The 249,643-nt window shown below is 39.7% G+C and overlaps 9 protein-coding genes across 40 annotated transcripts; 3 read left to right on the forward strand and 6 right to left on the reverse strand.

Moving 5' to 3' along the window:
- Positions 1–566: 566 nt before the first annotated feature.
- PSMA4 (proteasome 20S subunit alpha 4) lies at positions 567–6,515 on the reverse strand. 6 transcript variants are annotated; one of them, XM_087743075.1, is made up of 9 exons: positions 6,170–6,270; positions 5,911–5,951; positions 5,508–5,550; positions 4,543–4,705; positions 3,120–3,197; positions 2,799–2,887; positions 1,812–1,942; positions 1,474–1,597; positions 567–968 (listed from the first exon to the last, which is right to left on the reverse strand). In XM_087743075.1, exons 2-9 carry the CDS (start codon positions 5,911–5,913, stop codon positions 814–816), a joined length of 786 nt encoding a protein of 261 aa, XP_087599201.1. In that variant the 5' UTR covers positions 5,914–5,951; positions 6,170–6,270; the 3' UTR covers positions 567–813. The 6 variants fall into 6 exon arrangements, with proteins under 6 accessions (XP_087599201.1, XP_087599203.1, XP_087599205.1 ...); XM_087743077.1 differs by having other exon boundaries at positions 6,126–6,226; XM_087743079.1 differs by lacking the exon at positions 5,911–5,951 and having other exon boundaries at positions 6,170–6,515.
- HYKK (hydroxylysine kinase) lies at positions 4,657–13,924 on the reverse strand. The gene is made up of 8 exons (XM_087743067.1): positions 13,780–13,924; positions 11,396–11,748; positions 10,479–10,621; positions 7,890–8,073; positions 6,748–7,227; positions 5,911–5,951; positions 5,508–5,550; positions 4,657–4,705 (listed from the first exon to the last, which is right to left on the reverse strand). Exons 1-5 carry the CDS (start codon positions 13,782–13,784, stop codon positions 6,764–6,766), a joined length of 1,149 nt encoding a protein of 382 aa, XP_087599193.1. The 5' UTR covers positions 13,785–13,924; the 3' UTR covers positions 4,657–4,705; positions 5,508–5,550; positions 5,911–5,951; positions 6,748–6,763.
- Positions 13,925–14,419: 495 nt separating this feature from the next.
- Positions 14,420–42,429, reverse strand: IREB2 (iron responsive element binding protein 2). Of its 6 annotated transcripts, XR_015701210.1 has the most exons (23): positions 42,272–42,429; positions 40,764–40,853; positions 37,374–37,539; positions 36,148–36,285; positions 33,918–34,139; positions 32,162–32,231; positions 30,776–30,959; positions 30,125–30,264; positions 29,113–29,284; positions 27,641–27,741; positions 27,054–27,170; positions 25,696–25,855; positions 24,690–24,825; positions 23,878–23,962; positions 22,115–22,271; positions 21,708–21,832; positions 21,310–21,414; positions 20,893–21,035; positions 19,511–19,658; positions 19,299–19,421; positions 18,438–18,623; positions 17,429–17,779; positions 14,420–17,153 (listed from the first exon to the last, which is right to left on the reverse strand). XR_015701210.1 is itself a non-coding variant. In XM_087743052.1 (22 exons), the coding sequence occupies exons 1-22, from the start codon at positions 42,288–42,290 to the stop codon at positions 17,669–17,671; spliced, it is 2,898 nt and encodes a 965-aa protein (XP_087599178.1). In that variant the 5' UTR covers positions 42,291–42,429; the 3' UTR covers positions 14,420–17,668. The 6 variants fall into 6 exon arrangements, 5 of the variants coding, with proteins under 5 accessions (XP_087599178.1, XP_087599179.1, XP_087599180.1 ...); XM_087743052.1 differs by having other exon boundaries at positions 14,420–17,779; XM_087743053.1 differs by lacking the exon at positions 42,272–42,429 and adding an exon at positions 41,533–42,209 and having other exon boundaries at positions 14,420–17,779.
- A 21,159-nt stretch (positions 42,430–63,588) lies between these two features.
- On the reverse strand, positions 63,589–84,351 carry CRABP1 (cellular retinoic acid binding protein 1). Of its 2 annotated transcripts, none has more exons than XM_087743090.1 (4): positions 83,749–84,351; positions 76,624–76,802; positions 73,776–73,889; positions 63,589–63,845 (listed from the first exon to the last, which is right to left on the reverse strand). In XM_087743090.1, the coding sequence occupies exons 2-4, from the start codon at positions 76,789–76,791 to the stop codon at positions 63,795–63,797; spliced, it is 333 nt and encodes a 110-aa protein (XP_087599216.1). In that variant the 5' UTR covers positions 76,792–76,802; positions 83,749–84,351; the 3' UTR covers positions 63,589–63,794. The 2 variants fall into 2 exon arrangements, with proteins under 2 accessions (XP_087599216.1, XP_087599218.1); XM_087743092.1 differs by lacking the exon at positions 83,749–84,351 and adding an exon at positions 77,325–77,469.
- Positions 84,352–102,597: 18,246 nt separating this feature from the next.
- Positions 102,598–110,517, forward strand: SKIC8 (SKI8 subunit of superkiller complex). Of its 4 annotated transcripts, none has more exons than XM_087743070.1 (11): positions 102,598–102,734; positions 102,912–103,012; positions 103,105–103,132; positions 103,488–103,593; positions 104,500–104,672; positions 105,798–105,946; positions 106,304–106,397; positions 107,197–107,290; positions 107,955–108,047; positions 108,709–108,787; positions 110,228–110,517. In XM_087743070.1, exons 2-11 carry the CDS (start codon positions 103,001–103,003, stop codon positions 110,315–110,317), a joined length of 918 nt encoding a protein of 305 aa, XP_087599196.1. In that variant the 5' UTR covers positions 102,598–102,734; positions 102,912–103,000; the 3' UTR covers positions 110,318–110,517. The 4 variants fall into 4 exon arrangements, with proteins under 4 accessions (XP_087599196.1, XP_087599199.1, XP_087599198.1 ...); XM_087743073.1 differs by having other exon boundaries at positions 102,648–102,734; positions 102,969–103,012; XM_087743072.1 differs by having other exon boundaries at positions 102,655–102,739; positions 102,969–103,012.
- Positions 110,518–111,386: 869 nt separating this feature from the next.
- On the reverse strand, positions 111,387–117,336 carry DNAJA4 (DnaJ heat shock protein family (Hsp40) member A4). Of its 4 annotated transcripts, none has more exons than XM_087743063.1 (8): positions 117,199–117,336; positions 116,937–117,074; positions 115,047–115,227; positions 114,018–114,122; positions 113,042–113,269; positions 112,732–112,962; positions 112,090–112,190; positions 111,387–111,996 (listed from the first exon to the last, which is right to left on the reverse strand). In XM_087743063.1, exons 2-8 carry the CDS (start codon positions 117,066–117,068, stop codon positions 111,778–111,780), a joined length of 1,197 nt encoding a protein of 398 aa, XP_087599189.1. In that variant the 5' UTR covers positions 117,069–117,074; positions 117,199–117,336; the 3' UTR covers positions 111,387–111,777. The 4 variants fall into 4 exon arrangements, with proteins under 4 accessions (XP_087599189.1, XP_087599191.1, XP_087599190.1 ...); XM_087743065.1 differs by lacking the exons at positions 116,937–117,074; positions 117,199–117,336 and adding exons at positions 115,536–115,679; positions 116,231–116,930; XM_087743064.1 differs by lacking the exon at positions 117,199–117,336 and having other exon boundaries at positions 116,937–117,186.
- On the forward strand, positions 117,230–161,800 carry ACSBG1 (acyl-CoA synthetase bubblegum family member 1). Of its 6 annotated transcripts, none has more exons than XM_087743062.1 (14): positions 117,230–117,362; positions 134,213–134,295; positions 143,219–143,436; positions 144,109–144,197; positions 144,993–145,113; positions 147,021–147,101; positions 149,948–150,097; positions 152,215–152,391; positions 152,866–153,047; positions 154,109–154,342; positions 154,920–155,137; positions 157,720–157,859; positions 158,896–159,142; positions 159,824–161,800. In XM_087743062.1, exons 2-14 carry the CDS (start codon positions 134,283–134,285, stop codon positions 159,898–159,900), a joined length of 1,947 nt encoding a protein of 648 aa, XP_087599188.1. In that variant the 5' UTR covers positions 117,230–117,362; positions 134,213–134,282; the 3' UTR covers positions 159,901–161,800. The 6 variants fall into 6 exon arrangements, with proteins under 6 accessions (XP_087599188.1, XP_087599187.1, XP_087599185.1 ...); XM_087743061.1 differs by lacking the exon at positions 117,230–117,362 and adding an exon at positions 117,582–117,703; XM_087743059.1 differs by lacking the exon at positions 117,230–117,362 and adding an exon at positions 118,231–118,304.
- IDH3A (isocitrate dehydrogenase (NAD(+)) 3 catalytic subunit alpha) lies at positions 160,587–175,008 on the reverse strand. 2 transcript variants are annotated; one of them, XM_087743068.1, is made up of 11 exons: positions 174,880–175,008; positions 172,461–172,523; positions 170,555–170,638; positions 169,103–169,217; positions 168,348–168,535; positions 167,962–168,095; positions 167,184–167,286; positions 167,041–167,105; positions 164,763–164,847; positions 164,128–164,280; positions 160,587–162,227 (listed from the first exon to the last, which is right to left on the reverse strand). In XM_087743068.1, exons 1-11 carry the CDS (start codon positions 174,904–174,906, stop codon positions 162,144–162,146), a joined length of 1,101 nt encoding a protein of 366 aa, XP_087599194.1. In that variant the 5' UTR covers positions 174,907–175,008; the 3' UTR covers positions 160,587–162,143. The 2 variants fall into 2 exon arrangements, with proteins under 2 accessions (XP_087599194.1, XP_087599195.1); XM_087743069.1 differs by having other exon boundaries at positions 172,485–172,523; positions 174,880–175,006.
- On the forward strand, positions 172,544–228,782 carry CIB2 (calcium and integrin binding family member 2). Of its 9 annotated transcripts, none has more exons than XM_087743087.1 (11): positions 172,544–174,316; positions 179,731–179,816; positions 179,929–180,049; positions 180,671–180,876; positions 181,334–181,449; positions 182,549–182,744; positions 192,636–192,670; positions 209,090–209,201; positions 220,664–220,811; positions 220,908–221,103; positions 227,627–228,782. In XM_087743087.1, exons 6-11 carry the CDS (start codon positions 182,694–182,696, stop codon positions 227,646–227,648), a joined length of 564 nt encoding a protein of 187 aa, XP_087599213.1. In that variant the 5' UTR covers positions 172,544–174,316; positions 179,731–179,816; positions 179,929–180,049; positions 180,671–180,876; positions 181,334–181,449; positions 182,549–182,693; the 3' UTR covers positions 227,649–228,782. The 9 variants fall into 9 exon arrangements, with proteins under 9 accessions (XP_087599213.1, XP_087599209.1, XP_087599211.1 ...); XM_087743083.1 differs by lacking the exon at positions 172,544–174,316 and adding an exon at positions 175,120–179,022; XM_087743085.1 differs by lacking the exon at positions 172,544–174,316 and adding an exon at positions 175,120–178,703 and having other exon boundaries at positions 178,802–179,816.
- The last annotated feature ends 20,861 nt before the right edge of the window (positions 228,783–249,643 follow it).

Below are 249,643 nucleotides of genomic sequence, written 5' to 3' on the forward strand. Positions count from 1 at the left end.
GCAACACTGAACTAAAGAATATAAAACATTTCAATTCCCTTTGAGGATAAAATGTAAAATAGTCAACATGGCCTAAAAATCATGCACTATTTTATTTACCTATTTGCATTTTGACAAGATCGTTTAACATTTTCATATGGCCTTTGTAAAATGTCTTTCTAGTTTGTGTGAATATAGCTAGTGTTATATGATTAATTTTTTAGAAAACACATGCACTCATGAAAGGCTATGATAAACTGAACACATTTGCTACAGGGCATGTTTAAAACACTGCTGCTTGCAAGGACATCAGTTTGACATAGCCTGTTATAAAATAGGCCAAAATTAAAACTTGGCATGCCAGCACACTTTAATTCTGTATTTGTGAAATGATTTTTCAAACTCAAGAGCCCTTTTTCACTACTTTAAAAGGAAAACCCACACGTACACACAAAATTCTAACAATTCTAACACCATATTTGTTCTTTACCAACTAGCATATACCTTGTTTTAATGGTTTAAAGCAATTAAATCCCTCAAGATTGTGCATATCCAGGCATTACTGAGAAAATAAAGACACCCATCACTATTCTTCTTAAATTTTATTCCATAATAAAAAATAGAAGATGAAAGAAAGACAGTGTTCAAGAAAGCAATTATTGGTCAATGTAAGGAGCAGTAAACTAATTATCTGAATTATTATTAAGGACCTGGTTCATCAAAAGTAATTCTGGGTCCTCCATGGCGTATTTGTAGGCTTCTATGAAACAAAATTGAGATTATCTTTTACTGAAGCAGGTCCTATATTATCTACAGAACACTTGATTTCATATTCTATTTATCCTTCTCTTTTTGTTCTTTTTCCTTCTTTTCACGTTCAGCTTTTGCTTCCTCCTCCTCATGTTGTTTTATCAACTGTTCCACCTCCTTTTGCTTCAGAACCCTTATTACTGTCTTTCCGTTCTCTCTTGTCAGTGTTGCAATTTCAACTGAAACATATGGAACAGACAGCGGCGTTACATTTTGTCCTTCAGACAGAGCAATCATCAGAAGGTTAAGATTTGTGGTTACAACTGACAATGAAGCAGAAGGCTCTTGTCCTGCCTCTACAAAGCCTGACGGGCAAGCCAGGCAGCAGCAGTCCTCTTCTGCAGCAGCGTTAATACCTCAAGCAGCGTTAATACCTCAATACAAGCGCGTTAATACCTCTCCAGCGATTCTTCTACCAGACACATACCCATTTCTGCTGCTGCACCAATGCGGCCTACGATCCCTGAACTGTGGTCCAGCCCCTGGAGCTGACCAAGGTGGATCGTCCCCAACTAAGCTACTGCATGCCTCTTAGAAAGGTTAAGGCTGAGAGCTGCTGCATCTTCTAAAAACATTTTTCACATGACAACTAAAAATCCAATAAACCACATCTAGTGTACATACATTCACTATGTTTTCTTTTTTTAAGCAAAGGGTGTTATCCCATATTAGTGAACTGCTTACCTTTCTCTGCAGAGAGTTTGCTAACATCCATGGTTTTGTTTAGAACCTTAATGGCTAATGCGAGTGCAGTCTTTAAGGTCATTTCTCCTTCTCTGTAGTCTTGCTTTAGCATTGACACAGCTGCCTATAAATTTCACAGAAATAAAAATGGTATCTTTGGGCAACCAACCAAACAGTTGCTTTTTGCCAGATAATATCCATACATGAGTAACAGCAGTGTTTCTACAGTTACCCATTTCTGCTCTGCACTAGTAATCAACAACTCAGTTTAATTAGTACAGTGCAATTTACACTTTTTTTTTTTTACTTGACTTTTTAAGAAAAAAATCGGAACTTACAGCACTATTATTCCCAATGCATGTAGCTTTCCACCCTCCATAATTTCCACTAGGATCACTTTGATACAGCTGAAATCCATAATGCTTATCCCAGCCAATATACAGCAACGAAACACCAAAAGGACGTTTTCCTGTTGAAAAGAAGGCTATTAGCAATCTAAATTTAGTAACAAGATTGGTCATGAGTGACAATTATTTTCTTTGATTTCCTTTTTCAAATCTATTGCTGTGAACTGGGATTTAACAGACCGTTCTGTACTTCTGTTGCTTGAGATAAGCACGCCAGCATTTCTTTCCAAGTCATGGGGGGGGGGGGGGGGGGCAGCAGAGGTTTATTTGGTTTAACCCTAAGAGCAGCTCATTTCTGTCTCCACAAATTGTAATTTATCATCTCGGGACTTTAAATCAAAACTTAATGTAGCCTAGCTGTTAAAGCATATAACTTAACAGTGTCAAAAGCCAGGTACATAAAAGGACCATTCTTTCACACTACGTATATGTAAAATACCATAATCATCAGTTCATGTACTAAGGAACACTACTTACAACATCATTTTCTAACATGTCGCTTGATCCACAGAAATACTACTTTTTAACGGTACAATATTGATACCCCTACATAGAGCCTTATTTGTGAGTCATTGTGCCATTATGCTGGATGGGCCCAAAACGTTGAAAGGTTACATATCAAACAATTCCCTGCTGGTCTTTTGAAGGCATTCACTAAATCCAAGAGCACTCAAAGCATTCTATGCAAGGGGCTGGAATCTCAGCCACCATTTTCTCAATCACTAAAAGGTAGCACCTTCAGTAGCAAAACAGTAACCATGACTACCCATTCCTCTCAAATTTGGCTATTGTTTTTCTCGATATAACTTGTTACAGAAGAATTTAGTAGAACTATCCAGAGACTCAGATGCTTCAAATTATGTAACAGAATCATTCTTCAGACATTTAAAAGCACAACGGTTCATCACACTTCATTACCTCCAAACTGTGTATAAGCCTGCTTGATATCACACAGGGCTGTTACCAGTTGTTCACAAGGAATCGGCTCTTGATATTGTAACAAATACCTAATACGAAAGAGAAAAAAAAAGTTTTCAAAACTTGTTTTGCTGACAGTATCCTGTACCACATTTAACAAGAAACAAGTTCTTACGTTAGAGCCTCTTTGATCTAGCTGTTTTATTTCAAGCAATCTACTTCTGCTCTACTAAATGCACATTCATGTTGATTTAATACATGAACAGAATTCAATCTGACAGCACAGGCAAGTAAAACCATGTTAACTATCAGCAGACCTACCTCTGCGCAATCAGTCTCAGTTCATTTGTTAGGACATTGGCGTCCGAAGTTATTCCTGCAACACTGCAAGCCATATCCCTGCAATACAAGCATACAAATTAACTCAATTCCTCTCAATCTCCAACAAATAGTCACATCTTCACATAGCGGTTCAAGCACAACACCTACTGTTGGGCTTTTCTGATCAAAACTATGTAGCTGCCACACAAAACACGTTCATCAGCGCCTGCCTTTAGGGTACATCAAGATTATTATGTAACAATTTTGTAAGAGCAGAGGTGGACAGCAAGAAGTAAACGGGTTAGTTATATGTATGGTTCTGAGAAGAGGATCATGCCAAAGGTGATTAAGTCCCAGATATCTTCCCAAGAGCCATTAGCTACGTAGCAGTGCCTATCAGGAGGCCACCTGACACCAGAATATTGAAGGAGCCGTATAGATGTGACAGGCCTTCAGTGGAAGTTGCTGGCTGACACGCTGCATTTGTGTAACTGAAACTTAGCAATCTGGATTTGATCACAAGAAAAACAAGCGCTTCACGCCCTTGTTTCGTTAGCTCTAATTTAAGATCTCTTTTGCCCAATCTGATATTGCTACAAAGCTTTCACTACACAGAAAGGATTCAAGAAAAATAATCCAGGTTATTTTTTCCAAGTGAACTTCAGACTTTTTCAGAAGATGGAAGGGCTGGCCTAGGCGACTACTCCAGTGCACTGTTACACAGCCTCCTTGAAAATCCAGTACCTCCTACGGTTCTAGCTGCTTTCAAGAATGGGAAGCTGACGGGATGAAAACTATTTGTGTTTCGTGTGCACCTTCTGGCAATGATGAAGCACTACCTCCCTTATAGGCAAGAGAGCATAATCCGTAACGCTCTTTGCTCTGACACCACAAATTTAACTTCCAGAGAGCCAAAAAGGAAGTCGTAACAGGGAGAGGTATCATTTCTGCTACAGTTGTGGCAAAGAAACCTAAGGCATGTTTTACCTAATGATCTTGTTCTCTTTGAATCATTAAAGAAAAACAAAGACTTAGAAGAGGATGCTGAGCTGAAACAGCATGGTGATTTTTGCGTGCATTCTTTATTCTGCCCCCCCCAAATGGTATTTCGTAAAACTGAGAAATCCTAATTTTCTGAAGTGCTGCAATAACATTACCTTGTATGGGGAGGTACCAACAAAGAGGCTATTCCACCTAGAAAAGTCTCCTAGAGATTAAAAAAAACAAGTGATGCTTCTACTTTAGAAGGAGAACTACTGAAGCAAACAATGACAAAATAGTCACACCCGTTTAAAACACTGAACATAAAGAATACTAACACTTCAAATAAAATAAAACGAGGTTCAGTTCTAAAATGTCTGAATAACAGTAGTGTTTTGTTACTGATAACATCACTGGACATCTGATCATCATTTCAACTTACTCGTTAAGCTTGTATATTTTCTCCGAGAAAAACACTTCATCGAGAAGCTTGTGGATGTTGCGTCTCTCTGCTGCTAGCAAAACACCATCATTTGCTAGAATTCCCAAGCAAGTACCTGCATGTCCAATTGCTTCCATTGCATATTCAACCTGGTACAAGCGACCTAGGAAAGGATTTAAATTGTAGTAATATCAAAAAAGTAACACTGAACAAGTCCGAGTACGCAAGGTGACTTAAATTTGCAAGAATCTGACAGACGCTCATTGTACAACCTAGTCTTAGTACTCCAGTCTATTACCAGTTGATAGTGAATTAATTGGTTGAAAAGGAGGAAGGAGTCAGAGAAGGAAAATCCACAAATCTGATAAGGTAATAGAGGGCATTGCCAGTGTGGAAAAAAACCTCTTTTACAAAAGAAAAAAAAAATCCACATAACTCTCTGCTGCAGTAGAATGAGCCAAAATAGATTTTCAATAATCAAAGAAAATATTTGATACTATACTTTGAGTCCATCCCAACTAAGAAATAAGAAAGCATGGCTTGTACGTACTTGTTTCGGCATGTGTAAGAATAACAAGGAGAGGTGTGATTGTACCAGTGAGGTATTATGTGTTCTTGGGGGGAGGGGGGAACAGTAACAAAATCCATCCATACTCAAACAAAAGATGAATGGTGAAGATTAGCTCAAGTAATTTCAGAAATGTGGCAGGTGGTATTACTCACTAACGAGGCACAGTCTCATTATTGATTGAATTAGAATGAATTTGGATGTCTTCACTTCGGACCCTTGGTCTCCTTACAGAATTGGGCGCTACTTCTAGCAGCTATATATGGTTTTTGCAACTCGTATATGGATGGAAACATGCTATAAACAACCGACCTTTGTACGAGTAGTTTGTTATTTAGTTTTGAGAAGCTGGATAGAACAGTCAGAGTTTACTTGAAAGTGTGGGGTTAAAAAATACCTTCTGGAGAAAATATGGTAGTTCTGGAGTCATATCTTCGAGACTGTAAAAAGCAATAGCTCGTTAAATATCATCGTTCTCTTGTCAGAAAGCAACATTCTAAAATTAGCTCCGAGCCGCACGTAAAAATACCAACCGCTTAGCGACCTCGGTTTGGCACCACGGCGCGTCAGTAACGCCACCACCATGACACACGCGGGCCTGGCCCACGGACGCGGCTGTGCCCACGCCCCCGGCCCCGCAGGGGCTGACCACGGCCGCTCTGCAGCGTGACCGCCCGTCGCCGCGCCACACGCTGCAGCCGACCCGCCCGCGCCGCCGGCGGACCGGGCCGCGACTCGACGCGACCCGCGGCGCAGCAAAGCCCCGGGAGAGGCGGACCCGGCCCGCAGCTGCCACTCACCATCGTGCCGGGGACGCGCCGCGGGCGGGAAAGAAGCGGGCCTGCAAGACACCACAAGGCGCGTTAACCGGCACCCACCGCCCCGCCGCCCGCCGCGAGTCCCAGAGGGCGCTGCAGCCGCGCCCGGCCCAGCGCCCCCGCCGCGGCCGCACTGCAGAGTCATCCTCGCCGCGGCGGAAGGCGAGGGCCTCGCCGCCGCCCCCCGCAGCGCGTACCTGACGCCCCGCTCGCCCCAGCCCGCCCGCCCGCCCGCACTCACTGGCGGCACGCCGGAGAGGGCGAGCGAGTCCCGGCCGGCGGGGAAGAACCGGGCGCTACGGCCGCGCCCAAACCTTCACCGCTGCGTCGGAAATGGCCGCCGCGCCTGCGCGGTGCCGCCTGCCGGACTGGGGCGGGGCCGGGGCTCCCTTCCCCCTACCGCCACGGGCGGAGCTGGCGCTCCCGCCCGGAGGGCCAGCGCGCGCAGCGGCTCCCGCCGCCGTGACGGCCGCCCCAACGGTTCTCCGCGCGGCCGACGCAACGGCTACCCGGGCGGCGCTGGGGCCGGGCCCGGGCGCCCCGCACTAACGGCTCCCCCGCGCGGCCGCCGTAGCTGCCGCCCGCGCGGCGCAAGGGCTGGCCCAGCCCTCCCCCGCCCCGCCCCGCCCCCTTGGCGCTGTGAGGAGGGGCGCCGGCCCCGCTGAAGCGAGGGCAGCGACCAGCGCCTCTCGGGGGAGAGCCCGACCCTCGGCCCGGGTGGTGCCCCGCCCCTGCCGGCGCACACACGGCGGTGGACGCGCTCCAGCGCAGGCAGCGCCGCCTTTATTGCCACAGAGCCAGGTGTCAGCCTGCAAGTACCTCAGCAGCCATCCATCTACTCGGCAGGTGCGTGGTTCCTGTACGCTTTGGCAGTCTCAAACCACGTCTTCTCTACAGCTTCTTGGCCCACCTCAAACATTTTCATTAAGTGTTTCCATCCGGTTTTGGCTGTGATCATGAGGTACTCCTTATTCTCTGGGTACTGCAGAGCTGTGTGGGCTGCTATGACAAGGGACTGAGAAAACCTCCCGCTCACCAGGAGAAAGAGGGCACCTTTCTCCTCCTCTGTGAGTGGCAGGACACTTTCAAACCCTGCCAGAACATGCCCTCCGACGCTCAGAGGATCTGGGCTCTCAATCATCATGTACATGATAGCTATTGCAACTTCAAACACATAATACCCATAACTCATGTCGCTAAAATCCAGGATGCCAGACACTCTGTACTGAGGATTCTCCAGGGAAGCAGAACTGGATTCTACTAAAATATTGTGGTCATTAAGATCTCCATGATTGATACCTACACACAGAAGAAACATAAACAGTATTTAATAATTATTGAACAGCAGAATCTAACTTTTTTTCCCCATTTCTCAGCAAAACAGCTTTGAAAAGATGCATAGAGACTCAAACTAACACTCAACGACAAAACCGTACTAGTCCACCTCAGCATCAAGTGTTGCCTTTCACGGCCCTACTGCGTCCTAGGAACCTCCATTCCACTGACCTGTGACCAGACAGCAATTGATAAAGGGAGCCTTACGAGATCTTATTCTGGTCTGGTACTACCTGTGATATGCCACATGTTTTTCAAACACAGAACAGTAGTTTTCAAATTATCAAATTGTCAAATTACCATCAACGTGAGTTGAATTCCAAAAATATTATTAAATAGCTATTTGGGCCTTTATGAAAGGAAGTACTGTACTCCATGTGAAAATCATCACCTTAACTGGAAGCAAACTCATCAGAAAAATCAGGAACCAAACCTGACTCTGGATAGTGCATTCCTCCTGGCTTATTCTGTGCTGCGTTCTTTCAGCACAATATTTGCACACGTCTAGCTAGGGATAAAGGAGACTTACTGTTTTGCTTTTTTTTGCCTTCTCCACAGACCCAAACTCCTGTAAGAAATTTCAGTGTCTCAGTTCAACATAATTACAATGAGAATAAAATACTCACAGGCTCGAAAACTGCTTAGCTTGGGTATTACTTTCCCTTTAAACTGCTCAATAACTTGTTCCACAACTTCACGATATTTGTTCTGGCCCAAGGCATAAATGTACCGATCTAGAAGAGGAACATTTGCCAGGTTCCAAATGAACTGACCTCGATGCAGACTTTTTGCTGATGGATGATGGAATTTCTTTGGAAAAAGCACGAGATAAAATAGGCCGTAAGTAAAAAATCCTGGTTTTATGATTAAAGGGCTTGATTCAAAGCCCCTGTTAACTTTTAACAGGTTTCTAATGAGACTCACTGAAAAGCACCATGACTTTGACTATTGCTTTATATCAACAAGTAAAAGAATAACCTGAAGAATGATTAAGGCAAGCACCTTCATATCTACACACAACCTGAATGTTTTTTCCCCCATTCTTTAGGTACAAAGATTATATTAAGTCATTCACCACTTAAATACATTTAAAATTGATATTGACTTTCTGTAATGTGCCATTATGTAGCGACTTTGAGGCCCTGCCAAGGCCAGAATCCCATGCTGGCAGAGGCCGGATTGCGCAGCTGGTGCTACAGAAAGCTGTCAGAGCAGAAGAGACACAAAACCTGCCAGCGTGCTGGTAACAGGCACACTCTGTGCGTTTAAAGGTGGCAGCTTCTGGGAACGAGCCTTAGGATCAGCCGGTACATGAAAAATCCTGAGGACAGAAGTACTTTCTGGAGATACTGGACAGAGCTTTATTAGCTTTATTCTTATGAAAATTTGCCTTTGTACATCCAGGTACCCTAAATATTTTACACAACAAGGTCCCTAACCTCTCTTTCACTAGCAAATGAAAAAGGTGGTTTGGAAAGTGACATTCAGGGAGGAAAAGCACCTCTCCCGCTGCATACCACTCTTATCCTTGAATCCTCTAATGCTTATTAAGGTGGCTTGTGGGCCAGATTCTATCTGAGCATAGGGCAAATAAAAAAACCCTTCCCACTAGAGTAGCTGGCTTCCTCTTAAAAAGAAACCCATGCTTGTAATTAAGGCTCTTAAAGATAGCTAAATGATAGTCAAAACTGGAACCGTGTATGAAAAAGTCAGGAACAAGATCAAGCCTAAACCAAAAATCACAATGCAGGATCCCTAATGCTGTATAAAGCACCACATTGGTAGGAAGAATGTCATCTGGTAAGCAACCACTGCACTCTGCACAAATCAGATATCCCAGCAAGCTATAAATGGGTTACCAGGTGTGTGAAGGGTAATAAAAGGCATGAGCCCTTGTTCCTGTAAAGCCATAGACAGTCACTTCACTTATAAATAATAAACTTAACTGATTTCCATTTAGAGGATGTGAGGCACATCCAAGCAAAAGGAGACACCAACAGAGAAAGCGGTGGAATACTATTTTGTGCACAAAACAGAGCACGGCACATTGCTTTGCTATCAAGTTGACAAAGTAAATTAACTGGGTAGAAAAGACAGGCTACATTTTCTGGTCTGTCATCAGAAAACTTAATACTTTAGGTATTATTTTTAGTGTCAATGATACTTTGGAGTTTTGACAGTAATGATTGTAATTTTCTTTCTTTTAAATGACAAACCTTGGTAGATGCTAATCCATATGTTAAGGGCATAAAGAGCTTTTTCCATCAAAATTTGCTTTCTCATCAACTCTTCCCTCCTTGGCAGAACGAGTCACAGGCATATCTTGAGACTAGCTGGTCTATATGAATTGTTTTAATCGCATTATAGGAGCGTGACCACAGTGTTAGAAGGCAACAGTAAATTATCTTTCCCAATTGAAAAATGCTCTTGTAATTTCAGAATGTGGTTAGTAAAGCTGGCAATTCACATTTCATAATTGTCTGAAGCCAGTAGCCAGAACATGAGAAGGAAAGGTTAATGAAAGGCAATAAATAATGCAAGAGTTTTTTCATGTATCAAACTTAATTACTGGCTGATTTATCAGCTTTATTATCCTGTATAATTACTGAGTAAAGAAAGAACTTACTTTGCATTAAGATTATTTGACTTGAAGTGGTACAACTGAGAGAAGTGTCACAAATCTCTCTTCATTGGCACAGCTGGCATTGTAGAGAAGGAACCAACTGCTACCAATGTTAAATGGTCACAGTTCTAATGACCAGGAGGAGGAGAGCAAGTCAAAGTGAATTCAGAAGAATAGATCAGCCAGCTGTGCCTGATATGCACTACGCAAAAATGCCTTAAAACAAGCTTTACATGCTTCTAATTTGGGCAGCCTAGGGTTCACTCTCCTTATGCGCCAGGTTTGAAACACCAAACAGGTGAGTTTTGCAGAAGTAAAAAGAAATCCTTATCTCCCTGTTCACGGTACAAAACCGCATTGCAAAAGGATCGCCAATACCATGTCATAAGCACCAACCGGTCACGCTACTTAGGGAAATGCTTTAGTAACAGCCAGCTTGGAGACTGGCACCTGAAAGATGAGTTAAACTGACATCTGCATTCACCAACTTGAATTTTGCAGATCAGGAAAGCAGACAGGCAGCACAAGAAGAAATACAGAGGAGAAATTAATTGAGAAAGAAGTCTGTGAGGCTGGAGCAACAAAAACTCACCTCTGAGAGAGCTTTATCCAAACGGGCAGCTAGCTTACCGATCTCATAGAAAAGCTGAGTATTTGTAGCAATTTTTGCTACAGGCGTACCTGGCAGGTAAGTCAGCAGTCTGACCATGTACTTTTTGTTCCCAGGTCCAGTACCTAGCAAGCAGAGAGAGACGCAGTCGGTGGCTTCAATATACGCTAGTCAGTACTAGTTCACGCAAGAGGCAAAAAAGGTTTATCCCAGTGTAGAAGTCATTAGAATCAGATGTAGCTGATAAAACAGATTTCATTCAAAGATGTGATTTACCAGAATGTTGTACGATGTGCAAACCTTAACACACTCGCAATCTATGCTGGACTTCTAGTCCTTGTGCTTGGAACTGACTCTGCACACAGCAGGTTTCCTCCAGTGCCCGCAGACACCCACTTACACCGTTTTGCAGCAGAACAGAAGGTCTCAGGAATCCCAGCTTTGGTATGGAAGTTACAGTGAAAATAAAAGCAAAACGTCAACACACTTTTTCTTCCAAGTGCTATTAAAGCCATTTGTTCTGGCATCACAGATGCGCTAGAACTGTATTTTACACCATTCTGTGGGCAAATAATTCGTAACATCATTTAGTCAATGGGGCTTTTTTTCCCTTTTCTTGTGCATGGACAGGTCAGATCAATGTTTTCTCCAATTCATTATACTGAAGTTATTTCCCAAGTGTTTTCATAGTTAATTATTACTCTCTTTGACTTGCTTTGCTTCTGGTATTTTAACTTTGGACCGTTATGGCTGGACACACAGGTCGCCTGATAGATATCCCCTCGTGTTTAAAAAGAAGCCTAGAGTTTTACTTTAGTATATATGTGGCATGCCATATAGCAAGCTACTGCCAAGCTAAGGGTGACAGTAGGGCAGTAAAGGTGCTTGTAATTGCTCACCTCCTGACTCCAGGGACATTATGTTACCATCTTTTGTAAGGTAAGGAGTAGCTGAAGGAAAGCCTTCAGCGCTGAGAAACATCATGGCCTGGGTCTGCGCTTCAATGAGGTCAGGCTCCCGGCTGTCTTCCGAATTGGTGATTTTGAGGACATACTCATCAGCACCTTCAGCCGCGCCTTTGTTTCTTGAGACACGCACGTGGAAGTTCTGATCATCATAGCTGGGGAGTGGCCTGAGCCAAGACACCTTTAGTCCAAACACCCTGTCAACCAATTCAGTCGCTTCTTTTTCACCAAATGCTGGTTTGGTGAATGTCTGGGGCTGAGAGTCGTTTCCAGAAGACATCGTGTCTCTAGGAGAAAAAGAGAAGCTGCATGATCTTACCTGTATTCTGACATCAGAAGCAGTAATTACTGCATCAAAATGCATTCGGATGCTGGAGAGGAATCACCTGCATTTATTAAACGAGCAAAGAAAACCTACTAAGCCAGTCCAGGTTTCTTACATCATGGTTTCTTCTCAGCTACTTAGTCGGTAGCCCCCCCCCGCAAGAAAGACTTCTAGAGAGATGCACTCAATCTGTTCAGAACAAGTAGACGTGAAAAGCTTATTAACGAGGGGTATTCGTATTCGCCGATTTCCAGCAGCAGCCTAACCTGGTACGTTGCTAACGAGGAACGATTTCCTAAGGAACAGAGCTGCTGAATCCCTGCCCAGGAAGTTCTGAATTCACGTCTGCCAAAGACAAGAAATACTTTAGTAGACCTTAATGTTAAAGCAGACGTGAGCTTTCTGCCCGCCCACGGCATTCCTGCGTGAAGAAACGGAGAACCAACCTACAGACGCTGGCTCCGTCTCTCGCCCGCCCCGGGTCCCGGCCGCTGGCAGCGCCGCGCCGCGCCCCGGCCTCCCCCTGCCGCACGCAGCAACCCTTGGACCCGGGGGAGCGGCGCCCGCCCCTCTCCGGCCCGGGGGGCGCCCGTCTGCGGGGCCCTGCCCGCCAGCGCCCTTCTCGGCCGAAACACCGCACGGTGCCGGGCGCGGGTCCCTGGCGGGAGAGCGGGCCGGGCCCTGCCTCTGTCCCCCGCTGCCGGGGCCGCCGGCGCCCCGCTCCCGCCGCCGAGCCCTCCGAGCGGCTGCCCGCGCCCCGCGGCACCCGCCGCCCCCGGCACCTGCGCAGGAGCCTCCCCGGCGGGTCCCGAGCCTGGTGCGGCCCTCCCCTCCCGCGGGCGGCGGGGCCGGAGGCCTCCCTGCGGGGAAGGGGGCGGCGCGGCCCGGTTAGCGCTGGCTGGCGGCCGGCCCGGGCCCGCGGGAAGGGCGCCCCGGGCAGAGACCGGGCAAAGCCCCCCTGCTCGCCTGGTGGCTGCGCTCTAAGCAATGCGCCGCTTTACTGGTGTTTGTTTTCAGACAGCATGGGAGGCGAGGAAACATACAACTTCCTGGCAGAAAGGGAAAACACTTTAAAAAAAAGTGCTCCCACTACTATCAGTAGAAATAGAGATTTACATTTGAGTATTTTGTTTAAATCCTTTTATCAGCACACAAGACCAAAAACTTTATCAGCTGTTCGGACTGAAGGTCATTTACCTATTAACAAACCTGAGGCATCTTTCTCAGGACTTCCTTTAGACTGTACCAGAGTTCAGACTGGGAACGCTTGTCCAGCCCTGGAGAATTTTAGACTTAATCAAAATAATTACAAACCTCGGGCCCCCACACATACTAATTTTCAAGATCAATATATAAATCTCTTCTGAAATTCCTGATTTAAAAAAAAAAAAAAAAGTCATCTTTTGCAATAGTTGAGGTCCCACGATGATGAAATTAGGAATCTAAGGAAAAAAGGATTTAGGAAAGGCTAACTGAAGTTTAAAAAAAAAAAAAAAGAATCTTGGTTTTAAGGAAACGAGTTATTAAGAATCCTCTGTCCCAATATGTCAGTGTTATCTGTAACACTAAGGACATCAAATTGAAAACATTATTTTAATCCAATATGGAATCTAGAAAAGGGAAACTATTTCCCTGAGAAACAAATAGAAGTTCCTTGGATTTTTTCCCCCCAATTCCAGAACAGATGTTACTAAACAAAGGGATTGACCAAGTAATAAATATTTTTACCTACTTCACTCTCCCCCCTGCCAGCCCCCCAGAAATCACACAAGTAAGTTTTTTCAAGAATAAAAGAGCTCCAGAAAACATTTAGAGTTCCCTCTGCCAATTTCTGAGGCTGACTGAAGGTTTAGCTCACTGGAACAAAAGCTACGTAGCAGGAAAGCATTCTTGCTATGCTTATGACTTTAAGATACATAGCAGCTTACAGAAAAATCAGAATATACTCATTCTCTCTGCAAACAAAGTTACAACGCATTTTGCAGATCTGTACCTCATTAGTCTTGCCTTAGTTTCCAGACAGTAGCGCCAAGAGGTAAGACCTACAGACTTCCGTGCTTCTCCTGCCTGCCCAGTATTGCCTCTGTTGTGAGGCAACACACAGGACTAAGGTTGTACTTCAGCTCTCTTATCATTATCTGTAAGAAAGAAAAGACTTGAATAATTTAGCATCTCTGTCTTGGATACAAGTCTAATGCCTCTTCTGAAAGTGAGTCGTCAGAGGTGGGTCAGTGTCAGACACCCCCAAATCACTTTTGCAGATCTCGTCATAGCTGTGAGCTCTATGTGCCATAACTGTAAGGCTGGTCAACAGCTTGCTTTAATACAGGATTTGATCTAGATTCTAAATTAGACTTTTTCCTGAAGAAAAAAAAAATAGGTTCTTCAAAAAGCATTTGATATAGTTATAATATCCAGACTAATAGCTGGAGCTCAGCTAACGCAGAAAACCTCTTTCTACACCAACTAAATATGCTTTGGAAGCCCGCATGTGAGACACTCCTAAGGAGAAAACAAAACATGCGTAATTATACCCTTTTCCTTATTCACCCCTCCCTTTCATGCATACTTACAGTACCATTTTAAGTATATTCCATACTACCTATTCAAAATAAACAGTAACATACAAAAACTGTGATACAATTTTCTTTATTAAAAATAATTTACAGCATCAGTAACATTTTATGCACAATTGTCATCAATTGAACTTAAGATATATCTATACAATACTTGCTGAACTTAAAACTTACACTGTTCTGTTGGCTTTAAACAGCAGACATTGATTTGCAGTTGCTTAAATATGATTAATATACATAGTTTCTTGTCCTTATACTTAGGTGTAAAATGTATAAACATCAACACTACCCCAAAGCTTTGTAGTTTGGGAGGGGGAGGGAGGAAGAGGGGCGCTAGGAGAGAGAACATTCAGAAAAATCGGAACAGACTCTTCCCCTGAATCAAACCAGAGAGAATTCTAGGTTAAAGACATCTAACACACCAAGTCACTTCTTCAAAAAGGTACATTTCCTCCTATGCTTTAAGATACTAGAAAGAGGTCTAATTGAACGTTTTCTCTGTGTGATCACAGCAGTCCTCTGCCTGTACCGTATCCCACCACTGCCAGAAAGCAGACGTCACTCTCACCAATCTAAAGCTCATAGGATCCTAGCAGTGTGTCCAAAGTTAAATGTCCTCCCTCTGCCACTGGGTTCTTGAACTGGGCTTTACAACGTTCCCTGCTGCACGAAGGAGAGGGGACAGGCACGCTGCCGTGGATAATCGGGCGAGTGTTACCTTCACCAGCAGTTTGCTACCACATGAGCGGCAGGGGATGGGTACATAAGCAGCGCTGCTCCTCGCAGCACCCACTACACTTCAGGCGTTCGGATCTTAAGGGCAGGAGTCAGTCTGCACAACTCACAGAGATGCTGCTGGCTTCTGCAGATTTAGGGCTGGGCCCACCGCAGCAACAATAGCAGGAGCCTAAAGTTGAACAGCACCTGTGCCAAGGCACAGCCCAAAAGCTGTCTTTCACTGATTTTAAGACATAGGAGTGCAGCAGAATTAAAGTGGTTGCTATGGTAATGAAACCCATCACGTCTCTTAAGAGATGACAAGCTTTATTAGTGACAGCTTGCGGGTAAGTCCCATCCCTTGACATGGCACGTCGCAGTACTGGTTTACCTTGGCATGGCTTGGATCACTGGCTCCTTCTGAAGCAACAAGCATGTTACTGCCCTAGAGAGGGTGGGAGGCTGTGTTCCATTCAAGCATTAGCAGTTACACAAGTTCTAAATAGGCTTGTGGTTGTATTTCTATCGTCTGCAGGAGGCATCATTATGTGCCAGCACTAAATTCCTATTTGCTCCCCAATCATAAACATGCATTCTTTTGAACTAAATCAAGAATATACCTTTGAGCTGGGGAAAAAAAAAAAAAATCCTATTAGACACTGTTGTACAAGAAATAAGATCTGCTCAGTAACTCTGGATAAAATTAGCAAAAGTTTACCACAGAACAAACTCATTCAGCATTCAGTTGAATATAGTACTCAAAAATGCATGGATTTATCACCCCTATCAGTGGTAGGAGTCACCAGAATGGTTTTTATCTTGACTAAAAGAAAACCACAGCAAAACTAGTGAAATGTAAAAACAGATTATACAGAATTTTGAACTTTAGGGAACTTTGTCCAATAAAATCAAAAAGGTGTATCAAAGTTATGTAAGTGAATTCAAATTAATTTGGCATTTGAACTGTCAAAAATTAATATATTTTAATGATATAATTACACCAGGGTTTTTTAATTTTTTTTTTTTTAATGGAATGTCAGAAACATACTATTTAAATATTTAAATGGTGCATCTGTTAGTTTGCATGTCAACTAGCTTAGTGTCTGGTTATAAATTGAAAGCACACGTAGTAAAGCTAATATAGTCCTCTTGAAAGTTTTGATATTTAAGACAATGTTTATCAAGAGCAAAAAAAAAATCTTAAAGAAAATCTTGACAATTTATAGGCAAGTTATTGCAGTTTTGCTCTCCAAAAGAAATTAATTTCTATGTAAACTGGAAGTGGTATTATAAAGCTTTTCAAGATACAGGAGCACAGAAATAGCATCTTGAAGCTGAAGACTCGCACAGATTAGAAGCTATCAATGCTTAGGTAAGTGGTAAAACAAGCACTTTCGCAGAAACTGCACATCTTCTGCTAATATTAAATACAGAACAGGGTTTTTACTGTTGATGTGCTGACAATTAAATTTATGGGAGTTGCAATGGTGTAAGAGCCAGATTTGTTCTGTATTCTGGGATCTTCAGCAGGGGAATCTGATGCTTGTTTGGAAGAGCTGTAAACTAACAGCATAGTAGAAAGCATTAAAAGGCAGTATTGGCTACCTCGGCTATTTAACATTTGACAAGTAACTATAACTTATCAGACATAGGTCATATTTAAAGCAGAGGAATTTAAACAATCCTAATAAATGCTTTTTTAAATTTTAAAGGTTAAAATACTAAGGGGAGGTACTTTGTCTAATGATATCACAGACAGGACAGTAAAACCCGATGTCATAAATGACAAACTGCATCCCTTGAAGTAGATATAGCAAACTTCAACTGAAGGACACTGCAGCTCACCAAAAAGCTGGGGTGCTACACTTAACCTGCACGAACAAAATAACTGCGAGCATTTTTTTAAATGCAGAGCTGTCTTCTGTACTTCTAAGCACACAATATTTCATAGCATGAGCAGTTTTAAATCTGGATCCAGATGAAATACAATCCCATAATAAAGGTAAGAAAGCCATGATCTGTGATACAGGATACCATGGGCCTCATGTGGACTGCTTCTTGTTCAGCCCATAACCTAAAGAGCAAGAAATTCAAAACTGAATATCTGTTTTAAGCTCTGGATGCAAAAAAAAAAAAAAAAAAAAAAAAAATTCTGTTTGGCCTTTAACATTCCATACCATCTGCTACCCTTAAACCATCGAACAGCAGTACACAGATTTACAGGTGCAAAAACTGAGTGGAAACAACTGCAGAAAATCTTCTTACATAATAATCTTCAGCACAATCAGTTTCAGATTTCGCATAGTTTATTTACAAAATGGTCTGATAAAACATCCCCTCCATACTTACAGCTTTCTGCCACAATACACATGTTGATTTTAGCAATGTTTAATAGCACCATTAGAATATTATTTAAAATCAGGAAGGATCTCGTTGCAGTTACAATGATTCACAATCTTTTACATCCATGGACGAAGTAACTTTGAGCACACTAGGACTGTTTGCAGTTCCACAGTACAGATTCCTGGGTTCACACAAGGCATTTTCAGAATTACCAGTTATGCAAGGTACCCATATAGTCAGTAGCTACTATAAGAATCTTCGAGCCACAAAGTTTAGACTTCCACCAGATTTGTATAAAGTTATCTCCATATCGTTTTCAAACAAGGCAATCACGCTGAATACTTTTCCAGTGCTTGTCTTCAAAACAAAAGTAAGAAAGAGAGACCAATTAAGAGTTTTGCTTTCGCTTCCCCTTGCTTATTTCGCAGTTAACATTCTAGCCCCCAGTGTTGTTGAACACAAGCAAATTCAACCCACTTATCTGCCACTGCAGATCCCAGACACTGCTGGGAACAGAATGAAGGCTTATTTTCCTGCACAGTTTAAATCCAGCTGGAGCACACTATGTACCTATCAATAAGAGAGAAAGCGCCATTTCCCTAAGATGGCACAAAGCGTGTCATTATGGGCATACGGTTCCTTTACACAGAATGGAAAGCTGAAGCCTCTCTCAAATTGTCGCACCCTTGTCTTTAAGAGCCTGAACGAGAGACGAGACTCAATTCTACCCTAATACAGTGCCCATGGCGGGGGGGAACAATGCCCAAAAGAAAAATAAAGAATTTCAGGTTGCATAAAAAGTTGTGTAGAAGGACCATGTGTATATATATATACTTTGGGAAACTTGAACAGCCATGACAAACTTCAGGTAAGACTATAAGCTTACTTTCAAAGAGAATTAAGGTTTGTTTTGTTTTTTTTTTCCTGCTTTCAGTCATCAAAATTAACTTTTCTTTCTGTGCTTTCAATCATCAGTACATTCAACAGAGAAATTTAAAAAATATTGCAAAGATACCTTAATATCCAAAGTCATTCCGGGCGACAGCTCTGGAGGAAACAATATAGAAAATTGCTCTCTGCCAGTGAGACCCAAAGTACTTGGATTTTCCCCAGGAAGAAACTGAAGTGGAGCTATGCCAATTCCAATCAACTGACTTTTATGAACCTTCTCATAGCTTTCAGCTAGGACAGCTCTAACACCCTGCAAAAATACAAGTGATTCGCTATTTCAGTATAGCAGTCAGTTAGAGAGAAATGCAAAAGTAAGCTTCACATACGGACTATGTGCAAAATCTTGCTATTTGAACTGAAGAGTAAAGAGAGCGCTTTGTATGAGTCCTGTCAGTAAGGAGGCAGCATCTTTTAGCTTTACAGCTTCACAGCTAGATGAAAGCAAGTAAGCCAGAGTAGGCCCACAGGGTATGAAATGAAGTTTTATAACAGACAGTGACCATGCTGTAGTTAGCAGGCAGAAAATCCCAGACCAAATGTAGTTGCTTCCGTTATTCCACATGAACAAATGGCTGACTCAGAATATATTCTGAATATCAGTGGAAATTAGTCTCCAGTAGCGAGACACTTAATATTTCACAGAGACCAGAGGTCAGCACCAGATAGATGTCTAATTCATCTCACAGTCTGGACTCTAAGATGGTAAGTTACATAATTAGAAAATTCAGATTTATCCTTAGTGACTCTCTTCTATGAAGATTCTAGCAAAAAGACTATTGAGAAGTCTTTAAAAACAAAATGTGGTATTATATTCAAGATTGAGGACAGTTTCTAAACACATTCATGCCCAAAACTAAACAATGTTTTTTTAGGTATTTCCAGAAAAAACAAAAACACACCCCAAAACCAAACAAACCAGCAGTACCAGTAAAAAAGGCCCTTTTGCAGCCCAGTCTCTTGAGCTGCCCAGTCCATACTTCTTTCCTGCTAGAATAATTACAGGGGTGCCTTCTTTCTGGTATAACTCCGCTGCTTCAAACACATCTAGCTGTGGAATAACAAAGTGAAATAGTTTGAGTGAGTTCTAAATCCGCATCACAATTTCAGACAAATATATGCAAACAAATATATTTTTACCGTTTGTCCTGATGGGAAGTGAATTGTTTTAGGAGCTGGTTTTCCTATGAACTTATTCAGAAGCTTGATATTTGCAAAGGTACCTCTTGTCATCACAGCATCATTACCTCTTCGAGCTCCGTAAGAGTTGAATTCACGAGGTGTGAGCCTAGAATAAAAAGAATATTTAAAAGGAAATCAGTTATTTTAAAGATCATCTGGTTTAAAACAATATCATGTTTTTTATAATAATTATTGCAGCATCTCTAAGTTTTCAGTGCAAGATGTAAAGAACTATTCATCCAACAAATATAATTGTTATAAATCATGAACAAAATGTGTAAGTCGTTACTAGATTATTCACGAGGAAAGCTGCGATTTTAAATTCATTTTCTATGACTTCATTATAAAGTGCTATGAGCAGTATGGTACTTACAGAAGAATTATGGGGGGACTGTTCTAGGAAACAAACCTGTTTACTAATCTCCTCTTACCTCTGCCAGCATATTTATTAACAAGCATTGTACCAAAAGAGCTTTACTCGTAAATCAAACAACCATCCTGGGATTAAAGGCCTATTAATTCTTTCTTTTTTGTAATACTACTCACTCAGACTGAATGCAATAGTTCGAAAGAAGAGTCCACACCACAGGCTATGATTTTGTCACGCTTCACTGATACTGTACTGATAATAATACACCTTTGCAATATAATACAACAATATAATTTCCAAAATACTCCGCAGAGGTGTGACACTGAATAGCTCAGCACTGCATCGTGTTCTGCGTCTTTTCAGAATTTCATCAGAGGCGAAAGGCACCCACTACCGCTGCAGGATGCTCCCTGATGCAGAGGTAAGTTAGAGCACCGATCACATACATTTATAAAACCGGGCTTCATTTTTTTTAAACTATATATGTTTCTAGAGCTTCTGATCTGTTCTGTGGATCTATCTGACTGTTCTTGAGGCCCATGACAGTAACAGCAACTAACCTCTAACTGAGGTTAGTTAGTAACAGCAGCTAAACTCTAACTAACCTGTTAACTAACATTAACAGAAGATCAGTCACCTGATTTGTAAATTAGTGAGTTATTTTTGCTTTGGCATGCATTTGGCAGCAGACGTCCCTGTAACGACAGCTATGAGAATGAGTTCGTTAAGCGTATGTCTCAGCTGTTTGTTGTAACCTCAGACAGAGGCTGCAAGCAAGGTGATCACTGGGATTGCAAGACAGGGGATTACTTATAAACACCAGTAACAGTTACTATTCTGCTTATCCATGCAGAACCTCCACTTTATGCAGACAGGCATTTATAAAGGAAATGGCAGTGCTGAGCCATTATTTGGCATACGAAGCAGTCCTCTGATATAATTAGAGCTGCTCAATATGAAAAGTCCTTACCCTTTGCTGGTCAGATACTTAGCAGCAGCACTGCTCCTTGCAATGCTCCCAGCAGGGGATATGTGATCTGTAGTTACAGAATCTCCCAAGTAGAGCAAGACATGCGCGTTTTCAATCGGTTGTGGTGAAACCGGTTCTTTGGCCTAAAAGGGAAGAGGCGGGGAACAACAACAACAGAAGAATAAAACCCACATTTTTCTTCCAAGATCCTTAGAGACATAAAACATATCTGCAATATATGAAGGCACACTGATGTACAGGCGCCGCTCGTTCCAGAGATACAAAGAGTATTTAAAAGACTGAGAAATATTAGTGATAATCAACTTTGTTACTTAAACATCAAAGCTTTACTGCAATAGCTATTCCTTTACTTAAATGTAGTGCATATAATCTGGTGGATAGATCTAATGTACTTACGAGTTTATCAAAAAAGGAAGGACATCTGATATAAGTAGATTTTAAATCCCAGGGAAATAAAGTTGACTCAGGCGCCTCCAGTAAATTCCATCGTTTGTTTCCTTTCTACAAAAAAAGAAAGTGAACCAAAAAGAACGGAGACATTGGTTTACAATCTGTTTACATTCTGAAACCAAAGACTTACTGGTGATTTTCTTTTTAATTTCTATTATATACTACAAGTTACCTTACTGGATATTACTTAAGAATCACTTTTTAATACAAGCATCCATCTCAGTTAAGTCCTCCTTTACAGTAATGGAAATAACTGACAAACCAATCATATTCAACTGGAAGATATTATAAAGCTACAATGAAATGCAACCTTTAAGTTATGTAGAACAAAAGACCATTCTGACCTCCATTTTTTCTTTCAATTCCTTAAACATGGATGATATCACACACTCCTCCTCCACTGTGTGAAGTTCTCTTCGGGTGGGCCAAATATCTCGTAAGTAAATACTTTTGCCATTAAAGCCAGTGCCTGAGTAAGATTTTAAACAGAATAGTAACTTTGAAGAATAAAATATTAGACTTTACATACATATTTACATTCCAATATAAATATATTCAGGTCTTCAGAGATGGTACCAGATATGCAAAGAATTTTCTCAGTTAAGTGGATGCTTTGCTTGAGCTATGAGCAACACCAAATACGACTTCTTTCTCTTCAAGCATACTGGTTTTGTATGCTGAAATGCATGTGAAGAAACCTCTTCTACGTATACATTAGAGGCGGAAATAGAAGACGTAAGGAAATACTTACCCAAAGGCTCAGTTTCAAAGTCTATTCTAACAGTGCCTGCAATAGCATAAGCAACTACTAGTGGTGGAGAAGCAAGGTAGTTGGCACGGACACAGTCACAGAGACGTCCTTCAAAGTTCTTTGTTCCAGACAACACTCCACAGGCAATTACATCACCCTGAAAGGCAGACCCATATATATTTTTCTAGGACTTTGTGGTACTTCAACAGCTTGTGCTATTTTTTATTGACTAAGTCAGATGTGCTTCTAGCATTCCACTTCAAATATTTATTCTAACACTTCAATTTAAAGGCATTTTGTTCTCTCCTGCGACCCTTCCTCCTTCTCCTTTTTACTCTTGACCCTCTAATGTATTCTCCAGTCACTTCAGTCAATCCCTCTCCTGCCTTTTACTTCTTGTATTTTTCTTCTGCTTCACAGGAGAAGAATGCTGCAGCTGTTCAGACAGTGCTCGTTAAAAATCACTCAAGCATATAGCTCTTCAAAACCCTCCTCTTCATTTATGATACAAAATTGACACATTGCATCCTCCATAAGATTAGATCATAGAATCATTAAGGTTGGAAAAGACCCTTAAGATCATTGAGTCCAACCGTTAACCTATCACTGCCAAGTCCACCACTAAACCATGTCCCTAAGCACCACATCTACACGTCTTTTAAATACCTCCAGGGATGGGGACTCAACCACTTCCCTGGGCAGCCTGTTCCAGCGTCTGACTACCCTTTCGGTGAAGAAGTTTTTCCTAATATCCAACCTAAACTTCCCCTGGCGCAACTTGAGGCTGTTTCCTCTTGTCCTATCGCTTGTTACTAGGGAGAAGAGACCGACCCCCACCTCACTACAGCCTCCTTTCAGGTAGCTGTAGAGAGCAATAAGGTCTCCCCTCAGCCTCCTCTTCTCCAGACTAAACAACCCCAGCTCCCTCAGCCGCTCCTCATAAGACTTGTGCTCTAGACCCTGCACCAGCTTCGTTGCCCTCCTCTGGACACGCTCCAGCACCTCAATGTCCTTCTTGGAGTGAGGGGCCCAAAACTGAACACAGTACTCGAGGTGCGGCCTCACCAGTGCCGAGTACAGGGGCACTATCACCTCCCTGGTCCTGCTGGCCCCACTATTCTTGATACAGGCCAGGATGCCATTGGCCCTCTTGGCAACCTGAGCACTCTGCTGGCTCATGGTCAGGCGGCTGTCAACCAACACCCCCAGGTCCTTTTCCGCCAGGCAGCTCTCCAGCCACTCCTCCCCCAGCCTGTAGCGTTGCATGGCGTTGTTGTGACCCAAGCGCAAGACCCGGCACTTAGCCTTGTTGAATCTCATGCAGTTGGCCCTGGCCCATTGGTCCAGCCTGTCCAGGTCCCTCTGCAGAGCCTTCCTGCCCTCCAGCAGATCGACACTTCCACCCAGCTTGGTGTCATCTGCGAACTTACTGAGGGTGCACTCGATCCCCTCATCCAGATCATCAATGAAGATGTTGAACAGGACCGGCCCCAACACTGAGCCCTGGGGAACACCACTTGTGACCGGCCACCAACTGATCCTATGTATCTATCTTGTAATTTATATCTGTATGCTACAAATGCTATTTATTATGCTTATTTTACATAGCAATGAATTACCATGGTCTCCCTCTGACATGCACAAAAACATCATGCAAAGTCCAAACCAACAATAAAGTACATTTTGCATGGATTACTGTACTTCTTGATCGCTTAACTGGGCGACAACTATATTTCTGTATTCAACAAGCCTTAGAGCGTTACCTGCTTTATTGCATTCCTGATGGCTTCTGGCAAGGGGGCAGTGTTTCCAACACAGGTTGAACACCCATAACCGACAACCTCAAACCTACATAGGAAAAAAACAATCAAGTAGCACATTAAATGATCACAAGCAATTTATTAGCAAAACGGCTTTTTCTTTTATTAGCAATCACTAAGAAGATTTTTTTTTTTCCTTTGATTATTAGACTTTTTAGGAAGTGAACAGGAGATGCTACATCTCACTGATGCAAGCAGGAAGACAGAAGGTAACATTTTTGTAATCGATCAAGATAAGTCAAATCAAACATCTCAAGATGTTAGTTCCATAAATAATGGCAAAGCAAAGGCAGTAACATTCCTCACTCACAGAGCACAAGTGGGCACCGTTACAGAATTATGAACATAATCTAACTGTTATTGCTACAGAGCAATCAAAAACACGTTAAACAACCCACGACAGCAGCAACATTAAGAAAAGTCTAATACAGACTGTCCTGACAGATTTACATCCAGCTTCCACTTTTAAAATATATAAACAAGTGCATCCTGTCTTGTAAGACACTTACAATTCGTAGATCACTACCAAAAAAACAGAGCTCAGATGAGGTAGAGATCTACACACAGTAACTTGTAAGGTGGCAATAAAATGGAGTAAACTGCAACTTTAAGTCAGCAAGTAGTTAAAATGACAATCTAGTAAGTTAAGAGCTAGCCAGCCCAAAATGAAGAGCAACCATATACTTACCAACCTGTCGAAAACCCCTGTGTACTATTTTCCTAAAACGACAAATGAAGTAGGAGTCGCAACCTACCCAAGCTTACTGAGGTATGGTAATACGCCACTTGAACTGAGGTAATGTGTAACCATTCCACTGCCCGGCGATAAACTTGTTCTTATGTAGGGCTTAACCACTAGGCCAGCTTCAACAGCTTTTTTGGCCAGAAGTCCTGCCAAAAAAAAAAAAAAAAAAAGAGACAGCTTATGTTTTGTATCTCCCTTAAAATAACATCTCTATGATGCTACCTTAGTTAAATTAAGCATAAAAAAAACCCCAGACAACAAGTAGACCTTTAGCTTATTAAATTATGAAAGCAACTACTTGCTTGAATAAAGTTTCTTAACTCATAACAATACCATTCAGGTTTCTGTTCCTAGTCCTATAATGTAGATGCCCATTTTCTTTTCTATAAGAAAAGTCTCTTTCCCATGTTTTAGCTGACAGTGCAAATTCATTTATTCTTCTTCTGACACAGGCCACAGCCTCAAAGGGAAGCTTGCCTTGGCCATAGAGGACCTCAAAAGTAGAAAGCAAGGTCTGAGAGAGGATTAACTGTCCTGGGAAAACTGTATGCAGCTCGTGAAGGTACAGCACATACTCCTTAACCAGTGGCTAAAGCACAGAACAATTGTTCACCCATACGGATTTTCTTTCCGGACTCTGCAGCTGACTGCAGTACAGGCTACAGTCATCCAGGATGGAGTCAAAACTAAAGCCCACCTCCCGCATCAGCTGTGCTGCTATGTGCGTCCATCTGCAGAGAGCCCTAAAACTGGGTACTTGCTGAAATACTACCAAATGTAAATATTTTGTAATTACCATCATTCATACTGCTTTATGACACAAATTTTGAGATTGTATTATTAAAAACTGTCATTATATAATCTCCAGAACACACAACAAGTTTAAGGCTAAAAGTTTACAGTTTCAAACCTTTAGGTCAAGTCATTACAAAGAATCTACAAAAGTGAAGGTTAAAGGCCGCGTAAACATGGGAGCGCCATTAAGATCAAGTTAGTTGTCACTAGTCACAACATACCTGCAGCAAGCATGACAGATGGATTACAATTATTTGTACAGCTGATTACTGCAGCAATGACAATGCAGCCATGAGATAGCTTGTATTCATTTCCTTCATACTGAACAGGTACAATGTCATTCTGTTTCTCAACTGCAATCTGAAACCCTTTAACACCAGCCTAGATGACAAAAACACGTTAGCAGCTATTACAGTACAGAAAGTATGACATTAGAGCAAGACCAGGTGAACCCTCATTTTAAAATAATACTCAGCTGTCCCGTTAGGAACCCTTAAACAGATTTTAAAAGCAGCCCTCAGATCATGCCTCTCTCCATATTTACAGCGGTCTCATCCTTCTTTCTTCATAATTGCTTGAACTTCGCAACAATTGTGAACAAATGCTAGTCAAAAAGCATGGCTGATCCCACGCTCATTTCCTGCTATACATGAAAGAACAATCCCTTATAAGTACATGTCTAATTCTATACAATACTTGTTGCTGAATTAGAAGCATATCCAAGATTCTCACTGGAAGAGGATTATAACTAAGAGCAGACTAGGTCCATTAACATTTCACACCCTCCAGCTCTTCAGCGCTCAGTCACCCTCCAGAGGTCCTTTCAACATCAACCACTCTGTGATCCATGATCAGTTACGATTTCTCTCTCTAGCAGAACTGATCATTCTGTATCATACACCTCATTGCAAGCCAGAAATGCTAAAACCAACAGAAAGAATTTTTACAGAGTCTCTAAGTGTAAATGTTTCTAATATTCCTGCCAGTCCTCAACTTTAATGATAAACACTAAAAATGAAGATGCATTCCTGTATTAGCTGCATTCTTAGATACCTATGCGTATTCCTAACCAAAAATATCACCTTCGGAGTAAAAATGTTTCCTCTGTGAAGTCAAGTTAAGCTGCAAGGAAAAAAATCACTTGCTAAGTTAAGAACCCAGAACACTGATCATCTACAAATCTTGGAAGTCTTTCTGCACCTCCTTTAAGATATGATGAGTTTTCTTATGGTAATTCTGTTTTGGAAATTAAGTAAAATACAGCTGCTTAAAAAAAACCTCTGAAAATGAGAAAATGTTTCCTGAGCTTATGTTATTTATCACTTAACTTCAAAGTTTTTCCTCCCTAGCAATCTAAACTGTGAACATAAGGATTTTTAGAAGTTCACGTTCCTGACAAACACACCCGTGACTGATGAGTGACTATCCTTGGGACACTTGTCAAGCAAGAAAACAATATCATTGGATAAGCTGTTTATATAGCAATAAGGAGGGCTCAGCAGGTATGCAAGGAATAAGTAACGTTTATTCACGTAGATTATAGGAAGCACCTTTTGAAAAGTACATCAGTTGTACAAACCTTTTCATTTAAGCAGGCTTGGAAGTCGCTTTTCATGTTATTAACAGCCACTCTGTCTTGGGACCTCTTGGGGCCACTGACATATGGAATTATAGAACTTAGACTAATTTGCACTACCTAAAAAAAAAAAACAAAACACAAACCAATGAAAGAAAGAAAAAGCATGCATTATCAATCCCAGCCCAACATTAAGACATCCAGGACCTCTTTTGTTTAAAATCTGAATGTTCCAAGACATTAAAACTCTGGGCTTCTATTTTCAAGACCGCCCACTATGAAAGGCTATTCATCTTATTCACCGTGTTTTAACACTCCCCCTAACTTTTCTACCCTCCATAAGACTTACCTGATCACTCGGGAGTGGCAGGAATTCAGTATGTTAGTTGACCTGAACATTATTGTCCTTCCCTTCTTTCCCCCACGCCCTCTATATTTTGCAAACATAGTCTGCTTCTCAAAATTGTGAGTAAATAAATGCAAATGTTATTAAAGCAATGAAAATTACAGCGGGAGACAAAATTGTTAAATCAGCAGTAGTTATTTATTATGAGAGTCAAGCATAGAGAAACAAGTCATTTCAAGCATACCTGGGAATACTCAGGTTCTCTGGAAGAACTCTCATCACTTCTAAATAACTTCACAGCTTTAAGATACACTTCCATGACCTCGAGCTTGGCCTTGTCAAAACCTTAGGAAGGTTATTTCAAACATGAGAAAAGTCACATTAAAAAAATAAATAAAACAAAATACACAATTCTCAGAAATTAACAATGTTTCAAGCATATCAAATTTATCCTTGAACATGCAAAGTTTTTTTCAAGGCACACCACTTCCATACCCAAACCTCCTGGAGCTATTCAGGAATGATACATGAGTTAAAATACTTTTTCTTTCTTTATTTTTTTTTTTTTAAATTAGCTTAACTTTCCTTCTTGTATCAAGGAACAAAATAAGCTGTTCCAACTCTAGCAGTTGTAACTCTAATTAAATTTACAGATTTGTCCCTGACGTTCATAAAGCTTTTCTCTATTAAGATTTACTTGTTTAATACAGATCATGTGCTTAGTTGATAACAGCCAGTATTAGTCGCTACTGTTAGAAAATGTTTCATTTGCTCTGCGCTGACCAGACAAAACATGTTTGTTATTAAATTAAAAATGTTTAACTTGTATTTAAGTGACAGATTTCAGTGTCAGAAAGGCTTACTAATGTGAATGAGCTTTTTTTGATATGTTACCCTGTGGCTTTCTCTATTTGCAGTAGCTTGATAAGGAATTGACATCCTTCTAGCTTAGCTTGAAACATCAGCAAAATAATGCTCTTCAAAGGGAAGAAAAAATCATTGTGAAAAAATTCAGAAACATGTTGGGATTTGTTTTGCAGTTTCACTTATTTCTAGCAACCATCGTAGATTTTGATTTTGTAGGGAATCTACAGGTGGTTAAGGGATGCATTTCATACCGAGAAGACTCATATTCCATACGCTTTTCAAAATATAAGTGAGAATTTTCTTAATACTTTTCTTTTAAAGGTTTACCTATGCTTTCAAAAACAAGGACTCTGGATGTTGAAAAGTAACACGATCTCAGTAAATCAGGTGTTAGACAAACAAACCAGACTGGACACAAACCTCAAGGGCAAGTCACCTATCCACGTGCCAGTGTTGTGCACACAAGAACTACAGCCTCGCTCAAATACATGCCATACACAGAGACAAAACAGGCTACAAGAAAACATCTGTGCCAATAAAGCAGGGTAAGTAACTCAGGCCCAAATGGCACATACTAAGCATCCCACAAACCAGCCAACAGTAAACATATATGGTACATTTCCTGTGGCAGGTATTGCTCAGGTGCATGAGATTCTACACGACAAAAGTTGTAGCCAAGTGTATCCCAGGACACAGCCTGCTACTGTACAGCACAATTTTATGCATCAAACCCGAGTCAGAACTCTGCAGAAAATCAGTTTAAGAACTATGGAGTTTCAAGCAAAAAAAAGTATTGCCACATATCTAAAATACTATTACAACAAATTGCTATTTTAATTTCATCTTTACCTGTATGCTTTAAGTGCTTCAGTGTCACATTATCAACAGGGAAAAAGCTCAGAATAGCACCATATTCAGGACTCATATTTGCTATTGTGGTTCGGTCTGCTACAGACAGCTGGGAAACTCCACTCCCAAAAAACTCAACAAATTTTCCAGCGACATCAGCTTGCCTAAGATGCTGTTTAAAAGAACACGCAACACCAACAACATTTGTTATGTTAAGAGGTACAATGCAAGCAATGTTTGTTGCAACAATTCACAGTTGGCAAGTCATGAACATTTAAAACAAAAAGCTGAAACCTTAAGGCCCATGTCTGGAAAAAAAAAACCCCAACCAAAAAAACCCCAAAAAACCAAACCCAAGCCCCGTTAACATACTGGGTTCTAAAAATCTACACTGGAAGTTGACACAATAAACCGCACCTCCATCTGCAATTGAGTTCTTCAGATTCCTAATTCAGAACAGATACACGCTTCTTAAAGCATCATGCCAGAAAGAAGAAAGTATTTTCAAAGCAATCACAGCTCTTCAATGCTCTGACACTAGCTCTTCACCTACACTACAACAGTGACGGTTTGTGCCACCCTGGCAAAACCCTGTCTGCAGAAAATACATTCTTCAGTTATACCAGCTCACAACCATAGACAGGCCTTGCATCTTGCAGGAGTATTTTACAAGAAAAAGGGTATCCAGAAAAAGTTTGAGCTGGTGAAGAAGCCTACATGCTGTCAGCAGGAGAAAAATGGAAAACAGGGCTTCTTGCCCCTGCCGCCAACCCTACACACATTTTTTTAAATTATTTTTTAGTGAAAGAGGGCCTGTAAATAAACCACTATAGAGGAAAAAAACCACACTACTTTGGAGGACTATTAAACAAAAATGGTTAGAGATTATTTGTATCTTTCTGCACTGCCATGATTAAAGGTATACTAAAAATACTCCCAGCATTTAATTCAGTTCTCAAACAGCACTGATAGAACTTGCAACAAAATTTGCTTTGTTTGAAAACTTACTTACCTTTGTAATGCTCAGAACAATATCTATGGATGTAGCAAGCGGGCTGGCTGCACCCGTCAGTTCACACCCAACCACCTCAGGCAAAGTGAGAGTAACCGGCATCCCCAGCATCACTGCTTCTGTTTCAATCCCCCCAACACCTGGAAGCAGAGGATTAAGTTGCTTTTCATCAGTTCAAATAACCAACACTAAATATTTTGAGGTCCTAAAAATCTAATAAAACCCTTCCTATTAAGCCTAAAGGCTACAGCAAGAAATTTAGATGTTCTCTGTTAAATATTTGTACGTGAAAAATAAAATCAAGCAAGACTACTGCTGAAGTTAGACTTCACAATCAACCAGAAAAATGTATCTAAAATTAACTTTCCAAGAGAAAAGACACCTTCATACAAATTTTATACTGCATGTATAAACAGCACTTATTAGAGTATCAATTGGGTTTTGGCTATTTTCTCTTTAAATTACAAAAAGCAGTTTCTTGATGGAAAGAAGTGTCAGTTGAAATTACTTTTAGACAAAAATCATCCTGAAGAATAATTCAAGATGGAGTTTGTTATGCTTGAGAGAAATAACCAGAAGGAAGAAAGTATTTGTCAGTAATGCTTTAGTATGACTTTCAAAGCGCTATCAAGTTATTCTTAGGATACTTACCCCAGCCCAAGATACCCAAGCCATTTACCATGGTTGTATGAGAATCTGTGCCAACCACACTGTCCGGATATAGGAAATCTTTAACTTCAAAAACAACTCTTGACAAATATTCCAAGTTAACTTGGTGCGCCATTCCGGTCTCAGGTGGAATTATGGAAATATTCTTGAAAACCTTTGAACTCCACTGTAATTTTTCCAAAACGAGAAAAAGAGTTGCATTTTTTCAAAAGTATATTCAATTCTTAGAACGTAACTAAAATGACAAAACTAATATGCAATAAAACAGTACTTGCTATTTATGCAAGTGGCTTTTGCTCCCTTGTCAAACACTGCTACGTGATCCCCTTGGATTCTATACATTTTTAATCGTCAACAAACCCATTCATTCAATTCCTGCTGCAGGCTGAATCAATAATTCATGCCTACCTTTCAAAAGCAGGGCTGGATAAGCCTCTTACCTTCCAGCTCGCACAACTGATTTCAAGGACAGCAAAGACTAGTATTTAGACAACAGAACCTAAGCACTTGTATTTATAGCAGAATTTAGTTTAGGTTTTACACTCCTGGATGAGAGTGAAGACACAATTTAGAAAAGTGTCTCGGTACACACAAACTCAGGATGCTAGATTTAAAAAAGCTGATGTGGAAACTCGTAACAAGATTCAGCTTGGCAGCTTTCCTCTTTGATAATGTGAAAGCTAATTTGCAGCTTTCAGAAAGAAATCTCCTAGTCTGCTTATATGGAAAGATTTTTAGATCATTGCATCAGATTCTTAAACCATGTTAAATTAGTGGATGAAGATCAAATATCAACGTTGCAGATCCCTGGCTAGCAACAAAGAAGCCGATGTTCACCAAACAAGGCTTCCCTTAAAACCAAGTTTACCAGCACTGCTGCCTAGTTCCAGAGCAGCAATGTCTCAACACCTGCTTCTGTTCAACGCTTCCAACTTCAGTCAGACTGGTAACAGAATTATGGCTAAGTGAACCTTTTATCCAGAAACTCATTGTGACCTAAGGCACTGAACTCATTAAGAAGCATTAAAAAGACTAATGCGTCATAAATATCTACTTTGTCCACTGCCTTCACACTGATAAGAACCAAATCAAACAGTATAAACTTTTTCAAGTTAGGATTATGAAAAATTATCTCCCCTTTAAGCAACACCTAGATTTAGAACTTCTGCTGCCTAACAATTTTTAGATTTAAAGTCATAAACCGTGTTATCAGCTAATTTTCTGTTCCCATATTAAATTCAGATTTGAGAGTCTGACATTTCCAAATGATTACACTTAATTTATCACCTAAACCTGAACACCAGTAGACAAATGGAGCAAGCTCTTAAACCACAACACAATACAAAGCCCACAGGTACACAGACATACCTTAAAAAACTGAAGCCTCTCTCTATTTCTGCCAAATTCCATCTCTTGATTTTTCAATACTGTCTCAGGCCTAGGAAGATAAAGTTTACAAGCACTGTCATAATTTATTTCAAATTACAGAAGAACAAGTTTTTTTTGCTTGTTTGATGGAAGACTCATTTAAGCCTGCAGCAAAATTTGAAGTGGTTTATTAGAACAAAGATAATTCCTTCCTTGCAGCAAGCTTTCTGTGAACAGTGAAAACTCACTGATTTCATCTGTGCTGTGCTTGAGAACATGTTTATTCTAGCTGTAGTTTGCCTAAAGCATTTGATCTCAAAAATACTTGTTTTAGGAGATCTGTTCCCAGCATGTACTACAATACACAGCAGCTTTTTTTTTCCCCTAATCAGTAGTCTCACAGGCTGCACACCTCAAAACTCAGTCAGGGTAAAGAACCAAGATTTTCACTAGTTCAGGTAAAAACCACCCTCCACATTCAGTACTAGCCCTTTAGCAGCTGTGTAGAACATCAGGGCAATTGTAACTATCCTTCATTTCTGTATTTTTTGCCTCCAAGCCACAATTTTTTCTCCACAAGTACTCATCAGTACAGTCTCATAAAATGAACCATCTTTTCTTAAGAAGTGTTATCTATTAAGATGCTGATATTCATTACAAAGGAGTAATCCACAATTTAAGAGGAATAACCTCTGCTTTGAGAAAGTGAACAAGAAAGGAAACACGCTTGCTTTGCGCCTGGAAGGAAGTCCTCCGTTTTCTAGAGGTGTATTTTACATCGTGACCCTTCCCTTTCTCCTCTGCAGTGACAGAAGTTAGCAGCTATACTGCTTTGCAAAGCCCCGAGGGACAGTCATCATTCACACTGCAGCTTCATAAATACCACTGCTGTTTTGCTGCCAGAAACATCAATATTGCTGAAAACATCACTAATTCTGCATTCCTACACCTGTATGAGCAGGAAAATTTGCATTATCTATAAAATTACCACGGCAATCAGCATCATATCATTGTGGGATACAGATTTGATCAGCTTTTAAGTTCTATACCTGTCCATCACAGGAAGATAGGGATCTACAGCCTATCAGAGAAAAGAGGTGGCAGCTGAAAGGGGTAAATGGTCACATGCAATTGTCATAAACGGAATGGTACGCAACAATCTGTTAATAATACTGAAAATCTGGAAAAGGCAGATAGATGAGGTTCCCCTAGGCCATTACATACAGGCGGGATATACATTGAATTTCAACTCAATGACAGAGGGACTGTGAGATTCCGTAGAAGCTGGGGGATGACGTACAGGCTAGTTCTTAGTTCTTTTAAGAGCCAGAGACTTTTGAAAAGTTCTCACAGAAAAACTAAAATTTACTTTTAGAAATGAATCAATGCTTCACTAATTTATTTATTGAGGTTTACTTTGTAACACACAGAGGGTTACTCCTATGCTTTATTGTCCTTGTAAAGAAATGAGGGAAGTCTCAAAATTTAATTTAAAAATCACAGCCACGAGTCACACAGTTGGCCGTCTGCACTGTTTAGTAAAGCCCTTCTTGTCAAAAAATAAAAATTTATTGTAGACTAATTTAAATCTACTACATCAGACTTTCTTCTAGATGCTGAAACCCGTCTATGGCACATGTGAAGAAGAGTACAGAAGGATGTTTAGAAAAAAAAAATCACATCTCTCTGAACTGTGACAGGCAGTGCTTAACAACACAGAAGGGTGCAAATAATTAAAAAAAGGAAGCTTTCATACTCAGGCACCGGCTGAAGATGGAAAGGACAGAGGAGAGGCGTGTTCTCAATCTGCGCAGAAAATTGTCCTGAGTTGCGACTCGAATCTCCGGCGCTACACGGCCCCTTGCAGCCAGTTTGACCCCTGCAAGGTAGTTTCCGAGGCTGTGCTTTAAGCGGAGAAAGCTTTGCCATCGGCTTCTGTGAATCACCACCTCCAGGATTTGGAGCATTCTGTATTGCACTGTAATATTAAATAGAAGAATAATTTAGACATTAGGAATTTTGCTCTCTCTCTTTTTTTTTTTGCAATCCCTTCAGCAGATTATAAAATATTATCTGAAAAAAAGTTATTTTATACTACAACCTTGTTGCAAAGTAAACTACCACTGGATAAGCTTAATTAAGTAACGTAGTATGGTAATAACGAGTGAACAGAACTGGATTGTCTGAAAGAGTAACACCAGATAAACAACAACTTCAATTTATTCACAACAGACCAGAAATCTTTATAAACAATGTTGCAAAGGCTAAACTCAGGGTTTTAAACGTCGAAGGTGTGGGTAGAGCCTTATCCAGGCAGTGGACTTGCTGAACACGTTTCTTTTTTGAAGACAGTGCTGTACATGTTGTTAAATCCACAGAGCAGTGATTACAGACAAAGCTTTCTCAAGGAAAGAAATGTAACTTTATTATTTAATTAGGCTTTTTATACAAATTCTCAAAGGTTCGGATAAATTTTATACACTATTCAAGTCAGTCAGAAGTCAGAAACATAATACAGTCCATATAGCATGCTACCCTCTACTGAGTAAAGAAAGCTTGTGAAAAGTGAATGGCTTTTTATCTCTCAATATTTACCAAATCATGGATTTGTAATTAAAGCCACTGCTTTCTTCTGCTTTAGTAACACAGAAAGATACTTAGTTATCGAATTGCAGGATACTGCATGGCCTGGGAGGATACCTTGTCTAAACCCCAACTCAGTCCGGGAGCCTCTGAGCAGCAGGAGATGGAAGCTATATAAAAGCAGCACAAACCATCCTGTAGCAAAGGGTTTCTTATCACGGGGCAGCAGCTGCTGAGATCCCGTAAGCTTTCCAAAAGCGAAACTACAGAAGCCGGATTTATCATTACAAAGCAGCCTGTTGAGACCTCTTGCCAACACTTGGTCTTTCTGATAATTTTAGGCTAGCCTAATTGCAATCGAATCAGCTGTCCCTCCAGACACAAGAATGGACGGACCACAGAACTGAAACAACACGTGTGCAACACAACAAATGATTTGTAGCTTCTTGCTCTTCACTTTTCTAATACTAACCACCAAAATCCTGTATGTATTTGGAAGGTCTGCAGAAATGACTCATACACCCACATCCATTTGACCACAGGCTTTTTCCCCATGCACTTTTACAATTCCCAAAGAGCTTGAGCAATTTCCACAATTCCGCATGAGTTTGAAAGACTCCATGATGGAGGGGCAGGGGAGAAGGTGGAGGGGAGCTGCATTATTTACTTAGTGCATACTTCAGCAAACAGTGAATAAAATGCAAGTTTTTCCTCTTCTGCAGTATTATGTTTCTAGCAAAAGGCAGCCCCAGGCTGTTTTCATCACGTTACTGCCTGTCAGAGAAGGAAAACCAGGCTGTCAGTTCTCCAGTCCCAATACTCTTCCAGACTCCTACAAGTACACTTCTCTCTCTGCAAATACATGCAGCCTTTCTTAATCTGTGGTAAAATCCAGGCCCATTAAAAAAAAAAATCAATCGTAAGCTATGGGCTGAAATGACAGCCTTTCAATGTGTCCAGTAGGATTGCAAGCCATTTCTCTGGAGCCGTGACAAGGCAGTCAGGTTTAAAAACAAAAAAACAAAACTTTTGTTTAACATCAACAGTAAAACCAGGGCAAAGCAAAATTACAAACTCCCTCTGCCTCATTGTCTTAAGACATATTATTTTCTGGGAAGCATGACAGAGCAAGTCATTTCAGCAATCTCTTGCCCAGAATTTGGGCTGTCAGTCAGCTTCATCCATAACCCCTCACAACCATTCTTCCGCTCCTTCAAGAGTGTTACTTTATCTATTTTTATCCAGCCCTCTTTCAGATACCAGCAGGTCTAGTTTCAGGGATCCACACATGACAAATGATTTGATGGGATGGTACCAAGTCCCGAGTGAATCCATACTTCAGTATCAGACAAAAATGTATGGTTAAAAAAGAAAAAAAAAAAAAAGGTAAAGAGGTACATTACCATTTGCTGAAATCAATCTGCAGAGAATGGTCAACAGTGAGATCAGTTGGGCAGGCAGGGTTGACTTTTGCAGGATCTCCTCCAGCATTTCTCACAGCTTCCCTCATGGCAGCAAAATCCACCATTGCTGGAATTCCACTAACAGAAATAGAAAACAAAACAGCATAACAACATGGGAGATTAACTCACTAAAATATACAAGCTTCTTTTTAATTTTAACTTTACTTAAGTCTAGATCTACCTAAGTTCTATTTCAGATAATAAACCCCTACTATTCTCTAAATTTTAAAGAACTTGGAACATTTTTAAAAGTCAATGGAGTTCGTACTCATTCACAACAAGCAACAGCATGCTTGGAAATAGCATACCAAACAAGAACACAGGAACATCTCAAAGAAAAGAATTACGTTTCTCTTTTGTCTTGCTATGCTTCTGAAGTGCGATGATACTTTACTACAAAACTAATTTTTAGATACTGATTACCTTTACAATAGAACCTTGCTATGCAAACAATGCTCGTGCTATACATCTTAACAGAATGTTTATGTAACACAGTACTACAGAAATCTTCCTGACTTCACTTGCTAAGCGGAAGTTACCTCATTTTTATTATTAAGATCACCATTCCTTTTTTTAGTTTTCTCATTTCTTGATAAATATATAATTAATGAGTCAGCAAAACAGCTGAAATTTAATATTTGCTAATTGCTGAAGGACTGCCCTTTTAGCTATGCCATACTCCAATCACAAAGGAAGTTAATATCCTAAGAGACCTCTTTTTAAATATATTTATTATTTATGGATTCAATTGGATTACATATACCTGTGGAGTAAGCAATATTTAAACTTCAGTTATCTCAAGCAAGAATTCTACATATTTCAATGAACTGTCAGCCATCTGGCTACAGCCAAAATGTCACCACTTCCATTTGTGTTTTGGCTCTTATCCTGTGAAGGGTTCCTTGCAGGCCAACAGCTTCAGCCTCGCCAACCTGCGCTAAAACCAGGGTACCCTATGGAACAACTCGAACTCCTGTCCTTGCATTGCATGTAATCATCATGAGGAATCCACTGGATAGCAGAAGCGGTGCACAAGTTTCTGAAGAGATACTTCAGTATCAAAAGGCTAGGTGCAATTTATTTTCAAGCCAAAGAATTGTACATACAACTCAGTGAGTTTACACAGATTATTTCAGCGTTTCTGGCGCACACGTGCACAGACTTACGTAAAGTCTTGAAGAACAACTCTGGCAGGACAGAAGGGCACTTCGACATTATTCTGTTTTGTTTTCCAGTCTAAGATGTTCATAGCATCCGTTTCTTTCACTAAGAAGCCATCGTAGTTACGGATACTGGATTCAAACAACACTCGTATGGAATAAGGCAGAGTATCTAGGGTAAAGCAAAGTAACTGACTTAATTAGTGCAACACCTTCAGCTTACACAGTTTTTTAAAAATGACAACCTCACATTTCTAAAGAATTCCACTCTGCTAGGGATTGGAAGGATGAGAGCTATAGGAGCCTGCTTTTCCTGTTGCCTTTGGGTTTGAGCTTCATTACACAATATGGAAGAGTGAGTTGCATAATGTATATGTTGCCGAAGATGAGTTATCATACGGGATTTGAATGGAAGATACCAATGGCTTAACCGCACCGTGTTAAGACAGTGACATTTATGAAGGTATGCTATGCTGGCCTGAGAGGTGCAAGGAATCTACAGCTGGAATTACTGATCGGAGTGGGTGAAAAGCAACAACTAGAATATTCAAAAATATTTTAACTGTAAATTTCACCCTTTCATTACTTGAGGTACCAAGCCAAAAGCATCCAATGACAGAATATTTTTTCTTTCTTTTTAATAAACAGTGATATGAAGACCAGAAACTATTCTGCCATGTGCCCTAAAATTAAACACATTTCATAAAATATAAAGAAGAATGACATTTCGCTATACATGACTTCAGTTAGTTTGTTACTGATCTGGATTAAGCTATGGACTAGAAGCAGCTTTCTGGCACAAAAAAATAGGGAACTATTCACTGCAAACAAACAAACAAATCAAGATTAATTCACATTTCTCCCTAAATCCCATTATTTTCACCACCATTCAAGCAGGAAAGTGACTTTATAAGAACAGTGAGAAATATTTAAAAAGTTAGTTGGAAGAAGAGGGTGAAACAATTAAGTTCAGGCTTTAACAAAAAAGTTAGATTTGGTGGTCTCCACCTAATGCAGAGGTTTGTCCACAAACTATTCATATAGGATTTGATGACTCTGTTCTCATTGTGTGTCTTTCTCAGATATTAGCCATTGTTGTTTAATTAGATAAGTCACTCAAAATAAGAATGTCATCAAAAACAAGCGTAATCAGCTGTAATGCCACCACCCGCTTTATTTAAAAGCCAAGTTACCAGAAAATTGTTCTGCTTTTTCTTGGATTACAAATAATAGGCAGTGCATCCTTACAACGATAAATCTAACTGTCCAGTGGGCTCCTTAGCGGCCATCAGCCATGAACAAGCGCCTACTTCTCTCTATTAGGCACTAGCAAGCTCAAATCTGCAATATTGTGTGTAGTTTTGGGCCTCCCAGGATACAGGAGATCTCAAGAAGTGAGATCACATCCAGCAAAGGGCCTTCTAAGATGGTTATGGGGCTGCTGCACCTGCCACACAGGAGCAGGTGGGAGACCTGCATTAGCATTCTCAGCTCACTTTGCTCACCCTGAGAAAACTGCAGACATTACTACCACAACCTAATAGGAACTGCAGAGAAGATGAGGCCTGACTTCTCAGAAGCGCACAGTGACAGGACAAAAAAAAAATTCACAAGGTGCAGGAAGGGACATTGTGACTGGATACAAGGCAAAATAAGTTCACAGGGAGGGTGGTTAAGCACAGATCAAGAGAGGCGGGGGAATCTCCATCCTCACAGGTTTGCAGAGCTCAGTTGAGAAAGGCTCTCCAAGTTAGCTCTAGTCCCAGCAAGAGGCTGGACTAGATCTCCAGATGCCCCCTCTGCCCTAAATCATTCTGAGCTCTTTCTAGCTACCGTTTTCCCCATAACGAATACTATTTTAAGCACTAGAAAAACAGATTCTCCCTAGCAAATTGGCAAATAAATCAATTAACATTTACATTAGTAATCTGATTAATTTAAACAGGCACTTATTGTCAGATTATAGGCAGAAGCCCCAAGGCAGAGGGCAAACAGGTAAAACCCAAAATTAATGTTCTAGCAACAAATGCAATAAGCAATTCCAGATGCTGGGTTTGCTATGAGTGCTGTCCCACAACATGCCTAAATTTCATTTAATATCTTGCTAACATGTAGTTAATATGAGGCTTCCAACTTCTGCACAGAAGTTTCTATTGGAAGACAGAGACCCTCTTAGTCTAGTCTATTTAGACTCCTTCTCCAAGTATCTTCAGGAATACCCGCTGCTGCTCCAAGCTTTATGGCACATCTTCGCAGAAAGTAGTATCTTCTGTTTACATTTCCACTCCTGCCACGAGGCTTTTAAAAAACTGCTGTAGAACTGACTGGTTTTGTTACTACCACACCACTGCTTCCTCCTGGACAAAGCCACAAACAGAAGCATTCTACCTCCTTCTTACGTGCTTATCTGAAAGATTAGCTTCATTGTTACACGTAGTAGAAATTTGCAAGAGCACACAGCCATTGCACAAAAGTTTCAGCAGCCATTGTGCACTAGCTCCCCTCTCTCTTCCCTTCAAACAACAAGGAAGTAATTACCGCTGTCAAATATGGGTTTAAAGCGAAACATCCACTGGTAATTTTTTAGTCAAGAAACACATCATGAATTCTGTGAATATAGGAGAGTAATTTAGACCTTGCAAAATTGAAAAAAATCCCAAATACCTTTAATATGTACCTCAGGTAAGTGTTTTAGGAGTTTAACATGAAAGCACAGGGAGAGAATAATGGAAGTATGTTTTGATTATCTGCCTATTCCAGCTGACACTGATCTATAGCTCTCTCCATCTGTATGTATTCCCCTCCCGCATCACATGTGCACATACTTTTTATTTTTTAAAAGGCACCCAGACACGGAGAGCCAATAAAAGTCCTTTTGGCACATACCACTTAGTGTTCTATTACATACTAATGACATGCTGAGATTAAGCAATTGTATGAACACCACAAAACCTCGTCTTTCTGCAGCAATTGCAGTAGAAGCTATGTTCTAGTAAACACACAGTTACCCACTACCTGAAGCTGCTGCTAAGGTGAAACTAGAAGACCAAAAAGCAGTAGAAAATTACAGTAAAAACTATATTTATTTTTGAACTACTACATAAGAGTTCCCCGTCACGTCTTTGTTTTCCAAAAGAGAAATTATTCTGATTTGGAGTACTGCTGAAAACTCCGGCAACACCGATACTTTCTCCCTTACTGAAAAAAAGCTACATGAAGTATTACCCCCTACCAACTTCAGAAAGCAATAGCAGATTGGAAAATTGTAAGCTTTCAAATACACCTATTGAGAATTCATGTATTCACAACTGCACGTCCTAACATTTTACAGCAGTAAGTGGTGCATGTTTACTGCTGGTACCATCCTAATTACAAACAACTAAAAAGCATCATTACCATACTTGGCGCCTCCAAGCTTTGAAACATTGTAGAACTTCTTCTGTGGATAGTTTCCTAAAGCTTCAATTACGGGCTGGTAAGGGCTTCCTGGGGCAAAAAACAAGAAAAAGTCACAGCCATAAAAGAATGGAAGGTTTAAGCGCTGATAAAGGACTCATAAGAACAGCTTTTTATTTCCGATTTTACCAAAAACAACATTCCTCTAGAACTATAAGTAAATCGTAATATGGAAAGGTTTCTACATGGATTGAGACACCTAATGATGTAGATGTGTGACTAAGATGAATTTTAAAAGTATCTGTAATACTAGGTATATACAGGTCATGCAAGTAATCAGCATAGTCACACACCTGAATACATTTGACCTTTATTGTCTCAGTTTACCATCTACAAAACAGGATAAATGCACCTCACCAACTCAGATAAGAGATGCAGGTCTTAATATAGTAGAAAGCATAAAGCATTAAGTGCTAGGCTAATGACAAGCAAACAAGAGACAAAAATAAACCTCATAAGAGCTATTACGTGGAGAAAACAAATAACTTCTTGAGAAGAAAAGTAGTGGTTCATAAAAAGAAGGTTTTAATTCAATTGCTAGCAAACTAAAGGGATAATGATATACTCCCTCAGGCCTAAAGGACTTCATATAGTAAAAGTTTAAGGCAATAAAATCTGGATGACAAACTGAGGGGGAAACGGCGTTAGTTCCGACATCACTGAGGTGCTCCTGTGAGCACAAACACCGGCTCTGCAGCAGAACACTTACCCTTTGTTTGCTGCTTGCTTTGATCTTAATACACTACAGTTACACTTTCACTGCAAAGCAAATGCTACATCGTCAACAGCTAACAAGAACTGCGTCACTTGAACATCCAAACAATTAACATGACCCCCCAAATTAAGGCGAGTACCGCTTAGGCCTCAGCCCAACGAGCAGCCACCTTGACGGGCACGACATCCCTCGCTCGCCGCAGCGTCTGCGGCAGAGGGAACGGAAAGAGGGACAAAAATGGTCGTCAGGAATAACGGGAGGCCCGCCGGGACCGGCTTACAGCCGCGGCCAGGCGCCCCGGGCAGCCGCCGGCTAGCGGGCGGGCCGCGAAGCCGGCCCCACCGCGGCCGAGAACAAAGCGCCTCCCGCGGCGGGGGCAGCCGCCGCCGGGGGCGGTAACGGGCCCGGGCGGGGGGCGGCGGGTGCCCCAGAGAAGCGGGGGGGCCGCACGCCGCGGGCCCGGGCAGCGCTCCCGCACAAAGGGCGGCCGGCAGTCGCGCAACGGCGCCGGGAGGGAGGGGACAGCGGGGCAGGAGCCGTGAACGGCCGCCCGCCGCCTCACACCGCCGGGGGCCGCGCTCCGGCCGGGCCGGCGCCGCTCCGCCGCCGGCCTGGTGTGGAGGGGGCGAGACGATGGCCCCAGCCCGCGGGGGTCCCACCGGGTGGGGCGGCGGCGGCGGCCCCCGAGGCCGGAGGCAGCCCGGCGGGCGGTGGCAGGCCCGCTCGCACTGACCTGGCCTGACAGGGTCCATCGCTGGCGACCATATTAGCTCTGCGGGGAGGGGAGCGGGGGGCCGGGGAGCGGGCCCGGGCGGGGCGGCCCCAGCTCTCGCGAGAGCCGCCGTGGCGCAGCGGAGAAAAGGACGCGGATCTCGCGAGGCTTTGCGGAGAGGGCGGAAGTAGCCGGGTGAGGGAAGCCGCCTGCTCTCGCGATGTTTGTGAGGCCGCGGGGGCGGAGCGCCCGGGGAAGCGCTTCGAGGCAGGCGCAGCCGTGGCCCCGTGCGCGAGTGTGGCCGCGGGCACCGCCTATTGGGCGCCGCCCCGGCTGCGTGCGGCCCCACGTGAGGTGGCTGCGGCTCGCGCGGCGGGGCGGGGCTCGCGCTCGGTCGGCCCGTCCCGGCCTAACGGTTCCTCGGGCGGCGGGCGCCGCCGGGGCTTTCCCGTGCCCGCGGGCCCCTTCCACCCGCCCGGGCCGAGGCTGGTGCCTGTGGGGCCGGGGCGCCTGGCCGCAGCCCCTGGGCTCGGCCCCGCAGCACATGGGCTTGTGGGCGCCCTTTTGCCTGGCTGCACAGCCCCTTCCCTCCCGGCCCAGCTGGAGCGGGCTGCAGCCCTGGCTGAGGGGCGCTTCCAGAGGCGAGAGAGGCTTGCAATGGATTGAAGTAAAGCATTGTCGCAAGGGTCTCACGCTTTTCACAGGAGTAACATCATGGGGCTGAAATTGAAGGAAGGACAGGCGTTTCCCCTCGCAGCGTTTACCAGAGTGCCCCGCAGGCCGGCGGCACCCGTGCTCCAGCACTCGGGGCGCGCTGCTCTCTGCTGCCACTCATCACGTTCTTGCCGTCCACTGCTCAGGTGGCACGGGATGGCCTTTGCGGAAACAAAAAGTACTGGCAAACCTCTCCCAGGGCAGAGCGTTAAAAACCTCCATGAGCCGATTCCTGATGCAGAGCATTAGCGTTACCACAGCCCACGCTGGAAAGAGTGGAAAGACCTGTTGTCAGCGTTCTGTCACACAGCCAGGCTTAACCTTGCTCTGGGCTTAGTCTCTGATGCTAAATTTCTTTGGGAGGGTTTTTTTTTAATATATTTTTCTCCTTTTCTTGCTTTCAAGTGATGATCTTTTTTCTTCGGTGGATGATAGAATTTTATTTTTGTCTTGATCTTCAGAGCGACGGTACGTGAGGTCATGCTCACAGTGGTGACCAAGTCAAGCAATACCAGTTTCTCCAGGCTATAAGACATAGATAATATCTAGGGTTTAGACACTAATGCAGAACTCATCACCGGGGTCAAGCAGCAAAGAAGATTACCAAAAAGATGTCTGTGACTTGGCCTCTGATTGATCCATTTTCCCTTTTGCCTGCATCTGTTTTGACCTAAACTGCCACTGCCTTCCTGAACTGTGACAGAATGACTTGACACACTGATTGCAAAAGTTATACTCAAAACCACATGAACAACTCTGGCATCTTTTTACCTGTTCTAGATTGCGATGATATCTGGCGTATCTTTGAGAGACTGCAGGCGGAAGGAACTAGACCAGTGGGAAGGAAGGTGGTGGAGGATATGGCCGAGACGTGTCTAGAGGAGATCCCCCACTTCAGGTGTAAAGCATGTTCAGGATGCCAAAAGCTGTCTGTTTCTTTGAACAGATTATTTATGTGTGGCATCTCGTTTATAACTTTTACCCTTGTTGGATCAGTGCAGTCATTTTTCGTTGCAAAGCTCAGACAAGCAGCGAGGGCTGCAGCCTAATATCTTGGCGCAAAGGGCAGTTTTACCCTCTGCTCCCCAGCGCGTGCGGCCGCCTCACACGTGCTGGCCACGCGTTTGCTCCCAGAGGACTTTGGCAGGAGTTTCTGGGGTCAGTGCTGGGAGGTGCAGTGACAAGCAGATGAAGTGTTGGCAGACAAATGATGGCAGCTTTGTCTCTTGACAAACTCAGATAAGATGCATCTCCAGGGACATTCTGCACCATCACTGACCCACTTGTTTTCCTGTGTGAAAGACACCTCTAGTCTCACAGGGCTGAGCCTGCAGGGTGCCAGGGACAAAATGACTTCTGGTTCTCTTCCGCTGTTGGCTGAAGGCTGACTTTGGTGGGTCAGGTACGTCCAGGGAAAGGAATTTTAGGGAGTATGGAGTATTTCTTGTTCCCGTGCTAAATCCTTTAGCACCAAATGTTTAGGTTTTTGTGCCCTTCTTACATATCAGACCGCTTTTTGGAAAGCAAATCCCGTATATATTTGGTTTTAACGCAATGTTTGGCCATTTGATGTTTGGCTTTTAATGTTAATTTATACTGAAAATTTTATTTCTTTTTGCTTATTAGCACCTGGGCTACTCCACTGTTTTGCGTACTATTTTTTTTGGTGTGTGATTCTTTTAGAATCATGGAGTCCTTTAAGGTGTTGTGTAACAGTCTAGGAAGAAAGATGTTTTTGCAGTTTCCAGAAGGTTTTCTCCATTTCCCAGCTGGCATCCAACATCCTGAAATAAGTCAAATTCAAGGAGAGCTTATCCGGAAGGAAGATGGGGATGGGTATTGCTGGTTTGTAATTAGAACTGACAGAAGCAGGCTAAAAGGGAGTGTCTTAGTGAAGGAGAGAATGTGAATAGAAGGGATTACTTTGTGCTACCTCTGCGAAAGGCAGGCACGCCATAGAGAGAATTTCAGTATTGTTGTTCACCATATTTCAGCCTTTAAACAGAGGAAGCGGCTTTGTTGTGGAAAAAGCTGAGCTAAATAATGCTCTCAGGTCTGTGTTCCACAGCAGTATCATAGGAAAGAGAGACCGTACCAAGACAGAACGAGATAACCCAATGTACTGCAAGACGCTTTTCTAGTTGTGCCTTTCTTTTGTCTTCCTCCCTTTTTCTATAAAGATGGAGGAAAGACAATAGTGGGAACAACCAGGCAGCACCCACACCATACATTCCTCTACAGGAGAAGTAGGTTGGTCCAACTGTTTGAAGTACAGGCCTTTGAATCAAATAGCTTCTAATCCTGGCTACACACAGACTTCCCTATGACTGTTGTATTTAGAGCTCGAAAGGAGTAAAGCTTACACAGTTCTCCTAAGCAGTGAGAGATCTTTAGAGGAGGGGAGTAAAACTTAATTTTCATATCTAGCTATAGATGAAAACAATAACACAGCAACTGAAGGTTTTTTTCCATATGAATGAGTTTAGGAGATTAAGAATGAAAACTTGGGAAATGTCTGTAGAATATTTACTTAAGAAATGTAGGTCAGTCCAACAATCAAGTCTGAGATACGCCAGTGCATCTACAGAGGTGGGTAAGACACGCAGTAATCTATGCATAGACTATGTCAAACTTGGAGCTAGTTGGGGCAGCTAATTAAAAAGATCACAAAGACATTTTGACATTGGCATATTTTCAGTAACAAACTGAAAAAGGGGTTTGTAACATTCATGTTGGACAATTTGGAAGAAAAAAATGAAATGGTTGCATTCCCCTATGTCTTGTGCCGCAGCAGCAAAGCCACAGGAATTAGGTGAGCTGTAAACTAAGAATGTGGCAGGTTGGATACTTCAGTAAGAACATGACTGAATATTTAGGTTTGATACCACATGGTTTGAGGTACAGTCCTTGCTTTTGAGGGTGTTTTTGGTAACACAGTATCCTCAGTGCCACCACGTAATGTTCCAGAATATGAATTTAAGCTTCACTTTTGATTGTATATTGCTTGTCATCACTACACAAAATCCCTAATACCAAAATAAGTAGATTAATAACTGCCAGAGGAGGAAGCCTTTATTCCTAACACTAGCTGTATGGCAACGAGTCTGTGCTGCATGAGCCAGTGTCACAAAAGACACTGGAAGTCCAGTTCCTTATCCATGCTAGGGCTCCACTGAGAAGTAACACACTCTAGATTTCTCATCCCCTGGGATATTAATTACCTCAGACTGATGTTTATTACTTGATTCACTGATAACAATTCAAGTTGCTGTGATAATTTTTCCTCTAAAATGCTGGCACTCAGAAAGACAAGAAGTTTGTTTTAATCTCTCAGAGCTGCCGTTTAGACAGATGTACAGAACTCAAACCCCTCTAAAAGTCCCTCCCAAGCATTCAGCAGACTCTCAGTAAATCAGATGATAATGCTGTCTTGTAAATACCTAGAGATAGCACATGAACTGTTTTAAAGTTCAGGCTGGGTATAAGGAGAGGCTCAAGTATCACGGAAGCTGCTTTTCAAAACTTATTTTTGGGGCTCAGTACATTTTACTTCTCCAGATGAAGAAAAGAGGTGTTTAAAATGATTTTTTACTTGTGAGAGAAGTGCTAGTATATGGAATCCTGCACAAATTGTGTTTGGGAGAACAACCTTGCTGTGAAGAGTTTATTAGTACCAAAAGGGAAATTCAGTAGAGTCAACATGCTTACTTCCAAACAGATCACATAGTAAAAGAATAGGATGGCGAACTTTTACTATTCTGAAAACAGGCACCTATTTTCAGGTTGCAGTACTGTTGGTCCTCCTGTATCGCTAGGGAGCTTGAAAAATTGCCTTTTCTAGTTACTCAGCAGAGTCTAAGTGTGTGCAAAGTCTTTTCCCAGAGATGTCAGGAAGAAGAAGGACTATTTTGTGCTGATGGCAGATTAACTGGATTCTGAGTGGTGAGCACGAGGTCTTCATTTCAGGAAGTACAACGAGCGACTGGGGAACCTCAAGCTACGCTGTCCAGTGCTTATGGCAGTCTGTGAAATATCAGGCTTAACAGCCATAGAGATGACATCTGTTTTGGTTCAGGCTGTGGCTGTTACTGACATGCTTGTTTTAAATGGATGGCATCTGTTGCCTTCCTTCCTAAACACTGCTGGAAACTGAGAGGGGAGGCACAGTTCAGCTTTCTTACCTCAGGATTTTTTGCAAGCCCAGGCACTGCTGGCCGAGCTTTCACCCCTAAACCTCCAGGAACAAGCGTTCTCCCTCTCAGGAAGGTAGTGCTCACCTGCCATCTGCTCACACACACTCTGGAGAGCCAAATTGTTTGCTCTCCTCACTCACTGCAGGAGAGTGCTTAATTTGGCAAGTACCACTATGTGCCTTTCTCATGGAGGGAAGAAAGCGAGGAGAGCTGAATGCTGGGCACGGCTGTTGTGTGCATCCCAGCTGCAGAGAGCCCAGAGCTCCATCCCTTCAGAGAGGGATGGCAGCGGGGAACACATTCCATACATCCACAAGAAAGAAATTTGGGGGATTTAGTGAAACAGTTGGCCAGAATGATCATAAAGTTACACCCTTCAGCACCAGGCACTGCAATTCCCTAGTGCGCAAGGGAAGTATAGATGGTATTAAAGCTCTTTTTAACTGCTGATTGCTATTAAATGCTTCTAATATGATGACAGCTTATCCACACCTGACAATCTTCAGTCATCTGTGGAAACCTCCACAGCAGGACAAGCCACTTTCTGCGCTTCGCTTTCTGGTTAGTTGGGACCTGGCTCACAGCAAGTTCTGTTTTCAGCTCAGTCTTGATATTTCATTACCTGCACTGTGACCCGAAGGACAGAGAGAGATGGGGGTGTGCTCAGGATATTGCACAGAATGCGGCTTTTAGCAAGATAAAACCCAACTCATGAAGCTAACAACCATTCAAAACCATACCCATCCTTCTTAGAAACTGGTAACAGTCTGAGATAAGAACACCATATCATCTGTCTTAGAAAATGGTCCTCAACTCAGGACTAGGTCAGAGTCCCAGAGACCTGTGTATTTAGGAGAACCCAAGAGGCATATTGGGGAAGAAGTCAGCTGCGGGAGCAGACAACTCCAGTCTTTCTGTCTAAATACTGTCAAACACACTTTTGCTGGAGGTGGGAAGCCCCCAGCTCTACAAGGAGAGACCTTCAATCTACAGCCTAAAATAGGAGGGTTGCCTGAACCACCCAGTCTCCCCTGGACCCTAGCTGAGACAGGCAGTTTTGCTGCCACCCGCCATTGCAGCTCGCTCCACAAAAAAGGGTTGTGCTTCCTTCTCGGGATGCAGGCAGAGATGCAGGCAGAGTCTCTTTCTGACACCTCTTTGACTACTACAATTAAGTCTTCCCTTCACAGCTATTGTAGCTTGCAGGAGGCTGGACCGAGTGGCTCCTGCAGATGGCATCTGCATCCTAGGGATGGAGTGAAATCTAGGCTAGAGCACAGCAAGGGTCCTATTCAATGCAGTGCATTGGAGAGCAATCAAAGGAACTTAGACAAACTCTGAACCCTGCTTCTGTCACTCTGCTGTTCAGCTTCCCACCAGGGTCACCCATCTGCAGCTCTTTAGCAGAAGAGGAGATGCTTCAGTCCTGCTGTCCTGGCTTCTTCAGCACGGGCACTCGCAACTATTTTTTCTTAAATGTAGACACGCTGTTGCTCACTTGCAAGTGCAGTTAGAGGCCTGAGTCTTCCAGCCCCTCTTCATCTCTGCATTGCTACCAAAGGTTTCTGCACCCCATCAGCCACAGCAGAGGCAGAAACAATTAATTGTTGCTGGTTATGCAGTTCTCACCATCTGAAAGTTTCACCTCCCTGTGACCTGTACAAGGAAATACCTGTCTTACTGCCTCTGCTGAGCAGCCTGAAGGGAGATGAGGAGTCAGCTGGCTACAGCAGAGCTCACCTTGTCCCATCAGCATAGGAAGAACCAGTCAGCGATATACACTCCTGGTGCTGAACCCAGTGTAGAGGGGAGAGCAGAGCAAGAGAAACCTGACATCTCCCATACTCACAGCCTCACTTGTTTGTGTGTGCAATTTCGTTTCCTTACCGGTAACCCCCCACCATGCTCTACTCCTCAATTTTGTGCTGAAGGTTGTTGCTGGGAAGGGCAGAGAGGATGCAGGGACGGAGACTGCTAGGCCTGAAGCAAACACACAGGGGAGGAGGAGGAGGAAGTGGAAGAGCAAGTCTCTGAGCTGAGCTGAGCAGGATGGCGCAGCTTCCAGAAGAAGGACAGCAACAGCAGGAAGCGGCATTTGCTGGAAGCATTCTTAAAACCAGTTGGGGAACAGCTGTGCTGATTTTAATCCAACTGAACTGAAGTGCCTCCAGAAGAGCCATAAAGCCCTTTGATACCTACCGCCCAGGCAATAAAATGTTAATCTCAGTTGAAAGTCTTTGTTCTCTTAGTAGCAGTATTTTTCTATTTAGAAGTAATAATCAGAGGCCCCACTGTAGTATGGACCGTGCATGTGTAACAGAGACTGCTCCTGCTGCAATAGCTTTAGCATCTGAGAGATGACAGACAGCTGGGGAAGCCCAGAGTACCAGTGACCATCAGGAGCAGTGGCCCAGCCCTTCTGCTACCACACCACTGTCCTGTGTGTCACAGACTCCTTCACACAGGTGGGTTTTCTGAGGAGGGATATTGTGGCTCTGGGGATTTTTACAAATGTGTGAAAGTCTAAGAGAGCTACCAGAGCAAGTTTAAAAAGGAGCAGGCTGAGGTTTCAAGGGCAGGTGTGAGATACAGTCTCAAAAGCATGTGAGATGATAAATCAGTAGAGGAGAGGCCTTGAAGTGCTACAAGATCATTTCTAAACCATCCTAGTGAAGTTAGTAGTCACTCTTCCTCTGGGAGGTCACAGACTCCCATGATATATGTATGGTCTCCTTGGATAACAGACTAAACCTTATTAATATAGGCTGCCAGTTGTACTTTCAGCACTGATCTGTAAGAATCTGTAACACAGCTCTTCCCATGGTGTGTGTGTCCCTTACACTTACAGCCTTGTTTTCAACAGACCTTAATGACAACTTCATATTTGGTTGTACATAGAACAGGCCTACCCTGTTGCTCAGGCTTCACCAGGGCTCAGGCAGTGCCTGCGTTGTCACCCAGGAATCCTGTGATGAGTTTGACAAAAACAAATGAGGCTTTCTACTTCCCCATCTGTTTCATCCCATCCTTGGACCTTTTAGTTCCGTCTCCAGAACTTCAAGCTCAAAATATGTTTTCTATTCCATTTCATTTAATTTATGTCCCAAATTTTCTTAAAAATCAGAGGAAGTGACACAAAAGGACACTCCAGCCTTGCCGCGTTATCAGATAGCATTAGGTGTGAAGTGATAAGGTGACTAGTATTCTGTTTTAGAAGTGCATATAGTTTAGATTTCTTTCTCTCAGATCTTTTCATCATTTCCAGGGATTAGGAGAATCTCCAGGCTGCCAAAAAGCTCTTACCGCAAGCAGGCATCTTCCATATCATCAAACTGAAGCTCACGACATCATCTAAAACAGGAAGAGGAACTTGGAACTAGCTTTCCCATGTCTCTTGTAATACCATTGAGTGCCAAAATTACTGGGATGTTTTCTGTAAGTGGCTGCTTTTTCAGTAGAAATCCTACTCTAAACCTACTGAATTTTCCTGGCTAACGTTCCATCACTGACAGGAGAGGTTTGGGGCCTGAGTGCTTGATGTTTCTTGACAAAAAGAACTGTATTTCTGAAAACATTCTGACTATTTTCCACTTACTGCTGTTTGCTGAGATATCTTATTTTGGGGAGGGCACTAGAGATGCTACTCATACTATCTGCAAGTAAAGGTAGCGAGGCCATAACATAGTTGCGTTATTCAGCATGTGCTGTTCATGTTTTCATGATCTCAGTGATGATTTCCTGCCTCAGACTCTTTTGTGCACATCACTTTGAGATTTTAAATAACTCTTCATCCTTCTAGCTTTTGGCTATTTCTGCCTCCTACTGCATTAATAGGCTCCATTATACTATTATCTTTGTTGCCATCAGAATCTAAAGCTGAGGTGAATTCTAGGCATAGCTTGTTTCCATTATTATCTTTATTGGCATTTTGAAGGAATCATTTGTCTTCATTATCTGCAGCTGCATCCTGAAGGATTTTGAAAAGGTACATGCAATATTGTCCTCTTATGAGAGCTTGTTTTTTATGCAGGGCTTCCCCCCCTCCTCCTGCCTGTTAAAAACAAAAAGTTTCCGCTCCACTGCTGGCGTGACAGTATAGAAAGCATCTCACAGACGGACTGACTCTCAAAGAGGCAAGAATCTTTAAATCCAGCAGATCCTAGTCTAAACCCCACTCTCTCTGCTGCATTATGAATCAGCGTACCCTGATGTAGTTTCTCTCCCTCTGCACTTTTCAGCATACTCCATCTTTTTAATTTCCTCTGTAGCTCTGCCTACAGCTGGCAAACTAATCACTGCCTGAGCAATGCACCTCGAAATATTTGTTTATGCTGAATGAGTCTAGCTGGATTTTCTGTTTCCCATCATCTGCTGGTCATCTTAATCAGTATCAATGTTTGGTTCACGGTACTGAGCTCAAAGAACAATTATTTTATTCAGGGGAAGGAAGTGAAGCAGTAGAAAAAAACATAGTATGAGCTAGCTGTGAAAATGGGTGTTCAGCATACTTTTGGCATGAAGAGAAGCAGAGATTTTTAGCAATAGCACAGGTAAGACAGTTACGAGGTCATTGCGTGGACTTACATAAATGTACAATTCCGTTTCTTCCCACTACTGGGTCTACATGGGTACAGACCTCTGTTCCCACAGAATATTTAACATTGCAGACATCTGGCTTAGACTTAGACAGCTGTTGAACATAGGTAATTTCAGCTTCACTCCTTTTGCCTTCAGTCAGTCCCTCCCATAGCCTTTGTTGCTGTGACCTAGATTGTGAGCAAATACTCTCTGATGGCATTTCAAAGGAAACTAATCTTGCACTCAAACTGAATCATGACTGGATTCATCTGTGCTCCATACTCTGTGCATGCGCAAGTTTATTTCTGCCTCTGTCCTTGAGCAGCAAATCCTTAATGACCTGTCCTTACACACAGACTCACCTGCAAGGCACAACCTATGGAAAGAGGACTTACAGGGCTTTTCTTTCTCCAGAAGCAAAGCTGCTGCTGGCTATAGGGACTAGAGATTTATAAATACTGTTCAAAGTTTTTCAAAATTTTACTATACAAAAGAAAAAAAAAGCCTTAATTAGCAACTGAAAAAACATGTCATAAGACTGATAATGACACCCCAGTAATTACCACATACCCTGGTTATACTGTGCTAACCAAATTCCCTATCCAATTGTCCTGCCTGAGTGGAGTAACATACAGTCAATAATACACCATGTGGCGAGCAAGATACCAGTATTAGCGTTTTCCTTGGAGTGAGACGTCCTCACAGCCTATTGAGCTCTGGGATCAATAATGAGACAGAGCAAAAGAAAAATTCAAGAAAGCAAGCCAGCTGCTCAAAGAACCCTTTTAAGTTGATGTATGTACTGTTGGATTTCTGCATGAAAATGGTGACATTGAAACGGCCCTTAGAGAATGATGTATCAATATTAGCACTGCTAAATGTGCAGCTTACATACATCATATATGAGGCAACTTTTGCTTTGTTCATTTATTTCTCCAAACTATACTGCCCATTCCCTTCCTTTTAAAGGTGCTGAAGCACCTGCTGTTGCAAACCATAAACCTGTCCTTACTGTTTTCACACAGACAAGGCAATTGTCCTGTTCACGCATCATTAAAGCCTTGCTATTACAAGGGGACAGTCTGATTTAAGCCTTTCTGGCACTATCACATTTACACAAGCACTTACTCCATAAGAGGGACTGCTCCAGAGAAAGTGCTGGATATATGGACTTGAAACATGCACTATCATCCTCCCAGCTATGGAAGGGTTTGAGTTTGCATCCCTCTGACGCTTCCTCTCATAGACTAAGAGCATCCTCCACATAACAGTAATGAATAACACAACTCTCCTTCCAGTTCCTTCCCAGGACATCACTGGGATTATTCCTGCACACATATACTCTTTTACTCAAGTGGAGTGTTCCGTGCTGCCCACTGAAGCTAAAACATGGATGCAAAGGGGAATGAAATCAGCTGCAGTAACGCCTGGCACTGAGGGCCAGGGCTGATGGGCTTCCTTCCAGGGACATCTGGTCATTAACCCTCACAGAATAAGAGCTTTTAGGTCCTTTCAGTCAGGACAATGGGCTGTATGCTAGGAAATGCTAACTTCATGCAGCAGAGGCTTAATCACACCTTTTGGGACTTTAAAAGCTGGTAGCTATTGATTGAGGCAAGGGTGGTGAAGCGAGGTCACAGCTGCCTTCATCTTTCATATGGGGTCCATGGAGACCACGTGTAGTAGCATGCAGAGTTCCCTATTGATTCAGGTGGCTTGGCAATTAAAAAGCCCTGTTTTCATCCTTTCAGTCATTTACCCTTCACCAGATGAAGCCAAGTGGGCTCAGCCAGCTATCATGGCTGCCCAAACCAAGCTGGATGCACTCAGCTGTAACTCCAGATTAAAGCTGAGCACAGCTTCATTTCATGCAAGTGAGGGTTGTTCTGACATGCACCCCCACCTCACAACAGATGGGGCAGTGTTTCCCAGGCCCAGATTGAGCCAAGAACCCAGTGAAGTGAAAATGGTGTGGCTCTGGAGGAAGGCCTTGCTGTGGAGAGAGCTGAGAGGGGAGGCACTCAAGCAAGGCTGTGTGAATGATTTTTTTTCTGTGCTGCTCTAATCCTCCTCCTGTCCCTCCAGCTCACTACTGAAGTACAAGGGATGACACCGTACATGCGGACCATTTGAACCCCATGGGGAAGAGGAGTGTGTCCTTCTGTCCCCAGGACTATTGCCCCAGGGCGTTTACAGAGGCTGAAGCTTGGGAGGTCCTCAAACTGTCTTTGTACAGCACCTAGCACAGTAAAGTTTGGTGCAGCAGAGGGGCTCAGTCCTCCCCTGCACTCCAATAACATAAATGGTGAGTAACTATGGCAAAGGCACAATCTCAGCCCACAGTCAGCTCTGGGACTTAAAGCACACATGAACTTCCCAGCAGGGAAATGGATGTGTCTTTTCATAAATTGCTTTGTTGCCCAAATAAAATAAAAGGCTATTTCATTTTCATAGCCACAGTTTTATAAAACAATAGTCAAAAGTGCCCAGTTTATGATGCAAACAGATGATCAGACAGCTGAATAATGCATCCGAACTACAAAGATTTCCAGAAACAATAGAGGACTTTACCACGTGTTGTGGAGAATACAATATCTCTGGTGCAGGCTTCATGCAGGCTGAATGCCTTCTCACTATTCTTGCAACACCAAGCATGAGAAGACAGTAATTATTATACTAATATAAGACAAATTATGCGCTTAAAGTCATATATACAAAGGGCACTGTTGCTATTTTTATAGTCAGAAATGCAGCTGGCACTTTACAGATGAACCTTAAAAGAAATTCCTTATGCCCACACCAGTAGTTTCCCTCAACAGCCTTGCACCAAGATCTCCCAGTGCAGAAGTGTGTGTGCACATGGACGACACGTGCTAAGCAGCCTTTGAGCAAGTAACCGTATTGCTTTCAAGTGAGCAGCATTCAACATACTGATTGCAGGACTGAGGCCTTAACTAAGTGGAGTGAAAGAGCGATGTAGGACATCCTTAAATATAACGACACTCTTGCATCTATTTTCAAGGGATAAAAGTGTGTCCCACACAAACATCTTCCATTTCAGTAAATCATGGCCGCAATCCCTGACCATCCACCTTCCTCTCGTTTCCTACATTCCTGTGCCGTATTCCTAGACTCACCCAGAAAGGCACATCCTGGCTCTGGCCAAGCAGGGGCAGAGGAGGAACAAGAGCTGCCTCCTTGGCCAAAGGCAAGTTGCTTTGTTCCGCTGATTGGCACTGGCCAATGTGTAGCATTCCCTACCCTGTTGCTCCAGGATGTCTCCCATTTGCGTGAGGCATAGGTCTTCTCACGTTTTATTTCCATGCATAACCCTCCAAAGCCAGCTAGTTCCTTCCATCTTCCGTGCAGCAATACTAAACTCTGGACAGTGCAGAGACTCAGTGGACTCTACTGGGAACATAAGCCCGAACTATAGAGAGAAGAGTTTATTTTAAAAAGCACCTTTACCTATAAGTGGGTAACTATGGTAGTAAAATCGTTGCAAGGCAATAATGCAGATTTGTAGGAATGAGCTAAAAATTGCTGCCCAGATTGCAGTACAACAGAATGATTATACACCTCCCAGGACTGGGTAACTGAGAGGGAGATTCATGCCATTCCCACCCAGTGAACGTGGGGATGTTTGTAGGTTCACATCATTTCCTTGAGACTGATCTCATCTGTTTATGACCAGCTTATGTGAACTGTTCTCTTTACCAGATGCACATTAGTGGGCTGCCATCAGATTCTTATGCTCTACTCAACACAAAGAGTGGCTGCCCCCAGCCATCCCCATGGGCCATAGCCTGCTTCTGCCTCCAGCCACCCAGCTGTGACGGCTGCTATCTGTGAGAGGAACTCTGTAACTGTGTCACTGTTGAATCAGCTCCATTTAACTCCTGTCTTGCTTATAGAGTCGTGTCTTTTAAATTCCTATCCCAATATCTTCTTCTTCAAGACACAACCTTTTTCTCCTCTCCCAGCAATTTCCTTCTGTATTTGCTTTGTGTTATTAGATGATAAAATCTGGCTAATGGGCACGCTAATTATTGCAGCATCCAAATGACAGGCTTCAGGCAAAATGATAATTACTTATTCAAAAGTATTCATAAAATTAACATATCCTGAATAAATTCAAGCTTAATTTAACAGGCCACTGCACTTATTACAAGCATTTAGCACATGCGATTGTTTAAACTTAGTAGAGAGCAACTTACTCTTTCACAAGATATCAGGGTCAAAAGTAGATGTAATCACAATTCGCCCTAACAAGAACAAATGTCAGACAGTTTAGGGAACTATACAGCAATTTGTTCAAATGCATGTAAGTTAAAAAAGCATACAAAGAATCTCTTCCCAGGCTTTTAATTATGGCAGAGTATTGAAACTCTTCCTTAAATTCTGTTTCTCAGCCAAAATCAAGACAAAAAAAAAGGTAGAGAAAGTTATAAATTCCCTCTCTCTCCTCCTCTGTACCTTGGAACAGATTCAGGGCTTTATTCTGAGATCCTTCTATGGTTCCAAGTATTATATTTGAGACTTTAAACTTTTATCTACAATGCAGAGTGTTCCCCACTGACGTACTCATAACACACAGAATACTATCTGCGGTGAGAGGGGAAAGAGCTGTTTGAGTTTTGTATGGAAAACCTTGTGTGCCACAGTGTCAATCCACACAGTAAAATCAAAAAGCTTTGGGAAAATAATGGAATGGTACATTTCATAGCACTGTTCACCCTACCTGCAGGACTGTAGAGTATTCCCTTCTGTCACTAAAACTGTGTCAGCTGTACATCTCCCATTGTATTTTAGCTTGATTTCCCAAGATTGGAGTGAGGTCTGTGCAGTCGTGCCATCTGTCTGTCTTTCAGTCAGATAGCAGTGAATAACTTTTGAACAAAATTGGTCACTTTCTAATAAACTGAAAGAAAGGCAAGAGAGTACTGTGTTCGTCTTCAGCTATGACTACTAGGGCTGTGTGAAAACTAGGTACTCTGACATGATGGCTATTTCACACACCCACAAACACACACTACACATTTCTTGCCTCCTCCTTCCCTTTCTTGAAAATGTAGTTTTGTGTCTGTCCTGCTTGGGACCCTGGCTATGGGGCTAGGAGACGCACTGCAAGATGTCCCCCACCCCAGGTCCTGGAGTATCTTAGATATTTTTCCAGCAGGATGAAATGTCAGCAATAAATTGGTGAATTAATTCATTCTCCTGTTACTTAAACAATAGCAAGGAAGAAAGCTCTGTCCCTGAAAATGGTCCTTTTACAGCATTCTGACCATTCCCATAGCTGCCCTATGACCTGTTTTGAAGATTCTCTCTGTTGCTGCAACAAAGCCAACAACCGCAACATTTCTGTGTAACCTGTGGTAATGGAAAGCATTACAGATCCTTACTGTTTGTTCTTCATGTTCATCACAAAGTATTGATATCAAGTTCATTAAAGAAATTAGGAAATAAATCACACCTGAGAGAACATGATGCCAGTCAAGTCCAGATGATTCCAATTTACTTCACTAAAATGCTTTTGATTAAAACACATTGCTGGTGACGTGTCTTAAAAGGAACTTGGACTTCAGGCTCTGTAATAACTGCAATATGTTCTCAGTCTCTAGCCTTGCCACAGACTGCATAAGCTCAGTGTTAAAAACTCCTGCGAAAGGAGTTATTAGGTGCTTGCTTCAGACACAGACTTGTCACTGCAGTCATTGCTGATGTCCTGGCACACCCTATGGAGGATCACGCGCAAATTAGTGTCATTATTTAGATGTTCCAGACTCGCTATGCATCGTTATGGCACAGTGTCAATTTTACATAAACTTCCACATATGGAACATTTTAAAGACCTCCCAACTGCCGCAAGAGAAATGGAAAGAAATAGCTTCAGCAATCAGCAACCTTTTAATAGTATCAGAATCTGAGCATTGACATGGACAATAAATTAGTGCTCAAAAGGTCTCTCTGAGTAACACTGATAACACTGCTTTCCATCAAGATTGTTTTCAATCACTGATCTTTCTCCAGAGATGCTAAGATAAACTCTCATCTTGTGGGTGTATTTTCTGGGTTTGTGTCACAGGGCAGAATAGAAGCTAAACACAAAAGGACAGCAAGCTTCTTATAATTTACTCACAGTGGGTGGAACCCCTAAGTCCTTGGTCATCAAAGCTGCCGTATATTTCAGTGATGGTGTCTGTCTCAGCCCAACCCAAGATGCCAAAAATTCTCAATGCATTTAAAAAGGTGACAGGTCCCTTGGTCTCTCTGACGGGGGTAAAAAAGTCCTGCCATTTTTTTGTGTATGTGGAACACAAAGGTGAAGAAATGAAGTAAATGGGTCACAAGCACATAGAGGTATTTCCAAGGCACGGTTTGGAGGCAGACTAGCCTTTCAGCCTGCTAAAGGGATATGCAGGCTCACAGGGGTCACAGGGAAGAGTCTTAGGCAGTGGATACTGAAGGAGAGAGGCTCTTTGCACTGACCCACTATAGTTACTCCTATCTGCAGTTTCTGTAAGACCACTTGATTTCCAGTTGCACCTTTATCTCCCAGCAGTGGCAGCTACTTAGACGTGAAAGCTTCAGCCCTTTGAAAACTTTCTGTGAACTCATCAGACCTATGATGAAATCAGTCCACCAGCTCCACATGAACATCTTGTGAAGATTAACACTGAGGTACATATCTACAGGGCCTTTAAGAAATCGGTAGTTCAGTCAGTCACCTAGACTGTCACCTTCTTTCTGCTTGAGCAACTGAACTGCCTCTCCCAGCGAGCAGCTGGTTTGGGTGGGAGATAGCAGTATCTAGTAGAAGACTGTGGTATTGCCTGCTGCAGAAACCATTTCAAGCCTCACCACCTTCCTCTCTAGTTGTAGTGTGTGACTGTACAGCAAATTCTAACAGCAAATCGTACTCAGACTTGTAAAACAGATTAGCTGCCAGATTCCTCTTTGTTTTGAGAACATGGCGAAAAACTCAAGTGCCTGCCACAGATCATGTCGGCGGAGCATCACTGGCAGGCCCTCAGATGGAAACAGAATGAGAGATACAAGACAAAATCCCCAGTTTCAGAACTTGACTCTGATTTAGCAGGGTGCAGCAAGAGTCAAGTAAGAGTGAACTAAAATTTCAAGAATCCTGGGGGTTTTTTGCTTGTGATTGAAACTGACCTCATGTTCTGAGAGGCAATGTGGGGAATGCTGAAAATAAAGAAATCAGCAGAAAGCACTATGACATCTATTCCCACCTATTCCCCCATTATTAATAACAGCATTTTTTTTTCACCACTCTCCTTAGCCAGCCAGCCAACTACCTGTAATATCAAAGAGAGCACCTTAAGTTGTTCCACTTCTGACATGGCGGTATTCAGACAGCGCATATTTTAACAGGATTCAAAGACTCTGGATTCTGCAGCCATGTGGGATTTGGAGCTTCATGTCAGTAGAAATAGATCTCTCTGTACTCAGAGTGCAAAAACTGATCACTTGAGCTAAAGCAGCACTAGCTCTCTAGGGCATATAGCATGCAGTGGGACAGCTCTGTTCCCACACAATAGTAGCTGGTGGTACAGATATGTCTGAACTGAACAGTTCAATGCAATATCACATTTCTGGCTGAGATTTTTTTTTTTATTATTTTGGATTTCCCACAGTGGATTATTTTGAATCCAGCTTCACTGCCTGATCTGTTTACTGGTTAGGATGTTTATTTTTCCTGGAGAAAAGAAAAACAATACATGTTTTATGAAAGCAGCATAAGAACAAAGTATGGAAAATCAAAGGAAAATCCTAAAATGAACTCGTCTTGCCCTAGGGCAGAGAACATGGCTGCTATATCCTAGTGTTCCACTCATGTGGGGAAGTTTTGTTTTTGTGAAATGTTACACATGTGCCAAGTTGCTGCAGATATCTGTATAACCCTTTCTTTGTCTTGCTGTACCAGTTAGTTAGTTATCAGTGTGGTCAATGCAGCGCACAGCACGGTCCCAAGCCTGCAGGCACGTAGGCTGGGAGTCAGTTGCCTAATCACAGCCATCTCTGTTGTGATGCCCTCAGGTTTTGTCCCTGATATGCTGCTGCCTCCCCCAAAAAAAGGCACAGCTCTCATGCAGAGCCTGTGTTATATGCCAGCTTTGTGCAGAGCTCTTGGATACATAGGACATCTAAACCAGCTGTAGACACCTATGTTGAGGCAACTGAATACTCACTTGTACTGTATCCATTCAACCAGCAGGACTGTTCAGGCAACTGCAAGACAAAGCCTTTAGATTTCAGGGAGGAAGACTTCCCACCTTCTTAGCTATCTGTATTCTGCTGGCCTTGTGTGGAGAAATACTCTCAAACATAAATAGTAGTATGTAATAAACTCACAGGGAAGAGTTCCCTAATGCATTCACTTATATGGTCAGAAAGTTCTTAGCAACAAAGCCTGAAAGTCATTTGGCCATCACCATTGAGCACTGGCAGACCTCAGAAGTCTAGCTTCTTGGGCACAGAGACTTGCAAGACAGCAGACATGCAGTGGGTGGTTATGCATACCATATGATGATGCATCAATCAGCTGCCATCCAGACAGATGTGAGCTATGTTTGTCACCATTCCATGCTTGTAACCACCGAGTGCTTCCAGGTCAAGTGACAAAGTGCTAATTAGAACACAGCAGCATGAGGGGAAGGAAGTTCCTGCTTGCTCACTGATACACATAACCGTGAGCCAGGCTCTGTCCCTGGCTCCACTGCTTGTGCCATCACAGGCTTGATTAAAAGCCCTCATGAGGCAGAGAGTGTCTCTTTGATTTGAATCTGGAAGGCAATATCCATAAAATCCCTGGGGCCCTTTTCAGATATCCACATGCTATCAAGTAATCAACAAACCATTTATGTAACCCTTAGGTACTCCATTGACCTGGCACCTTTGCCTATAAAAGAAGTCCCTCCCTCCTATGTGCAGAGAGCGGCCGCCTGACGCTTTCAGGATCCTGTTCTGCTAAGCAACTCTTTAAGACTCAGACATTGTGAGACTAAGTTTTTGTGGATGCCAGCTACAGTAACTCTACTCTGCTTCCATCACCTCATCCAGGGAGGGGTGAATTCATGATTTTTTACACAAAAAGTGGATAAAACTGTCTCTGTTGGCCATCCTGGCATTGTTCCAACTTCCGTGTTCCCAAAGGACCTTAATCTCAGCAAAGAAAAGAAAGGCAGGAGACAACTGCAAGGCTTTTGGCCAGTAAAATCATTCCAAATCCTTGTGTGCCTAGATTTGAAGAGCTTTTAAATCCAGGAGGACTCACAAAATGCAATTTGGCCTTTGCAGTGTTTCAACAACGAGCCGTAAAACTAACACCTTGGACCAATTGTAGTCTCTGTTCATATGAATTTACTCATGCACCAGTAACTAACGTAGCTCCATGAAAGGCAATCAAGTGGTGAAGCTTCCACACTGAAATTACTAAAGAAAGGAACTTCTGTCATGCCAGACTGCAAATGAAGCTTAGGGGAACAGTTTCAATCCTGGAAGAAGAAACTTCTCAGTTATGCAGGGTAGCTTATATCTCAGAAGCCTGTTTTTAATCATAACCTCTACAACCCAGTTACACAGCTCATGCTTTACTACTTGGATAGTAGTTGCCAACTGGATGGAAACCTGACTTGGTATTTTCCAGTTGACGGGAAAGCTTTCTGAAGGATATGTGCTTGAGCAGCATAACAGCTTAGCATGAACCTTCCTAGAAATGAAACATAGAAATCACTGCTTCCATTAAATGCATTCACTTGCTCTAGACAATGTGAGGTTCATATCAATACCTTGCTGAACCTTTGCAAACCGTGCATCAGGGCTGCTTTAGACACAGGCAGAAAAGGTAATTGCTAAGAGTAACATTTTTCTGGAATGGCAAAACAGCCCTGCTACCTACCAGCTTTGGCTCTACTACTTGCCTCATCAGCTTGTACCAGCCCCCACATCCACCACCAACCTTCTGGGAGGTGGAGGCAAAGCACTCTACAGTGTTGGCGGGCTCCTGTTGCTGTACGGCTATGGCATGTGCCAGCATGTCCGGCAACACAGTGCTATTTACTTCTCAGCCTTGATGTGGCAAGACACAGTTTTGTCTGCATCACTGAGATGCTTTGAGCTAGCTCAGCCTGGCACTTTTTATGGAGTCCCTTTGGCACGGCTGATTGCACAAGCAGGTCCAGATCCTCCTGAAATGGAATTTGTTTGGAAAAAAACCACCCAACTATTTAAATTTGAATCTTAAAAGAAGATAGAAAATAAAGATAGATCACTGTCATTCCCCCACGTGGTTTCATTCTTACCAGGGGGTAGCTTCAGCTGCGTCCAAACCACAATAAACTAACTTCAGCTTATGCTCCAATGTGAGATAACATGCAGTGTATTTAATTGGTACCAACTGAACCAAGGTCTTGGAAACAGGGTTTGGCTTAAGGTTAGAGTGTAGAAGGAGAAGGTCCCACTTTTCAACTGCAATATTGTATCTTGAGTCCTCATGGCAGAGAAAGAAAGTGTGACCTGTCAGAGCAGAGGAGACAGAAAACATTGTATGTTTCTCTCCTGTTGTGCTGCTGTAGCTCACACTGTAGTGTATAGAACAGGGGGCTGATTTCTGCATAGCAGTTTGACAACCCTACCAAAGGGGACTCCTCTGCATACCTATGCGAGTGATGAAGAAACAAAGTGATTTGTTTCCCATGAATGTCCCAAGACAATCAAGATTTGGACCTACTTTCCCATTCTGAATATTGAGCACAGTCCGGTGAACAGGGCATTTACTCTGCTAACACTGATCCTCTTAAAAATCTTCTATGATTGGGTGACATGAAGCAGATAAATTATTCCTGCAAAGCTGAAAGTTGGTCAGATAAGCTTGGATATTGCACTGAAATAAGTAGTGCTCCTAGTCTCAATCTCCAGATATTTCCAAGGCTAAAGAACAGAAGAGTTTCTGGTTCACTAGAGCAATGTCTATTCAGCTTGAATCTAATACTTGACAGTGCTGTGGCCAGAACTCTGAGCCAGAATAAATACATTAAATTTGGTGTTTCTTTCATTCTTGAACTACGGCCCTGGTTTGTGAAATACTTGGTTGTTCAAAGAATGAAACATTGAGTCACCAAAAGTGAGAGCTGTAACAGCAAGGGGGAGTGAAGCCATCAGTTCTCTCTGTCGCAGGTGAGAAGGTAGGAGAAAAGCAGCTTTCCTCACCTTTATCTTTTTACGGCCCAAACAAGTAAAGTCTGTCAGATTCTCCTTGCTCACTGATCAGGCCTGAGGTGCTTGGGTGTGATGACAGTAAGTATTAGTCATGATCACAATGTTATTTGTCCTGAAGATACAGCTGGGTTTTGTACTTGGATAATGAGCATCTCAACAGGGAAAGTTTGGGCATTCTGCAGAGATGCAGCAGGAAAGAGGGTAAAGATCTCTCCTTGTCTTGCCTGGTTCTGCTGAATCACAGTCCCAGCAATCCCAGGATACAGGAATTGTTCAACGTCTCTCCCAAGGAGATGGGACAGAAAGAGGGAAAGAAGCAGAGCTCTGGGTTTGAGAGAGCAGCCTGCAGTTCTGTGAAAGGCCTTGCAATTCACTTGCCCTCCTGCGCTTTGTGTTGCCCTAGGAGGTGTTCCCTGACAGCATAGTGCTAGCCAACAGCAGCGAAACTCCACATTGACTTCAAAAGAGGGTAAAAAGCGTTTCAGTCCGAACCAAAGCACTGCTGCGTTTTCTATTAAAAACACCCCAAAACGGCTGTGAGTTATGCCCAATAAGTTTAATAATTGATGAAACCATAGCAAGCGACAACTACAAAATACAAAGCAGACACAAAAAATGATGGCATAAAAGTGGGAAGGAATAGTGTCTGCAATGAAAAATGAAAGCAAAATACACTTAACAGAGGATATGGGTTCAGATAGAACACACACGGTCACATACAACACCGCATTAGTAACAGCACACACAGATACTTAGTATACTGGGGATTTTCACAGTTCTCCACTTCATCCCAGATGACAAGTAAATTGATGTTTTTACTCTCTTACATAAATTCTTGTGCACACAACATCATCAGCACCAAAGGTCTGGAAAAGAAATAGAAATCAATCAGAAGAGATGGAACCAGCAAACATTTAACACCATTTTTTAATGTTATTTTTACTATAGTAGCTAGTTCTACAGCAAAAATACCTTTTCTTATGTCTTTTGACAGATGAGAGTAAAGAAAGGAGTAATTTTGGATGAGAAATGCAATGTAAGTGACCTTTTTTCCAAGGCACGATGAATTTTGTCAGAATGATAAATGACACAGAAATTCCCTTTTTCTATAGTTTCTTGGCATGCATTTATAAATAAACATGAGAAAAGAAAGAGAAATTGGAATGTACTGTTGTTGTATTTAGAAACAGTTGCAGCACTTTGAACTGCAAATGCTGAGGGTGGAATTCAGATAGCGTGTTCAAAAGGTATTCTTTGATATTTGCAGGTATAAATCAGAGTAGTCAGTGGAGCAATGCTGAAGACCAGGAGAATGTATACCTATAACCTGTAAACACAATGCTGCTGCAAGATGTTGACACACCATGCTAGGTTACCAAAACCCTCTCTCCCAAGCTGGAATGTGGGCAGCATCAATCACAACCTTCTTTTAGGATACTGTGACCTTAACCAGTGAATTTGTTAACCATGATAAGGGTCTGAAATGAGGGCACATAATGGAGAAAAATGTAGTGGAGATAAAACTCATTTCACGTGACTAAACACCTGTGGGATCTCACAGATATTTGATCACTACACATCTGAAAGTCACTGACTTACTACAGACTACATCCCATTATCATCCCATTTCTTATACCAGATTCAGTACCTCAGAGTACCTTGATTTTCCAGATACTTAGAGCTGGTGTTATGTGATGTTATACCATTGACTGAAACAGAGTTTCAGATATGCACCTGAAAGCCTGCGTTTTTTAAATTGCTGTGTAGTTCTGCACTTCAAAGGCAATTCTACCACAGCAATATTGCAGTACAGATGATCAGGACATGTAGGCAGGACAGCGATTGTGGCAGCTGCCTGAGAAAGCCACCTAAACCCCAGAGTAGTTTGTATGTGATTTCAGGTCTAGCAGGGTGAAATCTAAGAAAGCAATTAAAAATGAAGCAAATAATGGGTTCAAGAGTGAGGAAATACTGACTGCAAAAACATTCATGTTCAGCTACACTGACAGACAGTTTCGAGCTCGCCACTAACAAGTTGTGAGGTGGGATGTTTGGCTGTAATAACTGCCAAGGTCTCACTGAGAAACATAATTAAGACCTACCCCAGTATGTTATGAAAATTCAGCTGGACTTTATTTGTTTTAATGCTTTCTACGCCTGTTTTGGCCAACACGTCTTTGAAAGGACTTGGCTTTAAAACGGACTCTGGCTTATGTTTTGTTCACTTTACTGAAGAGAAAAGTCTGTTAGTATTTTGGAGATATAGGCTTTGTTTTTATGCATATAAAGAGCTTATATCAATCTTTATACACATTTTTAGCTTATACATTAAAGTGTCTGAAAATGAACGTTAAAGGATGCAAGTAGTTCTCTGTCGCCCACAGCATCACCTGCAAATACCCTTACTATGGCTTCCTTCAACGTTTCCAAAATTATACACAAAGGTGAAATTATTTCGGCAGGAGCTTTGCCAGAGAAAGCAAGTCAGAGTCAAGACCATCCAGGGCCTGAGGCTGTCTGTGGAGCCTGGAAGGTCACTGTGACAGTGATTGTCTTTCTGTGGTACATTCAGGCACTGCTAAGCACAGTGAAGTTTGAGTCCCCCGCTGCTATTTCAACACAAATCATAAATAATAGTAAAACAGCCTTTGTGTAGTGTTCTTCAAGACCTGGCACGGCCCCAGTCTGACAGTTGGAGCTGCACAGCTATGCAGCCACATCTTGTGATGTGAGTGGGTGCCACATCAGCCAGTTCTAATGAGAAAGGCTGCAGCAGCAGTTTGCCAAAACTCTTGTAACCTCCCTAGTAAATTTATGTCTATCATTTCAGGGAAATTAAGAGACAAACTCCTTCCCCTAAGCCTGTGCAACAGCAGTTATTTTCACAACAGGTCAGCAGTTGTATTGAGAGGGAACACTGCAGGGAAGAGTACATTGAAATAGGTGCGATCCATGCTGCAAGTCTATCCTAGGGTGCCACTGTAGGTGAAATTCTAGTGTCCAGTTCTGAGACTGCGCTCCTGGGCAGAGCTTGCTCCTAAGACATCAGTGCAGTCCGACTGGCAGCTTCCTTGCAAGACCCACAGCAGTGAGTGTGAAAATAAAGATAAAAATTTGTGGAGGAAGAAAAAAGAAATAGTAACTTTCTGGGAAAGCTCAGCAGTATGGGTGTATCCAGAATGCATTGCAGAGGCAGCAAGTCCACTGTATGTACACACAGATTGACTGTTGTGCACTCACAGAGTCACAACTTGACACGCTTCTGACAAAGCGCAATGGCTGTTCGTTTTGTACTTCCAACATCCAGCTCCAGCTGGGCTTCTGGACTCTAGAAAATCTCAGGCGAAGGACTGCATTCAAATTGCTCTGTCAGGATAAAAATTAAGTGCAGAAAACATGGACGTACCAGGGGAACCCAAACACATAGTAGTCTTAGTCAGTTGCTATACATAAGGAATGCCATTCTCTGCAACACACCAGTCTCACAGTCCGGAAAACCACTATAATTTAACACAATCATATCTTTAAATCTAGATTGTAAAGAGATAAAATGCATGCAAAGCCCAATTACGATTACTCTGGAGTACCATGTAGCCACTGAGCACTTCTTAAACAGCCAGGCATCCTTTCCCTGAAGACCCAGCTAGGTTATGTGGCCTCTGACCTGCTTCAGGAATAAGCTGCATTTTTTAGCACTTAGATTTCATACTTTATACCCATTCAGATGATTAGTGACCTAATTCCAAACTGAAGCACATAAATAAATGGCTTTGATTGTCATGCTTATGGCCATGGTTTAAATGTGGACTTACGTAAAAGGTGTTTCCCTATCTTATTGTAGCTTACTAGCATTGTTGATAAAACTCCACTAAATGTTGCTAAACAAAGCAAACAGGAAGGTGTTCAAACTTGCTGCATTGCTTTTCTTGTGGTTACTCACAGAAATGTCTAAGGTACAGCTGGACCCAAGATCAAGGGAAGGTCTAAATCAAAAGGCTGTCACTCTGTTATTCTTCACACTTAATTCAGGGGTAGGATGAAGCAGTTTAGTGTCTATAGTTCTAATTCTAGACTGGAAAGAAGTGATGGTTCCTGTCAGAACCAGCAGACTTTAAAGATTTCCATGACCCAAAGGAGTAGAACGTCCTAATAAAAAGAAAGAGAGCAAGCAATGCTGGCTATTTGGCGGTGAAGTTTCACCAGAGCAACAAAGAAAAAGTCCAACACTACCAAACTGCGATTCAAATTTAAGGAGAAGATGCAGGATTTTCAAATACCACCTTCTCATCAGCTTGCAAAGGTCCCACTTATCTTACAAAATGCTACAAGGCAAGGCTTCTATCTAAATCTAAAACAGGATTTTAAATGTGCAATGACTGAAAATTACAGGATTGTTTTCTTCACTTAGCTTGTCATAATCTGTAGCTAAGAGTCCAAAAGCACACTGCAAACAAAGCCCTGCACAGGGGGATAAACCAATAAATTGACCTCTCTCAGTTCACTCAAAATCTGATGACCGCCGACATCATTACAGATTAAAAGAGAATTACAGGGCAGTAATATATTACTGTATGAGTAAATCTGCTTTTTGAAGGCCTTCTTTACAAACATTTGCTGAAAAGCCTTTGTGATAAGTGAAGCACACAGTATAATTAGGAAGACTGTCATTGAAACAATCAACCGGGAAAGATCACTTCTGCCAGTGTATGCGCAGAAATCCCCTGTTATCTGCTCATGGCTGACCAACCTGCAGAGGCAACTTGCAAAAGGAAGACAGAAAGCATCAGCAAACAAATGGAGAAGATATTACTTAAATGAATCCTCAGAAAAGGCTTTGTTCATGTGCAAACTTTCATGTTATCCACAATAAAGGCATATTGCATACATACATAACCTTTCTCCTCTTGAATCCCATAATGTTTTATGAAAGAGGCTGATCATTATGGGGCCATGGTCATGGAAGGTGCAGCCCCCACTTTCATACTTGGATATTAATAGCAAATCACCCAACATACAACCTCGCTTTCTGCAGGATATCAATTGAGAGGACCATGCAAAATCAGGTCATTTATCGAGGTACCTAATTGTTGATATTTGTGTTTGAGAACTATATTATACAGTTTCCTCAGAGTCATGCAGCAAATGAATGACAGAGGTAAGAACATGAGACAATGGTATCTCCCAGTAGTAGTCCTGAAAGCCAGTACACAGCAAACATCTAAGCTACGAGTGATATTAGAAGAGGCTACATACAGGATCAGATGCATCCAAGATGCAAATGCTTATATGTTTGGGATGTGACCCAGACCAGGCTACACTAGTGAGAAGGGCTGCAGATCCCTAAGCCCCCTTGTAAATCTGCTCGTGGCAAATAGTAAATTAAAGCAATTAGGTCCATGCAACACATACGTAAGCATTATTACAGGCTTCTGAACTTTTATCAAGGCTGCTTTAATGGGGTCTGCAGCAAAACCCCCCACTGACCTCAGTATGAGTAGGCCCTCCTTTTGATAACTGATTTTATTTAAGATCACTCTCCAAAAACTATAGAAAAGTTAAACACTTAGTTAGTTTAACATTGTTCGATACAAGGCTTAGGCACATCACAAATCTCCGCATTCAGCTGCAAAGTACCTTTCCAAATCTGCATTGACCCTTCTCGCCTACTATGTTTAATTTCAGGAGCCAGCAATATAATTTAAAAAATGTTCACTCACTCATCTGGGCTCCACAGTTCACCAGTTTTAATCAACTATGGCATGATTTTTCTGGGGAGGGAATGTAGAATGGAAACCATGCTTGAAACCCCCCTAATGTTCTGATCTTTGACCCTTGCTATAATTGATTCTGAGAAGCCCTGTGTGATACGTGAACTGTGTAAAATGTGGTCTGAGGCTGTTTTTAAAGCCTTCAGTAATCATCCACTTTAAAATGTTTGGGTGTTACAGATTAAACTAAAATCTATACAGGCATGAGCAGCTATGAAAGCAGCAATGCAGATAAAGTTTGAATATAAATGTTTCTCGTTTGAATAGCTAACATTTGGAAGCAGCATCCTTCAACTTTGTAAGAGCAGACCTTTTGTTCTTCTGACTTACAAAAGTGATTGATGGCTCATTAATGTCCCTGACAAAAACACACAGCAACAGCAAAAACATTATAGAGCATAAAAGAAAAGGGAAGAAAAAGCATATTAGAATAGACTTAATCCCAGATCTTACTTTTCAGACAAGTTAAGGAAATATATCTTTTGTGTTATATTCTGATCTTGATTGCTCAAGTGCTAATCCAAGTATACTTTATGAATGTGGAGTTGTAAATACAGATATTCTGACTCTCTGTATACATTAGTTTTAAAGTACAATACAATGGAATCTAAAGACACAGTCAAGACAAACAAATGTGGACTTTGATAGGGATCTGTCCTTTTCACCCTCCCTTGCTTGCATATTCCATGTAATTTTTTTATCTACATTGTTCAGTGCTTCTAAAAATGCAGCACTGTAATCCCAGCAAGTGCATCAGATGAGATTAGAATAAACAGCATTGATGAAAGCAGTTGCAATGTTCTAACACATTCACAGCACCTTTTTTATAAAGCAGAGCTTGATCCTTCTTCCCTTACTCAGCTGAAAGGACTCTTTTTCTAACAGGACTTTAGATCTACATCTGCCATTGTACGAGTCAAATATTATTTATGCTACTAGTAAGAGTAATCTCATTCTCCATGCTGCAAGGAGCTAAGGAGAACTAAAGGCAAACTTAACTGGTACCTGAAGGTAAAGAAAACCTTTGCTAACTAAATAGCGTGTTCCCAGCATCTGTGTAGCAGAGGACATGATGTGACATGGAAGACCATCATATTGTTCCAAGGGAGTATCTTTGAAGCACATAAGGAATTCTTCTGCCAGGATGCAAGAAAGATTGATAATTATACAGTAATATGGTTTCTATTTTAGCTCTGTGGTAGTCATGACAATTCAACACTGATTTTTTTTTTTTATTATATGTGATAATAAATGCATTTTATTTAACATGCTGTGTTGGGGAGAAAAATATATCCTTCCACTAGGAAAATGTCGTAATCTAATGGACCCCCTAAGCAATGCAGCATATTAGATCAAAATTATGTGGCAAAGCTCCAACATTTATGCAGCCAATATTAGCAGAGTAAAACTCATTCCTTACCCCCTGCCTGTTGCCCCAAGCCTTTTTTCCATTCATGCCTCAGTCTAACAGTTTAGATTCCTTCTTGCAACTTTTTCCAAATTGGGTATGAGTTTTCTTGATTTCTTCTGCAAAGGCATGTAATAGCTAAGAAGGAGACTCGAGACTTCTTGAAAGATTTCTTTGGACAGAGAAACAGGAGCAGAGACTGTGAGAATGAGTATCAGCCTTACAGAGTTCCTAAACTGCTACATGCCCCATAAAAGACAGCTTCCCAGCTGCAAACATCTAGAAGTTCACAAGAATGTGGTTTCCTTCTGCTTATTTAAGGCACTCTGCCAGAATGGAAATAGGGAAAGCTTACCAAAGCACATGAGAAAGAGCAAAAGAACAGAAAATATTTCTTAGGTAAGTAGGGACGTTTGAGAAGCGTGAAGATGGAAATTGTTAAATGTTTGAGGTGACATGGGCAGCAAAACTGAATGAGAATGAATTTCAGGTCCTAAAGAACCCTAACAAAGCTGGGAGGATGCAAGAAGAAAGAAAGAAAGGAGAAGACAAAGAAAGATCTCTTCTTCTCACTGTGATCTTAGTTTTGAAGAACTAAGATGTAAGTGGGGGTTTGCAGACTCAGATCCAAGGAAAATTTCCAAGCATGAGATAAAATAATCTAAGTTGAATCTGTCTTCACTGCAGTGATGAAAAACCCAAACATAACTGAGAGGAAAGAGATCAAAAGGGATCACAAGGTCTTCTCGCTAAGAGCTCCTATTCCTACTTTGTTCCCTGTTAATAGTTGAGGAACACACCTCAGCCAATCCCTTCAGGTAGTTTAACTTTTAAAGCCCAAATAATGGTCTGGAGGGAATATTCTCGGGTTCTAAAATTAGGGGCCATGGACAAGAAATCTAGTTTCCCTTACCCTCTTCTGTCTTCCTCCAAACATTAGATCCCTTTGCTGCCTCCCAGAAGGGTTAATTTTGGCCATCCTAACTTCTCCAAAGAACCACAGACCTCACACTCACCACCATTACTCTTAGAAACACCTCATTGCTGAGCTTTAGGGTGTCAGAAGATTTTGAACATGTTGATCATGTATTTAAAAGATTTGTACATTCAGTCCCATCAAATGTCATGAGGGGCTTGAAAATCTTTGTCCTGAGGACGAAGTAATGTCCTAATATTTAATAAAGCAAAAGAGGCCATTATGCTCCAGAAAAGAGGCAGAAGAATGGAACTGCATATCATTAAATAGTAAAAGACAGAGAGAATGATCTGGATCACTTGGAAGCAAACACTATGTTTTCATAATGGCCATGGTAAAATCATACATTGCAACCAAAGAACATAGTCCCAACTTGCAGGCGAGGGAAAGGAGATCAGTCTGGGGAACCAGAAACCAGGAAAATTACTTGGTATCATGATCAGCTGAGCATGACTTCCCAAAGAAGAGTTAACAAAGTCTTTGCATATAAATCAGAATAATTTCAGATAAGAGTAGGGAGGTGAAGTCACTACATCAGGTGCTAGTGTGATTGCTAGCAAAACAGCATGTGCAGTTCTGGTGTTCATAGTTTAGAAAGGAAATTGATAAGTTGAAGGGGTTTATAGAAGCACTGAAAGAATGATTCAAGGAAAGCTTGCTTTATATTGAAGGGCTCAAGGTCTTCCAATGGTTTAGCTTAACAACAAGAAGGTTCTTCCAAGAGGTGGCTTGATCAGTGTTGTTAAGAGAAGTATTTGCAATAGCAAACTTTAGGCACACAATTTAGGTTCTTTTATACACAATTATGTAATGACTGGAAGTTGAATCTAGATACATTAGAAATAATGTGTATATTTTAATGGCAAGGAAATTAACCAGTAAAACACTTATCAAAAGTTGCAACTGCATTGCTATGAATGGAAATATCTTAATAAGAAGGACGTTTTTCTAATTTATATCCTAATTTGAAAAATAATTAATTCAGAAAAGCTCAACAGATGGTATTATACAAGAAAAAAGGTTAGATGGCTTTATAATCTTTGAATCGCTCTGGTTTCTTAACCAACCTCATTCTTCTTCCCCAGCAGGGTAAGTTCACATTGCTGATTGCAGGAGGCAATTGTATTATGACTGGCTTTCTTGCTTTGCTTGGAGCAGTTCACTTTCTTTAACAGCTGCCTCACTGGTTTGTTGCTTAAATAATGAACTACAGAAATATATTGTTAGAAAGCTGGAAAAATTATAGTTGAGAATATATTTTGTCAACTGCATCATATATGAAGATGTGAAGCACAGATCAAAGTACTTTGCCTCCTAAAGTTTTTTGATAATATAAAGAATTCCAGTGGTTGAGTCAAAAGAAGTTATCCATAACTGGAGTATTCATTCAATAGAAACCAGTGTGATTTCACTAACAGCATACACCTCCTCATAAGGGGTGGATGAACGGTTCCAAGATGTCTGGAATAATATTAACACCTTAAAAGCTTTTTGTTTATACTTGGTTAGGTTTGGGTGCTGTTTTTGTTTCAGATGCAATCTTAAAAACAGACCTCCAACTGCTTTAGAGAAACATTGGGGAGACTGTTTGTTTTTTAAAGTGCAGAGGTTTAGTTAGTGTGATAGTTGGAAATAAAACCTCCCTGCTTTGATGTGTTCTTACCCGTCACTCCAGCAGCCTGTCTTCCATGCCCAAACTGATGAGGCGTAACAGTCTAATCAACTATTTGTCCGGAATTCACTAGTAAGAACATGTGCAATAAAATGATTCTGAACTCAAGCTGAACTGTGCTACTTGTAACTCAGAGAAACCGTGTCTTTATCCAGTTCTGGGTATTGTTTCATTAATGTAGGGAGACTACTGAGGAAAGATTCCGTGAAGAGAACTCAACTCTAACAGAAATAAGTACAATATAAATAAATAAACTGCACATGATTCATGGCATAAATGGCGAAGCAGTTGCAGAGGTGCTGCTCAGAATGCCTACAGTAACCCTGCTGCCATATGGAAAGTCACACAGGAGTGGGGGGATGTTGGCTGACAGCAAATGTGCAAATCGGTGTATTTCCGTGAAACCCATGACAGCAATTCTGAACTGGATTCAGAGATGATCAAGGAATTGGGGAAGGTGGCAGAGATGGGGGAGGAATTATACGTTCTTCATAAACAGAATGAGATTAGAGCATGCTAACATGCCACATCTTTCCTGCTATACACCATGTGATTGTGGATAAGAAGCAACATATTATGCACGTGCCTAAAAAAGAAGGTTCTCCAGAAATGAGGTTAAATGCCTTGATCTCACTTTCACCAGAGAAAATTTGCAATAAATCAAGTAAATTCTTTGGTGGTGACATGAATTTACAGAGCAGAAGTGGCCCATTTGTGATTATTCTACCAGTGAAACTATGGCAAAAATTATAGCAATAAAATGCAAATGAGAACCTGCACACATCTTCATTTGTTCTTAAAAATATATTTAAAAAGAAAGGAAAAAATGTGATGTATGAATTGTACTGTAGAGGATTATGAAAATGGTAGTTTTCCAGGTGGATTTAAGTAAGGAAAAATAGTAAGTCATACTACATGGCAACAAAAAACTGTTAATATGGTGCATGTATTGGGTGGGTTCAAGGTTCTTACCAAAATCAGCTCATCATTAGCTAATTCTCGAGTCCAGTATGTTTTGGGGCCATCTCCCTCGATAAGAGTTTGTTTGCAATAGATCTTGTTTTCATTCTCCCAAGTGGCCAAACTCTGCAGGCAAGAAAACCATTAGGAATAACATTAATTATATTCCCCGGCAGTGTGAGGCAGAGAGACAACAATGAGCAGTAGTGAGAGTAATTGCTGCAGTAAAGGAGCAACGACACATAGACAGATAAAGGCAAAGGGAAAAAGACTTCAGTGGAAAGTGGTAAAATCAAAATTAAGGTGTGAGGGGGCGTTTTGGAAATAGGTATATATTAATAACAAAGTAATTGTAAATGTGTCTTTTCAGTGTAAATCTACACTTGTTTCCAAATTAAAAAGCTACCCACTTTTCATAAAATGCTTGATGTTGAAAAGTATAATTTAGAAACATGTAATAATATAGCGTCTACATTCCCAAGCATCTTTGTACACATGTGGTTTGATCTGACATGTTATTTATCACTACAGAGTCCCCTTAGTGTAAAAGCATAAAGAATCGTATGTATCATGTTGTGGTCATAAATAATGCAGTATTTGTCACTTACAACCGTCATGCTGTATGGCACTGTGCCAAGTTAACTGTATATTAAACACTTACTGTGCTAACAAACTAGAATAAATCACAACTAAATTAAAGAAACTTTGTTAGTATTCTAGTGTTTGCAATATTACTTTTTTAAGGTTGTGGGCCTGGAGACTGAAATACCCTTGGGCATTTTTCAAAGCATTTCAATAGTGACTATGAAACCACTGAAAAATAAAAAAAAACATATAGGATTTTATTTAGCTTTCACAAACAGGCAAGCCCTGACTCTGTTGCTTTTCATTCTAGCACTGAACTATTATTCTACAGTGCAATGGAACAGCTGTGCAGAAGGATGCCCTGTAATGAATGTGCAAGTAATCGCTTTATAACTAGCACATGGGAGACATTCATTAGTCTGTGATTATATACATGTACATGTGTGTGTGCATATGTATGCATAAATTCAAGTTAACACTTCCCAGACTTTCCAAGGGAAAACAACTTTACTTTGATTTAAAACTAGCTGTTTACCTTATAAATATTTTCTCAAAACAATAGGTTTTTTAAGCCAACAAGCCATGGCAGTTATAGAAGCTATGCCTTGCAGTACAACTACATATGACTCGCTCTTTGTCTGTATGAACAATGGATCAAGTTAGTTGGCAGAACAAAACCCTCCACCCCATAAAGTGTAGCAAAATCTCTCACCAGTCAGCTATTTTGCCAGATATTGCAAATTACATTCTGAAGTATTATTTTATTATCTGTCAGTTGCCGCTCTGTGGCCACATCTTGGTTATATACACACAGCAGTACAACTCATTCCTGAGAGTGGACTATAAATAATTTCACAACACATGGAAAAAATTTACTACTTCACAGAACACATTTCTTTCAGATTTTTCCAACTTTCATAGCTTACAGCCGTAATTATTGTTTTTCCATCTGCAGCAATAAATCCTTCTCTAGAAAGTGGGTCACACTTATTGTATATGCATTATGCATGAAGACACTAAAACACTACTTTTGCCGAACAAGATAAATTAAGAAAGCCAGCAACATTTCCTGAACAAACTGTTATATATACAATAACTCATCCTAGAGATCAAATGGATGTTCTAAATGTTCACCGACTCCCAGAATCTGCCTCCCTTTTTCATAAATTTAAATTCACAGCAATTGCACTGGAGATAGTAAGTTCTGAATTTTTTGTGGCGCAAATGGTCTCAGAAGCTAGCCCAAGAATTAGCAGAGATCATATTTTGGAAAGTTGATTATTTCACCATCATAGGATACCTTTAAAACTGCATTCTCATTTGGGACTGCATTCTGATACTCTTTATTCATACTTCTTTTATAAGTGTTTTATATATATTTCTCTTATAAGCATGAGAGTAAAGTGCCTGAGGAAAGGATAACTAACCCGTGCCTTTGATAACTTTTTTCAAAAGACAGCTATGATCACAGCCCAGTTCTCCCATACCCCAGATCCCATGTATCTACAGCACTGAGAAGCTGGTGTCAGAGGCTGCCGACTTAAGGCCCCCTCCATGGCCATAGAAGTGGTTACTAAGGTAGAGGAGCAGGGGTTCACACACAGAATCAAGCCCAAAACACTCCAGTGAACTCCCTCTAATACACTTCCGCACAAGGAGGTAGTGTAATTATGGCTGGTAAAACACTAGCTGAAAGTCTGCCTTACACTGTTAAAGACTTACCTGATCAGCAAACCGGAGACATGTACTTGCAAGGGAATGAAAGAGGATTTCAGCCCCAAACTACAAACAGTCTGCAGTCCTGCTTGTGAACTCAGCTGATTCAGTTTAGGACAAAAGTTATGTCAGGTTTATGCACTAAATCCTGACTCTTGAGGTCTCTCTTGCTCCACCGTTCCCCATGTTCCCGTCAGGGACAGGGGCTGGGGAGAGCTTTCACTGCAGCTGAGGTCTCCAAGGGAGAGGGAAGCAAAAAGAGCTGGACAAAATGCTGCCAGCCAAGGAGCTGTCAAGCAAGTAGTCGAACTCTGCCTTTGGGATACTCTGTTGCCTTCAGATTTCAGTTTTACCCTGCAAGAGGGAGAATGTTGGACGAGGGACAAGAGGAGCGGTGACCACCAAGAACCCCCAAAGAGTGTTCCTGGGAAAAAGAAGGTGGAGGGCAGCAATGCCACTGTCTGGGGACACCGGCAGCAGATGTCTTTGTCCCATCTAAAAAGGACTTGGTAACACACAGACGGAGACACACAGACATGCACCCCAGCTCTCCTCCTACCCTGCACTTTCGTCCATCCACCGTCTCCTCCTCAAAGCTCTCCCCGATTTTGAAGTTGATCTCAGTGGTGCGGACAGTGGTGGAAGTTTTGATGTAGAACTGGTCCCCGTCCTGGCGGATCTCCACGTGGGGTTTGGAGGCGGCAGCCACCGCCACCTTCCTGAGCATGGCGTTCACACCTGGGCGAAGCGGGGAGGAAGCAGAGCTTGAAGCCGCCGGCCGTGCCCTGGAGCTCGCCCAGCACCACGGGGACCGAGGGGGGCGAGAGGCCGGCGGCGCCCGCAGCGGCGGGGCGGCCCCGGGGCACTGCGCGCAGCCCGACGGCGGGGCTCCGCGCAGCCCGCCGCGGCGGGGAGCTGCGGCTCTCCGGCAGGCTCTGCAGACGGCAAACGCGGGGTCTCGCCGCGATCCCCGTGGCAGAGCGTGGCAGGCGCCGCCGGGCCAGCGGCAGCCCGGCTCCCCGTGGCGGGGCCACCGCCGTTCGCAGGTGAGGCGCTGACCGCGCCGTGCCTGCGAGCGCCCCTGCCCGGGCAGGGCTCACGGCTTCCCCCCGCGCGGAGCTCTCCCGGGTGCCCGGCTCTGGAGGCACCGGGCACGGGGCACCGGAGCGCGGCTCCAGCTGCAGCCCCGCCGTGCCCCCCTCCCGCGGGACACAGCCCCGGGCTGCCCGCTGCCCGGCGCCGGGCTCCCCCGCGCCTCACCCAGCGCCTTGAGGAGCTCGTCGAAATTCTCGCTGCTCCTCATCTTCCAAGTGCCGGCGAAGTTGGGCATGGCGGGGCGGGCGCTGCGGACGGCGGCGGGGACGCGGCGCTGCTGCTCTCTCTCCGGCTCCGGCACCTTGTGAGCGGGGCGGGCCGCGGCGGCGGCTGGGAGAGCGGGTCACACCCACCCGGCCCCCCACCCCTTCCCCCGGGGCCGGCACCACGCCGCCGGGCAGCCGTCCCCCTCCCAGCCACGGCCCCGCCATCCGTCCATCCGTCCGTCCATCCATCCATCCATCCATCCATCCATCCTTCCAGTCCTCCATCCATCACTCCCTGCCCGCCTGCCTTGCAGCCCGCCAGCTGCCTCCTGGGGCTTCCCAGGAAGGAGAGCCCACTTGTCCCACAGCTGGGGTGGACATTGAGGACTTGATGAAAGGCCCCAAAGGCAGGCAAGGAAGGGAGAGGGCAATCCAAATAAGAGCACCCTCTCCAGGCTCACGCTGGATTGATCCCCTCCACGGCAGGCCAAGGCACAGCACTACGTTACAGCCTCGCCCCCGAGCTCCCTGCGGGCACAGGCCTCCCAGCTCGGCGGGCCTGCACACCACCGAACCTGCCCCCAACGCTGCTCATCTTGACGACCACCGTGCCAAAGAGGTGCCAGGGTGCACAGCCCTTTCCAGGGCAGGAGGCTGCTGTAAGGAAGCTGTCGCTGCCCCCTGACCCAAGTCTGCCCCTTTGAGAAGGGTGAAGGACAAAGACACATGCAATGTCTATTCCCCAGTCACAGCCACGCACTCCCTCGTTGCTCTGTGGCGCTTTTGGCCGTTGGAGGATGTAGCTGTGGAACTGGAAGGTATTCCTACTGCACCAGAAAGAGCAGTGCCCATGGCGGTCACAAGCTTCTGTGGAGAAGCACATCAAGCTATTTCACACTTATTTAAATTCACACCAGTGTGCTAAAGATTTGAGCGCCGCTCTGTGCCTCTCAGACTTTCCATGATCATTTCCATCGTCTTTGCTTTGAATCCCTCAGTTTCGGGTCAAAGATGATAGACTAAAGTTCCTTATTGCAGCTGATTTATCCACATATTAAGGTGAACAGAATTTGATGGGTTAAGGCATATGGAGTGTTTCTACTGCTGTTGTGCATAAGGAAATAGTCAAAACATTCAGACGTCTGTGATTTCCCACTCAGAACAGAGCCAGATGTATTTTAATTATAGGAAAGCCTTTGCTGAGCCAGCTTCATGGTACATTCACAACCATTCTTCACTTGTTAGACTCACTCTGTAAAATGAACAAGTCGGTTACTTAAGGTATGTATAAAATGTGTTCACTCCTGGAAAATGTATAGATCTGGGAGTTACTTTATCCATATGTTAGGCAGGATTCTCCAGTTCCTATATGCTGAAATTTGCTCTCATTTCTTATCCCAGGAAGAGTTTTACCTGAGTAAGAACCATAGGGCAGAACCAAATGTTTTTCTGTTGATAGTCACTCTTTTTCTACTGATTTTTTTTCTGTCTTTTCAGAAGGATGCCCTGGAGACCTGGAGGCATAGTTCCTTAACTGAAATATTTCGATGGAAAATGTGGGGTTTTTTCCAGGAAATGAAAATTTCAGTGAGGAATATCTGTTTTCAATAACAGGCTTTCTCTAAAAAAAAAAAACCAAACCCAAAACAGAGCACGAAGCATTTTGCAGTTTTTAGTAAATGACAAAAGAATTAATCCCCATCTGAAATACTTTGTTTAAATATTTTCAATCGCAAAAAGAACTCCAAAGCAAACAAACAAACAAACCACTTGGGGAAAAAAACCAGACGTACAAATCATTTCCCTATTGCAGGTAGGTTCAAGTCTTACAAATAAAAGGCTGCAGGCCCAACAAACCCATACCAAGACTGTGTATTGCTATGACACAGTGAATAAAACCCCTGCTCAGTCCCTCAGTTTCAACTTCCCAATTGCACAACTGAAAACATACTACCATGATCCAGGCTTGCTTCCAGAATCCTGCAGAATATGTATACATGGAGCCCAGTGGAAGTGATATGGCTTACTCTTTGCAGGACAAAGTCCTTAACTAACTATGATAGTAAGTATGTGCAGCATAAACCAGAAAGGAACCACCTATCTCTACCTGAGAAAATAAAATAACTGGAAGATTTTAAGGGGGGGATAGTTTATTCTTTGAAGGACCATGTAAGTTCCACAACTACTCTTTTGTTTGCTGCACCGCTGATATGAACAAGAACTATTCCAGTAGATGTTAGCTGTGAGAGTGTTTCTAAGATGTAGGACTTGTTTTCTAGGTGTTGGACTGTGGCCATTGACCTATTTCATGAAGACCAGGAGAGAGCCTTCAGAAACCCTTCATCTACCAAGTGCGGCAAGCTAGAAGGAACAAGTGCCTTCAGGCGATAAAGGCTCTATTCTGCAATGGCAGTACATTGAGCTGTTCATCCTAAATACATAGAGCTGCGAGGCTGTGATCCACCTATACAGTACAGTTTCTAAAACAAAAACTCAGGTAAATTCTAGGGTGTCTAATTGGCTCTGTCTGGCAATGTGTACCTATTCACACCTTATTTATACATAGAGGCCGTTTCCTTCAAGCACTGCATACTGCAGACTCACCAACTGTTTAGAATTAGACCTGGAAGTTCAACCACGGAAGGAATTGTCCCTCTCTGAGACTGAGGGGCCACTGCTGCTAGCACAGGCTGGAGACAGGCACATGCATTTCCAGAGCCAATGTCCTCCCTCTCACCAGTAGTTCTTCATGTATACACAGTAGTTGAATTGCTCACCAACTGCCATTCCCCCCTTGCCCTTTGGGTTACATTTTTCTTTGTATCCTTCCCTTTCCTTTTAAATCATTTATGTTTCCTTCTCTATCTCAAAAATGTGCCCTCATGATTCTCTGGCTTTACTAATTAATTTAAAAGTCAGCAGGAGTTGAACTCCAAACTCATAAGGAACCTAACTTCACTCCAAGTAAAGCTTAGAAGCAAAACAACTCTTATATTCCAGTCCCTTAAGACAGCTAAAGCTCAGTGAGAAAAATGGTCTTTTTGTTTTTCCATGTCGTGTTTTATAAAAATATTGTCAATCGTAATCCCATTGCATTGTGGAATACAAATCCCCACTTAGACTGATAAGGCAACAGAGTGAGATGTAACTTAAAAGCAACAAATTTCACATGGCTTATGTACTAGTTACACCAATTAATTATGCATATAATAATAAGGATATAAAAGTCAGTAAGAGCTGATTTTCTGTTTCACAAGCCGTGATCATATCAGTTCTCTCAATGCTATTGGATTCATTTGCATGCTGAACTTGTCAGTGGAAAGGGAAGAAAAAGATAAGGAAGCAAATATGGAAAGAAGCTTAAAGGAAGGCAAAACAGAGGTGGGATGTAAGAGCCATAAAGAAGATAGCACTGGTATAATGAAAAAGTTAAGAGGGGACAGAATGTGAATTAGGATCAGTTTACTGCATGTCTTGGATCACCCAAATGAAAGACAGAAATAGTATCACTATGGCAGATATGACTCAAATCTCTACTGTTATAAAGTGAGGGTTGCTCCACTGAGATCGGAAAGCTATGTTGATTTATATTAGTTGAGAATATTGCCCATGGACTTTAACCCTCTTCATAGATCCTTATCCTAGCACAGCAGCAATAGGAGATGTTTATCAGGTCATGCTGAAATAACCCAGACCAAAAAGCAGTTTTATTTTTCTTTCAATCTCCTTCTGTATGTAATTTCCCCATTAATGTTATGGAAAACAGTTTGGTTTTCAAAACATCCCCCTCAGCATTTTTTCCCCTTGGCATTTATTTTATTTACCTGAATCCCCTAAGGCTGATTCTTCCCTGCAGATGGACCTAATTAATCTTTCCAACAGTGCCCCTAAGACAAAAGAAAGTAATATATGTACAGATGGGACCGGGGCACTCCATCATCCATCCAAATAAGTGACCAGTAATGTGACCAAAACTATCCCCTTGAGATTATTGACTGACCACTGTGAAGTCACACAAGGCTCCGTGTAAACAATAAATTTTATTTACTAAGGTGGTACCCCAGGAAAAAAAGATTGGTTTAAGGGAGAATATAATAAATTATTTCTGACATGAATAAATTATACAACTGGAAGGCAAATTGCCGTCGTAAATTTATCTGCCAAATTAATTTACAATGGGCCTCTAGCATGACAATAGGTGAAATGTAATACGAATGTATGCAGAGTAAACAGCATTTCTGCAGTGTTGTCTTGTATCTTCTACTGCACTCTCATTAAGCTGAAACAATACCCACTATTCCCAAGCTAAAATGCCAGAGGGATTTCCAGTCCCAAGTTATCCTTTTGGTTTTTGAGACCTATCTAATGGGAAAGTAAATGAATTCTTGCATTGTTAGAGGTGGACAGTGAAGTGTTTGCCAGTCTTATGTTCATTACGAAGAATAAACATTATCACCTTAATTCCTTCCCTGTAATATTCCCTTTCAAAGGAAACTAATTGATCCATGTTCTCTTCCACAGTCAGGCTTTAAGCTGGCCACCTGCTCTTTCTATCTTCTTTTCTGAACTGCTACAAGAATACAATAAAATTGAGAACTGTTTTCTTAACCAAAGTAAAATTTGCTACTCTTACTCTGAAAACAAAGGGAGTTTGATTGTCTTTTCACTTGGGCATTAATTCTGCAGACTGCTGAGCAATTTGATCCTTACCCAGCAATGCATAGTAGCAGTGCTAGTAGCATAACTATGAACTGTGTTTTAGAGGTGCTCATGTGTGTGTTTTCCCGGGCCGGTGGCAGAATAAAGCCACAAATATCAGTGGAGAGGAAAACCAAGATCACTCAGTCTCAGACTAATATTCTGTCTGTAATATAAATTAGTTTAGATCACTGCTTTGGAAAACCACTTAAAAACTGCTAAATAGTTGTGCAGAACGGTCATACTGAATAACCAACATCCAATACAGATTTTTAGTAGCTGATCCCTTTAACCTACATGCACACAATTTGAGCACTGACTGAGAGACTTAGGAACATAAGTGACATTACCTGCTGTCCAAACTGTCCAGCTATCACCAGCTGCCCTGAACAGTTCTTGTCTCCCAAAAGTTGGCTTGGCAGCTGAAGGGGAGTTATCAGTCCCCAAGCTCCTTTGGTTCAGATAAAGCAACATGGCAGAAAGTAACAGTTTTGAAGGAACATTAACAATCTGCCAAGTTTAAAATACAGTCTTGTATGAACAGGAAAAAAAATCTATTCACATGATTAAACAGAGCTTTATGTTTTATTGGGTAAAATTATGTACTTCAGAAAGAAAAAGCAAAAAAAAAAGGATTTATTGAGTTTCAGAATCCATGACAGTTGAGAATGGCTTGGGGGTGAAAGTTGTCCTCTGTCGTCCTCTCCTTACGCATGTTTTAATGGATTTTTTGTGGACCTGTGAATCAAGGATGGCTTTCTGAATGAAGAAGATCTTGGAGAATCCCAATAGATTTTTGGCGAACTAGCAAATAAGATTCTAGCCTCCTTTTCTTTTTCCCCAGTTTATCCATTACTGAAGGAAGTTAAATGAAATAGTGTATTCAGACTGATTCAACCAATTTTGGGGATGCTTCCCTTCAGTCCAATACCTTCGCTTCAGACAAGATAATGAACAGCTCTTTAAGCAGTAAAGTCACTTGCACTTGTTCACAGGAAACCTAAGGCAAGGACTAGGCTAGGAGGGCAGAGGATCTGAGGTAGGAGCTTTCTGGGCTCCTGAGGTTGGGTCACACTGGTTTGCATAAATCTCTAGGAAATAAAATCAAGCCATCTCCAAGTCAAATAAGCTTACATAGGTATGTCCAGCAGTCAGAAACGAAGTTACTGCTTTTAGATAAATACCTCATATGATGTATCTGATAGATGTCTCCAAGTGTGCACTTGAGTCAGGCAACGGGTAGAGATGCTGATAAAACAGCTCTTAAAACCCAGCCTTTCCTTTGAGCTATGTCTGGTAGTTTCCCTATGTGGTCACAACAAATAACTGAACAATGCTAGAAAAGTGAGAGCGGTGCTCTGCGTGTTACACAGCCTTCTTTGATACTTCGGGTTGTGACATTGCTGAAGTTTTGTTGTTAAATTGGAAACACTCGCCATAATCACTAATGCAGAAAAGTTGCTTCTTTTTCACGAAGGGGTTATCATGACATTAGAAATCAGTGATTTTCACAGAGGCTTTCAGGAACTCTGCAATTCTCATTTGCTCGAACAAAAGGCATTAATAAAGCCATAGCTGTCAATATATAAAAGTCATCAAACTGTGTCAGCTCCCCTCTGAAGACAACACAGGTCTATTAAGGTTTACTTACTCAGGCAGATGGACCAAACTGATGCATGGATTACCTTAGATATTGGAGACTCTTAAAGGATCTTCGTCTCCAGGGATAGGGGGCCATGTTATTTTTTCCAAATGTCCAGAAGAAGAATGAGTGAATTCAAAGGAGTATATTCTCATTTAGGTCTGACTGAACTCCCAACAGGGCCATGTCCTGAAGCTATAGAGGCCACGCCATTTGCACAATCCTAGGTTTTACTCTGGTGCCCTGACCTTTGTGTACATGCTAAATTCAAAAGCTTTCCACTACATCTGGCAGACAAAAAGAAGATGAAGAAAATTAATTTTCCCTTTCCTAACAAAACAGAGTATTTAGCATTCCACATAAATTAGAACCAGGAAATAGGGATCACATCCATTAATTCCATTTAAAATTCCAAATGTTTTTGAAAGGTTTTTCATCAGCCTATCTCAATGCAATAATAAGTCTAAGGGTTTGGAGTTAGTCCTTACCAATATAAACAACTATAATTCTACTAGTTCCAGTGAAGATATGACAATTTATACTATCAGAAGATGAGGTCTAGAAATATGTAAGCCGTAGGTGTTCTAACGCCTATCAATCCTTCTCCCATCTTTGTTTTGTCCTGCTAAACTTTGCTCAGAAAATGACCTTGAGTACAACTGCTCCTTCCATTGTTAACCCTCTGACCTTCTAAGCTAACATCCTTTGCTCTTTCGAATTCAGAATGTTTCTGGGGCTTATTAACTAAACAGGCCAAGTGACCATTCCCAACTGAAACCAGAGTCTCTGACAAGGAGGTCATTGTTTTCCAGGCTTCCTCCCTAGTACTAGATCTGCAGATTTCAGACTGAAAAGGAATAATGCAGACATTCTTTGTCTAAACATTATCTGGAAAGCATCAAGATAACTCAAGTCACTTCCTCGTCATTTAAGATTTGAGGGGTCATCTCTAGGGACCTAAGTGATTATGGGCATGATTTTCAAACTTGGATGCTGAAATTTGTAGCAAACTATATGATGAGGTATCCAAATAAAAGAACCTCAATCTTCAGAATTAATAATAATTTGAACTCCCACTGATGTCAGTAAAAGGAGAGGGTACTCAGCACTTCTATGAATCGCAATATTTTTACTTATGTGCCTCACTATACGCTTAGATGAATAGCTGAGAGCAAACAAATTTGGAAAGTATGAAGAAAATTCTCAAACAAACATGTTGTATTTAGGCGTCTAAATTTATAGTTTACGATCTACGTGATTTTCAAAAGTGCTTATGAGCGAAGTAACTATTTTTGAAAATTCTTTCCCTTTTCTTTGGTAAGACATAAAAAGTCTGATGTTCTGAATGGTTGTATACGATCTTTGTATAATACATCCTGGCAAAGCAGAAATTCTGGCTGAGATAGTGGGGCTACTAGAGGCTTCAGTCCTTTAGGAACAGCAGACGTACATTTTTACATTCATGCAACTCATTAGTACAAATAAGTCACTTTCTACAGAATTTGTCTCATTTTTCTCACGACACCCTTCCTCAAAAGAGCCCCTTCCTCAAAAGAGCCTTCAAAAGCTAAGAATCTAAGAAATCCATTCTGTACATCTCAAAATATCTTTGAACGCCTCTTCTTTTAAAGATAATGCCAGTAAATTTACTGGAGTACTGAGGCTGTAGTTTCTCCCATCAGCACCACCTAGTGCAGAGCATGCTTCATGTCACTGCACCCACATGTAGCTCTTCCATCTGTATCCCAGATGCATTCAGCCTTGAGCAGTTTCCTATGAGCATCTTCCATCAATAATGTTAACAGGAAAAACATGGGAGAAGAACAGAATATTATGTCAAGTAATTTCAAGATATCAACTCTCAAAGTAAGGCTATGTGAAATACTACAACTGAACTTCAGGAGGGTATTTTCATAAAAGCTGACATCCAAACAATAGGAAGTTTATTATATAGGTACACTATTAAAGGGGAATTGCTAAACTTTAAACTTGGCTGCGATGATGTAATCTCTCTACATTTCAGAACAGAGGTGACAGAAAAAGGGGCCACAGTGAAGCTGCAAGGTTATTTACATTTTTATTTTAATGTAATATCGTTTTATTTTGCAAAGAGCATCAATATCTTTACATGTCAGCAATCTAAACAGCAATCCCAAACGACAGATTTTAGAGCAAAAAGCTAAACTTTTCCTTTTTGCCATTAATTGCTGTGGGTCACTGAATAAAGAGCACTCTCCTCATCTGAACTCAATTTCTGCCACCAGAGTGTCAGACGGCTATGGCTTTCCAGCCCATACAAGAGGTTCTCCATTTGTAACGGAAAAAAAAAAAAAAAAAAAAAGAAAAAAGAATGGCATTGTTTGTTCTATCATTTAGAGTGTTTGTGTCTGGGCAGATAGTTTACAAAAGGAGAAAGGTCATTATGTGCACATTTTAAAAGCAATACTAAGTCTACACCCAAAAGAAAAACTCAATAGTTCCATGTAAACAGCCAGACCTAAACCATAAAAGGGCTTATGAACACAGACAACAGTAATCTTTTTCAACTATGCCCTGTTTTTTAATATTGCATTAAAAAGGCCCTCCCAAGATTAAAGTCCCCATTATGCCAGATGCTATAGACGTAATTCTGTCTACATTTTTTCATTCACAAATAATTCTGAATGATATTTTCTTGGCACAAACAAATCAATGTCTGTATATGGGACCCAGGCTGTTGAATCATAAAATGAAGGCTACAAGCCTAAGCAGAATTTCTAAAGAGAAATGGAACCCATATGTCAGAGACATAACTTCAGATTATCACAGCTGGAAATGAGGAAATTGTAGCATATTGATTAATTTTGATTTTGCTTAATGAGCTATGACAGAAAGCCACTAAGCTGAATGCATCTTCCTTTCTGGAACAAGAGGGGTTCTGCTGATAATACACTGACTTTGAATGGACTCTCTCTAATGTCTTTTTTTTTTGTTTTGTTTCTGAAATTCTGTGATCTACTGCCAGAGTAGTAGTAAGGAAAAGACTTAGACTGACCAACTTAGAGAGAGTTTAGTAATGGAGGCTACTTTCCTGAGAAAAGAGATGTTCCACTATCAGAAGCAAGTTTACAGGGAGGGCTGTCTATGATCTAAAGCAAGAGGGAAAAATCTGTAAATATGTGTCTGAGCAGATGATAGTTTATAAAAGCAACTAAACTATATGCAGGAGCTTGTTGTGCTCCAGGAATCTGAACTCACTGTCTATTAAGGACTTGATACAGTATGGATTTCAGTAGACTGTGGCATAGGTGTAGCACAGGTGTGGCATAGGTGGCGTAATGCTTAGGCCATCAGCCTATGGGATACCAAATACCTCTGCTTCCAGGTGCCAGATATGTGAGCTGTACCTGCAAAGCAAGAAACTGAGAGGTAGGAGCATTGATCAATGGAGGGAACTAAGAACTGGATAGAATTCAGCACTTTAGTTCAGTCACAAGGGAATGGTGCTCTCCTGGCAGGGTGCACAAGGGCCGATTGTGACACCGGCTACAGTTACCTGTGTCCACTGTTTGTTGTGTGAGAGGTTTGCTGGTCTTCTCAAGTGACACCAGCAAACCTCTCTGCCAAAGAGCAACACCTTGCTGCTTATGATTTTGAGATATCCCAGTTCCAGAAACAGTATTTGCCTTTGGAAAATGGACTAAACATCATGGACTTAATAATGAAACATTTATGTTAACTCATTAGAACAATTATAGACACAAAAACCAAGGTTCACTATCCCTTTTAAGGTAAACAGCATATAAGCTTCCCCTGACTTTCTGCTGTTAAATCAGACCTTCATTCTGATGATTTATTTCTTGCTTCAGAAAGACACTGTCTGCAGCTGTGATTACGCAGAATATACTTCCACAACAATCTCTAATGCACTTCCCATGTTTTTCAGTCTAATGACTGTGACAGAGTAAGTTTGCTGCTGGCTAAAGGTTTCAAATTCTGTTTTATCTGACAGTTCTAAAGGCTTGATTGTACCATACGCAAATGCAGTGAGTGGTATGACACTGACTATATATAGTATGCCACACCACTAGTCACTTTGGGTAGGAAGAAACCCCATAAATATATATAATGTATTACTGGCTTAAGCCATTATCTCATGCATCTGAAATGACTCACATAGCCAGTTCAGCTGGCACACATTTCAGATGGAGTTCCCAACCTTGGAAAAGGCTAGGCAAAAAAATAGGTGAAGTATTTGACCAGCTCTACTGTATGACCCTGCTGCGGGAACCAGTCTGTGCAGCCAGCTCTCAAATGTCATTCCTTCCTGTGGCTGCTGTGACATTAATTGCATCCGACAAGAAGAGTAGGTGGGCCACCATGCTAAATATGAAACAGACTCACAATGGCAATGAAAAGCGAGACAGGAGCAGAAAGGATAAGTGACACACTGGAAAGACAAACAGACAGCTGACTACTTAATGTGGGACTCTAATTGAAGCAATACCAGTGGTATGCTTCCTGAAGCAAGAATTAAAAGCCCTCAGTACCTTGCAGGATCTGTAACTTGATTTTTTTGGCACAGACCTTAGCTCTTCCCAACAAACACACTAGTGAGCTGGAAAAAAAGATCTGCACCATGGTCTCCCAATGCTAAATGTGTATCAAAAGTGGAATGTAAATAGTATGTAAGGCCAGCTAGAGCTCATATAGCACTAATTAAGTGCATGACAGTCCTGACTATTATACCTAGAAAACTGTTTACTGCTGCTTGTCACAGCCCAACAGCAGCGCATCAACACTCTGGTTTCAGAATAGATTAAAACCTTCCATTTCCTGGCCTTGGGCACTGAGAGCAATAGAAAAGAGGAGGTAATTTATTCATGATATCGCCGCTTGTTTTGTAGTAGCTCTGCTTGATTGACTCTTTGTGATCTCTAGACACCATGTAATGTTGTAGCATATGAAAATATTAGGATAGCACTGTGTGCATGTGTAGAAAGATGACGGGAGTATTAGAAACATTTACTTTACAAAGCCATCAGGCGTACAAGCCAACACATTGGAAGAGTGTTTAAGTTCTTGGCATCTCCCCCAGGGTTAATTGTTTCACTTGTGGGACGAAAAGAAATAATTGGTATTTGGAATTTTATCAGAAGAATATAAAGAAAAATCACTTCCCTTAGCCTGCAACTTAAAAGAATGGTACTGTAGGAATCTAATGTTTTAATACTATCTATCTGAATATTATGTTTACATAAAGCTGATATAATTTAAAGGTGCCACAAACTAAGAAAACAAATCATATCTGTCTGTGATTTCCCTACAAATTCCTGTAAATGTAAAGAATTGGAGAAAAAATATTCTTCTGATATTCTCTTCAACTTCTTTACTCTGTGAAATGTAGGGTCCAGTAAATTCTGGTGTTTTCTTCAAATTCTCTTTGGAAACAGCTCTGCCCTATAGGGTTAGTTTCAGTTTGGAGATGGGAGGGAAATCTAGTTGAACCTTAACCAAGACTATGCATGGTCACTAGAGTCATCTGTGAGCATGCAGTAGCAGGGTCACAGCGTTTAGTTCTTCCACATTCCCTTTTATATCTTTACCAAATAAACAGTATAGAGAAAAGCATTTAAAAAAATAAGAGAAGTGGTAGCAAAGCCACAGACCTGAAGGAGGACTCTGTGCAGCACCTACTTCAGTTTTAAACGCATTGCTTTAAATTGATTCAGTTTTCTGCCAGCTGTATCTCACCAGGGTGCATATTTACAGCAACAGCATGAAAGCAAACTCACACTTTTAAGTGAGATTCCAGAATTGGAATTTAATAAGGAAAGAAAATTTGGAAATCTAATTTTAAAAATCCTTGTTATATCCCCATCCTCACAGGAAAGCACATTGACAGAATAAGCCTCTGGGTCAGACCAGAATAAAAAATAAGAGACTACTGCACTTACACACTTCTAGAGGAACCTCCATGGTATAAACCACTGTGAGGGCAATGTGGCAGAAACCGACTTCCATTGTAGATGCTAATATGGTCTGCTGCTTTAGGAAATCATTATTTCTCTACCACTTGGATTAGTTCTACGAAGATTAATTCCTACCAGAATGGATGTCACTGTACTGATATCTAAGAACTTCACCTGCCAAAAAACCAAATTAATGTCTGTCAGATACATACGCTTTTGTATACAGCACCCCCTCACCATTTTTCCCTAATACACAGAACAGTGCAATCCTATGGCTAGAATAATAATACTTTCTCTATGAGACAGTTCACTGTTAAGCAAGCTTTTATAAAAAGGCAGTGTTTTATCTGGAACATTATGAAAACGGAGCAATTTGCTATCACTTTCATTAAATGCATGTCACATTCATATACAAAGAATATTTTCCCACCAACTTAGAAAGGTACTCTTAAATTAATGAACTCAGTGCAACTGAAAAGGGGGGAATATACTCAAAGGAAAAAGATAAGGAAAAGAAGCTAATTACTTATTTGTGCCACTTTCAGAGTTTAAGATGTATTTTTTTACATCAGAGTCTACATAAACCATTGTTTTTCACCCTACACCATTTTAAAAATAAACTTTAGTAGTCTCCAAGTTTTTAGTTATTATCTACTCCAAAGTAGTTAGTGCTAACTTTCTGATAAAGCATAATACACCCAGAAACAGATCTTTACCCACTATACAAATAAACAAACCAAACAGAGATGTACTATTCTTCATCATGGCAATGAATTTCAACTGCTGTTCTAGGAAAGTCTAAATCTTGTACTTGAAAGCAGCTGTTTTGTTCAGTGAAACTATTAAATCCAATCATCACTCAATGATTGCATGATTCTCTGTGGCCACAAGAGCTACTGCTAGTTTATTTAATGATATTTAATTAAGTCTCCATTAATGCTCATTTTTAGACAGTTTCATCAGTACCAAGAATGACTACTATTAACTGCAAAGAGGGTAGCCCTGGGCACAGGGAGATCAAAGATTATAAATCAGCTTATTGGTTCAGTGGTGCAATTTTAAATCTATCTATATCTGTCTGAAAGCTTTCTAAACTAGCTAATGGTGCAGTACTACAGTTCTCATTGTATATGAGTTTATTTAATTATGCTATTTATTCATAGTTTTCTTAGCCCAGTTACTACAAAACATGAGCTGATGGATGTTAGAACAGTCAAGTTATTCATGCACAGGCATCTATTTACTTCATTTGTAACGCATGTTAACATGATGATACATCTGTTCTTGTTACTTTACTATTTCAAAGGATACTGATTTTGAAATCGATCCAATGATTTCATCTGGAGATTATTTATTATATAATAATAATTCAGAGCAGATTTTCCTACCCTTACTCAGAACGGGTTGTATGCAATCTCTCAAGTATGCCCACTGAAACCAAAGAGGCTACTCCAACAGTAATATACTGTTGCATGTGAAAAAGAGAAGCAGACTCCAGCCCACAATTGTTACCATGATTATTGCAGAACCTATTATACAGAGTGACAGATGATAAAAGGGCCAGAGTTCATAGCTGTGAATGGTCTTGAGAGTGAAGCCAAGCAGCTTATGCTTAGCATGATAAAGATAGGAGAACAAGTGAGTCTGTGCAGATGAGTCAGAATGGTTATAGCAAAATCATCTGGATAGAGAAATCCAAGTCATCAAGACAGAGAAAAGAATATTATAGCAACAGAGACACAAGTCCCAAGATGAAAGTTTAGCCCTGTGGCTGTCATTATCATAAAGATATTATGGAGAAAAAATCTACAAGCTTTAGAGACAGGCATATAATAACATAGAAAAGAGACACATCAAATGTGAAGTCCAAGTCTGAGAAAGAGACCTGAGAAACACACCAAATGATTATGTTTTCCTCAGTGACTGGGAAAGACAAAGAAATGGACTTAAGGCAGAAGGCAGGGAGACAGGGTACAGGGAAGATGAAGACCTCTTTTTGCCCAAGTTGAACTTCAGCTGGTTGTGAGGCCTTGATGAAAACAGGTAGATCTAGGAGATACGAGTACAGAGATTCCAATTGAAATTGTAGGGGAAAATGACGTTACTCAGAGATAATGTAAGATAAGTGAGAAAGAGAGGAGATTTACTTCAACAAATATGCTTTAATAATTATATGCTGTTACTAATTTTACACTCATTTTACAAGGTCAGTTCTACCTGCAAGTACCACTGAACAACTACAGCTACACGCAGAATGTATTTCCTTTGAAATAATGGGGAGTCAGAAACATCAAGGGGACATTCACCTCTACACAGAGATGGGGATCTCCAGAAGAAATCTGCAATCACTTGCTAGAATGGGGTCTTTGGATTCATTCTGAAGCCTCATTTTGTTCTTCCTTCTCTATTTCAGCTATATGTTTAGAGCCTGATTTTCTGCAATGCTCATTGTCTTGTGGTGCAAACTTTATTTACACTCCACATGAATCCTTTATCACACACAGGCCTCATATAGGATGCAAAGAGATGCCAGTTGTACATTCCTGGACCTCTGATATCAGTGCTTTTAATTATAACAATTTTGCAAGAAAATATGCACCTAAACCACAAGTATTATGCCTACAGCATTAATTTATCTGAGCATGTGTGTTTGCAGTGGAATGCACTGCAATGATATTAACATTCTGAACATCTTAACCCTGAGATAAACATGTCTCTGATCAGAACTCAGTATATGGTGTATGTTTCAGAAGATGGGTCATGGATTTTGGTTTCATCAGAGGTGAAAACAAAATATAGTCACTCCAAAAAGGAAAGGTTATAGCTGTTCTTGCAGGGAGTTTGTCATGATGTCAGAAAAATTTGTTGTCTTGACGGGATTGCTTTAGGGCAGGACCATCTAGCAAACCCTAGGATTTCTCATCTTCTTGTTTAGGCAGTTACCTAAAAGAGGAGGAGGGGATGAAGGAAACTCTAGAAAGAGGGGTAATCATGATCCCCAGCCACTGTGTATGCAGCAGCATCAGTTCGTGAAGAGCAAGCTGCAGCAATATGATGAGTAGCAGAGAGCACACCCTCTGCCTTTCCCTCCAACCCTCCTCTCCCGCACTAAACGTGTTGAAGTTCTGGTTCCTGGGAGCCCAGTGTCTGCCCATACTGCCCAGCTTGTCTCTTCTTGCCTCAGCAAAGTGGTCTATGTGACTTGCACTAGCTAGACTTCACCACAGAGAAGCAGGTAAAGAAAGAAGCAGTAGCCTGGGGCTGTTTCCTTTCTTCTTGCACTGTGTAGCAGTCTGAGAAAGTTCAGATCAGCCTGGAAGGATGGTCGTTTCCACACTAACTCAGTGTGTATCTCCGATTTCCCTGCTCATCTTCCTCTTTGCTTATGGACTGCCTCCCAGATCTGTTTTACCAATCAAAACATAGTCCAATTAGGTTTTCAGCAGTTTGCTGAAAAGTCGGTCAATGAAGCGCTTGGAAGGACCTGACATTGTGTTTTCCAAGAGATTTAATTCCTTCAAGGGCAGAGCCTTTCTTTGCTGCCTCACACCTCCCTCTTGAAAACATTGGAACATTTGGGGAACTGCCACACTGGATTTTGTTACCATGCTCTAATGCAAGGAGACTGGAAAGTGACCCAATTCATACAAAAAAACCCCCCGCAGACAAGCAACAACAAAAAGAATTTGTGCAGACACCAATGCAGAGATGACAAAGCAAAGGGGATTGTGTTTACTCAGCAAGCTAATATTTTCTTTAAGGAGCTAGACAATGTAGAATCCTCACAGACAAACTCACTCTGTTAACAACTGAATTTTGTCCACTTGCTTTTGGAGGAATCTAGCTCTCAAATTCAAGATCTTGATCACTGAAGACAATCAAAAACCTTTCTGCTTTTTTTCAGTCTTTCTGAGGTAAAACTGTCCACTGAAACTCATGACTTAACAGTCTGCATCTCTTTAAATCAGCACCTTATCAGCAGTTGCTACAACGTATTTCTATTAACACATGTAATAAAGCCAGGAACTTCCCATCTCTGAAAAGAAGCTGTTCTTGCTGTGATTTGCACAGAAGGAGATGAATACACATGCAACATAACTGGCCACAGCTGACATTGTGCTGAGGATAAACAGCCAGCCAGGTTTACTACTCTTCCACTTACAGGGTCAGGAGGAGGATGACTAGATTCTAGCTATCCAGGAATTAAGGCTCCAAAGTATGTCAGATTGCAGCTCACATTACTAAGTCTCCTTTAGCTTTTGTGCATTACTCTCCCAGCAAAGGCCATCTCCTGGGCATTACTCAGTTCCTCAGAAGCCGAAACCTGGCACAAGAAGCAGTATATGGAAACAGGAGACGACTGGTCCTTGATACTTACACTGGAAATCTGTAATTTGTTTTTTCTTCACATTGTAAATTATTCCAATTCTAAACACGTGCTGGAAAAGCTGCTTTTCAAAATCTAAAACTGCTGCAGAGGATCATGTGCCAATATTTAGACCACCCAGCTATGAAGCTGAATTTCCCATTCTTTCTTCTGATGTTTGATAGAGCACCTTTTATACTGAAAAGTGACTCTTCTCACAGAGGGCCCCAAAACCAGCACACATTTTATCAAAATGCATGGAGACTCTACTAGGAGCACTCCCAATTCAGGAACTGAAGAATCTGACCTAGGCAAAACATCAGCCTAAAATACCTCCTTAAAATTGATTCTTCAGGATTTGGGCAACAATCTTCACTGAGGACATTGGAGAGGTCTTTTATTATCTTCATCTCCTGTTATTAAGGCTCAAAATCAGCAAAATACTTAAGCATCGTGCTTCAAAATACTTTTACTTCAATGCTAAAACACTTAGTGTATGCTTAAATACTCTGCTGGATCAGGACCTGAGCACACTTGTATGGACTAAGTTCAGTAGCACAAAAGAGCCAGGCAAACCCCTCTACTTTCTGAGCATTCTCATAAAATCCCTGTTTATAATGGCAGTCCAGACAGGACCACTGCTGTCCCTTCTCTTATTCAGTACTGAGCTACTGGGCCAAACCTATAGTTCTCTGTTTTCTACGACTGTGTTCATGTGGGCAAGAACTGGACCTGTGTTTGTCTGTTGGCACTGGTGAATGCTGTGCAGGCCAACACTGACGTATTGTTACTACCACCTTGCTCGATGGTAAAATTTCTACGATACAGCTTTCACTGTTAAACTGCCAGTTACGGACTTGTACCAATCCCATATACTATTACTGCGATACACTGTATGTCACACTAATATCCAGTGATGGCACTCAAATTTGGAATATCCCCGTTATTTTTATGGTGACACCAGCACTTCAAACAATAAACTGCTAAATCTCTGCCAGTAACCAACACATGAACTAAGACTAGTAAATGAGAGCTACTGACTGCACTTCACGAAGTTTGATGGTGCATTGCAAGGGCCTGAAAGATCACCCTCTTGGTTCCTGACCTCAGAAGTTTTGGGGTCAGTGTGTAATTGTTTTCATGCAGGATCAGCTCCAGCCAAGGTGTCATTACAGAAATGTTGTGCACAGCTTCCCTCCATTAGGCAGCATCAAGAGCTGTAGCTAAACGAGTCACAAATACAGCTCAGTACAGCTGCATAAACTAGTTCTCTTTCAAATAAATGCAGAAGGCGCAGACTCCTGTGCAGTGCAAAAGCCACTTCACTAACACTTGTCAAACATCATACGATGAGCACATTTATGGGCTCCTCACCCTTAATATCTCTAAGTCCACTCTTGAGGGCCAAGACACCGCAGGGAAAATTGCACTCTCACTATTTTCAATGCCTCCATATCTGGAAGAAAATCTTTCCTCAGGGGTTTCCCATCATGGTTTTGGGAACTTGCACGTCCCATTGGGAAGGGACACTTGCATTTTAGATGGCATTTCCCAGCCACCAAAAATCAAGAATCTCTTATTAAGAGCACAGGGTTCCAGGTGTCACCTCATAAATTAACTCAAATGTTACAGTTCTCAAAGGATAGGTTTTCTTGTCAGGGGAAACACACAGATTTCCTTGGGATCACAGTGTCCAAATTCCAATACAGTGTTTTGTGCTGTTGGCAACAATCCTCCAGTCACAGTGATCGACTTGAAATTCACTGAAATCAGGAGGAGTTTTTCCTAGTTTGTTTTTTTTTCTTTTTTTTTTTTGTTCTATGTCTGACTTAGAAAGCTTGAGACCTAGATGATGACTCCCTTACATACAAAATCTATTATTTCCTCATGCCATGCTTCTGCTCATATCAGTAACACATCACTAAACATAGGTGGACCAAACCAGTCAAACAATCATCTCATTAGAAGTTGGGATTTTTTTTCAATATATGAAACACCCATCACTGGTACAATGTCAAATGCGAATGAAGTATTTATGATGGGAACTCACAAAAGCAGGGGAAAGTGTACAGCGTGTTGTATGAGGTATTTATGGAACTGATTCAGTAGACACTTGAACATGTGCTCAGGACCTAGTAAAATCTATGAGACATGAACATGTGTTCATGCTGTGCAGAAATAGTATGTTGAATCACCACTGTAAAATGGGCTTTCACAGGCAGCAACTGACACAATGATTTAACAAACTTACATGGTTTGATTCAAGCATCTCATCCAGAGGTAGCTGAATGTAATGTTTCATGATGTGCCATGCTTAGTCCTCCTCCCACAGACTTCCATGTGAGCCAGAGCATGCAGAGCACTGGCATTTATCCTCCACCATAGCTCCTCTGTGTAAGGTTAATACCGTCAATTCGATTCACAAGGGTTTGTAAGCCAGACAGGCAAACTGAACAAGAATAAGCCTCTCTCACAAGGAGACAAGAACACGAAAGAGGTTGCCCAGCAAACTCACAAAGCAAAGAGCATGAATGAGACAGTGTTGATGAAGACAGAAGTGGCATTGAAGGCTGCAATAACAAAGCAGGGCAGTGACATGAAGATAAGTGGCAAAGTAATTGGCTGGTTGAGCCAAGTGTATCCATATAGTCCGCCTGCCAGCAATCCATGCAAATGGATACTAGGCAGTGAAGATCTAAGTGCCTATTTATGTAAATATATTCTAGATGGTGACACAAAAATACATAGGAACAAACACTTACTAAGTACAACTAGAGGTTTCTGAGAGTATCTGAGGTAATTATTACAAACCTTTGCATCTACTGCCAATGAAAGAAGCATTTTCTTCCTGAGTTTTCTTACTAATTATTCTCAAAAGCCAGAGTTGTGCCCTCTACATTCGATCCTGTAAAAGTTTTTCATATCAAAAAGACCCTTGAAGTTACAAAGATGCCACATTGCCAGGTCAGTTTCTGGCTCCCCACTCCAGCAAAAAATTGGCTAAAAGCCAATTTTAGCAGCTAAGTGAGTTGTCAGTGTATAAAAAGAATCCCTAAGAAGCATAAAATTAATAGCATTTTACAGTGGAGCAAATAACATATCCAGAGACTGAAACCATGATGCCTTCATTCCATCATTAGTAAATTGTGAACAGCTTGGTCAGGCAAGAATGTCCCACAGCAGGTGAAAGAAACTCCTTCCTTCCTCCCTGTCTCCCAGTTCAGCAACCTATTCAAACATTTGTCTGCAGGGATCAGAAAAAAAAGATGCTTTCTCTTGTCTTCTTTGCCACCACCCATCATAACTTCACATGACCCAGATGCAAGTAGAAGAACTAGCATTCTGGGTAAAAAAAGTGCCTGGGATCCCTGATGCCTTCATACTCTTGCTTTATGAGAATAGTATCTTGCTTCATACAGGTAGTGACTGCAGACATCCATTCACACTTGAGAACTGAACATCACTTGGGTGATGTTTGGCATAGAAAAGCCTACCAATATGCACGTGTTACAGCATTTTCTTCTGTAGCATCAGGTATGGATATCAAAGTAAAAAGTACACAATCAGGCTTAAAATGGTGTCTTAGATTATGTGATCATTATTTAGTTGCTCACAACTAAACAGCCAATTATTAACTGACAGCCAAAAATGTTTTCCTAGAGCTCAAGTACTTCAATTTTGGTACACAAGGTCATAGATCAGGTCCTCACTAGCTGTCATGTGTATCTGAAGCCACAATAGCAAGGGACGTACATGAATTTTGGTAAAACACATGAGATTCATCATACTGGAGAGAAAAGTTTTACTGCTAGATTTGATGTATGCATTGAAACTTTGTGCTTTCTAAAAGCAAGTCCCAACCACATGCACGATGTTTTAAAGGGCCTTATTTCAATCCTGACAAATGAGCACCAGATGTTTCTTTTATTGTACTTGCATTTTATATAGTTATTCAACATTTCAGGCTCATGTTAAGGTCTTAGAAACTCTCTCTGACCCACCTCTCGCCCCATTAAAAAAAGAGAAGCTGCGAGAGAGAACAAAATCAAGAATAAAATATAATAATTCTGATTAAATACAGCAAATAAATGAAGGAAGAACTGAAGTCTTTCCATAAGAAGAGAAGATAGGGTGAGAATAAAGTCTGGGTTCAGTTATCATCAAGCAAAGACCAATTGTTACAAAATCTCTCATGAAGAACAATGCTTTTTGCTTTTTTTTGTTTATTTTATTATTCCTTTCAAAACAGTTGTGCTCTGAAAGGTTCCCTTTGACCTATAAATGCCATCAGCAGGAGTTTAAAAGGCTTGTTATTACATCTAACGATTCTGGCCTCTCTGCAAGTGACAATGGGGATGAGGTTGCTTCCATGGAGGAGGGAGTCTAGCTTTTAGGATTTATTTGTTTAATTAACTGTTTTATTTTCTTCTTTTCTTCCTAGAAGCAGCTGTTCATTCACTCCAGTCTCACTGCCCACTTCATCCATTCTGAAGGAACCTCATCCATTCTGAAGGAAAGTGCTCTCCAGGCCAAGCTTTCCTCTGACCAGTACCCCACAAGGACACCTTAGGGTAGAACTGCACAGTGCCAGTCAGAGAAAGATTTGTTCCTGCAAGTGCTAAGTATTATTTTCATTCCTGTTAGGCTTAGTCTCTGGCAGTTTTGATTTTCTTTTCCATTTTTGTCTGTCCCAAGAACTTTTCACTACTTGTTGACTGAATATATTGAAAGGCTTGCTTTCTTCCTAAAGCAGCAATTTAATATTCAAGTGTAAGATTAAAGCAATGTCAATGTGTAGGTACACACTGAGTTAGAGCACATACATACCAAGAGGTTGAGAAAAGGGTTCCTTTCCTCGATCTGCCACTGACTAAATTTGTCACCTTGCTTCAGATTTCACCCATCTGTGAAATGGGATAATGATCCTTCCTTAACTCACAGGGCAAGAATGTCATTAATATTTGGACTTGGTTTCAGATTCTTGAAGAAGAGCTTTTCCATTATATCATTTCCCTGTTTTGGCCAGCGCTTGGACTAAAGATATGAGTGTAGTTCCAACTCTCTATCCTATAAAGTGTGATGGCTGGGTGTGGTGCCATCACCTGGAACATGCAGTGCCTTTACAATGGATGTTGTGAAAAATAAGACAAGAGATTGGTTTAAAGCAAAGCCTTGATCTGAACCTCTGTGAACTTCAGGAAAATTTATACTTGACTCCACATCCCAGTTTAGCTGCTTGGGACCATCAGAGACAAACCTATCAGTGAAAAAGCATATGAACTGGCAAGAACAGGGAAGAAAGGGGACTGCAGCTGAAAAAGATACAACAAAGAAATAAGCGAGCAAAGGAAAACAAACAACAGCTGAAAGTTTATAAAATCTGCATGCAAACAACTGGACTCATTTCAAAAGTGGAACTGTAGACTGTATTAGGATCTGATTTTCCATGTCTCTTCTTTTTGCCTCAACTACCCTGATGCCAGTGCACTACAATGCTGATGGGTGCATTATACATGCTTATACACTGTCTTTCAAGAAAAAGTATATGTACGGTGTGTAACTGTCTTCCTGGAACATGATGGAGGGGACAGATATCTGAAATGAATGAGCAAACGGTGCAAATGCCATTCCAATTCACTCCCAGGAACACAGTCCCTTAATGGTTTCCTAGAGGCACATCAGGCAACATAAGCAGAGGATTCTTTGCTCCTGCCACAACAGTTCAGAGTCCCCAGACACAGAAGGACGCGGAATGATTAATGTTTCATTGTGAATGCCAACCCGTTGCTACTGCAAAGAGGTGGAGATTATCTTGCTGCTGCTGCCCCACAACGGGCAGATGGTATAAATCTGCATGCAGACTCCAGGCCCTTTGTTTCTGCAGCGCCTGTGGGTTTCTGTGATTGATCCTACACTGAATCCCAAGATGGAATATCAAACCCAAAATTGATGGATCAGCCCTGAAAGGGACCTATAATTGAATCCAGCCCTCTGCAGGTACAGTTATGTTACACAGTCCCTTTCCTAAACTGACAAGGTCGTTCCATCTTGATAACCACAAGAATACATATTCATGTTACCCACTTTGGCACACACCAGACATAACTTTAAGTACCATTACCATTTTCCTCAAACCCACTAGTAAATGAATTATTTAGTGTGGAGGGGGGAGAGGAGTTGACATATCTGACAACATTTGAATGCTGTAGTGTTCATGTACCTGCAGAGCTGAAGCTCCCAGTTAATTATCTAGCCTTACTGTTTTATGGAGGTTCATGTGTCTTCAAGACCTTAATAAATCAAGGCTTACTTGGCATTCATCTTCTGTGTAAGGCTGGGCAGGTGTTGAACTGTGAAAGCTGATCTGAATTGTGATTGCAATAGCTGGCGACAACGGCAATCAGCCTATTATTTTTGAAACTAAGTGTTTTGCTCTCAGTTCATTCTCTGCAACTGAGCTTTGGGCTGGGAACTGCCTTTTGCGATGTTTATATGGCACCTCAAAGTCTTGACCTAATTCACTTCTATGTGTTAGCACAATATTAGAGTGATCATAATGTTTTTAAATACACCAGGTTTTTCCCTTGTAACATGGTTTTTAAAAATGGCATTTAAACATATATGCACTCATAAAGTATTATTCTGATCTGGGTTGAAATATCCATACAGATACAAAGTGTGCTAGTGCTCCAGAACAAGAACAAACATATAGAAACGTGCTCTCAGTTACCATTCCAAGGAGGCAGTTTATCTGCAAATCAAACATGTGGCACGCTTTGCTTCAGATTATCCTCTTGATGCACCAAAGCAGCATCTCATCAGCTTTCACTCTAACAAATACAGATTTGTGTCATAAGTGAAGTAGGAAATAACCTGCAATCTCACTCTGCACTCGCAGGAGAAAAATAACAATCTTTTCCCATGAAGGTCTAAGATGTTCCATGTACAAAGTAAATACAAGTGCATAGGAGAACTTTGCATGATTTGAAAACTCTGGAGGGATTAGAAACACTTTGTCTGTCAAAGATGGTATTACAGTGCTGCAGTACTCTAAACAGAATTGCAAAACCAAATCCTGGTCATTTGAACATAAGGTGAAAGTATTACATTTTAAGTACAAATTTAAATGGAAGAATTCTTAGGAGAATCCTGGTAAGAAATAGAAATAGAATAATTTCTCTTACTTTTGGAAAATGCTTACCATTGCATCACTACTAACAAGAAAATTAGCGTTTCTGAAATTCAATATATTAAAGCAGTATGCCTTAAAATCCTCTCAAAGCTCAATCTAAATAATCAGAGAACTAAGGATTCTGTAATCATATGTAAGAGTTTTACCCAGATTTTCATTCTTGACTGCAGAACCATGTTAAGACACATTCAGAATTCCTGTTTTGGTTGTTACTTTGCTTACTGAGACAAGCTCTATTGATCTCAAAGAGCTTTGTGTACACATAAAGACTGATTAAAAGCTGTGAAAGGCCACTGATCCTTTGTCTTTAATTTTAAGCCTCAGGGAATCAGATTTATTCTCCTGAACTTTAATTCTGACATTTTTTCCGCTTCTAACTCAAGCAGAGGCAGCAACTTGAAAAAACTCAGCTTCCAAAAAAGTCATACCTTTTTTTTTTTTTTCTGAAACAGATGATTAGTAGGGAAACTTCCTCTCACTCCAATGAAATTAAAGAAGCCTTCTGTGCTGTGGTGGGAGAAATGGGCAGTACTGCACAACTTTTACTGCAACTCCAGGATTCTGGGAGCCAGCTGTTCACAAGGTGACCCCACAGCCCAGGGTAGGAAGTCAATTTTGTGCTCAGTCTCCCCTGACCGGTCGGCATTCCTCCTCCATGGCTTTGACAAAAGGCAGCCAGCTGCAGTTTTCAGCCGGGAGCTTCCAACACTGCTGAGACGGCAGACTTGAAAGCACTCCTCAGTCCTTCATGTTTTCCACAGTTTACATCATTACTGCCATCGCAACACTGAAGGGTATTACTGTCATTAATATCATACGCAAAAGATGCTGCCTGCTTCTGGACAGCTGCCACTACAGTGACCGGTCCCTCGCCCAAGGGGTTCACTGTCTAAGTAAGCGTGACGAGATGCAGGGCTGGGAAGGGGTACGGCTGGAAACGCGGCTGAACGCGGAGCCCACATCAGTCCCACGGGTCTCACCGGCATCTCCTGAAGAAGGAGGCAGGGAGCTGAGCTGCCAGCGCCCTGGCCCTGGCGCTGACAGGCGGTGGGAAGGGGAGAGTCGGGCAGCCTGGCGGGACAGGCGCTGCCTGCGGACCTGCTGCTGCCAGACGGGCCCATGAGGGCGGCCCGTGAGGGCCGGAGGGAGGCAGCCCGCGGTATTAACCCCGCTGCCTTCGCCCCCGCGCTGCACCCGAGGCGCTGAGGACGCAGCCGAGGGCAGGCGGCGGCCCGGTGCTCCCGCCGGCGGGCTGTGGCAGCGAGGGACGGGCGGGCGGGGCGCGCGCTGCCGCCGCGGCCGTTGGGGCGAAGCGAGCGGCCTTGGCCACACGGCGGCGGGACAGAGCGCCAAGCCGGGGTCCTCTCTGTTGCTGCGGCGGAGAGAAGGGCTTTGGGGAGAGGCGCTCTGGCCGCGCTCTCGGTGGTAGAAGACGTCATCACAGTGCGACGGCGGCTGTGGTGGCGACAGGGTGGCGGTGGGCAGAGAGCTCTGTGTCTGGCACGGCACGGCACGGCACGGCACGGTGAGGGAGGGAGGGAGGGAGGGCGAAGGCGGCCCCGGGCCGAGGGGAGGCCGCGGCGGGGGTGTTGGGCCCTTGCGTGGCGGGCGCTTCTCGCCGTGCGAGCGGAGGGTCGCAAAAAGGCGGGGTTTCCCTCAGGCCTTACTCCTGTGCCTGCCGGGTTTTCTCCTTCCAGAGCAGTGTTTCTGAGGCAGAGTCTTATTGCTGAGCCTAATGGGGTTTCTCCTTCCAGAGCATTCCTGTTAAGATTGCTTCCATAAAAACATGACCACACAGGTAAATAAAAACACAGCGTTAATTAAACTAATCGCTAGCTTGATATTTTTTTAGGCTGCTCATACGTAATATTAATTATTTTTTCTTTCTAGTACGGTATTCTCTTCAAGCAAGAGCAAGGTGAGAAAACACTAACATGTATTAAATAATATTGGTCTTCTTGGATGATGTAAAATTGCTAACAGCAGATATACTTGTGAGATGACCTGGATTATGTTTATATGAAGTATAAATCTGAATAACTTAAAAATAGTTATGCTGTTTTTTCAACAGTGACCTTGGTGAACAAAATACATGATGTGTTTCGAAACAATGAAAACAGTGACAAGGCTTTCCAAGCACTGATAGGCCTGAAGAGCAAGGGGACTATTGCCAACATTACAATCAGCAATTTTAGCATTACCAAAACTGGTAGTTGTCTTCCATCAAAAGAAACCACTTAATTTTTAATTTCTATGCTTATATTCTCTTTTAGCTCACGATGATGCCATTTGGTCAGTTGCCTGGGGAAAAAATAAAAAAGATGGTTCCGAAACAGTGATCTCTGGTTCTTTGGATGATCTAGTGAAGGTCTGGAAGTGGTAAGTGAAGTGCTCCCTATTAACCGGTTTTAAGCCTTGGAAGTAGTCTGTATGGAGATACAGCAGTCTTGAATTTCCATAATCTGCAGGGATGTTAGAAGTTACGTCAAGGAAGGGGTAGCCTGGCACACAGGACTGTTCTCTTGAGCAAGCTTATCTTCATTGGAGCGTGCTTTCTTTTTGAGTGGCAGGATTCTGATGTGCTTTAATTTTCAAAGAACGCAAAGCCTTTTGAAAATGCACGTCAAATTTTACACGTTGTCTGCCAGAGAATAGTACAACTTGGTGTATTTCTAAACCGAAGAATTAGAAATGCAACTTTTTATGAGGCAATGCATTGGGAATATTTGTACTGTGAAAGGAATAATGGGAATAGAGTAAAAGAGGAAATGACATCTTTCTTTTTTTATTAAAAAAAATCCTCGTAATCCTCATACAAGTGACACTGAAGTGTGCTTTTGCAAAGAAATTGTTCTGTCTCTTAGCCAAAGCAGTATTAAGTATGTGCTTCATTTTAATGACATGAGTAGCTCTGTTGTGGTGACTATAAAAATGCCAGTTATTGCGTTTCACGCTGTGATGACAGATTAAGAGTCTGCTGTGTAAGTACCCATGTATTGATGTGTAATGGACATTTCAGTGGGATTACTTACAGACGTAAGATGAAGTGCATGCTTTGCAGAAATATGGTAAACGATTGATTTGTCAGTTCTTTCCCTTAAGCACAGAGAGCAATTCGTGCGTAGCTATCTTCGCATTTCACGAGTGAAGTTGGATTCCCCTTTTGTTGAACAAAATGGCGAAATGTCGGTTGTCTTGTTTGGTTGTTTGTTCTGTTTGAGGTTGGAGATCGGTTAAGTACCCCCAGCTATTCATAACTAGGCTTTTCTTTCCCTTGAACAAAAGGAATGATGAAAAATTAGATCTACAGTGGACTTTGGAGGGTCACCAGCTGGGCGTGGTATCTGTGGATATCAGCCACACAGGCTCCATTGCAGCATCCAGCTCCCTAGATGCCCATATTCGCCTTTGGGATTTAGAAACTGGCAAACAGATCAAGTCAATAGATGCTGGTCCTGGTAAGATACCAGTGTTAAGCTGTCTCTGCATAAGAAGTGTCCTTACTCTAGATAGTGAATACTGTACCATGTATAATTAGGGTATATGAGATGACTAGTTGTTGTTTGGTTTTTTTTTAAATCTGTGTTTGCAAAAATCTTAGTGATTTTATGAACTCCACATAAAGTAGTGTCAGTAGTATCAGACAATTTTACATTTATTTTTTCACACTACTTACGCTTTCTCAGATACATTTAGATATGCTTTTTGCTAGATGCATAAAGCAGAATGGAAACCAGCTTGCTCTTACAGATGTATTGATAAAAGGATATTTTAAAAAATAATTCAAATGCTTGTTCAAATTGATTTACAAGGAAAGTCTGAACTTTCTTCGTAAGCACTGCACTGCACTGAATTTGAGCCATATATGTGATGCTTATTTATGCAGTCCTCAGTGAGCAAGTCAAAACACAGTAAAGCTGAAGTCTGGATCAATGTTACGTCCTCCAAGTTGGAATTCAGGGCCTAAGATCTTATTCTAAATATTTCATTGGTCCACTGGTAATCCCTAATTTAAGAACAATCTTGCAGTGTTTTAGGTAATTAATATTAAACTTATAGAAAAAAACTGTGAATTACATTGTGCCAGATAAATATATTGTACTGCTACAAAAAGGTATGGTTTGTTAAATTCTGTTGCAAGGAGTGTTGATGTATATTACATTAGTATATCTGTGTTTCTCCTGCATCTTCTGTGCTTTGCTAGATACTAGTGTTACTTTCTTTTACTGGTTTAATATCTTTTGTGAGATAGAAAGAGAAAAGTAAGAATTTAGACTTAACTCATGCAGTCTTAAATTCTAATTTTATTGTTACAGGAGGGTCTAATAAGCTCAAGGTCTTATTAGAAAATGTAATGTTTCACTAAACAGAAATAAATGGCTCAAGCTATGCTCCATTAATTACATAGAAGGAAGTTAACTTTCATGAGCTTCTACACTCTTCTTAAGAATATGTAGGAGAGTTTAGAGTATTAAGAGTAGTTAGGGGGGTTAAATGTCTAAACAGATGCATACAGAACTGACATTGTTGAATAAGAACTGGGAACAGTATTCAGCTAACCGATTTTTTTCTTTTTAATACAGTTGATGCTTGGTCCCTGGCTTTTTCACCTGATTCCCAGTACCTTGCAACAGGAAGTCATGTGGGAAAAGTAAATATTTTTGGCGTTGAAACTGGAAAGAAAGAATATTCTCTGGACACCAGAGGAAAGTTCATCCTTAGCATTGCATATGTAAGAAGCACAATTGATAATTTCTTATGTGAAATTGCTATTGCTGTAATATGTTGTAAATCAGATATTTCTGTTTCCATCTATCAGTTTATCTCCACATAATACTAAATGACAGCCATACTTTGATAGTTCCAAATATAAACTACGTGACATTCTCCCTGTGCGTGTATGGAGAATATACTTTGATCTTGCTTTATACACACATTGTGAATAAGTCAGCTGAAGTCTTCAGGATTTTTGGAGCCCAGGTATCTTGCATAGATCGTATTTGTGAAAAGTTGCCAAGAGAATGTCAGGGAGGTACATAGCATAAATACATACAGTTGTTAAATGCATACTTTTTGTGCTTTATTACAGAGTCCAGACGGAAAATACTTAGCCAGTGGAGCGATAGATGGCATTATCAATATTTTTGATATTGCAACTGGAAAACTTCTGCATACGCTAGAAGGTAATGGTTGTGTATTTGCAATACCCAAGCTCTGGCTTCATTCCTGAACAAAATTAAAGGATATAACGCAAGTCAGAATAAGATACAACAGCCATGGCATAAATGAGTTGATGTTTCTGTCCATTAGACAGCATTTAGTTATTTAGTGTGCTGTAACTTAAACCACTTAAAATATTAGAGGCGAACTGTAAATTCAGGCTTGCATCATAAATGCCTATCTCAAAAGATACAGTCAGTAATGCTTAAGTAAATTCTTAAGTTGCAGTTCCTTCATGTATTGCAGTGCAGTATAAGGGAATGTAGCTAAGCCAAATGTGTGCTGCCATGCGTATGATTTTCCTTTTTGCTATGGTATCAGTTTTATAGCAATTGTTTCCTGTTTTAAAAAACAACCGAACATTTTATGTTGTAGAAGATGTACGTGCATGTTTCTAACAGATAAATGGGCTTTTAATGTTCATGCAGTTTCTGTCCAGATGTATGGTTAATTAAAAACCTCAACCACTTAAACTATATGAAATCCTATTAGAAAATATGACATAATTTCTAATAAAGATCCACAGCTGAAAAAATTAGATACTTTTGTGTTGCAGTGGACATGCCTTAACATTTGAAGTTCAGAATTACTGTTAGTTTCCATTTTATGTTGTGCGAAAAAGCCTGTAGAGGCATAGAGAGAAAGACTCTTCAGAGGTTGCTTTATTTTAACAGGGAATGCTGTTCTGGGGTAGCTTCTTAAGCACTGTAATTAGCAAGAGGAAAAGCTACATTCTAAGCCATATATAACTTTGAATTTCAGGTCATGCGATGCCTATTCGTTCACTGACATTTTCTCCAGATTCTCAGTTACTTGTAACTGCTTCAGATGACGGCTATATCAAAATCTATGATGTGTAAGTTGTTATTTTGCAAGACATGCTAACAGGAAAATAACTATTCAGAGAGGCTGATACTGTAAAAAAATACCAAACTCTCTGCTCTCTATAATTCCCTTCAGCTTTTGGTGACTTCTTGATATAATAAACAATCTTAAATAATAAAATATTACACTCTGAGATAGTTTTTAAAAAGTGCATAGGTGGATGAGAGCCTTAACTTGAAAACAAATTACTTTCCTCATATTTGCCCTGTAGGCAATAGGCTAATTGTTTTGTATATCTGTCCTGTGTGTTTGTGTTTACCCATCTTAAACATTTGTTCTGTACCCAAGAAATTATGGCCTATTTCTGTTGCATTCTGCAAGAACTTGGAAGACCCTGGGGAGGAAAAGGCACTGCTTCAGTTATCTTCGCTCCCCTAAACCTGCATTACTTTGCCTCCTTCGTGGTGAAACTGTTTTGTCCACCGATATATCTTCATAGTGACTTCTTTTTATGTTAACCATTTGAAATGGAAAATCAGAATCTGTTGTAACACCAGTTCAGCTTGGATGAACAAATGTCCAGAAATCACCTTCTATGACCTTGCATTGAACAATTCCTGACTGCACTAGCTATATTCCTGTTGCTTTTTCCCTGGCATTCACAAACCAAATGTTAAAATTTGTTCTTCCCACAGGCAACATGCAAACTTGGCCGGCACATTAAGTGGTCATGGATCCTGGGTATTAAATGTAGCATTTTGTCCTGATGATACCCATTTTGTTTCCAGGTATTGAGGATTTTTAACTTGTTTATGCTTACTGGAAAAAAAAATGATTTTGTATTTACAACGGGAGATGGATCCTAAAAAGTAAATATGTACAAATTGCAATGGAATCTATAATGGAATAACATACATTGCAATTGAAGACTCAAGAGCCAATCTGTGATGTGATACCGGTTGTAGTGAATAGTATTTTATAGTGTAAGTCATCCCACTGCAGTGTAGTTCCCTACAAGTGAAGAAAATCTAAACCTAAGAGAAGGGCAATTTGATTCTAAATAGCTGAAAAATTGCTGCTGAATTAAAAAGTACAACCTAAGGTAGTAGTACCTTAATCTAGTTGAACTTCAGCGTTAACTCTTAAAACAGCTCAGGCAGTTGGGGGACCAAGTATATGTAACAGGAGTTTCTTTATCCAAAGAACTTGCTTCAAAAAATTTTCCGGCTAAAATGGGAGCCTTCATTTTAATCTCGCAGATATCGAAACAGTAAATGTATTTTAAAGGTAACTGGAACCTGGCGGAAGAAGCACTCCTGCTCCTTCATCCCTGTATTTGATGGGTGAAAGAGGGTTTCTTATGTCTACTGTATGAAATCTCCTAAGTTTTGCACTAAACTATAGTTAATCTATTAATTTAAACATTGATCAATACTATTTTTCTTTCAGTTCATCTGATAAAAGTGTAAAAGTTTGGGATGCTGGAACGAGAACCTGTGTTCACACGTTCTTTGACCACCAAGATCAGGTATGTCTGCTATTGCTCTATCTAGGTCCCTGTGTTCACTGGAGAACTTCCGTTGTGTAGTTGTGCACATTTGTACTTCAACTTGGTGCTATAGCTTCAGGGTTGGACTTCAGCTCGCTGTAATGAAATCTTAAAAGTTGTTCATGATTATTTGGCACTTAATATTGAACTAATACTCCAAGTGTGTAGGTTGATCTCTTCCAAGTAATTACATTTTTCAGGTCGAAATAAGGGTAATCCTGTGGCCAAAAGGCTTCTTACCAGACTGTATTTTTTATTTTTGTCTGTGGTCTTACTTATTTCTATCACTTGCGCAGCGTGTGCATGTGTAAGGGGGGAAAATACTTACTTAAAAGGATGGAATTATCTAAAAAGATGCTTGAAAGCACCCTTGAAACTTGGGACTTTTCCCCTCTCAAATGTCTGCACTACCTTTTTTTTTTGCTCAGTGATAGCAGCCTGTGAGGGAAGAGGAAGTTGGGCATCTACCAAGTTACTATTTTTCCAAATGTTAGGTGTTAAATAGAATGATGCTTTTTTTAATGGATCCTAGAGGAAGATTTAACAGAGGAAATTCTTTTAGATTTTATTTGGGCTCTTCCTTCCGTAGTACTTTTTTACTGGTAACCTTCTCAGTTATCTACAGCTATGGGGGTCTTAGTATTGAAGTACCAAGCAGAACCAGATTCCCAGTGTTGTTTTAGCTGTTGTCTATAATCTCGCAAGTTTGTGGAAGGCAGAGATGTATCAGCTCTTGGGAAGGCTGTCTTTTAGGTATTCATGCAAGATAGCGTACAAGATGCCCCAAAACATGCTGTTGTCAACACACCCATTCTGCAATCCCCCGTTAGTATCTTGGGTAGCCTTCACTCTTCCTGATGCCATCCTGATGATGGAGATGGGGGTCACTTAAGAGTTTGTGTAACTGTCATAAGTCAGAGGACCAACCTGAATTTTTCTAAAAGTTTTGCCCTGATAAGCAAATGGCTTTCTTAATTAGCCCAAGGTTAAACTGGATCATTCTTCAGTCTGTCATGATGTGTCAGTCTGCATGAAAAATACTTCTTGCTTTCCTGAAAGCACTGCAAAATATTCTTTTTCAGCAAGGAAGACAGGATGGGCAAGAGTGAAAGTGTTAGGTTTGATTTATGCAAACTGGGGCAAGCACTTTTCTGCTTTTTTCAAGTATCTTTAGATTGGGTAATCTGTTGTCAGTAGGAGTGGAATGTAAGAACTTGTCAGGCTACTAGATGGCAGTGTCCTTCTCTGGTTCATCAGCTTCATCTGCTGTTGAGGCAGAACCCATAATTGGACCAGCTCTAATAAGGTGATCTTAAATAATCCTCCCTCTTCCGCTTGTTGTAGTCAATAAATATGACTGTTATGAAGACGTTTTTTCTTAGTCTCCTGTTGATAACCTTGCGTATGTCCTATTTGCAGGTTTGGGGAGTAAAATACAATGGAAGTGGGTCCAAAATTGTATCTGTTGGAGATGACCAAGAAATTCATATTTATGACTGTCCAGTTTAAATGTCTTGACTCAGACCCTTTGGTTAACTCTTGTGGCAGTTTTCAGGAATACTACTGTCCTTCTATGTATTTTTTTAGTATGATAAAAGCATTTTAGTAATGCTGATCTGCAAAAACCAATGTTTATATGTAATTTTGATTTTGTTTAGCATGAGAGAAAGCTGTACTTTTTTTAAAATAAAAGCTACAGATGCAAGTAACTTGTGTCTAATCCTTGGAAAAATGTATTTTTGGAAATATGTAGTCATGGGTGAAGTAACTGCTCAGTTAATCTCCCCTGCCTTTATACATAAATAGACTGAGGCTGGAAAGCGTCAACCAAGTCTCACAGCAGCTTATTTTAGCAAAAGGAAAAGTGACTAAGGCTATGTGTTGTATGCATGGGAAACGATAGCCTGCACTCATCTTGATGTTGTCCTAGTGAATGCAGTAGGGTCACTTAAGTTGAACACCTGTTCCAACAATTGTATGGTGACATGTAGCTCAATCATCACTAAAGGGTAGTAGCTGTTTCCAACCCTGACTTAATACAAACTCTACTAGAAAACAGACAAACAGCTTTAATCACTCTACTATGGTGTCTTGTCATGTTATAGACCAGTAGCAGTATACCCAACAGATGTGGTTTTGGTTTATTCATCTTAGTTAAGGCTCAAGTACACAAGGCCTAGGAGGAAGTGAAAACCCCTTCTAGGGAAGGCTGAAATATAGAGCTTGAGCTTCTGGAAGACCAAGATTTTATTTAGTTTGCCTGTATGTAAATCAAAAGTATTAGGGGTACACTCTATACACATTAGAAGGATACCTTATAACCCTAAGTTATACTTACATAGAACTAAGCAGCTGAAGGAAGGCTACTCTAATACAACAAAAGAACACAAAGAAGAGCGCTGTGGAGCATGCACAAAATGCTTTTGAAATACGAAATGAGACAGGTACTAGTGTTGCAGCTAACACAAAGTTGAATATGGAGAACAGTCTAGACTAGGTGACAGGAGTCTGTGCTTAGAGAAACTTACTTAAATAAAGGGGGTTCTAGAGTGGCTTAGAGAGTACAAGAGAAGCACAATAAAATGTGAAGAGTTCTATTTATTAGAAGTTATTTCTGCTATGTTTTATTCCATGAAATTAATTTTCCAGTATGAAAGTATTTACATAAGACACTCCACTTAGCCTCTATCAGTATTGCCAAAGTCTTATATAAATAGCATAGGTGAAATAAATCAAGAACCCTCACAGCAAAGGAAAATGTATACCAACTCAGTTGGTTCTCAGCTGTGTGACATTTGCTTTATATATAAAGACTACAAGAACACAATATAAATTAGTTACAAAAAGGTGATACTGACAGCGCAGCAACTCAATTTGCTGAACACAAAAACCACAAGCAGTGGCTATTACAGCCATGCAGTTTTCATTGTGAAAATTTACATTTTAGATGACATTCATTCCACCTTGCTTTAAGATGTCTGACATTGTACTCCTGTTCTTGGACCTTCCTCATCTTCTTCATATGCTTCTCCCCCACTGTTACGGTAGGTTTGCTCACTTGGATCAAAATCTTCAAGGTCTACCTGATCCATCTCGTCTGTAATCATAACATCTTCTCGTGGAGGAAGCAGAGCCTCCAGCAGACACAGTTTCTCCCTTGGGAGCCAGTAGTGCTCTGGGAACTGGACCTACAATTTTGTATTTTTTTTTTTTTAAATGAATAGTTACTCCCGATGCCAACACTGATATCTTTGCTGCAGAAAAGCAGTCAACTTACTTACCAAAAATTGTATAATTAAGCTGCCTTTGTCCATTGGAGATTTGTAGATGGGCATCCCTTCATTGTAGATACACTTTAGGTCACCGTGTTTTATCACTTCACCTACATGGAGGCAAGAGGCGCAAGTAAGCTGACATGGCAGACACTTCATACCCATGAAAAGCAGGGTTATACACAAGCAGTGTTCCCACAGCATCTGAGGGAGACTACTAAAGCGATGCACAGAAAAGGCTGCAGACTGAAAAGTACTGAACTCAAGCTATACAGAAGTAAGGCCATTTAGGCTATTCATTCTACTGTAAGAGAACCAGCTTTTTAGCACAGCCTTCAGGCTGAATTGACAGATAGTCTAGTAGCGTTTAAGTTTCTGGCCCCTTGAATATCTTCCCAGCTATCCACCGAGGCTGAAGTTTATTAAGAAGCATTTGACATCTTCAGCTATAATTCTGCATGTAATGTTTTAGAAGGAGTGACAAGAATGACGAAGAACCAACTAAATGAAATGACTGGAAACGTAGTTTGAATCTGTTGCACCAACTAGTTAAAAAAAAAAAAACCACACAAAAACACCCTAAAAAACCCCAGTCAAGGCACGATGAAACAGGTGAGCAGTTTATATAGCATCAGAACTCTTAAGACCTACCTGGCCTAGATGATATGACGAGAACTCTGTTATCCAGAGTTTCAATGGTCTTTCTGAAACCACATAAAGCCTCCGAGAGTTGAATTCTCATTTTTGTGATTAAGTCATGCCCTCGCCTCTGAAAGACACTGTGATCCTTTTGATCAAGCACAATTATAACATCACCAGGCTCCAGATCAGGCTCTTGGTCACCTTCTCCATGAAAGACTATCTTCTGACCATCTTTCATACCTGGAGAAGAAAAACCCATTTATTCTCCGCAGAACTGCAGATTATGATTAGGGACACAGAACAAATATACAGTTCTTACCTTTATCGACATGAACTTCTATGATCTTTTTCTCTCTTACAACCTTACAGCCATTGCAGTTGTCACACCTGTCCTTCGGATTTATTCTTTCACCTTGGCCTTTGCATTCTGGACACACAGTTTGGATTTGCTGTACCATGCCAGGTCCAATCTGCTGAACTAGAACTTGCATTCCTCTTCCTTTACAGACAGGGCACTTTTCTATTGCCCCTCTCTTTCCGCCATAACCTTTGACAAAAAAGTTAAATCTGATCTCAGTCTCAAAAAAAAAAAAAAAGTTACTCTACTCTAGTCAGGCTGGAACTCATTGACTTCAAGAGCACCTTTAGAGCAACTTAGAGTAGATTGGTAATGTATTTCCAATGTAATTGGAATTTAGTTTCCATCACAAAACATGCCCCACAAGTTAGAAGTTTCTACAAGCAAAAGAAGTTTTCTATGCACAGCTTATTTTATTAGCCTCTGCCCCACCTCCCAAGGCATCTTGGTTTTCAAGGAACTATCAGCATACCCAAGACCTAGACATTCCATTAATACTTTGGAAAGAATCTGCTTGCTAAATATTTAATAGGAGTACTGACATACAAGACCTCATTAAGATTTACCTCAAAGACAACCAGTCATTATGGATATTTAATAGCTGTAAAATGAGTTATGTAATACAAGCTAGACTTATTTAAGTTTAAAGAAACAGCCATTTATTAAAGTTCCAGATTAAGATACTTTTAAGTTAGGTACCCTTAACTGTAATTCAGTGAGTTTGAGCCTGCCACTAGAACAATAACTTTATACCACTATGTTTAAGACAGCCTTATTCTTAGATAAGCATAAATAAGAACTAAATACCCTGGCAGACTTTCGGGGTGGGGATTAAAAGAAACCCCACACTTTATTCCCAGCCCTCCCTGCAATGTTCTTTTTTAAAAACAAACAACTTGGAATAAGAGGGGTTTGCAACCACTACTTGTCGTTTTACCTTCACACTTTCCACAAATAACATTCTTTTGCAGTGCCAGTTTCCTTGTAATACCATTATATAAATCTTCAAGAGATACACCTAACTGGTGCACAACATTTTTGCCTTCAAAAAAAAAAAAAAAGAGAAACATTAATTCTGGTTCAGCTGTTTTAAGGACAAATGTTTATTTAAAGGCTTCTACACTTTTTCATACATGCACAGTCTCAATGAAGAAATGTAAAGTTCCTTCCAAACTTTGAACACAGCTCAGCCCCCTTAAAAGCATGTGCAGTTCCATCAGCTTCCACTGAGCTGCACCCATTATGTCAGAACATAAAGTTTAGCTGTAATATTAAGCAAAGCATCATTAAAGCCACCCTATCCCTGCTCCTACCCGTCATTTTATCTTAACTGAAACAGCAAGATGCAAGGACACTACCAGCTTCAGATCTAGTCAATTCAGAAGTTGCTATTATGCCTACCTATAAATTTCCATGCCACTTGATAGCATAAAGATTTTATAGCAAGTTACTACTTGCTCCTTCAACAGACATTATGCATGGAAAAACACAAATATGCCATGCTTTTGGCAGCATTCTGTACTCAGTTTCACACAATTTCTCCCAAATATTTCCATGAGATTTAACATTACTGAAGTTTAAGTTGATGGTGTCCTTGGAAGCCAGGTGCCCAAAGCATATGAGCAAGTGAGGCACAGATCTGGAAGAAAGGTAACTTAGACCAGGTGTAATTCAACTGCTCTAACCTACCAATGTTTCCCCCTCCCCTACAGATTACCCACACCCACTTTAACAAAAAATAAACAGAACTAATCAGAAAGATTGCTACGGCTACATCATGTTATCTACTTTATTAGAATCTTAATGCTGGAGTAACTAAAAAAAAAAAAATCATAGTTTACTTGATCTATTGTTGCAACGAGTAATATCCACACTATGTGTACTTAGCAGAACAGCAGTACCATAGTACAGGTGTTCTATGCTTAAGTGCATGGTTAGTTTCTAGAACTTGTTTAGAACTGTGTACCTCTTCTCTCTCTATTCATTCGGCCTCCACCACCAAAGAACATGTCAAAGATGTCCATGGGTGAAGAGAAGCTGCCGCCACTCAGGCCTCCTTCTTTAATAGCCTGCTCCCCACCCTGGTCATAGAGGTCCCTTTTCTTTGGGTCCGACAGAACTTCATATGCCTGGGATATGAGTTTAAACTAAAAAGAAAAAAGAAGCTCTGAACAACTATGACCAAGAGGAAAAGTAACCCTCTCATATGCAACTCCATCTTCAGATCGAGCCACTACAGCACTCTCTTGTAGCATTTGTTTTTTTCCAAAAGGAAACTCCCTAAACAAATGTGTAACAGACTATAATAGCACACTTTTGTCCAGGAAAACCACCCCTTTTCTCCCTCTCCCCCCTCCTCCCATGTTACAAGTGGGCTTAATTCAGAGTCACATCCAACTTAGAAGCATATGCAAACTACACTGAAAAGACTGTGGTAGTTGCAACCATTATACACCTTTAACAAATCCATTTAGGAAGGGATGTGATACTATCCCCAAAGTCTTGGAGGTCCTCAGACGCTCAATGGCCAGCAGTGCTAGTCGTGCTAGAGCTACACAGGGATCCTTCATGCCTGGTGAGCTGCTACATCCAGCTAGAACTAAGCAGAGATTTGAGTGACCAGACAACGGTGTTGCTTACTCATCACAAATAGACTTAGATATAAATCAAAACATCCATTTAAAAAAATCCCTTATTTTTTTTTTATAAATGGCTATCAAGAATTTCCTATTACTAAGACGATTAAATCAATTTTTAAACACAATTTGCTATTACTGAAATGACTACTTCAATTTTAAACATGATTTACTTATGACCAGGTAAAGTGGTGTAGGTTAAAAAGCAGGCCAAAAATAAAAGCAGAAAAGGTTACTTTTGACTATGTTACTATTTAACTAGCTTCAGTTTTGCAAATTATTGTACTAGATACACAAATATGGAGCTTCTATTCCTATGTTAAGGTATTATCAGACCAACTTTTAGATAAATAATCCTATCATTCAAGTTTTCCATAGTTCTCCAATTGTGGTGCTCATTTATCCTCCTAGGCAACACGTGCAGTTGAGCAGGTCTCGGCTAATAACGTGTAAAATGGCTTTGTTGTAAACAGTTCACCCATGTGCAGCCCAATGATTTCCTCTGGATAGTTACCTTGTACATCTGCATTAGCAATTTCTCTGAAGAAAACTCATCCTGTTGAGGAACACAAATCCATCCAGTGCAACCCCAGCACGCACAGTAGTGCTGGCAGCTGGATCCACCACTGGCCTTTGCAACATCTGACACAGCAAGATGGCCATTGGGACACCAGAAATCCTTTCAGCTTTGCCTGTTTTAAGCAGCATCTCTACTAAGAACGAGCTCCCATTAGCAACTATGGGGAGAGCGGTAGGAACTGCGTCCAGAAAGAGGGACGAAGGCATCCCCTCCTGCCACAGCTGGGCCATCAGGCCTGCTGCCAGCTTTTACAGGCGTTGAAGAAACGGGGGCCTTCATTTACTCGCACTACGCTGCAGGAAGGGCATTGTGTCCGTCCTTCAGGCAAAGCAGAATTTTAAAATCGGACCAAGGGCGCGCTTTCCGCCTTTGTACGCGAACAACGACCGGCATGTGCAAGACCCGTGGTGCCGCACGCACGCGGCTCTGCGCCAGCCCCCGGCTTCTCCCGCCGGAGTCGCCCATCTTGAAGCCCGGCCGGCACAGGCAGGGCCCGGCCTCGGCCCGCCGCGGCTCCGCGCCGCCCCGCCGGAGAGGCCTGCCCAGCGCAGCGGGGCGCCGCCGGCAGCGTGCCGCCTCACGGCGGGCGGGCGGCCTACCGGCCCGGCCCGGTCCCATCCCGGCCCCGGCCCCCGCCTACCCGCTCGCCCTCGCTGGGGTTCTTGTCGGGGTGGTACTTCAGCGCCAGCTTGCGGTAGGCCCGCTTGATCTCCTCGGAGGAGGCATTGGGCTTCACTTGCAGGATGTCGTAGTACTCCGTCTCCTTCACCATGGTGCCCTGCGGGAGGGAGGACGCGCCGCGTTACCCCGCGTTACCCCCGTCACGCTACCGCCCAGGACGCGCGCCCCAGCAGAGGCCGCCCCGCCCGGCATCCCGCAGAGGCCCACCGGGCCGCGCTCACCGCCGCAGCGCCGCGCTGCTGCCGCTGCCGCCCGCTCGCCGATCACCGTTGCCCCGCCTCTTCCGCGGGTTTTATATGAGCACCGGCCGAATCTTCTGGAATGACGCCGCCCTACGTCACGGCCCTGGAACGGTCTAGAATTCCCGCCCGTGACGTCACCGCCGGTACGTGCAGGGGGAGGAGCGTTGTTCCGCCCGCCACTCCGGGCGCGCGTGGGTGGCGCTGCGGCGGGGCAGGGGGTGGCGCTGCGGCGGGCGCGGCCCGGTGAAGGGCGATGCGAGCCGAGCCGCGGAGGTCGCTCCCCGCCTTCCTCCGGCAGGAGGCGGCTCGCCCAGGGGCGGTGTCTCTCTGTCAGGTATCAAGGGTTTGGTCGCTAAAGTGTAATTTTACAGCCGCCTTCCTAATTGGTGGCAGCTTTCCCTCCCTTCTCTCCTGTAAAACGCATTCGTTCGTACCTGGCCTTGGGAGGGCCGCGAGCACCCTCGTACAAACTCCCGCGCGCTTGGTAAGGAAGTCCTGGCTGCGCGTTGGAGAAGCTTTAGTTAACCTATCGGATTTCCAGTGCCTTGTTCTTCAGTGCTTTGGGCGTTTGAAAATTAATTGAGCTGATGGTGTGCCCCTGCTCTGTATTCGTTACTCGCCCTTTCCTCGAGCCGGCCTGCCGAGAGCGGGCTAGAAAGCTGGGTTGGTTTTCGTCTTTCTCCAGGCAACCAAAGGTCTCTTGATGAATTATTTGCTGCTCAGTTGAAAGGAGATAGCCGGTGCTGGTATGGGAGCTGAGTAAAAGCATGTTTTTATAGAAGATGACAAATCAATGGTGAAAATCACAAGTGAAAAATAGAGAAAAGCTGTATGAAGTAAGCAGTTGTTCAAACTTGAGATGAGTAGAAATGCTTACAAGCTGTTTTTAATCCAGGAAAGAGTCTGTTATTCCTGAAAGCGGTTTTATAAAACGAGAACATCTGCTGTGGTTATGATAACCCAAAGGCTGCAGTGCTCTGTCAACTGCAAAACAGGTAAAAAGTTGAGATGACCATGAAGAAAAGAACTGTGTTTCATTGTCTAACAGTGGAAAATGAGGGAAAAGGAAAGGGAAAAAAAAAAAGGTAATGTGGGTTTTGAATGAAAAGTTTTTATGGTTTAAAGCTCTAGTGACATTATAGTGAATTTCTTACTGTATTTCAGGTAAATGCTCTTAGAAGATTGAATTAATGCAATCTGTTCTTTATGTACTCCTGCTTGTGTTAAGCATGTAGACTTACTAAAGGAGGGGGAGCTCATCTACAGGGGGGAAAAAAAACCAAACCAAACCAAAATATCAATGAAAGGAACAGTTCAAAACCACAAGAAAGAAATCGGTGTTGGTAACTATTATTTTCTCTAAACATAATTATCAGCAGCTGAACATGTAAATCTGTGTTTTGCAATTGTGAAATTATATTGACAAGTAAATACAGAAATTATTTTCTAAAATATAGTAAGTTCCTCTGCAAATTTGTAGGCTGAGAACTATATATCCCTTTTTTAAGGGAAAAAAACAGTTTATTCTAGCAATGGTCTTCACCTTAAAGATAAATTAGCTACAGTCCTATAGTCCTGAAGATAATATTCCTGTTTAAGAAGAAATGATAAATCTTTTAATAGCTTTGCAGTAGTTGAATGCTTCAGCAGATGAGGGGCTTTCAAAGCATATAATGAATTTCACTGAGAATTGAAATTCAAAGATCCATTTGTAGTGTGGTATAAAGAAACAGTACATAATTCCTGTGAGTAGAAACCCTCATGTAGGTATATGTAGATATTGGTAAATATAATATGAACTGGGACTCGTGGGTGGTTTCTTACTAGTAACAGTTACTAGTAGTAACAGCCAAAAACTTTGCTGGTATGGATCTTTGCTTAAGAAGATTGAGCCTCCTGCTTTATTTACTTGCATTTTATTAGAGGGAGCTATCAGGTTATATTTGTTTTATCTTTGATATTAAGTATTTGTTTTCTCCATCTTTGGTTTCAGCTGGTACAACCAAACTCCTTAGTTATTCAAAGAATTAGTGGGAAAAGTAGTAAGGGCTGGTGTTTCAGATTAGAAAAATAGGAGGGATATCAGTCCGTCGGTATTCTTCACGTCATCATCTGCATCCCCTGCATTGCTCTAGTCTGAGAACTGCAGTCATCCTGATACCTGAGGGGAATATAGTACTTCTGTAACTGTCTGAAGCAACACGTTTCCTATTTATCAATACTGTATTTAAGGAACAGAGTTGGAATCCTCAGCAGCTGATTTTACTCATCTAATTTGTCATAATTAGTCATAAATAAAATACAGCCTTTGGACATGCAGACATATTTCTCAGCAGTTACAGTGGTGGTTCCCTTCCTCAACCAACCTGGTGATCGAGTGTGCATATGCTCAATTCTGTTCCTTTTGCTACACACCTTGCATTCTTAAGTCTGTGGTTGTTCCTAACCAGCAGTTGCTAACAAGTTTCTCAGATGAACAGCTGATCTCTTTTACCTTCTTTCCCTTCCTTTCGCTCCTGCTGCATGTAATATTGTGAACCATCTTGTCACTTTTTACTTGCACAGTATCAAACTTGCATGTAGGTGTAAACAGGAAAACAAGGGGAAAATTTCCGTTCTTTGCAAGTAGGCAGGACTGGACTGGAAGTGGGCAATAATCAGATCCTACTGCCAGTTTCATTTAACCACAAGAGGACTCTGCCTTCAGCTCTGAAATAGGTATTCCCACTGTTAGCACAAAACGAGTCAAAAACCTGGCCTGGGGAGCATACAGCATCTTGATATGCTACAAGAATTATGCATTTATCTTTTAATCTCTGCTATATGAAATACTCATAGAATCTCCTTGTTTGCATTTCCATCTTTTATCTGGCCATATTACCATTTCTCATTAATCATGCCTTCTAAACTGTGAAGCTGTCATTGGAAGCAGCATCCTGGAGATGCAGGTAAGAGTACAATCTGCTGAATTGCAGCTGCAGTTTCTTGCAGCACCCTTGATTTTTGTAAATAAGTTCCAAGAAGGACTTTCATTACAAACATCTGAAACAAAAAAAAATCAGGAATCTGAGAGCTTGAAACTTGTGTGTGTTTTCAGTCACGCTAAATTTGCATAAAGAGGTACCGTAGTCCCTCCGAAGGTGAAATCAGAATCGCAACAGACTTTCCTTGGTGTTGGGCTAGATTCTTTCAGCATCCAAACCTGAACAAGTATCACAATTTTCACAAAGCTGTTAGGAAAACACTCTTTAAATAAGATTTTTAACCTATGATTTTTAGTCTTTATTTTAAATATACTTTTAAAAGACTATTTAAAGTATGACAGTTTCATGTAGTGGATCTCTAATGGTACTGGAACTTCTTCCCCATAATTAATATCTGAAAAGGATGTTTTGTACAGAAACAAGCTCTTAGGAAAGTCTTTTTGCCTGAGATGGAAGGTAAAAAAATCTGTATCTGCAAGAAAATTTAAATGATGGCATTTGTTTTGAGCTATTTGAGGGCAGCGTAGATGCAGTAACTAGCATCTTTAGGGGATTTTTCTGAGGCAAGTTTTAATTAAAATGTGCAACAATCTGTAGTAATTAATTGCTAGTAATGCAGAATGAATAAGACCTGTTTTCACAGTACAGTTTTCATTGGTTAAAGGCTGGGCATCTCTAAGTGGTTTGGGCCTGCCTGTAGAAAATTCGACTGCGAATATGACGGGATAAGTGAACACCAATAGGTAAATGTGAAAATGCAAGCTACTTACTTTGAGTCTAAAACAATCTCTTCCTCAGAAAGAACCAGCAAAATTGTTTCTAGATGTGTCTGTCCTCAGACCAACTGTTGTTTTGACCTGACAGAATGTTCTGCCTCTCTCCAGTTGCTCACAAACAGCTGCCTCTTTCTCCAGATGTGCATTTGCAGCTACTTTTTTTTCCCCCCTTATGACTCTCTTCCTTAATTACTACAAACTGGTAGTTACAGGCAAATCTAAGATGCTTTTGTAATTGGCACTCAGACTCCAGAAGCTTTGCACAAACAAAACTGTGTTTTTCCTCTATATTGTTGTGGAACAATTCCTAGAGAGCAGAATGCATTGTTCAGAAAAGCAAAATGAAATTCCTGTTGCTGTGGCATGGTCAATGAGAGAAAACATTTTTACAGAGCGATTGCTACTGGAAATTTTGTGAAATATTAATACATGCATCAGGTTATGCTTGTGGATAGCCAAGTGTTTTGTGGAATAAACTGCTTCACCTGACAAATGTCCGTGAGGTAGTCATGCTGGTTTTGCCTAGAGATGCTGATTTGAGTATGGATAAATTCTCTTCTGTTCTGCAAGTATGGGGAGACACAGCTAGGGGTAAAAGTTGTCCTTTTTCTAATCTAAATTCCTTAATCAGAAATTAATTAGTATAAAAAGTGTATGTGAGTTTAAAAAGATGTTGCTTGCCTGAGGCTTTTCATTATGGAATCTGCCCTCAGCATCTTCTCCTTGGCCCAAGCTAGCATGGATTTGTTGATCTTTAAGGTATGAGTTGAGACTCATTTGTTTACTAAGACTTAATGGAGGCTTAGCCACAGTAATGTTTGAAGACCTGTTTGGATTTAGAATTTTGCTTAAACCCTGAAACCTACTCTCATTTAAGAGTGACTGTGGCATTGATTATGTTTTTATTTTAGCTAAAATGTTTTAGAGGCCAAAATTAAATCTAATTTTATGAGAAACTGGGGAAAGAAAAGTTGTATGAGTGTATTGTGTGTGAAAGCTCTATATAATCACAGTAAATGCAGTTAACAGCAATTCAGGAACATAGCAGACAGAGAGCTGCAATTAGTAGCAAGTTGAAAAACTGCCAGGCTTTAAGAGGACCGATTTGAAATAATGAAGAAAAGATTAAAAGTGGTGCCATTTTTGTAAATAAATGTAACAAAGCCTTTGAAATAGAAACTGTAAAGATTATTAGATGTTTTGCTGGTGGTTGTTGTGGGGTGAGGTGTTTGGGGTTTTTTTTTGTTTTGGACTCAGTGCTGGAAGTCTGGAATAAAAACAGGACTACCAGTTTAACATCATGCTTGTACCAAAAAGCACTGTTTTACACTAAGATGTTTGTTACCAGTTACACAATTAAAACAAACAAACACACAAACAAAAAAACAAAGCAACCATAAACATTCTTGCCTTACAAGTAAAGGAACGGGGGAGTACGCAGCCATGGGCAGTTTCATGTTGCCATAGCGGCATTGTGAATTAAACCTGCACCATCCTGTCCCGAACATGAAGGGGTGCCATACGCTCCACCCACGCTGAGGCTGATGTGCGCGTTGCGGTTCTGTTGGTTACTGACCTTAGTAACAACATCGCTTTGTTTTGGCCTCTAATATTTCTGTTTGGGATCTTGTGACGGTGCAAGTTTGTCGTGACAGTGTCTTCAACTCTAAGTATCAGTCACTAATTCCTGAAAGATACCAATCATAATTGTAGAGCAAAGGACATGAACAGTACGTGAGCTTTATTTGCCTCTTAATTTCCTTCATAGCTTTGTGAGACTGTCAACGCCCAGAAACCTTAACCTGTAGCTGGAAAAAGCAGCCTGTCCCACTGCAAACATTCAGTCGAAGTCTAGTGCGGTCTTGTGCAAGTTACATGCAGGTAGATGTAGGCATAAAAGAAAAGGACCATAGAATCGTGTAAACTGCTGCATGTAAAAATCATTTGAGGGTGAAGATCATTCCTTACTGAACGCTATATAAGTTGCTAGTCTCATTTGTTAGGGTTTATTACTTGAAACTTGAAGAGTACCTAGAAATGTTGGACCAGAACTACAAAGGCAAATCTGTGCAGAACTGTTTCTTACAGCATGACGTTCATAAGCCTACTGCTAAAATGACACAGGACTGTTTGTAGCTGACAATTGCAGGAAACTTAGTTTAGCACAATCATGTGAGTTTTCTATTACAGTCAAACAATACACAGTCCAAAAGCAACTCTTCTCCACCAGTCCCCCCAGATAAATTCCCCTTGCTTCACAGCCTGGCTGCCCTGCAGCCACTTTTGTTACTAGGGGAGTGATTTAGCATCGGAGAATCCTTGATTGCATCGAAACAATTTTCTAACCATCAGTTAGTTTAAGGAAGATTATATGAAAAACAAAAGAAAAAAAATCCTTTCTAAACACAGTATGTATAGAAGAGATGTATATTTGAGGTTTTCTGTTTATTCGTTGAAAGTACAAGTTTTAGAGGATTAACATCCATTTTCCTTCCATGAGACCAGCCTGTTACCTAGCCACTCAGCACCCAAGATGCACCCCAAGCAAGATAATTAGTGGTCATCTAATTGGATTCCTTCATACAACATAGCATGTAAAACATTTTAGATGACCAGAAGAAGAAAAAAACCAATGAGATTTCTTGCAACAGAATTTAATCCCGTTTTTTCTTTATGATATTTCTGAAAAGCTAGTTGCAAGCCCATGGAAGATACCTAGTGGCTTTCTGCAAGGCAGCATCAGAAAAAAGTGGGAATTTGGAGAATTATCCCAAAATGAAGGAACTAAGTCAATCCTGACAAAAATGAATTTTCACTGCGTAAGAAGATGCATTTTTACCATTGAAATATCCCCTGTTCTGTGTTCAGATATTTCAAGTTTCTGGTGTGAGAATGGACCCCTTAGAATCCCACTGCGAAGTTTTCTTTCTTTTCCTTTCATGTCAAATTCCATTATCTACAATTAGGCATTTGGGTATGGTACAAGATACTCTGGAATAAAATTCACATATTTCTATAAAGTTAGATGTTTACTAGCCTTACGTTTTCCTAATTGCTATGGTTGTCTTTGTACCACTAAATAAAACATTCTAGATCATATTCTCTGGCTCTGAAGGCAAATGGCATGGCACAGCTTGCGTCCCTCTCTTCCTCCTCCAGACAGGATAGTCATTAATATCATCTCCCGTTAACAGCCCCTGGCCTGGGTTATCCCCTGGTGTAGGGAAATGCCAGTTTGCGCAGACCAGAACCGTCCCAGGGAAGGTGCTTGCAGGGGGTGGCTGGAGCCATTCCCTAGGTCTTTTTTTGTTTACTAGTATAGAAGTAGCCTAAGTAGCTAAACTAGACTTTCATATCCTGAGAAGTAATTTGTTTAGTCATGTGTAGAAATTTCTACAGTATATGATGGGCCTGGTTTGGTGAAGCTGATGAAGTGCTGGTGTAGTTGTGATGCTGGAGGAGGTGCTTGGCTGTTGCAGTACTGGGTTTCATAGGTGTAATTGACTTGAAGGCATTTCCTAATGTAATTAATCTGCATTTTCTTTAAGGAAATAACTTCATTGAATGTTCTTTTTTGAATCTAGAGTTAATAAAATTAGAATTGCTTCAACTTCTGTGAACAAATTTGTTGGAAATCTTGGCGAAAGATTTGCATCTTAAAGCACTGTAGACTCATTAAAATTCTTCTCATGGATAATTAAAGAAAACTGAATTAAAAGGAAAGTTTAACAGTAAGCAGCTCACAGGCACTGCGACATTTCAAGCATGTTAAAATCAGAAAGAAATAGCTTTTGTAGCTGTAGTCTCCTCCTCTTGTATTACGTGTTGTTTTTTTTAACAAATAACCAGTTACTGTTGGTTTCTTCAGTTGTCCAAGTAGCTTATTTACGCCTGACCCGAACAGTTATTTAGCATATTTGTGACCAGCTTTAGAGGGTTTGTCAGCATGCCTAACAGTGGAGAGACTCTTACGAAAAAATTACAAGATGAAAATGCAGTGAATATTTCAGAAAGCTATGAAAATGGGTAAAGTAGCTTGAGTATTTATTTTAACAAACTGATTTACCAATTTTTCACAACTTAAGTTTATCTTCTACTACTGTGCAGATCCACAAGGATCATTGTCTGCCTAACGGGGTCTCCGCTATCTAATGCGGAATAAGGTTTATCTTTTGAGGCTAGAATGAGAGAAAATTGTAATGAAGATTCTAAATGGATTTATGCTTCTATGCTAACTTCTAGTTTGGCGTTAAACTCAATAGCATCATTCAGTATGGACTATGTTGCTTGTATCCTATTTGCATATCCCTAGTTGTATAGTGTTCATTTTATAGCACAGAGGCTCTTAGCCCCAGAAGTGGGCTCAGCAGAAGTTCACGTGTAGCAGTTCGGACAAGAGGTGTGCTTAGCTCCTGTGGCCCAGCTGCTCACAGCTTAGCAAAAGCATGGAATGCTAGCGAAAATACTGGTAAACTACTAGACTCTTATGCTTCAGTAAATTAAATGATTAATGGCTTTTCAACCATGTGGTGAGATTATAGGCATTCTCAAATACCAGAAAACAGCAAATTTCAGATAGTCAAGAAAAAAAAAAACCAGTCAGTGCTCCTGTACCGTCCCTTCACATGTCTCTGATGGTAAGAGTGGCACTGAAGACTCTAGAAGTTCAGTACCAGTTGCTCTGCACATATTACAATGCATATAATCTACTTTGCATTGACTTTTAAAAATACCTTAGCTGCAGCTATGGAAGTAGGTCATTCTTCCCTCCTGAATTTGGGGGAATAATCCTTAGATGATAATATGCCTTTGTGGTTGAGCATCAAAGGCAACAGAACTTAACCGGATAACCCCTATCTTAGAACATGGACTGGGAAACTTCATTTTAGAAGAGTTTTGTTTAGGGTCTATATTACCTTTTTATGTGCAAGATAACCCTACTGGCTGCTGTCTTCTTTCTGTCCTAGGCAGCACAAAAGGGAAAAATACTTTCTTTTTCCTGTTACTCTGTCACTGGAATGGTATCTTCTGTGAGAGAAAGCTCCCCATCTCTAGAGTTTGTGGAAATACCTGTTTTAAGAGTAGAACACCACATCTCGCAGGAAATAGTTTATTTTCTGATTATTTTAAGTTTGTCAGTATTGCTGAGTACTAATTATGCATTCCCAGAGACTGAACTATTCTATCGGGTAGATACTTACTTTTCTGTTAAGTTAAATCTAGCTTCACATTTGCTTAGGTAACAACTTGCATGCTGTGTCACTTGGAACAATTGCTTGACCCTTTCAGGTAAACGGTTGGTTGGGGTCATTTTTGTCATAATGGTTTCTTCTGTTCTGGGCTTTGTAATCCTGGATAAGCATCATTAGGAGCAAACTGTAGACTTAATGTTTTTGGGAAAGAAAAAAGTGTAAGAAACCTTTGAAAGCTTTTGAATGTTTTGGTTTTGTTGTTACTTCTGGAGTCCTTATGCAGTTAATACTAGAATTGTAATTTTTTTTTGTTTAATCTGTCCAAAGATCATAAAACAATATTTGACTTGTGATCAGGTATATGTACGCACTGATTTATGAAAATTAGGAATTTGCTAAATTAAGTTATAATGCCTATATTTTAGTCCATGCATGCTTCTATTTGTGACATGCTTAAGCAAAAAAAAAAAAAAATTGTCATGTTTTCTTTATTAAAAAAAAAAGCTAAAAGAGAATTTAAAAATATGTAATGGTTTGCACCCACTGCAAACAGGAAATTTAAGCTTCCTGTATTAGAAAGATGTTTAGCATTTGGTTTGTTTTCTGAATTTCTATTGAAAGAATATCACAGAGACTAGAATGCCAAATACTGTTGATGTATTTAAAGCCCTTGGAATAAATACTACTTTGTTAGTTTTTTGAAGAAGTCAGTCCATGTTCTCCTGTTAAATAGTGTTGTTTACCTGATGTGGTTTGAAGTTAGGTAGCAAACTTAATATATCTTTTTTGTATGCTGGAAGTAGGATTCCAGGTAGAAAGGACTAGACAAAGAAAATAAAATTCTAGCAAAATGGAAAGAGGAAAAAAAGACCTTTTATAAGGCTGAAATTGAATCAGTGTGACCTAAAAAATGAGGAAGAGATGAAATAATGAGTTCTGTATGACCTTACTTTGCTGCAAATAGCCATACAGAGGCAGCTACTGGAAGATTTCAGCTTCAGGTCTGGGTTTTTGCTGTGCACGGGAGAACAGAGCCAGAAAATCTGTACCAAGGTCAGTGAAGGGTTGTAGTACACTCCAACTGCTGAATAGAGCCTTTTTGGGGGGAGGGAATAAAAAAAGGCTGGATACATTGTTGATTCCTTCCCATGCACCCACATAGTTCTCAGCCATCTCTAAAACTGGTCTGCTCACCAAAATGAATGGCCTGATTTTTGAGGATATTTAGTCCTAACAAAAGAAAATATACTTCAGTTTTATTTTTTGCAAGTAAAGAGAGAGCTTTTACTAGAAGGTGCATGCCAACTGTGTTATATGGTGAAATAGGTCTCAGCTGTTAACTTTATCTTTAGTACTTTGTTCTTTATTAAGCATTTGTGTTGCTTTTAAATATACCTTTTTGTGGGAAGAAGTTATTTGAGTAATTTGAGCAAGACTGGCTTTTTGTGCACTTTGAAAAGCAAAGTGATTGTCAAATCAGCTGACCCTTTTTGCAAGAGTAGGAACATATCTGGGCTGATTTGTGGCCCCCTTTTTAAGTCTCATGAGGGCATGAAAACCAATTAAAACCTAAATCTAACCTGTTCTTCGAGGACAAAGGGAAATTTTAAGTAGAGCGACTAAGGAAAGTATTATACTATTGCCCTAATTTGAATAGAGGAGTAATTAGTAAATAAGACAACCAGTCATAATAGACAGTAATGTCCCTGTAAAGGACCACGAGGACCTTTTGTGACTCTTTACTTGGCTCCTTAATATAGGAAAAATTTTACATGTGATACAAAATTGGGGTTTAAAGAACTAAGGTTATGTGTCATTACTGTGAGGTTTTTTTTTCCCCTTATGCCATAGAAAATGAGAAAACATCTTCAAAATGTCTTAGGTAACAATTCACAGCTCCTCAGAGTCTGGAGATGTAGTATTTGCTACTTGGCTATTTATGTGCTAGTCACAGATTTCTATTTAGCTGCTGAGCTATCGAAGCTTTGGTGCTATGTTGCTATGTTGATTTAAGTCAGAGTGACTTTATTGTCTTTGTCTAGAACTAGGACAGACCTGTGATTCTAAATTTATTGTCTTGTGCTCCCTCCTACAAACTCTCCCCAGAGCTCCGTTTTAAAATACTGGATTCAGCGCTTGCAGGATGCATGGGGAATTGGGAAAGGATTACTCATGAATGGTATCCAGATGAAGATACTTAGTTTCTGAAGTTTCTAGGCAAAGTGCCAGAATCAGTAAAGTTTTCAGAGGTACCCATAGGTAATTCAAGCCATCGCTTTTTGCTGCCAGAATAATTGTCAGATGATTACTTAATGATTCCATCTTGGAATTCAAATACCCCAGTGAGCTCTTGAAAATGCCTAACACCCAATAAAAAATACTTTGGAATGTGCAGATGTAGACTCAAGAAATACTACCAAAAGCAGCTCTAATGTAGATTAAGGCTGGTGGAATGTATATAGCAGGGTTGTCCTGGAGAACATGTAACAAAAGCTTAGGGGAAAAAAAAAAAACCAAAACCTGTTGTTAACAGAGATACATATTTAGGACACTTGTAAAGAATGAAGCAGCAAAAGATGCACACTGATTGGAAGAAGGATTTTTTTTCTTCTACTTTATTATGGATTACTTAAATAAGCAACCAAGCTGTAGGAGTTTAGAGATGAAATTCACCAAGTCATCCCTAGGAAAAGCAAGCAGGGAAAGATTAAAACAAAATTTGTTAAGAAGTTCTGCCTTGGAAAAAAATGTCTATTTTCCAGTTCAGCCTATTTTTTTTTGTATTAAACAAGATTCATATTTAATAGTTAAGAAAGCCAATTCAACACAAGTGTTTGAGAAAAAAAGTACTTGTACAAATGGGGATTTTCACACTTTGCTCCCCAAGATAAACACCTGCATGTTACAAAATATTTCTTTGGGCAAGCAAGCAGAGAACGGAGTTTAATTATAAAGTGGAGACTGTGTTGTAAGAAATAAGTAGTAACATGCTTACTGCCAGTTGAAAGTAGCCTGCTGAGTGAGCTTGTAGATGATATGCTCAGAGGAACAGCAAAGCAGATGAAGGAGCTGCACTGCTTTGGATCATCATAGTGTGGGCAAAACACAAGTGAGCCTTCCTGAGAGCCATTGGGTCTGGAAGCAGTGGTATGAGAAGCATTCCCAGGAGAAGCTAAACGGATTGCTTTTTGGAAAAAGCATGTAAGTGACAGAGAAATTGTATATACTCAGCAGACACTGTAACTGAGCATTCTGTCATTATTGCTTATGTTATTTGTTGCAGACAATCTGCAGGATAATTTATTTTGAAGGAATGAAAGAACAAAAATCATGCAATAGTTTATAATAAAGCTTTGGAAGTTAAGCAGACAGGAACTGCAGTAATGTGGCTGACCATAGCCATAGCTTTGCACCTTGAACACATTGTTCCTCTAAAATGAGGCATCACAACTTACCTGATAATACATGAATGCAGTATTTTAAACAGTGAACATTTCCCATACATTAAACCAGAATAAAATAAATTTATAAAAATATTTTCACTGTATGGTGAACCCACACATGGTACAACGTTATCCAGGAACAAGGTGAGAGTGGAGAAGCTGTGTAATGGGAGAAGCCTCTGCGTTAGAAATACCAGGAAAGGGAGGAGGAGATGGTAGCTTCATCGTGAATCCAGACAGCATAGGTCTGGAAGCTGAAGTAGGGTACACTGGATGAATGCATAGCCTGAACTACTGACTGTTTTAATTGCAAAAAAAATGTTTAAGTCTTTTTTTGTGAGCAGTTGTGAATGTGATTTCCAGACTAAGTACTTTGACTTGCTGTAAGTATAGAAAGGGTTATGAGTAAACATCCTGAAGTCTAAAGGAATACATTGTACTGAATAATGTATTAACAATATACATATGCAGTTATTTGATAAACTGCTTATTTTTGTAAGTTTATAGAAAATTCCAATAAACCCTGTAGAGAGCCAACTGGTAAAACTTTTAACATTGACAAAGCTACAGGAGTTGAACGATAGTGACAAGGAATAGGAATACAAAAAGAATGAGAGATGTCTTTTTATTTGCCACTATACATAATCAGTTTAATGAATAGCTTCCCCTTGAATCTCATAATATGACTGCTGCATAACAGTGTTCATATTTTGTTGGTGCAATTTGTGATCTTAGAAATCACTCTGCAGAATTAAGGCCAAAATATATTGAACCCTACAACATTAAGTTCATAGTTTTTAAATTTGAGAGAAAAGATTCTAAGCTAATGTAGAGGACAGCAAATACCTGACTGTATTTGACCTAGTATATGAGATGTAAGCAGAAATTCCGGTTACCAGAGAAGGAAACATAGAGCTTGTGTAAGGAAAAGGCCAATTCCAAAGTCCCTTGAAACTAAAAAAATTATAGAAATTAGTATCACAGTAAGTAGTGCTGTTAATCGGACACTCAGTATCATTATGGTAACAGAAAAAACAGTTTTTCTAATGTGTAACTTCAGCAAAAGAGCACTTCCATTTCATAATTGTAAAAGTGGAGAGATTTAGCTGTTACATTTAGCATCCGTAGTTATGATAAGAAATGGTACTGTATTTATTGGTTTCCATCAAATACACTTAGTTAAAAAAAGTAATTGCTATGCCAGCAAATTCAGATTGGATGTTTTGCTTCTGGTGAATCATCACCAGCGCTAGGGACTGTCAGTTACGACAGTCATTATTTTACCATTCACATTTATCAGTCACACATGCATTACTTCCACTCGTTTGCAAAGGTAAATCTCACTAGAGCTGTTACGATCTTGGAAACAGAAGGAAAGGAAACTTTCCCTTTGTTAATCCAGTATAGAGAATGTTCAGATTCTTGCTTTCTAGGTTGGCCTGATGTGTGAGAACAGCTTCAGTATGGTGTAACATCTGACTGGCACAGAGTAGGGATGGTAGCTGCAAGCAAGTTGTGCTACGTTAGGATTTGCCCCAAACCTCTGGATAAGCCAGTCAGCCTGAGCATGCTGTGCCTCTCTCTCGGGTGGAGGAGGAGTGTGTGTGCATTGAATTCAGGCAGCAGATGAGGTGATGTTTGATAGAATGGTACCTTGAACTTAAATCCCAAATTACATCAGGAAATAGTGTCATTCAAAAGCCACTCCTGCTAATGGAGTTATACAGAAGTATGCCTTGTTTAGTTCTAGTTGGTCAACATTGTGTAACGTGAACTCAGTTTGTTCTAATTGGCTTGCTAAAGTGACCTCTACTGTTAAATCCTCTGTGTGCGTGCTGTAGAGGTTTTTGCGTATTACCTTTGAAATCATAAACTTTTTATTTAACACAAAAATTGGATGTAGAAAATCCACTTTTAAACTGGTAGTTGGATTTTGGAACATGCTGTCCCTGCACTAATAACATTAAATAATTTATGCGGAACCTCAGCCTTAATAACAAATTTAGCAGCCAAAGTCCAGATTTCCAAAGCATTTTTTGCTGGGTTTGCTGGGGCATCTCACCATGGAACTGTAATTCTGCAGTGTGTTTTCTCCTTGCTGCAGTATGCTCAGCAAGCAGTCCTGCCGAATTCTGCTCAATTCAGTCTTACTTGAACGATTCCAGATAATATAACCATCCTTGGATCTTTACTTAATTTTTAAAGGAATAACTCCTAGCAAAAGCTAAAAGTAACAACATTAAAACCACATTCTTTCACTCAGAAGGGATGGTTTTGAATATAGACATAAATTGTTCATTGAAAATTTCTTAATTGTACTTTCAGGGGAAAACAAACAAACAAACAAACCCCAAAAAACCCCAAACACAAATCTCAAATTGACTACTTAGTCCGTAGAGGCAGGTAACAACTACTTTGCATGCAGCATTACTAACTTTAACACTCCTGAAGATACTGGATGCATAGAGCTCCTCATATGACATTTGCATGTTGAAGCATTACCAGAGGAAGTCCAGAAGTTCAGACTTGTTGGTTGATTGCTTTTCCATTAAGGGAACATAATGTGAACCGAACGAGTATTCTACAATAGTCGTATGAGAATAAAGCAAACAAGTGAGATTTTCATCTGGGAAAAGTCATTAATGATGATTATTAAAAGTTTTGAGTAGCCTCACAGGAGGCTCTTCTAATATATTACTAACAGATCTGTTTTCTTCTGAGGGCTTTTCTGCTATTCATTTTCGGCAGGAGTAACGTCCAGTTATCTTTTGACTAAGACTTTGGTTTATTTGTTTTGTAAAATAATAAAAATTTTAAAAGCTTTAGTATTCAAAAGATATTTAAAGGAAAAGATTGCACTAGATTTCTAAACATCAAATGTAGTTTTTCTTTAAAATAAGAAAAATTTCAAGAACTATTAAGTGTTTTGAGATGGCAGACAAACACATGTTTTTAAATTCTTTCAAATGTTTTCTTTTATTCCCAAATATGTCTTCCTGGTCCGTCGTTCTGTCCTTGCAATCCCACTTCACTAAGTCACCATTTTCCCATATATCAAACACAGACTTACTTTTCAAAATGCAGTATAATGCCCCTCTATATTTAAATTACTCGGTTTCTCATCAACACCTGCCTTCACCAAGCCAGTGACTATTTTCAGAGCCTAACTCTCTGCTTCTCAGACAAGCCTTTTCATGTTTTGTCCCATTATGCCATTAACAAGAGAGAAAATATCCTTGCAGGCAAGGTTAGTGATGACTCCTCATTTTCCTTCAGCTGCTTTTGCGACCTGTACCTCTGCTCTGAGACACGCGATCTGCAGCGCAGTAGTAGCACGGGAGGAAAGGAACTGCTGTTGTCACTTCTGATGGGTGAAGAATTACAAAATCTGCTGAATTCTTGTAAAAGGGATCCAGCTTGGATAAGGCTTTCTTAAAGTGTGATTTAATTGTGAATAACAATAACAAATTCTAGGAATGTCCCGCATATAGGTATTCTACAAAATGTAGTTGTTAATATGAGATAGGAACTAATGTCTGATGCAGTGTTTGGTCCTACTCTTTGCTACCTGATGCTGCTGTGTAAAAAAACTGCTTCTGAAGTTGTTTCTTATTTATTTGAAAACTGGGAAGGGCATTGTTTGGACTTTCTTTTTCTACATTTTGAGTTAATTTATTACCCTGTGGAGGGGAAGGACGTCCTGAGCTTCACTCAGGACTCTTCCGTTGTACCTGTTGAGAGGGAATGAAGGTAATCCAAACTTTTTCTTGGCCTCTGAAGGCTGCTGATTCCCACCCCTTGTTCTATTAAATGAAGTCAGCTAAATTAAAAAATCTGCATGCTGTTATTCATGAATAATCTGCCGTGCATTGCTTTATGCAGTCAGTCATTTCTAAATGCTTAGTTATTGTTTAGATTTTTTGCTCATATAATCCTTTGCAGTCTGTTACCTTACAGACTTTCTGTTTCTGATTTTATATTATCTATGCTTTAAGCTTCATCTGGTTAATTTAAGTGAAGAAAAGTTAATTTCATCCATATGGTAATTTGTTGCTTTGGTGAAGTTTTTGAGAAACTTTATTATTATTAGGAATTAAATCTCCTTCTTTTCCTAGCTTTTAAAAAAAAACCAAACAAACAACAACAAAACAACCCCCTAACCTTAGATCTTCAACAGGTATTAACAGTGACAACTTAAAAGGTATCGTGATATTAGTACAGTGGCAGTATGATCAAGGTTAAGGGTTGATAATTCACTCTTTATACCTGCACAGCCTCTCTGTCGAGATTCAAAATTAGTGTCTCCATCTGGTATATACCATGATGTTGAAGCCAGACAGTATGTCATACTGTCCACTGTATGAAATAAGAATGTCATCCTTAGAGTGAAGGCATTTCCCTGTTTAACCTGATTGTAGTGGAGTTTGCAACAGAGGCAAAATGTTCTTAATTCCTCTGACCTTTCTGTTTTCTCCTGTTTGTATTTCTAAGTGCTTGCAAGCTGTGTTTTTGTTTTCCCTTGAATATATTGTATGTTGATTGTAGTGGATCCTACTAGCACTCCTGGATAACTTTTTAATAGGTCTGTTTTCTTTTAGAACCTTTACAAATGCACAGACTGTCTGCAGAGATTTGCTGCCTCATTTGGAGGAGATCCAAGATGAAGGCATGGAGCCAACAGGTAAGCATGTAAAAGATGATCCTTGGAAATTTGAGCTCTTATTACAATTTTTTAATGTAATTTTTGTGTCTATTCTAGCAAGTTATGACTGACAGTTTTTCAGGGCTGGGATAATGAGAGGCAGCCAAAAATAAAATTAAACTGAAGTGATTCAGGGCAACTGAAAAATTTTCAGGAGCTTTCTGTAAACTTGCATGAATTCAATAGTTTCTCCCAGTTTTTGTCTGTATTTGAGATGATTACTGTATAAAAGTGAAAAATAGCCTGATCCCATGGAAAATCATACCAATTCTTGTGTTACCTTTGGCATCACAGCCTGCTTACCAGCTGTCAGCTATTGAGGATTTGGCATACTGTGTAATAACTGGAGGCTGTAAAGGAATATCCATACTGGTCAGTTCTGTGTTGCATTGTAGCATGTGCATACTACTGTAATTTTAAACCAATTGCAGTGGTAAATTAACCTAGTTGTGCTACCATGTGGCTTAAAGGGGGTCTACTAGCAGAACTTTCTGAGGTTCTTTGGAAGGTTTGCAGTCCTGAGGGAGCTCCCTGTTGCCTTGGTGAAGCTTCAACTGGTTTCTAAATTTGCTCATTTAAACAGGGAATATTTGTTTTATGAGATAATTGAAGCAATGACTGCAAGTGGATTTTGAAGAAACAACAGATCTATGTAGGCATCTCACATGCAGACTTTATACATAAGTATATACCTGTATGCATATATATTTATTTTTAAAAAGGTAATTCTTTGATACGCAATAGGTTTCTTTCCAAGAATTGAACGACTAGGCATTTGCTTTTTGTTTTTCAGTAAGCAGGAAATAAATTTGGATGGATAAAGGTGATAACTAACTTCTGTTTTCAAATTCAGGGTATTTTATTGAACTATTTGAGAGACACATTGTATACGTAGATTATTACTGAGGCTCTAATTCTGTGGAGTACTTGTTGTGTGCTCGTGAAGGCTTTGACCTGTTTTTCTAAGAATTTATCTGGGATGCTGGTTACTGCTGTCGGCTATCTACACTGCTTCTCTCCCAGAGGTTGCTTCTGGCTGCAGTTTAGAGTAATATGCTGGGCTGTAAACCACAGTGCTCAGGAAGGAATGTACATGCCATTCAGCCACTCCTGCAGAGGTGACCACAGCCTCTGGAAGAAAGGTGAGGTGAGCAGCTGAGGGTAGAAGCTGTTCCAGCTGTTCCATCGTAATTTTCCTGCAAACACAAGTCACACCCTATCCATTTTAATTAAGCAGTTCCTTTATTTGAGTTTAGGTATGTTTCTAAGTTGATGAATCAGGAGCTTACAATTTAAGTTAGCCTTCGTCTTTTATTTGACTTTGGGAATCTGTGGCACTACTTGTTACCCATTTAAATGAGAAGCAGTGTTTGACTTGGAAACATTACACAGCTATGCAGATGCTGAGTGGTAAAGTGAGGACTGAATGTCAAAAACTTCTCCCAAAAATCTTTCAGGAGAAGGAAGCTCAGTGTCTGGTTGCAGTGGGTCTGTTTTGTGTACCAAGAGAAAAGAAGGAGATTCGGATGTTTTCTAGTTGTGCAGAACTGTCTTTCTCATTTTATAATTGATGTGTTCTGCAACTTCAGGAGTCAATTTGCCTAATGAGGACCCCGGGTTGTTCTGGAATTTTTTCCCTATTCTTTTCCACCAACGTATAGAAGCTGTGGAACCAGGCCAGATTTTGGATTTCTAATACATATGTAAATCCAGAGTAACCTTACTGTTTGCAGCAAGCGTTATATTGGCTTAAAACCAGTGTAAAGTTAAGAGAGGACTCATTCACACTGGTTTTATACTGATGGAATTGCAAAATAATTTATGTTGGAAAAGACCACTGGAGGATAACTAGTCCAGCTTTCTGCTCATGGCTTTGTTCAGCTGAGTTTTGAAATTATTTTTCTTTATCTAGCAAGGATTTTCCTTGCTGCAGCTCATGTCCATTGCCTCTTGTTCTTCTGCTGTGTGCCTCTGAGAAGAATCTGTCTTCTTTATAGCACTCCCCTTCAGTCTGTGACAGACTGCAGTTAGATTCATTCTTTGTCTTCTCCAGATTGAAGAAACGCAGCTCCTTTAAGGGCTTCTCATACATGGTGTGCTCCAGGCCCCTGACCATCTGGGAGTCCCTCTTCTGGGCTTGCTTCAATTTGTCAGGATCTCTCTCTTGCACTGGGGCTTCCAAAGCTGCACGCTGCTTCAGGTGCACCCTCATGAGTACTGAGTAGGGGGAAATAATCACTTTCCTTGATCTGCTGGCTATAGGCTTGCTAGTGCAGCTCAGCATGTAGTTAGCCTTTATCTCCACTGGGACGTACTACTGACTCGCATTCAACTTGTCCACCAGGAACTGCAGGGTTTTTTCTGCTGAGCCAGCTGGCATCCAGTCTGTGCTGTTGCATGGGATTATCCTACCCCAAGTGCAAGACTTACGTTCACCCTTGTTGAGGTTTGAGGTTTATGTCAGCCCATTCCTCCGGTTTGCTGAGGTCCATCTGAATGGCAGCCCTGCCTTTTGGCGTGTTGGCCAGTTCCCCAAGTTTGGTGTCATCTTTGAAGCTGGTGAGGGTGCATTCTATTGTCCAAGACAATAATGCAGTCATTAAACAGTATCATTCTCGGGACTAACCCATGAAGAATGTCACTTGTTATTGACTGCTAGCTAGACTTATAAATGTTGTCCACTGTTCTCAAAGACTAATTATCCTGCCAATTTTTTATCCACCTGTTACTCCAACTCCATCTGGTCCAAACCTTCCAAGGATGCTGGGGGAGACCTTGTTAAAGGCCTTGTTAAAGGTAAAGTAAACAACATGCCACTGCTCTCCCCATCTCAGAGCCAGTCATCTCATTATGGAAGACAGCTGGGTTGGATTTTCCAAGGCCAAATCAATTCTATCTATTCTGGACGGTCTCAGTCACCATTTTATAGCTCAAAACAATTTCTAGGAGTTTGTTCTATAGCTTTTCCATGGACTGAGGTAAGTCTGATTGGCCTTTAGTTATTTGAATCCTCTTTCTTCCCCTTTTTGAAGACAGGTGTGACATTTGCCTTTTTCCTGTCATGGGGACCTTACCAGATTGCCATGCTTTTTCAAAGATGAAGGAGAGCAGCCTTGCAATGACTTTGGCCTGGTCTCTCAGCGTACACTGTGAAGCATCGACATTTTTGTATGTGCCCAGGTTGCATAAGTGGTCCCTACTTTGATCTTCCGCTCCTGTTGTACGTAAAACTTCTCACCTGCCGCTAGGCACAGAAACCCAGGAAGCCTGGTCTTGCCAGTAAAGACCAATGTGAAGAAGGCACTGAGTACATCAGCCCTTGTCATGTCCTATGTTAGTAGGATGATGATATCCTTGGTTCTCCTTTTGGCTGCCAGTGTACCTGCAGAAGCCCTTCTTGTGGCTGTTCACATCACTTGCCAATTTCAATTCCAACTGAGTTTTGACTTTCCATTCCTGCATGCCTGGGCAATGTTTCTGTAGTGATGTTTTTCCTGATTACACCCTCCACACACTTCCTTTTTGGTGCATCGTAATCAGTTTTAGAAGCGTCACTATTGTTATGAAGCTTATTTTGTACTTGTCCAGATGCACCACTCCCTCCACATCAGTTTGTAGAGGCATTCTTTGGAGGATATCTTTTCTCTGATCCACATTGGTAGTAGTTTACTGATGTGAAGAGCAGTATATTTTATTGCAGTTCATAAATGTTCCCTTTTCCTCCAATGGAAAAGGTACATGGTTCCATGAACTGAAATACTTGTGTGAGTTTTGGCTAATTTAAAAAGATTTCCACTATTTATCCAGTCTTTTCTGTTTGAGAGTTTAAAGTTACATGATTATTGTGGAAAATCTATAATATAGTAGGAAATCCTTCTCCTCCCCCAGCTGTGGCTAGGCAAGCAACAGGAAGCTGGTTTCTGTATTTTTTAAGAGAATCCCTATGAATATATTCTGGCTGATACATTCAGGTTCACTTGAAATTCAGAAGTTCTGTACTTCTGTTTAATCTGTTCATTGACACAAGGGGAAGTTTGACACAGATGCCAAGCTCTCAGGCTCCAACGTATGTGTACTCGGCTCCAGCTTTTATTAAAAAGAAGTTAAGTTTTCAGAGCCACAGACGTCTTGAAGAAAACTAAAAAATAATGAGTGAGAGGAGGAATGATGTATTTGTGCTGTCAGCAGAATGTGATGGCATCATAGCTGTGGAATCTGGGATGATGACTGTCTGTCAGAAATGCCTCCAGCAAAGAGCTGAATACCTTCTTCCGTCATTAGAGCAGAGTGATGTTTTGCAGGAACTGGCGTATAATTGAGATACTGTTTTGTGAGTTAAATCTGAATCAGTTTCAAGCAGAAGTTGAATTAGTGTCTTAGTTCCTGCTTCTCAGGGCACATCTATGGAATATCACTTGGACTTACTCTGGTCATGCAGCAGGGCCATTCCACAATCAGCCTGTCTGTTTGTTTACCTGTCTGAAAGGTGACCTTGGTTCTTTTACATTTTGTATGGCTCTGAGTTGTTATTCCATAAACATCAGAATTAATTTACATTCCCAAAACCATTCTGGCACTCACCAGGATACTTGCAGGTCAGGTAGTGAACAGAGAGAAGGTTTCATTCATGTATTTGCTTTAAACTGTAGGATTATTGTTTTCTTTGTTTGTTTGTTTGGTACACAGTCTCCTTCATATATCCCAGAGATCCAGCAGTTTCAGCCAGACTGATTATTCATGCAAAAAAAAATATATGGACTTGCTATTTGTTTGTCTGTTTAAAATAATTTTTGGTACCTGGGCTGGGAGAGACAGCCTGGACCATGTCACAATTGTTCAGTCATACATGGTGGAAAGGACTAACAATTGGATGATAAAAATACAAATATTGTGATGTGTTTATGTTGTGTATTATTTCAGACTTGGTAGAAAATACTTGAATAACAAATTTACTTTTATAAATCAGTATTCACATGTAAATGGTACACAAGTCTAGGAATGTATTGTAAAAGATCAGTTGAAAACTTTCAAAGTGTTTTTTAAGTGGTAAAGAAAGTTTTTGAGTATTTTTTTTTCTTCTGTAAGGTTTCTTCTTGAAAACTTAGACTTTAGTGGGAAAACTGCACACCTAAAATCCAAAATATTTATATTAGCTGTCCTTAGAGCAATTCCTAAGACAAACTGCAGTATAGTCATCCTGTTATACGCTGTATGTATAAGACTACTCTGAGCCATCTCTTCCTTCAGCATTAAAGACAGTGAATCTTTGGAGGAGAATGACATGGGGAAAAAAACACTTGAAGAGGCTCAAGGAGTGGCAGTCAAGACTACTTATCTGAATAAAACCTCTGCTGTTCTTTGTTTTATCTGACAAAATAGTCATCTTTAGGAGCAAATCTTTTCTCACCAGCTCTGACCTTCAGTGAATTCATATGGAGGACATGAGCCAACATCACGCAGTAGTGAATGAAAAAGCATTTTGGATACAAAGTATAATGCAGGTAGCAGGAGCTACTGGAAGAAAGAGGAAAGGAACAAATATTCCTCTTTGCATATAGGGAACTTTCAGTGGCCTTGCGTACTTTGAGCTGGAATGCTGTTTCATTTTTTCTTATGCTCTCTGTAAACCTATGGGTGTATAATGTGCCAACACTAACAGGGTATTTAAAGGATCTTTGTTCTGATTTCTACTTTGGTTTCAGGAGGCACTGAGTTAATTTCCAGCCTGGACATTGCAGTTTAACTTTCAGATGCTAGCGAGGCAGAGCACCTATTTTGCTTTTCCCAAAGTTTATAATCAATTCACTCAGTATTTAGCCAGGCGTTCCTCCCCAGGCTCTTTCTGAGAAGAACGAGCCCTGTGCTCAAAATCCCTCTACAAACTGACAGCAGAATATATTGTTCACGTTCTGCTGTTTTTACAAATTCTATGAGACAGAATAGTTTGATCTTTAGAATTATTTGGCTTATCTAAATTTAGGCACTGGTTTTAGATTTAAGTTCTACCTGCAAATACATGCAAGAACAGACACTGAATGGGTGTTCAAGTTTATATTCCTTTGCTATATATATTGTGTATTATTAAGGTGATTCACTGAGTCTCTGTGAGACTGATTCTGTTCTTCGTCTTTGGTATGAATAAAAGATGCCTTTTTGACACCAGAAAAAAATGCACAAGGAAAAGCAAAAGGAGACCCAGTTTCAAAGTACATTTTTGGTTTCTGTGTATAGATATTGCAATGATTTGATTGACTTTCACTCTTCTCTGTGGAAACTATTCTGTTATCTACATCTGCAGTGAAAAGGTAGTAATTATGCAAGTTTTGTAATGTTATTGTAGGAATGTTGCTAGTATTTTTAGTTCCCTTGAAGAGAGATACGCTCTGTTCAAGAGTGTTTTTTATAATACACAGACTAGAATGTTGTATTTCAGCTCTGTATGGTACGATTTTGTTTTTAACTGAGCAGTCACCCTCCTGTACCCAACCACACCTGAAATCCCTTCTATCTTTGTTGGTTTAGAAGCCAGAACATCATACGGAGTTTTTCGTCTGGGCTTTAGTGTGTCACTGAAGAAAATAACCATTTGGATTAACGCTAGCTTTTGTCTTTGACAGGTCTTATCTGTCATCCTTTTCACACCAGGATTGAGGTTAAGTGCAGAAACACCTGCTTTGCCTTCTCTACTCATAAAATATTTGTTGGGTGCCACTGTTTACACTTTGATAAAGTCTGTCTGTCTATTACCTAGAATCCGTCATAGCTACTTATTTTCTAAACTGTCTGGATTTATGATGCCCTTCTTCCACTGACCTAAGCAAAGCTCCACACCTATGTTTTGAAAATCATTATATGCGATTTACACCTGAGAAAATTAAGGTACATGGAGATTAAGCAGCTTTATTTGTATTTATTGCTGTCATTATTACTTTCTGTTTGTCAAGAGAACAAATGCAAGACTGTGAGTCAGGAACATGAGTGGAACATAATGTGAGTCAGGAAAATTAATCCTGGATTGAAACACATCACACCTTTGACTGCTCAGTTCACTTTCTGCACCAGGGTTTTTGTCTCTTTACCCGGGACAGGGTAGAAAGGTGATTTCCTCCCCCCCCCCCCCCCCCCAAATGCTCTGCACATGCTAGGATATAGCATGGGGCAGTGAAACCTTCAGAAACAGTTTCATGGAATACTGGCACAGAAAACTAGACTGGTTTTGCTATTTTTCAGTTTAGTACTTGTACTTTATCAGCTGATTATGAATGAGCTTTTCTACACAGCTAAGTAAAGAAACTGCTTTTGCTGCAAGAGAAAGTTGGTTTTGTGTTTTGGTTGTGTGTTTGGTTTTTTTGTTGTGTTTTTTGTGTTGGTTTTTTTTGTGTTTTTGTTTTTTTTTTAATATATGTTGGTGAGCTTACAATAGCTTGCTGTGCCTCTGGTTGTCTGTGCAGATTGCAAGCCTGACTTGAGGGAGGCTGCAAGTGTGTTATAAAGCGCTCATGTGGATCCAGCTATGGTTGATGTGTTTGTGTATTGCCAGAAATGGTCAGAAGCATTTTAGTTTCCAGGCCCTCTGTGAAGCAACTAGGGGAATAGCATTTAAGAGGGATGTAAAGAATGTTGTACTTTTGAACACTCCAGAACTGCTTTTTTTCGGTAACTGAGGTACCAGGAAACAGTATAGATACTAGCTGTGCTTTCTTTAGAGTTTTTGCTTTCCGTAAGTGTAATAAAAGACAATCATGCTTATTAACTTGTATCAAAAACTTCAAAAAGTTGTATTTTCTGTTACTTTTAATTGTGACAAACCTGAGCTGTTTGGTCTGAAATTTTCCGCCAGGTCTCTGTAGAATATATATATATTTTTTATGTTTATGCTAAAAATACTTCTTCATTTATGAAAGTAAATCTAAGGAAGAAATGTTGGTCTTAAAATGTTGTACTATTTTGTTCAGAAGTATGGGAACTAACTATTTGATAGGGGAGTCATAAGTGGTTTTTTGTCTTCCTTGTGAGAATTCATCTAAATTTTGCCAACTTAGTAACCCCTGGATTCTTTAAGGAGTGTATTTATACTCATCCTGTGTCTTGTTGAGTTTGCAAAAGCCAAGTAGAATATTTGAGACAGTCATTTCTTGTGAATGCCAGGGACTGCCCCAGTCCTTGGCACCAGTGGTGAGAGCCAAGTGACATTAGTTGGTGCTGTGTCTGTGTCCTGTCAAGGAAGGGGAGGAAAAATACAGGGGGAAAAAAAGTGGACGGTAGAAAGACAGGGTGAGGAAGGCAAGAACAGAAGAAGGTGAAAGATGACGTGGAAATAGGGCAAGACAGGAGTGAGTGGAGTGGCTTTACGTACTAGAACACAGGGCAGATGACCAAGGAAAAAAACTGCGGGGAGCAGTGGGGAACAGGAGCAGGATGAAGGAGAACAGCTGGAGGAGAAGGAGGGAGGGAGGAAGGAGCTATGACGAGCAAAAGGAGCTTGCAGGCTGAACAGGGACAGAGGTTTCAGATCTTTCAGATCTTTCAGATCTCTGCAGCCTTCTGATTAACCAGCTACTCCATTAGCTCAAGCCGTAGTGGGTTGTGCAGGGCTGAGCATGGGCAAACATTCTTCTGGAATTGGTGGTGTGCCTGTAACACACAGAAGATCAGCTTAATTCTGCATGGTGGCACTTCCATTCAAGACGCAGAAAAAAGTGTAAGAAATAAAGATTTCTTTCTCTTTCTACATGGCATATTTGATAGTTAGAACATTGGAAAGCCCTTCTCTCAAAAGGTGGGAAATGCCAGAGTTGCGCTTAGTCCTGCAGTCTTTATTCAGTCCTCTTGTCTTTTGGTACACAGTCACACAGCATTTTTCAATTACAGAATCCCTTGATGATAATGCTTTACTTTCCAGAGTCTCTGTGGACTTCCTTTGCTGATGGCAGAGTCAGACTGAGAATAGATAACTCGTGTCCACAGACTCCCATAACAGTTCATCAGATGTTCAAGGAGAGCCTAGAAAAATATGGATCCCTTAATGCTTTGGCCAGCAAAAAGAATGGAAAGTGGGAGAAGATAACTTTTTCAGAGTATTATTACCTATCGAGGAAAGCAGCTAAGAGCTTCTTGAAGGTAGGTACAGGAAACAAAACCAATTCCTTTTTCTCCCTTTGTCTCCTTAAAAAAAACCAAAACAAACAAACAAAAACCCCAAACAACAAAAAAAAACCCAAAAAGGGTATAAGAGGCTTTTCCCATTAATTAAAGATCAACAGTCATATTCTTTATTGAAATAATAATGATGAAAATTGGTTTTGGTCAAAGGGAGAACACTGCTGTCAAGGGAACTTGACTGCAAGTGAAGAGCTGCTGTGTTACGCTGTCTCACTGGGGCATGGGTACAAAGCTCAGCATAAGGCCTTAAGATTAAAAAAAAAAAAAAAATAGGTGAAAGCAGCACTGTCATGAATTTGGTGAGATAAAGACAAATTTTAAAACATCCTAAACATAGGGTAAGATTAGTACTCATTATGTCTTGTTCATATTGAAAAGTTCCGGTTTTCTGGCCCTTCTGGACAGCAGAGCTCAACCAGACAGGAGAAGGTAGTGGAAAGTTTAGATCATGTTAATTGCTGATAAATACTGGTTTTGCTATGGATGTCAACACAGAGATGTGCTGGACATGTCTTGTCAATATCAAAATAACAAATACTTCCCATGGTTTATATTTGTATGTATGTTTCATGCTCTATGCTTCTCAACAGTGTGCCTATATTATATAACCTTATGCTTATTATTTTTAAGCTTGGTCTTGAACGTTTCCACAGCGTAGCAATCCTTGGATTTAATTCTCCAGAATGGTTCATCTCAGCTGTTGGAGCTGTTTTTGCTGGGTAGGATTTTTTTGGTTTGGTTTTTCGGGGGATTTGGGGATTTCTGCTTTGCTCAGTCTGGAAATGTAGCAAATCAGTATTTGTGTCATATCTTGGAAGTTGTGCTGCACCTGGTAAGCATGTTCAGTGACCTACTGGAGTCTCATAGCTTTCAGTATATCTGAAATAGTCCAGACAGTCATAAATTGATCCTGTTTGCTATGGGCTTAACTGTGACAGTCACGCAGAAGCTATTGTAAAATATCTTATTACTGGAAGATGTGGGAAACAGATGAGACTCCTGGTTTTATATTAATGATATTTGTCTACAGCAAGATACGTTCAAGTAGATGAAGTGACAGATAAACACTAACTAGCCTAATTCCTTCTGTCCTGATACCTGTTTATACAATTTGGATTTTACCTCTTAAGCTGTTTCTGTGCCAGTGAAATTCAAATTGGTATCTGTGTGCAGCTTGAACAGAATGAGGACATAAGTGTGTTTTTTACCACTTCCTGAGCTAACTGTCATGTAGCCTCAAGTGGGTTAAAATGCTGAATCTTAGCCTATGGCATCTTCTACTGAATACAGAGATTAGTTTTTGCAATGCGCGTATATCGGAGATATTCGTGTATATCTGAATACTTGTAACAAACATGGCAGCTGTGCTGCTGTTTACTTCCACATCTTCAGACTCTTTCAGCTTTCATTTGATCTTTGATTATTACTCTCTTTTTTGATACTAAGTGCATGTATATGTGCATGTATGTATATAAATACATGTTCTTATATATATATATACATTTTTGATACAGAGGAATTGTCACAGGAATATATACAACCAATTCTCCAGAGGCCTGCCACTACATTGCTCATGACAGCAAAACCAATATCATGGTTGTGGAGAATCAGAAACAATTGGACAAGATAATGCAGGTACAAGGTGGCTGAATGGTTACTTAAAAGCCATAATTTTCCCATTTCCCGGTGCTGCATTGGTCCCAAATACCATATTCACTATCTGTATCATGAAACCTTTCATGGGAGTGTTCTTACTCGGAAATGTGGTATCTGGTGTTTCAGCTATTGCGTAACTTGCAGCTCTGTTCTGTGTAGTGTCTGTGGCTCACGTCTAAGCAGTGCTGATTCTTTCCAGCAGAGCGCTCACTGGCTGGTTCACTGCAAACTTACCTACAAAAAACCCCATGTTTTGATCCCGTGTTTATAATGTCACCACTTGATTCTGTTTGGAAAAGCACAGACCACTTGAATGGAAGAGATTAGGATGATGCAAGTTTGTAAAGGCCTTCCATTTGAATATTAAGGATGTTAGTGTTTAGAATTTCCTCTTTCCAAAATGTCATCTTTTCCTGCTTGTAATATTAACCATTAAGGCTGTTGAGTTTACTGCACTTTGATAGCATGATGGTTGATAAGAGATAGCCTTTAGTGAGAGAGGAGGTGGCTCTTCAAGTGAACAGTCACAATTTTGACAAAACTCTTTGGCAGCTTTGAGTGGGTTTCTGCAAGGGTGCCAGATTGAAAGACCAACTTGACAGAAAGATCCCTGTTGCGTGACTTGGGGGAGGAGCACAGGGCAGCTCCCTGGGAAGGGCTTGTCTGTCAGTAAGATGTTGAGGGAGGCCTGTGGCTGGAAGTAAGTCATCCATCTTGCACCAAATAGCATTGTTTGCTGAAGCAGGGGGACCCTCCGTGATGGAGTTTTCTGCCAAAAACATGTACCTGCCAGAGAGAAAATATCCATGGATTTTTTTTCCAGTGCATTTCATAACAGTTATACATTAATTGCTTTGTATTTTGTAGTTTTGTTTTATATTTGATTTGGAGGAAGAGAGATTTTTATAAGTATTCTGGAAAAACATACAATCAAGACAAGCCTTCTTGCAGTGTCATTGACTAAATACCAGACTATGCTGTCATGAACGTGGAGAGGAGAATAAAAATTGAAGAACTCAAGGGATTTGATTCCTACACATTTCTATCTAGAAAAAGAAAAAACAGCTCTGGCCAACACTGCTTTATCCAGCTGAGGGTTTTTTGAAACTTTTTTTTTTTCTGGAAGAACCCAAGACTGAAATAATAACATAACATTTCAACTGTTATCCTTCTAATAATATATACATAATGGCTGCCGTCAAGCCACTGCTTTTGTATTAGCACAGATTGAGCAAGTCAGTTCAGAATGTGATTAATTCAAAGGCAGCTGAGGCACTGGGTCCCACGAGGTTCAGAGAAATGAACGCTCTCTGCAGGCCATGCAAAGCAGAGAAAGAGCTACTGAAAGCAGCAGCCATTGCTGTCTGCCTGTAAGCCTGCAGCTTTATATTTTTATTTATCCTTAAAATGTGCATGTAGCTTCCTTTCCTTTTTTAAGAAGGTGGAATGGTTTTTTTTAGCAGTTTAACAACAGTTTTTGCTGAGGGGCTTCCTCTATCTTTACTGGTAACCAGAGCAGCTAGGGTCAATTTCTAGCTTGACCTAGACTGTTCCTTGATGTGCCCTTTGCATTATGAGAAAGGATGCTGAGGAGCCATTTCTGATGGTTTGGTTTGTTTTGTTTTGTTTTTGTTTTTTTTTAAATCTTTTGACTGAAAAAAGGTTTTCTAGAGCAGACTGTGTAGCATCTCCTTTTTTCCTCCCCCCCCCCCGCTTCTTGTTGAGCTAGTTGGTTGTGAGTTTAGGGGAGACTATTTGAGGACAGAGGGAAACAGGAGGTTTCTTGTGACTGTCAAGCTATTACAGTTTTGGCAGTATTTTAGTGGAAAAAAACCCACACAAGATATGAATAATAAATAATAAATTTGTTTTAAAAAATCCAACAGATCTGGAATCGCTTGCCACACTTGAAAGCTGTTGTGCTATATAAGGACTCCATTCCAGAGAGACAGTCAAATTTGTATACGGTATGTGAATGCTAGAACAGAGTTATAATTCATGGGGTATTATTTATTTGATTAATTTCTACTATGTTTAATCTGTGGAATGTCCACCATTTAGAATGCATTGCTGTGTTCCAGCAAACACATTCAAAAGCTTCATCAGCTTTTAATTTACCTGTAACTTCATGTTTGATACTTGATATTTAAAATTAGAGCTACCTTGCTTAACTGTCTGTCTTGTGTCTTCCTGGCTTTTTACTTGACTGGATTAACAAAAGGTTAATAGGTTTCAGATGAAAATGTGTACTCTCAAACTGTTAAAAATAAAAGTTGCCCACTGGTGCTAGTGGAAACTGAATTGTGGTTAGTTACACTGAATCCAAGAACATGAAAATGCTTGTACTTTTACAGATGATAGTTGCATTTTGTTTGCACCAAATGTTTCTGGTGGTAGGCAACAAGTGAAGAGAAGTAACTATGGACTACACAGAGGAGCACATTTTCTTAGTATATGTAGAATCTTCATATCACATGGTAAAAATAAAGCAGAAAAAAGGACAAAGCCAGGATCAGAAATTTCTGAGTGGTAGAAGTCCAGCCTTTAATTTAAGAAATATGAGGACTTTAAGCAGAACAGATTTTTTTAAACGTGTTATTCCAATATATTTTGAAAATATAATTGAGAATAGTTAAGTAGCGATAGAAAAATTGGCATTTTAAGTGGACTACAGATTATCAGATTCTGGGTTGAAAATCTTCAACTGGGGAAAAAAGATATTAATGAAGAGTGAACAGTGTAGAAATATTATAAAATATTTGCAATTTCGCTAATCTGAAAGGGTTACTAGGTACACAAACGAAACTCTTCTGCACTTGTTTTAATCATATCTTCTTTTGCTATGTTGAATAGCATATAACTGTTAATAATAAACAGTTACTGTTACAATACTGTACATACTGGTATAGAGTATGCCTTGCATCTCAATACAATAAAAAAAATTAGTTCAGAGATGATCTTACTATTTGTATTCCTTAGTAAAAGGAGTAAGTGCTAGCAATTAATTCTGGAACAACATTCAGTTGCTGAAACCTAAATGCCTGAGAATTGATATATTTGAAAACACCCCTGTTCAGATGTCATATTGGACACCTTTTCTCAATGGAGAAAGGTAGCTGTGAGAGTGTCTGACAGTTGCCATAGTTAGTCATCTAAAGGAAAAATCAGACATCAAATCACCAAAGGCAGAAATGATTGTTTATTAGACTTGATGTAAAGCAAACCACCCGAACCATGTGGCATTTGATAAAAGGGATTTGTGTTGCAAGTTGACAGGTAATGTGTAATGAGCAATTGCTGCAGTAAGGGCAGAGCCCTAGTTCACTGATCAGTGCATGTTTCCAGAAGGCAAATGCAAAGTCAGTAGTGTGTGTGACTGTTTGTTTGTACCTTTCACACTGTGTGGAATGGGAACACTGTCTGTTGCAGGTACTGTTCAGTAAACAAAGCCTAGGCAACAGATTCACAGTGATTAACGCATTCTAGTATGAGAAGACAGTAAGGTCAGGAAAACAGGAACGACTGCTAAGTCACATAGAAACAATTACATCCTTGACACCTCCAGACTTTCCAGGAGCTAGGGAGATCGACGCAGCCACATTCTGTGGAAAGGGATAGGATGTGACAAATATTCTACTTGCTACAGAGCTGTGCATTGTACTGCCTCTCTTTTTCAGAGTTGTGGTTTGTTTGAAGAAAGTATAAAACCGATGATTGGTAATTAGAAGAATCCTTAGGACAGCCTTGCCACTCAAGAAAAGGAAGTCTAGGTGCCAGAGGTTAACTATTGTAACCTTAGTAGCACACTGGCAATGGCAGAGGTCTGAAGGAAACAATGAACTCCCTCTCAAGCGCAGACTCTCATTTTTTACCTCTGCTGTCCTTCGCATCATCCCCTTTACTGCTATGTGGTACTAGATATGTTTCCAGGAAATCATTGAAGAATGGAGGTGCTGCATCTTCCATTTGAATAACATAGTTCTGTAGCACAGTACGAATCATCTGATTCCAATGGGAAACTGACAGTTTGGTTATTGACTTTCTTAAAAAATTTTGTTATATCCTAGTTTTCAACTAGCATTGAAATCAATGGTACACTTAGCAGCATATCAGGTGCATGCAATAGAAGTATCTGGGAGCAGCCAATATAACATAGAGGATCAGGTTCAGCATTCTTCTGGGCCAATTTGTGCGGCACAAAAGTGCAGCATCATAAAAGGGTTAGCTCATTCTAGGTTGAGTCAAATTTGAATGGAAGTTGTGACTGGAATCATATGCTCTATTTGCTATAAAATAGCAGATAATTTGGGCAAACTTTCACACATCTAGATGATGATGCTTTTGCAAGGAAGCTTTCATCCAATTGCTTTATATTTATATTTGTATTTATGTAGAGGACAAGGAATTATCAGTGGAACATCACAAGTGTACTCTTACTTAAGAACGGTACATCCAGATTCCTTTAAGACTCAAAATCATTCTAACAGTGTGAGATAGTAACAGAATTTTAGCCTCTATGACTTGTCCGTAGTATCCATCTTGGAGGAGGAATAGTGTTACTATTCCCTTCTTAGACACTGAAAAGACTCATGGCAGCACCATTTTATATAGTCTGTTTGCAATTTGCCCATGAAGTTCTAAGCTAGTCTTATCATACTACTTATGTAGGCAAGACCTGGCAAAACTTGCCTTGGAAGCATGTTCAGAGCAAGGCACTGAAGTTTTCTGCCATTTTTGAGACTGATAAGGTACTGCGTCTTTCCCACTTGTAAGAAGCCATTTGATATCTTTTATTTTCTGTTACATGTTCTAGATGGAAGAGTTTCTGGAGTTGGGAGATGACATATCTGATACTACTTTGGATGATATTATTAACTCCCAAAAGCCAAATCAATGCTGTGTACTAATATACACATCCGGAACAACTGGGAAGCCAAAAGGAGCCATGCTGAGTCATGACAATGTATGTACTTTAGGCTCTTCCTTTAGCATAACAATAGCAAGGTATGAGGATATTTATTCCTGTGTTTTGAAGTGAATGGTACACACTAGAGCCTTGAAATCCTTTTGCTTTTGCAACATGGATATTGTACTACAAAGCAATATTCAAAATGCAGTCGGCTGTTTCTGGTAAAGTATAAGCACGGTAAAGAATGAAACTCCATTCAAACTAGCACTTCACAAGGTTGAACAGATTGTTATGAATATAAATTTTTTATTCACTGGTTTTCTTGTGAGGTATGCATATTTTCATAAATATAATTCACAGATTGCCATAAAGTCTCTCAGGTGATGTCACAGGTCATCTTAAAACAAACAAATCATATACATCAGCGAGCCACTATCAAAACAGCCTGATAGACTGCTTTTGCAAATTTTATTAAAATTGGGGATGGATGTGTGTTTTTTTTACTTTGGCATTATTATATTCCTAGACTTGGGTTTCTACATCTGTCACTGGAGGATAATACAACTCTAGTGCATAGTCCTGGTACTTACAATAGCCCTACCTGCATTGTTGAGCACAGAAAATTTTCCAGTGATAGAGAAGAGCAAAGTTGTTTCACTTTCCTCGGAGGTCTGCTAGCGAAGATCTGGACTGTGGTTGTTCTGGGTTTTTATATATTTAATGTTTTTTTTTAAGGTGGCTGAGCAGGAGTGGAAAGTGGTAGGGAGCCTTTCTGAACACACAGACAATCTGTGAAACGGCTGGTCTAAGTTGTGGCCTCTCCTCTTAAAATAATGCAGTAACTATTGTAGACATGCACACTGTGAGGAGCAATTCACCCAAATGTAGGGAAATCAGTACAGTAGTATCTGGAAGCAGAACATAGTGGACTTGATAGACAAAAAGAGTGATCTGACGTTGCAAATCCTATGCACTTCCATCTCAGAGGAGTCTGGTGTCATTTCCATGTTAGCTGCCAAACTATTCCTGGCTGCTGATCACAAACAGACTATTTTTATGTTGACGAGTGGTGGAAAACATGCCTTGCCTGTAACTGTGCCGCTGCCTTATTTAGTCAAAAGATGTTTGCTACTGTCCATGTGCAAAACCAATGCTGAGTCAGTCATATATGCACCCACACAGATGTGCTATAAGTGTGCCTGCGTGCTGCAAGGCTTGAAGGATAAGGAAGATAAGCAATCAAGACAGCCACATCTCAAAGACATCCCATTCTGTCTACTGTGTAAGTCTCCCATAGCCACTTGTCCAGTGCTGCCAACTAAACTTGGAGTGGCCTGGCCTGACAGGATGTTGCTCCTTAAAAATCTTTCTTGAGAATCTCTGTTTCCTTAGACCAAATGTACATTCATACCTTCTAATTTATTACAAAGAAAAGGAGCTGGCAGGAACATACTGTGATAACAGATGTTGCATGTGATTTGTATCTCTTCCCTGCCATCTTGAATAATCTCATTTCTGCGTCCTGCCCTACCTGTTTTACATTACAGACTCCTCTGAGAAAGAGCTGGGGTTTTGGTTTTGTTTTGGTTTGTGGTCGGGTTTTTTGCTGTGCACATGTATCTTCCCCCCCCCCCCCCCCCCCCCCATATTCGTGGGTCCTCCATATGCTATATTCTGATAATGAAGATATGCGTATTTAGCATTCTTCAGCTGCATCTTCTGAGATAAAGTGGAAATTAGGAAGAAGGCGGGGGGGGGGAAGCATCATACAGTTTCACTAAGAAGTCAAGCAGCACATCTTCAAAAATATTCACACATGCAGTGCTGCTCGTGGTGGGCTGTGTGTGTGAGTGTCACTTGTGAACTGCCGTGGTGAATATTCCAGAGGCTTCTAGAGGAGCAGAATACAGCTGCTGTCTTCCTCATTAGTGTTTAGCCAGGTGATGATCAATACAAGACAATGAGCTCGTTGCTGATACTTTTGACCGAGTGTCCCCCAGGGAATTGACAGTCTGGTGTGTTGCCAAAGATTGAAATGTCTTCAGCAATTTCTGTGAGCACAGATTCTTCATAGTTACATTAGCATGGCATGAGGATCCTCAGTTTGTATTAAAAGAAAAAAAGAAAAAAAACCCACCATACCTAATGTGTTTTATTATTTATTTAAACAGATAACTTGGACATCAGCACATTGCAGCAGAGCAGGAGATATGCAACCTGCAGAGGTCCAACAGGAGTCTATAGTCAGTTATCTCCCACTCAGCCATATAGCTGCGCAGATATATGACCTGTGGACTGGAATCAAATGGGGAGAGCAAGTTTACTTTGCTGAGCCAGATGCTCTGAAGGTATCTGTATTGTATTGCACCTAACTAAGCTTGCACTTCTTTCTCTTAGAAAACATCTCAAGGAGACAATATGGTCTTTGAAGAGGTGCAGAAGATGAAGATTGAGAGTCCATTATTTTAAGAATTATGGAAAAATAAAATCCATTAGACTTGTGATCCAGTGCTCTAGACTCCAATTAAAATGCATCTAAAGCAAAAGAAGTATAAGCAATTTTTGGAGGAAAGGGAGGCAGAAGGAACTAAACCACCAGTGTGTTTTCCTTCTTGTATACATACCTCCCTCTATGTGTCAGAGCTGGCACATGTTAGTGCGTGTGTCTGACTGAAGTAGGTTCAGCAGTCCTTCTTTATATCCTGCGTGTTTAGTGATGTTCTACATGTTAGCATTGCGAGATGCAGACTGCATCACCAAACCTCTTTATCGCTTCTGTGGACCTTTTGCAATGTTTTGAACTGATTGAACGATTTTAACAGGGCAGCTTGATCAACACACTAAAAGAAGTGCAGCCAACATCTCACATGGGAGTTCCCCGAGTATGGGAGAAAATCATGGAGAAATTAAAGGATGCTTCTGCTCAGTCAGGATTTATGAAGAAGAAAATCCTGTCATGGGCTATGTCACTTAGCTTAGAGAGGAACCTAAACTGCTCAAGCAGGTATGTATTATAATGGGTGAGATTTCTGTCAACTTGAAAGTAACTGTTTGCTTGTAATAAACTATGAAGTATAATTGGGTAAAATTTGGCCTGGCAACACAGCAAATATAATGCAAGAGGGCGGGTGTAGTTATCAATTACAGTAGGCTGATCTTAAACACAGGTGACTGTTAAAAGTGTCCCTCCATCCTCCCTGAGAACATACTCCCACTAACAAGTCCTCCAACTCTGTGTCCTCTGTGAATTGAACAGTTAGTTTTCAGCTGGGAGAGTTCCCTGATGCAGTGCACCATGTGACTGTGCAAGTACTAGTTACTGGTGTGAGAAAAGGGCATGCATTTGGAGGACATGTATGAGAGGGTGAAGTTTTTGGGGGACAGCCCAGACAGACTGGCTCAGGACAGTTTGGGGTATGCACCATGTGAGTAAGAACATCTCATCTCCACACAGAAACTCAGGGACACCCCCCACAAATTCTCTGAGCTCTTAAGTACATTATCTCTGTTCTGAATAACATTGGTGGTTTTCTCCATAAGATTGCCCAGATAAAGAATGTTGTATAAATTAAAATATTAACTTAATTCACAATTCTTTCCTGTTCCAAAGTTCTTTAAAGCGTGACACAATGAAGTGTGAAATTGATTACAGAAAATGGTATTCCAAAAGATCGTGTAGTGATACTGCTTTCCTTGTCTGATTATCCAGCTTCTGAGATAGGTCCTGCAAATTTCAGATTTTAGTGGTATAGGTTCTCAGAGACACATTTAACTGATAAAGGATCAAAAATACAAGAGCTTTGTTTTATACAATACATTTTTATAGATTCTTTGTGTATTTTCAGTATTCAGACAGCTCGAGTTGGAGTTCACTAGCGATGAAAGACACTGAATAAATGAAAAAAGGACAAATATGTAACCTGTTCGTACTGATGTAACTTCTGCCAACACCCAAAACCAAATGGCAAATACATCTCTAAACAAAATTTGCGTCTGATTTTGTTTTGGAAATTTCATAGGTTGCACTGACTTAGTGTCTCCTTCTCTTGTGTGTTTTGTACTCAGCAGTGATTTAAAGCAGTTGTGGACAAGGCTGGCAGACTATTTGGTGCTTGCAAAAATACGCAATGCGCTGGGTTTTTCTTCCTGTCAGAAGCACTTTTCTGGTGCTGCTCCTCTCAATACAGAAACACTGTATTTCTTCTTGGGTCTGAACATCACGCTGTATGAGGCCTATGGGATGAGTGAGACCACAGGCCCACATTGCCTATCCGGGCCCTATATATACAGGCAGCACAGGTAACGTAACTTTTTTTTTTTTTAATATGGTATGTTTCATTATATCTGTGAGAAGAGTATTTGTTAAGTTCAGCAAAGATCTTGCCACTTATTTTATTTTCTTTCAATGCATTGCCACTCTGTTGTGACTTTGGGAGGCAAAATAACTTCCAGGTCAGAAGCTGAACACACTGCCTCCATAGCATGCCACACCAAGAGCACTGAAAGTGATCTGCAGCATTATAGAACACAGTTACTAAATCTGATGTATATCCTAGCCCTGGCCCAGGGTAGGATAGATTTCAAATGGAAGACCTCAAATACAAAAGTGGTTTTAGGCCTTAAGATGCAGAGGGGAAAAAAACCAAAAACCACAGGAAGCACAGAGCAAGATAGACAGCCAAAAAGCACTTAGATAACCTGACGTATCTGCCCTAGTGAATTAATATTCCATAGCTTTCAAACAGTTACAGCAGGGTGTTATTTACAGTCACTAATATTTTGATAGGTTCAGGGATTTGGTGTGTTAGGTGTCTTAGCAGTATTATGTTTAATATTTCTGTGCTCTGTGTGTTTTTTTTCTGCTCTTCTCCAACAGCTGTGGTAAACCAGTACCTGGCTGCAGGGTGAAATTGGTGGATGAAGATACCGAAGGCAATGGAGAAATCTGTTTCTGGGGAAGGACTGTTTTCATGGGTTATTTAAATATGGAAGACAAAACAAAAGAAGCCTTTGATAAGGATGGGTGGCTGCATTCTGGAGATTTAGGAAAACTAGACAAGGATGGCTTTCTCTATGTCACTGGAAGAATTAAAGGTAATAAGCAAAATCTTGCTCCATGTTTATGGTAATGGTTCAGCACTGTTCAGTCACGTCAGATGTGGGCCCATCTAATTAAGTGTCTTTCCTTTAATGCCAGCAGCATTGACCTAATAGGAAGGTAAAATAAACTTTCCTATGAGGAAACCATGGTGTGCCCTGTTCAGGAAAGCTTTCCCTCTAGTTTGTAATGGGTAGACATGATTCAGTTCCTATAATGAGGCTTTTTATCTCCCAGACCTTTATTCAGTATTAATTACAATTAGTACTATAAAATAATAATGCAGGTTTAATGTGTCTTTTTCACTTCTAATCATCCATTAAGCTGTCCAGTCTCCCTTTGAATCTTGCTAAATTGTCTTAATTGCACATTAGGATGTTTAGACAGTGACAAAAGACAATCCTCTGTTACATAAAAGTTGTTGCTGTAGGTCAGAGCTAGGTTCCTTTGATGCCTTAGGTGACGTGATTGCAGAGACTAGTATTGAAGCTTGAGAGCAGAAGGGAAAGTTAAAGCTAAAGCAATAAACCTAGGTGTTATTACAGTACATAGCTTGAAGTCTCACATGAGTAAGATTGGTCACTTGCTTACTTGGAAGCTTTTTTTTCACGATACATATTCAGAGAGTGGGATTGGTCACAATCGAGGTGTAACTGAGGAAGATTTAAAAATTGAGGAACTATCACCTTAGAATACATGATGAATCACTAGGGAGATAAGATGGATGAGTGAATTTGTCATAGGGTGACATGGTGTCCCGTTAGGAATCAGGACTTAAGTAGATACTATCAATAGCCTGCACCAAATGCAGCTATCTTGATTTTAACTTGCTTTCTTGTCTGATTCATTTTCCTTTAGCGTAGCAGTTAGCAACTCCTAGTCTCATTCTGTCATAACACTTGTGTTTCATTTACATCTTCCTTGATTGCTGAACTAATAACAATTACTCTAAATTACAGGACAGGTACACCATCTGGGACAAAATAACTGTCTGTCCAGTTTCATTAAAATTTTAAATCCAAGTCCAAATAAGGTAAAATCTAATAGAAGGTAGTAAAGAAGCTTTTCTTCTGGTGACTGAAACAGGACTTCTTCCTTTGGTTCTGTGGGTCTTATGAGTTTTAGACCTCATTAGCTGCATAGCACAAAGATGTAGCTAGAGAAGTCCGTACAGGGGGAGTATTTGTAGAGGTGTGGAAATAGTTATTACAATTATTAGAGTTGTCTGGATCAGCTGGGAAAAAGCTGACATCTCAGACAATGAAAAACTAAGGGCCACAGAGACTGGTAGAGGTTCTAAGGCAAAAACAGGACTACGGCAAAAGGAAGGGGGAATGAAAGGTAAAAATAGACCTAGACAAGTTTGGATACACAACTAACTTTGGTATGTATCTGTGGTTTGACAGAAGTCTCTCATTCTATAAACAGCATTTGTGCTTCCTCAAATGTGTGTTGACTAGGGAGACAAGTAACTTTTATAGTTATGAGATCAATGCCTATTTCATACCAGAAGGTTGAGTGTAGATTGGAAGTTATCTCGCATCATAGTTCTTACAGAGCAGTAGAGATGGTAGGGCCCAAACCTGTGAACGCTGAAAGGGCGCTATATTCTCTTGATTGCATCTAAATTCTTCAAGTTTACCCCTGACAGAAAATCAGGTAACAAATCCGATCCTTAATACATACAGTCAGCTGCATTAATTACACAAAGGACTGGAATACCATTTGCCTGCATTATTTGTTGAAGCACGTTCTGAAATGCTGCAAAGACTATTATTTGAGGAAAGTGAGAAGTCACCAGTGTAATGAAAGCAAAGAGTTGGAATTTACTTAGAGAATACTCAAATTTGTAATAATTCTAATGAATATATGTATTATACTTCAGAATTAATGTATTCAAATAAAAACGCACATTCCTTTATCGGTAGAATAAGGTATCACTACCATTGTTTACAAACCTTAAAAATATTAAGATTCTAGTCTGTCTTTATATTCCCCTCATGTCAAAAGTAGGGCAGGAATCACTACTTCCACAGCAGACTTGTCTCTTGGGATCTTGACTTCTCCCTCCTTGCAATCCTCTCTCCCTTCTTTCCATGTTGCTTTCAGGGAGCCTTCCTGCAGTAGTAACTTGTTTTTTTGTCTGACCCCTCTTGGTGGCTTTAAGAATTAGTTTTAATTGTGATAACAATGAACTTGCTTTTTGTTGAGATAGCAACAGTAAAATAGAGAGTGAATCCTATGCTAATTTGGAAAAGATGATTGCTCACAGAAAAAGTCTAGATTATGCAACAGTGCCTTGAGAATAACTGACCTGTTTCTGGATTATGTAAAAATAATCTGGAGCAAATATGTTATACTGAGGGAGAACTGAGAACTTGAGCACATATTTGAAAAATATTAGCATTTTTATTTTGAAGATAATTAATTAATAGGCTTTGTTCTCTTTGAAAACATCATCTTTGGAAAAAAATCTCTTATTCTTTATGTCAGAATAAGAAAAGTGCATCAATCCATACGTTAGCCTGATCTTCGGGATTTATTTGAATTCAACTAATAGCCTTTCTTTTTTGCCTAGATTTGATTATTACAGCTGGAGGTGAAAACGTGCCTCCAATTCCAATTGAAGATGCTGTTAAAAAAGAACTCCCAATTGTTAGTAATGCTATGGTGATCGGAGATAAAAGGAAGTTTTTGTCAATGTTGCTGACCCTAAAGGTACACCAGTTTTAATAGTGATTTCAGGGAAATTATACACCCACACCTAACAAAACCAGAAGAATTTTGAACTGTTTGTAAAAAGACCCAAAATTAGATAGGAAGGACGTTAGTGGGAAAAAAAATACATAGCAACTACAGACCAAATCCTGATGGTCTAAACTTCTTATGATTAGATGATCTGCTAAACATCTACGTGTTTACTGCTGTTTCTCCTATATACGTATAATAAGACCTTTTTTTTTATTTAAATGCAAATTTTTAATTAAGAAATGTTGAAAGAATGAGAAGTCTCTGTAACGGAGCACAAGAATAGCTTTTATTCTTACAGACAAGCAAAGACAACAAATGTTTCTGTTATGGGCAAAACCAGTTTCTAACAGAAACTTTCCAACAGAAACATTTCTCTGCCATTTGTTTTGTTCATATAACACATAGAAGGGTGACTGTAGAACAAAATAATTAATAGCTTTGCTGTGGTATAAGCTTCAATTGAGAAATCACTTTTTTCTAAAACATTTGCACTTCATATTCTGTGTACATACATAGTCAAAGACCGTTGAGTTTTTCTCAAGTTGTTTACTTCTACGACTGATACTCCCTATCTACAGGTATAATAGAAATACTAATTTAAGAAGTCTAACTTCGAAGAATGCTTCTATCTCAAGCTGTTTACATTACACCACAGTAATTCAATTTAATGATGAGCTAAACGTTCCCCTGTAACAATGGAGTAATTTGGAAAAGATGGTAGAAATTCAAGGTCTATAGATGGACTTTATTGCTTGATTCATTGACACATTTTAAGTCTGTTCATGTCATGTGCATATAAGCCAAAAATATTTGCATATGGTAGCCAAATGGAAAGAAAAGCACTATCATCTGTAGGTGTTTCTGCTTTTTAAGGCTGACAGGATGTTTGGGTGTTGATGCTGAGCCTTCTTGATTCTTACTAGTTGGGGAGGACCTGATCAGAGGAACATTTAATGCCTTGTAAGAGAGAGCATTTGATGATTCCCTTCATTTGATATTGTAGAGCGTGCTGGACCCAGATACGTCTGATCCCACTGACATTCTCACTGAGCAAGCTAGAGACTTCTGCCAGAAGACTGGTAGTAAAGCCACTAAAGTATCAGAGATTGTAGCTACAAGAGACCAGGCGATCTACCAGGCCATTCAGGACGGAATCAACAAAGTCAACATGAATGCTACTAACAGGGTTCATTGTATTCAAAAATGGATAGTCCTGCCAAGAGATTTTTCCATTTCGGGGGGAGAACTAGGTAAGATTTACTGATTTATATTGAGGTATACACACAATAAAGAGGCTGCTGATCTAAGAGTATTCAAATACAGTTTTGTATGCCAAATTCTGGGTACAGCCACTAGAAGGAAAGGAAAAAAACATTATGCAGTGTGTGTGTTAAAGAAAAAAAAAATTGGAGATTTTGCTATGTACATATGCATCAATCTGTGCTCATTTACATGTACAGCTCTATAGTTAAATTTCAGATGGCTTTGGGCAATTAAAAAATCAATTCTGGTTAATTCCAGTATGAATAACTTCCAGTAACAATACTGAAAATTTCTCATTTTAAAAAGAGAAGCAAGACAGTGAAAGCCCGACAACAGAGCTCCAAGCACATTACCAGACTCTCTGAATAAACTGGGAATTGTTTAAAAGCTTTCAAAAACATCATCCTTTTAATTATTTTTAATGAAAGAAGTAGTAGAAGTCAGTCATCACCCTCTTATCTGCAGCTCCCTTTGAAGTCCTCGTGCTTATGTGGAGGCAACCTTACATACCACGCTTGCTTCTCACTTTCAGCAGGTACCTACACTTACAGAGTGGGAGATGTTCTTCCAAACAGGCTCTTCAATAGAAAATCTTAGGAACCAAAGCTCAACCTGAGTAGGAATTTTTGTTCCTATTTCTGTTATTGTGACTAAATCCTTCTTTTAAGGTCCGACAATGAAGTTAAAACGGCTCGCCGTGCTTGAGAAATACAGAAATGAAGTAGACTCCTTCTATGAAGAATAAGCAGCCTTTCATCCAAGCATTAAGGAAGATCTGTGAGCTAAAGAAACTATTTCCTAATCAAAAGCATTAATGAAGATGCTTTTGTTTTGGTTTTGTAGTCTACTGAACTGAACCACTAGAACACTGCTGTGTCAATTTAGTTGTTCCTGATACTCACCTGATAGTTTGTCCTCTTTTTACAGAAGCATCTACAGAGTGTCTGTTTTCTAATACTGTTTTTACTTTATGCCCTAAATGATTAAGATTAAAAACATCCTCTTGTGTTGTATAAAGCAGGTATAACTAATTATTCCACTAGACTGAAACAGAAGGAAAATTTTTTTATGCAGTGATCTTCCCTTACAATATTTTTCCTGTTGTTCTACAGGAGGTTGCCTGTAGCTCATGATACATTTTGGTAGATCAGTAGTAGTTAGCAGTACTGCTTACTACTTTTAGACAGAAAGTTGTCTAAAGGGTGTGCTGTTAGTAATTGATCTTTGGCAGAGAGTTGTAATAGCTAACACAAGCAGGCAGGCTACAGCCACTGTTGTTGATCAAAAACGTCATGCAGAATAGGATATTGTTTCCATGAGAGTTCCATTACCAGCCTTACACATCTTATAGACTTAAGATTTGTTGCAAGTACCAACAACCAGTTCAACACATAAGACAGCAGCCTAGGATTATAAAAACAAAACAAGCAATAGGACTTTGAAAAGTTTATTTTTCCCCATTTTGTGCGTAATGGTAATTCAGAAGTTCTTTAACAATATTAATCTGAAGGAAACAAAGAAGCAGCAGCTTGTAAAACACAGAAAAATGTTGCCCTATTCACCAAAAGCAGAGTGCACGAGGGATAAAGCTCATTGTCCCTCCTCCAGCATGTTGTTAGACTGTACAAAAAAAGCTGGGATGCTTACTTTATAGAGTGATACTAGAAGTCACTCAAAATTGATTTTACTTCTGAAACAACCAGCCTAAACAGTCTTAACAGAAAGTAACTAAGTGGAGTAGTATCTATTAATAGAATTAAGCTTTAAGAAGCCTGGTTCTGGCAGTAGGGATAATCCTGCGCTATAGTCATGAGTTTTAAAATACACATTTTCTTGTAGGGTCTACTACTGGAAGCATACCTTAAGACACACAGATCAGAATGACTCATATGACAACCTGTACAATGAAGAAGGGAGGGAAGAGAGTTGCTTTTCTGCCCATTAAGCTTAGTAAGCAGGGGAAAAAAATAGTCTCAGATCCCCTTGAATAGGGATGAAATGTATTTCTGGAACATAGGCACCAGAGCCAAACCTTCAATTTGTCCATTTAGGACTAGTCCCTTACGTTCAGAGTTTCTAGAATAAAATTACTAGTCAATACAGTAAGACACATTGAACAGACTATGCATAAAAGTACAACACAAAAAGCATTCTAGCAGAAGTCACGAAATACTTAGTATAAATTTTGCTAAGTTAATACTTTCCCCTCACAATATATGGCAGAAGTAATTCTGTATAATTTACTCTCATTAGAACTCTGTTGTAAAGTGTGTTTCAGAGAGGAAAATTTGTAAGAATTATTTTGATACATAGATTTGAAAAATAATTTTACTTCAACATTAATTCTCACCCCTTGCTGGTTAATGGTTGTGGGGTTTTTAAAATACATAAATAGATTAAATGTCTAGAATTTTTAATTTCTTTATTCATGCCCTTGGAGGGCAAGGCTATATGTCATGAATCACCAGAGTATCTAAAGTGGCTTTTTCATTGCTTTTAACATGAAATTGCTATTTTAAGCTATTTTATACCCGTTTCTGTTCATGAAGGTCATCTTGTGCTATTGTTAGGCTGAAAACCTATCTTTTAAATTTCAGTAAGATCAATAAAGTAGGTTTTAACCATTAAGGTGCTTTTACATTTCACTAATTCTGTTACTGGTTTATTTGCATAATTTCTTTCTGGAAAGTAAAAACCTCTAGTTGAAATGGAAAATGGTAGACAGTTACAGTGGCGATAAAAGAATTCACTTACATAAAAATGTTCACCAAATAGAAAAAAAATAAATAAGACAAAGCACTTAGAGTCCACTGAAAGCAGTCACAAGCATCATTTGTAGCCATTTGGACTAAATTTATTAATGGAGAGGCCCTAACTAAAAAGTTTGCTCTCTTAAGAGACAAGCAACCTATATGGGTATCAGGTTACATATAATGTACTTTGTATGATGTGTCCTTTTGGAGTTATTACAAGAAGTATGAGAAAAGTTTAGTCTGTGTCCCGTACTCTGCGGCAGATCTCTTCTGTGAATTCCGAACACTTGGCACTACCTCCCAAGTCTTTTGTCAAGACCTGAAAGAAGGAAAAAATAGTATTACTAAAATGTTTTATGGGGCTAGTCTTCTCTCTGAACAGTTCTATATGTTGTTCTTCTACGTTGTGTATGGATACTAAGTAGGGGTAAGAAGGAATACATCAAGTTTGAGTTTTTCTGCATCCCATATAGCCTTCATCAATAAGGACTATGCAGACTGAAGCAGGTAGAGAAAACTTGAGTATGAACATCAAGCATTATTCAACATGGTTTTATCTTAACTACAGGAAGAAAGGGCGTTTGGCCAAAGCTCTCCAAAGTCCCCTGGCCACGTAACAGTGTAATTAATTGTTTAGTATTTAAGTTTTCAATAAAAGTTTGTTCTTTGGAAGTAAAATTCATATATGAAGGCTCAACGCAAAGGCAACTAATTGAGTCATTCAGTAAGGTTTGGTTTGGGGTTTGGTTGGTTTTTTTTAAAGGAAACCCACACAGAAAAAGCACACGTAGCTCTTAATGCTGCATGTTAACAGTTCTTTAAGTTTGCTTAGTTTAGTTAAGAGATGGAAAAACGCAGAGTTAAAAGAAACTTTTTCACCAAGTACAACTCCTGTCTGGCAGCATGAAGATAGTAAAATCAAATAAAAATTGGACAACACTGCTTATCCATCCTAGCTCGATTAAAGCAGTCTAGGAGATAATTTAAAATCATTAGTTTTCCCCTTACATGACACACACAGAGATCTTAATTAAATGGCTGTGGGGGAAGGGAGAAACAGCAAGCATGAGAGGCAATAAAGGTTACTATTTTAGGATCTTGTCATTTTAACTGCATTATGCTTTTTTCAATTTAAAAAGATTCTCTCCATTGTGAGCATATAATCATAACATTGTAAGTAACTAGTAAACAAATAGCCATGTCACAAAACTTGCATTATGTTATCTTCTGTAGAATTACTGACCTGCAGATGGAGGATTTCATTTCCAGAGCAGTAAATGGGACCTTTACAGGAGCACCTCTTTATTCACTTGTAAGTTTAGATTTTTTTTTTTTAACTGGCTCCTACACACAGTAAGATAGCTGCAAACAGACCACTTATGAAATGATGACAGCTTTTTGTTTAAGCATGCTTGTTACTTTTAATTACAAAGCAGCTGCTTATGCTCCTGCCCAAGATAATTGAACCAGCCTGGCTAACTGCTAATCCTCTTTAACTGCAATCTTCAGGATCCTTCCTGCTATGTTTTGAAAAGGTGGATGCCAAAGTAGATGAGTGAACCAATAAAGTTAAGAGCACAAATTCAAGTCAGGTTTCAGAGCATAAGTGCCCCCAGAATATTCCATTTGAGTCTTGAATCTGGAGATGCTTATTGCCAAAGGGAAATCACATAAAATTTTAAGGGGAAAGGTAAATGCTGGATAAAAACTGTTCTTTTGTAGTCCAAAAAAGAGTGAAAGCAGTTAGGAGGAAAAAAATAAAATAATTGACCTGAAAAAATAGGAGCAGAAATATACAGTCAGGACTGAAATGCTATAAACAAAGTGGATGATTAAGCCTGTGAAAGGCAAATGAGTGTCCTTCACTTCAGGATCCAGATTTAAATATATATACTTTGTATGCATTATAAACTTTGCAAGTGAAATACCAGTAGTTATTTAAAACTCTCATCCCCTTCATGAAAAACACGACATCCAGTTCTAGCTTTTAGAGTTAACAAAGCTGTGGAAATGTAGAATGAGCATTACTGAGACACAAGGAATGCTACAGCCTGTCCTTATTACTGAGCTAGGCAGATTTAATACCACCAAAGATAATATAATTACTATCAGAGAAGGATAGTGGCACTGCTCATGCGTCAGGCCAGCACAGCAGGTCATCCGCTGTTGTGGTGTTAATGTTCTGATGCTTTGCATTTATTTGCACACCCTCATATTACCTTTCCATCTTTAATTGTATCAAAGCAAGCTGTCTCAATTTTTGTGGCATGTTTGTGTAGTCCCATGTGACGCAACATCATTACAGCACTCAGAAGAAGGGCAGTTGGATTTGCCAAGTCTTTTCCTGCAATGTCTGGTGCCGTTCCATGAACCTATAAATAAAAGTGAACCTATCTGTTACAATGCCAATATGGTGATTAAAATGTCCTAGGCAATTCAAGTGCATGCAAGGAACCTGAAACATGTACAAGCATGTTAAAATAGGACTTCACTGTGATACAGTTAGTGGAAAGGAGATAAAGACCAGAACAATTCAGTTCAAAGGCATCAGAAAGAGGGAACTGGGTCACCTAATATCTCCCAATTGTGCCCCTCAAGTTCTATTTCACAGAGAGTATTTATCTTATGAAAAAGGGGGAAAACAAAGTGTCAGTAAAAGGACATGCAAAAAACTATGTGTAATACATACTTTAACTACTCTCTCTGGGTAAAGTTTCAGCATCTTCATCGTGAAAAATAGTTTTACAGAGAACTTAGTTAAATGACAGCCACACTGTATGTCATGGAGAAGTTTTAGATTCTGAAGTTGAGACAAAGTAGTAGTTATTACTATACCTTGCATAAGAAAACTTACCGATTCAAAAATAGCAACTCCATTAGCACCAATATTTCCACTTGGTGTTACTCCAAGACCGCCAATCAGTCCAGCACACAAGTCACTGGAAAAACAAAACAAAAAATAAAACCAGAAAACCCCACAAGTTTTTCCATATACAGTTCCTCCTCTGCAAGGTATTAAAATATTTTTGTTTCTCATTTTATTGCAACAATAACTTATTTTATATACCCACACCATCTGAGAATAATATTGGGAAAGAACAGATACTGCTAACCACTTGTACTCCATTGGAACATTTGAAAATTTGTAGACCTACTAGCAGGAGACAATTTAATACAGGAAAATTAAAAGGAAATTCCAAATACTAGAATAAAGCTGATTAAGACATAGGCACAACAAAGGTACTCAAAGCACAGAATACCTGCAGAAGTCTCAAAAACTAGCAAAAATTGTAATGTACAGTTCCCTGTAACTATCCAGAAGTCTTATTTCTCTCTGAAGAGGCCACAGAACTACTTTTTGTATGTAAAGTCCTTCTAAAAAACGTGGAAGAATTTTGCTTAGGTAGATGAATTACTAGTACTTTTAAAGTTTATTGCATGTAGCTTAAGGAACATGTTCCAGGTGACACCAGGCTAGCTTTCCCCCTTTCTTTACTGAACAGCCCATAAGTCACAAGTCTGACATTAGCAGATCATCAGACATAAGTAATTTGCATTTGGTTTCCTCAAAAATTAACATGGGGAAGGACAAACCAACTGTGCCTATAGTCATCATACTGTACCCTCAAAGCTGAACATAGTGATAAACAAGGCTCTTAAAACTAATATTTTAGCATACTGTTTTATTGCCTACAACTTAGCTAATCAAGGACTAACAAGCAGAAAAGTTTGGATGACCCTGCAGAACAATATTTTAAGTTTAAGCTAAAATAAACCAGTTACCTTTAGTTTTTAGTCTGGGAAAAAAATGGATACAGTCTACATTTGTCACTTTAGGTATTTAATGCTCCAAGATAAGAGATTTCCTTCTGTACCTATTTAGGCCAAGAAACCTGTTTGGCATTACGTTCATGCTTTAAAAAAGCACTATGGGTGAGACTTTTCCCAGCGAGAAAAGTGCCCTTCTTCAAGAACAGACTCAAATTTATTGAAAATTTTTAGAACTATTAAATTCTTTACAGAATTTCTATGAGAACTTTAAAATGGGTGATACTGAACTAGGTAAAGTGAGCTGAAATAGTACTGATGATGGGACTCATCTGATTTGATCTCTCAGTTAACGGCATAACAGCTGCTGTGAGGGCCCTATGGACTCCTCTACCAATTCTTAAAGCAAGAAGCATTAGTTGGAGTCTGATTTTTCTTAGAGGTGACAGACAGCCTCATCAGAGGGAGAGTGCAATTTTAAGAGAAACTCAACAAGCATTTCTTCTTATACATGAATTACCTTTACATTTATTGTCTGTACAAGAACAGGAGATGAATTCTAAGATGTAAATCATCATTGAACTTTTAAACAAATTCTGATTCAGGCTGTTGTCTCAATCTCTCCTTAGAGGTGCAAGGAGAAGCAATGTTATGTTATACACTTAAAGGTTCAGATTAAGCTACTTAATTTTACACGCAGTATTTAATTGAATTTACACTCCACCTTAACATTTTACAAAATGAAAGGTCTGTGCTGATGGATTTTGCCTCCAAGACATCAAGTACCTCTAGTATTAATGTTATTCAAATATGAAATTTAATGTGAAGATAAGGAAAAAATACAATACATAAAACAAGAAGTGGTGGATATTAAGAGGCCACACATTTCACTCTTCAGTGACTATGCAGAATCATTTACCTGTATGGCTAGCTTGCTGTAAACATCATGGCACCACAGTCATCTTACACAATCTATTTTAGTGCTTAATATTAGAAAGTTTTTCCCCAGTGTCTAACTAGGCATTCTTTATTACAATTTAAGCCATTAAATTCTTCACGCATTGGGAGAAATTCCTCTTCTGCCCCATCTAAACAATATTCATGGCCTCCATAAGCAGAAACTTTTTTTAAAAATAAGAAGCACATTCTCATCTTATAGCCCCTCCCAACTATACATTAGTAATTGAAGTGTAATAATACCATCCTTTCTTCCCATTTAGAGTCTGATTTATAAAGTTTTAAACTCTGGATGCATAAAATCATCACCCATCTGGCTAGCAAATAACCTGAAAAGCTGTCTGGAAAGTAACAGTATTTTACACTGAGTTATTGAGTTGAGTTATTTTAAATTAAAATCTCCATACCTGAGGATGTCACCATACAAGTTTGGCATAACAAGCACATCAAATTGTGATGGATCCTGAACCATCTAGAAAGAAGTATATTTTCATTCAGGTTAAGAATTTAAACTAAAAAAATACCACAATTAAAACATATAAATACTCACATTCAGACACACAGTATCCAGATACATTTCATTAAATTTAATATCTTTACAGTTTTCCGCTGCCTCCCTGCATTTTCTCAAGAAAAGCCCATCGGACATTCTCCTGCAATTAAATAAGCAAGAGAATATCACAGTTATTTTAAGTAAGCAATACTGAAGATAAAGAAAACTGCATGCAACAGAGGATTAAATAAAAACATTAGAGGGCAGAAATGTAATTTGTGACTAATTATCCCTTTTGTTAAATATAAATAATATTTTAAATATATTACAGTCAGAGAAGTTATGCCTTTTAAATTCCTTCCCACAATATTTTTGTGTCAGTAGTTTAACAGGCATACATTAATTCTCAGAATGACTCATATTGATTTACTAAAGGCTTACTGAGTTTGTAAAGGTGGTGTCACATAATATCACGTGTCATGACTCAGTTCAGTGGCTTGGAAACTGTAAAATACACTAGACATTTTCATCCTCAGTTTTTAAATTCATTTTCCTAGTTTAAGACTATTTTTAAAATAAGAGCTTTGCAAGGAAAGCCACAGGATTACTACAAACTTACTAATAAAAACGTTAGTATATAATTATTACAGCCCTATGAATACTGGGTCAGTATTGCCCATTTTACTTGGGAGGCATTTACTTTACTTACTGCCTATTTTACTTACTCCCACTAGCATCAACAGAAATTATACATTTGAGGAAGATTTAAAAAGTTATAAATAACGAAATGCATATTACTATTTGTTGTTTTTCTCAAAAAGAAGTGTCAACATACATAATATTTGCCTTGTGCACAGCAGTAACATGGCTTCTCTGATTATTTCTGGCATACTCAAAAGCAAATTCTGCAATACGCTTGCTAGCTTCTTCTGTGATCAGCTTGATACTTTGCACGACACCTTCAACAATCTGAAAGACAGTAGTTGCATTGATAGTAAAAGCTCAATTTTGAAGTCACTAGTATGAATGTTTGGAACAAAGCAGTAGAATTCTGAGTGAGGCAGTCTCGACAATGCACTTCACAATAAAATAACTTTTTTATGGGTAGCAAACTTAAAAAACACCACCCAACCTCTTAATACTAGGTCACCGTGATTTGCAAAGTTATCATTCATGAAACACAGAAAACCCACCAGCAACGCAACACTTTCAGCAACATACCACATGCTCAATTCCACTGTATTCGCCTTCTGTGTTCTCTCGAATTGTGACAATGTTCACGTCTGTATACGGGGTTTTGTACCCTTCAATTGAGACACAGGGACGTACATTTGCATAAAGGTCAAAGGTTTTACGCAGAAGCAGATTCATTGATGGGTGCCCTGCAGCAATTGGAGTCTTTAAAGGCCCTGAAGAAGAAAAGAAAATACAAGAATGAATGAGAAGATTAAACCCCTCCATGAATTTTAGAGGTGAAACTCGAGGTAAAGTGGTACTCTTACAGAGGATCTCCAAATTCCTGTTTATCCCTGATGCTGAAATGCCATGGGAATTCTCTGTGCTATCAAGAGTACTACACAGTGATATTAATCAGCTGTTTAAAGGCCAAATTGCAACCCTTGCATGGAATAGGAGTTTTTACAAAAGGTTTTCACTGAAAACAACATTAAAAAATACTATTCATTCAGAATATAGCTATCACTTACTATTGTACATCCACTATATTAGAAATGCATTCTGCATAGTGTCCAAAGGTTGGTATGTAGTAATACCTGCCTTTAACACATTTCCTAGAAGATCTATAAATGTTATGGCTTTGAAATGAAGGACTGTTTTAAGATTACGGAAGACTACCTGACAGGCTGTCCCCTATAATTAGCCATTTTATTGTGCTACAGATGAAGGACATCAGCTTTAAATCAGACTCAAAATAAAAAGAACAGTATTTAATATCTTTGTATTAACCCCTAAAGTACCTTTTAATCCCATTTTGTTTTTATCCATGGATTCTTTGGCATCTGGAGGTATCATCCACTTCCCTCCTGGTCCTTGGATAGCTGTAACATTCCTCTCTTCCCACTGAATAGGAGCCTAAACACATTTACTCTATGTTAACTTAAATATCATGACTTCTGCTTTAAGCTGTAACTTCTCTTTCACAAAAAAGGTGCATAAGGAGTTTTGCCCAGGCCTTCCTAAACATTTTTTCTCTGGTGAGAGTAAGCATGAGATGTTTGAACTAAAAAATAAACAATTTTTTAAAAATGTAATTAAGTGAAAATGAAATAGTGTGAGCAACATATCATTATAAACTTCAATACCACAAAATGCCTCCCTAGGCATCATATACACAGAAATCGTTAGAATTGCAATATACACGCTACTTCTTTCAAGCTCTTAGAGCTATTGAGTTCCTTGTATACAGGAGACAAGACATTTGAAAACTGAACTCATTGAGCACTCCTCATCCATACTGCCTGGAAGACAGTATATAACATAGATATATATGTTATCTAACTGAAAATGTTCCACAATGCTTTCTGAATTTGCATTCACCACGGGAATCTTCTAAGTGGAGGAAGGACCATAAAGGAAAAGACACGAGGGCTTTCACAAGCAAACAGAACCAATCTAAGTATAACATACTAGAGAATCCCCTTTAAAACAAATAAATCTGATTTAAGTATTGCAAACATGCACTCACACACAAACTTAGGTTTTACTCCTCCATACCTCCTGCTTGATTCCCCAGAAACAACCAAAACTATTACAAAGTTTTCATATATAATTAGAGAGAACTTCACTTTTTCCAAATCTAAGTCGGATAGTGGGAATGTAGTAGTAATTACTAGTTAGTAACTAATGTGGAACAATTTAACAGGCATCTTTCCTGAAAAGCTATATTTCCTTTCAAGGAAACTGGACAAATTCTGGTAAAGTTCCTCGGATAGGTAGTAAAACAGTTCTTGGATATACAGTTCTTGGATGTACTTAGTTTTCATATCACTTAAGTGAATGTGTTTGGCAGTGTAGCAGTTTGATTTCTAAGAATAAGCCAGTCCTTTCACACACATTTTCATCTGCACTGGAAGTCACAAGGAATGAAAGAACATCCTCCATCAGTTGCTCAGGATTGCTACCCCAACAAGGTGATTTCACATGATACATTGAGTTCATATTTCCAAAAATTAAACACAACATTTGCTCTCAACTCTCTATTCCTCCACCAGCTAACAGTTCCAAACCCTGCGTTGATATTGCAATCCTATCTTTTATTAGCTGAAGCTTCAGACTCTTTCTATTGTCAAGAAGTTTTAATAGCTTAAACATGACTTGATCTTTTGGAAGTTAAATAGAAAACATTTTTAGTACACCTAGTTAATAGTTGTTGTGGTAGTTAAACTTACAGCAAGACAAGTATGACTTACTTTGGCAGCATCAAAGATCTTCATGACAGCAGCAGAAATCTCAGGTCCTATGCCATCTCCTGGGATTAAAGTTACCGTTTGTACCTAGGTAAAGAAATATCAGTAGTACAACAAATGAATGCTTGTTTTCTATGTAGAAAACATTTTCATGTGTTGTAAGAAGTAAGTCACTACCAGAAAAGAAAAGAAAGCTTCAGCTACCAAATATTCACCATGAAGAATAGCAGTATTGGACAGAAGCGAGAATGACTAGCTTGCCTTCAAAGGGAGCGCGCACATGTTTTGAGAGAATTGTTTAAAAATCTGCCTGCTATCTATTTCTATTTCAAAACACAGAGGTTTAACCTGAAAGGCAGGTTCCTGCTCAGTACTCCTTGAAATGAATGATCTCAGCATGCTTTCTTCTTGAAATTTGGAGGTGAGATAATATTACCTAGTTACGGTTCTGTTACCCATGTGTCTTCAATATTATCAACATGCTGCATAATACTGACACATGCTAGAAAAAATTAAATTTATGAAAAGCTACATTCACCTAAAAAAAGAGAAAATTTCATGGATATCTAAACTTCTCAAGTGACTTCCTAAAAATCTCAGACCTGTTTTTAACAACACCAAGTTATTTTCCTCCCATAATATTCTCAGTCTTGTTTCTTTTATCATCATCAAACAGATGAAATAAATTGCAAAGCCCAGGCTCACTGAATAACAGGGGAAGAAAGTACTCTGCTTTGATTAAAAAAAAAAAAAAAAATTATGATCACTATTCTAATCGTATGTGCCCCAGCTCTTTTTGTTTTATTTAAAGATTTCCAACAGTTTTGTAAGGGCTCATTTTTACCTACAAAAAAGGCAGCTCAGATACAGCATTATTTGCAAAACCCCAGTTAGAATCAACTCACAAGATGTGTTTCCATCCTTGTCCACACAAACTATTCAGAATTTCAATATCTTTTGACTGATTTTTTAACTAGTTTGAGCCAAAGAAATTCACTGTGCACAACAAAAGAAGCAGAGCCTCAGATAAAAGAACACTGCTATTGAGCAAGCACGTAACTGATGGAATGCCTCACGATTAGTTTTGTGCTGTCTTGCGTTGTTGCTTCACAGCACAGCGGGACTCCACCTGAGCCACAGAACGTTTCATCTGAAACAGTAATGTGGTATAAACAGAACTGGAGGTGCCTCACCTTCTAAATCTTTTTATACTGTATAAGATATGAGCGACTCTTCGGTTTCTTTTTTAGCTGTTCTACCTGCTGTTCTCCAAAACTTGTATTAAAAGTCACAGTTCCTCTTCAAAATTAAGTCGTGCTTAAGGGTGCATGCAGCGGTGCTGAGCCCTGCTTCTGCCTGAGCAGTTTTCAAGGCCATCTTCACTGGAAAAAAAGGGCCCATGGGCACTTCAAACACATACACATAAAGAAGGTAAAACATCCGCAAGGAAATAAACAATCAGTGTCTAAAATACTTTAAAGAGGGCCTTGAAAAGGCAGAAATTTATATGCAAGGTATTCTAAAAGCAGCAGTAATCTAGTGCTTAGAGGAAAGTCTGCAAGATAAAGAAAATTAGAAGCTTCTCAACAATCTTTCTGCTTTGCCCAATATTTGCCTATTTCCAGATGAGTTTCAGAAGACTGGCTTATGTCCATATTTTGTGAAAAGTCTTCATGCCACTTCTATCTTTTACTAGAGCCTTTTGTATTATCACTTATGCTTTAATATGCAATTGCCAAAGATAGTAGTTAACGAGTATAAGTCCAGCACAGCATTAAGAGCATATATGTTCACTTGTTTTGGCCTTATTTTTTTGAGAATGTAAAAATAACAGCAGCAATCTTATAAATTTCTGAACCCCCTTCTTGAGAAACTTCTTAAAAGAAAAAAATGGTACTATCATACTCACAGCACTACCAAAACTTCTGGTCACCTGTTTTTGGTTTTTGAAAGCACCTAGCAATCGAGAAACCTGCAAGAACATAAAGCAAAAAGATGCTATTTTACCACATAAATGGAATTTTTAAAAGCTAACAATATTGCAGCAAATCTGCATTTTAAAATCATATTGCTTTAAATTTCCTATCTTGAACTAGTATAAAAATCCAAATGAAACAAGAGTAACTAATGCTTTGCCAAGTCGCTCTCTAACATTCTGTGCACTAACACCTCATGTGGGTATTCTTAGCACAAGGCAAACCCAGGACAGCCGCGCTTTGCAGTGCGCCATACTCTCTTATCTTGCCTGGGGGCGAGGGGAAGTTACTGCACGACAACCTGAGTCCTTACATACTACACATTGGAAGCAAGGTTGCGTAACTCTAACTAAATAGGTGATATGCTAAGGATTAAGATTCGTGGAAAGCAAAGTGAAAAATCAAACACTTTCGTTAACAGTTGGGCAGACAGTATCTTTACACGTTTTAGGTAATGTTTGCAAAACTACTTTGCATTAGTGTCACTTCTTCCATTCAGACTGTCGTGAATTTTCTTCTTCCACCTTTTACATCTGTAGGTTTTGTACTGTTGCCTTCTGCATGCCTGGCAGTTTTTAAAAAGCATAATTGAAATACACATTAAAGATAAAATTCACCATAGCAACGAGTCTACACAGCATAGTCAAAGAATTACATTTTCCAACATCTGAATATTCCGAACTGGCATTAAGCTTCAAAACTGGGATGATACCACAGCTTGAACTCTTGCCTAGCGGAGCACCACAGACAAAATCCCCAACTGTATCAGTATCGATAACTGCAGAAAAATCACAGCCTCCCAGTCTTATCCTCCTCTCTAGGATTTTTCATGCCTCTATGACTTAAGAATCAGAAGACTTCTAAGTGTAAATAGACTCACACTACTTCAGTTCTACCATGCTCATGTATGCAGTCTGTCTGCAGCTATCAGGCTAGACAGGAATGTATTTGACAGTTTGTATTCCTCTCCTGTCCGATTTGTATTTGTTACCTCCTATCTTTACTGACACCTATGCTTGAATGTAGCTGTGCGGCAAAAGGGACAAACTATGTTGGCACTAATAGAAACAACTAGAAACAATATAATTCTCATGTATATTGTAACAAATGCTGTGGGAGAAGTAATTTAAGATAGAATTTATTTTTACTTGTAACCTAACGTGAGATGTACAAGGTCATTGCAACAGGCAAGCAATGTTTGCCACAGCTAGCCATATATCTGAGGCAACAGCTGGAGCAATAAATGAAAAGGTGAATTTGACTACACAAGCGTAAGTGCCCTCGTGGTACAGTTCCCGCATAGAGAGTCAGGATTCACGTTCCAGAGTAGCCCTGGAAAGAGCACAGTCTGTCTGGCCAGAAATCGTGGGCCTGGGACGTTATACTGAAGTTCAACATCTGTAACACTAGCAGAGAATCAGGCTAAACAAAACCGATCCATTCTGACCTTAAACCCATGTGTCGTGATTAACTCTTGACAGCTCTTCCATATTTTAACAAACATGCGAAGTGGGGCTTCCTCGATGACTTAGCCTCCAACAGGCTATTATTAAAAGGTGCAAAAGAAATTTCATTTACAAGGCAACAAGCAGCAGCGTCTCCGTGACAGCCCCAGGGAGTAAGGCCTGCGTTGCAGAATAGTTCAGAGCCAGTAAACCCCGGAGGCCAGGTAGCAGGCCAGAAAGCAATCGGACAAAACCCCGTAACTGAGCCTCTCCCCCAGGAAGTCTCCGCACGGCCTGGCACCGCAGGCTCTTTCCAGGAATGGCGTTTCCCACCCCTGCTGTTGGTAAGCAGGGCACGGTTGGCCCCGCACGGGGGGGGGCCCCGAGCAGCGCGCAGCTGCAGGCGCACCCGGGGCCGGACCGCTGCTGCCCGAGGGCCGAGCCCCTCCTCGGCCTGGCTGCGGCGAGGCGCCGTGCCGGTGCCGCGACCTCTACGGCGCGACCTCCCCGCCAGGCCGCCGCCGCGGGGCCGCGCCGAGAGGGATGGAGCGGCGCTCCCTCCGCCGCGGCCGGGCCGGGCGCCCGCGGCAGCAGCGGCCGTTTGAGTAACGGCCCGCCGCGGACCCTTCCCGCCGCCGCACCGGAGGTCCGGCCCGGGGCGGTGTGGGCAGAGAGCCCGCCGCCGCGGGACCGCCATTCGGCCGCGAGCTCTGCGGCCCTCCGCCCCCGGGGATCGCTGCCGGGGCCCGGCGGCACCGCGACCTTGCGGCCGGGCGGGCGGCGCCCCGCGGCGGCATCGCTTCAGGCGCCACCGAGCCGCCGCCGCCGCGGCCAAGGTCACACGCGCGCCCCGGGCGCCGCCCGCCCCACGGCGGCGCGGGGAAGGGGCTTGTCCCCCCTCGCTTACCGTAGGCATCCACGCGGCTGCAGCCATGATGCTCCCAGGCACCGCGGCGCGCTGAGGCCCGAGAACACCCGCGCCCGCCTCGAGACCGGAACCGGCGCCCGGAGAGCAGCAGGCCCCGCCCCCGCGGCCCAAGGCCCCGCCCCCGGGGAGGCCGCCGCGGCGGCACCGGTGCCTCGGTTCCCGCCCGCCGTTGCCCCGGGCCGAGCCGCCTTCCTCATCCTGCCCCCGGCAGCGGGGATGCCCCGGCCCTGTGTGGCGGGAAGTGTTCCCCTCCTTGCCCCCCCCGCCCCGGCGGTCCGCTGCGGGCTGAGGTACCGCGGGGAGCGCCCGGCAACTGCGTGCCACCGGCCCGGCCGGACCCCGCCCGGCTGCCCCGGGCGACCCGGCGGAGGTGCAGCCGGAGAGCCGTCGCTCTTGGCGGTGCGTGAGGTGCTGGGGTGGGCTCAGCCCGGTGCCGCCGGAGGGCGGAGTGCGGCGGAGAGCCGCCGGGAGCCCGGGCGGCGTGTGAGGCGGCGCCGCCGTGGCATCTGCCCAGCGACAAACAAAAGCGGTTTTGCAAGCGGCCTCCGGTTTTGAAGCATTTGATGCTATTGTAAAATCTCAGATTCTAGAATTGGGTCGTTTACAGGAGAAAATGGCTGTCATGAACGAAGAAGAGTGTCAGGTATTTGTTGCAGCAGAGAAAAAAAACCCACGCGCTTTAAAGCATCAGAAAACAAAGCTGTCGAAATAGGGGAAGTTTAAAATTTGTATTTGCCTTAATTTTTGAGGTACTTGTCTCGTTATTTTTAAAAATGTTGATGCTCCTGTGCGTCAGTTCTAGGAGCCGGCTTAGGCTGTGGCTGTGGGAGGCCCCCAGCTGTGGAGCGTCCCTTCCTGAGCAGCATACGGCAAGGGAGACAGCGCTGCGCTTCTTACAGTGATAACTAAGAATTGAGACAGCTGTCTTAGAGTCCCACCTAAAGCAGTTATGAAATGCTTATTCTTCCTTATGCTTAAGGGTGGTAAGCTAGCTTGGGATGTTCTTCAGAGTAAAGCACCAAGCTTGAACTAAGGCAGTTTGAGCTCAGACCTCTGGGAATTACTGCTTCATCTGACTTGTAAAAGCTTCTCCTACCTGTGAAATGGCGATAATACTTCCACCTTCTGTGTGATCCGCTTAGACAAACAGTGATGCAGAGACTCTCTTATGATATGGTGGGTTCTGCTGTCTAAATAACGGTGTGGCCGTTGCTTGCAATTTTGTTCAGTCAACTAAAGTCAACTCTTTTGTTGTCAGTTCAAAAATTAGTTATAGAAATAAATGAGACTCTCAGCTTTGATTTAAAACCAAGACTGAATTTCTAAACTCAGTGGCTGCAAAGAGTGATACAAAATGTAGAGTGTAATATATCCTGAAAGTTTAAACTCAAAAGACTATTTAAAAGAAAACCAGAACTGCCTTTGGTTTTTTATACTTTTTTGGCAACATAAAGATTTGGATTCTATCTCAGTATAATTTGGTGCCAGTTTTTGGTGATGGAATTATCAAAATGCTTGCGGCCTTTCCATTTACTTACCTCTGTCCTGTATGTGCTTGAAAACTCAGCACTAAGACTGTGTGTTCAGTTTGCTCTCGTCTTGAAAGTGTGAGTAAGTAGAAATCCTCAAAACTGCCCAGCATTAGTAGCCACTATTTTCTGGGGGTCGCTTGCTCCTTCCCCCGTCCCATGACAGGGCACCGAAGGGTACTCACAATTTTTGAAATAGCATACTGTGTGTATGTTTTGTTTTATTTTTGATAATGCTTTGAATTGAGAATAGTCTCTCAGATGTTGTCTGTAATTGCAAGTGTGCAGAATTCTCTTGATACTGATTTTCTTCTGGTAACTACTGCTGCTTTTTCATTTTAGTCTTAAAATCCAAATTGGTCCTGCAGATATCTGTTCTAAATGTTTCTGTAAAATTTTTTTTTTTTGTTCAAAGCTTGATCATACTTTACACCTATTGGCTCTTCTGTTGTGCCACTTTACGTTCCACAGCTTACATGTCCTATTCACTGCTTCCCCCCAGCTTTTTGCAAATTGAGGCCTGCTCCCATCTCAAATTGACCTGTGACGTTTCTAGGACATACTAGCTGAATTTTTAATGTTTTTACTGTACTGCTTCCCATGAGATGTGTACATCTGTTGTACTCCTTTCTTTATATTTGTTTATTTTGCCATGATGCTTACCAAAGGACTTCATAAATGTTGATTATGTGCTGATCAGTATATTCATGTTATTTTCTTGTGTTTTCTGACTGTAGCTGCATGTACTTTCTCGGTTTACACTTTGATTGTAAATTGAGTGGAGGAGAGAAACTGGGGAGAAAGGATTTTTTACACATATTTTCAACAGATTTTGATCTGTGTCTTATAGGTGCTACCATAATAATACTACATTAATAAGCCATTAACAGTGGCTGGTTTGGGTCTGTTCTGAGAAGGGCTAAACAACACAGTAATAAAACCATTAGTAGTTACTTTGCCTAGAAAAAAGATGCCTATATAGAGATAGCAGGAGTTTCTTTCCCCTAGTGAACACGGTATTGAGAATCCATATGAGGAAATTAATGGTATTAAATGTAGTCTGCATAGGAAACCATTAATTTTTTTATTATTATTTTGTCCCTAGGCAAAGCATTGTCTTGTGTAAAGCATCTTAAAAAAAAAAAGTAATTTTTACTTGATTTATTATGGATAAATTAGGCTTAATGAAATGAGGTCAGAAACCTCCATCTTCCAAGATAGTGTATTTTATTAGGTTAGATAGATAAGAGCATAAAACCAACAAATTTGGCACAAGGTTTTCCTTTCTGTTTGTTTTCTTTAGCATTAAAAACTCTCTGCAGAAAGTTCCTGCTCATCATAACAAATGCATTTAGTCAGATAGTCAGCATCTTTCACTGGTTTGAGGGCTGTGAGTTTTGCATCTTTCTCAAGTTCTGTTTATTCATTCATAAGACAGGGCTCAGTCCCATGAAGCATTCTCTTATAGGCTAGCACTTCCAGACAAATTTAGTGTGGTCTAAGCATCCAATTGGTCATGTGTTGGAAAATCAATCTACTGCAGTAGCACGAAACCATCATTTTCACTCATTTTAGGATGTCTGTCTTGTAACTGTGTATTTACAGCTCATTTTTTATTTATAGTTTGCAGTAACTATTGAATAAGAGGCAAGTTGTGACAGTTGGTGAAGCATATTACAATGGTAATGTTTTGTAGCTCTGTAGCATTTTTCATTCAAGGGACTCACAAGCATTTTAATTATTTTATCTCCACAGCACCTATTGTACATGAACATTATTATTTCTCATTTACCTGTGAGCAAACAGAATTGTGAATAGGGTTCAAGTAAATAAGACAAGCCCTGAAGACTCAGAGTGGATTTCCACAGCTTCGGTGGAGGATAGAACTTTTCCCATGTAATCATTGCAAGTAGTGGTCATTGTTGCTTACACTTTCAGTAGCAGGGAGCCCTAACTTAACTTACAGAAAGTAGCAACAGAATAAACTGACAGACAGCCCTTCTATATCAACACTGTTCTTGTTGCTAACAGGGTGAATCTTTACGAAGAGCTAATCTGCAAGGAAACATCTGTGTGGGAGAGAAATTGTTTGAATATTTGGTGTAATGGGCACGAAATCCTGCAGGTTCTTTTTTCCCCAATTAAAAGGATAACTTTTGATTATGTCTATATATGAAAACTCAAAAAAAAGTTGTAGCGACTGAGCTTGAGCAGTGAAGGCAGTAGATGTGCAACTTGATTGTTAAAACTCTATGTGGATCTTCTCGTTAACAGGTAAAGTGATCTCTGTTCATAGTATCTTGATCTTCCTTTGACAAGGAATAAGAGCTTTCATACCTAAACCAGTCAAGTTCTTACTGCATAATTTACAGAGGCAATTTAAGGTAGTAGGACCTGTCTGTTGGAGGTTATTAAATTTAACATCTCTACTAATAAATCAAAGTCAGCTGGTGGAGCAGCCATGGCTAGCAACAGTTCAGCGCAAGAGACTTTGCACTGAAGGCGATCAGGAGTGCTAGCATGATTTGGCCCGTTCCCTGAGCTCCGGCTGTGGAAACACATCCCTGCAGCTGGGGTCAGATTGCAGCCTAAGGTGGGTGTTAAGCTATTGCAGCTGACAGCCATTTTGCTATAAAATATTAAATCTGGTGTATGTGGTTGATAATATATTTTCTGCTCCATGAATTAAACTTTTAAAGCAGATGAACAGTGGCTACTTAACCATGTTCTCTGGTATAATGGCCAGTGTAATGTCCAGACTGTTGTATATATACTTACACTAATTAATAAACTTTATTTTACAACTGATGGCAAGATGTATGCTATATATTGATAAATAGCTTAAAATCATGTGCTTTGGCAAACACTTTAGAGAAATTGAAATACGGTATAGTGTGATGAAAGGCTGGTACTGATAACATTAAGGTCAGATCTTGCTGTGTACATAGAAAAGTATTGATTTGTTGCAGTAGCTTATGCTGGGAGTAAGTATTGCTTAACACCCAACTGGCAAATTAAACTAATCTTTGATAAATACGAACAGATAGAAGAAGTGAAAAAGAGCAAACTGGAAAATTATCTGATCTTTGATACATACAAACAGATACAAGGAGTCAAAAAGAGTTTGTGCATTATATTGTCTTTAACTTTTACCCAATTAGTATAGCAAGGTAATTATGCAGTGAAATATAGGTACCACAATAGCATGCTTGAGAAGAACTAGCTAGTGTAGTGGAACCCTCAACAATCAGTGTTTGAATCCTCTTTTTAAAATTCTGTGCATTTTGATCTTATTTAATAGTGGAAAATACTCTTCAGGGTATGGAAAGAAGAACTGAAGAAACAGTTTATTTTCTGTCCATATGCTCAGTGGGTGCCGTTCCCTTGGTAAGTTGCGTCTTTCTTTTAAAGCAAGAACTTCTAACTGTTTTAAAGCAATCAACTCTCTTAGCCATACCAGTTTTCCTGCATAATTTCTCTACATTACATGAAACCAAAGCATTTCTAATATGCAAGAGAAAAGCGGAGGAGGCAGAGTGGAAAGCCAGGCCCAAAGGCATAAACGGGAATATGTCTGTGAACCTCAGGAACTCTACCTCTGGCCTGCTTTGTAACCACAAGTAAGTCTTACTAGTTGGTGCTTTCCATTTAGCCCTTCTGCTTTTTATTGTTATTATTTTGATTCTAAAGATAGAGATTAGCTGATGTGTGTGTCATCTAGGATACAGTGGGACCAAACAGCCAGGAATATAAAAGCAGGTAAAAAAAAGAAGACATGAGATGTCAGCCTTTTCACTGTAGTAATACTGTTAAGTATACAGAATGACAAGATGAAAAGATATGGAGCCCAGTGCACCCCTGGTGTCAATTCACTTTTGTATAATGACATTAAAGATAATTTGGCCATTGATATTTCATCTGATTTGCATAGGCAGCTTGAATTAAGTGTCTGTGAAAGGAGTGCTATTTCACGCAAATCACTTGACTATGTATTGGTCTGGTCTGAGTGAGAACAGCTGCTAGCTCTGGCATTTCAGTAGCACCAGATATGAAACACGCTTAATTATATGCATAACCACTACAGCCAATGATGAAGCTCATTCAGAGTTGAGGATATGTAAGAACTTTCAGAATTGTGAAAGTTCTTAATCTCAAGGGGTCCTTACAGATTGTTGCTTTTTGATTCAAAAAAAGTGTGTTAAAAGAGCACTTTTAATAAATGGAAATACTGTATTTTGCAGGTTTGGGTTTTTTTCGTCTTTACGTTCTGACTTGCTTATGGAGAATCTTTTTGAACATAACAAGAATCCAATGCCACTGTACCTTGGGGAAAAGGAAAAAACCCACAACACTAGTGGCTACAAAAAGAGAGGTCAACTTGGCTGTGTAACAGTCGATTCAACTGTCTGATATTCGAATAGATGCTAGCAGCACTCTTGATCTGCTGGTAGGTCATTCAGAGTTTGTATTGTTCTTATCTATTAGCTTCTTCCTTCTTATTTTGAAACTGTGCTGCAATATATTCTATTGGTAGAATCCATTTCTTTCACTGTTAAAATTCTGATGTTTGCTTATCGCTAATAAGCCTCGTTGAATACATTCTCACCCCAAGCCATTTATTTTGTATATATGGTAATACCTTGTGGGTTTGTAACTCAAGGTGGTGCTGGTTTGCAGTTCATCAGATCTGCATTTCTAAATATTACAATCTAAGTAAGACATCTCTTGGAACAGTCTGTGCTTCAGCACTTCGTAGATTGTTTTTACTACATATCCAACACATTTCATAGAATATTTTTACTGTGTATACAATACATTTACTTTCAGTATTATTGTTAAACGTTTGTTCTTTGTTGTTATATGCCAAGGTAAACCGAACTCCTATTATCCAATGCTGTTATCAGGTCAGGATCATTAGAAGCTCTAGGAAAAAGCACAAGATAATTCTCCAGGTGTTTTTATTAAACATGCTAACTTGCTGAGGAAATAATGACCATTGGCGGAGCTGTAGGTAAAGAAGGTAGGCATTTTATTATTAAATATTTATATACCCTCTCCCGTTCCTGTGTGTACAAATGGGAAGTGAGCAGTCCAAAGAAACGTATTCATAACAGGTCTTTCCTCCCTGTTCCCATCCTTTCTCACTCAGCCTTCTTCCTACTGTTGTTATAAGAGCTTATCCTTCTGCAGATGGTAGATAATATAATTTTGTTTGAGTTTATTAATTTTGTCTGTGTGCATCTCTTACATGCTCTTTTATTTCTTTTATTTTTTTTTTTAATTTCCCCGGAAATAGGGTTGTATTAGTTTAAAATACATTGTGAGCCCTCTAGTGGTACTTTCTACCTTTGCTTTAGGCTGTGGTAACTTTTTTTCTTTCCAGCTGTGCTTGCTTGAGCCGAAGGAGTCAGATTGACGTCTGTTTAAACTACTTAAAAAAATTAGGAAGATTAAATTAATGTGAGAAGGAATACTTGCATTCACTGGCATACCTGGGAGTTTGCCACCTCTGGTAGTGAACTCACATCCTTGATAGCCCAGGCTGGTTATAGCCACAGTGTAGACATCAGCATTTACTGTGGAGCCCCCGCGGCACCTGTGATGATGTGGGGACACTCTGGACACTTTGAGCCTCCATCCAGCTGTGTTTAACATTGGCAGCATGGTACAGGTCAGATCCAAGCACTGAGTAGGATGTACTTTTATCTGTGAGGAGACCAGCTGCAGAAACCTTTACTCTGCTAATCCATTTTTCTAGTTACTAGATTTGCTCTGTGTGTGCGTGTATGTGTAATACGACTGCGCTACCGAGCGCCATCGGGTGACGCAAAGCTGCTCTAAAACACGAAGGTGCCGAGCTGGAGCGCCCTGAAGTCAGGGAGCGAGCAAGCGAGCGAGACACCCAGGCAGTAGGGAGCTGATTTCTTCTAGTACTGGCTACTCGGTTTTAAGTTATAAAAGCTCTGTATGCCTCTTAGAAAAGCGTCTGAAAAAGGGGGAGAATGGCATCACTGGTTTTGGGCGACACCTGCCTGTGATTTTAACACTTTCCTTCCCAGCACACTCAGGTCAAGCCTTTGCAAAGATTTCTCAATACTGCGTCCTTCCTCATTGGACAGGTACAGTCAGAACCAGTTCAATGCAGGCTTTGGGATTTTTCCAGCGCACTCACGGAGTATATGTGCTCTAAATGCCTACAATACAGAGGAATCCAGCTACTTCTGATGGGATGCATTTGCATAGAGGAAGAATTCCTCATTTAAGATGGGTAATAAGCAAACAATATTTACTGATGAACAGCTAGATGCCTACCAGGTAAGATATCTTAGTTTGCATTAGGGGAAGGAAAGGAGAAACATATCTTAATATGTTTGTGGGGGGGTTTTGTTTTGTTTTGGGGAGTGTTTTTTCCAAATATAAACAAAAACTTCATTTGTAGCCTGCATGCATGTATTCTACTATTCCTTCCCAGCAATTGTAATAGTATTGTAAGGATGGGTTCTTAAATATAGTTTAATTCCCTTCTCTGTATACAAGGAAAGGAGTCAAATCCTCGATGTCTGGACTAGGAAGCAGGATAAGGATGGTGACTAGCTTGACAATGGGAGTTTTTAGTAGAATCTTTCTATTGAGTGTTTTGTAAAGAAGAAAGTGTAGCAATACCATCTTTTTCTCTCCCTGATACCTTTGCTGTCAATAAGAGGGGAAAGGGAAAAAAATAGTGTCTTATCTAATTTTACTTCTCCTAAGGGTAAGTCATAGAAACATGCTTAGCATAATTCCAGAATAGGTATCCTTATGCTTGCATCCACTCCTGGATGGCAGTTTCCTACCTTGACAGAAGAAGTATACATTTTATATCCAGGGATAGCTTATTGGTGGTACTTTATTTACTTCACATTGCATCAACTGATTTTTTAATAGGGTAAAAAAAATAATAATTCCCAGTTTTCAGTCATGTTTCAGCACACTGCAAATCTTGGTGAAATGGATCGCGGGAAGCTATCTGCACAGTGGGCATCTTGAACAAGTTTCTGAAAATACAGTGAGGCAATATATCGAACAGAAGTGTGCTGAAGGAGGAGGCAGCTGACTACTTATTAGGAGATGCAGACAGGGCTGGCTGCATTGATCTGTTCTCTTACATGAAGCTATAAACATAGACAATTAACAGCACAGGATATTAACGTTTAGTTTATCTTGTGCTAACCAAGGGACAGATCCAGTGCACACAAAAGCAAATAACTTTCTTTTCACTTTCAGAATCTTTGACTTAATCCCTTGAACTAGAAACAATTATTTTAAATACTAATTTTCTTTGGAGTTACTGCTAACAAGGACTTTTCACAGGTGTAGGTATTTATACGGAGAGTCAGGCAATGGATATATGCTTTAAAATGCTTTAAAATGTTATCCCATGCAGAAAACAAGTCATAAATTAAATGCTCTTATTAAATTCCTAGCCTTTTTCTTGTCATTGTAGGAAATATGAAAATGGAGCTTCTTTAATTTCCACTTGGTTACACGTCACCCTCACCAGCAGTCTATCAGTGTAATATATTAGTCTAAGTTAGTGATCTTAGACTTAGTAGTCTAAGATCCAAAAAGGCTTTTTTACATCCCTGCTGAATAGGCAAGAGGGAAATCAAAGATCTGTAAAACACCAGTGTCAGTCTTCCTACTACCAATAAAAGTGAACACAGAACAGAGACAACTGCAGTGCAACAAAACAAAATCCAAATGTAATTAACGTTATCTTCTTGGCATAAACTGGCAAATGCAAGAGCTGAAATGTCATCCCTAATTCACTACTCTTCATGTAGAAATTGCCTTTCTCTAATGGCTTTTGCAGCCCCTGCCTTGCATAATGCTGGGTAATTGATCTCAAAGCCTGGCAGTAGTTAGGCCCAGTGGATTGAGCCAGCCTATGGGATTTCTCTGTTACAGGCAGACTTGTAGTTCATTAGTATAGTGCTAGATAATTTTTTACTAGTAAGAGCACTTGTTATATATGCTAAGTACAATAAAATGACAAGTTTCGGGACAATAATCTCCAGAATGTATCAGGAAGGAATATTAGCCTCATGCTGTGAACAATCAGCTAAAGTCCTTATTTTGATGGTGATTTGCCTCTGATCCATTAGTTATTGCATACCTCTTGGATCTTTTAAACACAGAAATCCTGGGGTTACTGCTGTAGCCATCCACACAGAGAGCTCTTGCCTTTCCACTACATTCTGGGGGAGTATGCAGTTGCTGTAATACAAACGGAGATGTTTGACTTGGGAGTTTGCCGTCTTATCTGCCTTTTTCTCATTTGTGGAATTCCTTCAGAACAGAAAAGGGGAGAATGGGGTAGTGGTTCCATAATTTTAAAATGCAGGTTTTTCATTTCTTGAAACAGCATTTGGGTTGCCAGGCCCTCTGAACACGGGACCAAAGTAAAACACTGTGTACCAGGGTCCACTTTGCAACAGGGTGTTGTGCACATCTGTACCCCAATGTACAGCCAGGCATCTACATATAAATTGCTTTTGAAATGGATCATTGATTAATCCTTTTCTTTCTTTTTTTTTTTCTTTTTTTTTTTTTTTCTTTCCCCCCCCAAATGAGAACTAGGCAACTTCTTGTGAATTTGTATGTCTGTGAGTTGGTACTCTACTCCTCACAATAATACCCAGGGTTACAGAGTCTGTAGTATCAGTATGGCAGAAGCAAAGGAGTCAACTTAATCCTTTTTGTAAAATAGATTTTTTTTTTTTTTCATTCCCCACAATTCCTATTAGAAGACTGTTCAAAACTTCACTCCCCTCATGGTTAGACTTATCATTTCTTTATTTGAATGTATTTCTGGCCACTGTGTTATCTGGTTGTAGCTTTTTTGCTCTGAGCTTATAGCACCTGAATGCTACTTTCATAGTGAAATCTTTTTTTTTTTTTTTTTAATGCATTATGTTTTAAGCGCTTGTTCCATAGGAGACACTATAAGATGGAAAAGTGAGAAGTTAATGTGCTTAAAGTATGGGAAAACCATATGTAAGTGGCTTTAGTTTTCAGGAGTAAAGATTAAGCTGAAGAAAAATCACCTGCTTGAAAAGCTAGCATACATAAATCTCAGATCATTCATATGATATTAGTGAAATAAAATAAATTTATTTTCTTTGTCTAAAACTTTCTGAAATGCCCATGTATAAACTTTTTTTGCATATAAACTATCATATTGAAGAGTCACTTTTTAGCAGCACCTTACATTTACACGAAATAATTGTAAATCTGGTCACCCACAAGATGACCTCAATGTTTTTAATAGGTTAGTGTTTTAAATACTCTTCATTAAGACTGGTGATAGGTGGCCAGTTGAAACTTTGTAAAAGAGATGCACAATAGGACTTGATAGTATTAAACCTCTCATAGCTTCCCCCACCCCCCCACCCCAAGAGGTAGAGGCAAATTGTCTAAAGAAAGACTGGAAAGCTGCAAATCTCCTAACACCTTGTCATATCACCTGTTATTAAGATGGTGTTCTAGTTGGCAGCTCTTTTAAATTTTCATAAATTTAGTGAAATGTTTTGGAAATTAGGCTTTTGCAAACATTGGTTTCCTCATTGAGATTCACGTCATTTAAAAAGTTAGCCTTGTAAGAGAATTAATTCTACTGGGGATTTCTGCTTCTTATGCCCTTAGAGTACTTGACTGCTTGGGGGTGTTTTTTGTGGGTTTCTTTTGGTTTGGTTTGTGTTGGGGTTTTGTTTGTTTGTTTGTTTTTTACATAAAATGCAAAATCTAACCAAGGTCTGGTTAGGGAAAAGGTAAGTATTAATCAGCAAGAAAGATGTATTTCATTGCAATCAAAGAACATAATTTTAAAATTAAGCTTTTAAAAGTTGTCTACAGATTTTGAAGGTCAAGTCTCATAATGAGAAAAGAAAATGAACCAGTATTTTTGAGTGATGCTGTATAAGGATGCTTGGAGCAGTAGAAAATAAAGGTATATAATAAAGCAACATCAGAGCTGTATATTGGCCTCAGTGCACTGCATTTCTCACTGAGAAACAATTATATTGAGTAGGAAAATGCATAGAAGCTGTGCTTGGGGTATGGACAAACTACTTCACTGTTCAATCAATCTCATTGCCTTTTCTGGGGTTACTTGAATAAGTGGCCTGAATTTGATATGAATTTGATTCTAATTTTTTTTTCTTGACAGACAGAACCTGGAGAATATAGGGCACAACTATTTTATATCAGATATTACTGGTTTTTTTACAAGCCATTTCTTTTTGTATTTGTCATTAATGGGATTATTTACTCTACATTATTTAATGCAGCCTCTGATGCAAACTGATGTATATCCTGGCTGTCTTGTAGGCAATATTGCAATAGAAGACAGTAATATGAAATAATGACTTCCTTCTTTTGCACAAGAATTTGTCTATTACAGAACTAACTTTTTTTCCTTTTATTAAAATTCTCATCAGAGTGGGATTCAACTACATTTCATGAGAATTATGCAAAACCAGATGAAAGTTATGATCTGTCAAGAAATGCCATTTATAAAGTGAAACTAGGTCATCAAGCTATCTTTTGATTTAAAAAGCTATGCTTGACTTAATCAGGATCTCTGATGAAAATGAACCCTTTGCAAGAATACAAAAAGTGTATTCATCACAGGTTTTCCAGGATCTTCTGTAAAAAGTACTTTTCAGTTTGATAGAGCATTGCTGTTAATGTGCAAATATTAAGTAGCATAATAATGGAACAAGGTTTCTGTGAAATTATCCTTTAGTCAGATTCTGGTTTCATGTTACCATTTGGTGCATATATAGATTGAGCAAAGTTACATTTGTTGACAGTTTGTTTCTTCCTCAGTCATTGCTAATGTCTAACTGTTTTTACTCCCATGTTGCAATATAAATATATAAACTGGTTCTTATAGCTGCAGATTTTTCCTCCTGAAACTCAGTGGGTATTTTAGTTGTTCTGGCTGTAGTTCTAAAATATATATGATCACAAATGAAGATAAGCTGGATGTTAAAATCTCCGTTGACATTCTGATGCAACCAGCATTTTTTAAAATAAAAGTCCATATACTGATACTATTATTAATGCAGATATTAACTCTGACAGGATTTTTTTTTTTTAGCGTTTAAATCTGGATTCCCTGAAGTACTTGCAGAGCTACAGAACTTAAAGACTGGTGCTAATCTCATTGACTTCCAGTAACTCTTTATATATTTACAGTGATGAAAATACATAAGTATCTTGCTGACTCAGTCTTGCACAACTCTGTACCAGTCTTAGTTGTATGGCAACTAGAATAAAAGTATTGCATTTGTAAAATGTTACCAGAATAGACTTAATAATAGATCTGATATGAAGGTTCATTTGCTTCTATCCAGAACCGTTTTGATTACTTCATAGGATTATGGTGTTTTGATTAAATGTTCTTACACACATTGTGTATTTTTTGGCACAGTACAAAACATATTTGTGATTTAAAAAATGAAACCTCTGAAATAATTTGTTTGAAATATTAACATTTAAAATGTTGCAGCATCCAGTACTTCTCATTTATTAAAAGCTGTTCAGTAAGACAGCTATATGGATCTAACCTGTCTTGCCTTGAGGATATTGTCAAAATTCCTGTTAGTCATTGGTTTACTTTATCTGCGGCTTGCTGGCTTTTGTTTTAGACTGTTTTTCTAATTTGGAGTGATTTTGTATTGCTAAGACTGTTTTATATTATTTCCGTATTTATAAAACTTACAATGGAGCTGTTGCAGGATCAGAATAAACCTGCCCTTATGAAACTATACATATAAAAGGCATAATTATATATGTATTGTCTTAGAGGAGAAATATGCATTTAATGGGTTTAAGATATATTATTACATAGTAGCTTTGCATACTTGAGCATTGCTATTCTTTCATTCTATCATTTCTTTCTCCAGTTTTTCTTCTTTTCTTTTCTGAAGTGTTTTGCTTATCTATGTGAAATTAGTTTTACTTGAAAACTGTGCTTTATGCACAATAATATTTGCTTCTAAAAGTGGTAAGTGATAATCTTTCATTCAGTGGACTCTGCTGCCATTCATAAAATTCATGCTGTGCTCCAGTATTGGCAATAGATCCAACAGAAGAAATAACAAGTGGTCTGATTCTGGAGCCATACCTTATGTTAGGCTGTGTATGCACACTTTACATAAAATCAAGTATCAGCATTCTCAGCACAGTTATCTCTGTTCTTATTTTCTGTTCAAATCCCTGTAGAACTAAACATAAAGCAGAACCGCTCTAGGAGTTTGCAGTAAGGTCTTACAGACTAGTGGAAAAGGTAGTGGACCACCATGTTTCAGTCTGTTCCCATTTTGTCCTAAACCTGCATTCACCTAACATAGGAAATCAAAGAATAAAACTAACAGCCTGTACATTCTGCTCTTTTATAAAGTAAATTTTAAGAGCAGAGACCATTAGCCCTACTTTACAAGCAATGTTGAGTGACTTGCAGAAAGTCACACTACCAGCCAAGAGCAAAGCCACCCATGGAACCTAAGTACACCAGCTATCTGACTCTTTTCTCTGCAAAATATTTTAAGAACCAGTTAAGCCACCTAAATGCTAAATTTGAGAACCTAGTCCCATTATATAAGCTAATGATCTCATTGAAATCAATGGGAAATTTTCTGTTTGCTTTGTTCTATTCACTTTGCTAGACGTAAGGAAGTTAAGGGGATACTTGTAGATTAGTTTAAGTGGTATCTTACTTTCAAAAAACCAGCAGTGATCCTTTGTCAGACTTCTAATTAACTTGATTATTAAGGGCACAAGGACAGACCAAGTGGGGCAGTTGATCTTAGAAAAGGAGCACGTATTTTCTCAGGGGCTGGAGTAGGTGACCTTTCAAGGCAAAGCCTATATTCTAAATAACCTAAAACCCACAAGGGACCTCCTGTTAGCAGAAGTTTTTCAGGCCATTGTATAGCATTAGAAATAAAAGCAACAATTCTCAGGATAAATTCTTGCCAGAAATCTTGAATTGATAAGAATTATGAAAACTCTGGTAACATTTATTTGTTCGGTATTCCGTTTGTGCTTTTCTAGCAGGACTCCCAGTGGCTTTAGTGTCCAGACAGAATAGACAGTTTGCTTTTTAAGTTCATAATAAACTCAAATACGGTCCACATAATAGCAAATGTGTTCCGTGGTATCTCTGGCTTGAAGGAAGATGAATGTCATCATATGCATAAATGACGAATGCTTTCCAGGACCAACTTCACCTTTCCTTATGAGGGACTTAATTTAACATTTTAGTTTACTATTTATTGTCCATCATTGTGTATTTTCTGTATGAATGAAGTAGCCAGAAGAAAATTGGATGATTCACCTCCGTGTTTCTTTGGCCAAAAGTCTTAAATTGGAATTAAATTGCTGGAGTTCCAGCAACTGTAAAATGTGATTATGTTATTTAGACCCTTGCTCCATCGTGACTTTAATCCAACTTAGGGCTATGCTTTCAAAACAAAACAAACAAAAAAAAAAGGGCAGTCCTGCACCTCTGTCCTGCCATGAACAGATACTTGTTTTAGCTTCATCTCTTTTACCGGTGCTACTGACACTATATTCCAAGCACTAAAAGGAAGTGATCCAAGCTGGAAATGAATCCATTTTTGCTAGGTTAGTTTCCAAACACATTAGTTCCTTCCTTCAGGGTTCTCTGATGCAGCTATGCTACCCATCGGTATGAAGTCTGCATAAAGGAAGAGGCAGAAATAAGAAGCTTGAGAGAAGCGAGAGAGATGGCTCGCCTTCCCTGTCAGAGAGAGCTTGGAGCCATGGCTTCTACATTTGCCATTTGAGACCAGACAGGCTTCTTAATGGTAAAGCATTTCTTAAGTGGTGTGTGTGATCTTGCCGTGGATCAAAAGTATAGGCCAGGTCACAATTAATTTGTGGTGCTCTGACCCTGAGTAGCTTTAAGACCTCTGCAAGTGGTCTGTGAAACCACTGTAAATTTTTTTGACACCCCTCATCCCTGACACACAATTACATGTAATTGGCAGGCATAATTGGAATACTGCAGTCAGTAACAGTGATCAGGCAGATACTTGCAACTACTTTCGTTATAAAGGTTTTCAATATCAGTGGTTTTTAGATTATATTAGTAAAAATTTTGTTTGATAAAAAAAAAGGCAGACAATAGTGTCCGTCAAAGACGTGACGTGACACAGATTAAAAAAAAAATATGTGGACCTTCAGCAAAAAAGGTTTATGATCTGACCTCTTAATATGTCTTCCAATGGCATTTTTGCATGATAACTGGAAGGTAAAGGGTAACTTCTCTTTTTCATCTTTATCACCGTTTGCATATCAATTCACTGCCAGCTTTCTAGTTAAGTAACGGTGTCTGCTGTTTTCTCAAGCCTATATAATTACGGGATGATTGCTGCTGAGGGCATTACAGTTATTTGTGAGATTGCACTTGCCTTTCATTAGTAAATGAAGCATCCTTAAGTGACAGTTTGACTGTAAGCGTTGAATGTGCTGAAATTAATGAAGACTTAACCAGCTGGCTCCTATTTCACTTTGTGCAGTTCCAGACAATGCGACATCAGTGTCAGCAGCTCACAACGTGCTTCCTATTGTGCCTTGTAACACTATTCTGCTACGCAATACACTAAAGGAAGAGCTGCTTCTCCTGCCGCTTTAGATGGAGGAGAGCAAGCAAACTCAATAATTGATACCATGCAGGACTGATAACGTACCTGGATACCTGAGACAAGCTGTTTGACTGCTTCAGCTAGCTGTGATCATTTGCCTTTCCCCTCCTTGGAAGAAGCAGGCATTTAGCCAGAGTGATTCTCAGCTTAGGGAAGAAATGCTTTTTTACTAGTTGACTGAAGAGCAGGACTGGAGGAGTCATACTAGTTGTATGTACTCTTTAAGTATGACTTACCAAGTCTGATGTTGTTACCCTGTCACTAGCTAATTTAAAAATATGATATATTTTAAATATGTGTACATTAAAGGAGGAAAACTACTAAGAGCTGAATTCTTAGGCAAATGCCTTGCCACATCACATGGGCCTGTGAGAGAGGTGGGTAATCAGGAAGAATTTTGTGGTTTGGTGGTTGTTCCCTATATATACACCCTCATCAGCCACTAGCTCTAAGACAAGATGATGCATATTCTCTGACTTTATGACCTGAACAATGTTCTAAACTGATCATCCAATATTTCATTGCCACCAGTATTCCTAGTTTTGGATGCAGGGCAGAATTTTCCCTAAATAGATAAGATAGTGGGGATTAGGGGATATTTCCATTAACGGGAGGGGACTGATTATTATGGTTCCTCACAGCATCTGAAAATATAACTTATTTTATGACTGATGTAGAAATACATGAAATGCAAACTATTTCACTGCTCATATTATGGTTCTTTTGTGAGGTGTGTGAATTCTGCTAGCAAAATGCAGGTGTTCATCAAGAGTGAATTAAACTAGTGTAAATGCAGTCCCACCGCAGAGCCATTCAGAATGCAAGTGAATGCTTGTAAGCTCTTCTTTCATGTTCAGCCAGCTCTACTTTGCATTCTAGTAAGTTATTTCAAATTCTGTGATACCACAGGGAAAGCTGAATAGTTTGCCTGCTGTTTGGAGCAGGGGCTGTCCTTTTATCCATGCTCCTAACATATGAGAGTTTGCAGCCTTCGCTGAAGTGACCGCAGTGCAAAGTGATTGTTAGCAAAAAGAGTTAACAACTAGTAAATAAGTACATGACTTTTATTATTAAATCAGTTGTCTCTAATAGAGGAATACTCCAAGTTAGAAGATAGTTTTCTTCATCTATTTGTTATTTATAACTTTCTAGATCCATTTATTGAATGTTTTTGGCCTGTACCTTACTTTTTTATTTCATTTTGTTTCTGGTCTGGTCATTCCACAGTGGAGAGGTGTTTCAGCAAGCTGGTTTTTTTTCTCCTGAAGTTTCACATTAACAATATTTTTTTACTGATAACCCTGTCCTTAGGATATTTCAGTTATTTTATAGCATATATTGCTTTCTGAGTCAAAAGCAGATGGTACAAAAGTGACATCTTTAATGTTTTTCTGACAGATCTGTGTTTCCTTCCAAAAGGTTGAAAAATAATTCTTTGCAGTTGTTTTCAATATTTCTATAGTACAATAACTTTTTTTTTTTTTAACAGGATTGCACGTTCTTCACTCGGAAAGAAATCCTTCGGTAAGTAAATGGTATTAAATTTTTCCTTTGTGATTCATACAGAAGGAACTAAATCTTTTTTTCTGACTTGTGAGGAAACCAAATAAAGCCAGTTATTTTGCATGAATGAATGAGTGAGTGTAGGATTGGACTCAAGAAACACAATATGTAAATATGTATAAAGAAACAGATGGTGATTAGCTTAATGTCAACATCATAGACTTTTCTAGGGATAAGCCATTGAACAGTTGAGAGCCAGTGACTTTTTATGAAAGGAATTTGCTGCTTTTCTGCTCAGTTATACCAACGAGGGCACATCCTTTGGTCAGTACAGGTTTTGGTATGGACTTCAGTGTGGGGAAAACTGGTGGAACTTAAACTGCAGAGTGCTGAGAATGTTTGTTTCTGTACAAACTTTCCCTACAGAAAGTCCCAAAGACTGGGATCACTGTTTGCAGTAGAAGAGACTTGTTTTTTTCAGTAGTGATTGATTGAGCCAAACTGAAGTAATTTCTGCCTATGCATATGCTGACTTTGTGCCCTGGATCCTGCCATGAATTCTGCTGTGGATTCTTGATCTTCTAACCATTCAGATTAAAGATCTGTGAAAGTATGACGTAGATCCTGTCCTGTCAATACACCTGTTGTTTTTCCTGAGGATTTTTGCCACATTGGGGAATGAGAATAAATCTGTTGTATGTATCTAGACCTAGGGGTTCATAATGCTTCAGGATTCTCCAATTTGAATAGCTTCTCAGACATAAGCAGCCTTTGTTTTCATAAACGTTGGGAACTGCTTTGAGATCAAAAATAGACATGGTCTCTGAGGCAAATGTTCTTTGCCTTTATTCTGTTGCTGTAAACATCATTAAGACTGATGTTCAGTGATTCTGTCAAGGCAAAAAACTAATGGCGTGGCTTTGAGTGGGGTGCTTTATTTTTTGCTGGAAAAATAGAGGTGGTATTTCAGCTCATTTCTTGCATACCTTGCTCTCACACAGAGAGATCACAGAGAAATGATGCACTCACTCCTCAGCAGTGCACAACATCTCTGAGACCACTGTGCAGTAAGAACATTGCAATACCACCACCACGTAAGCCAGGATTTAATTTGGTCTGGGTCCCTCTTATATAATTGTTATGGTTTAATATTTAGTCACATTGTTGGAGTACATTTTCATGATACATGATGGTGTGACCGAATGAGTCAGAATATGTGTGCAGTGAGTGGGTGATAGTTGGCCCAAAGATAAGCTAAGCTTAATGCAACCTGGCTCCAACAGAAATATTGGTGTCCTCAAAGCGAGTCAAGGATTCGCAAAAGTGAATTACCATAGCATGGATGTAACTTCTTTAGGAAAGCAGTCCTCAGCTGCAAACCTCTAGGAATGACACATAATCGTTCGCTATAAAGAGATGTCATTCTGTGTCTGTGGTACCCTACAAAAAGTCATGCAGCTTAAATGAAAATGCATGGTCATTGTATGTTCTGTCAGGGCTCAAAGTTGTTAGTTCTGCTTGCCAACACTGGCTTTGGCAATAAGGGAATTTGTCATCACAGTTTGTTCAGAAAAGCAGCTGTGAGCCCAAAATAACAGACACTTCGTGGTTTAGACGTCAGAAGTGATTCGGTGATGTTCCTCTACCGTCATTAATTCCAGCAGTTGGATACGGAATAAAAGATGTCCCTGTGTGGCCACCGAATCTCAGCTATATACATTATATAGCCAGAAAAGAATTTCCCGAATGGTTTAGTGTAATTTCCTGTATAAAACAGAAGAAGAAAGAAGAAGAAGAAAAGTGACTGATTTTGGTACTTGTACACCTAAAATACATTTAGAGAAAAATTTGTGGACAAATAGGAAACCTAAAACATGTGTGGTACAGGCCCAATTTAAAGAATATGACCTAAAATATGACCAATGTTATAGCAGGACTGTAACATTGGTGGGGGGAGAATGGACTCAGAACTGTAAAATGCTGATGAAAGAAAGGAAATAAGGAATCAACCATCTCCACAGAATTTGTAATTAGGAAACTGCTGAATCAGAATAGGCAAACTTTTTTTTTAATCTGGAAAACAACATTTCCAAACTGTAAATTTGAACCATCATGTGCAACAGAGAAAATATAGAAGGTGTGCTTTGAAAAACACACTGAAGATTTTAGGAAAAGATATTTTAAAGTAATGAGATTAGAAAATATCATTGTATGGTAGGCAAACAGGAATTTACAGTATTGCAAAATCTGGCTATGAAATGAAGAATCAGCAAGTTCTGTTCTCTTTTTCTGCGTTGCAGTGGATTAAAAACATACGTTTAGAGAATGAGTTTGCAGTGTGCAGCTTTGACAAGCAGATAAAAACTGGCTGAAATGAAGAGATTTCTGTACGGAATTGTCATAAAACTTTCACACGCATTCTTCATTTTTTCTTGACACATGAAACAGATAAAACTTACGTTGAAGTTTGATATCAAGGCACTGAAGACAATGCTTCAGAACATTCTAAAAATCATAACAAGAAATTATATGGATTTGCAAATATTTTTTATATAACAGTATTCTGGGGTTGATTTTTGGTGTATGCCATATCCAAAACCTGAGACTGTATTGCACACAGGACCTTTGGTAACAGTAAAAACAGGTCACAATTTATTTCAGTAAGTAAGAGCACTCCACTGTCCTGCAGGTCTCTTGGCAGCATAAAGGAATATCTGAGTAGAAATGGATCTTATTTCCTTTTTGATTTAGGCAGATTGCACAGTACTACAAATTCCACAGTGCTGGACAGAACACTACATGTATCTCTTTCAAAAGTGTGTAATCTGAAACTAGATTTGCAGACAGATGATCTGTAATCTTTTTTTCCCTTGCATGGCAAGTGTGACAGAGGAGGTCACTGTAATTCACAGGACTTGATGATAAAGGAAGCAGCATTGAATTGTGGAAAAAATTCTCCTGCTATTCAAGAACAAGTGGATGCTTTTCTATCTAAGAAAGTTTGATGTGGGGAGTATGGGTGGGATAGGGACTGGGGAACTGGAAGCTCCTGTTTACTTTCTTACTCTGTCACTAGTCTATGCATGCTACTGAGCACCTTTGACAAATTACCACTGTAATTTGTCTGTGTTACCTACACTTAATATTTTTGTGCCTTTTAAGTATGAGGATAATATTTCCTTTGTCTTGCCTGTTTAGATTGCAAACTCTGCCTGGTAAGGATAATGTAAACTATTTTTATATGCAGCGTGCTAAAAGTGATCTTAGTTGTAGCTTTTACATTTTACGGTAGTGCAAAGCTGTTCTGAATATTTTTTAGGGTTATGGTATCTCTGAGAGGTGTTACTGTCACCTGGTAGACCTGGTCATTTAAATAGAACAATTAAAGAACAGCGAAGTGTTGAATGTGGCAAATAGTATTTAAGTTAAAACAACCCTGATAGATTTTTAGTAAGTGCTGTTTCTCTAAAAAGCATAGAAATGTAAATAAAGAATTTTGTCTTGGTTCGCTTTTCTCTCTTCAGTAATATAAAAGGGCATGAGTGATGCCAATGGTAATGCCCCAAATTGTTATAATTTATTGTGAAATAGAAGTGTAGCTTCTTCCAATAGGAAACGTGTAATGGACCTCAGCTTGAGTACTGTGAAAGCCTAATAATAAATTTTGTATTTCGTAACTGAAGTTCTAGGGAAACAATCTATTTCCTGAGAAGAGAACAAAGCATGCACTTAGACTCAATTACATTGTTTATGTTAGGCTAAAGAAACCTTTCCTGCTTATGGGCTGTGTATGGGAGATAAGGGAGCCACTGGCTGCGTGACTTTGCACACCATCTGTATCAAAAAGAGCAAAACCAAAAATACTTATGAGAAACAGTGCAACCTTAGAATATGATTGTGAAAAATAGATGTTCTTGGGGTAAGAGACTACATTAATGGATGGTGAAAAATAGACGCTCTGTTTGAAAAGTATGCTATACAAAGCTGAACATTAATGTTTGATTGTAAAATGCTTAGAGGAATAAAATCATGGGAGTAGTTCTGTAAAGACCTAAAATCATGGGAGAAGGAAGAGTCACTTGGAATCATTGTGTTTCCTCTTCTGCCTTATCCTCAAAGTGTGATGTTTCTGCTTATGGGGAACCTCTATACATAATCAGTTTATGATATGGAAGATAGTAATACATTCAGTAGCATTTATTTACTGTATATAAACTGTTGAATACAAATTGCTGTCTAACGAATAGAGTAGAATCAAGAGGTATTTCTGCATGTCTGAGGTGAAGTTTTACTGAGTGGAAATAAAATAGGTTATGACCCCCTCATTAATTAGCACTTACTGATTTAGCATGTCCCCACCTCAGTTAAGAGGGAAGTAAGTACTGTTGTGCATTTCTTTATGCACTGCAGAATACTCTCAGATGTGATATGAAGGAAGTGCAGGTCCAGTTCTGTTTAGGCTGAACTGAATTTCTTGTGCAGCTGCGAAGTTCAGTGAGACAATCCAGCAAGGAGTAACCTTACCAAAAAAAAAGTTAATAGTTTTTTGGCTGAAGCCAGCCACCCTAGCTGGCTCACCATCCATTCGCATGAGTGTTAGTGTGGACACAAGGGAAGGGGCGTAGTTGTGTAGGTGGGCATGAAGGGAGGAATATGGCAGCTCTAATTTAGATCGATTTAAGCTGATGTGAACCAGCATGAGATTGCAATTAGGTGAAATGGGCTAAGTGTTTTTATCTGTCCTTACAGGAAAAGCAGCCCATCAAAAAGCCCAAACAACAAAAAAATCTATTTTCTGCTGGTTTAATGAACTGAATCAGCTCTCCAAGGGATCAGATGAGTGCTAAAGCTGGCATAAGAGTCAGAGCGAGCAAATGCAACTGAAAATGAGGAAAGGAGAGGAGAGCAAGACTTAGCATTTCAGTACCAGTAAGGTGTTGGATTGGCTTAGTCTAACTTTAGAGTGTAAGACTTTGGTACCAGCATCAACTTAAGTCAACATAAACACAGGCTGCGGTCAAAGGGGTTGAGGACACATTCTCTTGATTGATAATCTGAGTGTGGATAATTTGCAAATTATCAGGAACTAGCAGAATTTATGAATTTAAGGTGAAGAAGAAATGAACACAGAATAATGAAAATGGATCTAGGAAAAAAATAAAGTAAGTTAGGTTGCAGCAGAGCCAAGCATGCCTGGTGAAAGAGAAAAATAGAAACCAGAGATCATTATTGGTGTTTGATAGCTATTTATCACCAGAAAACCTAAATATACTCTTACGTCTTTAATAGAGATGGTTAATTTTGAGAAGTGCTTAACACAACTAAGAGGATTCACTCATGACCCCAGGGCAAGAAAGTGTTAAAGAATGTTGGGTAATGTAGACATATTTATGTTATCACTGACTCAAAACATTATCTAAAATACATATAGGATAACTGACAAATTTTTAGAGTTGTTACTGATTTCATTGGTAGGTATGCGTTAGGGCTTTGAAAACATGCCCCACTTTTCTTAAGGACAATGTGGAAATTAGACCAGTGTGTATAACTTCAGGACACAACTTTGGTGTATGGAAAGATGCCAGAACACACGGGTAGATAATGAGTTCGTAAGTGCCTAGAACATAATATGTGCTTAGAGGCAGCCACTGTGGATTTGTTAAAAGCAGATCTCTTCCTCTGAGTGGCTGCTCTTGTGGATAAGAGAAAAGGAACAGATGCAACATATCTTTATTTTGGTAAAACCTTTTATATATTCCTGTATGTGTTAGTCCTTTTCTACCTGTATGAGTGTGCTAACCTCTTGACTAAGGTACTATTGAACATACTTAGAAAATTTGTAAGAATGGTAAAAAACATTGAGGTGAAGAGGGTTGCAGACACTATGAAGATCAAGATTAGCTTTTTCAACAGTGCCCAATATATCAGAGAAATTATTAGACCCAAAATGAGCAACAGGAAATTTACAGTCAAGTATTAAGAACTGAGAAAAATCTGCAAGCGCAGAATGCAATGTAACAAGAAAAAAAACCAAACAGCAGGGCAGGGGGTTAGTTGATCTAAGCAAAATGAGTGTAATTTTAACAAACAAAACCTACAAAACCCCCTGATGCTCTTGCAAAAAAGGAAAATGTAGTTCTAGGATGCATTAATCTCACCATTGTATATAAAATGGGAGAATTCCATTCCGGTCAGCATTGTTGGGACCTCAGTAGGAATGGACTGTCCAGTTTTGGGCATCACCATTCAAAAAAGATTTGTTGTACTGGAAAACATCCAGTAGAGAGAAACAAGAATAAGAGGAAAAAATGATATACGAAGAAAGGTTGGAAAAACACTTTATTCATAGCAATGAATCTGTTTATATAACATGCCTCTCTTGTGCTTGTAAATGGGAACAAATCGTTGAGTTGTTTCTTATAAGGCAGTATTTCCCTTACTCAGTTTTGTAAATCTGATTTTCTAGCACACAAGCTTTTACTCCAGTAATAATGCTTATCTGCTAGTCAGCCCATCTGTTTCTATTTCTCCCTGTAGACGAGTACAATTTGGCAAATACTCAAGCATTCAAACACAGGTGTTCTTGGATGTCTGTCCTAGCCAAAAAGCACAAAATCTGTATATTAAAAGTTGTGTAGCTTGAGACTGACTTAACCTAGGTAGACAACTGCTGGGGGAATGTGGCACTAAATTACCAAGCTGAGTGCCATCTAGGCAATGAACAAACCTTTGAACCTTTTTGTAGAAGAAAATTAGTAGTTCTGTTGCATTCTCTTCTCTGCCTGTGTCTTGGCATGTTTTTGATGGGTGAAAAGTGAGGTGCAAAGGAGCCCTTCTAGTCAATTCAGCTATATGCTGGATTTTAAATCTGAAACCTGCCTGAGAGTTACGTTAGGGAGATAAGCAGTGGTTTCCTCCAAGTGTCTGGAAAGCCTTCCTTATAAGGGAGCAAATGCAGCAAACTGCTTGAGATGCATCTCCCTGTGGAGCAAGTCGCTATGCACATGGAGGGAGGGGTTAGAGCACAGCTCCTGTTTTTCTAACACATCCCGTCTTTCAAAAAGTTTGGGGTTCATATGCAGAAAGGGGAAATTCCCATGTTATCAGCTTTGGGGAAAAAAAGTGTCTGCCAAGAAAATAAAGTTTGGGGGAACTCTATGCCCTTGGGAATCTTCCTGAAGCTGCTGTTGATCTTCTTGTTAATTATGTTTTTATTCTTGTTGTTAATAATGTTTCTGTATCATCTATGAATGGAAAAAAAAAAAAAGGCTTCTACATAACTCCTGCATCTCCTGTACCATAAAACTTTCCTTTATTATGTTTTATTCAGGTTGCACCTGTGTTGCTAGGCTCAGGTGAGGACAAAATCTTTCTCAGTGTTGATCTGCATGGAATCTGGAGTACTGGTGTACTGTGTCCAGTTCTGGGCTCCCCAGTACAGGAGAGAGATGGAGCTACTGGAGAGAGTCTGGCAAAGGGCCGCTGGTTAAGGGACTGGAGAATCTCTCATATGAGGAAAGACTGAGAGAGCTGGGATCTGGAGGGGTAAAGAAGATGGAGCTCAGTGACAGGACAAGTGGCAGTGTGTACAAACTGAAGCACAGGAGGTTGTGTCTGAACATAAGGAAGCACTTTTTCCGCCCCACCCCCCCACCCCGTGAGGGTGACGGAGCACTGGAATGGGCTGCCCAGAGAGATTATGGAGTCTCCATCCTTGGAGCTATTCAAAAGCCATCTGGGCATGGTCCTGGGCAACCTGCTTTAGGTGCCCCTGCTCGGCAGGGGGTTGGACCAGATGATCTCTTGCAACCTCAGCCATTCTGTGATTCCTTGAATCACCAGTGGAGAAGAGGCCTGTGAGCAGGTTTTTCAGTGGTGCTTCACGGAAGGAAAAATACTATAAACTGCTTTTATCTATACTTACTATGCATCAAGTAGTTCTGTGAACAGTAGAGTTACATGTATCGAAAGGCAAAGCCTTCCTAAGTCTGACTAGATCTTTTAGAATGAATTTATTATTCTAAATTATCTGCCAAAAACATTTCTCATGCAGAATTTCTTTTTAGTTTTACTGCAGATGGTTTAGGAGGATATTTATTTAGTATTGTCTTGAATTAATTTGTACTGCTTCATTTTGCATTGCAGAGATGAAAGAACACTTGACGTGTTAACTAAAAGCTGGCAGAAGGCTCATCTATCCACCTTTTCTCTTCCTCTTATGCTGCCTTTTTGTAGATCTGATTTCTGTGTCCAGTTATTGTATTTTATTGATATAATATAACTTCATCTGGAAAGCATAGAAGGGACAAGGCATATCAGTAACAGAAAAGTCACAAAATTCCTTCACCTTTCAACTCATCCTGCTTGTGTTTCTCACTATTCTTTGTTCTTTATCCTTTGTCAAATTTGGCAATTTAGTGAGTTGTGGTTCCAGTTTCTATCTGACATTCCTGGCTGGTGCCTTCCGATGTGGCACCAAGTTTCCTGTCCTTTTGGTTTCAGCTTCATATGGTTGATGCCTTTTTCTAATAGAATGTTCTAAACTCTTGTAATTCTTGGAGGCAATAATTCACTGAGGAATTGCTGCAGCACAGAGATTTATGCCTTATTTACCATGTGCAACATGTAACCATCGTTGCAAAAGCAGTTTGTGAATGTATGACATAAATCTGACACCCTGAAAGTACTTTCCTTATCAGTTGCAGGCAGCCCTGAAGGCCCCTCCTTCCTCAGTTTCTCAGCCCGGGATTAAAGAAGCTCCTTCTCTTTGAGCTGTGGCAACTTTTTCTCTGTGTATGGCAGACCTATGGATATAGGTCTTTCTGAACCTGTTCCTCAGCTCTGATCACACATTTGTATATCTGCAATAATAGCACTATAGGACAATTTGCATCGGGAGAGGGTTACAGCCTCTTGTAGGGTCAGTTGTAAATCAGTTCCCATCAGTGTCTTTGCATCAGCATGATGCATTCTTTTCTGCAGTCTGTGCGATCCCATCTTGAATGCTATTGCTTCTTTTCCTTCCAGCCATCTATGTCTCCAGGGGCTCAGAAGGGCTGACTGCTCAGATCTGTCTGTTTCCAGGGCTATGGATAGACTTCTCAGTGCTCCTGCTGGTCTCTGGAGTGGTGAATTCTTCTCTGTATATTACAAGAAGTCCTTCACCAGCTGTTCTGTTCAACTCTGACATCTGAACAAGAGCCTATAGCTCTGATTATGGTGAATAACTGAAAGCGCAACCGCACAGCAACAGAGTGCTTCTCTGCACCTTCTGCTGACATAGTTTATTCCATTCTGTATAGTCAGTCTCCCATCAGGTCATGCCACGACTCCTATGAACTCCTTGTGGGACTGTCCATCAGTGCTCAGGGCTTTGCTTCATTGTTGCAGTTAAGCCATTTTGCTGTTTATTTTCTGTGAATATGCAGGGCAATTTAGAATTTACTCTTTGGGATGGTCTTGATTGTAATGTTAAAGTCTTTGAATGCATTCCTGTTATTTAGGAATAAATAGGGTATATATTGCTGAATAAAAATATTTTCCGTTTACAACATAAATCAAGTGACTGGTACTATGAAGGCAGGAGCAGAGTGGATGAGATGCTTATTAGGTTCTAAAGGCCACTTTAAAGCCTCTACTTATTTCTAATCAATGAGCCATTACAAGCTTTTATCTTTTGTTTTCAGCACTCCTTTAGTGCAGAGTTCTTATTACAAAGGCAGCCCAGCCAGCTGTAATGTGTTGTCACTGCCTTTAATGGCGGTGATTTATGTATATCAAGCCAAGGAAGAGATGCTCTGTGTTTTAACACACCCACTGGTGACTTTGGGTACAATCTGACTTTCTGTCAAAGCTTAATAGCAAATTAAAAAAATCGCTGCAGGGTGTAAGCTTGGAAATCTCTTTTTTCAGTCTACACAGGTATAGCTGGAGGCTCTGTTATGAGTTTGGAGACATCCCAGTCAAGTCGTGTCCAGCAAATACCCAGAAAGTGTCACCCTTGCTGACTCCAGGATGTTACACCCTTGAGAAGTGGGGACAGACTCTGACCCACCTTTTTTGCCATGTAAAATACTCACAAGTGGTAGAATGAAAGTTAGCATAAACAAAAAGTAGGCTGTGGAGGCAGTACTGTGTTGCTTGTTTGCTTGTTTTTTTCTGAACACAGCTCTTTTGGGTTTCATTGGTTGATGGGCAGCTGAGTTGATTTAAAAACTTCTGCTGCCTACAGGGGTAGGTCTTATTCTGCCCTTATTTAATTGATTAATTCAATAGAAAAAGTATACCCCCATTTACTTGCATGGGCAGTACTGCTGTTGCAACTGCATCAGTTACCTCAAGGAGCTGACTGTGAAAACGTTTGTATTTTCAAACACATCAGTTCCCTGAACCTCACTACAGTTTCTTAAATGTTAGTGCTTATGCAAGGGAGGTGAGGGGGTGGGTGGGCTTGAAGTTTTTGCAAGGGCAGATTCAGCAACTTGGGTTTAGACTGGATTAAACTGATACAGAATCACAGCCTTAATCCTTGGATATAGTACATTAAGCTTAAACATATACCAAAACCTGTGGGGACAGGGCATCATCAGTAAATTACATTTGTCACTACATTCCCTCCCACTCTCACCTGCGGGAGGGAAGACACTAGTAAACACTGCCAGCTTTTCCTCTCCTTCTTCCATGGTGAGTAAATAAGGCATCTTGGCAACAAAGACAGCACATCCAGGAATGGAAAAATGCTTCTGCATGCATCCAGAAGAATTTTTTAAAGCAAATATCACTGCAGGATCTGTAGTCACTACTGCAAATACAGAGAGGCTGGTTGCAGGTCCTGGGCTTCTGAATATACATAATGGTCTGTATATGGTAATGGCAGCCTTTCCAAATCTATATCTGTTCAGACAGCACTGCAAAACCTTACGTTGCTCCCCTGACAAGACATAAATGTTTCTGCGACTAGGGCAGATAGCTAAAGCAGCCTTAGGTTATTTTCAGATATGCTTCTCATTGAGGTGCATGCTGAGTAAAAGGACAAAAAGCCTTTCCTCTCTAGGTCACAACTGCTCCTGATGTGTTCAAGTCATCTGAAGTGCCTTCTGCTTCTATAAGAATAGAAGAAATATTAGAGCCTTTACCACAGAGCTTTGTTTCTTTTCTGTTTATGGTTAGTAATTAATGTTATTGAGATGTGTCAAACAGTCAGTAGTCTGTACAGTGCCAGTTGGTGCAGCATTTGGGAGGTGATGACGGAGTCTGACTCACAGTATTGATCATAGTACTTGATCCAAGTATGGCAGTGGTATGACAAATTGATGTAGTGATGCATTGTATAAAGGCAGGAGGATTATGGGTGTAAATAACCCTTATGTCTACTGATCTTTACATTGTGTCATAGAATAATTGGTTGGAAATGCATCAGGTTTCCCTGCCAAAAAGTAAATATTCACCCAGTGTAATGTAGGTTACTCAAGTGAGCAGAAGTGTTGCTGAAACTCATGCAAAAGGGACTGTGTTTCACTGTGATATGTGGCTTTCTCAGAATCCTGTAAGAGGCTGAGGCAGCGCTGTTGCTTTTCCACCTGTTTTCTACAAAATCTGGTTATTTGAGAGACTGGCAATCCAGTGCTGTGTTTGTCATAAAACAGTGCATGGTGTCCCTGAAGAACTTTCCAGTATAAAGAACTTTCAGTGGGAAAAGGTGTTACTATTTTTTGTTATTCGGTTGGTTGGGTTTTTTCCTTTGTTTGTTTTATTACAAAGGATAATGGAGCTTGTGCAACATACTGTATGTTGGTTTTGGAACCTAAGCTGGAGAAATGTTATGGTCTTTTTCATTGTGATATTAGTTAATTGTGCCATGTAATAAGGCTATCACAAATAGAGTTGTAGGATCTTTGCAGATAAAAGCATGTGAAAGGCTATTTTATTGCTGTGATTTAGTTTGCGGGAGCTGGATCCCAGCCACTTCCTACAGACTCATTTGGATGCTTTAGTGTGAAATCCACTCAGGTGGAAAGCTCTTATACCTACAGATCTTTACGCAATTTTGTGAATTAATGGAAGAGTTAGTGGCAGGAGAACAGGATATCAGAGCTGCCCTAAAATCTGCTGTTAATTACTTGCACATTTCCGTGTCCATTATCTGCCTTCCAGCTAATTCTAGCGGAGCCCTGCTGAGCCTGAGGCAGTGTGCTGGAAGGCTGTCTGGTTGCTAGTGCCTGGCAACTCCTTTCTGCTCACCTTCAGAGATAAAAGAAAGGATTAACTTTAAATGGACGGACTGGGAACATGTTATCTTAACATATTTCTGTAAAAATAAATATTGTCTGCATTGTGGATGTTTCTGAATAAAACACAGGTGTAGAAACTGCATCTATTAACATGTATAGGTAGGGTTACATATATGTTACAGTAAAGGTGTTTGGCAGGGGGAGTTGTTTTCTAGCTTTGATTGTCTTTCCCCACCTTCCATCCCTGGGCATACATTTCCCTTTCTGATTCTAAAAATTGAGTTCTGTCAGAAAATGTGTTGTTCAACTCGATCCTTCTGACTGTAACTTCTTGTAGAAAGGAAAGAGGAATTAGCTTTATTGTAATCTGTGGCAGCAAACCAAAGGAATGCGGTTTTATTCTGTGTCGTTTGGCAATGTTTTTAGGTAAAACCTAACCCCTTCAGAGGGATGCTTTGAATATTTTCTTAGAGATGCTTTCTGAAATGAGTGTATTTACATTGTATGGAGGTGTAAATGTGCTAGGGTAGTATCATTTGTCTTGAAGGCATAGCAAAAACTCAATGTCTGAAGTAGTAGGAAAAGCACAATAAAGAGAGAATGCATCAGTCTTGGGTAGTTGTACTTGCACGGTGCCATCAGGTGGACACACTGTATTCTTTACAGTTAGTGTAGGTGCCTTGTCCATAGTAAAGTAGGAGTGCTTTTGTTGGCCTTATACTAGAAGACACAAATTAGGTGATATCTGTGGGACAAGGAGGGCAGTTCTAAGACCTAATACAAAACCGAACTGCTCTGCTAAGTGCCTTGCAATTAACAACACAATCCCTTCCAGTTGAAAAATCAGATCCTTCTGATTTAATTTCTGTGGACAAGATGGTGAATTCTGTCAGCAAGAAATGATGGGTTTACTTTGCACTGATATTGCATGTTATAAAGAGACTAAACCTTTAATGCATGTCAGTAAGCAGCTGGTAAGAGTTGTGGCTGTGCCCTCTCTTTGATCTCTCTCCCTCTAAGCCTCCGTCATTGAAATAAGATTGTTGCTTCACAGCAAATGGCATCTGGGACACAGCATTGCAACCTGTCATGTGCCTTACAAGGGTATTTCTTGTGTTAGAATAATATTGCTTGCTCTGTAGATATGGTTTCAAAACTTCTTACTTAATTTGGTGAGCATCATAAGAAGCTTTAGTATTTCTGCCAAAATAGTACTGAGTACCAGGTCACTGTGAGTCACTGTGGTGATAACGAAGTGCTTCTTTACGTACCCGTAATAAGTACTTTTTATTTATCATCTTAGTATTCAGTCTCTACTGTAGCACTGCGTTATTCCCAGTACTAGAGTAACTTTAAATTCACACTGTTGTGGCTGTTTCTTTTGTTACCATTAACAGGTGTTTGTTTATTCTTGTGATGTGATTATATTTCAGTAACAGATACTTTCCCAGAACATTTTTAAACTTCTGTCATATGTTTATTCCCAGCAGGAATTGACTCAGCTATTTTTTTTTTTAATTTTTTTTTTTACAAACAAGAGGTTCATTCAGAGTTTTTTATTGAAAACTAAGAGAAATTGCATACCTTGCACTTTAGATTAATACAACAAGCTTAGTAAACTATGAAACACAGATCACTTTGTTCCAATCCCTTCTGTGTCTTCTGGAAGACATTATGGACAACTTCTTTAAGATGCCCAACTCAGTGCCTGTATTGATAGTCCTGTTGGAGAAGACAGAGCAAAGACAGAAAAGTCTAATACTAGGGAAAGGAGAGAAAATCTTGGCAGTTAAAATAAGCAGGCATTGCCAGCTAGTGTGTTTTGAAATGTTGCCCACAACAGTCAATCCATTCCAATGATGAATGCTTTATTTTCTTGAAGACTAGAACACCATTTCAGTATTCTGGCTTTAAAAAAAAAAATCCTTAGATGGATATTTGATTTGAAAGGTTTGCTTTCCTTTAAGTGCTTTTAAGCTGTTATTTCCGTTGTATTTAGGGGCATCTTTGCAGCTGCTGTTTACAACAGAGAAATAAGTTGCTGGAGTGGGAAATGGCTATTGCATCTTGAATTACACAGTATTTATGAAATGTCAGGACAAGCTGTGGTAAGCAGCTGGAAATATGCTTAGATCAGTGGATATTTAATTTCCTGTATGGCACAATATATTGCTGCACAGTGTAAAGACAGTAGTTTCCTAAGATCCAGACAAAACATGTTTCTGTGTTCTTTGTGACACATCATAATCGTGACCAAAGAGGTGCTGAGAAAAGAGATGCCTGTAGATTATTTTCTCCTAGTTTTTGAAATTCGTTACCCACATTAATCTGAAATAGCTCAGTTGTTTGTGGAGCTGACTGAGGAGTTGCTGAAGCTAAAGGTGGAAAAATGAAGGGGTTGGTGAGGCATTACTTCCTGTGTTACTGGTTTGTTTATGTTCTGCTGTTTAAAACGTTAATCTCTATTTGTAAATGCTAGTATACCTAGGAAGCAGGCAGGATTTTTTTGTTAAAATGAAAATGAGTCACAAAACAATAAATATATCCTTTTAATATATATTAAGAAGTAGTACATGTGACCTAATGAGAGACCAGAATACTCTCTGTTAGTACATAAGACATGGCAAAATGACCACTTTCTGCCCTAAGCAGTTTATGAATTAGGTGTAAGACAAAATTTGCACATATGATAAAAATTACATTTTATAGTACATGATATTTTCGAAGTTTTCTGTGGACACCAACTACCTACTCTTCCTTCCTATTCTTTTTACACATGTGGTGTTTTGTAGAGGATTGGCAGGTCATACATTCAAGATAAATATATTGATCTCTGACTAATTTTTGAGCATTAGAATACTTGTGTTCCCTCTCCAACCTTTTTGTGCTGATATTTGACAGAATCTTGGATTCTAGATACTTGCCCGCTAGACTGAGATACCACTAGAATGCGTAAAATCAGAAAATCAGTACAGTTAATCTCTCTAATATATGAATTGCTTCTAGACAGGTAATATTTTACTTACTAGGCAATTTCTGTCTGTAGTTTCTTTGAGAGCTCAGAAGTTGAGATCTATCGGTGAGCTTGAATTGGATACCTGTTTTACTTGAAATGTTTCTATTCCCAGTTTGAGTGAGCATCCTAGTGAGAATAAATGTGCTAAGACAGATTTAAAATTTGCATCCTCCTTAATTTGATGTTTTCTTTACACATGGCTGTTTTCTCTTGGCTTTTGGGCTATGCTTTTGAACTCATTCACTGGAATATTTGGAGACAGCAAATAAAGGGTGGGATTAACACTTGTTAAGTTAATTCAATTGGAAGTAACGTTGTAGAAACATTTGCACAGTCTTTGCCCAGGTTGTACGTGAGACTGAGACAGTTTTCATAATTTACTGATATTCAGCTTCTAAACCTTTAGAAACATCTATGTGTTTCATTGCCTTTGACTGTTTCTTTCCCAGCTCCCGTATCAAAACTGTGACATAATACTATTAGCACGATAAGCAAGTTTTAGAGAGTGAAACTAGGTTTATGAATGTTTGACTTGAATCTCACAGGAAAAACACTTGTTTATTGCCTTTAAAATATACTGGTTTGATGGGTAAGCTGAGCCAAGAATGAAACAAAACTATGTGAAATGGAATGGAAGTGGAAATGGTCTGCGTGCTGGTGTCAGCCAGTGCTAGAACTGCAAGACTAAATCTGCTATGTTAGTGAGGGACAGATAGGCAAAGGGCTTTTTTAATTCAGAAGTAAGGTCTCCCACGGACACTGTTGTCTATTGCATCATAGTTGCATATTGTTTGGCTTTTAAATTCTTCGAGCTGTTAAACAACTTTTTCTTGCATAGTGCAGATCAACCAATAATCTGCACTGAGATGGGATCCCTGGATTATACTCACAGTGTTAGTACATTGGTCCAGGCTTACTTCTTCTGTGCATGTACCTACACGGTGCTTAAATGTTATATACGGGTAGTGTGAGACACCAAGTTATGAGACACCAAGTTATGGGTGTTAGTAGCAGTTATGCTGGATACTGCATCAAAGCCCTCTTTTTTTCAAAAAGATGGGGATTTGGTGGGCTCAGACTTGTGCACTAAAAATAATAATTAGAGCTGCAAGACAAATTTGTGTCTAATTACTGTATGAATGGAATTGGTTATTTAAAATTGGTTATTGGCTGTTTCTTTCTGCTTGTTTACAGGTTGCATGGCCGATACCATGAAATGGCACCAAACGTTGTGCCCATGGACTATACAAAGGACCCAGATGTTAAACTACCTATGCAGCTTATAATAAACATGCCTGAGCTAAAGGTATCACTTCTGACTGCTTACAAACTGTATCTTCTTAAGTTATGTAGCTCATCTGCCAGAGATTTTGCCAAGTGAGTTTGATATCCTGAAGCAATGTGGCATGCTGAGGTCTTCCCCTTCCTGTTACTGTTCAAGGGCAAAACCAGCCTCAGAAACTGGAAAATATCTAGGTGGATGTCTTTTTTTCAGAGATAGCTGGGATAGATGTTAAAGGAAATGAGTAGGAAATTAAATTAAATTTTGCAATCTTTCAACTTTGTATATATCGATCCCTTAGAAGCCAGTGGGATCTCTGTGGGAAGAGCTGGTCAGAAATCAGTTCTTATCTTTCTTATCTCTCTGTGTGTTGATATGGAATTTGCCAGAGGTGTGCAGAACATTGCTGATCAAAAGTAAAAATTTTCCCCTCTTTTTCTCAGCTGCAAGAGCACAATAAATATTATTTTTCTTAATTATCAGGAGGTTTCATTTTTCATGGAGTCATTACATGATAGGGAATGGAGAGACAGTCCATGTAACTACGAGAGAAGCAGTGGGCATAAAGCAATCAGTGCAAAAAAATTGAGACAGTATTTGGTTATTATTTTATCAGTTCAACAATTGAATATGGTTTTAACAGGACAAATATGGATTTTTACAATTTATTTTTTAAACAGTTCATTGAATTATGTTGTCTTTGGTCTTGTGGTCTATTTTTCTTTTTCACGTGTGCAAATTAGTTGACACCTTTAAATTACTATCATGTAGAAACAACTATATGTTCACTGTGATAGTTGTATGAAGTATTATTAAGCTTTTTAAGAGCAATGCCATAAAAAAAACCCTTGTAATTGATGGCCTTCCACTTCATTTCAACGATTTAGAAACTCTTCCTTAATGTTGTGAGATATCAAATATTTGGCGGAAAAAAAAGTACAAGCATAAGCAATGCTTTAGAAATTCAGTTGCGGAGGAGTTTAAGTCAACATAAAGTGAAAGACATTTGAATTAGATTTGAAGTTGAAGTTCACAGGACCCCTTGTTCCTTTAGTACCAGACTTACTGCATGTTTGATTTTGGGACAATACCATTTATTGAACAAGAAGCAGATTTCATTCTAAAGAATGCTTGTTAAAACGTGTTTGACCAGCATTTCATATAAATGGAAATATTAGAGATTGAATGCATATGGGTGTTTAATTCAATAGAAGACCTTTGAAAAATTTTCATCCTTCATTTTTGACTGTGATTTACCAGATACCTGTGTAGAGCTTAGAAATTTGGGTGTCTGAAGAAACAGAAATAATTTAGGATTCTTTTTCACACAAAGCATGGGATTCTTCAGCAAAATCCTAATATATGTTTATACTCTTTCTAATGATGAGTTGGCCGTGTAATAAAGTAGATGAAGATATAGCTAGCTTTAATTCCAAAATTACAAATAAAAAATAAGAAATTATAAGTTTTAAAATTTTATAAATAAAAAAAAATGCAAGGAAAAGTTTAGATATCATTAATTCTATCATAAAAGCCATAAATGCCACTGTCATCAACACAGCACAGCTACACTGAGTTACTAAAAATATTAATAGTTAAGGATTTTGGTAGGGCTGTTTTGCTAATGACCTTCCTTAACAATATTGTGTAGTATGGGAATAAAATTGGTATATTCCTCACTATTGTTTAAATAGTTATGGAATTGAGACCTGTGATATGCTATGAGTTGTTCCTAGAACTTAAAAAATAGTTCTTTCATCAGCTGGTTGAAAGCTATTCAGCCTTTTAACTCCTAAAGCTGCATAACCCAGCCCTAATTAGAATCCAGCTCCAGGTTAGTTTCATAGCAGCTGTGTGCATGTTCCAAGTATGTGTCCTTGGCTGCCACAGGTATAAGCGTAACTCCCTCTTCTGCAGCTTGCAAAGTTGACCTTCCTAGCTCACCTCAAATAAAATGAATGACGTTTAATAAATCATGCAGGTACCGTAGTTTAAAAAAAATTCTTCTCATCTTTGCCCATTATGTTACGCAGTATGAAGTAGGACAGGATACAGAAGTAGTGTAATTCAAGGTTTGTTTATATATGAACTTGTAGTATCAGCAACATTCAAGAAAACATTATTTTTCAATAATATTATGTGTTTAAATGTATTGAAGTGTCTATGAAAGAGCCTAAATTATGTGCCTGTATACTCAATGATGAAAAAAATGCATCTAGATGAGTACTTGTGGAACTTTAAAACAGGGGGTATAAAGATCTTGCTGAAAAGTTCTTTTCAGTTCATTCAATTGCATAAAATAGTATATATTAACCATTCGGATATCTTATAAATATTTCACATAAGTTTTGAATAACATAAATGTTTTTATAGTTTTTTCTTATTGTACAAATAAGGAAATTAGGCAACAGGCAAAATTAACATACTTTGCAAAAACGCCCTGTGTTTTAGTTACCTCAAATTGAGTCCAATTTGGAGATAGCAACGAAGATTTCAAATTTTATTATCTATAATTAGATTTAAGACACAATTAGGCATCAGAATCAGTAGCCTGCAAGAAGCTGCTAGCACAAGCAGATCTAATTAGGCCCTAAGGCTGTATTCGGAAGTATAGTGTGGAATTACTCAGTGGAGCTAAAAGCTGGGAATTGGAACACTTGCTCGAAGTCTTCTTTGTCCTGCCTACAAGATCATGGGATCAGATGAATAATACCAACAGGTGAATAGAGAACAATTATACACAATTTTTCACAAGGACAAGGAAGTATTGCATGAAATCACAGACAGACGGCTGACATAATGTGTGAATATACCGAGGAACTCATTGCCACAAGACATTTTGGTGAAGACAGCATTAGTCTTCAAAACTTATTTAAGTGCTTTTATAGAGCAGAATTCCACAGATTGCTCTTAAGTTTTATGACCTGGATGTAATATCTAACTCAGAAAGTCCTTGAAATGCTCATTGCACTAATCTCAGAAAATACTATGGGAAGGATCACTGGGTATATCTCCCTCTTTTTTTTCAATTCTTGCCTTATCTGCCAGTGGTTCCAGTTAGAGTTAGGCTGGTGGGCTGGATGGACTCACAGCAGTTCTCGTATTATACTTTTTCCCCCTTAGAAGCAATGCCTACATCCATTGGATTTATTCTTAATGCCCCAGTGAGATTTGTCTGAGATGATTTAATTAAAGGACCTGCTCTTAGCAGTAACCTGGAACCAGTCATTTGAAGCTTAGCAGCTAGTACAAAAAGAAGACGACTCTTCATCTTGAAACAGGAGTATTTGCCTGACTTACTGAAGTGCTGTCATGTCGGACAGCTGTATATAAAAATGCAAATTAGTGTTGCATGGAATACAATATGACAAAAATTACTAATGGTCTTACCTACGTGAATATAAAATAATCAGGGTTTTTTAGTAGCTGGCAGGATGAAATAGCATGGGCTTCACAAAGCCTAAATACGTGGCAGCATCTTGAAGTATTCTGATTGTTTTCAGCTATCTGCTGTTCTTGCTTACACATAAATATTGAATTCTTATCTTTGTGATAAAATGTGTCATCCTTAAGGGCTTTTGATTCATTCATCCATTACTGCAAGTAGTTTTATATCTCTCTAACATGTCTGCAACTCATTCATCACTATAGCGTTTCTAGATGCTTGTACTGGCACTTCTGGTATGGACAATCAGTATTCCTTAAGTTTTATGTTATTATCTGTAGGATCTTGATAGCGCAATATGAAATTCTCTGGCTTAGTTATGTGACTGTGAAGAGTTTAACTGCCAGATGGCTGATAGTTGCTTTATGAAAAATCAAGGCTAAGTTCAGAAAAGAAACTTTTTTTTCTAATGTTCTTTTTGGCTTCAGTGATACAGGATTAAACACTTAAGGAACAGCTTATTCTATGAAAACGTAGATGGGAAACTACTATATTTACAAGAAGGCCTGGTACTTAAGCTGAGATATAAACCAGAAATTTTATCCTGAACCACGATTAGATTTTGAGATACAGGAGCACATCTCGCTACCTTAACAAACTTAGGTGGTAATGATAATAGACTTCCATGAGTAAAGTGGATCATAATCTATCGTCTTGCACCACATCAAGTCTGTGAGGCTTTCTCACCCTGCTTGAGAAGATGTCTCTAGGGTAATGGAACTTGATTTTATGAAAATATCAGGACAAAATTCAGTGTCAAATTTTCTAATAATGCTCTCCCAAGTCTCATAAGGCTGTGGAAGAACCTTATAAATATTGCTGTCAAACCACTCATTTCAGCAATTCTAGCAGTTCATAGAGAAAGTGCTTGCAATAGCTAGCGAGCTTGTTTCCAGTAAAATATCAGTTAGAGGAGACTAGATCTTTCTCCATAACTCTTTCAAAACATTAACACTAAAAGATATTGAAATGCCACCTAGGAGCTCAGTTATAAACCGGGGTCAGTCTTGGTCATGGAGCATTTTGCTATTTCCTGTGCAGATGGTGGGGAGGGGGAGAGAATCTTTCCCCTAGAGTTCATTTTCTAAGCAATCTAGGTAGTAACTCCAGCTCATACACTAAGAAAAATATATCTTTAACCTTTGCAACTTGACCAGACTACTAAATAAATCGTTCTGGTGTTTTCTTTCTTCAGTAAATTTTCATCAAGGTGAAGACAAAGCCAACATTTGAATCTTAAAATAGAAATAAATGAACTAAATATCTACTGAATTTTAATAAAATTAGTGATAATTTCAATGCACCTGGCTTTTTTCATATACACATTACATTTCTAGTTACTGGCAATGTTGAGCTCAGTACCACTGCAGGTTCTGACAAATGGATAGAATCAATAATGCACTTTTCTAAATTAGATTCTGCTACTATAAAGATAGATCTTTACCTAACGCATTAATGTTTTGAGCCAGGATTTTTGTGTTTCAAAGGAAAAAAAATGCTGATGGTCACTCAGTTTAATTGGTAATGAATTATTCACTAACTCATGATTCTTAAAAGTTGAAAGTGAGGACAAGAAATAAATAAATAAAGAAGGGGCAGATACTTTAAGTTTATTAGGTCTACCATTACACTGAAGTTAACAGAGCTAGTTTACTCCATCTGTTTCATTGCAGTCTCTGTTCTCTAATTTTGACAATCTTGGTTACACAGGCAGCAGTCTAATAAATTAACTTTAGGGCATATGGGCACCTGTGAGATTGCAGCAATTAATATTGCAAAATTGTAGCAATGATATGGGCTGTTCAGTATGAGACCATGTAGACAGCAAAAGTGATTTTTATTTCAAAACAAAACTTATTTCACTCACGTTATCCCTGTCATTTCCACAGAGCTAGATGTGGGAATGTAACCTGAGATCACATGTGATCTGTAGAACTGGGTGGGTGGCCATCTTTGTGACACATACGTCCCTAATGGTCAGAATCTTCAAATTGGTGTGTGCCCTGTCTCTGGTTTTTGTAGTGTAGAGCAATCTTTCTGTCAGGAGTTGGTCATAAAAGGACTTCCTGGAGGGGAACCATTTTTGTTTCATTCACTTTACAGTCTGTTGCTTTCTTTTTTTGGCTCACGCAGTAACTTCATTGATTCTCGCAGGCCTTGTCATTAGCTGCAGTGGTGAGTAAGGTAGTTCATAAATCCACACGCTACTGAAACGGAATGACCAGCAGGCACAGGAATCAGTCAGGAGAAAGAAAGGACACACAGGGAACAGTGAATTGATCACACATTTCAGAACCAATGTTAGCACCCTATTTTTGGTAAGTTTAAACGTGAATGCATGCAAGTTCCTTCAAAATAAAATGAAAGCACTTCCTACAATTTTAAGAGGATGGAATTTTAGAAGTAATTTCAATGAGTTCTCAGTTTCAAAGCTTTCCATGTAACAGGCAATGACACTTGAGAGAGCAGGTTGATACTCTTCCCAAGCCCCCACCGCTGCTCTGGCCAATCTTTGCCTGTAGCTCATCCCAACTTCCTTGCCTCTGCATCCTCTTAGTTGTTTCTAGTTATGATGGGATGTTTTACCCCTTCCAGACCACTATTCTTGCTTCTCTGAAGCCCCTTTTTAAGTATGTGTCTCAATCAACTGTATGTCCTCCAAACGTAGTAAGTGAGGGCCATTTTCTCTCCATTGAACTCCAAATCTATACCTGCTTGATGGTCTTTACCAGTATTGTCTGCAGTTTTCTGCTATAGTTAATGAATCAGTTTTTGTTAAAATGCCTTATATTCCCATGATATACTATTATGTTCTGTAATATTTAAGCAATTCCGTATGCAACCAGAATCTTCAGTTATTTGGCTGTTGTGATCATAGTGGAGCCTTCAGTAAAGAGGTAAGCTCATTGCTGCAGTCTTACATTTCTGCTTTCTGACAGAATGACGCGATCATTTTTTAAAAACTTAAACATATCAATTTACCTGTATCTTAGCTTTGGTTTGTGCAGGGTTTTCTTAGTACCCTGTAGGCACTGCAGAGAAGTTTGATGACATGAATATAATAATCTACACATGAAAAAAAAATTGTTGATTTTGAGGAAGAAGGACAAAAAAAACCTAACAAAGAAATGTGCTTTTATCTGCTCCAGGGACAATTTGTTGTTGCACTTACTATACTTCCCTTCCAAAGCACCAGCCTCTCCTATGGAGATCTGGTAATGAACAATTTAGCCATTTTTATATTAATGTTTGTCTGATAAGAGTTCATTTCTATTTTTTTAGAAATAACTCCTGAAATTTGAGAAAGGTTTGCTTCTGATAAGTTCTGAACAAGTCCTGATTAAAGCATCCAAAGGGATTATGGCTTTCAGTAGTCTGCAAAGCAGACTGGTTTGTGCATTTAAATATCTTCTATAATGTCGGTGGGGACTTACGTCCAAATACAAAAGAGAAAATTATCATCATATTTCTGTGGATATAAAACTGAGAGCCATTTTCTAATGACTGTCTAGCCTCTCCAGCTTAGTTATCTTGACCTATCTTACAGCTTTACTTGCAACCTCTTATTTCCAAAATGCAGTCAGCTTATGAGAATAGGATGCAGTGCTTTAAATAAGTTCATCAAGCTGCAAAACGGATAGGGCAAAAGGACAATGCAGTGCTTTCCTAGAGCCTGTGATGGAAACTAGAAGACATGGGAAAATAACAAGTGACTTGGTAAGATTTAGCTGCAATCTCAGGAATAAACCCTATAATAGTTTCTTAGAAAACTAATGGTTATGTTTTATTGTATGGTGTTCTAGGTCTGCATGTTGGAATAGATGCTACATGACATTCAAAAATGTATAGAAACACAATTATCTGAGTAGAAAAAGTGATTGTTAAAAAGATGGGTGGCACTTTTACGAGGATTATCTCAAGCCACTACAGCAGCATCAGTCTGCAAACCAGCAGAGTTTTAGCTGTAACAGTTCTTTATTGTTTCTGTCTCCCCTCTCATTTTTATTGTGAGAGGACAGAAAAAGCTTTTTAACAGACAAGTGTAAGTTTCTAGTTTTAAAAGGATTCTTTTTTAAACAATTAATGCTTAAGGGAAGACAATCTAGGAAGGAACAGTATTGTTTTCCCCTTTACTCCCTTCCCCCATGGCTTTTCCTTTAAATATGATGGAACCTTAATCTGTGCTCTTTAGAGTAGAGGTAATGAAATTACAGAAAGGATGTGAAAAGTATCTCTGAAGGTAAGCTAATACTTTCCATTGTGTAAACCACAGATATACTGCCTGAAGACACATAATATGAGAAAGTTAAAGGAAAGAAATCAATAGGAGGAAAGATTTTATTTTTCATTTACGTTTTAGAGATCCATTTGGCCAAGAGTTACTTAAGAAGTATGCTTAGGTCCATTTAATTCCTTGTTAATTCATCTGTATTGTCAAGATCTCTGATTTGCCAAATAGATAATTCATCTTATGCTACTGCAATATACTTATTCAGTCAGAGAGATCATGCCTAGCATTTCTAATGCAGAAAGTCCTGGGTTTGATATTCACTGCTGATAGGGATATTTGCATCTGTGTACTCCCTGTTTGTTACCCAATGCTGCCTCTAAGATGTCAGTTTACAACTGTTGCTGTGACACTTAGTTCTGATGAGGTTTGTTCCAAAGAAAGCAATATAGTATTTTAGAAATAAAAAAGATAATTTTTCTAACATGTTTTCTCATCCACTCTTATATTTAAGACTCAGCTGGACATGGTGCTGGGCCATCTCGTCTACATTGTGCTAGAAAGGTTGGACCAGATGATCCTTGAGGTCCCTTCCAACCTGGTATTCTATGATTCTATGATTTAGCATTCTCTAATATTAAACGTTTAACAGATACAACAATATTTAATGTGATTTTTAGGAAGAAAGTGGGCCTTTTTCACATATTTCAGCCCAACTGAATCTTACTTTAGCTTATTAATAAACTAACAACTTGAAACAATAGAATCGTTTTCCACTGAGCGTCTGTATGTATATTCATACCACAAACAGGCATATTACCAAGCACTCAGGTCAGATACTTTAGCCTTAGCAGTACACACAGATGCACTTCTGCTATACCTCCTCTATGCATCATGCACATGATGTGAGTGATCATTACCTATCCTTTTACAATGACTTTCTCTCAGCCATCTGGCTAATTCTGGGGTGTTGTTTTTCTTTCTGAGACTCTCAAGAGATGTGGCCCTGCTGCTTTTATGAGCCTGTTGTTGTCTTTTTCTTTTCAGGAATCCCTTTTTTTCTACTCTATTTAATTTCTTTTTTATTTTTATTTGGCCTGGTTTTGTCTTCACCCAAACACTGAGCTCAGCCTTACATCTTCAGCTCAGAGCACAGTGAGCACATTAGTCTTCTACCCTTTGAAATCTGTAGGCATGCTCCCTATTGTGGAATTACTTCAGTCATCGAACCCTGAAGAAGAATTTGAATTTAGTATTGACTGCCTTAATGGGCTGTTATTTGAGCCTATGGCTTTGTGGTCCCTACTTCACCTATCCATTAAAACAGCCTTATTCCTGGCCATTATCTCAGCCAGAAAGCCTGGGGACATCTTGGCATTTAGTAGTGCTAAAATCTCTGGTCAAGGTTACTTTTTGAATTTTGAATCTTGCTGGTCTCAGGGAATTATTATGCTTCCAATGTCTCTTTCTCAAATCTCACCCATCCTCAGAAGACTGACGCACACGCTTATATGGTTTGTCATTAGATGGATATTTGCCTTTTGGCAGACTCCAACTAATTTCTACCATGGAAATAGTCCTGGAGCTCAAACTGCAAGACATCTCATTAGATAGTTGATGTATCCCGAGTGCTTTGTTATTATTAAATAGAAACCTCCTGATAGAATCAGGTATGCTCTCTGAGGATGTGAACGGCCCGTATAGCATCTGTGAAAAAGTATCTTAAAGTTCCAGCTGGGATGGCCACTGGAATCTCTTCTTAAATTTGCCAGGTGACACAACTTGCCAAATGTATGTAGTGTGGTATACCCTTGATCAGTCCATGTCTTGTACCCAAATGTCTGACCACTTCTCTGTACCTGCATCCCAGAACTAGACACTGCAAAGGGTCATCCCGTAGTGTGAATCTACACATTGACTGATCACCTGGAGAAAAAAGGAAGGCTGCTTTCCAGGAACTGGATGTTCTTTGAAACATCCGTGTGCACAGTCACACCTCATGTTCCTCTCAGAGAAATTAAGCTTTTGTATGTTACGCTTGTCTTTTAACAAGTATCCTTAAAACTTTTACATTTTTTCATAGCCTCAAAATACTGAATCTTAAATGTTATCTCTGTGTGGGTGACAAATTTCATTATGCTTCCAAGTTCCCCCTGTGATTACAGTTGAACATCTTTATCTGCAGCTGTTGCTGTAAGCTGCTGCACACCATTTAACAGTTGTTGAATTTCACTTCAGAGGCAGCTGCATATTAGTGGTAAGTAACCCAATTCTTGTAAGGTACTTTGTGTTCCTTTAAGATGAAGGATACTACAGAAGTATAAAACATCAATCTGTTTGTGTGACTCTGCTTTGTACATGCCACTTGTATTTTTTTTTTGTTTTTAGTCTCCACAAGTATGCAGAAAATGTGTTCTATAGATGCATATGTTCTGTGTGAATTATCAAGAAAGAATACAAATAAACCTAAAAATAACATTTCCTGGTCATTTACCTCTCAAATATAGCTGTTTTATGAAATTTCATTTAAAATAATTGGATGGTTTATCAATACCTGTTAGCTAATTAAACTTACAGAAAAAAAATTAAATGGATATATGTTTGAGCTCTGAGCTTCTGCAATATTGCTTCTTTTAAAGCCATATAAAATGCTGCATGCATATTAAAAATAATGAACATGATATGCCACCACCAAAGCTGTTTACATTTTTAGGAGATCAATATGTTAATCGGTGTCTTGGCTTCAGATAAGATCTGTAGAACAGCTTTGATGAGATGCTGCTTACAGCCCAAATGATGTTTGTGTGTTTTATTCGTAGTCAGTTGAATTGATTTTCCCATTTTTATAGACATAGCTACAAATTCATCTTGGGTTTTTATATAGCTACGAGAAAGATGTTGTCTTGTTACTATGAAAACATTTATGTGGACTTCAGAGTACTAAAGCAGTTTTTCTTACGCTTCCTTGTGTGTTTATGGTTTTAGAATATTGTCTTATTCAGAGTAGCCTTGACACCAGCTGGGTTGGTAGAGTGCTAGAAAAGGATCTTAGGATCATCTCCTGCGGAGATGAAATTTCATTTAAAACTCTGGAATTTGCAGTCAGTTCAGCCAGAGGTTGGACATTGATACGTATCAGAGTGAAAATGAGAGACAGTTCTACAAGATTCCACTGGGTTGTGACTCTGCATCCTTAATGAACAGACATGGTTTGGTTGATGGTTGATTGATGGTTCCACATCAATCAGGTGTGGAATGCAGATATTTACTTTTTTAGGTGGTTTCATAAATAATATTTGTTCCTCCAGCCTTCAGTCAAGTGCCACCAGAAAGCATAAAGACCCTGCTTGTTTCATTGGCTTTCCACCTGAGTCTCTGTTTCCTTCCCCTCCTGTCATCTGTTCGGATGTGCTACTTTCTTAATGTAGGAGCTGTAACTCTCCTGACTGTATCAGTCTGACACCCTGTCAGGAATCTGTTATGTGCAAATGATCTTCACACTCTTAGTACCTTTACCCTAACATTTATAAAGCATGTGTTCCACACAGGAGAAACAAGATGAGCACCAGTTTAGAGAGAATGAGTAGCAATGGAGCTGAGAAAATCTGGGCAAGAAGTACTATACAGCAGCATGTTCTGCTGACACTTTCTGCTAAAGCATGCAAATATAAATTTTTAGATGCATTTTGGAAGGAAAAAGTTGTCTTCAAAGAGCCAACCATGGAATTAAATACTCATCATTATTAACAGGGAGTCTACAGGTTTTTTGATCTTCCAAATACTTAAAAATAAATATATATCTGTTTTTCACAGGAGAATCCCTTCAAGGAAAGGATCGTGGAGTCTTTCTCAGAAGATGGAGAGGGAAGCCTCAGCTTCAATGATTTTGTGGATATGTTCTCCGTGCTCAGTGAAATGGCTCCTAGAGAGCTTAAAGCAATCTATGCCTTTAAGATCTATGGTACTGTATTGGGATGCTTTTGTATGCCTTTTTTGTTTGAAGTAAAGAAGTACGAGAGTTGTTGGTGATCTTTGCTTTGGTTCTTTTATTGTTTAGATTTTAACACAGATAACTTCATTTGTAAATCAGACTTGGAAAAAACCCTCAATAAGCTGACCCGAGAAGAGCTAACAGCAGAAGAAATCACTCTAGTTTGTGAGAAAGTGATAGAAGAAGCTGACATGGATGGTGATGGGAAGCTAGGATTTGCAGATTTTGAAAACATGATTTCCAAAGCACCAGACTTTCTCAGGTATTGTTTTCAGGAAAAGATAATCTCTTGCATATTTTCAGGTATTTTTTTAGGATATCACTGTGTAGTGTAATACAAGAAATGTCAGACGTAAGTACTTTACCAGAGAGCTGACTAGAGGATGACTTCTTACCCTAATGCAGTTTACTTTTCTACAGCATATTCCAGTTCTCTCCTAATTTGAAGACTACGAGCTCAATGACTTTTAATCATCTCTTTTTTTTTTTTTTTTCCCTTTTGTTTGTGTGGTTTCTTCAGGAAAATATTTTGATCTATTATAAGCTCAAATTCACATTGTTCTCAAGCCTATAGCAAGGATCCATGCTGTCTGAATAGGAATGTATGTAAATATTGTATACATGTTACAAATTTACATGGAAATACATTGATCTTTTGTGTTGAGAAGGTGAGAGCTAGAGGACATTACAGTAGTACAGTTCATGCTGGTAGCAGAAAATCAATTAAAATGATTAATTACTGCAGTCTTTCTTCAATCCATTGTTAATTGGGGTTTTTTTGTAACTGATATTTTTTATTTTTGTTGCTGAGTTTCTTCCTAATAATCTATAGATAAAAGCCAGCTATCTTAATGCAGTTTTTCTTGCATATTTCATGTTTAAAGAGACCTTTTGAAAAGGACAATGACTTTTCATTTTTACACATTAATAAAACATTCCACATAAACTTATAGTTAAGGCTGTTACTTAAGTAATACAAGGATAGACCTTCTTTAAGAAATTACAGTGAACCAGCCAGCAAAATAAGATACTCCCAGATTGAGAGGAGTTCATATTTGAATCTTGAATCCACTGGCAGAGTAGACTGAAGCTAAAACCGAGGTCTAATTTCTCTCCAAATTTCAGTGGTCTGGGTTAACTATGTCTAATAGTAAATGCTTGATAACCTGAAAAGGTTTTTTTTATAATCTTTGTTCATACATATTGTTGTTAAGTTGGTAGTGTTGCTGTTTGTCTGGTGATAATTGATAATAACAGATAAATTCTAACATCTGGGAAGATAAATAATCCGACATTTGTCTGGACTGCAAGCAGGTATACAGTATGATTGTAAATTGTTTTGGGAATGTTGGAATTACTTACTAGTTTCTGCAGACTTGTGTCTCCAGATTAGTTGGCTGATATATGAGAAGGAGTTTAGTTTCAATTCTTTTGCTGCAGTTAAGGAGTGAAGACTGGTTCATCTATGTAGATTTTCTGATGTCTGGAAAGGAGTGGAATTATTTTGCATCCTTCTATGAAGTGGAACACTTCGAGACTTTTTTACACAGCTGCCGTTTGCAGGAAATTGGCAGAAACTTAGTCATCTTTCAGTCACATGTTGTTGAATTCTGCCAAAGGATTCAGAAGTTACTGGGGAGCATTAACAAAGCTCACAGTCAGACTGATTGAATAAACTGTATTTTCATAGGAAACAAGGCTAAACATTAGGATAGAATTAAGATCAAAATTTGGACTGATAATCTTAATGCTAATGGTGTTTAAGAACTTTTAAGTGTCCTGCAGAACACAGAACAGTTTATTTCATAAGTGAAATTTCGAAGGAAAGACATTATAACAAAATGATTCTACAGTAAAGCATGAGGACATGATCCCTGTGAACCCTGAGAAACATCAGCATCTCGAGAGGATATGCTACAAAGTCAATGTTGAATGTCTTTTATACATTAGAAACATATCAGGCATTCCTTGACTAATCAAGTGTATCACCAGAAACTCTTTTAGAACAAGATACGTATCATCATTATGGTGAAGCTCAGCTGAGTAGGTATTCTAATATTTTGTTTACATATATTTCCTAATTTATACTGTTCTCCATACAGAAGCTGCTGGGGCCATGTAGTTTCCTTTAATCAATGAAAAGGCTGTACTGTACCTACAAATCTGGTAGAGAGCAGAGATTAAATGTGAAGACTTGAAGGCAGATCTGAAGACTCAGCAGAAGCTGTAGTTCCAGAAGTTTCCTTTGCCATGACTGACTTAACCGCTGTGTTGTAGAGGCTTGCAAACTGCTGACTGAGAATTCCACACTGAGGATGCTGTGCAGTCCAGTCATTTCCTGGGAAAGTAGCAGAGAGGAATATTTGCCACTGTAGCTATTGGAATGACTGCCATAGTTATTTTTCTTTTCCAAGCTTGTGATGTTTGGGGAAGCTGAGGAAATGAGTGGAAAGACCTGCGTGCTGGGGCTGGGCAAGAAGATGAGTAAAAAGAGGGTTGAAGTGAATAGCTTGTTATAGATTAGGTAGAGAAAATAGAGGGGGGGGATTGCTGACAATACTGATAATCTCAAAGGACCAGGCTATCACGTATTGGAAGACTGATCATGCAGTTGCCCAGTTTAAACACATATACTTTGATCCGTGTCTGTGACATGGTGAACTCAAGTTATCAAGATGTCTCCTTGATGTTCAAGGCAGTGATGTATATACTTAATGCAGATTTTTTTCCATCCCTGGCTTCAAGGGAAATGGTAACTTCCCTCTCCTTTCAGGTCCAGGAGGTTAGCTGGGTCACAGGATTCAGCTCTGAAGTCCTCAGGCTTAAGAGCTCTTGATGTGACATGACCTAAAGAAGGGTTTCCTTCCACCTTCTAGCTGAAACACTGGTTTAGAGCCTCTGACTGTTAACTCAGCAACATGGTTTTTAACCTTTGAAGTTATATTGCAAAATGAGGGTGTAAATGGAAAAAGTCTCAGAGCCGAGAAGGGAACATGTAGTTTCTCTGATTTGGTTTCTGTTTCAGCCAGAGTTAACAGCTGCAGGAAAAGAAAGTGACAAGGTCATGAGACCACTTTTATCCAAACCAATCTGTATGGAAGACTTGATAACCTCTCCCTTATTGCAGTTTACTGTTCCTTTTGCCTGTAAAGGTATTTTATTTTTTGAGGACATTCTTAGTCATATTTTTGCTGTATGCAATGCATCATAGACTGACATATTTGTTAATACCAAACTTCCTGGTTTGAGCCACTTACTGTCATTTTTTAAATACTGTGTAAATGTTGCATTCTAAAGGAAGACAGTGATTTGACTTTTGGAATGGGACCCATTGAATTTTAATGCCACAACAGGTACACCAAGGTCTAATTGGGGACTGAAACTAAACCAGTGCTCTCGGATAGTACCCAATGCATGCTAGCATGTGATGAGTGCAATTCCTGTAGCTGATCTCTCACCACAGAAAACCCATTGAGTTCATAACAGTCTTGGACACATTACCTATTTATTTAATGAAACAATGCTTTCTTTTATCTTTATGAATTTATCTCCAGCTCGATTCATGGCCTCTCATTTTCCTCTCTTCTGTGTCTTCGGCTGTAATGGTCCTCTTAAGTGATAACCATAGGCTGTGTGCAGCCAAACTGAAGACAAGGCTGTGCAGTTTGACCACGTAATGTAATGCAGGACATGCAAAGCCTAAGAAGTGTCTTAATAGTGGGTCAGCAACCCTATATGCCAGTGGTAAACTTATGCCTGAACTATCTTCTTAATATTGTAAAAAGATAGGAAAACATGTTTTTATCTAAATAAAATTGTCCCTTTTGAAATCTTCAGCAGACATATAGAAGAAATACCAACCTATCAATGTCCAGAGACAGTCATAACTTCATTTGGTTTTGCATATCTCCACTTTTTGTGCCCAGTTGAATGCATTCCAGGCTTTAAATTCAAGGAAGCCTTAGTGCCTATTGACTTATACTTTCAAATGCTCAGCAGCTGTGAAAATTAAACGCCCAGGAACCAAAGCAATAGCTACTTTTGAATATGATTGCTAGTAAGCAATTGGAGATGCTGTTCAACTGCAGCTTTCAGAGACTGCTGTGAAGCTATGGGCAATCAACGTTTCTGAATATCTGATCCTAGAATGGCAGCTGGTATGGGATCCTTTTGAAAACGTCAGTTAACTGACCAGACTCCAGATGATTTTTGTTTGTAGTAAAGGATTTTTTATTCTGTTCTTTGCCTTTTCCCCCCAACAAAAAACACTTCTTCACATTGTAAGAGTAAGAAATTTAGGATGCAAGGAAGTTAGGTTTTATCCCTGGCCCTGCCATTGCTTGAGCCAGTGATCTCTGCTAAGCCATAGATCATTTTGTTCTCCCTGCTCTGTTACATGGGACCAATGCTTACCTGACTTCTGACAAACATTGAGAACTCTCGTAATATGAACTATCCAGCTGTAAAATCTCATCATCATTAAAATGAAGTATGAAATTACTGAGGAGGCATACCTTCTTTACCTTGTTTGTGGAAAACCTTTGAAGGCCAGATTCCTATAACAATGTACACTCCGTTTTCAAAGCACTTTTTTCACACAGCTCAGTATGTTGGTTTTTTTTAAGCTGTCATACTATCGTGCACTTAATATATACAGCAGCCATTAATTTTGGCACCATGATCCGGGCTTTGCCATTGTATGAGCTAAAGTTCATCCACTGAACGTTGACTGATTTTTCCCTATCTCATCACTCATTTCTCAAACCTTTACTTAATGACCCTGTGTAGGTTTAATCTCCTACAGACAGCCTTTGCAAGCTTTGTACTGCTGTCAAGCAAATGAAGATACAGTAAAGTCTGCTTGATATGCACTGCTGTGGTTGAGGAATTTTTTCAGGACTAGAGGAAAACACTGCTAATCGTTGACCAGGGAAGAAGATATATACCTTTTTGGCTGTTATCCCGGAAGCTTGAGTAAGCTGTAAATGATAATGACAGTTACTAGTTCAGAAAATTTGATCCCAGTAGGTTTATTTCACTCAAAATTGCTATCATTAAGAAGCTGCTTGTAGTTTAATGGAAGTATTAGCACTCTGAAGTGGCACTAGCTAAGTGTTCTGTTCTACAAGACTGGTTACATTTTCAATGGGAAATTGTTTTATAAATCATCCTGAAAGTTTAAACTTATTTGAATGCCTGAGGGTGAAACACATTTGAAATGGAGTTTGAGAAGAATATGGCATTAGTAACACCTGGGAGCTGCCAGAACGAGACAGAGGAACAACAGATTAAACAAAAAGACGTCACTGGAAATGCAGTATTTCTGTAACCTTTGTGGGCCTTTACCCATGTAACAGTTGATGTCCTGACTCCAGTCTTACCTAAAGCTGAAGTAACAGAAGCTCTCTTATAGGAAATGTGTGTCTCATAAGACCTGTCCCAAAATGCAAATTATCTGGTTCTTAAGGACTAAAATTAGAGCTTGTGACAAATTGGCAAGAGATGCTTAGCAAGAAAACAGTGGAAGGGAATAATTTTGTCGGTATTTTTCACAGAATACTTCAGCTGCTTCTTAGTAAAAAAGCTTAATCTCCAAAGGCCAAAATGACACTCTGATAGAAATAAAAAAAATTTCCAATAAATAGATTTCCAGTTAAGTTGATTTGGATGGATTTTTTTTTTTAAGGAGTCATGCCTAAAATGTGTTCACATACAATGCTGCAGATTTTTTAGTTCCTAGATATTGCCTGTGTGGGACTTAAATTTTCAAGAATTTGGATTAATATGGCGCTCTAGACATTTCTTGAGTTGTGAACAAAAGGTTTATAATTCTTTTTTGCTAAAATCTTAGTGCTGGTATGGTCTTTGCATCACTGTACACTTTCTTTCATAATACTTAGGCTAGTATGCCAGACTGCTATACATCATATCTTTTACTGTCACCCAGATTGAATAAATTCCTAGATACAAAGTTCCTAGGGACCACTGCGAACATAAAATTTTATCTCCTCCAAATACATACAACAGAGCTTTCTTCAGCAAATTCCTGTTTAAAATCAAATAGCTGTGATTAAGTTAGAACATTCTTTTTGTAAAACAAAATCCCAAACTGTATATCCAGAACTGTTCAGCCTCTCAAATACTCCAAACCTTTAAAGTTTTCTTTTGGTGTAGGCATCAAAATGATAGTATTTACATAGAAAAATACATAATAATCCCTTCTGATTTCAGTCAAGAAAGAAACATATGGTTTGCAACGTCATGACATTGAACAGAGATTACTACGTAGAGAAAGTGAGCTTTCAGCATGCCCTCTTTAAATTGTCTTTTACTGTCCTGCTAAGATGTGTGGGAGTTTTTCAGAAAATTGATGGCAGTAGTAAGGCATGCTGCTTGCCTATATCATAGCGCAAATAGAAAGAATATAACAATCAGGATCTCTTGGTCCTAGCAAGAGAAACAACAAATTTATCTGCCTAATTTCACTTGTTTAGGAACCCAAATGCTGTGCCGTAGCAAAAGTGCAATTGGGAAATGTTTAGCTGTGCTGCGTATCAAATAAATAGGTCAACTTATACTTGATTTAATCCAGTGCTGAGCTTGGCCCCCTGAGCTAACATTTTCAGAAGATGGAAATTTCTTCCAGAATGTTTAAATCTTCCTGAGGGTGTGAGAGAAGAGATTCAGATTCATTACACAGCACCTTCCTTTTTGTGCTTTAAGGAAAACGTTGTGCATAATGACAAATGTGTTTATATCTCTTAATCTTTTTCTTTCCTTTGCAGTACTTTCCACATAAGAATCTGAAGATGTTTCTGTGAGCCAGTGTTATCAGAAATGACTTGCCAGTCCAGCCTTTCTGAATCTCAGGCACTTTGGGGGCTTTTGTCCTCTAATTATGGCTTCTTAGAGCTCAGCAGAAAGTACTGAAATAATTCTCATCCAGAAGGAGACAGAAGCATCATGTGGTCTACAGGATATTTGGAACAGTCACATTTTTATCTTCACTGCTGGCCAAGCACTCTGGCGAAGATGGTTGGTTGTTGGGTTGTGGGGTTTTTTTTTTCTTTCCTTTTCTTTTCTTTTCTTTTTTTAAACACACAGAATCAGAATATTATTAAAGGTATTTCCACGTATTTTTTATATTTATGAATATTTAATACTGCTCTTAAACGTGCAAAAAAAAAAGAAAAGAAGATTGACAGAAAGATTAGCTTTGGTGACTTTTCCAACATATTTGAAAGAAAGCATGGGCCTTAAATAATGACATGCCTCTATCACTGTGTTGTACAGCTGGGGATCTTGCGTGGAAATTATCTTAGCTGAAAGAACTGCAGTCAAGATCAAGCTCCCAGTGTTGAAGACAACCACATCCCAGGTTTGCCTTTCAGTCACTGAAACGGCAGTTGCTGGGTTTGGTGCTTACCTTCAACCAGTATTTTATGGATTGTCATGTCCTTATGAAACTTGAAATATTTGCCTTTTGTATATGATAACTGCATACATGATTCATTTCTTCCCAAGATAAGTGTTAAAACTGTGTCCTTATTCTCAAAGGGGGTCTTGCATTTTACTCATTCTATGGGCTGATAATGTTGAATGGAAGGATATAATCGTCAGTAACTCATGAAGAAGTTAAAGAAGCACAGAACTACTACTAAGGACGTGAAAAGACATTTTCTTTCTAAACCAGCTATGCAATCTTTCCCATAAAATGCATGAATGCAGCTCGATATTTCTCTTCCCTCTCCAGCTGGAAATCAGCTAGATCTTTTTTTTTTTTCTTTTTTTTTTTTTTTTTTTTTTTAAATTCCAGTATTGTTTAGGTACTGGGGCCTGAAGACAATCATATGTGTATTGCTGTTCTAACAGTCAATAGAAGGGCTCTGTCACTTACATGGCTTCTGTATCAAAGTCATCACAATTAAAACTTTTGACGCATTCTGTTGTGCTTTGAGAATTTTTGGGCTAAGCACATACTAATTTCCTTTCTGGTCATTATTCCAATTACTGTAAAGTTAAATCTTTCAAAGGGTGAAATGTGTTATTCTTATTGAAAAAATTGTTAAAGTAGATAAATGAATCTTTTTACCACTTCCGTAGGGATGATGATGCTTATCTACCTCAGAACCTCTTATGTATGGTGAGCTTGCAATGTAGCTTGCTGTTCAAATTTACACAGTATGCATCAAGAAGAAATATTTTATCTAGCAGTATGGCTGGACATTAAAAGTGTCAATGGAAATTTTCAAGGTATACAGGACAGACTTGCCTAAGATAGCATAGTGAAAATGAAACTTACATGTTATTAACAACATTTATTTTTAAAATATTTTTTACAATGATCATATTCAGTGATGTTTATAGCATTTTAATACTTGCTCCTACTGGTTTCTATTTAGATAAAGGAATTAGAGCCTGAATTCCCTTTGATTTACTTACCCAAGTTAAAATTAGCATAAATCAATCCTGATATTCAGTTGATTGAGTAAGAAGAGATTCAAGCCCCAATCTTTTTCATTTTGAGCAGATTGTTAGATGTATTCATTGATTCAAACAATTTGCAAGATGTTGGCATTAAGAGAGACTATGTTAAAATTAGTTCCTATTCATTGAAATGTCAGCCTGATAGTTTTTTATTTCTTTTGAGACACACATTTAATCTTGAAATCCTTGTGAGATATGTTTTTATGTCACGATTAGTATGTATTGTAAAATACCAGGTTGCAAGATTCTGGATCAGATTATTCAGACAAAAACGATCTGGTGCTGATGACATAGGTCAGTTCCCTTTGACATCAGTGTTCTTTTTCTATGGTTTAAAATTTCTATTAGCTAAAATTCTTTCCTTCCTGAGACTGTGTGTCATTCCACAATTAGATCATCCTCCTCACTCAAAGGAAGACCTCAGTTGCCTTGGAATGTGCTCAGTGTGTTGTTTCCCTGTGTCCTCCCTGACCTGAATGTCACAAAGCAGTTGAAGAGACACTTGGGCTTGCAGTCAGACGTTGAAAAAGAAATCAGGAGCACCCTGTGAAGGATACTCCTATCCACAGTTAAAGGAGAATTCTTGCAGAATACTGCAGATACAAATGTATGCAGTTGTCCTAACTCCCTTTATTTCTTTGATTTACGTTCATCTCCTGTAACAAAAACCCGAGCAACACAGTATGTTCCTGGAGTTTGAGAGATACACGTTCTCTAAATGCTTCTGGAGCAAAATAATCCTACGTAGTAGTAGGTAAGTTGTAATACCATCTGACGTCAAAGGTAAGGGGTAGATTTCTAAAGAAGCTTTGTATTTACAGTTTCTTAGTTGTCTGCAGTTGGATGTCTTACCACTGGAACTTTTGTTATGGCAAGAGTGTTGAGTGAATAGGAGTGCAGCATGATACATTGCAAATTTAAATGTTATGAGGCAAAAAATCAGCTGTATTTCTGTAATACCATTATTGGCAGAATCTTACGAATTCACTAGCAAGTGTTTCTTCAACCAGGCTTACTTATTCAAAAGGAACTATCAGGCAATTTAGAAAGAAGCTGAAACAGTAAGAGAGATTTAGATTTAAAACAATTTTGGATTTGGCCTTAAAAGCAAGAGGACATACATTTCGTATTGCAAAAAGGTCTTAAATATGAATGGGCATTTCTATCTTTGCCTTCAAAAAGGGACAAAGAAAAAGGAAAACTATCACCTAAAGCCTGTATTAAAATAGCTAAGTGTGTGTGTGTGTGCGCTCTAGTTTATATACACTCAAAGCGTCTTAGGGACAAAAAGGAGCTAGTGGAAGCGAACAAAACAGTGTCAAAAAGCAAAGAATAACCAAGTTATTTATCAACACTACTTTAGATTATCATTGTTTTAAGGGAATACCATAAGCTGAGATTTATAACAGCCTGCAGGCCAAAATCTGATCTTCATTACTTCCATATTAATCTTCAGTAACTCTGCTGACTCCAGTGGAATTAACTCATATGTCTGTAATTGGATCTGCGTTGAGGAAAGCAGTTGTTTTTTGCTGCAGTTCTTTATGCTCTCTCATGCCCTGTTAATGTAATCTTAAAATGCTGAATGTTCCTTTGTCAGTCGATAGCCACATACTCCTCTTTGTCACCAGACGCCGTCTTGGAATGTCTTGCAATTTCTCGCAATCGCATAGAAACAGTCTCCTTTCCTCCCCCCCGCCCCGGGCTCATTTTTGGCTCCTTGTACGTGTTAGAGGCACTTCTGGTGTAACATCACCAGGTGGCACCATAACATCATATCAGGTCATGACTTCGTTTAACTGTTTAAATTGCCACAAACAAAAAGATGAAAACGGTGGTTAATTACTGATTTTAAAACTGTAGGTAATTACACAGAAAATTTCGTATTTGATCAATTCATGAAGTTAAGTCTGATAAGGGGCAGAACTAAATACTTTTGAAACAGGTACATGAAAATTTAATGTTTTTATAGAATAATTTCTTTACATGAGAATTTTGTTCTTGATACACACACTAGTTGGATTGTGACCCAGTATAATGACAATACTCCTTTACAGTATTTTCAACTGTCTCAAATGCAGATATTGTAATTTTCCATACAATTACTCATTTCCTTTTGTGTGATGTTGCTCTCAGTAATATCCGATATTGATGAGTATAATCGGTTAATTTTTTTCTCTTTCATGAGTTAATATGCTTTTAATTCCATCTGTTCAGCTTTGCTGTCTTTCAGTATCATTGGATATTCTTTTCATTTTTTTCATTATGCAATAGTAGCGCCTCATGATTTTTTGTTTGTAAAAATCATTGTTTCATATCATCTGTCATGTGTTCTCTGGAAATATGGTGGCCACAGCTGTTGCGGGTAATAGCAAACTGCTGATTTATAGAAAGTTTTCTGTATTTTCTTTGTAAGTTATGCTAGCTTGTTTGCCTTAGAACAGTGACGAACACTAAGTTGAAGTCTTTAGAGGTGGCCTGTGGTATTTATAACTTTTTCTTGGTATGAGAAAAGACAAGAATGGATTAATTAAACTTCTATTATTTTAGATGTGCATTATCTGATGCATTAAAGTTTCTCTGCCATAATGTTTTCTGTTAACAAGTTTTATATATGATTGCTGTGAAACATCTCTGTCTCAGATGACCCATGTATTTCATCTTCAGTGGGGCTTAGCCGTATGCCTAATGTTCAACATGTGGCCAATGTACTGTTCTGAGTAGAAGTGGTTTTTTGAATTAAGGTCAAACTGAGGTAAGGCACCATATATGACATTATCTCTCTTCTTACAGAGATGGAATCTGTTCCAGTGTTTGTTGGTTTTTATGAAAACAGCATATAAATAAAAATGTTTTTAAATTAAAATCCCTGAAAATTGAAATTTCCATTAAAAACTAAACAAACAAGGATTTAGTTGCAGAAACTATAAAAACTCGTATTCTACAGACCTGGATAGATTCAGATTATATTCTGAAATAACAGAATATGAAGTAAGGTAGAGACAGAGTTTTTGGTAACAATACATTTGTGGAATGGGAAATAGTACACTTGTCAGCTCAGGATCCATAATAAATCAATTTGGGCTGAAATAACAGCAGGATTTAAAAGAGCTTCTAATGTTATTGCCCAATATACCTCAGCTGGGACAGACAGTGGAATGAAATTTGACGAGGAAGACATTAAAGATAATAAAATTATAATTGTTCGTGTCCCTAGAAAGATGTGTGTCTGAGACAGAAGTGAAGGAGATAGTGAACAGATGTTCTGCGTTTTTCTCTGTATCATTTTGCAGTTATGGGTGTCTTGTAGAGATGTTAATGACGCGGAGTGACTATCAAATTCTCTTTGGTGGGGAAAAGGAAGAGACTGTTCTTGGTAGAATTAAAAGCATCAACATTACAGATGAAAGTGCCTTTATTTAACTGGAAGTTCTGCCATTCTTGTCTGTAAAAGACCTTTTACAGTCTGAACTCCAAATGAAATTCCCTACTGCCCTTTTCTTTTGACTGTCTCTCATTTGCCAGCCCAATGACAAGCCAAGTGCGTCAGCCTTGTGTGCTTTGCTGTTGCAATGTAGATTACTTGTTCCCTCTCTTCTTTCTCAATTAAGATTTGCTCAGATCCAAATATTTTTATACATAAATCCATTACGCTTGTTACATCTATTTTGCACATGCACGATTCGTCTGGCATGCACGCTGTTGAGCGCACACTCGCAAGCCCTGCAATACAAACCCTGGTTTTGTATACTCTTCTCCAGTTCTGTGCACATATAGGTTGAGGCTGTGTGTGCCTGAAAATGTAGGCCAAAGTGTTTTGACTCTGCTAAAGAGGGTTATGGGCACCAGTCCAGCCTCCTCCTTTTTTACTGTAACTTTTCTCAAGTGAAATCAGTGGATGTGGCAGCCTGCCAGGAGCAAGGCAACTCATTGCTGTGGGCTTAGTCACAGCTTGAGCAATTCAACACGGATAAAGCTTGCTATCTGTTCTGTATATGAAATGGTAGCTGATTGTTGAAAGGGTGATACTTTGGTCTGGTCCCCCACGTAAAGCTCTGTGAGAAGGCAGGTACAAGGTGTCTCTCTTTACTTGATGGAAATGGGTCTCAGTTCAGTCTGAGAAAGTATTCATCTGTCCAGTTCCTGCTGTGGAAGCCAGATCCAGCTTTTTAACAGGCCTTTCATCCCCAGTGGTTATGGGCCACTCCTCACTTCACCGTGGAGGCAGTACTGATAGTGAACTCATGCTGATCATTAGTAATCATTTTTTAGCAATCTAATATTCAGGGTTACTTCAATGGCACTTAGAAATAAATTGATGTTCACCGGATTTTTTCCCTCTGTTAAGAGGAAATGATCTCCTGTTTAGGAATCTGTTCAACTTTGTCATTATGGCCTAGTAGACCCCGAGAGGAAAAAGAATATTGGTATTTTAACCAAAGTGGTCTTTTTCATTTCAGAAAATGGTCATGCCACTTTTTTTGTGCAGGTATAAGATTCCGCATAAGAAAAACATCGTAGATTCAGAGCAAATTCCCTCTAGGAGTAATTTGAAACTGAATGACTGCATTTGCTCTGCCTAAACAAATAGGTTAATTAATGTGTGTATTTGCAGAAATAAATTAAATTCCAGGAAATTCAGTGAGGCTTTTCATATGTTTAAAAGGTTTAATCCCTGCTGATTTTAGTGACTAATGTTCCTCTCATGATATAACCAAATATGATAAGGAAATATAGATAAATTCCCTGTTGTAATTTCACACATCCTAATAACGACAGTAGCACTAGAACTTACAGTTGCACAAGCCATCTTTAAACTTTGGCTTTCTGCAGAATTTGCTGGCAAATGTTGCTGATGGAATGGCTTAATCCCACGTGATTAATTCTCAATATTTTTCCATTTCCAGTTATGTCCTGTAGCTGAAAAAGCGGAGGGAATAATTGGCATCCAGAGAACTTTGTGTATTTGAAGGTCTTTTCCTTCCAGGAAATTCACAAAATTAAATACTGGGTTATTAATGCAGTAAGTCCAGCCTGATTTGCTTAGAGGAGTTTCTTTTTCTCACTGTGATAATTCTGTCGTAGCCAGCTATCCTTGAGGGCCTGATCTCAACAACAGGAAGACTCCTACTCACTTCAGTAGGCAGGCTTCAGATCAGGTCCTTAAATAATATTTTGCTTTGTTCAAATGTGGAATGCATAAACAACAAATCAAAGACGGCGGATAATAAATTACTCAGTTTCTGAAGAAATACTAATAAGCAGGGACTATCAGAGATGGAAAACAGATTTACTGCAAGTATTTTTATTGTCTCATTCCTTATGAGACAATATGTAAAAGGAAAGACAATACTCTAGCTTCGTATGACAGACAAGTTAAAGGGAATGTTTGATAATAGTGGCCAGGAGAACCGAAGTAAACCTATGTAACAAGCTGTGTAATCAGCAAACATTCTCCAAGTTGGCGACATTTTTAATGGATTTGAAAATCTGTTAAAGTTCACAAGTCAGGCCATATCTGGGGAATGCCAAAGCTGAATCTTCTGTGACTCGGATTCCACCCCTGTAGACAGGGAATTTCAGGTTCAGCTGAAACGGTACTCAGCAATTTCTAACCAAGTTCCCTTTGACACAAGGCACCTTGGTGAGGAAGAAAAAAGTCAAAGCAAATCTTGTGAGCAGCAAGCCTTTAGATGTAAAATAAAAAGTGGGAAGGGAAGAATTTCTGAGCAGCTTGTGAAACTGCACTTCACTCTTGCTGTGTTCTGCAGGACCACTGTACTAGGTATTTCAAATTCAATCAGAGAATCAGAGAATCATAGAACGGTTTGGGTTGGAAGGGACCTTAAAGATCATCTGGTTCCAATCCCCCTGCCATGAGCAGAGACACCTTTCACTAGACCAGGTTGCTTCAAAGCCCCATCCAACCTGGCCTTGAACATTTCCAGGGAGGGGGGCATCCACAGCTTCTCTGGGCAACCTGTTCCAGTGCCTCACCATCCTCATAGTAAAGAACTTCTTCCTTATATCTAATCTAAATCTACCCTCTTTCAGTTTGTAGCCATTACCCCTTGTCCTATCACTATGCTCCCTTGCAAAAAGTCCATCTCCAGCTTTCTTTAATGCAAGTATCTTATTTATGACCAGTTCAGCCTTAATTGTGTTCCCTTCTGGAGAAGAAATTATTTTTTGATATGAAATTCTCCTCTAATTCTTCGTGTAACTATGAATTCAAGCATATTATTTAATAGGTTGTGAAGTGAATTTTTGCATCATAGTCTTTCTCAAAACCTCGGGACTGCAGGCCACAGTTCTTCCTTCGGACCTGCATTCATATGCTCAGCTAATAAACAGGCAGAAATCACGGCGCGCAGAGCGAGGAACCTTTTCCATCATACAGTGAACTGAGGCCAGTAGTGTGCCTGTCTGAGGCAAGTGAACAGCAGGCAGAAGGGGCGCTTTGGGATAATAAAGAACGGGTATGTTTGTGCATTTTTGGTGAACAGCCTTCATCCACTCCTTTCATAAGAAATGAAGTAGATTCATTTCTTAATAAAGGTATAGGTTTTTATATATCCTCACCTTTCTCTTTAAGTGTGCAGTTAGCTAAATCATGCCAGGTTAAATTGCTGTTTTGAGGCAGGCACCAGACCATCTAGTTCTTTGAACTAAGGATCCAGTACCAAACTATTTGTGCTAAACAGCACCATTATCTCTAGTAGGTCCCTTTGATTTCGGTGAGCTTACTAAAACATCAGTAGTTAATCTGAGACTACTGAAAAATGCAAAAAATCTTCCTTGGCCATTTCATCTGTGCCTTACACATTTTGTTTGAATGCTCTTGCTTTATTGATCTAAACAAAGAATGTTTGAGGTCTCATAAAGAATACAGGCATCTAAGTTTGCACTCTATTGTTATTTCCCGTAAAACCGTACAGTGAACTCAGCTAATATTTCCTCTCGTTTGCTTGCTCGAAATGAGTACGTTTTGTATACGAAGAGGCTGCAGGCTTACCACTAAATACCACTGCCCTTGACATTCTGAGTAAGCATTTGATAAAACAAATTCTGGTAAAGCCAGAGTAAATATTTTGAACAGTATCTTCATACTTTGACCAAACACCTTCTGGGAAGAAACTTGCAATTTGTTATATCCCTTTGAAAATGTCAGTGTAAGGTTCACTCCGGAATCTCTCTCGTGTATTATATGCTAGTCAGAGGACTAATGCAGTGCAGTAGGTTTCGCTTCAGGTCTCCCAGGTTTGCCAAGAAGTTTGGGGCTTATTCTGATCACACAGCTGTAGAAATAAAGTCCACTGCATTCAGTGTATTGAAAAGTATGGCTTTGTTAGAGAAGCATACCAATTAGTGACCTATTTATGGTATACTCTCATTATTTCTTAATTTTCGCTTATTTTCAGCAGAGAACTGGTAGAACACTTAGAATTTCTGCAGTTCATCTGTTGCATTAACCTTGAGAACACCAGTGCAGGAAAAGGTAGGGTGAGCAGAGAAAATTAAGCCTATTATGTGAGAAGAGTCTAAAAAAATCTTGACTTAGTAAAAGAGACTGAGGGGGTTATCAATCCTGTGGTGAAGCCCAGGAAGCTTGATTCAGTGACCTGGGCTTTGAAACCTACAAAATCTCCTACCTTTCCCTATCCTATTTACCTTAAGATATAAAGCAGGTGGAATTTTTTTAATTGACAGCCAATCTACTGCTATTGAATCTAATAATTTAGAAATAAATGTGATTCTTCATGGCCTTTGATTTTAATTAATCTGCTTTTTATGTCCCACTAAAAAAGGGGAAAATGAAGAAGTGTATGCAGAAGGAAAGAGAGTCAAGGACACTTCCCTGGTCATCTACTGATTTATTCTGCCCCCAAGTAAGACCTTCAATCACCTCTATGACTGCTGAGGCAGCCAATTTCTAAACTCCTTTTTAGCTTAGAAATCCATTATAGGGACAGGAAGAAAAGACAATTGTGGCAATAATTTTTAATCAAGATTCATAGGTGATTTCTTTTTTGCAAATGAGATTTGCTTTCTATCTAGTATCATCCTTCTTTTTAATATTTGTACTAATTGTGAGACTGGGGTAGTGTTGCTGGCTACAAGTTTCTTCTTTTTCTTCTTGAATTCATGAAATAAATTAGATCCATTTTTTTGTTTTAGTTTAATGATTTCTGTTGGCTCATGATAGAAGTTTGGGGTTTTGTTGTTGTCAGCTTTGATTTATAATCGTCTGTGATGTATGGCAGGGATTTATGATTTGATTGTTTTACGTCTTTCATCTATAAGCTTAATAAGCTGCTAAAAAGAATTTGTTTAACAACAGAAAAAGTTATAATCAAATGTTAATAACCACTGAGAATGGAATTTTGGCCTGATGCTTCTTTGAATGCACATGGTCAGTGAAAGTGAACTGAACAGAATGGAAATAGCTAGAAGCACTTCTGGAATACTCCTGCTACTTTGGGATGCGGAGAATAGAAATGCCTCTTCGTTGTGTTTCTGTCTTCAGTCCAGTTGAAGTGCAAAAGTGCAGAGTGCTATTGGATTTATTTTTTTTTTTAATAGAGCTTTCCCAAAGTTCACAAGAAGATATAAGATATTTTGGTCAAAATTATGGATAGATTCTTATGGAAGATGAGCCCAGACTGCTATGCCACCATCTTCGTTTTAACGTGCGTGGGGTTGCAGAGGTCTTTTTATTATGAAGGGCTGTATTTTGTCCATTATTGAACAAGGAACAAGATGTACAGTTTGTGTTCAGAGCCTTCCAAAAAGCACAGGAGAGTGTCTAGACACTATGGGAAAGTCTTTTCGTGATTAAAAATGTAATTCCACTTTAAGTACTGGCATTTTGTCTGCTGTAAGATTAGTGTAATTAAGAGGAGAATGAGCCAAAGGGTTTGAGTTTGTCCCAAAAATTGGTCCTTTTTTTGCTTTTATTTATTTTCTTCTTTTACTTGTTTATTCACCTGTAACTGCAAATGTCTTTAACAATACCTTGAGGATGTCTAAACAGAGAAATAACAATTAACAAATCATACCTTGGAGTAAAATACTACCAAAAAGCCTCAGCAAATTCCTCAGTTCTGCTTTCTCTTCCAAGAGTTTCTGTTCTCTTTTATACCGAGGAAAATCAGGGAACCCTAGAGGGTATGTGTTAGAGGTTTTGCATTCCATTGTGTACTAGGGACCTTGCATTTAAATGACCTCTGTGTAATGTCCAGTTCTCACATACAGAAAGGAAATATCAGCTGAGCCAAGTTCTGCCACTGCACTCAGGAGAAGCAGATTGTTTCGTCTCTCCATTGATCTCTGCAGGCCAGGTACACCTTTCCCACTCGTGGCTCTCTCTTTAAAAGGCTGGAGGCTGAGGAGCATCAGCAGTACTGCTCCTCCTTACCATTTACTTACTCCAAGATTAGTAATATCTAGTGGATGCTTCCAACAGAGTTGTTTATCATCCTGTGCACTTCCCTGTGAACATTTCTTTCCAGCAGGTGTTTGCCTCCCACTTTTTTCTGTGTATGCCCATGCTCAATTTGCTCTCCTACTGTGAACTAGGAAACAGCATCCAAGTAAAGATTAAATTTTGGAATAGTGTTCTCAGAAGACCAATGAATCTGCAGAACCTGGTCGATGGTAAATAAATCTGGTAAACAGACTTAATGAGGCTGTTTACATTTCTTATAAACTGAATGTATAAGCTAAATTCTCAGCCTGTTTTCATGTGCAAAATTTCACATTTGCTATCAAACCGATGCACGAATGTATGTTGTGGGTACTACTGGAAGGCCAGTTGAAGTGTTGAATGAGATGCACGACTTGCTGTTTTGAATTGAAATCCTACCAGCAAAACTCAAAACACAGGAGATACTAGAGCAGAAAATGTTGAAGATAAATCCTTATTGCTCTGGATTTATTTTGCAAGTTGAGAATAGCTTTTATACTGCGCATTAGGTTTTCCATAGAATGTAATTGGAAGAGAGACGGGAATGTGTGACATGATACGTTTAGCTGTCTTTATAATATATTATAGTTTTGTGAGGTTAGGTCGGCTGGTCCTCTGCCAAAAATTGGCAACCTCATAGAATTACTCTAACCTGTACTTCCAGTATCTATATGTTGTCACTGAAGACGAGTGAGACCTACTGACACCTACGTACACCGTTTTTCTATAGGTCATGCCTGGTAATGGCTACAAGGAGTTGCTGAGTACCAGTGCGTGCTCTAGCGTTCTGCCATTTGGAGATATCTCTAACTGGGAGAAATTTTCTGTGATCACCTGTTCTGGTTTCTGTAATGCTAAGACTGTGTAGGTGCAGGTTGCTCTCTGTTTTCCCCGTAGTTCTGCAAGTGATCTTCAGAAAATTTTTCTTGACGTGGTCCCTGACAATAAGCTCAGAGCAAGAATCAATGTCATGTTAAACAGAAAAGTTTAAAATCTCAGTGAAGACTCACAGAATTTATGCTGCAGTATATGCAGCTGTAAAAACTCTTTGGAAGGCTGAGTATATTAAAAAAACCCAAACCACTGCTGGCAAAAATTCCTGCTGCTTTGATTCAAAGCCAATTACACCTTCTCAGAAAACAGTGATTGTTACACTTTTCCCAGTAATACCAGTTGGGAGGGCTTGGAGGTTATGAATTCTAACTGATATAATAAGTAAAAGCTAAACAACATTTTAAAAAACTCATTATGATTGGCATATATGTGAAATAAAAGACAAGGAACATGATCAATTTTAATGCCTAAGAAAAAATTCCATAGGAATAGTGTATTCCATATCCTGGATATTACTATTTGTATTTTTTGCAGAAAACAATCTGTGGATCTATACAAGAAAGGTAATACATTAAAAAATTAAAAATAGAATGAGAATTTATTTCTCACATAAATGATACATTTGTTACTAAGCTGATAAAAACTATGAACGATTGCTCTCCAGACATTCAAATTCAAGCCACCCATCAGGATTTCATTTTGTTAGGTCCTGTACGAAGACAGAACAAAATCCCAATTCCTGCCTCAGAGGAGTTTACATCCTAAGAATATGAAGAACAACACAAGGTCAGTCAGACTTTTGAAGGAATACAAATTCATGTATTCCATTAGCTGAAATTCTTCATTAGTGCGAGATCTGTTGTATCACCCGTAAGTCTTGTAGTATGGAAGTGTTAACACCTTTATAAATCTTGCAACACTTACTACATCCTCTCTCAGTTTAAATGCACGCTAAATCTCTGGGGGTTGTGGTTTGACTGATAAGGGGGTACCTGAGATCACCAAAACAATTCAGGATAGGTAGTTCATTCATGTTAGAGAATATGGATGGGGAAGTTGTTGGCTTTATTTTTAAAAGGCCTATAACAAGGCTGATGGCAAGGAGTCAGTTCTCCACGTCTGAAATGGAAAAAGTGCTTTGAAAATAGTTAGGTTTGTGCTGAGCTTTATCAGCAGATTTGTAGTGGATTTTGGATATAACCAGTAAAAACAGACATTATATAAAACTATAGAAAAAAATATTCTAGCCTTGATTAGGAATCACCAGATCCTGTGGAAAGACTAAATCTAAGCAGCACAAGATTTCAAAGGACAGTTTTTCAGTGACAAATCATGTTGCAAACTAATCGGCATTGTATTCACAATCATTGCTAGGTCTTTTCAAGTCCCTGTAGTTTTAATTTCTTCCTCAGCAGCGTATTAGAATAAGGCCTGTGTACCTCTGGATACCTGACAGCAAGCTGAGTTTACAGAGCACTTCACAGACATTAGCTTGTCCTCAGAGGAGCCCTGGCAATTAGGCCACTAAGAGTGTTGATATTCCCATTTTACAGATGGAGGGATTTGAAACAGCCGGTCAAGCAAAGCTATGCCAAAGCTAACATGGAGATCGGCACAAGGTGAACTGTAACTTTAGCATGTTGCAGGCAAAGATTTCGTTCAATTACCAGATACTGTCTTTGTTAACAAGGATCCTATTGCCTTATTATTTGGTTTATACTCAAATGACCTCAAATGACCTCATTATATACCCTTTCATCAGCTGCCTATGGAAAAGTTCTCTATGAAACATTTTTCCTGAATAACTGCTACAAGAACTGATGTTTAATGCATTTCTACTCAAAATACTGAGTCCATTTGTCTTTTAAACATGATATAAATAAAGTTTGAAATCTATGGTGTTCATTCTGTGAAAGCTAGCGCTTTCGCAGAGTATTTTTTTAATAATACTTCAGAAGTAGTGTAGGAGTATGTAATACTTCAGAAGGGACATAAAAAGTTACTGTTTAAGTGCAGATTCATGGTGTCTTTTTTTAGGGATGCTTAGTTCAGAATTCTGTTACATGGATACATTGTTGAAATGACTGTAGGTTTCTCATGCAGTTCACATGCATGTTTTCAGCTTGGCCAACTTGTTTTGCCTTCGCCTGCAATATTCTTTATCATATTTGCAGTATTCTTTATTGTATTCTGTCTCAAAATTCTATTTATTTGTCTGCCTTGGCACCAGGATCCCATGCTGGGCTTTAAGTACTTTTTCTTCCTAAAATTTATCACAAACATGCTAATGAAGTGTTCTACAGTGCAAAAATTTTTAGCCTAAGTGAAAGCAACAGAACAAATATTTTGGTACGTTCAATCCCACTCAGCAGCTAATTGAATTCCAGAGTCCTTAACCTACCTTAACACGGGCAGTTGTAAGACTTTTTCCAAAAGGCTCAGTTTCAGAAGTTCAGTAATGGTCTATCAAATCTGCAAGACTTTCGTGAGTGCAGGTATCCCCAGACATAACACAGAGGCTGTTACTCAAGTGGTTGGTGACAAAATGCCAACATCAATCTTTGCCTCTGTAATAAAAGTCATGGTTTAGCTTGGGCAGGGAACACACTGATTTGGATTGACAGTCTCACTCCAAACTTGGCAACCCAGAACTTAGTATAACTTGGATTCAAACTGCATTTTATCTGAATAATCAAAGAACTTTTGAATAGGAAACCTTTCCCTTGTCTTTGCACAGTCAAATTTGAAACTACTTAACCTTGGAAAGCTTGGCTTACAAGCCTAATGTTTTCTGCATATAGTTGTTGGGTTTTCTTTCTGGTTTGCTTTTGTACATTTAGAAAATCTTTAGAGATAGTATTGGCATCATGTGAAACCATCTTGATCTTTAACTTTGGTAATTAGCTGGATTTGGACTTTCACATCTCACAATGTGGATCTCTGTTATTTGAGCAAAAACAATGAAATAGCAATAGTAAGCCGTTACACTCAGAGTGGAATGGTTACAGGAGAAGAGACATACATACATATTTTTAATATATATTTTTTTATATATATTTAATTAGGATTTTCCCTAACTGGAAGCGTATAGAAAATCAGAAATGAATTTTAGGATATTGTGGTTATAGACTTATTCACTCTCTCACGTTTTCAATTTCCTATCCTGGCTCCTCCCTTTCTGTTCCTATTGACCTTCCAAATCCATGCTCTGTTCAGATTCACAGGCCCACACAAGACAAATACTTGGCGTAGGAATACCTGCCTTGCCTATGTTAGCTGTTTGCTCCAAGGCATGATGGTGTGTTGTAGCTTTACAACATAATTATTGCAAGATTTTTTTAATATGAGCAAACAACACTATTTCTGTATGCCTTCCCAAACTGTTTTTCATAAACACACACATTAAAAAACCAAACAAACCCAAAAGTCTCATCTTGAAGCGAGCATGATATAGAAAATATCAACCATGATGATTATATTTTCATAAAGTTAATAATCTAGAAACACTGTCATGATGGTAAGTGTTGTAGTGTTCTAAGCAAGTTTGGAAATCGGCACTCTACAGCTTCAACCGTGATTTCTGTAGGAGGGCTCACTCTTCGTCCTTTTAGTCTTAGGAAGTCAGAAACCCTAAAGCACACTATTTCCTATATGATTCAGAACATGTTGAATGAATTTTAGGTAATATTTAAGAAAGAGGAACAAATTCAGCCAATGACATTTGGACAAAACTCCAAGCTAATAATTTCAGCATGATTCTACAGGCAATCTGCCCGTACCACAAGATTTCAACAGAGATAGCACTCGCTCATAAGAAATTAGGTTATGCCTTCTCATTCTGCCTTTTCTAACTTTCCATTATTAGCCACTGACCATTATTTTCTGTTCTGTAGTCTCTGTGAACCACTGTCTACCACAGACTTTTCACCACTTCTGCGTATTGCCAGATACGAAAACCAAAAGTCTGCATCTTCTTCTCCATGCTGAGATTACAAACTATGCCATTTTTTATACAACTTTTATGTAAAGAGGCTGCAGCTTCTTTCTACCTTATTCATCCTACAGTACTTTTTTCATTCTCCCTTTAGGAAAATTACACATCAGTATTATTTTACAGGCCTGCAATCAGTCCGTGTTTCAACTATTGCAGAAGCTAGATTGTGCCTGAGGAACACAGCCTTAATAAATCCATGTATCTGAGAGACATAAAGAAAACCTTGTCTGTCTGGACTTTTTTACCCTTCCATATTTGCATTTAAAAACACCAGACCATTTAAATACTCATAAAAAAGAGATTCTGAAATGAAACATATTTTTTTAGTTATGTACACCTTGTTCTGTTTCTCTCATCCTATACTGTAATTCGGCTGATTCACTTCCATTACATTACCACCCCCCTGAATGCTTCCTCTGAATTTGACCTCATAAACCTGAGAGAAAATGCATTGTGTGCGCAAAAAAACCACCCCTCAAGAACCTGCCACTGAGCCAACTGTTAACGACATATTCTGGTAGGCAAGCGGCAGCGTAAGGTTTATCATTGACCTATCAGATGAAAAGCTGTGTGAGTTCATGGTGAGCCTAAGAAGTAGATGGCATATCCGTCACCTGAATTCACAGGTATGACACTGGAGCATGAAAAAAGGAGTGGAATTTCTCCTCCATAACACACTGGGGAAAGCATAAAACACCTTTTGCACTTAATCATATAAAGCCATTTTGATCTCACTCTTCATAAGATATTGAATACCTTCAAAAGGTCAGCAGAGAAGGGGATTTAAGTATGTGTGTCTCTCTGCTTGTAGTCAAAGTTCTTGTGGTCTTATAAAATCTGAACATTCGAGTCCTGCAGCCTTCCATTCTCATGTGAAAGTAATGGGAGGGTTGTTTGGTGCATGCTGCTTTAAAACAAATCTCTTATTTATAGATGAATAGAAATATTTCCATTTAGCTAGAGTAATTTTGTACTTTTCGTAAGAGCACAAATGCTTTTGTTCTTTCATTTGAAAATGGTTTAAAATACATAAGAATGACAAATATGCGGTGACATCCACTTCACAAAAAATGTAAATGATTTGGGTTCCCCTTTTGGAAAAAAAAAGCCTGCCCAAAATATTCAGAAGTGGCCACTGAATTCTTAAATGCCCATTCTACCTCTTGGTTATTCAAAGATTTTAAGCATCCACAACTAGCCTAGTAATTTGAGGTTTATGGTATTCTACAAAAACAGGATCCATACTCACAGCTTAGGTCAGAGATTTCCCCTGCCTGTTCGGTCCAAAATCTGTGTCCTTTGCAAAGCCATGCAGTGTTTATACTATCTTTTTGCCAAAATCCAACTCTGAAATAACATTTTCCGTAAGAGTGCCAGGAACAGACGGTTGGTTTGTTTCTGCGCACTTGAATGCTGGGCTGCTTGCTGGAACAGGGAGGAGGTTGCAGGATCCCCCTAGCAGCAGCTTGCACTCTGTGCATTCCCCTGGACCTAGATCTGGCCTGTGCTTCATCCAGTGCTGCTGGAAATGAGAGGGTTTTGCCAAGATGTGTGCATAAGCCCTCCACGAAGTCTGGAGGAACTTGCTGTACAAATGCTTTCATAATGTTTAACTTTCTGTTGTTACACATCTTGTTTTCTCAGTATAAACCATCAAGCCAGGTGTGAAAAACAGTGTTGTGAGTGAGGAGGATTTTACCTGTATTTTGTACAGCTATTAAGCACCGCAAGAATAGGTCATGAAGCAGGACTATAATTGCCAGTCTAGCAAAAGATTAATGCAGTTCATTCTTGCTGCTAATGAAACCGGGGAGGGTGTGAATCAAGCAAAGCTACCGACCACTAGAAGAAAGTTAACTCTAAGTTGGCTTGAGCTGTGGCTGAGAGAGTTTCACATAAGAGAAGACAGAAAAGTGATTAATTTAATCCAATCACACTGTGCACGACATCATCTGCCTGATCTCTGCATTGCATCACAAATCAAAAGTTCTAGCTCATGTCCTGCAGAGTATTTCTAGAAGAAAAATCTAATCCTGGGCAGTTTTAAGTTTAGAAGGATCAGCCTCAGCAGTTTGTCTATGTATTTAAAGCTTCTATAGTGTCTCAGGTTCTCTGATGTCAAGCTCTGGAATTATATATCAACTCTAGAGCAAAGCTAACATTGAGATGGTGACATACAACTTTTCATGCTCTTTAGGACAGTCAAAATCAAACTGATTTTTTCTCATGTGTTCTGCATTCTGAAAACACAAACCCAGGAGTCTAAACTGAATCATATGGATCTTGTTTTGTTTTGTTTCTTATGAAACATTTTAATATATATATTTCCTTGGCACAGGGTCATTCTGTTCCACCTTCCACTATGACACTGTGGCAATGTCTATAAGTTACAAGAAGACATAGTCCAGCCTCAGATGGTCACTTGCTGATCCGTGGTCTGCTTTTTGCTGTCACTGAAATTAATAACAAAAAAACCCCACAACCCTTTTATAGCCCCAGGTTTGTAAAGGCAAAGTCTAGTAGATGCGTGTTCTTATAGTTACATCTTCTGTGGTTGAAATACAGTATGAACTAAATCATGTTGGTTTCAAATGTAAACCCGTATCCACAATCTAGCACCTTTAGGAAAAAAAACAAAAAAACTCTGCAGCATGTACATGGTTTTTAAGATTCTTCTTGACACGTATAGAACTAAACACTGAGGCAGAAGCAAATCTTATCTGAAGTAGGTAGGATGAAGCTAGCCCCACTGCAAAATTTTTAATAGTCAATGAAGTTTGCTATTGAATATCAGAAGTGAATTTCCCCTTTCCCTTACTAATTTGTATGTCTCAACGGTGTTGGACCTTGAATTTTTGTTTTACTAGAAAACTGTTTAGGAACTTAGAACTACTGGTAGTTGAATTGTGACATTCCTCAAAACTGAAACCTGAATGCCTGCAAGGGCAAGGAATTTTCATTCAGATCACTGGGATGCCCTGTCTGTCATTATATATTAACTTCATGTAGACACGTATCTACACGTGCAAAACACCTAGCTGCTCCTTATCCTTCATTTTCTTTTTGTAATTTAAGATTCCTAACAAATACATCAGAGAAGGGTTCTCTTCTGAAACATTTGACATCCTTGCAATCTCAATTAAAATTACTTTATTCAAGGAATCTTCAAGCAATATTGCAGAAAAAAACCCCACAACCTGTGTTTTATCTAACGTAAAACTGAAGAGAATGAAAAAATAAATAAAAGCAGTGATCACTGTAGATCTACATCATAAAGAAATACCAGAGATAAAAAATAATTTTATTTGCAGATCATTTATAGTACTTTTACAGTTTAAATCTTTTCCTCTAAGAGAACCTTGACCAGAGTAAAGATCACAGTATATCTTCTATTGTTTTTACCTCTTAAGTGTTGTTAAACTGAGAAAAAACAGAATTGATAAGGACAAGCATCAGCTTGGGCTTGCCAAGTTGTTTTTTTTCTGTACTGGGTATCAAAGTTAATGGAAATGCCTGCACGCTGTAATTAAATGGAGCTTTATTTTCCTTTGCTTCTATAAAAATTGTTGGTAAGGTGAATTCTGGAGTGAGGGTAATGAGCTCAGGCTGCAAAGTAGTAATTGTTTTCTGTAATTCACAGCTCTAAGGTGACTGCCAGCTCACTGTTGTACATTGCTATCTATGACGTTATTAAATATCTGTCTGAGTATGCTCTTCTTTTTCAACAAGTGCTTTTTCCTGTGCTAATTTCACCCATGTAACTTAAACACTTTTCCTACAAAGGAAATACCAATATGTTTGGCAAACACGATGTTTGTTTCTTATGATAAGTGTTGGAACTTGAGATTCATGTTAGCATTCATTGGATCCAATTCCCATTGTCACAGAATCGTCTGCATGGGGCAGTGCAACCCCAGGTGAGCTTGAACACTCAGACAGAAGGGTGTAGTTTTGGGTGCTGAGGGTATCTTCAGTCCCAGAAGTAGTATAGTCGTATCAGCACAAGACTGTATTTAGGTACACAATTACCCTGCCAAAACACTGTATCAACATGGCCAGTGCTGGCTCTGGTTCTGTGTCATGCTGCATTCTTCAGTGTATCCCTTAATTTTATTCTTAACTGATGTTTCTTGTCTCATGATCCGAATACACTTGGTGCTAGAGCTCGTCACAATTATTGCCCCATATCCTGCCCCTTTACTCTTTCCTCAGGTAAATTTATCACTTGTTTCTTCAGGAATTGTGTCTCATTTGGGACTGAAGAGTCTGAATCAGCACCTAATGCACTCGCAGTAAATAAGCCATCTTAGTTGTCCTCATTACTCCTTACTCATTCTCAGTTTTTTCATTAGCCTTCTCCCAACACCCTTCTGTTAGCCCTCTCATCTTTCTGCTACATTTGCAGAATACATTACATTAGATATTCCTTTTCAATTAGAGGTTCTGAAGACAGCAATTTCAAGGAAGAGCGTCTAAGTTCTTTGTTTTAATAAATCTGATGTTGTCATATACTTCCCCCAATTCTGTCACTTCCCAGGAGAAATTAATTCTAAATGAAAACTCACGGAAGAACATTTGGGAGAGCTGGTTCCGTGTGTAGATCTCACATTCAGGAAATAACTGAGTTAGGTCACAGCAGTCTTGTGACTGGGTAGCTATCTGGTAAATGCTTAAGATTAACTCAGCGACGCCTTCGGAAGATTCCAAATAAAAATGATTGCTATAGCCATTAATTTCTTTGAGTAAGGTATATATTCCGTAACCTTTGTGAAGAGTTCATAAGTACCTCAAAGGGCAATAAGAATGCATTATTATTAGTGTAAGCTGGCAGTCCTCAGACTAACCACATACAACAATTTACAGTATTTTCGATGAAGCACAAGCACTTACTGTTTTACATCTGCTAGTGTTGGTATTAATAAAGATGATGCTCCAAGAGGCAGTTAGGATTTGATGTGGGGAGAATGGAAAACATTTGCCTCCAATAAACCAAAGTGTTTTTGGAGCAATTCTGAACACATGCCATCAAAACGTAGCTTAGTCTTTAAGGAGTAACATTTCCCCCTTCTCAATCATCTATACTTTGAATCTTTTTCTAGGACACAGATCTCTTTTTTCTAGACTTATGCAAAATTGCCATTGATACTAATGTAACAGGGTCAGAACAAGTATTTATTACCGCCAGGTAAGCCAGCGGTTTAATGTAATTGCAAGTTTGGCATATATTGCTAGCAAAATTGGGTACAGGAGAGCAGCTGTCTGGATATGATGGGATAATTCTCCCTCACATTTTCTTAGATAATACTATTATTTGATATCTGTCTTAGAAAGGACTTGGGGTTAGTTTGGCACCAAATCTGAATGTTGTGACTTACTCCTGAGTCTGTATTTCCTCAGTTTTCCATGTGTTTCCTGTCTTTATCCAAAGCCAAAGCCAGAAGTTCCAAAACAGAAAACCACAGGAAAAGCTTCTCTGGTAATGTTTGTCTTGAGCAGGAACAAATAGCAAGAGAGATTTCCTGCAAAATCATTTTCTTGTGACAAATGTAGCCTGGATTCTACACCAAATAGTCTGGCTACATCTGCCTATTTTAGATACGATTATATCAGTTATAGATTCTTATTTAAAACACATGTATGTGTCTTTCAGTTTACCATCTTTAGGTTTTTTCGATCCCATTCAGCTTTGACAAATACATTTACCCTTTACTAGAATATTTGATTTATTTCTTGAAAAGGGGCGAATGGACCCATGATAAAGTTAGGAATTAAAAGGATTTGAAGAAAGCTCATTTGCAAAGAGGTGGTACGACTGTTGTAACTCTTAACTAATACTTTTAAGTATGGTAAGCACTTCATAGTCCACATCAAAAGAAAAGTTCCCGTCCAAAGCATTTAGGCTGGAATTTATCCCACTGAAGTTTAAACACGGAAATGATTTGCTCTCCATCAATATCTGCTGTTTTGCCATTGATGCTAGATGGAAGCTGGAGTGAACAGACTTTTCCCTTGCAACATACA

The sequence above is a fragment of the Nipponia nippon genome, unplaced genomic scaffold, assembly GCF_047370975.1.
Source record: "Nipponia nippon isolate SJK-2023a ecotype South Korea unplaced genomic scaffold, ASM4737097v1 scaffold_9, whole genome shotgun sequence".
In the NCBI taxonomy this organism is placed as follows: Eukaryota; Metazoa; Chordata; class Aves; order Pelecaniformes; family Threskiornithidae; genus Nipponia; species Nipponia nippon.

Excerpts from the sequence above, each read along its gene's own strand:
- CRABP1 (XM_087743092.1), bottom strand. The coding sequence starts at position 77,394 with ATGCCCAACTTCGCCGGCACTTGGAAGATGAGGAGCAGCGAGAATTTC. Across the intron at positions 76,803-77,324 it reads CGAGCTCCTCAAGGCGCTGG|GTGTGAACGCCATGCTCAGG; the intron begins GTGAGGCGCGGG and ends CGCTTCGCCCAG. Across the intron at positions 63,846-73,775 it reads CTAATGATGAGCTGATTTTG|ACCTTTGGTGCTGATGATGT; the intron begins GTAAGAACCTTG and ends TTTCTTTTCCAG.
- IDH3A (XM_087743068.1), bottom strand. The coding sequence starts at position 174,906 with ATGGCTGCAGCCGCGTGGATGCCTACG. Across the intron at positions 169,218-170,554 it reads AGATCTTTGATGCTGCCAAA|GCTCCTATTCAGTGGGAAGA; the intron begins GTAAGTCATACT and ends AAATGTGTTTAG. Across the intron at positions 164,848-167,040 it reads TTGTATGGTGACATCCTCAG|TGACTTGTGTGCTGGACTGA; the intron begins GTATGGAGATTT and ends TTGTTTTTCCAG.
- CIB2 (XM_087743081.1), top strand. The coding sequence starts at position 191,965 with ATGCAAGTGAATGCTTGTAAGCTCTTCTTTCATGTTCAGCCAGCTCTA. Across the intron at positions 220,812-220,907 it reads CTATGCCTTTAAGATCTATG|ATTTTAACACAGATAACTTC; the intron begins GTACTGTATTGG and ends TTTATTGTTTAG. Across the intron at positions 221,104-227,626 it reads AAAGCACCAGACTTTCTCAG|TACTTTCCACATAAGAATCT; the intron begins GTATTGTTTTCA and ends TTTCCTTTGCAG.
- IREB2 (XM_087743052.1), bottom strand. Across the intron at positions 29,285-30,124 it reads TTGTTCTGAGCATTACAAAG|CATCTTAGGCAAGCTGATGT; the intron begins GTAAGTAAGTTT and ends TCTTTTAAACAG. Across the intron at positions 17,780-18,437 it reads GAATGACTTTGGATATTAAG|ACAAGCACTGGAAAAGTATT; the intron begins GTATCTTTGCAA and ends TTTGTTTTGAAG.
- ACSBG1 (XM_087743057.1), top strand. The coding sequence starts at position 124,926 with ATGCCTAACAGTGGAGAGACTCTTACGAAAAAATTACAAGATGAAAAT. Across the intron at positions 143,437-144,108 it reads CAGCTAAGAGCTTCTTGAAG|CTTGGTCTTGAACGTTTCCA; the intron begins GTAGGTACAGGA and ends ATTATTTTTAAG. Across the intron at positions 159,143-159,823 it reads CATTTCGGGGGGAGAACTAG|GTCCGACAATGAAGTTAAAA; the intron begins GTAAGATTTACT and ends CCTTCTTTTAAG.
- PSMA4 (XM_087743074.1), bottom strand. The coding sequence starts at position 5,695 with ATGGTGGTGGCGTTACTGACGCGCCGTGGTGCCAAACCGAGGTCGCTA. Across the intron at positions 2,888-3,119 it reads CTGAGACTGATTGCGCAGAG|GTATTTGTTACAATATCAAG; the intron begins GTAGGTCTGCTG and ends CTTTCGTATTAG. Across the intron at positions 1,943-2,798 it reads GGCTTATACACAGTTTGGAG|GAAAACGTCCTTTTGGTGTT; the intron begins GTAATGAAGTGT and ends TCTTTTCAACAG.
- SKIC8 (XM_087743070.1), top strand. Across the intron at positions 108,048-108,708 it reads GATACCCATTTTGTTTCCAG|TTCATCTGATAAAAGTGTAA; the intron begins GTATTGAGGATT and ends TTTTTCTTTCAG. Across the intron at positions 108,788-110,227 it reads TCTTTGACCACCAAGATCAG|GTTTGGGGAGTAAAATACAA; the intron begins GTATGTCTGCTA and ends TCCTATTTGCAG.
- HYKK (XM_087743067.1), bottom strand. Across the intron at positions 10,622-11,395 it reads AATGTCCCTGGAGTCAGGAG|GTACTGGACCTGGGAACAAA; the intron begins GTGAGCAATTAC and ends TCTGCTTGCTAG. Across the intron at positions 7,228-7,889 it reads GCTAAGCAGTTTTCGAGCCT|GTATCAATCATGGAGATCTT; the intron begins GTGAGTATTTTA and ends TTCTGTGTGTAG.
- DNAJA4 (XM_087743063.1), bottom strand. The coding sequence starts at position 117,068 with ATGGTGAAGGAGACGGAGTACTACGACATCCTGCAAGTGAAGCCCAAT. Across the intron at positions 115,228-116,936 it reads ACCCCAGCGAGGGCGAGCGG|TTTAAACTCATATCCCAGGC; the intron begins GTAGGCGGGGGC and ends TTTTCTTTTTAG. Across the intron at positions 114,123-115,046 it reads AATGAATAGAGAGAGAAGAG|GCAAAAATGTTGTGCACCAG; the intron begins GTACACAGTTCT and ends TTTTTTTTGAAG.